Here is a 225,684-nt window from a genome sequence, read left to right on the forward strand (position 1 = left end):
TGTGTGTGTGTGTGTGTGTGTGTGTGTGTGTGTGTGTGTGTGTGTGTGTGTGTGTGTGTGTGTGTGTGTGTGTGTACCTGGTTTATCTTCACTTGTGGGAAACGATTCCTGACAAACACTGTCCTTGTGGGGACCTTACAAATCCAATCCTCAATAAGAGGATCAAGACTGTTGTTTGTTGTCGATGAAGTCTGGTCCAGGGTTCTGGTTCAGGTGAGTTATGTGTTTTGGATGGTTGGGTTCAGGGGGAGAGGCTGGGGAAAGGGTGATGGCCAGCAGAGGTCCCCACAAGGACACACCTGGGTGTCTGTTTGCACTGTGTGACTTCATATATCGTAGTGTAATTGCCTAGAAAATGACTGACAACTGTGCTGTGAGGCTGCTGAAGCGTGTTTGTGAGCGTCATGATACAAATGCATCTGCCTGGATAGAGTTTGTGTCTGCAGCGGCCGCCTGCTGTCCTGACTGACCCATGTGGTTGAGTGGTCTTGTTCTCGAATGAGGCCAGTCAGACGAGTGAGCTGAGCTAAAAGGCCGAGTGCGACTGTTCCCCCGCGAGGGCTGAAGGCCGTGACACTGGAGCCCCGACCTCTGAGCCCAGACGTGTGACAAGCACCGAGGACTCGGACGCAGGTCCTACGCTCCGTGTCCCGCAGCTCCTCCTCCACTCGGGAGTCCTCGTTTGCCCAAACTAATAAGCGAGTGGGAGGAGGGGACGATGGAGGACGGAGTGTTTCTCCTCCCGCTTAGAAGAAGATGTTAATTTGGTGGATCGAGCCCGAGTAAATAAGCGAGCGCCGGAGCGTGATGAGACCCGCGGAGCTCCTGTGACACTTTTCATTACACTTTCCACTGGTGACAGCTTTTAACCCGCGAGGGGATCCGGACCGAAACCCCTCCGGCTGAAGTGGTGGGCCGAGCTAATGAAGCGGCAGGCTGTGTGGAGGCCCGAGGTGGCGAGTGCGAGCGAGCGAGCGAGTGCCGCGCCGCCGACAGCTCAGCTGCAGCTCGCACTTCAGCTGCTGTCTGTTCTGGGGCTTTAATGAAGCGTCACAACACAGACCTGGACCAAGAGCAGTGTTTAGAGGGCTGGTGCCGGCCGGATCTCTGAGGCCACCTTTGTGTGTTTGTGTCCCGGTGAGTGTGTTGGAATCGATGTTCCGTGTGCGTCTTTGTCTGCTCCCATGTGTACCGTAAGTCCCGGACTATAGAGTGCGCCGCAATAGAAGCCACACCCACTGAACTGAAGAAGGAAAAAAGCTGTTGTTCATTCATGAACCACGCCTGACTCTGAGTCACGGGTGCAGCGGTGCTGTCTGCACTGTAGGAAGCTCAGTGATTTGCTTGTACCTGACTCAAAAAACCTCACTTCATCACTTCTGAACTAGTTTTGCCAACGGGGACCAGCATCAGGACTGACTCATGACACAAACTCAGCAATGTCCTGAGCTCAAAATTCAAACTAAACTCCTCACATTCAAGCACAGTTTTCTCCCGCAGCTCTGCAGCTCTGCGGTGGAGCTTTGCATTTCATATAAACAAGACGCCTGTGATTTCAGGTTTGATGTAGTGTTGCCGTCAAGACCACACCAACCGAGACCAAGACATTTGGAGGTCAAGACCAAGACATTTGGAGGTTGAGATCAAGACCAGACCTGGACATTTGGAGGTGGAGACCAAGACCAGACCTGGACATTTGGAGGTCACAATGAGGCGCAGTATGTGCATGCTGACATTGCTGAACCAGTCAGGTGTCAGCTAAAACAAGCAGCACCAGCCTGACAAACAACAGTCTTCAGACACCTGACTGGTGTTTCGGCGTGCCCCCACTGTGGCCCTCTAGTGGGTCAGTTTGAGATGCCCGATAAATATCAAAGAAAAAACACTACACCGATCTCCACTGGTCTTGAGTAGAGATCCCAAGTCTGCCCAGTCCGAGGCCAAGACAAGACCGAGTGAAAATGCATTCGTGACCGAGACCCTCAAAAAGCAGTCTTGAGACCGGACTGGAGACCGAGACCAACCTCGATGACGACAACACTAGTCTGATGTGATGAAGCTCAATATTTGGGAAACATTTCCTGGAAGGACGTACATCAGCAGCATCGTTGTACAAGCCCCAGGGTTCCGAGCAGGAGAAATAAGGAGCTTATTGTCCAGAATGTACGGTGTCCGAATCCACGCGTGTTTCTTTGGATCCACACCTCTGTGTTTGTCTCTTTCCCGTGGGTGTGACTCCATTGTCCAAGTGTGTCCATGACCTGTGAGCCCTCCCGTGTGTGGTGTTTTCCCTGTTCATCCTCATCCACAGTCTGCACGCTGTCTCCCTCCACAAACGTCCTGGACAGTGTGAGATCAGTGAGTTTATCTCTCGGATCCATGTTTGTCTCCATCCGTGTGAACAGCGATGTCATCAATGCGACTTCCTGTTTCCATCAGTAAACTGAAAACATGATGACCATCACGTCGCTGCTTGTGCAGAGACTCCCGAGCCAACCGAGTGAGCGAGTCATAGCTCCGAGTCAGGAGCGCCGTGTGTTCAGCATGAGACTTGTCGCATCAGCGGCGGCCGTCGGAGCGCCGGATCTGATCCCCGGGTCCTGGACTGACGGCAGCCTGTCTTGATGGCGGCGAGCCACGGCGCCCTCTAAAGGGATTGTGCTGCGTGTGAACACAGCACCCGGACCCGACTCGTCCTCCTCCACCCCCGGCTGCCAGGCCCGCGGCCCTCATTGTTACCTCCAAATGAAATCTGCTCTCACTGCAGCCGCCACCAGTGCAGATCGCCGTCTGCGCTTCCTTCCTGCGTCTGATTGTTTTGTCTGCGATTGCCTTCAGTAATAACGTGTCACTTCTCATGTTGCGAGCTTCATTGAGGCTTGATGAAGTGCGGCGCGCAGAGACTCTCCTGGATGATATTAAAGAGAAGGCAGGAGGCCCCGGGGCCAGCAGCTTCATTATTTCACCGCTGTTTTCAGAGCCGCTCGCTCCCACTCAGGTGTGTGGATCCTGACTCGCTGTGATGATGCCACGCCGAGTGACTGTCAGCGCCAAGTCGGCGGGAACATCTGACGCCGACCTTCCGTGCTCCGTGACTGGACCAGCAGAAGAGTGAACATCTCCACTGTGGACTCCACAGTCTGCAGTCACGGAAGCCACCTCCTTCAGCTGGTGGAACCTCCTGAAGATCTCAGCGGGTTCTCTCCGTGTTTGGACAGCAGGAGGTGGAACATACATCTGACAGTCCTTCACACTCCCCAGAACTCATGAAAGATGGGGTGTGTTCAGTCCAGGTTCTGTGGTTGTCATCGCTCACTATGGGGAACTTCAAAAAGAACAACAAGTGTAACATAAAAAAGCATTTCGCAGAAATCTCAAGTGAGGTTTTACAGGTGCGGACACCTCAGTTTGGTTGAAATAGGAAAAGGCTCCGGACAGAGGAAAACAAAACATTAATATAGTTAAAGCAAAGTTTGCTTCGATTGGTTCTTCTGGGATCGAGTCCTACTCTCCAGGGTGGGACCTCAATGTGAGTTCTTGTTGCTCATCATCCCAGAGGTGGGACTTCCACTTCTCTGGCGCGGGACTCCTCTTCTCCAGGGTGTGATTCCTCTTCACTCGGGTGGGACTCTTCTTCATTGGGGTGGGACTCCTCTTCACTCGGGTGGGACTCCTCTTCATTGGGGTGTGACTCCTCTTCATTGGGGTGTGACTCATCTTTACTGAGGCTGGACTCTTCTTCTCCGGGGCAGGACCTCAATGATGAGCTCTTGAGTTCCTCTTCCTCTCAGAGTTAGGACTTCCATTCTCCAGGGTGGGACTCATCTTTCTGGGATGGCATCCTTCTTCTCCGGGACGGAACTCCTCTTTTCATTGGGGTGGGACTCGTCTTCCTCGGGGGGAACTTTAGGGTGGGCTTCCCGTAAATGCTGCCATCTCTGTCAGCAATGTGCAGCCCGTGTAGCACTGACCCTGGTTTATGGTTTTATTTTAACTCTCGGCAATGACAGTATCAGTAGTTACTGAGACTCAAGAGAGAGTCAGAGTTGGCTCGAGCCATGAGAAGAGGTTACATCATGGATCAGACCTGACTGACGCAGACATGGTGAAGACACTTCACCGCTCCTCCTCCTCCACACACACACACACACACACAGAGTTGTACTCATACACTTGTGGGGACCTGAAACTGAACCAAAGTGAAACCCAGTTATAAAAACACCAAATCATGGATCCATCAGCTGAAGCAGAACCCCTCTAGCTCCTCGCACACAGCACACCAAAGTCACGCTCCCAACAAACCGACTGTGATGTCGGCCACGCTGTGCTGGTGTCAGAAGTGGGATGCCACCAGCCGCAGTGTTCCCCTCTTCCTTCCTCCAACATCCAAAGTTCAAGAGTTTGGTCCTCATTATGTCACGTGACGTGAAGCAGCAGGAACCATCGGATCCATTATTCTAATCTCCTGCGTCAGCACCGGCTCCTCGCTATCTTCCCAAAGTGCCGGCGGCTCCTCCACTGCAGCTTCTCTCATGTCAGCTGGAAACGCCTGCAAGAGAAGAGTGAAATCTTCCTCCGCTCACGGGTCGATCGCACTCGCACTCTCTCATGTCAGTTTTAAAAACTCCACTCTTCTTTTTATCTACTATTTCAGGAAAAAAATCTCTTTCTGATTGTCATCTCGGAGGAAACGCTGCCAGAGTTATCATTAGCGGAGTTTCCTCTCTTCAAGGAGTGGGAGCTGCCGACGGGAGGACGAGAGAGTGCAGAGGACGGAGGCTGCCGACTCATCCAGAGGCCCTGCACAGCTGCCTGGCGCCCCCATCTGGAGCCAACCTACCCTCCTCTCTGAGCACTCCCTCTGACCTCTGACTTCACGACCGCACACTCTCCAACGGCGCTCCAGCCGAGAGCATCAGGTGTGGTCATCCATATTCCTGCCTGGAACGTCATGCCATGTTGGTGCCGTCCAACCTGGGGGTTCCAATGTTGCATCTCAAAAGTCAGCGGGTCAAGCTCATGGGCACGAGGCGGTTATACCGAGCATCGGTCAGGAACATGCTCACCTCCAAATGTGACTGTGGCAGATCCCAGCACCCAGCACTCGCCGGCATCCGTCTCACTCACGACTGACAGAGAGCGGTGTACACGGCACCGCTCCACCTCCAGGCGGTGCACGAGTCACGATTGAGAGGCGACCACTATGACGTGACTTTCCTCTCTGAGGGGTTCGCCACACTCATACCAGCTAGAAGCTAGGTCCGGCAACTCTCAACCCAATGGCCCGGGCCACGGCGCAGTGGTAAGGTATCGCGACTCCCTCCGAATATAGGGAGACATTTTTGAGAGATTTCAGACAAACGCTCAAAAGGTTGGTGCCCTGAGCTGAAGAAGCAGTGTGGAGCAGAAACAGTTCTCTCACCACGCAGGATCTTCACAGAGGCTTCGTGCCAACTGATCCTCATGAGCGCTGGAGCAACTGCGAGAAACTTTCTTCCCTGCTTGGGTTGGTTTGCAGGGTGCTCACTGACGAACCCCCACCTCCCGGCTCCCCCGTACCCACCTATCGACCCACATCTTCATGACCTGCTCCAACATCTGCACCCCCCCCGTCCTCCTGCACCTCGATCTGATGAGCTCCAGGTGAAGACAGTCGTAATCCTCGGTGCTCAGCAGGAGTCCGACCTGGCTGACATGAGCCGGCTCTCTCGTCCTGGCGGGGAGCGATAACGTCACGCGCTGCTTCCGTATCCTCCAGCGTGTGACGTGACAGAACCTCTCAGCTGTGGGGAGCTAAAGAACGAGCGGATAGAAGGTTCGAATCCCGGCCTCCCGCCGTGATGTCAGGACTCCAGATTCCCGTCTCAGATCAGAACAGTTCCAGGTGGGTGGCTCATCTACGAGCGACTCTTCCTGTCACATCAAACCTCTGTTGCCTCAGCCTTGAACGCTGCAGAGCTCCGGGGCGGCACGTCGCCCTGCCGTTCCTCCATGTTGGAGAGTGGTGGAGAGCCGCGGCAGCAGACCATCAGCTGCTCTTGCATGGCTACGACTGTTAGCCGCCAGCCTCCACAGTCCAACATGTTCCAGCTCAAACTCGCCACTCATTCTGCGTCCTCACTGGTTCCTCAGCTGGTGTCGCACCAACAGCATGGAGCGAGCGCCACTTCAGTGGTGTTTCTCTTACACTGACTCCCAGCTGGACTGAAATCGATGGAGCAGTGTCTCAGCAAGCCGCTCCTGACTCATGCTACTTTCAGACTACACTCAGTCCGAGTCTTGGGAAAAGCAGATTGGTGACTCACTGGTTGAAGCCTAGATGAGTCAATGACTGATTCAAACCTTTAAGAGATGTGATGTTTGTTTGTTTATATCTGTTCCAGCAAATGTTGGTGTGCTGACTCAGCAGATCGGAGTGAGTCACTGACAGCCACATGGTCACAAAAACAAATTGTTTTTTATAAAGACTTTTAAAATGCGTGTAAACAGGTGAAGAGAAACTGGAATTTCTCTGTGTCGGACTCCACGACCTGGATAATGTGGTTAATAGCTGGGCTAAGCTAGCATGTTGCCAGTAGCTGGACTCAGCTAGCATGTAGCCAGTAGCTGGACCAAGCTAGCATGTAGCCAGCAGCTGGGCTAAGCTAGCATGTAGCCAGTAGCTGGCTCAGTATACTGACTCATTCCACGCCCCAAGTCTCTCAGACTGTTGACCAGGTTTAACTTCCTCCACGCTCACAATATGCAACATTCACATACACTTGCACTGCTGTCCTTGTGGGGACCTCTCCTGGCCATCACCCTTTCCCCAGCCTCTCCCCCCAAACCTAACCATCCAAAACACATGGCTCACCTGAACCAGGACTCTGGACCAGAGTGGAAACCCAGCTTGGACTTGTGGGGCCTAACAGAAATGTCCCCACAAGTTGGTGTGTTTCCAGAATTGCTCCTCACCGGCCCAGCTAAACAGACTGACCTGGGACTGTAGCAAAGACAGACTGGGGCGTGAGTGATGGTTTTGGTGGTCACGGGCCGCAGCAGCAGAACCCCCCCCTCCACGTTCCGGGGCGCCATAACTACTGCGGCCGACCCTGACAGCCGATCGATGCGCCCTAACGGCATCAATGGAGGCTGTTGAACTAAACAGTCCAGATCGATGGAAGCGCTGTAATATATGTTCAGGGGCTGCCGCTCGCTAAGTGAATAACTATTCTCATTATCACGTCTGCTATCGTCGCTGGCCAGCGATGGCGCCGCCGAGCTGCTGCGTTTGGACCTGATCGAATGAACTCTGTGTTTGTGCTGGTTTCCTCTTGACATCTCCAAATATTGCCAACCTGAGTCGACGGCTCCGACGCGAACACGGCGCGCGCTCAGACGTGTTGCACGGAGGCCGCTTCAGTCACTCCTCAAACCTGCACGGTGAGGAAGTCAGTCGCGTCACCGTGAAGCTCCGCAGACGATGAGGACAAACAACTTCACATCACTGGAAGGTTTCAACAAACTTGATCGTCAATCTGAAAATAATGTGCATTTTGAGAAAGAAATGAACTGAATTCAACAAACAAAAAATCTCCATGAAAATGAACAATGAATAAACTTCATTTGAATGAAGTAAAAAAAAAGTGCAGGTAAAGAAATCTTACAAAAACATGGCTTCGTTGGTAACATTAACAGAAACACAAAAGTATAATACACAGGACAACACAACTGACAAAGACAACATAAGGAAAACATTCTTTTTTTTTATTCAAACAAAACACAGAAATATAGTCAAGTCAATCATCAAAAGAAAACAATATATATGCAAGCAACAACATCTCCATGTCAGATGCAAAGTGATATAAAGGGAAATCAAAGTCTACATGTTTCCAAGATATTGGCATTAAATTCCTCAAGAAATCAACCTATGTTTGCAAATAAAGAACATTTTAAAACTGAAAGAACGAAATCCTGAACAAATAATGCAGATGACACATGACAATTAAACCTGAACAAAAGAAAAAACAGGGCTGTCAAACCACTGACAACAACAAAAAGGTATAAGAAGTGATGGGAAAAACACGGAACTAATGAAGAAATCAAACGCATAAACAAAAATAAAATAATAAATGACATTGTGACATCAAACACAAAAGCGGGGAAAAGAAAAGCAATTTAAAAAAGAAACATATATGAATCAGGCAACTGAATCCATGAATGAAAACAGAGACAACAGAAACTAAAATAAAGAGGAAGATGACATGAGACGTGACAAATAGACTTTCACCTAAATGTTTTCAACATACTCAAGAGTTGAATATAAAGATTTGGAAAGAAAAAACAAAAAGCTCTTCACAAAGCAAATACAGTGGTACCTCGGTTCTCGACCACAATCCGTTCCAGACGGCCGTTCAAGAAGCGATTTGTTTGAAATCTGAATGGATTTTTCCCATTACAATGAATGGAAAAAGAACTAATGCGTTCCAAGCCTTAAAATAGTCTTTTGTAGGAGTGAATGTAGAGCGTCTGCTGCAGGTGGCTGTTCCTCTATGTGTGTGGCCGCTGCATGTGGGAGGGGTTGCCGAGTGAGTGAGGTCTCTCCAGAAGTGAAGAGGTGCCCGGTGCGTGTCCAGCTCTGAATGTGCGCTTCTGTGCAGTTTGGCTGTGACCAAGTCATAAACCAAGTCACGCTCTGTCCCAGACTGGCCTCATCCCTGTCCCAGCTCCAGCCCACAACAGGACATCAAACCCTGGAGTGAGCGCTCCAGCACCTCCCCTGTGACACTCTACCACGCTCCAGTGTGGAGACAGGAAAGGTTTGACACCTCAATATGAAGAAAGAACAGTCAGTGAATGGAGCTAACGGGACACGTCTGCATACAGAGGCTGCGTTATACACAATAACAAAGCGCCTCGTGGGTCAGCTGATCGCTCCGCGCACGTTATGTTTTTTCAAGGGTGTTCAAGTTCTGGATTTTTGTTCAAAATCCGAAGCAAAAAAATCTTGAAATTTTTGTTCGAATTCCGAGACGTTCAAAAACCGAGGCACCACTGCACCTCTGCCAGGGAACAGAAGAGTTTGCTCTGAACACATGTATTGCTCCGCACTTGGCACTTTATCTTCTGAGGAGTCAGAAGTCTGGCGGGCAGTCTGGACCCGGCTGTGGATCCAGATCCGGATCCAGTCTCCATCTATTCTATCCGCTGACTCAGCTGCTCAGACGAGGAAGGACTGGAAGCATCCGTCTCCACCGCGACTCCGCTCGGCACCTGTCAGCATCCGGCTCCTGCACAGAAACATCTGCATGTTCCGGGGACATCGAGCGGGAGACTGAGAAAATAGTTGTGTCTCTGGGGCCGCATTAGTCTGAAGGCCATCCAAGGGGAAAACGGCCCTCCCCCCTCACCCCCGCTGGCCCTCTCCTGGTCCCTCTCCCCTGTAATTGAGCGCGTGGCGAGGGAGCCGGCTCTCATTGGCCGACTGAACCTGGTAGTTAGTTACAGGCGTTTTCACCGTAATTACCAGGCAGACTCTCCCTGTCTCCAGATCTTTTCGAGGTCACGTCAGTTTCACAGCCATCCACACTCTCCTCCCCCGCTCCATCATTAGCCGCCTCTCACACGCCGCGCGCTCCTCAGCTGCCTCCAGATTCTCTCCTTAAGAGCACATGAAAAGCAAATGCCAATTACCAGTTGATCAACAAAGTCTCTGCGGCGGGTGGATGTCGCCGGCCACTCACTGTCACGCAGATTCACCAGGCCGCTAATGGCCGCTAAAGGCGGCTTGATTCGAGGTCGGTGCTTTGGGCAGAAGCTCTTGACCCGTGTCCGAGCGCTAATGGAAGTAAGTAAAGTTTATTGAGTGGGTGAGGAACTCTCTTCCAGATCCAGCAGCAGAGGATGATTCAATTACTGGAGCATCTCTGGCCCTGTCACGCTGAAGGGAAGCGCTGCTTCTCTGGGCACCAGGGGGCGCCACAGCGCGCCAGTCTCCTCCCCGCTCGGCGCACCCATCTCCCATGATCCTCCTGGACTTTCAGACATCTGACAGGTTTCCATGGTCTTCAGGCGGAACACCCGGCAGCCGGTGGTTCCTTGGTTCTGAGCGTCCTCCGGCGGGTCCACGTCTGCCAGCGCCGACCGAGCGCACTCTTCAGCGGGCTTTAAAGTGGCAGCGCCGCTCCAATCAAAGCACCAACATCTGCTTCCTCCGTTTTATTCCCTTCGGTTGGCAAAGCGCAGACGTCGGGGCCACGTGTTCACCAGGGCCACCCGACCCCGCGGACCACACTCTCCTCTCAGGACCCAACCCAGTGCAGCGGGAACCATCGCTCTGCTAAGTGGCTGTGATTTGTTTACGAAGCAGATTAAGCTAATAAGTTCTGATAAGTTCTGAGGGAGGAGGAGGAGGAGGAGGAGGAGATAAGCAGGCGTCACGGATCCCGGTCCTCTGAGCGAGGAGCGGGTGGCTCTATTGAGCCGCCGTGTGTCAGGACTATCAGCCCGTGCCATCTGCACGTGTCCCGCGTCCTCGCAGCCGGACTGAGTGAGATTTATTGTGAGGATGATTAAAGCGAAGGCGGCGCGAGGGGCAGAACGCATCCTGTTTCCCTGACACCAGAGGGTGATGGAACCTGCTGCTGTCTCCTCACAAGCTGATTTTTCTCTGAAATGACTAGAGCGCTTCGGTCTCACGGCCCAGGAGCGGGGGGAACACAGGAGCGCGGTGACGAACTGACTCTGTCTTCCGTGTTTTCCCCCTCACTTCATCACTCCGCCTCTCAATCGCTCATCTATCTTCACCGCTCTGGCGCTCGCCTCAAAACACAACTGTTGAAGCAGTGGTTTCGCAAGCATCGTTGTCACCACCACTCACGCCACGGCAGAGAGCGGCACACCCCCAGCACGGGTTCAAGCATTGTTGTCTCCGTCCCACACACTCCACTGACTCATGCCACGGCAGAGAGCGGCACGCCCCCGGCACTGGTTCAAGCATTGTTGTCTCCGTCCCACACACGCCACTGGCTCATGCCACATCTGTCGGCACGAGTGACAAACCCACCGGCACCAGTTCAAGTCTGACGATGTTATTGCCGCCACACACGCCATTAGCTCATGCCATGTCAGGGAGCGGCACGCCCCGGCACCAGTTCAAGCATCGTTGTCACTGCCACTCATACCACGTCAGAGAGCGGCACGTCCCTGGCACCAGTTCAAGCATCGTTGTCCCCGCCCCACACACGCCACTGACTCATGCCACGGCAGAGAGCGGCACGCCCCCAGCACCGGTTCAAGCATTGTTGTCTCCATCCCACACACACCACTGACTCATGCCACGGCAGAGAGCGGCACGCCCCCAGCACCGGTTCAAGCATTGTTGTCTCCGTCCCACACACGCCACTGACTCATGCCACGGCAGAGAGCGGCACGTCCCTGGCACCGGTTCAAGCATTGTTGTCTCCATCCCACACACACCACTGACTCATGCCACGGCAGAGAGCGGCACGCCCCCAGCACCGGTTCAAGCATTGTTGTCTCCATCCCACACACACCACTGACTCATGCCACGGCAGAGAGCGGCACGCCCCCAGCACCGGTTCAAGCATTGTTGTCTCCGTCCCACACACGCCACTGACTCATGCCACGGCAGAGAGCGGCACGTCCCTGGCACCAGTTCAAGCATCGTTGTCTCCGCCCCACACACGCCACTGACTCATGCCACGGCAGAGTGTGGCACACCCACCGGCACTAGTTCAAGTGTGTAATTCTCCATTTACATGGGGTGAGTGATGTTGAGTGCTAGCGTGTCAAAACAGCGGATCAAAGCATAAAAGAGTGACAAGGTCAAGCAGAGGTCATGGTCGGTGTAAACAATTACACAGCTGCATTGTCCCCATCCATACGTACGAGTTGAGTCATGGTAACTCGGCTGCTGGAACAATAACCACCCTCGTCGCTCTCACACACTTCTGAGTGAGAAAAATCAAGCGCCCCCTTGTGTCACCTAAACTACACAAATAGCGCACAACAAGGTCACGTGGTACACTTTTCACTCGGCCATCAACCTTTGGGATTATGACCGAAGCTTGTTTGGACCCTTCCCATGATGCCGCTTGCTGTCATTCTCTTTCTTTGCATCATAACCTCATGGATAGTCAAGTAACCACTGGCAAACCAGCAGAGGAACTCAGACACTTTTCAGAGAGACAAAGATATCTTCCTTTTTTTTGGTCTTTCCGCCCCCTCCATGATTTCCTGCCTGTGGCAGGGTACTTTGTGCAGCTGCTGCCCCACTGTTGGACTCCGGTACTGCACCTCACATCCTTGTGAAGATGAAGATCCAAGAGCACTTCAGAAAACACGCCGCCCAGTCTCCACTACGCTGGTGGTGAGGTGTACATTTTTCTGGGGGGTGAGAGCATTCTAGATCTCAAATTAGCACATGCTAGCTGGCACCTCAGCGACTGTGATAAACGCTGGGATGTGAGAAACCCCATTGAGTTCGATGGCGCATCTGCTGTCATCTCCAGAATCAAGAGGAGAAGTCTTTTCCAGAGGGGTCTGACTTTGCTGCTCATCTCGAGACTGCGCAGCCCCAGACAGACTGGTGCATGAAGGCCCCCGGGCCAGAGCTGGGTCCAGTGAGGACGTCTGCACCCCCCACCCCCGCGTCCCTCTGGGCCGCCGTCGCCCTGGGACGGACAGTGCGCCGACTAATGCATCTCCGAGTGGATCCCGTATCTGGCAAGTCAATACCGGCATGATTCATAGCGGGGTGGGGGGCTCATCTCCTCCGGCCCAGAAAGGCCTGTGAACCCCAGAGGAGCAAACAAACCTACTTAACCATTTAGTGCTCGCGCCGCCTCCGGTCAGAGCTCCATCCTCCCGCACACCAGGGAGACATGAATCTTACAAGACGGGGCGCTTAATCACGCCGGATCTTTGGGCGTTCCGGCGGAGCGGAGCAGGGCGGACGCACCCCAGAGGCTTCCGGCTGAACCGGGCCGACATGTGTTCCGAGAAAGAGCCTCCGTCGGCTTGAATGTTGTCAACGTCGACGGCGACATGTTTCGACGGTCAGGAACACAACAATGGCTCACAAACACGTAGCTTTTGTCGGAGCAGAAGACAGCTCTCATGTCATAGCGCCGACTCTGACCAGACACCTGTCTACAGTCTGACACCGCCACCCAGCTGGTCCTGCCCAGCCGGGGGAGGCCCACTGGCTGGATCATGGCGGGCTGGTTGTTGCATGCTGTTTTGGTGGCTTGCATCATTGTAGACTGGTTTGTTACTTTGATTGGTTTCCTGACTAGTGCGGTGGTTGTTAGTCACCTTGTTGCTTTTTTGGTTGTCTAGACCAGTGTTTTTCAGCCTTTATTAAGCCGCAGCACACTCGAAAACTCCCAGGCTCAACACAAAAAGAATCTCGGATCATGCTCAATTGTGACTGGTTGAAAGTCCTGTTGAAATTCCCTTTTAATTTGTGAAAAAAACTACTGACACACAGCAGTTTTGGCATGATATTTGCAGAAAATGTATTTGTTTAAAAATGTCTCCAGGACGGGGTTAGCAGTATGGCAACACTGTATCATGAATTTTCTTTTTTCTTTTTTTTGTTGAGTTGATCACAATCTGTCGCACTATTTTATTCTAGTTTGGGGAATTTGCAGTCAAATGTTTGAGATTTGTTTTCGATTCTTTCACATTTTGGAGCACATTTATTTGATTCAGCATCTATTTTTTAGCCAACTTTTAAACTAGGAAACAAACTTGGATAGTCGACTAGTGAAGTTTTGAAGTGAGACGTCGCGTTAGCCGTTAGCTCTGTTAGCTCTGCGGTGCAGACAGTCCGTGGTGTTGCAGGTCCGACAAGCAACGCTGCATAACAAAAAAAAAAAAAACACAAAAAAACAGGAAAAACTGCACTCAAAAAACCATGCTTCACGCAGGACCATAGTAAGGGCCTTACTATGGTCCAGAGTTAGCCAGGCCTCCTCCAACAGGAACACACTTTAAGTACTAATTTGAGGGAACTTCCCTTCCCAGTAGTATTTTGTGCATATGTTCACTCATTTCAAGGCATTTTTTTTTTTTTTTTTTTGCCATAACAGGTCCGGGCTCCGTACATTTTGGATGGGGTTTGTTTTGTTTGTTGATGACCATGTCGTTCCATCTACGTCAGTGATGGTCAGTTGCCCGCGTGGTGACCAGTTGGTTCTGGTGTAGTTGGCTTGTCTTTTGACTGGTTGTCCTCCTGCAGCCAGGCAGCACATGAAAACAAGATGACTTCTTCTCCTCCTCCTCCTGTTCGGGTCACAACAGACCACCGCGGCAGCAGCGATCCTGACTTCCGGGCCTCCCGCCTCTGGACGGCGGCTTCAGCTGCCAGCGATAACTCATTGTTCATATACCAGAGCTCTTTTTTCGGGAGGTTCTGCTTCTTTGCTCCGGCGCCTCCAAATGTCAGTGTGGTGAATCCATCCTGATTCGCAGCCGCAGAGTAAGAAAAGTGTCTGCGGCGATAAGGAGGTCAGCGTGGCTCGGTGACACGCGCCAAGATTGCCGGACTTCTCACGGTCAGCAACCTTCTCGCGCTAATGCAGCCACCTGAGCTGACCTAGATTCCTCAACGTCTCCAATTGGCCCTGGAGGAGCCCGTAGCAGATGGCCGTCATACACCAAAGGGTGTAGATAACAGCCATTTATCAAAGCATTAGAGTGCTGCCACGGAATAAGGCCAGCAGACACGCATCACCCCGTCCGCCGACTCTCACCGCTGTTCCCAAAATGTTGCTCATAAATAATTCAGACGGCCACCAGCGTCCCCAACTGTAGGGGCAGCTTTCGCCAGAAAAACAACAACAGAGTAGTCAGCGCAGCGTATCGGTGCCCTGGCCACCCCTCCCCCCACTTCCCTCTGTCGCTTCCTCTCTTCGTCTTCGCCTCGCTGAGCCGTGTGTGGTGGCTCGGAATCGCCGGGCGCTTGACCTTTTTTCATCAGCCATTAGAGGAGGCAGATGCGTTCCAGAGGTAGGATCTGTGAAGTGGAACTGATTCACTCCGCTAAAGGAGAGGAAAATGTAAAGTGTCCTGGAACGAGTCGCGTCTCTTTTTATTGCCTGTTTGGTGAGGCGACTGCTGTGACTGAGCGAGGGCACTTCCAGAATCTGAATCACACTGGGCTTCCTCCTCCAGCCAGCTGCACGCAGATGCTGCAGCACGTCCCCAGCACGGGTTTGAGGGACCCAACCTGATGATAATAAGGTCCCGAGTTCGAGCGTGGGTGCTGAGACTCGGAGTGGCCCCAAGTCAGTCACGGAACGGATGGCTGGACTGGATTGTGACCTTGAACTCTCTCGGGGTTTGCTGCCATGGACCTTCACAGTGCCACACACCGGTGTGGAATGATGTCATAGCTCATGCTAACAACTAGCATGCTAATAGCTCAGATCATATCCTGAGGTGAGGAAGTGAGGAATGTTCCTGTGGACTGGTGTCAGCGCCGCGTTGTTTGTGAGTGAGAGAGTCTGATACTCTCACAGACGATGGACTGCAATGTCAGGAGCGTACAGCGTTCCAGACAGGGCAGTGGGTCGTGGAGCGCGAGGGTCATGGTGCTGTATGGCAGCTCTCTTCTCTGGATCATAATGGATATCAGTTGCTCTTCACAACGCTGTACAGGGCTCTTCTCCTTAGTGACGGCACTGAAAGTCACCGTGACTAAGATGAGTAGAGCGCCATCCCATGGTTTACCTAACCCCAACCGCCATCTTTTTCTTTTGGTGTCACACTGCTAATGTGGCGGTGGTTAGCGCTCGCGCCTTGCAGCATGAAGGTTGCTGGTTTGATGCCAGGATAGGACCACCTTTCTGCATGGAGCTTGTTTCGCATGTTCTCCCTGTGTGTGCATGGGTTTTCTCCGGTTTCCTGCCACAGTCCAAAGACATGCTCACTAGCTTAACTGTCACTCACTGTAAAACTGTCCCTGGGTGTGGATGTGAGTGAGCGGTGTGTGTGCGTGTGCCCGGGTGTATTCCCGCCTCCAGCACCCCCACAACCCTGAGCAGTGGCTGCCTTTATCGTCACCGCGGGACGCGCACCGGGTCACACCGTGGGTCGCGCAGCCCATGAGGTCCATGCTGAAGAGAGCGTTTCAGCTGGCTGCTCAAGCGCTGCACTTGATTCTGTTGTTGTCCTGATGATAATTCTCAGCTTTGTGCTTCCGGTGACGCCGTCGCTAATCAACATCTCCAGTTCCTCTGATTGCTGATGAGTCGTTAAGGCCGGCGAGTGGCCGTGATGGAGGTCAGTCCCCGCCGTCTTGATTGGACATTTGTTCCCACGCAGCAGGCATGAGCCACGCAGGTCAGGGCGAGCGCCGGGCGCTGGTGCGGCTGGCCGCGCTCCCCTCGTGGTGATGAAGGGGATCAGACAGGAGCTGGCCTGGCTCGGCCATGACTCACAGCGTCCAGGCGGGGGAGCCGTCTGGGGACGCGCCGTCACCTTGCCTTTGGCTCGCCGTGCCCCGTTTTAACTGCAACAAGTTCTCCGCACAAACAAATGAGAGTGGAACACGACTTTACGGCTTCCCTGTTGTATCCGTCTGAGCAGGAGAGGGAACAGGCTCCGCCGGGGCCGGCGGATAAAACATCACATGACGGCTTCTGTAATTGCATCCGAGGCGACGGCGCACATTAAAAAAAGTTCCCCCTCCCTGGCCGACTTCCTCTGCTGCATGTTTTATTGCTTCATCTCTTCGCCATGATGGAATTATTGCCCTATTTGTCCTGAGAAGGCGGAAGCTGCCAGAAACAATTCAGCCTCCGTCCCGGAGGGGAGATGGTCCCCGCTGATCTGGATCAGCGCTGACACAGTGATGGAGACCTGTAGTCCTATCGCGCTGGCCAGCGCCGCGGCGTCCGTCATCTCCTGTCGGCCCGTCCTGCAGGTTTGGATGAGCGATCGGAGCACAGCTGCATATTATTATCACCCCTGAAACCGTATTAATCACAGAAGTGTCCCACAAATGTTTCATCACGCCGCCGCACCTGCTGCGACCCTGCAGACGGACGCCAGCCACGGGACACAGGCGGCGCTGCTGCGCCAGCCTCCCTCATCCTCTCTTCATCCTCAGCTCAATGGCTCCTCGGCTTTTGACCTTGACCATCAGCTGCTGGGAAAATTCTCTCACCACGTCAAGTCTCTTCCAAACAAGTGAAGTCAGACGACAGATGAGAGTTTGTCCTCCTGATACTAGTCTCAAATAAGCGGGGTAAAAGCAGAGCTCTAATTCAGGGCCACACGTGACCCAGGGGCCACATCAGAGAGCTTCAGATATCCTTTGTTATGTTCCAATTCTTCAACTCTTTCAATGTGTTCAATGACTGTGATGAGCTGTCATCTCCTAGTGAAGGGTCGAGGAAGTTCCATGACACAGTATTGAAGGGTAGATGAGGTTTCATGACACAGTATTGAAGGGTAGATGAGGCTTCATGACTCAGTATTGAAAGGTAGATGAGGTTTCATGACACAGTATTGAAGGGTAGATGAGGTTTCATGACACAGTACTGAAGGGTAGATGAGGTTTCATGACACAGTATTGAAGGGTAGATGAGGTTTCATGACACAGTGTTGAAGGGTAGATGAGGGTTCATGAAGAATGTTGGGACTTTGATACTCAAACCTCACATCATTTCAAAACCAAACCATCTATTGGCCTCTGAAAATTAGGACACTGTTTCATCAACCCCACAGAACTGTTTCATGACACCTCATCGACCCATCACCATCACTTCCTGCCAGTAGCGGTCAGGTCTCCTTCCTGGTCAGCAGAGAGACGTCATCTCCCCAGAGCAGAGGTGCCGCGCCTTTTTCCACTCAGGGTCCTCTTTAATGTATCTAGTGTGTTGAGACCTACCAGTTTACCTCGTCATCCGAAGCCAAACACCTTTAAAGATGGATGTATGACACGCACAACAAACACATGGAGCCAAAATGGTGTTATTATTTATTGATGAAACCGTGTCGAACTCGAACGCCAGGAAAGGACATGTCAAGCACTCATATAGAGTGGTACCCATATCAGACTAGTTCTGCTATCTACCGTGGATCGTCTATTTGAGCACCACGGCTCTGCAGTCTCCTGGGTCTGACCCCGGGTCTCCTCCCATTTGAAAGCCTCACTGCTGCAGGAGACACCTGGCCTCTCCTGGAGGAGAAGAGGTTGTCCTCCGAGTCTCTCCTGAGTGGCTGAGCTTCTCTCCTCAAGTGAGTCCAGACAGAGAAAGTCCTTGCTCCTTGGTCACTCCAAAGCTGGTGACCACAGGAGAGACGTCTTACTGAGGATCCCTCGCCATCCTTCCCTCACTGATGAACAAGACCCAAGGAACTCCATCTGGGGAGGCTCTCACCTCCACCCTGGACCAGCCACGTCAGCCCTCAGGACTCAGAGGAGGTGACCCCTGTTGAAGTGGAGACATCACAGCTTGGGTGTAAACAGACCCCCGACACGCCATGGGCGTCCTGACCGGCCGGCAGGTTTTGCCATGAGCCAGCGGAATCTTTCAAAGCAGCGTCGCGACAATCATCCTTCCTAATCTCCTCCGTGTGAGTCCATCTTCTCCAATTGGCTAATGATCTATTTGGAGCCGCTGGAAAATATCTGTCTCAGTTAGTTCTGCCGCTGAAAAGTTTGAGAGATGGTGCGAAGGGGAGAGCAAAATCAATAAGCCCATCAGAGGAGGCTGACATGATCTATGCGGTCTGGCCGCCGACTGCGCCGGAGCACGGGCGCTGGGCTCAGCCGTGAAAGAGATGAATCTGCGCTACTTAAAATATCATAAACTGTGCACAGTAAAAACAAACTTTATCGGTAGTTGTGTTGGCCTGTCATCTATCACCAAAAGGATGATGCAGTGTTTTCAGAAAGCTTTTTTTGGAGCTTCACAACTTCTGTAATTTGGGAGAGAAAAGTTCACGACATCAGTTTCTGTCTCTCCTGCGGGGCTTGTTTGGACCAGCGTCAGCAGCTTGTGCACGATGAAGCTGTGGCTCCGAGTCAGACGTTCCAACTGACCCTTGTTACCAGACAAACCACGCCGACGCTCCGCGGCGCTGCTCCGAGTCCCACTCCAGGCACCTGGCTCCCGGGAATTTTGCTGCGTGAGGTCATCCACCACCAGGGTCTCATGCGTGGATGTGTCATCACGTCTGACTTGGGTTTCACTGCTAGCATTAAAGTCACGTTTACAAAGAGAGGCGTTACTCATTCTACTCCCAGGATGTGAGTCGAACCGACGTCGTCGTAAATACTGTCTCAGATAATCCCACAAGTCTGATACCTCCAGCGACCTGAGTGCCGTTGAGCAGGGCTGTTGTGGGGTCCGTGCAAAAGGTTGTCAGGGGCAGTCCAGGGAGGGTCCAGGAGACCTTCAGCAGGACGATCATGACAAGTTGTTCTGACCAGAGGTGGTGAGGAGTAGGACCATCTCCAGTCCTCCCAGGTCTGTTAGAAGATGAAGAGAACCAGGTGAGTTGTCCACGTATGAAGTTGCATCAAAGGAACCGCTGCAAGTGGTTCAGCTTCTATCTCTCCAGGAGAGCCTCCTCAACTGTCTTCTCCTGGAGGACCAGAGGTTCACCTGTGAGTCCCTCCAGGATGACTGAGCTTCTAGGAGACAGAGAAACTCTAGTTGACCACAGGGAAGAGGTGAAACCTCCAGTCAGTGGAGAGCTTTGTCTTCTGGCTCAGCTCTTTCCTCACCTTCCCTCACTCACACACCTTCCAGAGAAGGACTCTCCAACCCGAGAATCATGGAGTTTGACTTGGAGAAGCTGAACAAGTGGCCTGGCCTGCTGACTGGTCTCCAACACAGGTTTGGGTCACTGACATTTCACGTGGAGAGAGTGAGTGTGTGTGACCTTCATCTGTCCACAACCTTCAGAGACTCACATTACTGATGGGATTCTGGGAGTTGGAGTTCGGTATCGCGACCATCCCATGGACTTCAGGTTTCATCATTCCAGACCAAAGTTCCTGACGTCAGGTGCGCGGTCCCTGGATGCGTTTAACCAACACCAGCGTCAGCAGCCTACAGCACAACGTACAATAAAGTCTGTTCCCGGGTCCGGCCTGAGTCAGCGGTTTAAAATGAAAGTGCCCTCCCTCGCTACCTGAACACACGGAAAGAATGTCATGCCGGTAATCCTTGATGAATATGCTTGAATTATACTCGCAATTACAGCACTAATCTGAAAACATGTTCTCTGTGGCACGTCGCTGTTTTCATTCTCTCCAATCCAGGATTTACGGCAGCTCTGGGAGCGCCGGCATTGTCTGAGCGCTCGCGCTTAAATGAAGAAATAGATTTTGTTAATGAAAAACGCAACAGATGGCGGCTGTAAAACGCCGTCCCAACAGAGAAGCAACGTTTCCTGCCGAATGACGGCGAGCAGATTAAGGTCATTTTTGTCTGCTTTTTCAATTTCTGAATCCGTGCGGGGAGGCAGGCCGGCGCAGACTGGCACGCTGCCGCTGCGCTCGCCGGGAAAACCAAAATGTCAATGAGCACATACTGGAAGGGAACAAAAGCCGCGATCGTTAGGACGGCGACCGCGAGGCCACAAACAGGACGCCCGATGGACCCGCTGCTGTTTATCAGCATGAAAACAAGAGCCGGGCAGATCAGTGGGGCCCATTGTTCCCACACACCAAGTGCCGTTCATTGGGCTCATTCATTTTCACAGGCTGCTCATTGCCAAATTTCCATTCAGGCGGCCTCTAGATTTGTCTTGAATGTTCGATAAATGACCGGAGTGAACCGTCCATTTTCACCAGTGTCCTTGCAGCCAGTGCCGCTACGGGCCAATGTCCTCGTTTGAATGGGACAATCTGTCGGGAGGGAGTCGGAATTTGCACCTGGGGAATGGACAATGATGTTTGCAGATGACGTTGTGATCTGTGGTGAGAGCAGGGAGCAAGTGGAAGATCAGCTGGAGAGGTGGAGGTCTGCCTTAGAAAGGAGAGGAATGACGGTCAGCCGCAGTAAGACGGAATCCATGTGTGTGAATGAGAGGGAGCCGAGTGGACAGGTGAAGCTACAGGGTGCAGAGATAAAGAAGGTGGAGGATTTGAAGCACTGAGGCTCAACTGTCCAGGGCCATGGAGAGTGTGAGGAAGAGGTGAAGAAGCAGGCAGGATGGAGTCATTGGAGAAAAGCGTCAGGTGTGATGTGTGACAAAAGGGTGTCAGATTTCCTGCTTTGGCCCTGAGTATTTTGGTTAGTTTTCTAATGTTCTCTTGTTCTCGGTTCCTCATGGGGATTTCTATTTGGACTTCTTGGACATCTATCACCCGGTTCTTCTCCGTTGGAGACTCCCTTGGATTTGTTTTTTGGACATTGAGCCGCCTCCCATTTGTGTTGGTTTGGCCTTGTTTAAGTTCTCTGCCACTTCCTGCTTCCTGCTCCTGGCTCTCCACCTTCCTCTGAGCCCTCAGTTAAGTTCTAAAAGGGGCATTTTTGTGCCTGTTCTGAACATCCAGGAAATGTCACGCCGACTTTTCTTTTCTCTTCATGAATCTTTGATTCCACTTTTGTTCCGTTCAACAGTCTGACATGTTCAGTCGTTTTAAAAATGGGCCCCTCGGAGCAGACTCGAACCCACGAGGGCCACATTTCATCTTCAGTTTTATGTGTACAACATGAGTTCGGGGCTGTGAGCTTGGTGCCATCCTGGACTGCAGAGATGTTTATCCGCCCCTGGCATTTTAAAACTCCTTCCAAACATCAAAAATATGAGCATCTAAAACTGCTTTGTAAAGGCTTACGCTGGGAAAATATTATGGGTAAACAAACCTACAAAGATGCTGAAATGTGGGGAAGGGGGGGCACAGAAATGAAGGGGTGAAGAGAGAGAAGCAGGGTGAAGAACGCTGACGTCACCATGGCAAAGACCAAGTCCTCGGAGCTGGTCCAGGTCCTCATCATGTGGAGATGACACTCAGAGTTGATGGAGGATGCAGAGCTGGATGACCTCGTTGGATCAAAGGTGATGGATGGACGAGTGTTGCTGCATGGATGGAGGGAGTGAAGAATGTCTGGTGGAGAGGGGGGAGTGATTGTTGGATGGATGGATTCAACAATGAACCACTGAACGGATGGAAGGATGGTGGGGTGGGTGGGTAGATGGATGAATGAATGGATGGCTGGGTGCATAGATGGATGTGTGGGTGGACCAATGAATGATGGATTGAACAATGAACCACTGAATGGATGGATGGATGGATGAATGGACGGAAGGGTGGATGGATGGACGGATGGGTGGATGGATGGATGGATGGTTGGGTGGATGAGTGGATGATGGATTTAACAATGAACCACTAAACGGATGTAGGGATGGATGGATAGATAAACTGGACTGACTGTATCTTGGGTCACAAGTGAGAGAAGGTTCTGGTTGGTCTTCAGCCATGAGGACGTCAGAGCTGAGCCACTGTGTGTGACTGAGGTATGGATGGATGAAGGCTCCTGTAAAGCCTCTTCGGTGTCTTCAAAAGTCAAATAAACCTATGAATCCAAGCCAACATTATTAGGTCACCTGTGGTCAGCAGCTTTGGAGTCAGTCAAGAACTAGGGTCTCTCTGTCTGGAGTGTCATGTTCCCCGAGGGAGACCCAAGACACGCTGGAGATGCTGGAGGTGATGTCTCCCAGACCTCTGTTCAGAAGCTGGAGGAGGTTCCTGAAGACAGAGAAGTCAAGAAAAACAGATTTTCCAGGAGCTTCAGTTGTGTGTAAGAAGCTCAGCCTCACACCTCCTGAAGGATGACTTCACAAAGATCCCCGACGCTCAGGACCCGGGGACCACATCTGCCTCAGAAGGTTCCAGATGTGTTCTGGTCAGAATGGATGCTAAACAGATGGCGGAATTAGAGGGAAGGCAGCAGCGGCACCGCAAATATCTGCCAGTGTGTTCTTATTTATCACTTCCAAATGGGCCTGTCGGAGGAGGGCTGAGCTGCGGGGGCGTCACTTAACCCCTTCCATCTGGGCTACGGTCCTCTGCCAGCCTTGACATCAACATTATCATCCATCATCATCATCATCATCATCGTCGTCTTCTGTCACTCGCCACATCTGGAGTTGGAAACCTGGTGTTAAACATATAAACATCCTGTCAGCGGCGGAGCTCCAGATCACAGGCCAGATGAAGTACAGCCGCCACGTAATTAAGGTCTGAAGTGTCCGGCGGGACGCGGGGGCTGGTGATGGTGACGGGACGCGGGGCCTGGTGACGCAGCGCCAATTACAAGTTTCATTTATCCACCTTTGTTTCCTGGAGAATGTGGCTTGTTGCGGAGAGTAAACACAACTGAACTGTGGGGCACTGAACTTTCCTCCCTGAAAACGTTTGAGCTCTTTTCACTGGAATGTGTTTGTTTTCATTGGCTAATGAAGCTGACAGCTAACAACACTGCACTCTTCACCCCAGTGGCCAGACCCCAGATCCCAGCATCCAGTGGCACTGGTGGTCAGTTGTAGAGATGGGAACTGACACCATCTAAATGATTCAGATTGGTCATTGAATCTGCTCAACAATTCAGTTCCTTAGTGATCCTCTTATCGAGTCTCATTGGGATAAACAGGAAGAGAAATTCATGATGTGACTCACTGACACCGTTTATAAAGAGTCACATCAAAGAGGAGGTTTTTAAACTTGTTGATCGGTTCACTGTGTTGCACCGATGACAAGGGAACTTGAGTCAGTGTCATGTAGAGCTGAAAAAGCTGGGTGGATTTAGCATCAGAGGAACAGGACGGAGTCAGAAATGAAGCCTGTGACGCCTGAACCATGCAACACTTCTGTCCAACTCAGGTCTATATTGGTCCATGTGAGGTGTTTCAAACATCTCCTCTCATAGATCTGCTCATCCAGCTTCAACGCTCTGATCTGCATGACTCTATAAACATCTGAGATGATGCCTCAGAATGTTAATGTTGACATTGTTGCCCATCCCGAGTTAGTCATCAATGTCACAATGTCAATGACCACAGTGAAAAAGCAACACCACGGGGCAGTATGTTGGAGAAAGTAAACACCTGAGTGAAGTGAGACGTCGGGCCGGCGTGTCTCACAGAAAATGAATGAATACATTCATGAATGTAAAATAGATTTCAATAAAAAAAGCAATTTAATATGATAAAGAAGGGCGGGGGCCTTGCCCTTTAATCCACTGAGTGGAGTGTGTGCAACTAAGACGGAGTCATGCAGATGAAACACCAGGCCCCGACAGATGACCAGGCAGCGGATGGATGAGTGGCTGGATGCAGAGATGGACGTCTGGACGATGAATCATTTGTGCCCAACAGAGAGAGAGTGGGCTTGTTTGGACGTCTGTCCGACACGCTGCAGCACGTCCGTCAAACCCAGAACCGTGTCACTCAGGGACGGCGCCGAGCGGAACGCCGAGCCGCCGCGTCGCTTCATCACGACCAGGAAGCAGTCGGAATTGAAGCCGATGTATTTTTAGAACCCCATCAACCTGGACCCTTTATAGCTGGATAAAATAGGACTCTGGGCCGGTGAGCACTCTCCGGTCTCTGGGGGGCGACATCAGCGAGCCACATTTGGGAGGAACGCCTGCTCGCAACTCCACAACCATGAAGAAGTGCCAGAGTCCCATCACTGCAGCACAGAGGTTGAGAGGGCGGCTGAAGAGCAGAGGAGGCTGGTGCTGAAACAAGTCTCACGCAAGAGACACACAACGTTGATGCCCAGCTGTACAAGAGACACACACAAGAAACCGTCTTGCACTTTTTAAAGGTCAAGATAAGGGACAAAACTATGATCCACTTGTTCTACTGTGTCACGTATTCATGCATTTCTTGAATTACTTTTTGGCCTCGCTAGACCTTTTTTTCTGTCCTTCGTCTTCATCTCCATTCATCCATTTTCTTTCACTACGTGAAAAAAAAAGTGTATTTGATAGATTTGAGGATTTTTAGTGACGGTCAAGTTGAATTCTTGGACTCAAGCATCCTTTTTTATTGTGATTAATCTTCATCTCCTGCTCTGTTTTTATTGATTTATTCATTCTGTTGTTGTTATTGGGATTCTGTGGCTTTGTTTTGTTTCTTACAGTTCTGTCTCTGGTGTCGACGTCCTCGACGGTTAAGTCGTCTGTGAACCAGTGAAACTTTGTGACAGTGTTTTTTCTTTGGTAAAAACTATTTCAAAACTTCAATGGTTTTGAAACGTATTTTTTTATCTACTGTTGCCGGATTTCCTGTGATTTATTTTCATGTTTCATTTCTGGAGTGATGGATGGATTGATTTATTTATTTTCTGTTTTGAGGTTTTTGTTTTTCCAGTTACTGGGTCAGCAACATCTGACCTCTTCACTTCGGCTGCTGCGCCCGTGACCTTACCTCAGGTCAGAGGACGGAACATACAGGGGCCAATATACGGTGAAACAAAAGGCCAACAGTTTCCCACCGAACCTGAGGCTGGAAGCCAAACCGAGCCAGAGGAGCCGCTCCTCCGTGAGGCTCCCGGGTCTGGCAGTGACAGGCGTCTCCGCCTTATTTGTTAATGAATGGATAAGAAAAGAGTGGTGTCTCACGGTCTTCATTAAGTGCAGGGGAACACGCCGGGTGGTATCCAGCATCCCCCCAAACCCGCCGCAGCGCGCAGCAGAGAGGGGCAGAGATCCCGTCACACGGATGGTGCGGCGAGACTTCAAAGCTGACGGAGCAGTTTGATGTCGTTCCACCGACAGAGGCTCCAGATCACTTCCTCTGCTGTGTGTCTTTCCCCCGCAGATGGAGCACAAAACAATCAGTCGCCCACTCTCTGTTTTAGTGGGGTCAGAGACCCGACCTCCAGGTGGTCCTTGAGACCCCGGCTGATGAGCAGCGCTTGTCTGTCAGCGAGGCTCGGCCAGCTGATTGTGGTCGACCTCCACCTCCACTGGTTCCTTCGATGAAGAACTCCTACATAGAGACCTCGACGGCGAGGAGGGGGACGGGTGGGAAGTGAACACCGTGTGTCTCGTGTGTGAAGGACCCCACAGGAACCTAGTGTGAAACCGTCGTGGGAGATGACAGACTTGGGGCCGCCGTCACCCTCGATGTTCCGCCACCTCACGGAGCGCCTGCCATGCTGCTCCTGCTTTCCCCCTCCTGTTGTGCTTTTATTTTCTATGGACAACTCCCTGTTTCCTGCGCGTGTTTTGTGCCTTGACAGACCGGTCACAAGTGGCAGCTGCACCTCATTCCCCCTGATTTCCCTCAGCTTCTTAAGGAGGAGCTGGATGAGAGTGAAGCACCAGATTGGGGACGTTTCGTGTGTTGTGTTGTGTTGTGTTGTGTTGTGTTGTGTTGTGTTGTGTTGTGTTGTGTTGTGTTGTGTTGTGTTGTGTTGTGTTGTGTTGTGTGCGTGCGTGCGTGCGTGCGTGCGTGCTGCATTTCATCATTCAGATCTGTAGTTTTCCTCCTGGTTTGAGTGTTTTTGTCAGTTTTGTCCTGACCTTGAGTTCTCATTTTCTACTTCCTGTTCCTTCTCGTGCCCGATCTTCCTTGTCAACTCTTTTGTTTGGAGTTTGGACCCGACCTCGATGGTCATGTATTCTCCGCTGGAGACTCCTTTTGTTGGACCTTGGGCTGCGTCCCATTTGTCTTGGCTCTGCTGTTGTTGTTTATTAAACACCGTGCTCTTCTGTTAGCCGCCTCGCCTCACTTACTTCCTGTGGTTGAGTCTCCTGTCTTTTCTGTGCCTGAGGTGAAGGCAGTCGGGTCGGCCCTCCTAACTTTGTTGGTATACATCAGCGGCTCCCAAGATTGGTCTTGGTCTGGAGACCGGTCTCATGACCACTGTGTGAAGGTCTCGGTCTGGAATGCATCTCTACTTGTTCCTGTCTGGGTCTCCGACTCGGAGGAGTCGGCGACACAAAACTGTCATCATTGGTGAAAGAAGGATTCTGGCTTTTTGTTGTGTTTGTCCTTTGATATTTAGGTCCCAAACTGAGCCGCCAGAGTGGAGGCAGGGTCTTGTCCCTAACTGATCAGGAGGAGACCCAAACACCAGTCAGGTGTCTGGGGACTGTTTGTCCGACTGGTGCTGCTTGCTTCAGCTGACACCTGATACGTTCACCAGTGTGAGCCTGCACCCACTGCAGGTCATCTGTGGCTCAGTTTGAGACTCTCATATAGACCGTCTTGGTCTCCATCTCCGAACACCTCGGTGTGGACTCGATATGCTCCAGTTGTGGTGGGCACTCGGGAGGTGTGGCCTCTCACCCAGAGGTATGATGGACAGGGACCTGACCAAGTACATACTGTATATATAGAGGCTGTGTGGGGAAACGTGTTGGAAGATTGTGTCGATAAGAGGAATCAACATCACATACCTAACCTGAGACCTTTTGTCTTGCCTCTCAGTTTCAGTGATGTCTTAGCTTGAGTTGGTGAGGTCTTGACTTCAACACAACAAAGGACGAAGGCAGGTCTGAAGAATGTTCGTCCATGACCTTCACTCAAGACGTGAAACGACGTGAAACTCTCAACAGTGATGACAGTACACACAGACGAAACCAAGATGTGTGAATACTGTCGTCTCAAGTGGTACTTTTCCCTGTCTGATCGAAAACATGGCTGAATGAGTGACGCCACACCCATGCTCATGCGCTTGCTAGTCCTGCGGTGTAGTCCGTCTTGTGCCGACAGCTATTCCTCTCCACCAAACCACACCAAACTAGCGCGGGAAATGTGTTCCCGTATTTACATTTTGCACAGCCCTCTTACTGAATAGATTGTCATAACACCATGAGCGCCCCTAGTTTGAAGACCACTGGTAGACATGATGGTCCTCTGACTCCCTGTGATCCTGGGTCTGTGTTAGCAATGCAGCTCGTGAGCCTCACTGGCCGTATCTTACCATGAAAAGCCTCCTGCTCTGGATGTCAAGCCGAGCGAACCCCAGGTCCACTTCCTGGAACCTTCAGGACGTAGTCTCGGTCCTCCAGCCACGACGAGCTCCACCTGCCCAGAGCACCACCACCACCACCATCATCGCAGGCTGAATGCTTCGGGGCTGACTCTTCTCCGCCGCTGCTCAAACCCTGCCACAGTCTGGTTCTCAGACGAAGCAGCCGTCACCAGCGCAGGTGTTTAGCTCTCAGTTGAAGAGGTGACGATGAAGCATGGATGGATATGAACGCGCTCCAAACACTCCAATTCATTAACATACTCAGCAGCTTATCGATTACAGCTGTTGATTGTTGCGCCGCGCCGCCGCGGGCCAAGCGCCGCTGCCATTATCCAGCAGTTTGTTCTCACTATCTGTGTTCTCCTTAAGCATCTGCGCCTGGCTGAGGATAACGGCTGAGAATGAGGCGGGTGCTCGCGTGAGTCCAAGTAAACAGAGGAATAAGCCATTAACATAATCGACCCGTTCGGTAAATGGTCAATAAATAACCGGTTAGCTCTCATTAGAGCCAGGCGCCCAGGCTGTTTGTGGCAGGAGCCATCTGTTCCAGCCAAAGGTGTCTGACCTTGCTGCTGGAGAGCTTCTCCTGGAGATGACGAACACGCCGTTTTCCTTCACCTGTTTTATATTCCAAGACGTGAATGGCTGCGCCGCGGCGGCGCAACCTTCCCGCTGTTAGTCCTCTCTAATTGTCCAGAGGGAAACGGCGACATTCTGAGCAGAGGATTTCAGACTCTTCACGGAAGGAGGACATCGTGTTGAGATCGTCCGTTCAGTCGCTGTCTGCCGGTGCCGATGTTGGTTCTGTTCACGTGACGTGACACTTTCATGCGACATCCGTGGTCCAACTCTGCCCAACTTTGTCTCCACACGTCTCCACATGTTCCTCTGACAGACTCATTTCTGACCCTGTCCTTTCTCCCGATGACAACCTCAGTCATGCCATCTCTTCTGAGTCGGACTCCTCAGCTTTGTCGTCACCTCCCTGCTGCTCTCTCTCCGTCACTCTGCACACGCCATTGCCCTATCGATCCCCTCGACCTCCAGGAAGGTTGTTCATATGCGGAGCTGATTTTAGACCACTAGCCGGTCATCCAATCTAAACAGAAACCTAAAGAATCCTGAAATTCTTCTTCAAGAACATGTCCAGTGCCAAGTCTCAGAAGACCTCTGGGCCAAAGCCTGTTGGGGATGTAAGCAGCAGGTTCCTGGAGGTCCCACCTCCTAGGAGGTCCAATATCCATGGAGGTCAAAGAGGATCTCTTGAGTTCTGGGTGAGCGGAATAGCAAGCGCTACATCCAGATTTAAACGTAGATCCATTCAAGAGATCCGCGTCAGATCCATTTGAACATACACCAAACCCTTCTGCCAAAATTCACCTCGGCACCTCCATCCTCTCAGGTCCTAGTGCCTTCGTCGAGCGACGCTCCGCATGGAACCGCAGACCATGTGAAACTCAACCAGCTGGATGACGGTGTTGTTCCAGCGAAACAAAGATCCTGGTTTGATTTATTTTGGAAAGGAAGGAGTTAAACGTGAGGCTTCCTCCCGCGTTTGCTCAGCTGCGGCAGAGAAATCTGCAGCGACGGCTTCTAATCCCGACTCTGTCGCTCTAAACGGCAGCTCGTGCAATTGTGTGTTTGTTTACGCCGACGACGGTCAACAATCACAACTGCTCACAGTCGTGGGTAAATACTGCACAGCATCTCGCCAAGCCGCCACATTTGTGGCGTTTGGCAGCACGGTGACGCAGACAGAGCCTCGGGTTCATCACACCTGGGCTGAGGTCGGTCCCGCCCCCGGGTCAGCGGAGGAACCTGCTGGACCTGGGACAGCGCCACAGACTGGTGAGGGTCCTGCCTGAAGTGCAGTTTACAGGCCGCGGCCACTGACCGGCTCATGTTGAGCGCACATGCTGCGCTTTGGCTCACGGAACTGTGGCTTGTGTCCAACTTATTTCCAGATGGACGATATATATAGATATATCTATATATACTAAAAACAAATAAATGACATGTTTAAAGTAATTGAAATGCATTCATTTTAATTCAAATTCAGCTTTTTTAGTTGGTGACGTGGTGTAACTGCAGTGTCCTCATGGCCTGCTCCACTCATGACTGAAGATGCTGCTCTGGTCCATCAGACCACCTCCGTCCTCGCTGGAGAAGATCTCATCACCGAGTTGGAGAGAACCCTCCACCCTCGCCCGACAGAGAACCATGGTGTCCAACCCAGGGGCATCACACTGCAGGGACAGCTGAAGGTCTCTGCCAGCCAGCAGAGCCTCAACATGATGAGACCACTGACTGAAGTGCTGCTCAAAATGATTCCAAACTCATGAAGAAGAGGCTGTTGCACCTTACTGAGGACCTCATCCAGCCAGGCTTGTGTCTGGAGCACGGGTCTTCACGTCCAGGAGCTGAACAAAAGTCAGATTTTCATTGAGAGCAGGTGCTGTGTGGAGCGGTCAGGAGGGCGAGTGGACAAAGGTTGGTCTGGAGATGGTCCACCTGATGCTCGACTGATGGTTCCTGTTACTAGCTGCGCACGTGTGGCCAGTTCCGCCTCCGCTTGCTCCTGTTTTCCTCCCTCCACCGGCCTGCGTCTGCTTCCCTCCCGGCCAGGTTCCTGAGTTCCTCTTCAATTTAAATCAACAACGGTGGAGTGGTTTTTAATCGCGCTGCGCAGTGTATGAATCACGCCGAGAGCTTTGAGGGCTTCTTGTCAACAACCCAAATCTCACTCTGCCACTCATCGGAAAATGGAAAGTTTCAGTCGTCGTGAGACCAGTTTGACAGCTCTCTTCTGTTGGAGGCTGAAAGCATGTGACTAGGCGGAGGAAGTCATCGCGGGGTTCCACAGCAGCGGAACTACAGACCTCTGTGGCACAAACTCAGCAGCTGATCATGAGGTGGCGCTGTTGTGATGACAAACACGTTAGCGCAGGCAGGTTCTTTCATTTAGAGGTGAGAGCGACCTGGCATCAGTGAGGGTGTCATCGTGCCTGCTCCAGCTGATCTCTGGGAACACGAAGCTTCCTCTCTGGATCCTCACCTGAAATCCATGTCCACATGGAGCCAGACTCTGATTTGCTGGCTTTTTCCAAACAATGTTAGGCCATGGTACGGACAGACTGTCTGTCTGTCTGTCTGTCTGTCTTTCTTTCTGTCTGGTCATGTTCAGTTCAGTAGTGTTTTCATGACGTGTCAGGCTACATCTTGATCCCTCTGAGTCTCATTTGGACACGAACCGATCCAAACAAAAAGTTGACCAATAACTCTGGATCATCATCTCGACATGTCCGAGTCGTTCATGCCTTCCTGTTCCCTCTGCTGGAGAGGGGGAGGGAGGGCGTATCACCAACTCCGGCTCCTGCTAACGTGTTCACAAGCCTTTTCGTGTCGTCCCAACACTCTCGAGGTACTTTGTGACGCCGCCGCTCAGGATAGAACCTAATTCCGGGTATTCAGATTGAGGAGATGAAAGCAGGAAGGTCGCCGCACGGCGTTTACATTCATTATCCTTGATCCGGGAGCAAGTGCAACCATGGATTCGTACCTTGGAATGAAAAGCGGAGCAACCTTGAAGGCGAGAGCGACTGTGAAATCACTCGGCTTTTTTCATCGGCGCGAGTTACGATGATGAATATTCACTGCTTGGCGAGTAATGAGGTTATAAAAGGCGGAGTGCAGCGAGCTGACCGCTTCCTCATCACGCCCCGGCTGCCTTGTCAAGTCCTGACTACATGGTGGAGGGTCTTGTACGCCGCGAGGCAGCGCTCCCTCTCGGCGAGCCGCGTGTTTAGCAGCCACCGTGGCTCCTTATGTTTCACCTGTGTTTCTTTGGATCGAGTCTCCGGACCGCAGCGGCGACCCGCGGGCTGCTGAGTGGAAGTCTCTGGGTGATTTCACCTGGCGAGCTGTTGTCTGTGTCCATTAGCCCCGACCAATCATGAGTAATCCAAACGTATTACCTCCCGCTCTGAAGAGCTTTTCCTACCTGAAGAGCTTTTGTGATGGAAAGATGGAGGGAGGAGAGGCTGTCGCCATGGCAGCGCAACGCACAATACAATAAGGCAGCGCCACTTAGGATGTTAACTTGAGGAGCGCTGCCAGCACCAAACACAGGAGCATGGAGTGGTGCGCTGACACTCGCCAGCCAAAACTTCATGACCACTCCGTCTGCTCTGTGTTGCTCACTCTTCTGTCAGCACCGCCATGATATATGATCCCAGATGAAGGTCACTGGAGGAGCGTGAAGACAGGTGACGGTCGAGGACCAGCTGAGAGGTAGTCAGTCACATTTCTCAACTTTTTATGTTTGTGTGTCTGCGCTTTTATTTTGTTGTTCCCTGCTTGTCTGTTTGTGTTTCCTGTCTCTCTCCCTCCAGCTCCACAGCTGGCACCAATTCCTTCAGCCATCGTGACACTTCACAACACTGCTCCTGGTCCTGCTGCATCTACAAGCCTGAGTCTGAACCACGACTCAAGCGGAGTAGATCCACTGAGACTCAGAGATGAAGATACTGCGGGGGTCTCTAGAAAGACCAAGATCAGAAGGGGAGAAGCTAGGAGACAAAGTTAGGTCAGATGGTTTGGACTCCGAGACGACGTTGGACGAAGAAGAGGATACATTCAGCGAGGATCCTGATCGATTCACTAGCAGAGTCTGAGATGTTCCTCTTGCTCTCATTCATGCCATCAAACTGCCTCCGTTTCTGTCCCCCAGCCACCACAGTCTGGCATCAACAGGTGGGTCCCTGAAGGTGTGAGGACCCAGGTGGGGTAGGACCACCACACACTCTCCCTCTCATGTTGGCAGGAGGATACGGTCGATCTGGATCAGAACCTCCAGACTCGTGAACAGCCTTGTGATTTATTTATTACTTCTATTATTTTAAATTTGTATTCATTTATTTATTGTTTTTTTTTGTTCATTACTGCACCATGTCCCGAAGCACTTTCCTGGTTGGTGGGATCCTCACTGACGTTGGCAATACAGCTTCTTCTGACTACGATTCTCCATGCGTCAAATCGCCACTAGTTTCAAGGAACCCTTTGAGTCCCAGAGTGATGCCGATGCACTTAACTGCGTGAGGCTGGGTGCAGCGTCAGCACGAGCCTCAAAAGTCCCCTGTTTCACAGCCTGGCAGTGAGAGCTGACCATGTGAGGCCGCAGCGTTGAGGATGGCTCAGGTGGAACTGGCCCTCACAGCTGAGGAGAGGAAGAAGCAGCTCCTCAGTGCGTCCTTGCGTGTCAAAGGAAGAAGAACTGAAGAAGATCCGAGCGCGTTCAAACGTATATACGATGAATGTTAAATGACTTCAGCGGAAGTGCTTCACCATCAGCAGCGAACGGCAGCGTTTGTTCTTCCTCTGTGCGCCATCAAACTTCTTTTGAAAAAGCTCCTTCCAGTAAATAACTTTCCCGTGTCGATTGTTCGCCGACTGATCCCTGGACTGGTGGCGGGGAGACCGCACCAATTAAAACTCTCCTCACTGGCTGCTCTCTCCTCTTCCCGCTGAGCCACTTGTAAAGTCACTAATTCAAATCCATTCGGAAAGTTTCAAAGGGACACAGATAATGACAATATGTTTGCGGCGGGAAGCGGATAAATCTGGGCGCTGACGTGATTATTTTCAGCCTGTCTTGCTCCTCTGGTTGCCGCCTGCCGTCCGGGCCCAGATGTCCGTCAGCAGCTGCCGACGCCTTTGAACGCCATTCAGCAAACCTCGCCTCGACTGCGAGCGACGTGTTGCGCGTGTCTGGATCAAAGTCGCCGGCAGATGTGCAGCTCTCGTCTTTGTTTCCCCACTCTCGGCTGCAGTTCGGCTTTTTCTGGAAGACTCGCACTTCAATCCGAGCGAATCACAACCACGGCAGCTTGGATTCGCCATGTTTAAGATCAACAGTCTGTTTGGTTCATCGTCCCCTCAGATGCTTTCACTCTTATCTCGTCGCTCGGCTCAAACAAGGACCATGAAACAGCCCGAGCATCAGCGCTCAAACACGTGAGGGAAATGTGGACGGATACTTCTCTGTTGAGGGTTCCACTCCGGACATTTGGGGGACAGTCATTTCTGGTATCAGTGACATCATTAGGATCCGCACAGTGCCAGACCTACGGAGGCCCAGAAACCTCCTCCAGCTCTCCGCAGAGGAGTTGGACTCGGAGACATCGCCCCTCCATCATCTCTCCAGGGTCTCCTCCCAGTTGAACCCACCTGTGGTCTAGGTGAACTATCTCCTCTGAGTCTCCCCTGGACGGCTGAGCTTCTCTCTCCAAGTGAGTCCAGACTCTTGCTCCACAACTGGTGACCACAGGTGAGAGGAGCTTCGTCTTCAGGCTCAGCTCTTTCTTTCCACGCAGAGCCTTCATGACTGAAAGTGCTGTTATGAGCCTTCCACACGCCCCTCACTCGTGAACAAGATCCTCCTCCACCTGGCAAAGATCTCCTCCCCAACATGGATGTTGAACCATGGCCTCAGACTCAGAGAAGCAGATCCTCACCTCGGCTGTAGGAAAGGTTTGATGGCTGTTCAGCAGGTGGTGTTGGCCCACCATGTCTGGAGAAAGGGGCACTGGCCGACCTGGACTCGGAGGAGGAAACTCGATCACTGTCGTGTGACAGCCGAGGGGCGTCTCACCAAAGTGGCCAGGTTGAGCTGGTGGGGGTTTGCGGTGAAGGCCATTAGCATTCCGGCTCTCCACCCGACACTGACAGCTGACACGGACCCAGTGTCCAAGGTGAGCAGGAGACACGGCACAGGAAGCAGAACCCCCGAGAGGCAAACCGCCGTGTGTTTCTCGGCTGTTCTCTGTTTCCTCTGCGGTCGCACTTGAGTGGATTCTAAATGTCACAGTCGGGTGACACATGTAGATGACTTTGACCCGGACTCACCAGCCTCTCCAGCTTCCTGCTTAAACCCACCGGCAATTACATCAGCAAGATGGCGCTCCTGTGCCATGACTCCCCTCTGGGTCCAGACTGAGGAGTCTGAGGTGGACTTTTGCACGACACTTATTTGTCTCACAATTATTTATTTTGGTGTATCCTTATATTATTCACTTTCACCTTCACCTTCTTCTGCTGCTTATCCAGGGTCGGGTCGTGGAGGCAGCATTCGGAGCAAGGAAGCCTAAACTTCCCGGTCCGCACAAACCTCCTCCAGCTCCTCCCGGGGGATCCCGAGGTGTTCCCAGGCCAGAGCGGAGACATCATCTCTCCAGCGAGTCCTGGGTCTTCCCCGGGGTCTCCTCCCGCTAGGACATGCCCGGAACACCTCCCCAGGGAGGCGTCCAGGGGGCATCCGGATCAGATGCCCGAGCCACCTCAGCTGGTTCCTCTGGATGTGGAGGAGCAGCGGTTCCACCCCGAGCTCCTTGCGGATGACCCAACTCCTCATCTCTAAGGGTGCACCCAGCCACCCTGCGGAGGAAACTCATCCGCCACCTCATCCTTTCGGTCATGACCCAAAGCTGGTGACCATAGGTGAGGGTGGGAACGTAGATGGATCGGTAAATCCAGAGCTTCGTCTTGTGACTCAGCTCCCTCTTCACCGCGACGGTCCGATACAGCGACCGCATCACTGCTGCCGCTGCACCAACCCCTCGGTCAATCTCACGCTGCCCTTTTCCCTCACGGAAGAACAAGACCCCGAGGATCTCATTATTATTATTATTATTATTATTATTGTTATTATTATTATTATTATTATTATTACTATTATTTGATTATATTATATATTATTCAGATTCAAAGTTTCCAACCTCAGCACTACCCTCTGTTTCTCATCATTGTTTGACAGAAGGAGACACAGGTAGGGAGGACAGATGGTTTGGACACATGTGGAGATGAAGGAGAGGAAGGCAGCCAATGAGGTCCATGATGGAGGATGAAGGTGTGACGATGAAGATGATGACAGTGGAGAAAACAGATTGCTGAGGGAAACTTAACAGGGAACAACAGCAGACAAAGAAGAAGATTCCGTTTCCTAGCCTCTTAAACGGAGCGGTCTGAGACGGTGGTGCTCAGAGGAACTGGAGGGGGAAGCTGTTGGCCACAGGTGAAAGTCTTGTAGACAGGCGGTGGAGCTGGAGGAAGCCGTGAAGCTCTGAGCTGGTGAGGAGGAAACCAATTTGAAAGAGAAGGCTGAGGAGCGTCTGAGCACAGGGCAATATTGGAATTGACGCGAGACTCAGACGAGATGACGGCCGACGTGTCGCCGATCACTTTGAGGAACCTCAGCCAACTTGAAGCTGACAGGAACAACAACAAGCTTTTCTGCTCCGTCGGCGCAATTAATCAAAAAGCAATTAGCTTGGCGTGCTGGACGCGGGATGAGATGCTTTTTGACAATTTGGCGGGGCTGGCCCGGACCTGCGGGGCCCCCCCACAGACCCTGCGCCGCCTCCACGCAGGCACGGCGCTGGAGGAGCCGCAGCAGAGGCCTGGCTGCTGCAGCCGCTCGGCATCAGAGCGTACGTCTGCTGAATCCCAGCGCTCTGCTCACACCCTGCTCACACTCTGGGCTCCTTATTGGGCTGCCAATGTGCCCCGTGAAGACGGGCGCACTAATTAGAGAAGACTTGAGTTCACACACACACACAGACACACGCTTCCTGGTTCCTCTGCTCCCACCGTTTCACACCAGCTCCCCTCGCTTCCTCCTGCCAAGGGAACAAAAGCGTGGAGGAGGTCTGCAGAGAGCGACTCTCTCTGAGTTACAGTGGCCGTTCTCTTGGACCAGGTCACCTGCTCCAGGTCCCGGGTCACTGGCCCTCCATCACACTGGTCACAAATGATCCTCGAGGATCTCCAAGAGTCAAGTCCAGGCTGGTAGTGAGGAGTGTCACGCAGGGCAGGCGGAAACATCCATGACGTCACTGACGTCTGACTGGCCAGTGGGGGTGCAGGGCGGGGGCGGGACCCCAGGCTGCTGACCTATGTCCTTCCTGATGTCCTTGGAAGTCCCACAAAAACCAAACCTCGGATCCTACACTGAGCTGGTCCTCGACTACACGGTGACGGTCCCATTCTGACCAGGCTTTGCATTAGTTTAGGGCCAGCTGAGCCTGCAACTGAGCTTAGATGCATGAAGCTAGAAGGCCCTGATGAAGCTGGTGCTCACGCTCATCCGGCCCTGCATCATCCTGCTCTTGGTCCTCCATGAACTCAGACCTGCACTTAGGTGGGCCGACCTGCAGTTGGGACTACACCTCTTCCATCTAATCCATTTCAGTCTCGCTCTGCTAGATCACAGTAGCACCACATCTGAGTGGTCCAGGAAGCCACTGCTTCACCATACTGGTCCCACTGCAGGCTGCTCGTGGACTCCCAGGTCCAAAGCTGGTCCCACATGAAGTCAGTGTCTGGGCCTTCAGCAGTATTGGTGTGATATCAGAGGAGTCGGCGGCTGGTCCTCCACTCACCTGGACCTGGACTGGTGCTACATCGGGAAGCGAAGCTGGTCCTTCACAAAGCCAGTCTGCTGCACACTGACATGTTTTGGACCCAGACAGAGCTCAGCTCTGCTCTTCAGCATCTGAGCGACGCAGGTGGTCTTGGATCGGGACGAGGAGTGGGCGGGGCAGGAGCCTTCAGGCTTGGCAGATGCACTCTGGGAGTTTCCATCCTCAAAGGAGCCACTTTGGAAGCCTCTGACAGTCTGAAAAGAGGTCGAGAAGAAAGGCTTTGGAGTAAATGATGGGTGGAGAGAGGCGGCAAGCGCTGCCAACAGGCGGCACATGAGCGCGCCAGTTAATCGCAGAAGCCATTGAAGATAATGGTCTGCAGACGAAGAGAGGTCCTGCTGCAATTAGGCTGAAGGACGAGCTGGGAACCTGCCACCTCCGCTCCTCCGCTACACAAGCAGCAGTCGACCTGTTAGCACTGAGCAAGTCCAGACACCTTCCTGTGAGGGTGGGAGGAGGGGGGCCGTGCTCCTCTGCTCCTCCTCACCAGTCAAAATAACGTCTCAACAATCAGAACCCAGTGAAGAACTGGATGTAGGTTTCTCATTGGGCTGGTCAATGAGTGGAATTCTGATCAGGATTACGATTACGTTTTGCAACCATTACGAATGAAACCCCCATCATGAAAACATCCCCGTCTCCCCGGCTGATCTCCTTCTGTCCCGATGCATGCTGCACCGCGCCTCGTCCCCGGCACACTACACAGAGGGAGCCCCTCAGCTCCGCCTGTCAGCCAGAGAGCTGCAGCCTCTGTTTACACGGCGGGAAGGACACGAGTGTTAGCCACCGTTAGCTCCCGACTCGGTCGTCTGTGCTGTTTTCAGCGTCAGAACCTTAGAGGAGCAGATGTTCTTCCACGGTTCTGAGTCAGGACTGCAGCCACAACTGCTTGCTGGAGAAACCAATGATCGGATACATGCATAAGAACCATGGCTCAATCTGAGACAGTGGTGATGAAACCAGGCGCTCCTTCAGTCATCACGAGACGCAGGAAGATTAGCGCTCAAATATGGAAGTTTAGAGTCAAAAGAGTTTCTTCTTCTCTCATGGTCTCACGACATCAGAAGCTCAGCTGGACATATTGTCTCGGCTGTTCTCTAAACCAGACCAGACGGTGACAGCAGAACTTTTGCTCACTGGGCCTTGTTTGGTTCCTGAGCTGCTGCAGCGGAGACCTTGGCTGCTAGACCTCCCTGGGTTTTCTGTGTCGAGACAGGGACCCTGGCTGCCCAGCCTGAGGAACCTCCGTCATTCTGGGTCTGATTCCTCGCGTCTGGGTCCTGCTGGTTTTGGGGTCCGAGCCTCCGGACCCTCCGTGATCCGGGTCCCGGCTGCGGCCTCACACACTGACTCTCCTCCCTCCTCGTCTGACGCGCGTTCATTGACTCTCCAGAGTTGGTTAATCGTCTTTATTGTCCTTACTTCTGCCGACTCAGCAGCTGAGAGGAGCGCGTGAGCAAGTTTGCAGAAAGTGCTGCGTCACGGCAGGGAAAACCTTGCACGCCTCTTGAAGTTGCTGAATCCGACAGAATACTTTCCTGGAGCACTTAAATATTAATCTGAGCCTCGTACTCCAGCTAATGGTCTCAGTTCAGTTCAGCCGCCGCGTCCGACCCGTGGCCGCTGGAGCCGCTGGAGCCGCTGGCCTCTGGTTGGCTGGGTTCCTGAGGGCCCACTGGAGCTGAGAAGATCAGACTCCTGCACACGTCAAAGAGACCCCTCCCCCAGCCGTCATGGGTGAGGATAGCACGGATCCGCTCAGAAAACTCTCTTTCCTCCCATGGAGAGATGAAGTGGTTCTGACCCAGACTTCACACTGGAGCCATCGTCACATCGCCGTGACTCACAGAGACTCGAGTGAGCATCTCCATCTGGTGACCAGGTTTTACTTACACGGCAGTTTGGATTTGAATATCTCTTATTCTGAAACACAGGAGCAGGAAGTGAGGTCACTGTTGGCCTCGCTCGATGCTGGTGAGCATCAGTATCAAAAGAATCATCCTTTATCATCTTGTTATCGTGACTCAAAGGACTCATTGTCAGAGCAGTGACTCACTCCAGAAGTCACCAGGCAAATGCTTTGATGTAGCCTGATGCTAACTGCATTTTAGAAGCAAATAAATGAGTCTCGAAAATGTGACTCAGGTAAGTTGACTAATGTCAAGTGACTCGGTAACGAGTGTCCTCTGCAGAGACGAGTCTCTCTGACTGACCGGGATCATCATCGTCAGCAGATTCATGACTCACAGGTTAGTGCACAAATGAGTCACCTCATAGCGACTCAACAGATGAGTCCTTACGGGCACAGAATGAGTCAAACGGAGTCAGTCAAGACTGCAGCCTGTCAGACAGGTGGCCAGGTGGATGAGGGTGTGGTGTTCTGGCATCCAGGAGGCGCTGTGATCCGCAGTCGGAGAGAAGACTCAGTCAGGAGAAGTTGCATTAGAGCCGTTGCATTTCCTCCTGAGGAGGATCAAAGCACCGGCCTCCAGCATCCTGACACCAGCCTGGCCGGGGAAAGTGGCCGCGCTGGTCGGGAGGTTTCATTAGTGACGGTCAAGGCTTCCTCCGACGATTCATTATTTAAATGGACTGTTTAACCGGCGCCGTAATTGATTCCGTAAGTGGTTGGGAATGAAATATTTAAGAGTGGCAGCAGCGAAGTGGCTCTTACTCAGCAGAACGCTCCCTGACTCCGCTGAGAGGAGCCGGACCCCGACTGACTCCGCCAACTTTCACGCCAACTTGCATGTCAATGTGTCCGTGGCCCCGTCCTCGTCCCCGTCTCACAGGGAGCTGACTCACTCCCTGCTGACTCGTCCGTGAGCCCGGCGCAGTTCAGCAGAGCCGCCGAGGAGGACGCGCGACACTACTGTCATGGCTGCCACGTCAACACCTGTTCTTTCTTCATCGCTCAGGTTTTACTTGATTTGATTTTGAGTTTTCTTCTTCCTCTTTAGGGTTGGAAGAAATCATATAAAAGCTTTGAATTGTTATTATTATTATTATTATTATACACTACAAATACTTCTGGTCATATTTACGCTGTCAAAAATCTGAAAGTGTGATGAATAAACAAATAAATGAGAAAAGCATAAAATAAAACGTGAAAACCCACAAGCTCTAAATAATGACTGAAAATTCTATATATCTGAATGTAGTCAGTATGAAGAGAAGTGAAAGAAAATATGAAACCATTTCAATCCATCCATTGTCTCCAGTCCCGCTGAGATCAGGTTGCAGGGGCAGCAGCTGTGTCAAAGAGGCCTGAACTCCATCAACAAAAGAAAAGGTTTCACGTGCAGGTGGTCATAATGTTTACGGTTGATCTGCTCTGCTCCATGTAGAAGCATGAGGTCACAGTTAACTTCCACATTTTCATCCTCAAACTGAGGTTTTCATCAGGGGGTGTTCTGTCAGGACCACAAGTGAGGAACAACCAGTCGCACGAGTCAAACTCACCTGACCTTGAGTGTGAAGGTCGTGGCGGCGCCTGTGCGGCTCTGCTCAGGGACGTCACCTGCTTCTATTTTAGAGCCGTCGTCTGCCTGCTCAGACCATGGGCTGCTTCCCAGCTGCACCCGAGGGCTCCGGCCCGCGACACCGCCGGCACATACTGCGACTCCAAGAGAGAGTCCGGCCTTGTTACAGCCGCTGACCCGACCCGGACGCTCCAGCTGTTTCTGCCTCTGAATGTTTCCTGGGTGAGAGTCCGGCTGCCGAGAGTCGGACCCGCTTCAGAGAGAGAAAGAGCGGCGAGGAACTGACCTCCTGCTCCTCTGCAGGACCCAGGTGTTGCCTGGTCCGAGAGCCACCCTCTCTCCAGCGTGTCCTGCCCCTCACCTGGGGCCTCCTCCCACTGAACACCTCACGAGACATAACTGCCTTCTCCAGGAGGCCAGCAGGTTCTGCTCTGAGTCTCTCCTGGATCTGTAGCTGGGTCACCTGCCCGTGTGTGGAGATCCAGAGTGAGTCCGAGTGCTGGTGAAGACTGTTGGTCTCCATGTTGGCCGTCAAGAGTCTGGACCACCGGGCTAACATGGAGCCGCCTCTAGTTCTGTCCCCGACTTCCCTGTTCTTCTTTGGACATTATCAAAACAATGAGTTGATCTGTTTCACTGGCATCAATAAAAATAATCTCAAAAGTCTTAAAGTTTTTGTTTTTCATCCTGTTGATCTGAAGATTTTTATCTTGTTCTAAAACCATGTGCAGAAAAGTTTTTCTTTTTTTGTTCGACAACTATTTCTGTCAACACTTTTTTTTTCATTTCGATTGACTGATATTGACAAAAATATCGATGACTCATCTGAAAATAGAAGCTTTGTCATCTACCTGTGTGTTACGCCAAACAACAGAAACAAAATCCTCAGAAACACGTCACAGAACAGTGTTCAAACTGCCGATGTGTCAAGTGAACTTAAAGTAAGCACAACACTGACAGCTGCAGTGAAAGTACAGCAAACACAGAAGACCAAAACTCTCAACGTACAAGCTGGAGTCGCCATCGCCAGCCCGACTGTCAGGCCATGTCCTTTCTTTGCTGCCCAGCTGGGGGCGCTCTGCGCAAAAGAGCTGGTTTGTGGCCCAGGACCATGCAGGTCTGATGGAACACCAGAGTCTTGACCCCTGACCTATTCACCAGCAGCGGCTTGACCTCCTCGCGGTGATGTCAGTGTCGTCATGGTGATGTAACACGGCGCGCCTGGATCGGTCCACGCTGCTCTCACCACGTGCTGAACACAGTGAGAGAGATTGGACTGAGGATGGAGAAGGTGTTTGTCAGTCCAGATCCAGAGGTCAGGAACGAGCCAGGAACCGTCTGGTGAGAGAAAGCCGCCTCTTTCCTCCTGGCTGCTGCTGCTGTAGACAGATGCAGGATCACGGCAGTGAAGACATGACTCACTGAAGCGAGTCTGTCTGTCCGTCAAACCAGATGTTGATCAGAAGTGGAGAGCTTCCTGGGACCAGCTCTCCAGGTGGGATGAGGTCCGCGGCCCAAACCCAGCTGGCTTGTGTTGGCGTGTGGGACGCTGTCAGGAGACAGAGCCCGCAGAACATGTCTTCAGGCGGGACTCCTGCTGCAGGCCGGCTCCTCCAGTTGCCTCCTCCACCACCCCATGGCTGCGGTCCTCAGAACATGTGAGTCTCTGACATGCTGATGAACTTCCTCCACACGGCTCCTCTTCTTCTTCAGAGCTCCATCAGAAACGCTGGCTGTGTTTGTGGATCCCGACTGTAGAGCGACGGCAGGAGCCGAGTTCTGGACGCCGGATGAAAGAAATCTTCCTCGAATTTCCTGCCGCGCAGCTGAGCTCCGGCTGGAATCTGATTTCTCTTTCATTTCTTCTTCTGTTGTGGCACCTGAACCGTGGACAGAGAGCAGCGTGTGCGGCTCAAGGCAGCCAGGGAGACACCGGGTCAGGACTTGAACCTGGCGCCCGCTGAAGGAGGCGTTCTGCCCAGAGCCCACTTTCAGAAGAGGGAAAGTTGTGGTGAAGAACAGTTGCCACTCCAACTCGCAGAGCGACTGGGAAATATTAAAGAAATTGAGGGATGATCCGAGGCGGGATCAAGTCGGATTCTCTCTCCAGTCAGACCTGACTCTTCTCATATAAACGGTATTAAAGTCTCCGCGTCGGAAGAGACATGAAGTTGATAAACAGAAACTTAGATCTGATTACAGCAGCGTGCGCCTGCATGGGCTTCTTTATCCTACTTTGTGGGGACTTTGTGCACTGGACCGTTTGACTCTGTGGGGACCATTTGGACGGAAAACCTCAATATAAGTGTGTGATTGTAACTGGGTTCCAGTCTGGTCCAGAGTCCTGGCTCAGGAGAGCCGTGTGTTTTGGACGGTTAGGTTCAGTGGAGAGGCTGGGGAAAGGGTGATGCCAGTGACATGGCGGCTCGGGTGAGGCGCCAGGCCTTCACTGGTTTCGACGACAGCCAGCGGCTCTTGTGTGGCGGTCCCACTGACCAGTGAGGTGTCCAGGACTCGCTGGAGAGGACGCCTCTCCCCTGAATCCCTGGCAGAGAGTCCCCCCCACCCCACCCCGACCCCCACCCTGCTGGGTGTGTCCTCCGGCGCCTCCCCCAGTTTTCCACCCACCTAACCGAGGCCAAATGTTGCAGCCACAGACACGTGGCGGCCACATGTCCGCCGCCTCTCTGTGGTCGCCGCCGAGGCTTTCATCATCTCGCCGTTCATCTGCTCCTCCGCTGGAATCCGTCTGTTGTGGAGAAGAAGCTGCTGCCGCTAGATTGGAAACACTTGCAGTGCACCCTCCCCTCCCCCAGAATTACCCCACTCCTGGTTAAAACACTGAAATTAGAGGTCGCGGTGCTGGGGGCCAGGAATAGAAGGCAATTGGAACTCAGCTCTCGGTGGAGTCTGGCTGGGTAACGGTTCACGCAGCACCTGTGGGTCCCCATGACCCCGGCTGGCTGAGACATCCCCCTCCTCCTCGCCGACGGGGACGAGGCGTCAAGAGTCACAGGAACGTTCGCGGCCCTGATGGGTGCAGGACGGAGCTGGGACCGGGAGGTTGCCAGAGAGGGGGCGAGGGGGGAGGGCGCGGTGATGAGAATATTGACTCAGAAGCGCCGAGGCGCTCAAGCACCAATGGCTTCCCACAAACAAAAACGCCTCTTAAGTGGCGCAGAAAGAGCAGATACATCCGCTGGAGTCGACGTGGTGGAACTGCTGTGCAAGTCTGTGGAAGCAGCAAAAGACTGGGACGTCTCCGGGTCCTTGAGAGTAGCCTCTGCTAGTTGTGCATTTTGAATTTACCCTCTCTGCACGGGCCACCACGAACCTGGGCTCTGACTGGATAGACACGCTGCTGAGACCCCAGCAGTTGGACCTTGTAATGATGACATAATAACATCCACCCTTCACATAATGAAGGGTGGATGAGGTTTCACGACACAGTATTGAAGGGTAGATGAGGCTTCATGACACAGTATTGAAGGGTAGATGAGGCTTCATGACACAGTATTGAAGGGTAGATGAGGTTTCATGACACAGTATTGAAGGGTAGATGAGGCTTCATGACACAGTATTGAAGGGTAGATGAGGTTTCATGACACAGTACTGAAGGGTAGATGAGGTTTCATGAAACAGTGTTCTTATTTTCACAGGCCACCAGATGGCACTGTCTGTTCTAACATGTTCGGACGAGAAGAAATCTCACATCATTTCTGGGGCAAGAGCTCCATCTAGTGGCCTCTAAAAATTAGAACCCTGTTTCATGAAGCCTCATCTACACATCAAAAGTTAGTGTTGTGTTCAGCATGTTGCATGTTGTTATCCTGCTGATGAGTCGTGTCAACACTGTCATGACACCTCATGGATCCATCACTACTATTTACTTGTTTCATTTTTAGTTTATTTCTCAAAGGTAAAACTAAAAAAACAAAACAGCAGAAAAACTGTTGCAAAATAGTCAAATCAAAACAATAAATCATTGAATGATACCACAGTACTTGGACACACAGAAGGTCTAGTGACGTCAACACAAGCGAGGAACACAACACTCACCAAAACAGGGCCACGACTGCAAACACAACACTAGCATCACCCAATAACTGCAGCAGAAAAAACGAAGGTTCCGACATTAACAACCATGGGAACAAACTCGACAGGTGACACAACTGTCCATCAGCTGACTGCATGGACTGGACCAATGAATACGCAGCGTGGTCAGCGGCAGGCGCGAGACGCGGTCGGTCGTGAGGAGGAGCTGCGGGGGGCCTCCTCTGTCATCTGGGGGGAGGAAAGGAGGACAGCCTGCTCTCAGGTGGAGGCGGCCCCGTTGGCTCTGACCTACATAGGACAGAGAGGTGAGCGCTGCAGCAGCCGCTGGATCATTAGCATGGTTGCTGCGGCGCGCGCGCTTTGATTCCCCCCCTCTCCGCCGATGACGCCGCGCTGGAGGGGGGCTGCCATTCCCCCCATATCAAAGTGGCCATTTCCATTCCCCTCCCTCTGCCGCGGCCCCTCCGGTGGAGAGCAGAAATGAGATGAAATTGGAGCGGGGTCGTCCACGTCGCCGCTGTCATCTTCGCCGCCGTCCTCGGCAATAAGCGAGCGACGATCGCGGCGGGGAGCGATAATATATTCCAGCAGGAAATCTGTTGTGGACGGGGTAATAGAGGAAATGACAGGAAAACAGTGGTCTGCTCTGGATATGAGGCGCAGCGAGGTGGCGGGAAAGTGGCGGCCATGTCATCTGGTTCACGACAGCCACATGGTAATTCGCCACTTAAGTCGATCCTCCCGCTTTACCTCCTCTCCGCCATGTCGCAGCGGAGGGCGGAGGAATTTAGTCCACCCGAGTGGGCCGACGGGACCAGAACCAGAGTCCTCTTCAGTGTTCTGGATTTCTCTGGAGAAGAGGTCAGGGGTCACACGGGTGTGAACAAAAACCTTCACCAGTGTTTGACCTTCATGTTCCTCAGGATGAACCTCCAACCCTCTTGCTCCAACACTGTCTCTCCTGATGGACCCCAAACCCTTTTCACCCCTCTACTCCACCTGACCTTACCAGCTTCTCCACGCGTTCCATACAAGTCACTACATCATCAGCAAACATCACGGTCCATGGGCACTCTCTCCACCACCATGGCAACCAGATGGGTTGAACTTGAGTCACCGCGGGCCTGTCTCCATCATGGGTGATGCCACACGTGCCGCAGGTGTGCGGGAGCCTGCCGTGTCCACCATCTTCGCCTTTTATTTTGCCTTTATTTTGCCTTCCTGTCCTTCCTCCCACTCAGTCCATGTGAGTTTCACAGCTGCAGCACACACCTGGATCTCCTCAGCAATCGAGCCGCCTCCACCTGGATAAGAGCTCTCCACCCCCAGCACCAGAAGTTAAGGCTCCTGTGGTGGGAAATCTCTTCTGCGCGTGACTCTTTCTCTCCTGATCTCTGTTCTGGTTTCCGCCACACGCTGCTTTGTTTCTCCTGATTCTGATTCTCTGTTGTGACCTCCCCGTGACCTTCTGTTCTAGTTAGCTGTTCCTGCTCCGTGTGGTCCGGTGCTCCTGTGTTTGATACACTTGTTCTCAAGAGAGTGAGCTTCTGTTTCATCTCTTTCATGTTGATGCTAATCCACCTCTTCCTTTCTGTGTTCACATTCTGCTCTTTGATTCTGTTTGTGTGTGTTCGACTCCCAGTTCAGCGACGTCCTTGGTTCTTCTCATCATCTGTCGATTGTTTGTGCATTTATATTGATATTACTGCTTGAGTTTAGTCTTTAGTCGAGTCGCTACTAGACTTGTGAAGGTTCGGTGAGGCTTCATGAGACAGTATTGAAGGGAAGGAGAGGCTTCATGACACAGTATTGAAGGGTAGATGAGGCTTCATGACACAGTATTGAAGGGTAGATGAGGCTTCATGACACAGTACTGAAGGGTAGATGAGGCTTCATGACACAGTATTGAAGGGTAGGTGAGGTTTCATGACACAGTATTGAAGGCTAGATGAGGCTTCATGACACAGTATTGAAGGGTAGATGAGGTTTCATGACACAGTGTTGAAGGGTCGATGAGGCTTCATGACACTGCATTGAAGGGTAGATGAGGTTTCATGACACAGTATTGAAGGGTAGGTGAGGATCTATGGCACAGTATTGTACTCTTCTTTTTCAATATTTTTAGTAGCTTTTAATACCAACTTTATTTTGTAGTTTTGCCTTGGCCTCACAAGGGCCGCATGAACACAGACAAAGGGCCCCATTTGGCCCCTGGACTGCACTTTACCCACCTCTCTACTGGAACTTAAATGACCTCAAGAAGAATTATGTATAATGAATTGTAAATTATGAATAAATAATCGCCAGAGGCCAAACTTGTGAAGACCAGGTCTTGACAAGCCACTGGCTTGTGAGGACATCTCCTCCTGTCTGGCCTGTCCTCACACGCTTTAGAGGGTTCAAACTTCTTAATGAGTGGGTTCCAGTTCGGCTGTGAGCTCTGGTTCAGGTGAGCCATGTGTTCAGTGGGAGAGGCTGGGGAAAGGGTGATGAGCGGACGTCCTCACAAGGATGGTGAAAACAGACAAGTATATGTGTGTGTGTGTGTGTGTTTTGAATTAAAAAAAAACATCAAAATAAAAAAGTGGAGGGTGAATTTGATGTGAATAATGATTGAGTTCAAACTAAAATGGAACTTTGAAAGTTTGAGTTTTTGTTGCTGCTGCGATTGTAGCAGATGAACTGGACCTTCATCTGAGGACAAACTCAACAATAAGCTGATGAAGAGAGATGGACGGAGAGGGAGGTTGAGAGAAGGTGCAACACAAACAGGAACAAAGGTTGGATCAAAGTTTGGAAGCGGCCTGCGGAGCCGGCGCAGATGAGCCGGGGTGATGACACCCCCTCTCCGGCTGCGCCTCGTCCCTGAGCGGGCCGCTCGGTGAAGGCACCGCGCGGCAGATTGACGGTGACATTTGGGAATGTAGGGCAGCGCCGAGGCCTTGAGATTTAATAAGCTGCTGCTGTTTTCATTTGCATGAATAGAGGCTGAGTGACCGGCCCGCTCCGTCCTTGGTGCCGCTCCGCTCCCGCTTATTTCGCCGAGCTGTTTTGGTTTGTGCGAGCAAATGTTTACGCGTCAACACAACAACTCTTTTCAGCCCTCACCTCGCTCTGCTCACCTCGCTCTGCTCACCTCGCTCTCCTCAGACGCCAGCGTCAGCCGGGAGTCACCAGGCTCAGACTCAGCAGGACTCACCGACATGAAGGTCCGTCTCGTGAGCGAGTGTTAACCCGTGAGTCACCTGATGCCATCGCTCCTCAGACCTTCTGCTGCAGGACCGCTCTCTGATCGGGTCATGGAGAACACGTGTCAGTGGCAGGTAGAACCTTAAAAATACAAAGAAAGTTATTTAAAAAGGTTTGTTTTTGTGTTGAATCAATTTAAAGAAATTAACATGTATTACAATGCATTTACTTCCTTCATTTTATTGTATTTTTTTAATAATCGTTCCACCAAAAAATGCAAAATGTATTTTAATAGTTGATATCAATTAACAATGACTCAAAAAACATTTAAATGAATTGATCAAAAAAATCTAAAAAAGAGAGACACAAAATTGATGTGAGGAAAACAGGAAGTTCAGACAATGTGCAAAAACACATGTAAAATTTCACAATAAAATAATGACACGTTTTTTTCTTATATATGGGGGAAAATAAATTATTATTGAATTCCATAAAAGAACATGTTTAGAAACTTATTCTCTGAGGTTATTGTTGTTGTTATGAATAATTCAGCATCATCTGAGGACGAAGCCAGGATGTGATGTCAGCGTCCCGTTCCTCACAGATCAGATCGGATGACGCTCCCCGCGCCTGTCACGCCGCCGTCCCTGCGAGCAGACCTCCCCAGGGCACCAGCTTCCGCCCCGTCACACTCGTCTAATGAGCCGCGGCGGCTTCATTGGTTGCCATGCCGACAGTGACCTGCAGGATGAGTAGCCTTGTTTTTCTGGAGCCGCGGATCTGTCAGGTTCCTCGCCTGTTGATCATGCCACACATCTGCATACGCAGCGCCAAGTCCTCCTCCAGCGCTGATCCGGTGCCGGGAGTCAGGTCCATGGAAGGCGACCTGCGCAGAGCTGAGACTCAAGACTCGCACAATGGCTCCCAACAGCTGAAACGTTAAAGAGTCTGAGATGGAGACACGGATAAAAGAATCGTTTCGTGTAACCTGGCCAACCTTCTGAGAGACTCACGTCTGGACTCTCTTGTCAGCTCAAGTTCAACTCTCTTCTTACGGAGTTCGGCAGGGTCAAAGTCTGAGGGCCAGCTGTGGCCCTTGAGCCAGTTCATTTCCACCTGCATCTGCTCTAGAGCGGTGATTCTTAAGCATAGGGGTCGGGGACCATGGTTGGGCCGCGAGTGCCCTCTAGAGGGCCACTAGAAGTTTTCTTGTATCACACCTTTGGGCCGCGATATTATGGTGGCAGTCGTGAGTCCCTGCATTGACTTGACAGCTGCAAATCTGTGATAGTTACCAACTGTGAAGAAGAAATGAAAAAATGATACAGAAAGTGATGGTGCTCCCAACAGTAAAAACGGTTCATGAAAGCACCTGTTGGATCAGTTTTGAAAATGAATCGGAACATTTTATTTCATTTACACTTTACTTATATCGTCTTTGGAGTTTAAATACAATATATTATTTTTTATTTATGACATTTAGACCTGGTTTGACTATATTTATTTTATTCAGAATTGTATTCATTTTTCTCAACAGTTTGCATCAAGTGCATTTTTTTCTTTTTTTCTTTAGTAAATTAGTTAAAACTCAATTTCCTATATGACTCGAGTCACAGAGACTCATTAAGATGTCTATTCCATGGGTCTCATCCACTTCCGGTCCAGGATGTCTCATGACTTCTCATACACATGGAGCCCAGTTTCATTCATGCAGAGTCCACTAGTGGAGCCACCGCCATGACTGAGTCCTCCATGGACACGTTTCGGCTCTTGAAGTCTCACTGACTTGGGTCCAGTCTTTGGACTGGACTTCCATGACTCACTTCCAGTGTCGGTGACTCACGAAGATGAAGAACTTCCTTATGAGGCTTTTCACTCGAGCTGCACATCACTGTGAAGCTGATCTCAGCGCCCCCTGCTGGTCTCCAACCTCACCACATATTTACTGCCAAATAAGACTCATCCTAACCACTGACTGGTGTGTTTTGTGGTGAGCAAGGATTACCTCATCACTTGAGATTTGTTTCGGTGAATCCGACTCATGGGTTAGTGCCACTTCCCATCCTGCGGTTCACAAGAGGAAGTGACTCGAGTCGAGTCATGTGAGTCACATGGGAGCCTCTCCACTCCAGCACTCAATAAAGGTGTGTGAGCTCCTGGGCCTGTTCAGACCCTCCTCCCTCGCCGCTCCAGTCACAGGCCCTGCCCGTCCGTCCGTCCGTCCGCCCGTCCGTCCGTCCGTCCGTCCGTCCGTCCGCTCTTCAGGCTGCAGATTATTTCCCGTCTCTTCAAGCCGTCTTTTCATCGGCGCCAGTAATAACGGTTAGCCGTCCCTGGTGTGAGCTGTCATTTGGCCGGTGCCGTCCGCCGAGTGCCACAAAGTGTTTCCGCCAGTCATCGCGTTGAACAGACGATTAATGGCCAACCTCTCGGATCCTAATGGATCTGTGAAAGTCGCCGCTTTTACCTCATTTCTGCTCATTTCTGGCCGCCACTTTCAAGTTTATGCCACAACACGAGGAACATTGTTTTTATTTTAGCATGAGTTGATTATGGAGCTTTTAGTGCCGTTGAGACTGGAGGCACTTAAGAGAGCCACTGGTGAAAAAGCTTTTTATTTCCTCCTGACGCGCGAGGCTGGAGCCGCGCCAGCGCTGGCTATTCTGAGCGCACCAAACCCAATCACTCACACATGAAGCAGGTGAGAAGAAATAATGGGCGGAAATCAAACAGGAAAACAAGCCGGCGGACAAGCAAGAGTGATGGTTAATTCAGTGCCGCTGCACTCACTGCCGAGAGGCCACTCCAAATTGAAGGTTTGAACACTGAAATCAGCCAGAAAAGAGCTGGGTTCCAGTGAGATACCGTCGTCTTGAAACAAGCTCAGGATTCTGACCCAGAAGAAGGTGAGCTACAGTATCAATATATAAAGTGAGTCACAGTAACAAGAAACAAGGAGCAAAATAAAGGTATTTTTCAGAAAGGATTCTGCAGAAAAGCACATGAACAAACAAGAGAAAACACTGGCAGTTAGACGGGCTTCCACCAAGGCCGGTCCTCTCCACGCATCCTGCACTCTACACAAACCCAACAGATCATCGCACCCCAAGCCTGCTCCCAAAGTCCTTTGCTCCACAGGCAGCCAGGATGCAAACATCAGAAAACATCTGCTTTGAAGACGGTGACACATGAGTTGAGTCTCAAGAGCAGGAATTAAAGTTGTACTGAGGTGAGTCACGGGCGCCAGTTAACAGTTATTTTCCCCACTATAAGATTTCCTGTCGATTATAGACAAAAAGAGCAGCGTACGCTTGAGATGAGACTCTAGTGAGAGACACCAGAAATGAGAACTCCAGGCTTAGAACAAGATCTCACTCTTGTAAATCTGAGTTTCTTTTCTGTCGTGAGGAAGCACGTCATTTGCACTGGCCGATGAAACGTAGGATCAAATGTCCACGAATACCAGTAGAGAGAAACTGAGCGGGTCGGTCGTATTTCATGAGATTCACTGGAACTAAACTGAGTGGCAGTCAGTATTAATAATGAAATGATAATGATGGACTGCTTGTCCAGGGTCGAGGGGGCAGCAGCTGAAGTAGGTCTGGGTCTGAGGTGCAGTGGGTCTCAGCTCTGGGTCCGCCCCCTGGCCTCCGCCTGACTGGACCGAACCGTCCAGCCTTTTTCAACCAAAAATAGCTTCTTCAAAATGTTTTGACTCAGTGAACAAAATATTTGATCAAAAAACAAGTCTGATGATGAACAACAGCGTGATTATGAATGATTCGATGTCACTTGTTCTTATGTGTTCGCTGCGGAAGTTTACCCAGCAGTATGTGGAAGGAAGTCAAGGCTGGGTTCTTTGACTGACGGCACTTTGGATTTGTGGAGGATAAGAGCTGAGAGATCTCCAGGAAACAGGCGCTGGAGTATCTCTCCTGCGCAGCGGCATCTCTGCTTCCCATCTCCTCCCAGCTTCTCCTCCAGGATCCTCTGCAGCTCCGCCGCAGCCGCTTCCTATCAGTGCAGATGATTCTGCCGCTTTCATGTACGTGTCAGCAGCCAAGGCGTGTCAGCCAGATAAAAGCCGCGATTGCCAGCCGCCATCGCCGCGTGGAGGCGGAGAAGCGAGCGGGGGAGGTGTCGGAGACGGTATTGACAGATGCTGCCTGTGTTTTCTTGGCAAAGCTGTGATCTGAAGTGTATCTCACCTTGTTTCGCCGCTGCTCTGATAAGATCCCTCTTCTATTCACCAGAGGACAACAGGCGTTTCCCAGAGCCGCTCGGCGGATATCTGCCGACGGAATCGCACACGAGCCGCCAACAATCCCACGCGCTAAGATGCTCTGCCTCGTTCACAGGAAGTGATTAATGTCCCTCATTTATCTCATCTCAGTGGGGCTCCGCACGAGTCCCACACACTTCCTGTGCTGTCCTTCTGGACTCTTTCGTTTCCAGGACTCACTCATTCAGACGGCTTCAGAACGCCTGGCCCGCCTCTGGTGTTCTCTCAGTGTGGGACTCTTTCAGGTGTTGAGCTCCAGGCCGTGTGAGCAAGTGGGACTCGTCTGACTCTGTGGGACTCATCTGACACTGTGGGACTCTTGTGACTCACTACCTGCGCTGTCAATGAGGCCCTCTTGACTTTTCTTGACTCGACCGGGTTCTGAAGAAGACTCACTCTCTGTCCAGCAACTTGAGTCACACACCAACCTAGTCGTCTGAGTGATTCACGAGTCGAAGCAACTTCCTGTCTGGTGAGCCTCTCACTGACCCAACCAGACATGATCGACTTGAGGAGGACTCGTCATCGAGAACCACGGAGACGATTCAAGCTTTGTGTTTTTTACGCCGTTGACGATGTCACAAGAACTCGTTCGGATATGTTTGACTCGGGTTTTATTATGTAATTACAACTTCCGTGAGGCCCACATGAGCAAGTGAGTCATGTCTGAGTCACAGGCACGCAGCAGGAAACTAGCTAAGACGCTCCATGCACAACACCTTGGGAGGAACTCACGCAGCTGAGGGACTCCACAGTTATGATGTCTATCAGGCACAACGTCTCTTGGACTCTTCCACCACTGTGGGACTCATACTCTCCAGAGTTGTTACAAGCTTGTTACAATCAGAGAGACACTCTTCGTCATGACCTTGACGTGAATGATGGAGACGCTAATGTCAGAGCTGCTGAAAGGAGCTTCAGCACTATCCAAGTGTGTGAGCTGGACTCTGAGATGGTTCCTCACACTGGTTCTCCAAGCGTGTTTTGACGGAGGAGCATCTGCGACGGGAGGCTGAGCTGACTCCTCTCTGACTCCCAGACCGTTATGAGTCCTCTGGACTGCAGTCTCCAGGTGTGACCCATGATCCTCAAACATGAATGGTTCTTCACCACGGCAAAACCTGATCCTGGACTCGACGACCTGCTGTGATCTGTTTCAGACCCGAGTCCTCAAATGTGACGTGACCCTCGTACCCTGGTTCGTGGCTCCTCACATTCTTCACCGGCTCCTGCAGCCAGTGCAGATCACGGTCCCCACACGCACCTCCCCGGGCGGGTGGTCGCGGCCTCCGATGGCCAGACGACAGTTTGAGCAGGAGGGTGGGTCCCGACAGCTCTCTGCTGGGCGGTCTGTTTCAGTGGGCAGCAGCTCCTGGCGCCGTCACCTCCCTCCGCCACACAGGGAAGTGTTTTTCTGGGCGAGTCAGCGGCTCCGAGTCCATTTGTCTTTTCTAATTACCGCTCAATAAAGAGAGTACAGCGTAATGATCCTGGCCGCTCACGAAACCAGTCACCGCCAGCTCAACACCCACGCTCTCGCTCTCTCTCTCTCTGTGAGAGGATCAGACCCCATCTGTGACCGTGACCCCCGGCCCAGCCAGAAGGTGACCTCATCTCAGAGTTGGAGGAGAGAGTCGGAGTCTTGCACCCCCCGCTGAGGACTGGGTCAAGAGACAGATCTGTTCGCTCCGGAGGTCGATCCGCTGCATCGACTGGACGCATCCAGGAGGGACTCGGGCCGGAGACCCGACAAGGCTGATGTTCCACACTCCCACGGCTGGAGGAGCCTGGAGTCCTGCGGGCGAGCCATGACATCACATGTGCTGTCCAACACAGCAGAAGCTCAGTCTGAACATGAAAACATAGCCGGCGAGTTGGAGACCGCCATGTTGGTTTTCAGTGACGTCGCTTTACACAGACAGAATCATTTCACAGAAATAACACTGTAATAACGCAAGTGTGTTGAGTTATTACTAAGCAGTAGCTTATAAATAGCTTATAAAATGTATTACTTATATAATTTAGGATTATCTGTGTGTTGTGTATTCACTTATCTTTACTTATATTATATTTATTTCTCTCTTTATATTTGTCTAAATACGATGGTGTTTATTTGTCTTGTGTTTGACTTTTGACTTTTGTGAACCGTTTGTGTGTCAGGAACCAGACCTTGTGGAAGTGACGGGTCGATGAGGTTTCATGAAACAGTGCTGCAGGGTTGATGAAACACAGTCCTAGTTTTCAGAGGCCACTAGATGGAGCTCTTGGTTTAGAAATGATGTGAGATTTTACTTTTGAACGGCTAAGCAAACATTTTACAGAAGGCCGCGCCACCTGGTGGCCTCTGAAACTCTGGACACTGTTTCATGAAGCCTCATCATGAAGCCTCATCATGAAGCCTCATCACTTCCCCACTTCAGAGGAAGTCCTCGTCGGTCTGACTCTGCAGCTTGCTGGAGAAGCCCGCCCGAGAGCCATCAGGGCCTCGTCCTAAAGCTCATCAGAGTGAGCTTTAGGACGAGAGGCGAGGTCCACGTCGGAGGCCTGAAGATCCTCGACTTCTCTGCTCAGGATGGGTGGTGTGTTGGCTTCAGCCAGTGGCGGTGTGTTGTGCATCGGGTTGCAGGGAAATGAGTGCAGCGCAAGCTTGGAGTTGTGCGTCCAGTGGCACCACAGCAGTTACCTGTGTTACCGTCGGCAGGCCGAGGTGAGAGCCCCCTGGTGGCCATCAAGCTCCATGCAGTCAAACAACTTTCAAAGTGTGAAAGGGGCGACTCATCTTTCCTCCCGAACAGCGGCGGGAGGAGACTCGCCGTGACCTTTGACAAGGCCGGCGGGTTCATTAGGGGGCGCCGCGTCGATCACACATCATCAGTGTAATGGACTTGTGTCCGCCAGACGGATGACTCACTAAAACCTTGAGGACCGGAGGATGTCCGCCGCTCATCCGCCGCGTCGTTAGTCATGCTAGCGCCGAGACGCCGCAGCCATCACTCGGGAGGCGCATACCTTGTAGCTCATTAGCGATATTGAAGACGGCACCTGTGAAGCGGTTACCTGACACTGACAAGTGGAGGACAGGGAGCGCCGTCATCACTCCTCAGCCGCCGGCTCCGCCACCCGGCTCCGGCTCGACGGGAAATCATCGGGCGCTTTACACCTGCATCAAAGTTTCGGCCGCACTTTAATGGCGCTGGAGAGAAGTGGACCAATAAGACACAACCGGGATTATTTCCTGTGTGGGAGGACAGGAAAGGCTTCACCTCGGGGGCTTGCAGGAACCCAACACCGTCCTGAGCTGAATTCCGCCGGGTCCAATGCGGCGACTGGCTGGGGTCAGGGGGGGCAGCGGTACCAGATTCCTGCCACGGCCCGTCTGCATCATCCGGGCCGGGCTCCATCCGCACTGCGGGCGGTTCTGATGAACCCGCTCTCTCTTCGCCTGCCGCGGGCTGCCAAGATGGCGCCGTCTTGGCGCACAGGTGTCGTCGGCTCACGCCCAGTTTGTCTTCTCTCAAAGTCAGTTCCACTTCTCCTGCCAGGAAATGGAACCCAGTTGGTGGCACTCAGAGTTTGTTCTGTCAGAGAAACACTGTCTACACAGAGAGGGATGGGGTGGACCTTCTGAGTCCAGCAGGAGCTGAGAACTGGAGCTCCAACAAGAAGGTTGCCAGCGCTTTCTGGACAATAGGACAAACTGACACGACATGAAGAACCAGACTTCACACACTTGCTGGACTTCACAACACAGTTTACCCACAGGAACTGAGAACCATGATCTCTGACTTGAGGGATCCTCTTCTGAACTGACGTTCAATATAGGAGGTTTAGACTTGATGCAGCCGAAAGCAAGGACCTTCATCTCCTGGACGAGACTCAGACACTGCTCACAGCGGGACCAGGCAGGACCTCTCAATACCCTTCACTCTCAAAACCCTGGCAAGTCCTCCTCCAAGTCCACGAAATGAAAGAGAAACCTTCTTTGAAACCTGGACCATCTGGTCCACGACCTGGACCAGCACAGTCTCATTTTGAATTAGAGACACTTCCACCTCTAGCTAAAGAAGAGACCCGCCGATCCAGTGGGACCTCCTCGTCCACATGATGTTGCACCAGCATCTTCAACTCATAGCCCTTCAGATGGACCACTTCCGAAGGAGCCTCAGTCCAGTGTGACCTGCCCAGGTCCTTCTCATCGTGACCTTCTGTTGACAGGCAGAGAAATGATCACAGCCTAACCATGGCCTCACACCGTGAGGACGGACCTTGTCAAGGTGCTCCGTCGCTCACACTGAGTTCCAGTATTGTTTTGGAAAGCAGGTGGGCCTGGTGGGGGGCGCTGGAGCTTCAGGGTCTCCTCATCATCCGCAGAAGTTGCGGTCCCTCAGGTGGAGAGGAAAAGTCTCTGTGGCAAGCGAGGTGGGTGAGCGAGAAGTCCATTATCCGCCCCGCCACCCACCGCCCTCCGGTCCCCGGCACCGTCACCTATGGACTTTCTCCCGCCGTTCAGCAGCAGGGAAGTCTGATAATTGGTGCGGCGGCTGCACAGTCAGAGAAACACTGTTCTTTTCTTCCCTCATTAGAGTCGACGGACGATTGAAATTTCAATACGCCGCCAGATTCCAGCCGCTTTGACATTTGCAGAGATTCCAGCGCGGCACACGCCGGCGCTCGCACGTTTACGTCTGATTCGCTTCATCTCAGTCTCGGCGCTGGCGTGTGCCGCCGGGTCTTGAGCAGTCTTTATGTTGTTTTCAGAAGAAGCTTTGGTTCCTCTTCTATCGACTGCTTCGGTCTGATTTCGGCGGCGTTTAAAGAAAGGGCGTTAATTGGGTCCACAAGGCGACGAGCCGTCGGGCTGCAGCCATGTTTGTGCACAAGTCTAAACAGGAGAAGACACGGCGCGTCCTTCCAGTCGACAGGAAACTGGGCGACGCCAGTCCATGAAGGGCGTGACTCTAGTGTCCACCAGGGGGCTCACTGAGACCTCTGCTCTTCCACAATGGCCGCCGTGGAAACACAAGGAGTCTGTGATGCCTGTGAACTTCTGTTGGCTCAGATGTAAAGTGGCTCTCATGACTCAGTACATGGTGACTCTGAGTCAGATGACTGACTTCACTTGAGGTGTTGTCAACTGAGTTGAATCAGGAATGTGTCAGAGCTAATGGTTGGACTAAATTAGCGGCTTCCTGTTCCTGACAAGGACTAGATCTGGACAGGAGGTGACTGACATGAATCGGTTCAGCGAGGACAGGAGTGTTTCACTTGCCATCATGGCAGCAGCAAGTCTCCGCTCTCGAGGACCCATGAGTCAAACCTACTGACTCTAATTCCTCTCCAGGCGAAGCACAGTCTGAACAACTCCAACTTCCTGTTTCCTCCCGAGTGCAGAAATGTCCGAGTCGCTCGCGGACAGCCCGTCACGACTTGTTAAAAACATGAGACTTGGATCGGAGTGACGAGTGTAAACTTCCCATTAGCCGCTAAAGAGGCTATAATGTGCTGAAAGACTCGGCGTGCCGGAGCCGCACCTGTGCGGTCCTCCCGCAGGGCCTGAGTCAGCTCCGGCTCCTGTTTTCTGTCCACATCTGCATAATCTCCAGTTGCAGCAAAAGGAAGCAGATAAAAGTGGAATTTTCCCGCCGCCATGATCCCGGCTAATTGACATGTTTTAGCTGTGCGCCATGATAGCGGCGGCCCGGCCTTGTGGGAGTGGGCTAATGGAGTGTTGTGCTTAAAGGATTGTGGCGTCTGGGGCGAGCGCTCCCCGAGTCCTGCTGCAGTTAATTACCTGGGATTGAGCCGTTCCTCGCCGGCTCTCCGGGGGCACGGCCAGCAGACGGCCGCGAGAGGCCGCGGGCTGAGGTCACTGGAAAAACAGAAACCCGTCGATGCATCGATTCGTTCGCCTCAACCCTCCGCTGAGCTGCTGTGATCCTGGCTCAAGGGTCCGGAGTCAGAGCGCGGCTGTCAGACGGGATTAACCGGGAGGTGAAGACGGCTCGCCTTCGGTCCGGCTCACTGCCACCGCAGGAAGTTCACCCCAACAATGAACTGAACTCTTTTGAGTCGCTTCGTTGGCTGGAGTCAAGTGAATCAGTTTGTTTCTGCTGAAGAGGACGAGTCATTTGACTCCATGTCTCAGAATTCACCCTGAACTCCAGCCACCGAGAGCCGTGGTTCCAAGACTCGCTGACTGTGTAAAGAGTCAGATTCTGCAAGTCTTTTGTAGTCAGTCTTCAATATGACTCATGAGAACAAGCATGAGTCACCACAGCCAGAGGAACCAGTCCCAGCAGGTCGCCCACTGGTGGATGGAGGGACTCGCAAAGGAGCACCAGTCCAAACCAAAATCCTAGATAGGTTTACAGGATTCCTCAGGCGTTTGTTTGTGACTCAGCTGACATCACTTCCTGTCCTGGCCGCCACTGAGTCAGGTTAAAGTCTGTCCAGTCAGGAGAGGCTTTTATTGTGGAGGGTCAGTGCTGGAGGAAGTCAAACCTGGTCCGCCCTGTGAGAGAGTCAACTCAGTACCTCAGAGTCGCGGGACTTGGATGACTCACTTGGATATTTGACTCGTTTGAGAGTCCTTGAGGAACTGTTGCCCAAAAACATGTATCATACGGAGAAGTGTGTAAAAGTAATTGTGTAAAAATATGCGAGTCATCACATCCTATGAGGGAAGACAGGAAACCTCTGGATGAATCACTGAACAGACAAAGACAGTAAACGACTCGTGACGTCCGTGACAGGGCCGTGACTCTTGTGGCCCTCGGGCCGCGCCTTCACCAGGTCTCCTCACAAATGCAAATTCAAGCGTCAGGTTTCCATGAGGATTTGCTGAGTGCCGCTGACCTCCCCCCTGATCCTCGCCACTAGATGTCGCCGGCGCCCTGCTCAGCCATCCGGAGTCTATCAGTCACATGATAGGGCTTCCTCCACACTGCCACCCCTCTCACCCCGCAGCCTCCAAAAACAGCCTGTGTCCAGGAAGAGTCGGCGGCCGAGCAAATAAAAAGTGAAAAGTGTCGGGAGCGCTGAAATCCCCAGGAGCGCTGGAGCGGCTGTCAGGGGAAAGATATCCCCAACTAGCTGCAAGTGTGCAGCCGAGCCTGCCGCCGTGTCACGCCGAGCCCTGCCTTTTAATAGGAACACGGCTTAAGAGGCCCTTACATCTTCCGCTTCGCTTCAACTTGTCACTCAGTAATCCCTCTGTAAAGTGTAATGCTGCTGGATTAGCGCCGCAGATTTGCCAAATTATCACGGGAAACAAGAATGATGTGGCTAATGGGAAGCAAAAAAAGAAGGTCATTCCGATTCCTTAACTTTTCCAGATTAGCGTGCCGCGACGCTCGGACCTCTGAAGGTTTATGGCCACGTCAACAGCTGCCCGCGTGGGCGCGAGGAGGCGCTCAGATCTCCTGGAGCCCAGTCGCAGCTCGCCGTCTGCCGTCCGCTCCCTGGCTGAGGCAGCCAGCCGCCCAGACGCGCTCCGACTCCTGTGGTCTCCTCCATCCAGCCTGAGAGTCAGAGCGCGTCAGGGCTTTTTCATGACAAACTCTCACTGGTTTTTCATTAATTTTCAGAAAAAAAATACTCCATGTCCCATGTACATTGATTTATTTATGCTCCAGAAGGCACTTGACTGACAAATTTCATCTACTCATTTTTTATTTCTGTCTCCAAAGACAAAGCTTCCTCTCGGTTTCAAATCCTGACTTTAATGTCTTTTTTGGTTTCTTCAAGAAAATACGTAATAATGACAAAATAAAAGCTTGAATGAAACTGGTGGTCAGTCAAGTGTCAAAAAGCTAAATGTACTGTCTGTTAGGGCAGTTGAAGGAGTTCATTTTCTGATCGCGATTGATGGCACTGAAGGAAGATGTTTCCCGCACCACAGGCTCAAACCAGGCCCAGCTTTGATTTGACACAGTACGTTTTTACTCGGGGTCATGATCTATTTGTTCCATGAGATGAGCCCTTTATTTTCTTGTCGTCTACCTTTCTATCCAGTTTATTTATGCTGTTGTTTACTTCTCTGTTGTGTGCTGGATGTTGCTGCTGGGTGTTTTTATTGTGAGCAACAGGAGCCCAGCACAGAGAGCGAGTCCCCGTGTCAGCTCTGTCCCTGTTGTGCCAGTTGTGCCTTCAGAAATGTGCCCAAAAGTTTGCTGGTTGTCCTGAACCGCCTCCCCGAGGAGCAGATCTGAGCACGGGCCCAGCTCCCCGGGGTCAGACTGAGTCCTGTCCAAGTCTCCGCTCTCTTGCTGTGTGTGATGTGCACACCGGTCATGTAGGGGGCGCTGCAGGGCGAGCGAGACCACCTGAGGCAAAGCTCCTCTTTCTTGTTGTTTCCCTGTGGGAAGATTGAAGCTGCAGCTCAGTTCACACATGAGGACCTTTCTTTTGGTCCGTTTTTGCTTTTCTAAACGTCCACAATCTTTTTCAGCATATTTCTCAAACATTGGTGGTTCAGTGTTGAGCCTCATTTGAACGTCTCACCCAGTAAACCTCTTTCACAGGTGAAATCATTGAGTCTGTCAGACGTCTCCTGACAGTCTCTGCATCCACAGGTGGTCTGATGTCATCGGTCACATGGACACTGGTGAGCAGCATGATGGTGCACGGAGGGACGCGTCATCCTCCACCCATCATCCTCCACCCATCATCCTCCACCTCATCATCCTCCACCCATCATCCTCCACCCTTCATCCTCCACCCATCATCCTCCACCCCATCATCCTCCACCCCGTCATCCTCCACCCATCATCCTCCACCCTTCATCCTCCACCCATCATCCTCCACCCCATCATCCTCCACCCCGTCATCCTCCACCCATCATCCTCCACCCATCATCCTCCACCCATCATCCTCCACCCATCATCCTCCACCCATCATCCTCCACCCATCATCCTCCACCCCATCATCCTCCACCCATCATCCTCCACCCCGTCATCCTCCACCCCATCATCCTCCACTGCAGCACCATCCATCTTCAGATGTTTCTTTTTAATGTGTGCGTTGAGTTGAAAGGACTCACAATGATGTGAGTCAGACTCTGAGTCAGTGCGATGACACCTTCAGTGATCAGGATTCACCCATATTTGGGAGCCAAGGTGAGTCCCAGCTCCCCAGGGTCAGACGCAGTCCCGTCAATGACTCGACTCTCTTGCTGTGTCTATGTGGAGCCTATGATGAGTCAGTTGGCTGAGCGGCTCACAGGTCTCACCTTGAGAGACCAGCGCTGGCTCCGCCCCCAGAGTCCCAGCTCCGAGCACTGAAGCCGAAGTGACTCAGAAGTAACTCGCAGCAGCCGCTGCCTGACACGCTGCTCATTTCTGTTCCTGCACGTGGGCTCGCGCCCGCCCCGCCGCAGCCCCTGCGGCTCATCTGCCGACAGAGCACTTTCTGGGCGACAGAGGACGCGGCTCTGATTAGCCACGCTCACTGAGCATGCCCGGACACCTCAGCACGCCGCTAAGGAGGCAGAATGGATTCAGGGAGGAGGGGCGGAGTGAAGGCAGGCAGGTTTCAGCTGATGGCTGCATGCTAATACACAGCCGGTGTCACGGTGCCATGCAAATATAAACCCCCCTCGGCGGTTTCCCCGCGCCTTTGATACACTGCGCTGTCTGCCACTTCCTCTCTTTCGTCAAGGTGGCCCCCGGAACGACTTTGACTTGTGCTTTCTAGTCTCTCCGGAGCCGTGGCGTCTCAAATCCCCCTCAGACAGCCACTTTAAATCCTCCTCCGATGCTGCGCCGTGATGTATCGGACAGCATGAATGAGCGGTGCACTTGAAGAACCATCGCAGCAAACTTCAGAGGGAACCGTTCCGCCGACTTCCCTGCTTGTTTCCCCCAAAAGGAAATGATTCAGCAGCAGTCGGGGTGGGGCAGGCGCGCCTCCACCACAGACCCGAAAATGATCTGCTGGAGCCATGAAGGTTTTTGTCCTCGCCTCTTGCACCCATCATTGATCTCCTGGTTTTCACCTCACACTGGACGCTTTGGCTGCGTGGTCCACGCTCATGACAGAGGCGGCACAGTTGAAGTCCAAAACCTCAGTCAAATTTGGTGCATAACACCTCAAAAAAGAGCCACCCCAGACCCACGCCCATCCCAGGGGGAGTGGAAGGGGGTCATGGACCCGTGGACTGGGTCAGGTCCAGTCCAGTGCCCGGGTGACTCCAGTAGAACTGGGTTCTTGAAGAATCTGGAGGCTGGTTTGAGGAGAAACATCAGCCTCGCTGAGACAGTCGCCTTTGAAGATTGAGACTCAACAAAGACTTGATTCAAATGAGAGCAACTCGTGCTCTCCGCCCTGGAGCTTCCATCAGTCACTCACATGACGGATGTTCTGAACCGCGCTTGTACTTCAAACCAAACACAGAGACAGAAAGTGATGAACCGATGAGACACATCACGAGCCCCTCAGTGTCCTCCTCTCCATCTCCAACCTCCTCACTCCAACATGGCACCAGCAACAGATCAGAGGAGCCAGGCAGAAGATGCAGAACTGATATAGGAGCTTGGTGACCTCATCTTGAGTTGACCTCATCCAAGGCAGAGACCTTCCGTCCTGGATCCATCTGACGTCCACCCACAGAGAGTGTCCTCCAGCCTGGAGAATTCATGGCGAGTCTTTTATTCAAAGCTGTTGGAGGTGCGTCTCCACACATGTAGAGAACATGGAGCCACATGCCTGGGTCCCCAGAGGTTCCCGGATAAATCGGGCCTTATTTCCATCTCTTTCATCTGAGGGTTCCGTCACCGCAGAGACGCACATCAGCAGATCATTCACGGTTTGATTCATTTGCCTGAAACTCCATCACTTGGCTCTGGGACTATTTGCATACAGAGCATCTCCTCTTTTGTCTGAGGATCTTGAAAGCGTCTCCGGCTGGCTCAGCACTGCGCATCACGCCGGCGTGTCAGAGCGGTATCGGGGTCAGGCCCGCGAGCGCCCGGAAAACCATCCTCCACGCGCTGCACAACTTGTGACCATCAGCTGTTTCAGAGGAAACACTGCCGCCATTCACTAGACAACCCCAATCGTTCCTCTCAGTCTGCTGAGGGAGGTGGTGACGTGAGGTTCTCACCCGCCTCTGACCCCTGGCGAGGCGCTGGGGCTCGTAAATAACGGGTTCTGGTTCTGTTCCCGTCCAGCTCCGGCCTTTATTTCACTGCAGGTGAAATGCTAAATGTCGTCATTGTTGCGAGTCTCTGGAAGCGGTGGACGATCACGCGAAACCTCTCAGAAGCTCTCAGTTTCCCGAAACCAACATTGAGTTCTTTCCAGCAGATCAGATGAATTCTGGGAATGAAAATGTCTTCAGCCTCACATGACCTGACTGACCACCAGCCGCTTCACTTTTAGTCTCAGATCAAGTCTTTTGGACGGAAATTGTTTGGAGTTTTAGTCACGTTTACTTGTAATGGTTCTTGCCTAGTTTTAGGTGACGAAAGCTCGATAGCATTTTAGTCAGTTTTACTCAGGGCAAAATGATCATAACAGCAGTCACGAGAAATAAAAGAGGCGATACAATTAGTGTATTTTCCAATGTACACACATTGATGTAGGTACATGAACTATATTAAGATATGAAACTGAGGTGAGGTTTCATGACACAGTATTGAAGGGTAGATGAGGCTTCATGACACAGTATTGAAGGGTAGATGAGGCTTCATGACACAGTACTGAAGGGTAGATGAGGTTTCATGACACAGTATTGAAGGGTAGATGAGGCTTCATGACACAGTATTGAAGGGTAGATGAGGCTTCATGACACAGTATTGAAGGGTAGATGAGGTTTCATGACACAGTACTGAAGGGTAGATGAGGCTTCATGGCACAGTATTGAAGGGTAGATGAGGCTTCATGGCACAGTATTGAAGGGTAGATGAGGCTTCATGACACAGTATTGAAGGGTAGATGAGGCTTCATGACACAGTATTGAAGGGTAGATGAGGTTTCATGACACAGTATTGAAGGGTAGATGAGGTTTCATGACACAGTACTGAAGGGTAGATGAGGTTTCATGACACAGTATTGAAGGGTAGATGAGGTTTCCTGACACAGTATTGAAGGGTAGATGAGGCTTCATGACACAGTATTGAAGGGTAGATGAGGTTTCATGACACAGTATTGAAGGGTAGATGAGGTTTCATGACACAGTATTGAAGGGTGGTTTGAATCGATCTGTCGGCACGACTCTCCACCTCCACACATGACCTCTGTTTCGTGATCATTGCCAGTGTAGCTTCAGGACGGGCTGGACCTCAGCAGGCTTCTGAGGACCTCCGTCTTCAGTCTCGGTCACCGCTGCATCACTGGCGTTGGTCCTGGTGCTGGTGGACTGCAGGGTGTGAAAGCCCCAGACGTCTCCTGCCGACGTCACTTATCTTGGAGCAGAGTGACAGGAGAGAGACTGGGATCAGCCTCAGCTTTTATTCAAGCCGCGGAGCTTTCTGGAGGCAAACATCGTCAGTGTTTAAACTTTCTTTGCCTCATTTCTCCGGAGAGCTGGGGCCGATAAAGAAGGTATCGGCGGCGGCAGAGTGGCGGCGCATCTGATATTCTTTCAAAAGAGCGTTCTATCTGTGATGTGCTGACTCCTCTCTGCTCCCTTCTTCTCTTTCCTCCAGCATATTGATCTCCCCCTGGCTTGTTTATGGCACTCTGTGTGTCTAAGAGGAGACCTATCGATTCACCCCTTTTGAGGTTTGGCCGCAGAAGCGCCGGGACGCTGACCTGCCCCATGAAGCGGCTGGTGAAATTAGCCAAATGAATCACTGGGTTACGGAAGCGTCAGCGCCGTGGCTCATTGGCGAGTCCTGCGCCGGAGAACGTGTCTGTGATCGAAGCAGATCATCGTCGCGCGGCTGACACGATGCTTCACTCTGCGACCTGCTGACAGATTTCAGGGGCTTCGCTGCTCCGGGTGAAAGGCTGATGTGTCCCACGAAAACAGCCCTTCATCTTCATCCATGTCCAGCTGGAGCTGACCATCGTGCCGCAGGTTCCATGAAGAGGCCGGACCACCGAGCCCTGCGATCCTGACCCAGAAGTGTCGGTCAGCCTGGTCCTGCGGATGAAGAGCCTGCCCTCCACTCCCGCACATACCTGCCCCTCCCCCCGGCCGGGCGTCAGGGTGGTAACTGAGCGTTGCAGGCTGCCGCCGCCACAGCATCGGTCTCACCCGTCACCTCAGCTTCAGCTTCTGCCAGGCCTTTCCAGTGGAGACTGTCCTCCGCTCTCCTGCTCTGACAAACTTTTGACCCCCGCCCCACCCAATCCCCGAGACTGAAACATGGCCGACCCGGTCCGTGTCTGGCCTTGTCGCTCCTCTGATCCCCGACATCTGACCTCGTCTTCTGTGGCCGACACTGACCCTGCTTCCTGTGAGTCGGCAGCTTCATGCCCTCGCTGACCATGTCCTGCCTACTTCAACCGTGTCATGACTCGACCACAAGAGTTTGAGGCTTGAACTTTGACATCCTGGACCCTGACTCTTCTTCAACTTGCCGTCCTTTCCTTTAAACCACACAATTCAGTCTGTGCTGATCCTCTGAAGACCCAGAGGACCTCAGACACGTCGTCTTCAGGTGAGGACGATGAAAATTCAGGTGCTGTTTCCTTGTCACTTGAGGTGGTCTCCATATTCGTGATGCAAAGAGACAGAGCAGGAGCAAAACGAAAGGCTGTATCACGCTGATTCTGACAGCCAGGAACCTGAGTTTCCTCCTGAGCAGAAGTGACCTGCCGCTTTAAGAATAGAAGCCCAGAGTTTTTGGAGCAGCTTCGGCTCGTGTGTTACTTAACTGACATTTGTGGGACATGAAGCCCGACATATGGAGGGCGACTCCCCAACATATCTCTGCTCCTGACAGGCTCCTCTCCGCCGCCTCCAGACGTGCGGAATTTGTTCATTCACACGAAGAATCAAGAACGAACCGGAGAGAAAAAACTGTGGCTGAGGAACTGATGGCGGCAGACTGAAGAAGAGCAAACGTGACCATGAGTCCAGGAAGAGGATGCGAGACTGGCGACTGAGGAGCGCAGGACGGAGAGCTGAAGGAAACACAAAAAGATATTTTAGAAAGAAAAGGACAAATGGGTCAAAGAGAAACCGTGTTCACCAGAAAAAAAGCTAAAGGAAAAGAAACTCTTGTGAAGGTTGTATGACTGAAAAAGATGAGTGGTAAATTGTCTTAAAAAATGACGTGATGATCATCAGGAGGGAAAAGAAAGTTGGGAAAAAATGGAAAGTATTGAATAATGATCAGAACACAGAGCACACCAGGGACAATACAGATGAAAAGATGAGGCAAAAGAAAATGGCATCTCTTCCATCCAGGCCCAGAACTTCCATCCTGATGTGGGCCGCTCAGCTGTCTCTCACACCTGGACCTTCAGCTCTGGGCGGGTACCGGCTGGTCCGACCGCCCGGCGTGGGGTCGCTGCAGCGCCGCTCTTCATCTGATCTCCTGATCCGACACTGGCCGGCTCCGGGCGGGAGCTTGATGTTCGGCGGCACGGCAGCAAAGTGGAGGCTTGGAGCGCTTCCAGGGATTAAACTCATGAATCTGCCTGCGCCGGTGGTCATCAGGACGAGGGGCGCCGGGGAAGGACCGAAGCCGTCCACCGCGAGGCCTGCGGACCCGTGTGCTCACATGTCAACGTGCGCTCCGCGGGGTGGGAGGGCTCTTCACAAGCTGCTGGCCCTGACTCACACAGCGCCTCCGTGTTGTTTTGGTCGGCTTCAAAAACACTGTTCTTCAGCGTTAGCTTCATGGAGAAGCTAGCTAGCTATTCTGACCAAACGTCTTTGCTTTTTATTTCCCATTTTCCTTTCAAACTTTCATTTTGTCAAACCTTTTTCTCTTCGTTTTACATTCAAGTCGTCTGTTTTTTCTCTGTTTTCTGCTTTTGCCCCCAGTTTTTTCTGCCCCTCACGTCACTCGCTTCAGAAATAAACAGCCTAATATTTGACCCTGAAAAAAGAGAGAGTGAAACAATGAGCTCCTCCCCACTGAAGCAGCACCATTACAAGATGAGGCTTCGTGAAACGCCGTCCTTATTTTCGCGGCTCAGTAGGTGGCGCTCTCATTGAACCACCCACTCAAATATAGAGGAGAGAGTGCCATCTAGTGGGCTCTGGAGTGCTGTATCAATCATCACTAACCACCAAGTTGGTCCCAAATCCCCGGCCTGCAGGCCAATAGAGGCCCCAGTATGTTACTTTTTGGGCCCTAACTGACTGCTTTTCCGAGTCACGCTCCAGGTCACACGGCCTCGGCAGGAGCCACTCCTGCAAGTGAGGAGCAAACCTGGAGACACGTCCTGAACCCCAGAGTCTAGGGGGCGTCAGAGCGTGTGCAGGGTCAGTATTGTTCCGCACTGAAAACAAACAAAGGAACATCAAATGAAATACACTCTCTTCAAACAAGAACCGACGGTTGTTGGCGACATTTTCACCGCAGCTCAGCAGCTGGACGTGATGTTTGCTTTGCTGAGTGTCAGGCTCCGAAAGTCATTACCGAGGTCGACACTTTCCCGGGTCCAAATCCCGCCTGACGGACGGCTGTCGTCCGACGCCGTCTCTGTCAGGACATGAGCGGCGCGCGCTGGCCTAACTACCAGAGTTCATTACATATGTGAGCGCGACACAGCAAGCCGAGAGAGCAGATTAGAGATAATCTGCTCGGGCGCGGGTCCCGGATCAGGGCGGTGATGAGCTGCATTAGTTTGATTACGGGATGTTTACAGGTCCACTAATCTGATCTCTCCTCACCGAACTCAGCGCCGCTGTCACGAGAGTTTGACCGTCAAACGCTGAGGAGTCTGGCTCTGCTCCAGGTCTCCTCCAGTCCCCCGGGCTTCAGGCGCTCCACCTCCCCGCGGACCCCGTCGCCCTGAGGCTCACCAATGCACCCGCTGACTCAGCCATCATTTCAGAAAAAGAAACAAAAAACCTTTGAATCTTGTTCATCCAATCACATGTCTGGGGTTTGACTTGTTTTTGTCAGCCAAATCACCGTGAAAGTACAAGAACAGACGTGTAGATAAACCATGAAAGAACAAAGATGATGGTTGAAATAATACACTATGAAGTTACTGAACAAAGTGGAGATGAATAAATCCAACTGAAAAATGATTTCCAAAGAATATTTATGTCTGAAAGAAAACTGCGCTTACAAAAATTGCTTGGTGAAAAATGATACTTTTCGAACAAATGCACATCACTTTTGTCGCTAGTGTGTGCATTAAAAAGGAACCTGAGCACACAGAATTGTTATATGTCATGTTGAATATTAACAGAGACATTTCCCCAGGAGAGAAATTAACAACCATGAAAAAAATGAAATGAGGGAAAAATATTGTTTTTCATATGTTTCTATTTTTAAAAAAAAGAATGATGAGTATATATATTGTATTATTGTTGTTATTTCCCTGTTATGTATGCAACTAACATCCAACACAGGGTTGATGATTTCGTTTCTCTTCAGTGCTTGACTTTATTGTGTAATATTTTTGTGAACTTATTTTCTGTAAACGTATTTCTGGTCAATAATTTTACAGTTATTTTCATATTTTTTACACGCTGTGTAATAAAATCTTAAAATTGCAAAAGAAATGATAACAATAATAGTAATACTCAAAGATAGGTGGGTTTGAATGTTGAAAAAAGAAAGGACCAGCGGTTTGTGGTATTATCGTATCGTATTTATGGATGGTATTGCTAAAAATAATGTAAAACATGGTGTCAATTTTTGCGGAAACAAACCCCAGAATCCTCGAGCGTCCCGGTTGATAAAACAAAACAAAAGAAAAAACAACGAATAACTCCTTGACTGTTCTCCCTCCCTCTCCCTCACTCCCTCTCTCTCTCCCTCCCTCGCTCTCACTCTCTTTCTCTCCCTCTCTCTCCCTCCCTCCCTCTCTCTCTCTAACTCCCTCTCTCCCTCTCTCTCTCCTTCCCTCCGTCCTCCCTCTCTCCCTCCCTCTCTCTCTCCCTCTCTCCCTCCCACCCGCTCACTCTCTCTCTCTCCCTCCCTCTCTCCCTCCCTCCCTCCGTCCTCCCTCTCTCCCTCCCTCTCTCTCTCCCTCTCTCCCTCCCACCCGCTCACTCTCTCTCTCTCCCTCCCTCCCTCCCTCCCTCTCCCCCTCTCCCTCCCTCTCTCTCTCCCTGTCTCCCTCCCACCCTCCGTCCTCCCTCTCTCCCTCCCTCTCACTCTCTCTCTCTCCCTCCCTCTCTCTCTCTCTCCCTCTCTCTCTCCCTCCCTCTCTCTCACTCTCTTTCTCTCCCTCTCTCTCCCTCTCTCTCCCACCCTCCATCCCTCTCTCCCTCCCTCTCCCTCACTCCCTCTCTCTCTCCCTCCCTCGCTCTCACTCTCTTTCTCTCCCTCTCTCTCCCTCCCTCCCTCTCTCTCTCTAACTCCCTCTCTCCCTCTCTCTCTCCTTCCCTCCGTCCTCCCTCTCTCCCTCCCTCTCTCTCTCCCTCTCTCCCTCCCACCCGCTCACTCTCTCTCTCTCCCTCCCTCTCTCCCTCCCTCCCTCCGTCCTCCCTCTCTCCCTCCCTCTCTCTCTCCCTCTCTCCCTCCCACCCGCTCACTCTCTCTCTCTCCCTCCCTCCCTCCCTCCCTCTCCCCCTCTCCCTCCCTCTCTCTCTCCCTGTCTCCCTCCCACCCTCCGTCCTCCCTCTCTCCCTCCCTCTCACTCTCTCTCTCTCCCTCCCTCTCTCTCTCTCTCCCTCTCTCTCTCCCTCCCTCTCTCTCACTCTCTTTCTCTCCCTCTCTCTCCCTCTCTCTCCCACCCTCCATCCCTCTCTCCCTCTCTCTCTCCCTCCCTCTCTCCCTCCCTCCCTCCGTCCTTCCTCCCTCTCACCGTCTCCCTCTCTCTCTCTCTCTCTCTCTCTCTCTCTCTCTCTCTCCCTCTCTCTCTCCCTAACTCTGTCTCTCTCTCTCTCTCCCTCCCTCTCCCTCTCTCCCTCTATCTCTCCCCCCCTCTCTCTCTCCCTCTCTCTCTCCCTCTCTCTGTCTCTCTCTCTCTCTCCCTCCCTCTCCCTCCCTCCCTCCCTCTCTCTCTCCTTCCCTCTCTCCCTCCCTCTCTCACTCTCTCTCTCTCCCTCCCTCCCTCCCTCCGTCCTCCCTCTCTCCCTCCCTCTCTCCCTCCCACCCTCTCCCTCCCTCTCACTCTCTCTCCCTCTCTCTCCCTCCCTTTCTCCCTCCCTCTCTCCCTCTCTCTCTCTCCCTCCCTCCGTCCTTCCTCTCCCTCTCTCCCTCTCTCTCCCTCCCTCTCTCTCCCTCTCGCTCTCTCTCCCTCTCTCTCTCTCCCTCTCTCTCCCCCTCTCCCTCTCTCCCTCCCTCTCTCCCTCCCTCCGTCCTTCCTCTCTCTCTCCCTCCCTCTCTCACTCTCCCTCTCCCTCTCTCCCTCCCTCCCTCCATCCTTCCTCTCTCTCTCTCACTCTCACTCTCCTTCCCTCCCTTTCCCCCCCTCCCTCCCTCTCCCTCCCTCTCCCACTCTCTCTCCCTCTCACTCTCTCTCCCTCCCTCAGTCCCTCCCTCCCTCGCTCGCTCAGCTGGGACCGTGACTGGCAGCCAATGGGAGGGTCGAGTCCCCTCAGCCTCCCTGACTCCCTCCACAGCGTGGAGTGATGCGCCGCGACTCGGACGCGCAGCGCTGAGCTCCAACACACACACACGCGCGCACACACACACGCACAGACCAGCGGACGGATAGTCTTCCTCCTCTCCGCGGCGGCGCTTTTGGATGCGTCCGGACCGAAGCGCAGGTGAGTCCCGGCTCCTTCTGCTCCGACTCTTCTGCTGTGTGTGTGCGCGCTCCCCTGGATCCGGGACCGGCTTGGTCGGAACCGGAGCTGGGATCGGACGGTTCCGAGCGCGGGCTCTCAACTTGAAGCGCTATAGCGCAAGTTTGGGCGTCCTGGCGGCTGTGCGCATGCTCGGAGCTGGGTCGCTCCTTATTTCGCTCACGCTTGGAATAAACTTGACCGATCGCGCTGCTGGCACCCGTCAATAACCTCCACGAACCCACCCCTCCCCCCTCCGTGTGCGCCCCCTCCCTCCCGCTACGTTGCGTCCAGCGGTGCCGACGGGACACCGATCCCCGACGGTTCGGTTCCCGGCGCTCGGCGCAGCTGCGCTCTGCGCTGGTGTCAAGAGCGCCTCAGTTGTTGGACCCTCGGTGGCCTCTCTGCCATTATTATTATTCTTGTTAACCTTTTTTTTATTTCATTGTTTTCTACTTTTTTTTTTTTGCTTTAATTTTCCGCGCTCCAGTTGAGTCTCTGCTGACTCTCTGACTCGTCTCCTGTTTGACTCCAAAACACTCTCCTGCGTTTGAACTTGAGGCTTCAGAGCGCGGGTTTTCTCTCCACTGACGTCCTCCGGAGTCCGTCGTCCTGTTGAGTCTGTCCTCGGCTGCGCTGCCTCCTGCTGTTGCTTCGGTTCTTTCTCCGTCATTGATCCGGTCAGATCGAGATGCTGTTCTGGAGAACTGTGGGTCCGGAAGTGACTTGGTTCTCTCTATCGCTCAGGCTCTTCCGTGTCAAACCCAAGGCGCGGGGGTCTCCTCCGGCCCCTCGGGTCCTGCATGTGGTCGTGGTCGATCTAAGGCGCTGCAGAAGCCAGGTCGCCTCCGTCGCTCTCGTGACCCACGAAGGTCACGGGGTCTGGACCTGTAGAGTTGGAGGGACCTGGTGAGGGTTGGTGTCAGGTGACCTGACCTGAGCTGAGGTTGAACCTCCTGGTCATGTGACTGCCGTCTGTCGTGCCTGGTGACATCATCACAGTTTGAGCATTGACCTGGTGACCTTCTGCCTCCTGACCCTGGCTCCATCACGAGGGTCCTCATTGGACCATAATCCCATAATATTCACAGCAATACTGTCGACGTTTCAATGGTAATTATATAAAAATATATTATAGTAATAACATACACGAGTAAACATATAAAAATATCAATATATTTACAGCTCAGCTCATTCAACAGCTGCATAAAAGCAGATAAACAAGCGTTTAATTGTGTATTTTTTAAAACAAATAGTCATTAATTCCGGCTCGTCACTGACACAGAAGATGAAAACAGATTCAAGTGTCACATCACAGGAGAGAAATATCGCCAGATAAATCTCATTTGGAAAATAACTGGAGTGGAGCCGTTCAGAGCTCTGGCTCGGTGAACAGGACGTGGGTCACATGACCGAGGACGGGCTGGACCCGACCCGCCTGCGAGACCAAAGCGGAGTTCGGAGTTGGGTGCCTTTTCATTTGGAGACGCTTGGATGTCGGTCTTCATCGTCTCGCATCAGAACCGGAGCGGGTTCTGCCGTCCGGGTCTCAGGGTTTGAAGTGCAGAGATGAAAGCGCAACACTGGAATCTGTGGCTGATCAAAGCGGAACAGGAAACACGGCAGGTGCTGAATATTTAACGCATCTGGATCTGAGTGTGTGTGAGAGAGAGGAAGGAAGAGAGAGTGTGTGTGAGAGAGAGAGGGAGGAAGAGAGGGTGTGACAGAGCGAGAGAGTGTGTGTCAGTGAGAGGAGGAAGAGTGTGTGTGTGAGAGAGAGAGGAGGAAGAGTGTGTGTGTGAGAGTGTGTGTGAGAGAGAGAGAGAGGAAGAGTGTGTGTGTGTGAGAGAGAGGAGGAAGAGTGTGTGTGTGAGAGTGTGTGAGAGAGAGAGAGAGAGTGTGTGTGTGTGTGAGAGCGTGTGAGAGAGAGAGAGGAAGAGTGTGTGTGTGTGTGAGAGAGGAAGAGTGTGTGTGTGAGAGAGAGAGAGGAAGAGTGTGTGTGTGAGAGAGAGAGAGAACGAGAGGTTGTGTGCGTGTGTGAGGCAGGGACAGAAAAAGACAGAGTGTGACAGAGCGACAGAGTGTGTGTGAGAGTGAGAGAGAGAGAGAGAAGTAGAGCGAGGGAGAGGAAGAGAGCGAGAGGGTGTGTGTGTTTGTACATTAATATTCTTGCGTGGACCAATGTTTGACAAGACACTGACCTTATGAGGACACTTTGGCCGGACCACATAGAGTTTTGGCGGTGAAGACTCCAAAGTAACTGGGTCCCAGTCTGGCTGAGGTGAGCCATGTGTTGAGGCGGGAGGCTGGGGAAAGGGCCAGGAGAGGTCTTCACAAGGACAGAGAGACAGGCGTGTGTGTGTGTCCTGTCGAGCCTTACATGTGGGAGCAGTCCTTGTGTGTGGGTCCTGCAGCAGTGAGTGACGGCCAGCTCCTTCCCGCCGCTGACGTCACAGGACGCAGGGCCGGGGCCCCGGGGCCGGGCCCACTGACCCGAGCTGATGGCGTTAGCTGCGCTCCAGATGGGTGGGTTCTGATGGGTCCGGCTCGTGTTCCTCTGCGCCGCTGCATCTGGAGCGAATGATTCCGGTCCCTGTGGGGGCGTCGGGGCTCTCTGGGGCCGACACTTCGCCTCAGTTCCTCCCAAATGTTCCGCCTCCAACTGGGACGGACGAATGGCGCGTCACCTTCTGGCTGAGTTTATTCAGTTGAAAGGTCAAAGGTCTCTGGGGTAACTGAGTCTGGGATCGTAGAAGTTGACTTGGTGAAGTGGTTTTACGCTGGTCTGGTTCCAGGTGTGACTCTGAGCCTGGGCTCTTGTTTTCGGGGGGGGACACTTCCCGTCGCTCCTCCTTCTGTCTGGCTCTCGACTGGATCTGTCTGGTCACCGGGCGGAGGCGTCGCGCTCCTCAGTGTGATTCAGGGAGCTGCATCTCCAGCCATCTGGAGCCGGCGAGGCCGGGTCTGACGCCGCGGCCACTGATTCAGGACAGCGGTGAAGCCGGAGCCGCGGCTCATTTAGGGTCACCTTCTGCCCCGCGACGGCAGGGGCCCCGTGACGAGTCCAGCACTCGACCCGGCGCCTCCTGCAGGTGGAATGGAGTTGCTGACCCTGCGAGCGCGAGGCTGGGCTTGAGATTGGAGACGGAATGAAATCTCCATTTCCTGCGTTTAGACGCGTGAGAGCGAGAGGCAGGGAGACAATCACCACCCAATGGTGCAGATCACTATCAAAATCCAATCAGCCTCAGCCCGCAGGCGAGTCTCTCACGGGCGCCGCGGCCGCCTGCTGACACGGCTTATCGGAGGTGAAGCTTTCCTCGCCCGGAGGCCCGGCCATGTGGGCTGCCTCCGAGTCTCAGATCCTCCCCCGCAGTATCTCAGGGTCCGGCGAGGCCGGGTGAAGAGCTGAGCCAGAAGGCACCAGCCACGGAGAGGCCAAAGATCAACAACAAGGTCATAGCAGACGTGGATTTGTCATTAGTTTTGCCGTTGAAATAAATTCGTTTTTACGGCAGGTTTTTATTTTGTTTTACTTGTGAAAAATGCTAAATGCTAAACGGAAAAAAAAACATTCTTGAAGTTTATTTATTTATTTTCATTTTTTTGCAAACTGTGCCACCATGGAAAAGGTGACAAAACTACTTGGCAATAAAAACTCCAGGTCCTCAGTTCAACCATCAAAAACAAGAGCTTTGAAATGGTCTCCGGATGATCAGAGAGGAAACATTTCCTCTGCAGTTCGTCCCACTTTGTTTTGTCGAAAACCCTTGCTTGCTGTCTGACGTGGGAACACCTCAGCTGCCTACCTCCAATGAGAGGAGGACGACGGAGTCACATGACCAGTAGGATTCGCACACGTGGCCATGAGCGCGAGCTGCCAGCTAGCTGGACGATAGCAGTTAGCTTCACGCGCGGCATCGCATCAAAACTGTCCAAGAGGTCACCCGCTACTGCGTCAACACTTGAAATCATTTGATTGACAGACAACTGGCGTCTAGATTTTAGCAGGAAGAAGGAGCAGGCCTAGGTTTGAGACGCGACGAGGCGCCGTTTTGAAACATTCAGAGCTTCAAACGTCTGTTTCTAGCGCTGATGAAAGGAAGCAAACGTGGGAGAAGTCGGGGGTTAGTACTGTGTGGACCTGCTTTGACTCGGCGGCAGAAAACGTGACACTCACGGGGACATTTCCGAGGTGGAAATATATATCTGGTGCTGATGACCGGGCGCAAGGCTAAAAATATAGGAGCGTCTGCTGCTAACAGGCTTCACGGCGTGGCCTAACTCCATCATCGCGTCCCGTTCCTCGGCCTCATTCCTGCCCGTTACGCTGCGTGTCAGTCCACATGAAAGCTCGGCCGGGTCTGAGCCCCCGTCCTGCTCGTCCAGAGGCTTAGCCCGGGCGGCGGTAGGAGGACGGCTAAACCCGTCTGGAGTGCGCGCGCTCGACATGACAGCCAGCTAATGGGAGCGGCCTGTCGCTCCAGCTTTCAGAGGCTCGGTCACTGACCAAGGATGACACCAGAGAAATGGGAGATCAGAGAGTCTGGCTTCTGTGCGTGTGCGGCTGCCGAAGCCACGGCAGGGGGGCGTGAAAGATGAGCTTGAAAGAGTGGAGGGGATAATGATGCTTCCGCTCCGCGCCGAGCGCTAACCACCCTCTGCTAAGCTAAAGGACGGGAGGAGGTCCAGGTTCACCTCCACAACACTGACTTTTACATCAGGGAGATTAGCGTCTCCTGCTAAGATACACAGCCATCTGACTCCTGCGCGCTGATGTCATCACTCTGTCCTGGACTCCACGCTCGCTCTCCTTGAATTCTTACAAGGAAGAAGAAGTATATCCACGTGCCTTTGGAGAGAGCTACACGTAGCATAGCTAGCTTCCATGAAGCTTTGTCTTGGGTGTGGCAGGTCGACTGTGTGACCAATTCATTCAGATACACAACAAAAAAGTGGTCGCTATTGTCTGACAAGTCGTGAAGAATTCGCCGCGCTCGCTCCAGTGTGTGCTCATGAAAACATGACTAGAAAAAACAGCGTGCTGGTGCTGTGATGGCGTGAAGGAACCACCAGGGGCTGGAGGTCCATCAGGAGAGTGAGTCTTCTCTTGAGGCCACTTTGTGTGTTGTGTGTTGGAAGAAGCGAAGCGCAGGGGACTCTCGCAGATGTGTGGGACTCGTGGCTGACTGGTCTCCCTTGAGTCTTCTGACTGACTGGACCACAGCGGCTGGTGTCAGGACTCGCTGACAACACAAGCCTCACTCCGCGGTCGGAGTCGGTGAGACTTGGTGTGTGGTCCGAGTCGTCAGCGCCAGGACCGGAGACACAATAAAGTGCCATAACTCTGAGGAGCGAGCGAAGGCCACACTCATGTCTGGCTCCCTCGCCGCCGCGAGGGCTGTCAGCTAACACCAACACTGGGACGCGACTTGCTAGGTGAACCCCGCGGCCGCCGCTGACAGCCTGTGATGGATTGCCCGTGCGAGCGGCGACGGTCGGAGCGGCCTTTCGAGGGCGCATCCGGAGGTGCGACTTGTAGCGCCTCCATGTTTCTTGGCAGCGCTGAAAGCCGAGCTAACCGCTGGCGGGAGTGATGATCCGGGTGACTGCAGATGACGGGCGACACCTCGGCGCGGCGGAGTCCGGCGTCTCCCCCGGCACTCTCCCCTTCACACCTCTCTTGTCTGCGGCGTGAATGAGATCTGCTTCCATTGTGGCGCCGCGCCTTTGTGGGGCTCCTCTTATCATGGGTTATTGTGCGCAGGTACAATGTGGGCTCTGCGGGAAATGAACATCAGCACGGCTCCTGCTCCATTGTGGGGCTACCTGCTCCAAAGACGAGCCGGTCCATTGTGCGCCGCTGCATCAGAGGCCGCTCACGTGTTCGGCAGGGGAGGACGGCGTAATGACAGCCGGCTGAATGAGACCCGGGGAGACGCGGAGGGAGAGGTCACAGTCGGAGACCCCCGGCAGCGGAACACGGCGCTCTGACATGAAACAGTGACAGGCGGATGTGGACGGGGTCTCCGAGGCTCCAATTACGGTCTGACGTCTGCCGTCAGTCAGAGGAAAGTGGGGCGGGACCTGACAGAGGAGCCTGAAGACGCCGGGGCCAGGGGTCGGCGAGCGGCGGCGCAGCTGCCGGCGCTGCAGCCCAGCCAGACGTGGGCTGTTGTGGGCCTCTGTGAAGCGCCATTCCATGTGTGCTGATGAGCCTGGCTCTGACTCTCACCACGGCCCACTGTAAAGGCCCCGAGCGCCGCGGCACTCAGCGTCTTCACCGCGAGGTCCGACTAATCATCGCTGTAATTCAATGGGCCGCTCGCGGCTCTGAGCCCCGTAAGTGGGTTTTAAGAGGGATTTGCTGGCTCTCCGGAGGTCAGGGGTTAAAGCGGCAGGTGGAGAGCCACGGTGGAGGACCGGGTCCCAGGATCTGCAGGATTTCTTGGCCCTTTATTTTCCCTGAGTCTGCCTCGTGATGGAGCTGAGAAGACCAGCGTCAGATGACCACAGCACAACATCAGGCTGAGGAAAAGACGAGTGGTGGGCGGGGCTTGGGTGGAGGGGCGGAGTCCTCCTCCCTGGCTGAGATCTCCGTGTCTCACGTAGCTGTTTTCTGTTCCTCGTGATCGTCTTTCTTCGACACCGTCTTTGTTCAGACGACCTTTTGCCGGTGGCCGGAGCTGCTCCACACGCTGCAGCGCTCCTCCTCTCTCTGCGGCTGCAGGACCCGAGGAATCGGCCACAGAACCAGGCGTGTAGGTGTCGGCGCCGGGATGTAAACGGGAAACAAGGTGGCTCTGACCCACCGGCCCGGTGCTGACAGGCGAGCGGACAGACCCCACGTCCACGTCCATTATTCATGAGAGGAAGGAGATCCACACCTCCACCTCCTGACACAGCGCACCGGCGCCTCCTCCTGGCTGCGTGCTGATGCTCATCTGTCAGTGTTACACGTCCGCACGTCCCCAGACCTGCGTGACCACCTGCTGTGCAGCTGTCTTCAGAGACACACTCTGGACTCACACAGTCAACTGGCCATTTTCAGCTGAAATCCAGATCAAATCAATGGATGATCTTAACATGGAACGACTCGCAGAGGCTGGCAACAAGTCACCGACGTGTCACCGGGTCAGAAACAAGTCCGAAAATCTGACAGAATGAAGAATGATCAAGCATATTTGCATAATTTTTCAAGATGAAAGAAGCTGAAACAGTAGTGGGTGAAAAACTCAGACCAACAAAAGAAGAAAAACTGAAACAGAAGCAAGAGCGAAACTTCCAGCTGAAATATCCAGAACAATAAATGACTGACTACAATAAAAACTCATCTGCTGGCTGCGTAAATGGGGTTGACTTGTGCAGCATTTTCCATCAGAGGTGAGAAGTTCGACTGCGGTCACCAGACGCAGCAGGAAGACAGAGACGATCGGCAGCGAGATCCTCAGCAGAAGATCAGAAACATTCACTGGAAAACAGTGGGGACAAGGCAGGCTGCCAGTGGAGAAGGAAAACCTGAGGGGGGAGGACTAAACAAATGATGGACGAGGAGGAGGAGCATCCTGAAGTGCTCGACTGACACGGGGAACAGAAGAGAGAAGGACATGAGAACGAGTCGGAATGATAATGTTATTTCTCATAAGAGCAGACTGAAGTCCAGAGTGCTGGGGTTCAGTCCCAGTGTTTCTCAACAACTCAGTGAGCGACTGGTTCCGACCTGAGGAAGTGGGCCCAGGACTCTCTCATCTGTCGAGTCGCTGGCTCTGCTCCGACACACAGCACTCGGCTTCTGGACCCGGGGCACCGGGGCGGGCCTGGTCCTGGGACGGGCCGGAGCCGGGTGCGTGGGACTCGGCCTCCTCTCTTCATGTGGGCTCCTCCAGCACCGGGGCGCTGCCCACAGAGGAACCTTGAGAGAGCCAGCGCCCGCTCAGCCGACTCCTTTATTTAGCCGCGCTGTGGAGTCGGGCGGGGGGCTGATGAATGAGGGCTCTTTCATCCCCGGGCCTCCTCATAAGGACCTCTTTGTTTGGGCCTTCTCACAGAGCTGCGGCACAAAAACGCTTCTCACCCGCGAGTCACAGCGCCCCTCAGTCCAGCACCTCACTAACTGCAGGCTGTGCTGCAGTCGCGTCCTGTTTTCATCCAGAGTCGAGACTCGGCTGCTGACTCTGACTCGTGAGAGGTCATCCAGCCCTCACTCACTCCTATAGATGCGACACTACAGGGACCTGACTCAGTTCAGAGTCACTGATTCACTGACACTTCGGAGTCATTGGGACCGAGTCGCTCATCACATGTACATCGAGTCGCTCTCCTCAAAAAACGAGTCAGAGGCAGTATACGCAGATCATTCATGGACGAGTTCTTCTCCTTCATGTCCTCACCAGCGCTGACTCGAGAGTCATAAAGTCCACACATCAGAGCGAGTCAGTGGTCAGCGAAGTGCCAGAGTTATGACGTGAGTCCGAGTCATGGATGTTTGAATTCTGCAAATCAAAGTGAGTCAGAGATGGAAATGACTTTAGTTGACTGAGTTATAGATGATTGAGTCAGTGAAGTGAAGCTGCGAGTCGTGGAACCACAGATTCATAACAAACACACAAGTCAACGTCACTCAGCACTTCAGCAGGTGTACGTCCAGTTGCTACACAGCAAGCGAGTCAGAGTCATGCATGGCTGAATCCATCTCATCCAAATGAGTCAGTCCGTGAAGCAAAGTTGTTGGACAGGAAGTGAGTCAGAGTGAAGGATGATTGAAGCCTACAGATCCAACTGATTCCCTGGCAAAAGTGAAATTGGTGGCCGAGAAGCAAATCTGACTCCTATGAGTCAAAGTGAGCCAGTCTATGAGACAGGAAGCGAGTCAGAGTCTAGTCACATCAATAAACGTGGCCCAGGGTGCTGAAATTGCCAAACAGGAAGTGAGTGAGAGTCACAGTTGAAGCCTCGACTCATCCTACAAGTCACAGTGAATTCCTCAGACGGACTCGGGGCCCGGGGGCCCCAGCCCTCAGCGAGTCTCGGCTGCTTCTCTTATGACGTCGTGGCCATTTCTGGCCAGAAGAGGGCGCCGTGACAGAGGCCGGTTTGAACGTGAAACTCCCGCGTCTTGAATGGACGGCGCTCTCCAACATCCCGCTCACCTTGGTGGCGAAGGACAGAGCGCTGCACGGCGGCGGCCAGGCAGCACGCCACCCGAAACGCTCTCATTTAGAAATCTATGTTTGCGCCGGCGCCAGATGAGTCGCCCAGCCTCGGCGCGTGACATCGACCGGAATCATTCCACCGGTCCGTGAAGTCGGGCCGCGGCGGCGCGTTAATGCAGTATCGATTGTTTATCTGTCATAACAGCGTGGTGTGGGGGGCGGACGGGGGAGCGGGGGGGGGGGGTGATAGATAAGGCGTTGGACTGCTGCACGGCGGCGAACAAAGCGGAACATTTCCTATCGGGCGTCAGGCCGGCTGTGAAATGGGAAACAGAAAGTGGGTCAGACGATCAGCGCCGCTCCACTGGGCTCAGACGCTCCTCTGTGGGTCACGTGCACAGTCTGCAGTGGTCAGCACCCGTCCGTCACAGAGGGGCGGGAGAGGGCGGCGCCGCCTCGTCTTCTCACCTGTGTCCTGCAGCACTTCCTGTTCCTGTCTTTCACAACAAGAGTCTGCTTTTCTCAGCTGCGCCACACCATGTGAGGTCAGCACCACCACTATCAACGATTGTTCTGCACAAACATGTGCATTAGATGTCAGAAATATGTTGTTTTAAACAATAGATATGAGTCTTTGAATCCTTTCAAAAGATGTTTCATTATTTACTTCCTTTTTTCTTCTAAATCATTTTAACTAGTTGTGTATTTTATATCCCGTACTGAAGACGTTTGTCGTGACCAGCAGTGTTTCAATCATTCTGCAGCCTGAGCTGCTTCTCTGTCACGAACCGCCACCTCCTCAGTGGTGGTCCACAGCAGCTCGACCTTTGACCTCCAGCTGACTCCCTGTGATGACGGCAGTGAAGTGACCGAGCCTCCGGTCGTGAGAGTCGGCTGCACTCGGGTGTCAGACCGGATCAGTTCCACTGCTGAGGAGACACGAGCGCCGCAGCGGGCGGAGCCACAGTCCCACGTGGACTCGGGTCCTCAGGGTCACAGAGGTCACCTGTTGGTTAGTAAAGATCTCCGGGGTCCAAAGGCTTCTGTTTTACTCCGAGTGACTCGGTTTACATTGGAATACATTTACTTGTTCAGCAACCGTCACTGAGAACGATCGGACAGTCAGGAGGCTGTGAGGGAGCTGCACAACTGTCAACCCCACAAACCTGAGCGAGTCCGGATCCTCCGTGTGAGTCACTGAAATGACTCACGTGAAATGAGTTGCCGTTTTTTCAAGCTGAAAAAAGCGAGTCCAGACACCTGAGTTCGGTGATGAACAAACCACGAACAGGACCTGAACTCCACGACGGGATAGAAAACCGTCAGGAGGATGATAACCACTTCAGTGAGCAGATTCAGCGGCTCGCCGGCACAATAGCGCCCCCCGCGCGGCGCGCCCCGCTGCCTCCAGCTAGCTTCCACAATAGCCACTTTCCTGCTCCACTGCTCGTGGTGGTAAACACTGATTTGCATAGAGGCCGCGGTTCGCTGGTGTTGCGCCAACAAAGCCGCCACCGGACCCCGAGTCACCCCCCACTCTGCCTCTGGGGACCACACAGCGACCCAACACAAAGCAAGCAATGACAACCCCTGTCACGTCGCGCCTGTCGGAATCTGCTTCAGTGGAGTCGGATTTCAAACTCCGCCGATTTGGTCATTTAGAACGGCTGACGTTCGTCCAGGACCAAAACAAAAGCAGAAAAGTTGGGACGGTTTTCAAAAGCATCTTTCTATAGAGAGGTTCAGTCCTGGGACACGGTGAAGCTCGAGGTCAAAGGTCGAAGCTGTTGGTGCTCATATATATATTATATATGAGCTATATATGACATATATACAGTATATTCAGAAATCATCTGAAGAAATGTTGCAATAAAAGTCCACGTGTCCATGAGTAAGGAGGCAAACCCCCAAAGTGAAGGGGCAGTTTTCGTTGAGTCTGGAGCTTCTGGGGTGGCAGGATGGAGGGGGGCCAATGTGAAGCCCTTGGAAATGAAAAGGTGCAGGAAATGACTGGATGACGGCTGAATTCAGGTGGGAGACGGTTCTCAAGTCAAGACTCTCCGGTGACGTCTGAGGGACCTGGTTCTGGTCTCGGCCCCACAGCCAGACAGCAGCAGCTCGGTGGGGAAAGTGGGCCACGGCAGCGGTGGACTGAGTGGGGGGAGGGGGGTCTGGCAGACTTGGCCCACATTGTTTGATGTATTGGGGTTGTTTGCCGTGCGATCAGCGCCCAGGCGAGCTCATGTGTTTGCAGTGGAGCTGTCACAGCGCCGGCGCTGCCTCGGCCCGATTCGCCCCGGAGGTTGTTGTCGTCATGTGACGGGGCGTGTGCCTGTCCTGGACTGGCCTGATGTTCCGTGTGGGATTAACCCATGAGTCATTCCACTGAGTCACACAAGGTTCACTTCAGCCGACCTGATTCAATGCACCCGGCTCCTCACTCTGACTCCAGGGAGTCATGGCGTGAGCCTTCTGTTTTCTGTGGCCGTCCGCCTCCTGTCCTGCGGACTCATTAGCACACTGACCCATGAGTCATTAGAGCACTGAGCCGTGAGTCATGCCGACCCCAGCGAGCTTGTTCCAAACAGATTCCAGAGTTTGACTTGCCTTTTGTGTCCCTGCTTCCTCTGAGCTGAAGTTTGCATCCTGACTTGACTGCAGAGCATTTCTCTCCCCCCCCCCCCCCGCTCCACACACACTCACACACTCACACACTCGCCGCGACAGTGAAGTGCGACTCGCGGCGGCGTCAGCTCCACTGAAGCTTTGCCGTCACTGACACGTTTCTAGGAGGTTTGCCCCCCCCCCCCCCCCCCCCGGGTCTGGGTCCAGTCGAGCCGGGGGGTGAAGCAAGTATCCAAGCTGAATCCCTGCGGATGTTTTCTGGGCTGTTCACCAGGTTTAATCTCTTCATCTGGGTCTGATGGGATTAAAGCCTCATCATGATATTGATATGACAAAGTGGATTTGAGAGGACTTCACCTCACATCTGTGCAGAGACTCGGCTGCTCCCTGCTCCGGGACCGCTTCGACCCAGATCCTGGCGCGACCTGTCTGCTGGAGAGACGGGGCTGTGTGTGTGTGTGTGTGTGTGTGTGTGTGTGTGTGTCCTTGTGCAGCTGTACTTGCTGGTCCCCACAAGGTTAAGGCTCAAGTAGAGGATGAAAACGTCCAAACAACTGGGTCCTGGTCTGGTCCAGAGTCGTTTCGGGGGAGAGGCTGGGGAAAGGGCGATGGCCAGAGGTCCCCACTAAACATAAAAACACGACTGGAGTTGGAGCGGCCTGCTTCGTCTCGTGGACCTCCTGCACTCAGTCTAACAGCACTGGTGTAAACAGGAGTGACGTGCAGCAGTGAAGCCAGCAGCTCCTGCTCACTGACACGCGAGTGAAGCTGAAGAAGAAGCTGGAGTCTGCATGAATAGAACAGAACCTTTTGGACCTGAAGAGTCGGACGATGAGCGACGCACATTCCGTGTTTTCAGGAAGTGGATCCAGAATGTATCGGGACTCGACGGTGGAGATGGTGGCGGGTCTGTCACAGACCCAGCTGCTGGTCTTCGGCGCGGCCAGTGAAGGGTCAGGAGTGAGCCGTGCCTCACCTGAGGGCCACACACCTGCGGTGAGAGCAGCGTGGACCCATCCAGGCGCGCCGGGTTACGCAGCGTGTTTCCGTGTCACATCACCATGACAACACTCCTCCCTCTTTTATTTTGGCCGTGAAGCGCCACGTACTGTTCCCGCCGTGGCTCAGCTCCGTCAGCGGCTCAGTTCTGAGGTGACCACGGGGAGGTCAAGCCGCTGCTGGTGAATAGGTCAGGGGTCGCGACCCTGGTGTCGCCCGGATGATGACGACTTCCCAGCTGGGCAGAAAAGACAGGACATGACCTGAGGCTGCCCAGCAGGGGGCGCAGCAGAGTCAGGCCACCGGGCCGGGACAGAATCTGCAGCCCCAACTCTTCTGACTCTGACGCCACACTCGTCTCCACCGCCATGATTGACTCCAAGGCGTGTCATTTCCAGGGCTTCATCCAGGAGCGAGTCACTTGGGCCGTACTCAGACCCCTTCCCCTCTCCGCCCCCCGTTGAACCTGGTCTCCATCTTCAGCCAACTGTTGAGACGAGGTGTTGCAGGAGGCCGCGCTCTGCCGCCGCTGCCGACACCGCTAAGGACCTGCTGCGCGGATAGTAACATGACAACCGTACCTGTGGCACCTCCCCCCTCCTCCTCCCCCACCTCCCTGACATTCTCCTCGCCGGCTCCTAATTGGCCCCCCGGGGGCCGGAGCTGGGTTCACCGCGGAGCAAGGCTTGGCCTCGGCGCGAGAGGGTGCTTGAGCGCGTGGCTGGAGCTGCTTGTTAAAATACTCCATCCATCCTCCTCCTCCTCCTCCGCTGCTGCTGCTGCTGCTGCTGCTGCTCTCACACATGCACGTGCGGCTGAACGCCACTGGCCTCCTGTGAACTCCAGCAGGAGGAGCGGCGCCGTGGTGGGGACGGATTCACGTACAACACTAGAGACGCTCCAGAACTGAAGTATTGAGATGAAGGAAGAAACAACCTGAAGTCATTTGAAAAAAAACTGTGTTGGTGCAGTCAACATTACAATAGAGTATGGTCGTATTCACAGATCGTGTCGTGCTGAGGGTGTCCACCAGGGGGCGCTCTGCCGTGGACCCTCCAGGTGAGGAAGTCAACTACAGACCGGAGCCTCCCAGATGGAGGCTGCTTCAGCTTCCTCTGGGACAGGAAGTGATGTCACCAGTGTGGAGGAGCGCGGCGCTCCGGTCGGGTGGCGTTCACCGTCCACCCGGCTCCAGAGACGGTGAAATCCTGGCCAGCGTCGGCCGTTTGTGCCGTGCTCAGTGTCTCCGTCTGCAGCTGCTGCTCCTGTCTTCAGTGCAGCGCTGGACACGGCGTGTGTGAGCGAGGACTCCGGGAGGCCGGCCCACACACGGCCGCCCGGCGCCCCACACAGCCAGGTCAAGGCCTTTTATTTCTTGTTAAACGTCACATGACACATGTCAGAAACGGCCGCCATAATCACGGCGGCATGTTCCGTCACGCGGCTCCATCAGGGCGGCGAGGGGCCTGCAGCGAGGACCTTCCATGCCATGGAGTCTGGCGGTGCTTGGTCCAACGCCGCTCACATTCCACCGTGAAGTCATGTGACCAGGGCTTCAGTGCGATTGAAAGCAGCACAGCATTGATGGACAATGGATCAATGACTGTGTGACACAGAAAAGCCCTGCGAGGTCCATCGTTGACCTTTTGACCTCTGGTTCTAACAATAGGGAACGCTCCCCAGTGGACTGGCCGCGTCCCACTAAACATGCTGGATATTGATCGGATGTAATTCAATGATCCTCCGAGGCCCTGTGGCCGTCCTGGAGAGGACTGGGAAGCCTCGAGTCACCCGAGCAAGTCAGACCTCTGGTCGTGTCCGGCACATGTCGGTGCTAACTTCAGTCTGAAACCAGGGAAGCGACCAGAGAGTGCAGACCTCCACCAAGAAGCCAACGGAGAGGGGGTGGTGACTCGTCGCTCTCGCGGGCCAAGTTTGGCCCGCAGACCTTCAGTTTGACACGGCAGGGTTAGCGGTGGCTGGTGGGTTTGAGGAAAGGTTCCCTCTGCGTCATGTGACTCACCTCACCCGTGTTTCTGACTGCGGCCCGGCAGGACCACCTTGTCGGACCGGGAAGCTTGGCATGTGAGGAGCAGGTCAGAGGTCGGGTCCTGCGGGACGCCCATCTCGCCGCGGCGTGGGAGCAGGAGCTTCGCACACTGACATTAGGAGGAAGCCCATGGGTGAGGGGAGGGTGGGGGGGCCAGAGGAAGAGAGCGTCACCAGTCCACCCGAGGGAGCGGCTGATATTTTCTGAGGCCTACAGCTAATCGATCCCTGCGAGTCCCACACGCTCCTCAGCGCCGTCAATTAAGTCAATTCACAAAGTGGTGTCAGCTGGGAGTCGGTGGGGGGGTCTCTCCACGGGTGTGATTAAGAGGCTCCACAGCCCGTCTCACTCACCTGCCCCCCCCGGAGGAGGCAGAGGACACATGCAAAGTGACCACCAGCAGAGTCGGCGCGGGGGGGAGGGGACGGGGGGGGGGGTCCGTAAACTGCAACGCGGGAGAGAAACGCAGGACTTCTCACCTCGAAGCATAAAAAAGTGCTGGGCTTCATGAGGGGAGCCGCTCTGCTGCTGGAAGACAAGCAGCGTCATGGATGGGCTGGTGTCCCGGCACGACTGCTGACGCCGCTCTGACAGGACGCCTCTCAGTCTCCTTCGTCCGACAGGAAGGAGACGCCTCTCCTTCCTGTCGGACGCCGCTCTGGAGACAACAGGGTTCAGGGTTCATGTGATGGACTTCCAGCGTTGGGCCCAAGCACGTAGCTGGTTCCGACCCGCCTCTTCTGGACTCACAGAGTTGGTCATCAGGAAACAGAGGTGGATCTTAACTCGGGTCTCGTGGTTGGGGGGTTCGATTTCAAGGTCTTCGTCTTTCCGGATCCTGCTTCCACCACTCGACCCGCAGCTGAAGCAGAGAGGGCTGATGGAGGTCCGGGGTGGAGTCAGAGGAGTATCGGGGTCCCGGTTGGAATGTGGGGTGTTTGCTTGACATTGATAGTTGAGGCTGATGTGGTGAGCTCCTCACTGACTGGTGAGGTGCCAGCTTCTCATCACTGCCGTGTTGCTCGCCTGCTGAACAAGTGTGAAAGTCGGCCTGAAGCTCCCTGGTGGATGGGGACAGTTCTCTCTCTGTCGCTGCCAACCTCACCTTCTTCTCTCTTCTCTCGCTCCACTTCCTCCGCGGCACGCAGACGACTTCATTCACATCCAGAGACTGAGCCTGCGCCCAACTTCAGGGGCGAGTCCCCCCACACACACACCCCCCGCCGCCCCCACGCCTTCTGAGCGCTGGCGATACGGAGGAGCGGCGCTCCCCAGCGGAGCCCCGATAACCCCCCCACTGCTGTCGAACACTGGCGGCCTGAATATCGCCGGCTGGAATAATGAGAACAAAAGCAGAATACATGGCCTTCTTTCTCCTGGCCCCCCGCCTCTCTCCCGCGGAGGATGAAGGACGGACAGAAGAGAGGGGGGCAGGAGGGAGCGTCTCGCAGGCCCTCCTCCATGTTCGCCCGCAGCCATTATGTTCGCTATCCTACGCCGATCTTGAGGTAATAAACGGGGGTTGACATTGCCCAGGGTCTCTGTTGCCATTCTGCCGGCTCCGATAACAAAGTGTGGCCGAGCAGATGAAGGAGGGAGATAAAGCAGCCGCGCCGCGCCGCGCCGACGCCCCAATAGAAGTCGGAGCTGAAGACCAGATGAACGCGCGTACGTCGACGTGTAAAACTGAGACCTGGAGCGTGACGTCCGTCAAGCTGCGTGAGTGGCAGGCGGCGTCCGCCGGTGAGTCTCCGCGAGGTCCGGGAACAGACGAGGTCCAGGTCACACATGAATGAACTTGAAGGAGTGCGACACTCTGGTCCGGAGGTCCGTCAACGTTGGGCTCAGAAAACTAGACACATCATAGTTGCTGTTTGGTGCCGCTGCTGTACGGGCCACGAGCCGAGTCTGTGACGTCCAGAACCACAGTGCAATCGACGGGTGAGGACTCACTCATTCATAAGACTCCTGTCAGTACCAGCTTCCAGAGTCCGCGAGATGGCGCTCGCCGCACCACGAACTCCAACAACTGTTCTAAAGAAGCCTGGCATCAGTCCAGATCTGAGAGCGCCACCTGCTGAGCTCAGAGGGCAGTGAAGCTGGTGGCCATGCTGGTCTTCCACTGACTGCTCTCTCGTCCAGAAGCAGGGACAGGAAGTGATGTCAGCAGGTCGCAGCTGATGTGAGTGGATTTTCAAATCTGCGTTGCAATGGCTGGTTTCAAAGCTGAGAGATGACGACGGTGCAGAAGCACGAGTCACTGACTCGAGTCAGCTAGTGACGGGTTTCGGGTCCCAGAAAAATCTACAGCAGCGCCACTTGATGCTGCCGGCTCTGACATTGGGGCTGGCATGGATGACCCACATGGCACCTTTAAACCACCCAAATCCATCTCTTCCTTTTCCTGCAGCTCAACATTCATAACTTCACTTCAGGCTCCTCAAAATTCCGCCTTTGCTCCTGCAGCTGAACGTCCTCAGATCACTTTTGCAACTTCCCGACTGACGCTGTGACTCTGTGTCCTCCAGGTTTGGTCCCAGCGTGAGAGCCAGGAGCCGCCTCCACAGCATGAGGATTCGCCCGAGACTCTGACCAGCCACCGCCGGACACCACGCTGCGACTGACATGGAGCGAAGGAAGGTCTGCCTGCTGATGGCGCTGTGGGCCATGCTTCAGCTCAGCTCACCTGGGTCTGGGCTCCGAGCCCCGAGGAGGACTACAGGGGGGCACAGGGCGGGTCTGACGGGGCAGGACGCCAACGGAGTGCCGCTGAGAAGATCCAAGCGAGGTTGGATGTGGAACCAGTTCTTTCTACTGGAGGAGTACACCGGGACGGACATGCAGTACGTGGGGAAGGTAGGACAACACCTCCAGCCGCACGGGCGCGCGAGCTCCATCGGCCTGTTTAAAGCAGTGCGACCCCTCTGGCTGCTCGTGAGAAGGTCCAGCAAGGTCCTGATCTGCAGTGAGGCTGGTGGAGAAAGAGCTGAGCCAAAAGAGATCCAGCTCTGCACTGAGGAGGAGGTCAGCCTCCAAGCGTTCTGAAGAGAAGGGAGTCAGGGTGTCTACTTCAGCTGCTGCCCCCTCGACCATCCATCATCGTCTCCAACCAAAAGCAAGACCATTTCTGTCTCAGAAAATCTTAATTCTGGCACCAGATCCACGTCCTTACAGACAGTTTGGTTGCGGCACAATACGCGGCACAATGCCGAACATCAATCCAGACAAAGTGGTTTGATGGCCGCCAGTTCTGCTGTTTGATCCACGTTCTCGCTTCATGTTCCGGCTCCCTTTCGCTCTCCTGGTTCTCCTGCGATCTTGTAATCCTTTTAGTCCGGGTCTCAAAGTCGGCCCGCTCTCCATGTAGCGGAATCTCATTTAGCTGAATGACTCCGTCCTCTGCGGTCACGCCGTCGGAATGCAAAGCACCCGGGTCCATTCAGGCCGCTGACAAAACCAGCCTTTCTTCCCCCCTCGCCCCGACCTTCCCGCCGACGACCCGCTATCTCCTCGATTACAGTAGGTCAGAACCGGAGAGCGACGTGTGGGTTTCCGCTGTGGTCATGCGGCTCATCCTTGTGTCCTCCCCACGGTCCTGGGCTTTCTTATTTCGTGGGACAGACTGAGGGAGCGGGGCTGGACCGGCGAGCAGGAAGCGCCGCTCTGGGACGCTGTGATGTGAGCGGACCGGACGTCGCGGTCGGCACGAGCTATGAAACCCAACAGACAGCCAGCGCACGCAGCCTGCAGACGACAGGACGGATCTGATATCAGCTCGTGCTGATATCCTCAAAAGCAAGGTTTGGGGACCCCTAGTGGCCGTTCCTGTCCCAGTAGCTGCCACAACTCCAGCCAGCAAACATCAGGTGGACCAAGTGAAGGCAGCTCCATGGCTGATCAGACGCTTTACATTTGGACTGGAACAGTGAGCTGTGACTCGGAACTGAGTCACCCGTCTTCTGTGGTTTTATTCAAGTGAGGGAGGGAAGTTGACCAAAGGATTCAAGAGAAAACCAGAATGAATGAGGTCAGAAAAATATATTAGAAAAAACGTAGATGGAAAAATAGAAGGCAGGAAAATGAAAACAAAAATGTACAATCGGACAGAGAAGTGAAATCAAAACTGAGGGTCAAATAGCTCTGGTCTAGGTAGGTGCTGGAGCACAGGCTCAGAGCTCCAGGCTGGTTGTTGTTGATCACTGAGGCTTTTCAGCTCGGGGTGGAATCCACAAGCTTCCAGCGTCCACAGGTTTGGAGAGGTGTAAATCAATGGCAGTGCGACCTTTGACTCGAGGGTCGGGGGCCGGATCTGACCCGCCACATTGTTCATGAGGTCCATAGGAGACGGAGGAGAGAGCCATGTTGAGTCAGTGCTCGACACTCTGATTTCCTCCCACGGTCCAAACTCGTCTCCGAACGGTCGTCTGTGAGTCCTCGTGACCTCTCACCCCGAGTAGCTGGGAGCGACCTGAGCCGCCTCTCAAGACCCAAATGAAGGTGGAACACGTCGAGTGAACAGTTTGGGTTTGGTGTCAAGGTCGCACAGGAGGTCAGCGGCGCGTCGGTGGCGCCACACGGGCGCCGGTGAAGGGCGGAGCAGGACTCCCGCTCGCAGGCTTGGTATTTTAACAAGAGTGCGAGCGAAGAGCAGCAAAGTGTCCAGGAAAGCTCGACATTTATCAGCGTGCAGCCGAGCGCCGCCGCTGCCACGCACACAGGACTGAGGCTCTTATCTGATTGTAATTACTGTTTGTTAATTGTTAGATAAAGTGGAGGAGATGAATTAGACCCCAGAGGAGGAATGGCGTCTGAGGGGGACGATCTGCGCGGCGCTCACCTTTCTTCCCCGGCGGGACGAGAGGGTGGTCAATGTTACGGACGGCGGCGTGACTCCCGACAAGACGGCTTTTGACTGGAGGGAGGACTCGGGAAGACCACCTGCCTCGCCAGTCAGCAACAAGTCAGCGAGAGAAATCCTCCAGAAACATCCCAGTCTGCAGGTGTCAGGAAGTCGGTTTCCCAGAACTGGCCGCCTCCCCTTTGTCTGGGTCACTCTCCTCCTGACAACACACGTGTGACGCGGCGCCCAAACAGGCCACGTCCTCGCGGCCCTGTTGACACCTGCCTCTGGATGAACTTCCCCCCACGACTCCGTGGCTCCCTTCAGTCGGCGCTGCTCCTCCGAGCTTCTCCGCCCGTGGTCCCAGTCTCTGCCTCCCACTGGAGGCAACAGAGACGCTCATTAGCAGGCGAGCGGCACACGAGGGGGCGGGGTCACCACCCAGGGGGAGGAGTGTTTGTTTATTTCATTATATGCTACTTTACCAAAGGGCACACGCATCCAGAGAGCAGCCTAATGGCCTGTGGTCGCCAGTGTCTCTGCGCTGCCTTCACATCTCATGAAGTATTTACCGCCCTGATAGACCCGCCGGGTCGGGCCTTGGGGCGAAGGGAGGGGGCGGCACTGCCCAGATAAACTCGCCAGGGCTACAGCAAGTCACACTGACCCGACTCTCAGACGGACCGGCAGAAAGAAACTGACTCCCATGGTTAGTCCTGACTGGATGGAGGACTCCAGTCTGCTCCAGGTCCTGAGCTGAGCCCAGAAGTCAGATTAATAGTTCCCAGTCCAGAACCTGCGGGCACAGACGGACCGGTGAGTTGCCCCCCTCTCCTCCCCCTCCTGATCCCCACCTGTCACCCTGGCAAACAGGTCCGCAATATGGCGCGCACCGGCGCCATGGCAACTCCTGCCTGATAGATATATAAACAAAACAATATTTTCGATAACAACCAAACAAAAATCACTCCACTCCGTCAAGGTCTAGAACGCCGACCCTCCGCAGGAGCCATCTTTGTTGAGAGAGAAGCGCTGACGCAGCAAAACACCACGGCGTCCGCGCCACAGCTCGTTCAAGTGCGACCGAGTAGCTGCAGCTTCCGCATCACCAAACATTCAAGAAGCTATTTTGGTTCCTGGTCTGAGGCGACCATCTGGTCAGGAGGAGGCGGCCAGTTCCCGCCGGCCCGGGACACGCGGCCCGACAGGCCAACCGGCCCCGGGCCGCCATGTTTCTGGCCCACGCCGAGCCAGTCGCCGCTCCACCGCACGTGACGGGTCATGTGACCGGAGCACGGCGACTCACCACTATATGGTGAAGAGTCACGTCAGTTACACAGTCAGGTTGATGGACGTCACACAGGTGACGAAAGGAAAAGAAATATCTTCTGTCGTTTCACTCAAGTGTGGGAGGAAGTCACAGATAAATAATATCAACAAAGGAGTGAAGAGACACCACCTTCACCTTCAGGCTGGTTGTTCTTCAGTCAATCAAACCTCACCTGCTGAACAGAGCAGCTTCACATCCAAGTCACATTTCCAATGTTAGTCACGTCTCAGTTGTTACAGGTTGAAGTTGGAAAAACCGCCACCTCGCTGGAGACTGTGTAGACATGACAACAAGGAACTAGAAACATGGAGCGTGGCGAGTCGGTCGCTCTCCGCGTGGCGAGTCGCTCGCTCTCCGCGTGGCAGCCGATCGAAGGGAAACATTTTACGACATGAGTGACGTCCAGACGGAGGGTGTCGCAGCCACAGCAGCGGTTTCCATGACGACAGGCGAGGTCTCATTTCCGGGGCCATAAACGAACTGGCGGAACCGTGCGGCTGCATCTGCTGCTGGTTTTTTGGCTCAGCAAAACCTCAACCGCGAGCTGCTGGTGACGTGAGGAATCGAGTCCTCCTCACCCCCCCACCCTGGTCATCGCCATGGCAACAGGGTCGAGGCTCCGCTGAAGGTCGTTGGTCCAGATGTTCCACCGCAGCTGACGTCCAGCAGGGGGCTCCCTGGTGAAGCACAGTCGCTGACTCAGGTCACCTGACAGGAAGTGGCCCTCACACGCTGACTTGCTGAGCTGGACAGGAAACTGGTCACCGGAAGTCCCACACTTATGAAGCTGCTTGGACTCTTCTTGACTCCTCGGGAAGTGGGTCTGACTCATGGACATCACACACCTGTGGGATTCCATCCGGCCTGCAGCAGTGAGACTCCACACTGACATGTGGCAAGTCACTGACTGGCAGAGTCAGAGCTGTTGGACTCGAGGAGGACTTCGCCGCAGCCACAGCTCAGACTCGCTCGGGCGGCACGTTTGCTAAATGGCAGCCGCGCGGGTCGTCATGGCGTCTGTCACCGCAGGGCCCTGGTGGCATTTGGCTCAGTTGCTGGCGGGTCTGCGGCGGAGTCCCAGTCCGGGACGTGCCAGAGGAGCCCGAGTCCTCCGCTCGTCCTGGCCCTGCTCTTTGATTTCCTCAGCAGCTCAGCCAGTGCTGACATTTCAGATCCATCCCCAAATCTCCCCGACATATTTATCTCTCATCGACCCCCCCCACCCCCCTCCCCCACTGGTGTGACACGGGGGGGGGGGGGTAAAGGGCAGAGGGAGGACGAACATGTCTGAGAAGTGGTGCGGCTCACGGCTGAGGTTTATTTTTACCATCAACTCTATTAATATTAATACGGCTAAATTAAGACGCCAGTGTTTTTGCTGAATCAGCTTCATTATTCATACAAACACCGCTGCAGCGATAAAACTTCTCTCTCCAACATAAAGCAAAAGTTGTTTTCAATTTCAAATCAAAACCCACAAAGAATTCCAAAGACAAATGTGAGAAAAGGTCTGTCCAGCGAGCGGGAGCGCGGGCCTCTTGGCTCAGCTGCTGCCCCCTCGATGCCCAGCAGATCAGCAGGACGCGACAAGCAGGAGGAGCGCGATGGCGCCCCCCTCCCTCCCCCAACAATCGAAGGCGTTTAAGACCAACGCATCAGCTCAATGAAACGTAAAGCCCCCGCTTCCGTACCGCCCCCTACCCCAGCCAGGATTTACGGCCCCTCCACGGCAAATAAATAAAGCGCCGTCCTGGGAATCGATGCGGCAGCTCAGCGAGGATCGATCAGTATTGGAGAGGCGATTAAAGCCCCGGGGGGAGGGGGAGGGGGTGGAGGGAGGGCTGGGCGGTCTTCACCCAGGAAGAGCCGTGACTAGCCACTGAACCCGCCACCATCACTGGGATCTTCTGAGCCCGCCCACTTCCTGCCCCCGAGTTCCACAAATAGACCTGTGATCCTCCTCGACTCTGACGAGACCTTTACTGTGAAGTCAACCCGGTCGACATCTGAGAGTCTCGCGTGACTGGGACTCACAAGTCAGTGTTTGGCCCGAGTCAGACACACGTCCTGTCTGATAACTCGAGCGTCTTCGCTCCAGTGCAACCGCCACTCGGACTGACTCAGTTACAACATGAGCCAGGAGGACTCGCTAACACATGTGTGACTCGGGAAGTTTGGTGACTTGACTGTTGTAGGATTCAGAGAGCAGGCACGTGTCGCTCAGATTGTTGAGCGGGTTTAACTCGATAGCTTGCAAAGTGGTGCTGACTTGAAGGTTAGCAAAGTACAACTTCAGTCTGACTCACGGTGACTAACCACCTCGAGTGGTGGAGGAGTGACTCGAAGCACGTGGACCTCTCCCTCAGCCCTCTTCTGCTCTTTCAGCTCCACTCGGACTCGGACCGAGGCGACGGCAGCACGCGCTACGTCCTGACGGGGGAAGGCGCCGGGACTCTGTTCAAGATCGACGAGAAGTCGGGCGACATCCACGCCACCAAGAGGCTGGACCGCGAGGAGAAGGCCTTCTACGTGCTGCACGCCAAGGCCGTCAACCGCTTCACCAACGAGGCGCTGGAGGGCGAGTCCGAGTTCATCATCAAGATCCATGACATCAACGACAACGAGCCGCGCTTCACCAGAGACCCCTACATGGCCCGGGTGCCCGAGATGGCCGACATCGGTGAGTGAGCCCGCCAGGGGGCGCCGACGTTCGCTCTCACACACGTTTGTCTTCCTATCTTAGTGAGGACCTCTCCCCCTGAACCTCACCGTCCCAAACACACGGTTGAACTGAACCTTGACTCTGAACCAGACTGGAGCCCAGTTAGAATCACCCAGCTGTGTGAACCCTCAAACTGAGGCTTGACCAAGTGAGGACCGGTTCTCACAATGAAGTACAAACACACACACACATCCACACGTTTGTATCGCTATCCTTGTGAGGACCTCTCCTGGCCATCACCCTTCCCCCAGCCTCGCCCCCTGAACACGCGGCTCACCTGGACCAGGACTCTGGACCAATCACCCTGTTATTTGAACTTTGAAGTTTTAACCCTTAAATTTCAGGCTGAACCTTGTGGGGACCGGCGAAAAATGTCCCCACAAGTACAGCTATGCAAGACAAAGACACACTTGCTGATAAACTGAGCGGTCATATCCGATTGAATGACACGGACTAGAAAATGGAAGGAAACCTGCAGCCACACTTGGGTTGATGCCGACTCACTGTCGAGTCGCATGGACTCACTGACACGAGCCCCACCCGCATTCTGCAACCAGAACGTCACCATAGGAACCGGATCAGTTTTGAGAGCCACTGACTCGCAGACTCGCTTCCTGCAGAGCCGAGTCAGCTCCAGCTCGATCACGACTCAAGTGCCTGCAGCAGCCGTTCACGAGTCGGCACAGTTGCCGCCTGTGGTGGACCCTGAGGCACGTATGAGACAGCGAGGCGGTTTGTCCTCCCGAGTTCCTGCGAAGACGTTTCCACTCGCTGAGTCGGTCCGGCCAGTGAAGGACAGTCAGCCGGTCACGTTGGAGAGTCAGCCACTCGTGCTCTGCCAAGCGATGACATCACGGCTGACTTGTTGCCATGGTCACCCACACTGCCCTTAGATCAGGTCCGTCCTCTCTCTCTCTCCGTCTCCCACAGCCCGAGTGACAACTCTGTCACGTGTCGCCGCAGAAACGTCCCACGGTCCCTGAAGCAGCCCAACAGAGACGTCACTCCACCTTTAGTATCGATCAGTGTGTAAAAATAACTCGCCTGAAATGTTGATCTTATCCGGGCCTGCACCTGGTTTATATGTATTGTGGGGCCGTTTGGCCGGACGCCACAAGGTCAAGCCTCAAGTTAAGGGTTCCAGTGTGGTCCAGGTGAGCCATGTGTGTTGGACTGGAGAGCTTGGTGTGGTGACGGAGGGTTCGCCAGGGGGCGCTGGAGGCTCTCCCTCAGTGCAAAAGACTGGAGTCACGAGTCTGAAAGTAGGGCCGACTTGAGCAGCTGCTGAATCCCACACATCTGACCGAGTCTCAGTCAGTTTCTTCCACTTGATCACAGGAAGTGGATCTGACTCACGTAACCACCGAGTCTCACATATCTGAGCGAGCCCAGTGGTCTTCAATAAAACAAGTCGGTCTGAGTCACACACGTGACTGACTCTTTAGTCAGTCACGTGTGTGAGACTTGTTGAGTCTGACTCTTCTTATTGATGCCATTCTGAGGTCATTCAAGTGCGAAGTGAACCCTGCAGATATGAGTCTCTTGCTGTGAGTCAGAGTGGCCGTTTCGCTGGTCCCCACAAGGTCAAGTCTCTCCGTGAGGATGAACACTTCAAAACAACTGGGTGATTCTAGCTGGTTCCAGTCTGGTTCAGGGGTTTATGGGGAGAGGCTGGGGAGAGGGTGATGGCCAGGAGAGGAGGTCCCCACAAGCACAGCGATACCAGTCAGGGTGTGCAAGCGTGTGTGTTTTATTAACATTTCTCCGGAACATTTCTTTGATCAAATTCCCAAATCCTGCATGGTTCCCCCCACACGAGTCCTTGCTCAGCACTGGTGGGAGGCTTGTTGCCAGGATCCCTGACATGATTCCAGAGCTGTCGCGGGGTCATTATTGCACAGTTCTATATTTATCGCACTTTGCCATTAAATATTTCTACTCAATTAATTCCTCTCTGCACGTAATGAGGCAAGGCTTGGCCCCGCGAGGCGCCGTTTGGGAGGCGGCACTTGGCCGCAGCGCGTCCCTTTGTTCTGGAGAGAAAGGAAGGTTGGGCCTCCGCGGAGAGGGGGACGGATCACACACGCCGTCAGTGATTCGGCTGCTGCAGATGGGCCGATACGCTAATAGGCTTCTGGGGGTTTGGCGGTTTCATGGAGGAAAGAGGCGCATTAGGAGTTATCGATCGCGTTGGGAATCGATGACGGTGGCCGGGGCCCCAGATCGGCTCCGATAATGGGCCGGGACGGAAGGGATCAGTCATGTGACCAGAAGTGAGGCTGCATCAGCTCAGGCGATTAGCTCCGGCACCATGGTCGATGGGTCGCTGGCGTCGGAGGACAGAGCGGCTGGGACTCGCTGAGTCCAGGCCTTTGAGTCCCACAGTGCAAGTCTCTAGTCACGTTCAAGTTTTACAAATGTGGTGAAGGAGGGTTCGCCAGGGGGCGCTCCCCGCCTCGAGTCGCTAGCCAGGGCATCTGACCGAGTCTCAGCTGCCACACAGCAAATATGTTCCTGGGTCACTTTCTTTAACTTGAACACAGGCAGTGGATCTGACTCACCCAAGAACTGAGTCTCACACATCTGAGTGAGGCCATTGGTCTTGAATAAAAAGTCGGTGTGAGTCACACACACATGACTGATTGCTTAGTCAGTGTGAGACTTATTGAGTCCGACTCTTTTCATGTCCGCCGTTACCAAGACTCACTCAAGTGTGAAGTGAATCCTACAGATGTGAGTCTCTTGCTGTGAGTCAGAGTGGCTTGAACGGGTCACTGGGGAAGGAGTCAGTCGAACATGAAAGGACGTTCCTCGTGGTGGTTTGAAGGACTTGGGAGGAGACTGTCCCAGCTTCAGCCAGAAGGTGGCGCTTGTGGTAGCCTCCTCGCCGCGTGGCGCGTCCGTTGAGGCGGTGGAGTAAGTTTAGCTCAACAGCAAGATTGATTTAGCTCGCGCTGTGGAGCTAAACAACTCCAACTCCTCTGATCGCCTCACACCGGAGAGGAGTCTTTCCATCGTCCAGGGTCTTTCTGAAGTCACTTGGAATCACACGTCAATCTTTAGCTTTGTGTTGCAGACTCTGAAGAATCTAAAATATAAGTCATATGTCATAGTTTTCCTACAAATGTGCTATTTCAGCCCATTTACTTGGCTCTTTCTCCACTCTGGCTGCAGAAGACTGGGCTGGTGTTGCTTGTCCTGTCTTCATCCGTGTGTGCTCCTCCAGGCACGTCGGTGATCCAGGTGACGGCGACGGACGCCGACGACGCCACCTACGGGAACAGCGCCCGGGTGGTCTACAGCATCCTGGAGGGGCAGCCCTACTTCTCCGTGGACCCGGAAACAGGTCAGTGTGAGAGCCCCAAAACGTCTCCTGGGTGGAGCTGGAGTCATTCATGTGCACCCTGGAACACGTGCTGCTCTCTAAACAAAAGGGAAACCACAGAAAGGCCATCTGCAGATTAGCGCAGGGATTAGCAGTAATGTGCTTCATCCCACATGTGGTACGTAAGCTGTCGTCCTCGGCACGCGCCCGGCCGCCCCACTTTGCTGCTGCTGCTGCGCGTGTGGTCATGTGAGGTCGCACACGCCGGTGGAACTCTGGGAGACGGCAGGGTACGGGTGGAGACGACCTTCTGCAGGTCAGTAACCAGAAGGCCGAGACGCGACACATCAGCGCCTCACAACGCCGCTAACGTTCCAGAGGGTCCAGTCCCTCCAGCAGGACCTTCAGACCCAGAAGGTTCTGGTCCAGACTCTCATTTCTCACCTCATCTCAAACTGCCTCATGGCCATAAAAACCTGGATGGATTGTCCCAAACTAAACAACAATAAGAGTGAAATCATCATTTTTGGACCAAGGCCCCTCCTCCGCCTCCTAGGACCCTTGTCAGACCATCGATGGTGACTCAGTCGTCCCCTCCCTGCAGGCCACAAACCTCAGCAGCATCATGGAGCCCAGTCTTTCCTCCAAATCTCACATCAACCATCTCACCACAACATCTGAAGTTCCGTTCCTCCCATCATCAGTCGAGCGACTCCTCCCTCACTGGGAGTGTCGCCTCGCTCCCCCAGCAAGCGGCTGCTTCTTGCCTTAGCTTCGCTCCATGTGACTTTAAAGCGCTGAGGTTTCCACAGAGCTAGTTTTAATTCCCGCCCGCCGCCAAGTCCTGGCTGCTTCGTCCACCTGCTCCTCTTTCATGAGGCATCAAACGAAAGCGCCGGGACGGATGACCCAACGGGAGCGGGGCCTCCGCGCCTGCGCTGCCAGTGACAGCTCTGACTCCAAAGCAGGGATCAAATGTGAGGTCGGAAGATGGCAGTCTTCCGTCTAACGACCGGGTAAACGGCGCCAAAGGCGCTTGGAGGGGGATGAGACCAGGAACATGAAAGCCTTGTCCGCACGGCCCTTTGGACCCATTAAACGATGAGACATGAGAATGTACTCCGGGCCGCCGGCACCGCCGACCTTTCTCTGATCGAGTGTTCCCGGCACTTTAATGAGCCTGTAGATGCATGAATCAGCGGAGCACAAGTTTGTTCCCATCATGTGTTTTAGGGAGGATGGTTGGGAACAGAAAGCAGCAAACAAGCGGCTGGAAGTCAGAAACTCTCGCACCTTTACTTTGAGCGGGTCTGGCTCCGAGTCAGCACCTGGTCCTGATGGTCACCTACCATCGTCCTCCTGACAGAGCCGGGCCTGCCTCATTGGGACACTGGTGCCTCGGAAGGCCTCGGCTAGTTGGGGGGATTTAGGTTCCACCAGCGGTAGGAGCTTTCACCGAGCTCCACCTGCTGACAGGCGCCCAGCGTGGGGCGTCCGCTGGACAGGCGCCATCCGCTGAGGACGGCGTGTTTGGACTGAGCCTCGGTGTCCTCCACAGGCCTGATCAAGACGGCGCTGCCCGGGATGGACCGGGAGGTGAAGGAGAACTACCAGGTGGTGATCCAGGCCAAGGACATGGCGGGCCAGATGGGCGGGCTCTCCGGAACCACCACCGTCAGCATCACGCTCTCCGACGTCAACGACAACCCGCCTCGCTTCACCAAGAGTAAGTCCCCCATCTGGTGTCAGTTTCCGTGGATTACGGCGCAGGCAGTAATTAAATGTAGAGGGTAGGACAGAGGGAGGGCATCAGATGTGGCCTGTAATCCCTCTCAAATAAAGACGTGGGCCACATTTATCGCTGCCTTGTTAAGTCTTTGACTCCATGAAAACCTCCGTTTCAGCATTTGTCCTCAGCGTTTCTCGGGCACCCGGGCTTTCTTTCCTCCTCTCCCTTTAATCTGGCTGCCGAATCGCACTGACAAATTTTCTTCCCCAAAACGGAGGACGGCAGCGCCTCATTCATCACCGCCTCTTTGGGAGACAGACGGGCGAGGGGAGACAGATGCCGCCAACTGACAATGAAGGCGCGGCGAGAGGAGGGACGGAGGAGGTGACGTGGGGGGGCAGAGGGAGGGAGCCATATTGCCGTGGGACACCCAGAGGAGACGGCGTGTCAGGACGTGATAGCATTGTCTGCCATCCATGCTAAATACCTGCTAGCGGAAGGCCCGGGCGGCGGGAGTCGCATGTCAGCTCCGGGTGTCACACAGACCTGCCGACTCAGGCGCTGCCAAAACACTGTCAGCGTGTTTTATGAGTGTGTCAGTGCTGTTTGTCTCTGCAGGCCGTGTGTGTATATATATATCAGCCCCCCGCCCCTCCACCGCTGCTATTTATTTAAGCATACAGCAGGGACCCGCCGCCGTCGATGACAGGCCGCCATCAATTCACACGCCTCACATCGCTGAAAATCGCTTCGGAATTTATCTTTCAGGTTAAAACCAGAGGGTTCAAAGATGAAACCGCTGAGGCGGGAACGCTGCCGAGCTCTGATTGGCTGCGACTCACCCGCGCGCACGGGCGCTCTCTGACTCCCCTGCCTCACAAACAGGGTCCTGATAAGTGCTCGGCTTCATGTCGTCGCCGGATGTCAAAGGTGCCGGATGGAGTTCTGTTTCAGCTGCCGCACCTTCTGCTAGAATTATTTTGGGGGCAATTTATTCCACACGGCTCACTAGAGAGTCGGGTCACAGCGCCGGGTTCTGTCATCGGCTGCGGCGAGGGAAGCGCGACGCCAGAGCAGAGAAGGCAGCGCTTTAGAAACGACTTAAAGCTCACGGTAAGAATAGGATAAGGATCTAGGAAAGGATATTTCAACGATACTCCTTCAAAACACTACCTTTCTTTCATGACCGTTCACGATGACGTACCGTCACATTTTTCCAACCCGTCACTTCCTCACATCCGTGGGTGGCTCTCTATTGGCTCCTGCAGCGGTCAATCCCACGTCAAACTAGTCTGCGGCTGTTCTGAATGTTCAGTGTTTCGGGTCGCAGGGAGACCCCTTGTGGTGTTCCAGTGCCAGACCTTTCTCTCGCTGCTTGAGAAAGTGAAAAGGAAAGTGCCCCATTTGAGTTCTTTCTTCATTCTGAAATAGTAGAGGGGAAAAACCAGATACTCTCAGATCAGCTCTGCACAAACGTGTCTGGACATCGGGCGGAGCTTGAGTTCGCGTGAGCGCTCACCAGCCCTTGCCACCTCATGCTGCGCGGGCGGCACCTCTGACCCGCCGCAGCCGTGTTTGACCCAGATAATTGATACGTTTCCATACAATCGTTTGGGATTGGAAGTTACGGCGGTTGCAAACCAGGGAACTTTAGTTTCCAGAGCTGGTGCTCTAACCGCCGTGCCACTGTAAAGCAGCATCAAAACATGTTTCTGTCGCGATAGAGTCATTTCAGTGACAAACCCAGCCCCAACAGCAGTAGCAGGCTTGGGCACCGGACCCCCTGAACATCTGTGCACGGGCCTGCTCACCGGTACCGGAGGACGGGATGGAGGCGAGACGACTGACGTGTGCGAGTCACTGCCGTGTCGTGATCTGTTTGCTAGCTCAACTAGCTCTGCGAGCCTCGGTTGCACCTTTGTTTCAAAAGAATAATGATCATAAGGTGAAGACAGACAGTGCATGCGGGGCCATTTGACTGCCTCTGTTACCATTTCGTGTTGTTCAATCGTGACATGTTGGGTTTTATCAGGGCATCACAGGACTGGCAGTCCTCAGTGAGCCGCTGTGTTTGGACTGAGGGAGGAACCTTAGATCAGACCTCTGTGTCACACGCTCCCCTTCTCTTCCGCGCAGCTGTGTACGACTTCCCCGTGCCCGAGTCCCTGGAGCTGGGCTCGGTGATCGGGGTGATCCGGGCCATGGACGCGGACATCGGGGAGAACGCAGAGATGGACTACAGGATCATCGGCAGCGACGGCCCGGGCACCTTCGAGATCACGGCCAATCGCTCGTCGCAGGACGGCGTCATCCGGCTGCGGAAGGTCCGTGAGTCCGGAGCGCAGGCGGCGGCTCCTCCGGCCTCTTGGCTCATCCCAGTTTGCCTGCGTGTCGATATCCAGACTCCGCTCCTCTTGAATTGATCTCTCTTGCCTGGTTTGGAGGCGTCTTCTGCGGCGCCTCTTCTCGCCCAATTATAACGTAACTCTGAGCAAAACCGTTTTTAAATTCAGAAACAAGCCTCCAGTACCTTCCTGCTGAGTCACACTCACGTTATTGTTCTCTTTAAAGCTCACTGCCTCACACACACTCTCTCTCTCTGTCCTTGTGGGGACCTTTCCTGGCCATCACCCTTTCCCCAGCCTCGAAACACGTGGCTCACCTGAACCAGGACTCTGGAGCAGGCAGGAACCCAGTTAGAATCACCCAGTTATTTTGAAGCTCTAATCCTCTGTTCGAGGCTCAACCTTGTGGGGTCCAGCCTAATGGTCCCCACAAAGTCATAGGGTAGAGTTTTGTCAGGAATTGGTCCCCACAAAGCAGGATGAACAAGTCCCCCCCCCCCCACACACACACACACGTGTGACTCCAGTTAAGGCACCTCTTTGCTGCGCACCATTATAAGTTCTTCTGACGTGACATTTAAATGACAGCTTTTCAAATCACTGAAGCTGCGACTCAGCAGAAAAGTGAAGTCTGAGCACATGGAAATGTAAAATGAGCCGTTCAAGAATGTGGGAGGAGGAAACGTGAACGGACCTGCGTGTGACCTTGTTGTGTCCTTGAGCGCCGCTCGGGTCGCCGTCTCAGCTCTCTGCTCTTCTGGCCTCACAGCCGCTGGACTTTGAGAAGAAGCGTCAGTACAGCCTCCGGGTCCAGGTGGAGAACGTCCACATCAACCAGCGCTTCCTCAACATGGGCCCGTTCAGGGACGAGGCCACCGTCAGGATCAGCGTGGAGGACGTGGACGAGCCGCCCGTCTTCGAGCGGCCGGGCTACGTGATGGAGGTGAAGGAGGACGCCGCCAGGAACACCATCCTGGGCTCGGTCAGCGCCTCCGACCCCGACATCAAGCACAGTCCGGTCAAGTACGTGAGCCGCTCTCGTGCGTCCATCAAACATCCAGTCATGAGAAACACAACAACCAGAAATCTCCAAGTAACCTGAGGACGGCGTGTTTGGACTGAGTGACTCGGGCGACTCAGAGGTGTGAGGCGGGATGTGACTCGGGTGACTCAGAAGAGTGAGGCGGGACGTGACTGGGGCGACTCAGGAGTGTGAGGCAGGACGTGACTGGGGCGACTCAGAAGAGTGAGGCGGGACGTGGCTCAGGCGACTCAGAAGAGTGAGGCGGGACGTGACTCGGGCGACTCAGAAGAGTGAGGCGGGACGTGACTCGGGCGACTCAGAAATGTGAGGCGGGACGTGACTCGGGCGACTCAGAGGTGTGAGGCGGGATGTGACTCGGGTGACTCAGAAGAGTGAGGCGGGACGTGACTCGGGCGACTCAGAAGTGTGAGGCGGGACGTGACTGGGGCGACTCAGAAGTGTGAGGCGGGATGTGACTCGGGTGACTCAGAAGAGTGAGGCGGGATGTGACTCGGGTGACTCAGAAGAGTGAGGCGGGACGTGACTGGGGCGACTCAGGAGTGTGAGGCAGGACGTGACTGGGGCGACTCAGAAGAGTGAGGCGGGACGTGGCTCAGGCGACTCAGAAGAGTGAGGCGGGACGTGACTCGGGCGACTCAGAAGAGTGAGGCGGGACGTGACTCGGGCGACTCAGAAATGTGAGGCGGGACGTGACTCGGGCGACTCAGAGGTGTGAGGCGGGATGTGACTCGGGTGACTCAGAAGAGTGAGGCGGGACGTGACTCGGGCGACTCAGAAGTGTGAGGCGGGACGTGACTGGGGCGACTCAGAAGTGTGAGGCGGGATGTGACTCGGGTGACTCAGAAGAGTGAGGCGGGATGTGACTCGGGTGACTCAGAAGAGTGAGGCGGGACGTGACTGGGGCGACTCAGGAGTGTGAGGCAGGACGTGACTGGGGCGACTCAGAAGAGTGAGGCGGGACGTGGCTCAGGCGACTCAGAAGAGTGAGGCGGGACGTGACTCGGGCGACTCAGAAGAGTGAGGCGGGACGTGACTCGGGCGACTCAGAAATGTGAGGCGGGACGTGACTCGGGCGACTCAGAGGTGTGAGGCGGGATGTGACTCGGGTGACTCAGAAGAGTGAGGCGGGACGTGACTCGGGCGACTCAGAAGTGTGAGGCGGGACGTGACTGGGGCGACTCAGAAGTGTGAGGCGGGATGTGACTCGGGTGACTCAGAAGAGTGAGGCGGGACGTGACTCGGGCGACTCAGAAGAGTGAGGTGGGACGTGACTGGGGCGACTCAGAGGTGTGAGGTGGGACGTGACTCGGGCGACTCAGAAGTGTGAGGCGGGATGTGACTCGGGTGACTCAGAAGAGTGAGGCGGGACGTGACTCGGGCGACTCAGAAGAGTGAGGCGGGACGTGACTGGGGCGACTCAGAAGTGTGAGGCGGGACGTGACTCGGGCGACTCAGAGGTGTGAGGCGGGATGTGACTCGGGTGACTCAGAAGAGTGAGGCGGGACGTGACTGGGGCGACTCAGAAGCGTGAGGCGGGACGTGACTCGGGACGTGACTCGGGCGACTCCTGAGGCGTCGCTCTTCACTTCAGTCGTAAACAGAACCAAACACTGAAACAGGACCAAGAGACTCAGAAACAAGAGGCTCCACACTCAGCTCCTCGCGAGGCAGCCGTCACTCCGGGGCATAAATTCTCTTTATTTGCTCTCGTTTGGTCCCGCGCAGCCTCATTAACATAATTGTGCTGTTAAAAGCTCCTCGTTATGACGCCTCGTTAAAAGTTGTGAAGGACGTTGGGCTTTACATGTTCAAAAACATCGTTAAACCTGAGCATGCTGGCCGACTGACGCGGCGGGGGAGTCGGGGCTCTGCGGAGATCAGGTCGCAGACTTTCCCTCATCTTTACGAGGCGGTGACGAGTCAAGGTCAGACATCTGAGGGCTCACAGCTCGAGTCAAACACTTCTGTCACCGAGGGAGGGGGAGGAGAGCAGAGAAGGCGACGTGAAGAGGGGAAAGAGGCCCAGGGTTCAGGGGGAGGAGCTCAACATCAGGGAGCTCCCAGTCCGAGTCCTCACGGTGACATGTGTTTGGATAGAGTGAAATAGCGCAGGAGGCCGGGGGAGGTGGCGGTGCCTTCGGGGCCGTGGTTCATCGTCTGGGCCCCGCGAGGCTGAACACCCCATTAATCACTCGGATGGATCCCAGTCTTCAGGTCCTCAGTATGAGCAGAGAACCTGCGCATAAGGGCAAGGACACGTTTCTGGAGGAGGAGGAGGAGGAGGACGCGGGGGGGGTCTCAAAGTCATAACTATGAAGAAGAGCAAACCTCAGTGTTGAGATGTGAAACGACCATGAGAACCACAGTGACAGCTGAACGCAGCAAGGAACCTGGTTTGGAGGTGATGGTCTTGGAGAAATCTGTAGGTCACATGCCATGCATTGATGGATCAGCAGCCAGGGGGTGAAGGATGCAGGTGAGGAAGTCGAGTCACATCAGAGTCACACCAGAGTCACATCTGAGCCACATTCGAGCCACATTCGAGCCACATTCGAGCCACATCCGAGTCACATCAGAGAAACATCAGAGTCCCAGAGCCACACCAGAGACACACCAGAGCCACACCAGAGACACACCAGAGACACATCCGAGTCACATCAGAGTTACATCCGAGTCACATCTGAGAAACATCAGAGTCCCAGAGCCACACCAGAGCCACACCAGAGCCACACCAGAGACACACCAGAGCCACACCAGAGACACACCAGAGCCACACCAGAGCCACACCAGAGCCACACCAGAGACACACCAGAGCCACACCAGAGCCACACCAGAGCCACACCAGAGCCACACCAGAGACACACCAGAGCCACACCAGAGCCACACCAGAGACACACCAGAGACACACCAGAGCCACACCAGAGCCACACCAGAGACACACCAGAGCCACACCAGAGACACACCAGAGCCACACCAGAGACACATCCGAGTCACATCAGAGTTACATCCGAGTCACATCTGAGAAACATCAGAGTCCCAGAGCCACACCAGAGACGCACCAGAGACACACCAGAGACACACCAGAGCCACACCAGAGACACACCAGAGACACATCCGAGTCACATCAGAGTTACATCCGAGTCACATCTGAGAAACATCAGAGTCCCAGAGCCACACCAGAGACGCACCAGAGACACACCAGAGACACACCAGAGACAAATCAGAGAAACATCAGAGTCCCAGAGCCACACCAGAGACGCACCAGAGACAAATCAGAGAAACATCAGAGTCCCAGAGCCACACCAGAGACGCACCAGAGACAAATCAGAGAAACATCAGAGTCCCAGAGCCACACCAGAGCCACACCAGAGCCACATCAGAGTTACATCCGAATCACATCAGAGAAACATCAGAGTCCCAGAGACGCACCAGAGTCGCACAAGAGACGCACCAGAGCCACACCAGAGACACACCAGAGCCACATCTGAGCAACATCCGAGTCACATCCGAGTCATGCTCGGCTGCGTCCCTGGGGCGTCACCATGTTAAATGAAGGGCTCTGGTGTAATGGAGGTCACCTTTACCCACGGTAGTTGATGGTGGCAGTGTCGTGTTCCAGCTAGCAGGAAGCGAAGGCCTTGTGTGTCGGAGTCGTGTTGAGAAGTGTGCACTCGACTGTGAGTGTTTCTCCTCTGCAGGTACTCCATCGACCGACGCACCGACATGGACCGAGTGTTCAACATCCACGCCGGGAACGGCTCGCTCTTCCTCCTCCGGGAGCTGGACCGGGAAGAGAAGGCCTGGCACAACATCTCCGTCCTCGCCACTGAGTTTAGTGAGTCCTCACACGAAGCTTTTCTCCTTGTTCACCGACTTTACCATCGGGTCCGGCATGAGTCCTGACCCAATCGTAGTGTCCACTCCGGTCCGCAGCTTGCAGGAGACCATGCACGTCTCCAGAACTCGGCTACCTCTCGGCTCCAGATTCAGTCCAGAACTGGACCACCTGGTTGCGTGTCCTCCAAGTAACAAAAGATACAGAGTGTTTCATGTGTTCATGAAGAGCCAGGAACGGGTTTCAAATGTCTCGACATGATACTTGTCATGGCGCTGCAAGTTCTCCATCCCCTCATGGTCCACCGCGTCATGTCTTGGAGCTTCAGGGTAGAACAAGGTACAGAGCACCAGATATCGCTGGCAGCGATGCCCCACTACCTGGTCATGTGACGCGTGAAGCGAAGCCTGAATTATGGTTGGACTTGGGGCGCTCTCTGAAACAGACCGTTGGTCTGTAGAGACAAAGCTGAGCTGACGGCCACTAACTGTCGGAAGCTTGGAAAGAAACAGCAGGTAGAGTTGACCACAGACCGCGTGAGCTCCGTTCACATGGTGGTCAAAGACGGTCCTCAGAAGTGTCGGTGAAGATCAGGGGTGCAGGAGGGAAACTAACGGGACATTCCTCCTTCCTCCTCTTGGTTTCCCAGACAACCCTCGCCAGATCAGCCGCGTGCCGGTCTACATCAGAGTCCTGGACGTCAATGACAACGCTCCCACGTTCGCCGCCAATTACGAGACCTTTGTGTGCGAGAACGCCAAAGCTAATCAGGTGGGTCGCAGCACCATTGCCGTGGTTTCACACGCAGGATCCGAGGGGCAGACTCAGTTATCGCAGCAGATGGGAGAGGGAAACAGCAGTGAGGTGTGACGGAGGGAATCTGACCATGTGACGCTGGTTTCAGAGGATCCAGACCATCAGCGCCACAGATCCAGACGAACCAGTCGGAGGTCACCGATTCTTCTTCGCTCTGGCGCAGGAGGCCGCTGGGAAGGCAAACTTCTCCGTGCGGGACAACAAAGGTAGGTTTGACGACAAGCAAGGCACCGGAGCGTGTTGGCGGCGTCCAGGGTCAGAGGTCAGCTGCTGTGTCTTGTGTTCCAGACAACACGGCGTGGATCCTGACCCGCAGGAACAGCTACAACAGCCTGCAGAAGAGCGTCTACCACGTGCCGGTGGTCATCTCGGACGGAGAGTACCCCATGCAGAGCAGCACCAACACGCTGACCGTCCGTGTCTGCACCTGCGACCGCGAGGGGAACATGAAGCTGTGCAACGCCGAAGCCCTGGCGGCGCGGGCCGGCCTCAGCACCGGCGCCCTGGTGGCCATCTTGCTCTGCGTCCTCATCCTGCTCAGTAAGTCACGTTTCCGGCTCTTTGATTTGATCCACGGCTTCCTGCGGGCCGACTCTCGCGCTGCTGACCACTGCCGGCAGTTTCATGAAAAAACAGCGGCCCGTCTGTGTCGAGTGAAACCGAGATTTATTGGCACCTGTGGCACAATGGCAGGTGCTCAGCCAGATCAACTCGCCCACTGACGGCCGCGCAGCTGCTTTAGCACGAGTGATGGACTGGCGTTCACGGTGGAGAGAAGCTTCGGCCCTGCACACCCGGACACTCCAGGACAAGTCACTTGGGGGGTGGGATCTTGTTTTGGTCTCGTTGTGTTCAGGCGGTCTTTCACCTTCTGCCGTCACTCAACATCAGTGGTGCTTTAAGCATCAAGCAAAGCAGGACAGATGCAAGTAGGTGTCATCGTCTGACCGTCAGAAAGAGTCTAACTGTGACTCGTGTGGACGTTGTGTGAGCTGAGCTGTAGTCCAGAACTGCTCCGTCCTGCTGGAGTCAGCGCAGATGTCTGGCACTCAAGTCACTCAAGTCTGTCTTCAGTGATCCTCATGGAAGCTGACACGAACAAATGGAGGTGCGGTCAGCCGTGACGGCTTCCGTTTCCACAGCGACCAAATAAAGAGTCTTTGTTCTTCCAGCTGTTTGTGTTGTAGCCCGGAGGAGAGCAGAGATACATAATGCATGGCGCGTGTTTTACAAAGTTGGGAACATGGCTGAGCACTCGCACCGCTCCCCCCGGAGCCTCTTGACTGAGCTCTTCTCTTGTCTCCGTCCTGCAGTGATCGTGGTTCTGTTTGCCGCCCTCAGAAGGCAGCGCAAGAAGGAGCCTCTGATCATCTCCAAGGAGGACGTGCGGGACAACGTGGTCAGCTACAACGACGAGGGCGGCGGCGAGGAGGACACGCAGGCGTTCGACATCGGCACACTGCGCAACCCCGAGGCCATCGAGGAGAGCAAGCAGAGGCGGGACATCGTACCCGAGACCTTCTACCCTCCGGTGCGCAGGCCCGTGCTGCCACCGCCGTGTCGGGACAATAACGGGGACGTGCGGGACTTCATCACCCAGAGGCTCCAGGAGAACGACAGCGACCCCACCGCACCACCTTACGACTCCCTGGCCACCTACGCCTACGAGGGCAACGGCTCGGTGGCCGAGTCGCTCAGCTCGCTGGAGTCGGCGACCACAGAGGGGGACCAGGACTACAACTACCTGAGCGAATGGGGGCCGCGATTCAAGAAACTGGCGGACATGTACGGAGGCGAGGACAGCGACAGGGATTCTTAACAAGCTGGTCGGACTCCAGCGCCACCAGCTGTCCCTCCGGAGAGCAGAATTAGGCTTCGTGTGTCCCGTCAGTGGTAGTTGCGTTTCTTTTACGAGGGCACGGTGAACAGACTTGTCTTCGTGCGTGTGTATCCGGGCGTCCCCATCGTGTATCTACAGATTTTCTTTTCCAAAGCTGCCTGTGACGGACTCGCTCCTGTGGAACCAACAGATTTTCAGTGTCTCGGGCACAAACATGCTGCATATTGTGATCTTAGCTGGTGTACTCTGAACACTGTACAGTCTCTTGTCAAGGCCGTCCAAGCGCGCGCTCGCCCGCCCGCCTGCGGACTGCATCTCTCGTGACGATGTGACGGAGGAGGAAAATGTCAGGGGTGGCCATGTGACTCCCTCACCATCCGGCTGAATGTCACCGCCGTCTTCTCACACTCTCCCTTCCTCCCCGGCCACGTTGACACAAGCTCAGTGCTCAGTTTCGGAACCAGGTGGGCCTGGACGCGGAGTCCTCCATCCCGGGACGCAGCTGGGGCTTCAGCAGGCGCAAACAAGGTGATTTTCACCTCGTGGTTTCAGTGCCAGACCCGAGTCAGGGCGGTCAGTCAAGCCTCCGCTGTCTGACCAAGTCTCACATATGAGACGTCTCTTGACACTCACGTGGTCGGTCTGGGGTGCGCAGGACAGCAACAGCTAACATTTAGCTACAATATGGAAGTGGTTTGCCCGAATCCTCTCAGCAGAGGTGAGGTCTCCTCACCACAGCGAACGTTCTCCGGCTCCACATGATAAGGGGATGCTATACTTCTCCTTCCTTGAGAAAAGTCCTCCATCAGGATGGCGAGAAGAATCGGCTCCAGTGGTCGCTGAAGACGAGAAGAAGCCAGGCTAGTCCATCCTTGGACATGTGTGTTCTGTGGCAGGTCCCAACAGGTCACCACCCTTTGAGGAGCCACACTGCTTCCTGTTTGCCACAACAAACACTATCCTTGAAGACATTCCCCTTGGGTTACCATAGCAACCATTCCGTCATGAACAGACTTGGCTGTTCGTACACCATTGCTAGCCACTGCGCTTGGCAGAGTCTCCTGTCGAGCTCAGCTCCTGAGGCTAGTTCAAATCATGGCGTGCAAACCAGTGTCAGTGTTCGGCAGCGACCAGACAGCACCGTGAGAAACCGCCGTGTCTGCTTTAGGACACTGAGCGGAAGTTGCCTTACATGAAACCGGACGTTCCTCCATGGATTCTTGCGTTGGCAAACAATCGGAGGGGTTGTGTCCTTGAGGAGCTTTGTGGAATGTAAAAATGTAAAATAGCACTCGCTCACAGAAAGGTGCCAAACATGGCCCATTAACGTGGCGCCGGAATTCAGAGTCAATGGGACCGACAGCCGCTTGGGCTCTTATCTGCAGCCACCTTTGACCCCGGTGGATAAGGGAGTGGGCTTCGTCCACGACCAAGGTCCAAACAGTCTGCAGGGGAAAACATGGTGGAACAGCAGTTTGAATCTTCGTCCCTCCTCACGCAGTAACCGACTCCATCAAGATGGCGGTCCTACACGTGACCGAGTCACAGCACGGCTTGTTATTGGACCCTAGTAGTGGCCTGACTGCGGTCTGACAACCCCATGGATAATCACATGCTGAAAACATTAAACAGGAAGTGCTCCGGGGATCATATGTTCCAACTTCCTGGTTCTGTGGTGGGACCCGGCTGCAAGGCGCCACTCTGGGTCAAGCTTCATGCCCGAGCTCCTGGCAAAATATAGTCGAGCCACAAGATGACGAAAAAGATGACGAAGATGATGAATTCAAAAACAGTCCAAAAGCAGCAAGAACTAGAAAAGCACTCAGAAAGCGCAAACCTCCACCAGGCAGATTCGACCGCTTACCTCCTTCCCCATTACAGCCAGACCAACCCACCCAAAACATAACATTGACGTAGGCATAAGCGGTTTAGGACCAAACCAAAATGACAGCAACAACTCCAAGGTTCACCTGGTAAAAAAGGCAAATGTTGGTGCTCCAGGAGCTGCTGGAGGTTCTGGCTCTGCCACTCAAAGTTCACAAATCGTGCGCCGAGGCGGAATCTTGGCCTCATGACAGACGTGTCTCTGTCTCATCTCTGTCTCCGGGTGAACGAGGACTCCTCGAAGCCAGCTGAATGTCAGACGGTTGAGACCAGCCCCGTCGCTCACGTGCAGCGCAGCGGCACAGTTAGCGTGAACGAGGATCCTGCTGCTACTGGGACCACTGAGGAGTTCCACGTTGTCACGCTCCAGTTCTCGACTGTCCAGGTTCAAAGATGGCTAGCGTGGACCTACAACACCAGCCCAGTTGCCCCCACCCAGCCCGCCCCTTGTTTCCCTCACCGCCGGCGACTCTCCGGGTGTGATAGAATTGTGGTTGTCGATGTGTAGACACAGTCGCTCACCTCTATGATGATGTCGGTGCAAACGTGTGTGAGCACTTTTTCTTGGTGTCGGGGGTCGTCGGAGCGGGCCAGACTTCACCGGCCGTCATCGATCTGCTTTGTAAAACGTGATATTTTGTACTGAATATTTATATGACACAATTAAACATTTGGAAAACGGACTCAGGTGCCACGTCGCTGTTGCTCCTGCAGGTGGAAGCCTGGAGCGCCTTTGACCCTTCAGCAGATCGTTTACGTGCGGCCAGTGACCTTTGGAGTCAACATTAGCTGTAACTCAAACGCCGACAGCAACATGGTCAGTGTTTACTGCTGATGAGAAACAGGGGACACTGACAAAAGCACCAGAAAGAGAGGTAAAAGTTGATAGAAATAAATGCAACGGTTGTCAACCTCCATAATAAAAGCATCATTTCAACGACAGTGAATCATGTAAAAATGATGATTAACCCTGGTCATGACTGTGCACCTCCATCTGGCACATTCAAGCGCCACCACACGCCGAAACAAACAAAGACAGCCGTCATTGTCTTGGTCTCGTAACAAGCATGAGTCAGTGTGAAGGCCCCAGGGCCAAACCTGCTCCACTATGACGTTTGAGCTGCAGTGGAACCCAGGTCTACTGTGGTGCACGTCGCGACCAAGCAAGCCAATGTGGTGAACAAACGGTGGGCCGAGGAGAGAAACACACCAGCTTGACGCCAACATTAGGCTGTAACAGCCAAAAGATCACAAGCACAACATCAGGCGCTCATGACGTTGCAGCCCACAAGAAGAGTTTCCTCCGCTGACACACAGTTTTGGTACAAAATCAGTGTTTATTTATTCATTTCCTGCTTGGTGGCACTTTCTGTCACACGACTTCACAAAACGCACAAAAACAACTTCAGAGTGTCAGAGTCATACTGGAGGCGCTAACGTTAGCAACAGCATTTGAGTGGCGCTAACGATTAGCGAACAGCTAAAGTGTGAAACTTGAGCGCAACAGAAATTCAGCGGCTGCCGTCACAGACAAACTTTCCACGTCCAGTGACCTCGCCGTCCGTCACTTCCCGTCGTCCTCGTCCGTCTCCTTCTCCTGCCGCTCGCGCTCTCGTCTCATCTCCTTCAGCTCCTGCCGGTACTTCCGCTCGATGAAGCGCTTCTGATGAGCCATCTGCGGGAAGTTATCTGTGGGAGAGGAGGAGAAGGAGGAGGGGGCCGGAGGGGGTCGTGGGGGGTCAGTCTCCCGCTGGGCCGTGATGACAATTTAGCGCTCAAATTGTGGAGAAGATGGTTTTGGTGTCTGCGCGTCACAGCGGCGGTGCAGAGATGCTTCTGTCTCCGGATTAATGGCGAGGAATTAGACGAGCTTGTTGGCTTTCTGCTCCACGAGATCTGATAACGTAATTACAGGACGGCGGCGCTAAATGAGATTCGTGATGAGACGGCCAAGTGTGACGCCGCGGCGAATCAACGGGAGCAATGATGACGACCAGATGATGGATAATGGCCAGGACGCGGTGCCCACCTCTTCCAGTCGACGTGGCAACACGGCAGACACTTTCCACGACAAAACCCCGTCGGGTTCTGTGCCGAAGAACCGCGGCGCTGTTCCCCGTCAAGTACTGACAACAAACGCAATCGAGACGGCAACACCAACGAAGAGCTATATCACAGCTAGCGTGCTGGCGTGGAACAAAAGTGACCTTGAGAAAACCTGGAGGCCCAGAGTACCTGAGTTAGCACCGCGGCTAAACTAGCATGGCACAGGCGATGGCAGAGATTTCAAAGAGCAGCTGGCATGTTTCAGGCACCAACGTTCTGGAATCAGCTCAGTGCTAACACAGACGTGCTGTTGAGATAGCATTGTAGCTTAAGTACAAGTGAGTTGAAAGAGTCACACTTGAAGGCGCGGCAGTTGTCTGCTGAAGCTCAAGTGTCTGTCTGGAGAGCCATCAACACTGGTTTCTGACAGGTGTTTTCCAGTCTTCAGGTGTGGCCGAGTCGCGAGCTGGTCCAAGCTTCCACTGGAGACGGATTTCCTGCCTTGCCAAAGGGCCGACTCGGCTTCACTTCATCTGCTGTTTAAGAGGAGGTGAAGAGTGTAGAAGGAGCGAGGGAGGCGCGGCGCACGATAAAAGCCGCTCACATGTATTTTTGATGCAGCGCGGCAGCTCAGGGAGAAGCGCGGCGCTTCCATTCCTGCCGCTGCCGCTCTCAGCTCCATTTGTTTGCGCTCGGCTAACGTGATTCTGCCTCTGACAGACTCGGTCAGGAGACTGTCAAAACCAGACCCCGTCAGCTCACCGAGCCACGAGCGGCCGCGGCTAACAGGCCGGCCTGCACTCCAAATATTGGGCAGCCAGCTCTTTAATGAGCTCTGAGCTGTCTGACACGAGAGCCGTCGTGTCTCTCACCTCGCCGACACGCCGACTTCTGTCAGGCTGAAGAAGCTGGGCTCCAAAACAAGCGGAGACGAGAAGTGAGGACGGAGGAGGTCCTCAATAAAACATGGAGCCGAAGCCTGACATGGCAGGGGAGCCTGGCTGTGTTCGATCGCCGCGCGGCACGACTCCGGTCGGCGCTAGCATGGCGGCCAACACGGCCGTCAATGATGAATGACACCACACCCGAGCTGATGTCTTTGATCAGGCGAACAAATGAAGGTGAGCTTTTCTCGATCACACGGCTCTCATTATCACAGCGGGAGGACTCCTCGAAGGAAGTGCTGCCGAGTGACCTTTTAGCATGGGGCCCAGCGAGAATCCTTGGACGGAGGATTCTGAGCTGCTGGCCAGGTCGTCAGGTGTGGAACGAAGCGCCTCATCAGCTCACCGGTCGTGACGCTAACTGAGCCTGGCTAACTTCAGAGCCTCTTTAAACCTGAGTTCCGAGAGCAAACGCAGCTCAAATATAATGCTAATGTAATGGAGATGCTGATGCAGCTGAAGTACAGCAGTGATGTTTACGTAGCCACAGTGCTAATGCAAAGAAGGTGCCAACAGAGACGAAGCATAGTAGCATAGCCCCGATGAAGCAGAGGTACTGACGGTGCTGACAGAATAGGAGCATGAACACTGTGCTAATTAGAGAGGAAGCTGATGGAGCTGCAGTATAGTAGTTGGATACTGTGGTGACGTACTGGAGAAGCTAACATAGTTGTAATACTGTAGCATAGCATTCAGACTGGCGTAATGGAGATGATAATGTTGCTGGAGCATAGTGGAGATGTCTACGTAGGCTAGCTAGGAGTGTAATGTAGTGACGCCACTTATGTAATTTAATTACACTGTAGTAGCACAGCCATGAAGCAGAGATGCTAGCGCAGCCCAAGTATAGTAGCATAGCCTCAGTGCTAACGTAATGGAGAAGCTAACTAAGCTGAAACAGCGTCAAAGTCGAAACAACAGGCAGGTTGTTGATGTGTTAGCATGGCGTTGAAGTGCACCGCACCTGAGCACTACAGAAGTTTTGCTGGTCACATGGCTGGAGGTCACAGGAACTAAAGGAGCGCAGCTAGGAGGACTGGAGTGGCTCCAGAACTGAACGGGTTGTGGTCCAGTTGAAAGCAGCACGAGAGGCTGTGGAGTGCGTGAGTGTCGATTTGGCCCAAGCTAAAAAGCTCTCTGACAGGCTACGACTCAAGTCGAGCGATCCTCGTGATCCGCCGAGTGCTGACGAATGAGTCCCGGACCCGACGCCAGCGCGACCCGGGTGTGGAAGCCCTCCACCAGACACGCTCCCGGACAACCAGCGAGTTGGAGACCGGCAGACGCACTTGTGCGATCCTCAGGACGAGGAGCCGGAGCCAGCTCCAGCGTGTGAGACAGTGTGTGTGAGACTCACATTTGTCGAGCGCGTCCATGGCGGCTCCCATCTCGGCCTGCTGGATGCTGAGGAGACAAGAAAACATCTTGAGCCGCACACTTGTCAATGAAGAGCAGATTAAAATGACTTGTGTTTTTCATCGACTGGCGCTGGAACAACACGTCGAGCTGCAGGAGACGTAACGCGGCACACCACTGTGAGAACAGAACAACTGCTCTCAGCACGAGCCACGAGTCAGGAGACGGCTGTTGAAACCAATGACTTGAAATTCAACTCCTCCACTCTACTCCCTTTTCTGTGCTAATGCTAACCATGCTATCGCTACGCTAATCACATTACTGCTACTTTGTTCACCATGGCTGAGGAAAATGTGTTGAATGTTGCCAAGAAATTTGGATCAAATGTTGAGGGGGGTTTCGGGAGGTCAATGGTCATGGCTTTTCTTTCTTCTGCCTTGCCTTTGTTTCATGCGTGTGTATGTGTTGTCTGTGTTCACTTGTCGACCCTGCCGTCGTCAAGTGACACCCGACTCTGAATCAAGGTCCTACTTTACTTCTAGATTTCTGTGTCGGAGTGACATTGTTTCTGTACCAGTCCACTTTCTTTTAAGTCTCAGAACTTTGTTCTGACGCCATGTTTTCTTTCACATGAATATTATTATGCTCCATCTTCTTCTGACCCTCACACCTCTCACTTCTGGTCAGAATATTTCACCTTTTTACAGCCTTTTTCTCTCCTTCTTCCCCTCGTTCCTCAAGTTTTCAGACACACTTTCCTGAGATAATCAGGTCTGATGGCTCTGAGAACCTTCGGCACTAGTCTCAGGTTCATCACAAACCTTTTCTCTCCAGGTCACATGACCATGGTGTGGACAGTCGGACCGATGGTGGGTCGGCTCGCTGCTCCTCGCCAGAACTCACCTCGGGCCTTTGCCGCAGCCGATCCGCTCGCCTTTGAAGTAGACGGCCACGGTGTAGGTGCGGGCGTGTGAGGGTCCAACGGTCTGCAGCGTCCTGCGCGAGCACGGAGAACACATGGTGAGGGGGTTGGGGAGTCAGGGCAATCAAATGAACATCTCCGGTCCCGAGGAGCCGCGCAGACAAGGATGAGACCGTAGCGAAGACACTGACACGAGTGTCGTGAAGTTCAAAAGAGGAAGACGGAGGAAGGTTCATTCAACACCCGAGCTGTTTCCAGGTCAGAGGGACGTCCTCTCTCAGGCGTGTCCTGGGTCTGCCCCGGGGTCTCCTCCCGGTACAGCACCTCCTCTCCTGGAGGAGGTTCTCCTCTGAGTCTCTGAGAGAGTCCAGTCAGAGAAGCTCTTCCACAAGGCAAGCAAATGTCTTGTCAAAACAGGAAACGAAACATCCGGGAGAGAAGCTTCACGTGAAGTCAGGCGGCAGAAACCTGAGCCTGTTGCTCTATTTCGGGGGGAAATGTTTGCTGAGTCATGACTCCACATAGACACGGAGGAGGCGGCGGCGGCGGCAACCTGGGACCAAACGTGTGTGAGACGCGAAGATTAGCATAAACATGTCCGACAGACGGCGGCGCTGAATTATTCACTCTGGATTGACTTGTTTCAGGAGCGGCATCCATATTTAATGTGGAGCGGTCACTGATGACACCTCGTCAATAATTCAGCCCCCACTTACAGACGCACGCGTGCGGCGCCCGCGACACTTGTGCGCGGCGCGTCCGACAACTCTCGACATGGAAGAACACGAGGCGAGTCGGGAGGCGCCACACAAGCCTACGAGCCGACTTCACACGTCCGCCAGCCTCAGGTCCGGGAGCGGGAACGTCACTCTGGTCTGCAGCGTCACCAACGGTCAGGACTCTTGTTTCGCTCTTCACTTCCTGTCGTGACATCACCGTCGGACTCCAGTTTTCTGTCCAGTTTCTGGGAGCAACAAGTGAAGCACTTGGTACTAACAACGTCAGAGCATCATCGCTGCCGAGTGGCTGCACACACTGGTTGAAAGAGAACACTCTACAAAGACGTCGCTCCTTGGAGATGACGCCACATGCAGGCCTGGCATGTGAACTACACCATTTGAAGTTACACTACAGGTGTTCTGGGTGCCATGGATTCGACCTGGAAGCAACCCGAAGTTAGTCAAGTCAATCAAGGGTCTCTGCAGGCGGACGACACGGAGGAGCAGCTTCAGCAGAAGATCCTCTCAGTCTGGGACCATAGAGACCAGACGGCAGTCCGATTGGTACCAGAGTGGGCTCATGGTCCGGGAAGCAGACGAGCCAAGTGGGAGCAGCGGTGGTCCAGTGGCAAGAACCGGGACCAGAACTCTCTGGTGTCTGACCAGCAAGCTGTCAAGAGTGTTGCTGAGGTCCAGGAAGGGTCAGCCATTCAGGCGGTCGGAGGCTGGACTCCTTCTTTGATCATCGGCTGTGTAGGACACGAAGGGACTCGCGGGAGCATCAATGTTGACGTGAACAACTGTGCACCCGTCCACCTGACTGACGAGCACTCGTGGACCTTCTCGACTAACAAGGTCTCAGTGTTGCTGATGATCTGAAGGTCAGCTGGTCACAGAGGTCATGGTCGAGCAGCCGCCAGAGGCGATTAAACGCAGCACCGTGCCGTCTTGCCAAGCTCGCTGATCGCAGTCGGGGCTGGAAGCCGTTTGTTTGAGCGGTAAAGTCGGAGGGAGAGTGCTGATTGTAGCGTCAACAAATCAGAGCTCATCAGAGCCAGCAAGTGCCGGCGCCGCCAGCCTTCAGTTAGAGACAGCCTCCGTTTCCACGGCGACCGCAGTCTTCTGGCCACTTGACCTTTGGCGGGATCAGAGGTCACCTGCTAAGCTTTGTTCATGGCGACAACAGGAAGCTCCACAACAATGTTCAGCTCAAACGTTTCTGAAATGATGGTCAAACTTGGTCAAAAGAGTCAGAGCTGAGTCAGTGCAACACCCACGACTGACCCATGAAGGCAGGACCTGAGTCGACAAAGATCTTTTTTAGCAATAAAACTAGCACTTACTCATCTTTTTTTGTCATAACGACATATTTGATTTTTAAGGAACACTATTTTCATGCTGCTGCCCCATTTTACTTACTTTTACTTTTCACGATTATAAACTTCTCACTGAAATTTCTATTGTATTTAAAACATTTGAAAAGAAATTCATTTTAATGACAAGCTTGTATGGAAAACCACTTTATATCAGTAACATGTTTCAGTTGTATGTGGGACACTTGGATATTATTACACATGTATGTTTTTATTTCAATATATATATATATCATTTTAATAATCTGCTTTTTTCAGATGATTTTTGCTAACATACTGTGTTTTTAAAATGTTATTTTTACATTAATATTTGAATTGACATTCACTGAATGATAACACCAATTATTCATTTCAATTTCTTTAACACTTTTGGAATTCCTTTTTTTTGGCTGCCAATGTAATCTAACTTATACAAATCAATGTCTGAACTTTTTTAAAATGATGTGTTTTTTCCCCCTCAGATGTTTTGCTTCTAGTCTCTGCTGTGTTTGGCACGGCAGCGGGACGGCGCGTGTGGATGGAGCAGCAGGAAGAAAGGAGGCGCTCACTTGTACAGTGGGATGTCGGGCTCCTTGCCCTCGGTGCGCAGGGTCAAGCAGCACTGCTGCAGCTGAGACTTGGGGTCGTTCCAGTCCTGGTTCAGGATGAACTCCTGCACAACACAAACACACACACACACACTTTACTGCACTGGACCCACGTGACAGGATCAAACAACAAAATCAGGCATGGCTAGAGTCCGGCCAAAACCTCCGCTGGGACCAGAAGCAGGAGAGGTTCTTTATAACAACCAGTCAGAACCTGAAGCCTTCTTCCTTTTGTTGAACATGAATGGAACTCATTTGAAGACTTGACTGTTTCTGATTTACAGAGGAGAGTCATGTCTTCTACCGAGGATCTAAAGCCTCACCCACAATAGCATCAACCAATACATAATTAAAGGAGTAGAAGTAGTTCTGGGTTTTCATTCTGTGAAGTTAGAAAAATTCAAGAGAATTTGCAGATACTACCATAATATGAACTGCGATTCTGACATGAGTGGGTCAAACGCCGGTGCCATCTAGTGACATCAGCGGAGGCACCAAACACTGGTGCGCTGTGCACTGAAGCGGTGGAAGGAGCAGCAATGTCAGACAATACTGAGGGACATTTTCCTTGGTTCACATGAAGCTGCTCATCAAACGTTCAGCCAAACACAGACGGTTGCCACTCGTCCCTCATTCTTTAAACTGGATTCACCTGGTTCTGACGTGGCTCTCCATCTTTTGGTGAGAAGAACAGGCTTCCATGAGAACATCCAGCTGTCGTGATGTTTGTGAGAGTGCTCAGTTATCCAGGTCATCACGCAGCAAAGGTTTGAATCAGGTCAACCGGACTAGTAATAGTCAAAGAAAACGTGAACGAGACTACGGTCTCATATGGCGTCACGTCCCTTTGCACATGTAGCCCCACCAAGGAAGCGGTCGCCGAGGTAAGAAGGAAACTCAGCCATGATCTCAGTCTACCTGACAGAACCAGTCTCTCACCAGAGAACACTTGTGAAATGTTGGACATTTGCCTCACCACCACCTACTTCCAATACAATGGATCCTTTTACAGACAAAAACACGGTTGTGCAATGGGCTTCCCAGTGTCACCCATAGTTGCGAACCTGTACATGGACGAAGTTGAGAACAGTGCTGTGGCTTCATACAAGGGCACGCCACCCAGCTGTTGGCTCAGATATGTTGATGACACCTGGGTCCTCATCAAAAAGGATGAAGTGGAACCCTTCACCCAACACGTCAACTTGGTAGACGGACACATCAAATTCACCCGAGAAGATGTGGAAAACAACCGACTACCTTTTCTGGACTGTGCTGTAAACACTGAAGCAGACAGGAGCCTCAACATCGAAGTGTGCAGGAAACCAACACGCACCGACCAACACCTCCAGTTTGACTCTCACCACCCACCAGAACAAAAACTTGGAGCGATGAGAACTTTGAGACACCAAGCCCGAAACACCCCCAGCCCACCTCGGGGGAGAAAGAAGATTCCCATCAGGAACGCCCTTCAAAAATGTGGCGACGCCAACTGGACAGAAACTCGTCTGTCCCAAGGACAAAATGCATCACCACAAAAGGAGCCATGTGGTTGATGCAGTCCAGTGCAGCCAAGAGTGGCCAGACCTTTACATTGGAGAAACCAAACGACCTCTCCACAAAAGAAAAACAGGTCCAACACAAGAGAGCTAACTCCCCTGAACAAGACTCAGCAGGCCATTGACATCTAGAGGACAAGAAACACTCCTTCGAAGACAGCAACGTCCGCATTTTGGCAAAAGAAGACCGCTGGTTTGAAAGAGGGGAAAAAGAGGGCATTTTTGTCAAAGTGGAAAAACTTTTCCAACCCAGCGCATTTTCATGGCCGGACCGACAGCTGTTCAATAATTCACAGTTTGACAAAGTCCTAGCTTCACCAAGTCCATGTTTGAAAGTCAACAAGTCTCTGGTTTCAGCAGTGAAAAGCTCAGAAAACGGTACGGGAGACGAAGGTCAAAGGTCATCTTGGCGTGATGGAGAGGTTACTGGACCGACGTGAGCTGAGGCAGGTCTGGGAGGACCTGGAAAAGCCCTCTCTCAACAGAGGTGGAGGACTGAGACACCATCTTTCATCCTCATCCAATGCTGTCCTGAACACCCTCCCCAGGCAGATTTAGCCACTCACCGAGGCATGGACAGGTCCTTCACACAGGACAGTGTGGTATCAACATCTGAACAGCCCCAAGTGCCACCTGGGCTACATTCAGCATTTGCATGAATGGTCCATCAGTACCCATCCTCAATGACCCATGAGCACATCCCCATGAGCATAATGCTGACCCTCGTCACCCATCACACTGGGCTGGCTCCACCCCTGTCCATCAACACCTTTGCTCTCTCAACTGACCTCATGTAAGCCTGAACTCCAACGCAGCGCATTAGCCTCCTGGATTTCTTTGACTATTACTAGTCCGGTTGACCTGATTCAAACCTCCTCTGACCCTGAGGCTAAAGAGCTTTTGTACCTCCAGAGACGTCACTAAGGCTCTTTCTAGTTCTGGCTTGGCTCCACCTCCAACTAGAATAAATGTTGTGATTCAGCAGAACCACCTCAGTAGACGATACATGATCTACGTTGCTGCATATTTATGCATCGTTCCAGAGGTGTGTCAGTGACACGTTAACTCTGTGTTTTTAAAACGTACAGCAGCTTTTCATGGCCGGACCGACAGCTGTTCAATAATTCACAGTTTGACAAAGTCCTAGCTTCACCAAGTCCATGTTTGAAAGTCAACAAGTCTCTGGTTTCAGCAGAGAAAAGCTCAGAAAACGGTACGAGAGACGAAGGTCAAAGGTCATCTTGGCGTGATGGAGAGGTTACTGGACCGACGTGAGCTGAGGCAGGTCTGGGAGGAGAGACCCAACATGTGACTCTGGACCGGCTTCATCACTGAATTCTTTTCTCCCCCCTCCTGCACTCGCTCACTCCCAGGCCGCGTCGCTCCATCTGCGAGGACAAATCACAGGCTACTTAAGACAAAAAGCCGATCCGGTCCGGCAAAGAGCGGCGAGAGTCTCCCAGGTGAGCAAGCTCCTCTCTGGGGTGGAGCGACATCTAAAAGCCCCTTCCATTAACGGGGGAGCAGACTGGTCATGAAGACCTCCATGACTGTCGGCTCCCATTAATTTTCACAAAGAGCGCTTCAGCTTCCTCCGCTCGCTCGCTCTCTCTCTCTCTGGGGGAGATGCTTTTCCTCCTCTGCCTCACGCGTTGCTCCACCCCCCACTCGTCTTCCTGCTCTGCCGACTCAGTTCAGGTCACTTCCTCACGAGTTTGTGTGCGAGTGAGTCACACACAACTTTGCCATTCAGCACAGTCAGATTCTGCTGGAGGCTCGAGTCGGACGCCTTGGCAACATGGAATTGCAGCGATTCATGGAGTTGACTCGAGTCGTCCAGACCGAGTCAGTGAAGGGTCGGTTGGTTTGAGTGTCCTCCTTCAGCCAGCGGTTCACATGAGTCCGTCTCTCACACTGAAGGGGCCACACAGAAGGATTTTCAAAATCCCCACACATGCCATTGATCGTCAAGTCTGTACCAACGCACACCACACCAAGCAGAAAACGTGACTCACAGCATCAATGTCCATCAGATGGTGGTGTTTTCTTGTGCTTTTAATGGAGGAATCCAGAAACAAATCACACTAAGTGAATGACAGGAAGTCGTCGAGGATGAAGAGACGGACCGGCAGATCGGGACAGCTGCAGATCCGAGTCGGATTGACTTCAAAAACTCCCAGCGTTTATTGCTGTCAATTAGGGATGGGCGCTAACTTATGGTACGCCATATCCCGCCAGACACTACCTCCACGATGACACTTCTGCATCTCACAATCACGCGGCTCACTCGCTGCATCGGACCTGCACACGTGAACACAAGGAGACCGTGTGACAGCTGTGGGGAGTGTGGTGGACTGTGGTGCACCATGGTAGTTTGAACCTTTGATCATGACACTGGTGGACTCTGACTCTCTGGATCTTTGATGAGATGGAGTGGTCCTCACAGGTTCTCTGAGGCGCTCCTCTGCCTTGGTTCACATCAACACATGCAGCTCTCCCTGGAGGCGGCGTCCTCTTCCGCATCCCCATGAGGCTTCACTGATGGAGGACACACTCTCACAGGCAGGGAACAGGCAACGTTCAGGGAAGAGCTGCATTTTTTTTTCACATCATTCCATCTCAGTTTTTTTTAAAGATGGTTTTGGAAATACTACTTTCTGAAAGATCTATAATAAAAACTTTGGGAACTACCATATTTAGTCAGGGATGCTGATGTTAGCTTGGTGGCTCATGCTATGCTCTGCCAGGTTTCACCACCAACACAATCAGTATTTTGGACTGACATGTCTTCAGATTCAGACCACAGCGACCTCTGCTGGTCAAGGAAGGAAAGTAGGATCCAAGCAGCCGTCCGAGTCTGCGTTTAATGGAGAAACAGCATGGCGGCTGACGGACCTGGCCTGGACGGGCAGGATGCCGCTCGGCAGGGACGTCCGGCTTCAACATGCCGAACACACGAGTGAGCGCCGCGTCACCAGACGGAGGCCTGACAGCAGCTGTGAACCTTCTTCATGTGGAATCAAGGCGCTCCCGTTTCCATCCAAATTGGACGAGCCGGCGCCGTGTGCAGCGGCGCGGTGCCGCAGTGCCGTTTCACAACTTTTCTCTTGGAAGTGGAAATGAGCTTCTCTCTTCCTGCCACCATGACGCACAACTCAGCTGAACCAGAGCCGGGACTCTCCCAGGAGAGTCGCACCAAGACAGCAATTAGCTCAGCAGATCAGACCGCTGCAGCCGCTTCACAAGGCGCGGTCCGGAGCCGGCGAGTGCGCACGAGCGTGCGCGCGAGTCTATAGTAGCTCATTTAGGTTCCAGAGTGGATGTAATCATTTGTGTTTTATCACAGCAGCTGTGTTGGCGAAGACATTCAGATCAACTCCAGCAGTTCACTTTCCACTTCTGCTCTTCTTCCAGCGCCTCATCTCAATTTCTCCTCAATAGAAAGGTGATTCAGCTCCTGAGCCTGGAGGCTGTGCTCACACATCACAACTTCAACATCATTGTAACACTGCTTTTCTGATGAAACAAATATTTCCCCTCTTTCGTTGGTTGATAGAAGTTGTGTTGTCAAAATGGCTAACTATCACAACAACTAAAAACTGTATTTTGGATAAGAATTGATCAACAGCAAAAGTGGTCTGGGTCGGTACAGAACATTCAACCGCGTCACTGAGGGCTGGAGGCAGTGAGAGTCACAACAGAGCATGAAGATCACTCGGGCCCCCCTCAGACCTTCACCTCACAAGGACCCTCCCCAGACAATCAGAAGGCAGGGTAAAAAGAAGCAGAGTGCCCCCTGCAGGGGCTCGTCTCACCTTCAGCCGGGGGAAGAAGCAGACATTCATGAAGGCGTGCACGTACTCCAGGTCCTTGTCGATGTAGAGCGCCGCGATGAACGCTGGAACAGAGAAGAGGGAGATTCAAGACCGGAGTTTCAGGAGTCCAAGTGTTGCACCTTTTTTATTTTCAACCTGACAACACTTTTTTTTAACCGTAGGTACTTTCAGTTGTTTTAACTCCTGACACTCAATTTGTTTTTGTTTTTCTGACTCAAGGACGCTTTTCACTCGTGAGTTGGAGTCAAGTTTTCACTTGAACAGCGCCACTTCACACGTAAGCAACATGCAAGCAGGAGAAGCATAACAGATCAAAATATGAAATAAACTGATGATTGACAGGACTGTCACCCGGCCCCAGGAGGCCGGCAGACCACCCCATGACCCGCCTTGTTCTGAGATGATGATGATGTCACCACCAGCTCGCCACCGGTGGAAGCGATCCGAGCTGAAAAAGTGTGGAGCAAAGCTGCTAATGCGCAAAGCCACATTCAGCACACACCCGAGCGAGAGTCAGACTCCGGCTTCATATCATTTGCCTTTCAAATGCTGTGCAGAGTTCAGGGTTGCAGACGGGAGAGGAGGCTTGGGTCGGAGCTGGGAATGAGTGCAGCTCCATGCATGTGAACCCTCGCACCCTCTCTGGCCCCTGAAAATATTAGCCAGCGCTCCTGGCTCTCCAGCGGAGGCACGACTGGACGCCAAGTCGGCGCCGCGATATCATGATTGAGGCCGTTTTTGATGCTATGAAAATCCAAAGAGAAGTACTGCACTAGAAGTATTGTCTTGTTTTGTTTGAGGCACAACACAAATGTGTGACAAGTATAAAAATAAAAAAAGGCAAGTGATGCTGTTTTTTAAACCATTTCCAGGAAGATATTGACGACTGTACTTTAGGTGATGAAAACATAAATATACAGTATGATGCAGAGACTCAAGTGTGTAACTCTGTTATTGAAGAGGCCTACATGGGATGCTCTCATTATCAAGGTAAAAAAATAACGTTTCTCTGATCTAAATGAGGGAACGGACAGAAAAGACAGGACGTACACTCCAACAGGTCGGCGAGGGTCTTGGTCCGCAGGGCCACGGGCCGTTTGGTTTTGTCATTGGTGATGGCAAAGTCCTGCATGCCCAGCTCCTCCGCCACCTTGGCTTGCGTGCGGTTGTTGACCAGCGAGCTCCGCAGCAGCTGAGGAGCACAGGAGGGGAGAGACTGAAACACGGGCAAGTGGCGCGGCGCTGCGGAGTCCTACCTCTGCTCTCGGAATAATTCATCAAAGACAGGAAATGGTAATGTGGAGTTAAATGTTTCAGCATGATTGCACGTCGCTCTCTTGAATATTACATGGAGATGATGAGAACACATCCGACCGGGCGAAGGTGCGCCGGCGTCCCAGGGTTCGAACGTTTCGGTGAGACCAGCAAATGGACGGACGGTCGGCCGGAGGAGCGCCGCCTCTGGACTCAAGCCTCGCGGCGGAGCAGAAGCCACATAAGAATTAGTGGGAGGACAGGAACGGAACCAGGTTCTTCAGGAGGTTTTGGGTGAACATGGACCCATGTGTTTGATCACAGATAATCACATGGGCCCATGGTCTGGTCCTCTCCCTAAGTGCACCGACCTCATGTTTAAGTCAAGACCATGACACACAAGAAACCGGTACCAGATTCAAAGCAAGACACTTTTTAGCAGGAAGAACGAGTAAAGCTACGTTTTTAGCTCTGAAGCAGCTGGGGTTGTTCGAGTGGTAATGGCACCAGGGATGGGAGCAACTCCTCAGCAGAAAGTCTTGCTGGAGAGGTGTTTGCTCAGACTGTATTCTAGAGAGGTTTGGGGTGGCCCTTGACACGTGGGAGCAGCAAGCTGGCTCGCGTTGCTTGTCAGAGATTTATCTAGATTTACTGCTGGAAGAACAAGCTGGTGGAGAGCTGACAAGTTTGGTGGTGTTCAGGAGGCGAGTTAAAAGACTTGTTACTCGCTGGCCACCTTTGCCGACAGATCAATGGAGAAAGCTCTCAGATGATTTCCTGAATTATTCATCTGTGACTGTGAAAGTGGGTCTACGGTCAACATCTCTGCCTGATTCAGTCCCTCCAGGCTGGAGGACATCAGAAGAGAGGCGCGGATGCTGGAATCAAACCCACGTCCCAGACTGACACGTTCAAAGTCTGATCATCACTTTGAGATGAGCGAATGGAACTTTATTTTCCACTCGACAGCTTCGCCAGCAGTGGAGGAAAAAAGTGCTGACAAAGACGGGCTTTTTGAAAACAAGACGGTTTGGTCATGTGGCGATCCTCACAGTGAGAGCGGCAGGAAGTGAGCGGACGAGGGAGGAGGAGGCATGAAGACGAAAACAGATGAGACTGACACTGAACTGAACTGGGTGTGAACCCATGAGTCACAAATCACAAATCACTACCGTCTGCTGTGACGTTAGGAAAAGGTGAGACGTTAAGCCTGGTCAACGGTCTGAGCCATTCACGAGGACTCGCCCTGATGCGCATTGATTCCATGACCAAGAGTCACAAGCAAAAAGTTTTGACAAACACAATATTCCAAATGTGTCAGGAGCTTTACCGTCAGATGTCCCTCGTGGTGGTCTGGGAAGTGGATGAAGAGGTACTCCGTCGCCACCAGCTGCATGATGGAGTCTCCCAGGAACTCCATCCTCTGGTTGTGGCCTCTGCAGGGAGACAGAGAGGGAGGGGCGAGGTGAGGGGCATGGGCAGGAAGTGAAGTCGTCGAGGCTAATGCGTGATGGCAGGAAGAAATGGGCGAAAAAACAGAAGTAAGAGGAGCGGCTCTGACACGGGCGACTCAGCTTCACATAAGTGGGCCGTGAAAGACATCCGCGCTCTCTCGACTGAAGCAGCAGGCTTTTAGCGTCGCAACAGGAGCCCTGAAGTCGGCTGGTGCACTTTTCATGGGCCGCCTTTGGGAGCCGCCGTGCCACACGTGAGCGCCGCAGCTCTGACATGTACGTGGCCGCCACTCTCCATCCTGAGCAGAAGAGGAGCACCGACTCCAACCACCCCTCAAAGTCGACAAAACACTCCACCGTGGCCTGTTTGGGACGAGGTGGGGGGCGGGCCATTAATTAAACAGAATTATAGATCAGCTCTGCAGATGTGGGCTGCGGCTGTGGCAGGCAGGGAGTGAGCGAGCGAGCAGCTACACACGTCTATCTATAGATGCAGGAGGAAGACCAGAGATGAGAAGGGGAGTCGCAGAGGTGGAAGACGAGGAGGAGGGCGACATCAAAGCGGCAGGGATGTCAAAGTTTATTGTCCGATTTCAGAGCCTCTGTCTTTCATGTGCCGCGGCGGGAACGTCAGCCGGAGACAAAGTGAAACGGCACCTTGAGGAGAGTCACGAATAACTTCTTCAAAGACTTTATCGACCGACGGAAATATATGTTTCCGGCCAACCGCGGGTAACATGCTGCAAGAGCGAGAAACGGACGGCGAGGAACGAAACAAGGGGAAGAGGAGCGAGAGAATGTTTTCTAGGAAGCTTCTCTGCGTGAAATTATTATTAGAAGGCCGGTGTTTCCCAGCACGCCACATCTGTGGCCAAGAAACACCTGCAGATGACTTTCTTCAGAGGACAGAACACATCTTTTTAAAGGGATTTCTGTTGCAGTCGATGCCACAACTCTCCACTACTTCACCCAAAATAAACAGAATGTATATTCCTGAGCTTGTCACTGCTCAGGTTCCCCCCGCTGACCAGGAACCCTCCCTCACAGTTGTCCACAACCCTGACAGCGCTGCCCACACCCCCATTCACCTGCAGCATGTTAGAAGTTGCTGCTGCCGTGTCAGCAGAGACTGTTAAACCTGGTCAACAGTCTGAGCGACGCACACAGCACGAGACAATTCCCCTTCCTGACCCGTCAGTCACATGGAGCAGCGAGACGAAAACATTTAACTGATTCCCTTGTGCAAATGACTCATATGAGTCATCAGATCAAGGTGTAGCAGTTCCACCATCTGGTGGGCACCGCTGTCACTACATAGATAAACCTCACAAACATTCCTATTGACAGACCAAGACTGTTACATGGATTTATGTCAAAGAGAGTTCTTCCTTCAGCATGTTGACGGGTCAACACTTAAAGACGAAATCCAAGTCTCCACGCCTTCCAGTCCTCACACGTCAGAACAACATTCGAATGACTGAGCTTCAAATAAAATACTTTCAGGGATGCTCTGCTGACTGAAGCCTCTCAGAGAGGAGGCTGAGAGAATTTGAGGATGAAGACTTCCAAATAACTGGGTCATTATAATTGGATTTCATTTTGATTCAGAGTCCTGGTTCAGGTGAGCTGCGTGTTGGATGGTTAGATTTGAATGAAATCGGGAAATATGTGAAACGGGACCTGGACCAAAGGATTCCATTGTTCTGGATCCAGGATTCTTTCTTTTTTTGAAGAACACTTCTGCGAAGCTACTTAGTGGAGGTTTGCGCTCTCTGTGTGCTGTTGTAGTCGATCTGTGGTTTTTGTTGATTTATTCATCAATATGAAGCGTTCAATGTCTTCCTTCTCTACGGAGGTGCTTAATCTCTAAGATCTACCTTTAATGTATTGTTTTTCATGTGGAATGAATGGATTCCACCGCCACTGAGCCTGTGGCTCGTATTTTGTGGACTTGTTTTGGCAGTTCTGTCGAGTGGATTTTCTATAGGAATACATGAGTGAGACAGACTTTTTCCACTATTGCTCAACTTTCCAGCTTTTGATCCGTTTTCTTTCTCCAGCTCGTTGAATTGTCTTTCTAACGACCTCTTTCAGGGGCCGGTAAAAAACCTCGAGCGCAGGAGCCGTGTACAAGAAGAATTCCAAACCTAAATTGCCTCCATCAAGAGGCACTTGACTCAACTTGCTCTTTTCTCTCAAAGAATAAAGCAAATCATATCCACTTCCTCTCCATTAGCTCGTTAGTCTTCAAAGTACGATGACCTCAGAGAAACCAGGAGGAGTAACTGAACCCAGAGGTCAGAGCAAAGTAGGCCGGCGCCAAATTCTCCCAAGGAAGAATGAGGTCAGGAGATAGAAAAGGAGGCTGGCGAGCGAAGAGGCTGGAAGCTCAGTTGGCTCCTGACCTTTCACTTGATCCATGAATAGAGGACAGGCTGACCTCCAAGCGCGCGGCTGGTGCGGGAGTTGACCTGCCGAGAGGCGCCAGACACCTGAGGCGGCCGCCGCTCCGCAGATGGAAGGTTGGATGCCAGAGGCCAACGCTTCATATCTCCTCACACAGACCGGGATTCCACTCTGCACCCGCTCCTTTGATGCATGTCCTCAGACATTCAGTGCTCTCCACATCCACTAGTAGTTTCCTTTGGCATCGACTTGCGCCACCTACAAGCCATAAGCTACTAGACCAGGGCTGGACAACCAGTCCCAGGCTCAGAGCCCCACTCTTCTCCTGTGTTGCTGAACAGAGCCACATGCTCCAAACACGTCAGGCTGTGAGGCTTCACCTGGCAAAGTCTTTGAACTATTTTTTTACATTTTGCCAAAATAGCTCTCACCTTTTTCCTCCTATTTCCTGTGTAAACCATCATCTCAATAGCAACTTGACCAAAATCTGCAGCTCATTTGAAACTGTTCTGGACTGTTGCGCTCTCTCAGAAGGAGAGTGCATCTAAGCAGCATCAACTGTAGAGCGTGACGCAGTGCTGCCTCCGGTCAGCCGGTGCAAGCGCTGACCAACAGAGGTTGGTTTATTTAGAAAGGTGACAGATTTCATTGGACGTTGTCCTGTTCCACTGGGGTGAATTAATGAATGACTTGCAATGCAGGGGAGATGAGCGTGTCACGATGAGTCTCACACCAATTGCATGAGAGTTGGCAGCTTGGGTGAAGTGGCTGCTTTAATTCAGCCGCGTGTCTTGTCTGCGCTGCCCTGCCACTGACAACGCTCATTCTGACGGCTGACCAGAGTCCAATGGCCTAACGCTGAGAGCTAATGTTGAACTGTTGCTGATGCTAAACTCCGGCTCACAGAGTGATCCTGGCTTCTCCTGAACACATCATTTCATGACGCGGTAATGCTGCAAAGCTTCATCCTCAACTGACTGCATCTGAGAGACCATGACACCTCAAAGTTCCCAAGACTGCGGCACTCATATCCGGGTACAGACGACTGCAGCAGACCAGGTGAGTTTGAGGATATTGAACACCGCACTTGTTGTTCTGTAGTCGAGAAAACAGAAGACGGGGGGGTGACGCGGACGTGTGAGGAGAAGTCGGCTGCTTCAGATGCTCGGCAAACGTCCACAGTCAGATCATAACGCATTATAAATGCATCACCCCTCATCACCTCAGCAGGAAAACAACAACAGTCTGGTCACTTCTGCAGACTCCCCACAAATTACATGTGGGCGCCGTCGCCTCACACTGAATCTTAATTAGCCCTGGTCTCTCACCGCTGAAAGAAAACCAGTCACTCACAGGGTCAGGTGGTTGAAGCCCACCGTCCTCAAGGTGAAGGCTCGCGCCAGCAGACGCACGTGTGTGAACAGGACGCCGATGGACTCCTCGAAGCTGGTGAGCTTTTGCAGCACCGGAGACGACTCGATCAGCTGTCGGTCCGTCAGGGGCTCTTGAACCTGCAACGACAGAGCGAGCGAGTGGAAGAGGCTTGAGTCGAGCAGCCATGTCTGTTGTCACCCACCACTGACACACGACTTTCAGCCCAACAAGGTTTATGCACCGCAGACACCAATGACTTCTCTGAGACCTGAGAGCAAAGCTCCAGGTCCAAAACGTCTTTCTTTCCCGTCACCTTCACCTCACTGGCTGACTTGCATTCGCCTCCACTCCTCCACCTCCTCCTCGGTCTCACGACAAACCGCGATATCATCAGCAAACATCATGGTCCACGGACACCTCCTCTTTTCAACATAATCCCATGAGCAGGTCGAGAGCTGATGAAAATCAACAAGAAAAATGTACTGACGGCACCTCTACGGTGAAAACACAACCTCACCAACAAAGTTCGATTTGCTTTTATAGCGGAGACTTTTACATCGATAATTTGTAACAGCACATTTTAGATGTTTGAGAAGCAACTACTACTTTTATAGCGGAGACTTTTACATCGATAATTTGTAACAGCACATTTTAGATGTTTGAGAAGCAACTACAGTAATAGAGCTGCACAGTTGAGGTCAAGGTGGTTTACACAGAAAGCTTCCTGCAGCCAACTAAAGTGCTTTTCAAAAATTTAAGACATGAAAAACAGGACTAACATAAACGCATTAGAAACCAGCCTGACCTGAAATCATGACATTTGACTTGAGGGATGCGGGACAATCCCAGCTACTTGGGTGGGAGGTTTTTGGACTGTGGAGGGGAAACGCCTCCAACACAACCTGCCAACTCTAAACAGAGTGGCCTCAAGCAGGAGTCCAACCTGCGACCGTCCGGCAGTGAGGCTGCAGCGCTGACCACATGCACTGTGTTGGCTGCGAGTGACTCACCAACCTGAGTCACTGCTGATTCACTGAGAAGAACTTGTTGCTGTTTTCTGTGGATTCTATATTTCCTTTGAGCTGCGGCGGCTGACACTTTACAACTTCCTAAATGGGCTCATTCCGCGCGACTGTGTCAGATAAATGACTTCAACGATGCGCGTCTCTACAGAAGGAGCTGCTGGAGGGCCCGTGTAGCCGTTTAGTGTGTTTGGTTTCACTCCGCCTCCAAACAAACCGACGGTAGCAGACGGAGTCTCTTTGTCATTAAATCCAGAGTCAAAGCGGCCGCCTTGGTTCCTCCCCGCCATTCCAGCGATTCAAACAGTCACTTGGCATCCTCGGTGACAGGGCCACGCGGCACGCCTCGGTGGTGTCCCGCTCCTGGGTTCACAGGCAGGCGGCCTTTGATAATGCTGGCTGTGACGGTGGCGAGGACGCGCGGGGCTCGTTCGCTGGAGAGGTACGAGAGTTGGGGGAAAAACATTCTGCTTGACTCGACTATAATGGCACTCATGCCTGCGCTCATTAGAAACCTACGATGTACGCTATGAAAGCATGGGCATGCATGTTTGCTGAATCAAGAGATTTCCTGATGGCTGCATTAATTAGGCCGGCAGAAAGCTCTAATTGGTCTCAGCGTAGTGCAACTGTGGCTGGACTGACCTTGTTAGTGGGCTCTGCTCAGTCTCAGCACAGGAGTAGCCATGGAGGAGAGCGGTCACTCCTTCAGCGCCTGCGTCTCCCCACCACTGACAAGTCAACAGCCTCGCCGCCCAGCGCAGGCTGCAGCAACGCACTTTGAAACACAGCATTTTAATTGGAACGCCGCCGGTCATGTCATGGCTTCCATCTTCCCATACGTCCAAAGAAAGGGTTGGATTTTTCCGGCTCTTGTTAATTAAGGAAAGGCACTTTTCAAATGTCACGCATCACCACTAACGACATCTGACGAGTTCGGTGCTGGGAGGCGCTGCTGTCCTTCGGGGGGAACGGCCGGCGCGACGGCATCAAGTGCTGCTGGGCCAGATGAGAGTCATCAGCGGCCGCATCTGAGCACCACTGTTGGCTCAGGATGAGAGCAGAGGTCTTCCGAGGCAGTGAGACTCTTGGTCTGACCACAGAGGAGCTGCCGACGTGCCACACCGGCAAACGCATGTGGAGAGCTGCAAATCAAGCGAACACGGAAGACGTGCCTGTCAGCCGACACGCCGCTCCACCACGCTCCAGAGGCCATGTCGCTGGCGGTTGCTCATGTACGCCGGAGATGGACACACGTGTAATTGCCTGAGCCGTGCTGAGCTGACACCCGCGTTCATTCATTAAGAAAAGTCCTGATTCATTTATGTCTCGTCCCTCTGCATCAGGGCTGGACAGTTGTTTCCACGGGTCCAGAGAGATACAGACCGAGGAGAAAGCCTCTTGATATGACACCAGGGCTGGACATCATCCTGGGAGTTGAAGGCTGAACCTGCACTCCACCGCCAGCATCACACCCAGGTGAGAGGTGTTCTGGGGTCTTCTCAGTGTAGGGCTGGCGCACCAGTCCCAGGCTCAGAGCCCCACTCTTCTATTGTGTTGCTGAGCAGAGCCACATGCTCCAAACACGTCAGGCTGTGAGGCTTCACCTGAGCAGCTGCTCACCTGACTCAGTATAGTGGTTAAAGCTCATCCCTGTGTGTCACCAGGTTGCTGGTTCACGTCCGGCGTACGTCTCTTGTGCATGTCTTTTTCAAATCCCTCCATTTGACCCTGATCCTCCTGGAAATATCAAGCGCCGTAGATAGAAATGTGGGCGCCACTGACTTGACTCCTCTATGTTTGGACGTGGCTCCTGCCACCAATAACGTGGCCCCGCTCTGTGTGTGTGTGTGTGAGCCACGCTGCAGACTGGAGCCTCTCCTCTTCACAGACTTCACCACCGTCAACAGTGAGTCACAGGTGAAACACATGCCAGAGCTTTAGTTGAGGGAAGGACAGAGTCAAGCATGGAACTGAGTCATGTCAGCGGTGTTGATGGTGGATCTGATGAGGCTCAAGTCTGAGGACCACCACTCACATCGCCACGTGCGACGAGTTTTATTGTTTATGTCTCAAAGTGAAACACAAAGTCTTTGAACAACATTTTGACATTTCGCTGGAACAGCTCTTACTTATTCTTATTTCCTGTATAAACCATCATCTCAAAATCGCAGCCAGTTCTGCGGCTCATTTGGTGAAGGGGCGCATGAAACTGGGGAGAGAGGCGCATGCGGCTCAGGAGCCGTGGGTTGGCCGGGCCTGTCCTGGTGCATCCATCCCTGCCCGGGTGGACATGTGACGGACCGATGGAACAGGGACAACACTCGCAGCCTGAGACTTGCTCGAGGACAGAGCTCTAATGGCCAGTCCACCGACACGTCCAGGCTCCGGCACTCGTTGTCTCTGCTGCTTATCAATTATGAAACAAATAAAAATGATAAATGATCTAAATAAGTAACGAGGACGGGGATCTGTTCTTTCAGCTCAGCTGAAAGGTCGGGAGGCCGCCGAGCTACAATGTGGTTGGCACAGTTTAACAGGCATCACCCTGCTGGCACGGGACCACCCGGCGTAAAGGCCCTCGCCCCCAACACAGCGAGGAGGCAAGCGCTCTAAAGCAGCCAGTGACTCCTCACGTGGCACTCGACTGAGCGCTGGACGGGTCGACACCTTTGTGCCGCCGGGCACCCCCTCAGGAGCTTTGTTCCGTTTCCCAGCTGAAGACGGTTCATCAGAGCCTTGGAGACAGAAGCTGGAACAGTGGACGCCGCCGACTCCAGATTCTACAAACTTCCCTGCATGACGGGTAGCATTTTAATACGAAGGATGAGTCGAGCTGCACTTGCACTCAGCATTCTGTGACTCAAGCACTGAGGCTTCGATCACGGGGTAACATAGGAGACACACCTGGCGTACCCCGAAAACTATCAGTTGTGTGTTTATGTTCTCAGAACCTGTGGGGGATCCTGTATTGACAGGAGGTCGAAAATATGGTCAGAGTTGCCTCCGGAGTGAGCACCTAACAAAGCAACCTTATAGTTCAGTGTGTCCTCACAGATTCTGTTGAGGCTCAACTGACCTGTCAGACTGAACAAATGTTAATCGTGTGTTCATCACTGGCATGATCCGAGTCTGACGATCAAAACCATCTCTTCAATGTTTTGTTTGTTTTCCTGTAGCGTCTCACACCTCCCTGTCCTACGTGTTAACTTGATCATAATTCCTTTCATATTCAATAATGGGACTGAGTGAACCCCAGTATTTAGATGAAGGGTGCACGCATGGAGATGCATTACAAAGACCATGTGTGACGAGACTCCTGAGTCACATCCTCGCTCTGACTGAATGGCACACATCGAGAACACAAGTCGAGTAAACCTCGAGTCATTTAGATGCGACAATGTGCCGAAGCACACAGACACGCCAGGCGCAGATCAAGGGACTGACGTGCCTCGGAAAGAAAAAAACGCCTCGGCAAACACACAAAGAAACACTTTCCCCTCGTGAGCACATCACAGAGGCAGATGCTTGCTGCTACCCCAGCAGCCCCTACAGTGATTTGGGACTGTAATCCAGCTACCGCATCTTTGATCTCTTCTTCCCAAATCCTAATTTCAAACAAACACTATTGACACCGTCAGTGGTTCGGGGCAGTGCTCCTGCAGCACAGTGAGTAAGCAGTAATGACAGGGTGTGTGAAGATGGCGGGCGGGCTCATAGGCCACACACAGCCGGAACGTTCGGCCTCCAAACATGGATGACGTGTGTTGTCTTTTCAGTCCGACATAAATGACAACAGAGTGAACCTACCTGCAGGGGGTGAGGCGGGAAGTTGAGCCAGACGTCCCGGAGCTCCTGGAGAGAGAGAGCGAGAGAGTCAGTGTGAGGAGGAGGATGAAGACGCTAAAGCCACAGCGAACCCCAGGAACCCATGGTCAGTGACCGAACCAGGTCGTCCACAAAAGCCGCTTCACTGCTCCAAACTACCTCACAAGTCAACCCCTCCACTGAGCCACTGCTTTCTGAACCCAAATGTTGCAGAGTTTTATACCAGTGGTAACGATAGTGAGCACCTGAGGGCTCCCTTAACGGAAGCCCAGTAAATCACAGAAGCTGTGAATCGCACCGGTCTTACAGTGACGCCGGTTAAGTCAAAGAAGTAGGGCGGTCACGTGGAATCGCAGTCGCCTCAGCTGAGTAGCCCCAGGGAGTAACAAGGAAGCTTCTGCTGGACGAAGCCAACTCAGCGAGCAGACTCTGGATAGATGATCGATCGAGTGCTAGACCAATGCTAATGAGAGAGAAGCAACTATCCAGATCCAAATGCACAAGTGCAGGCTCCTGGAGACTCCTCACTGACTGGATCGGTAAATCAGAGTGACTTGAGTCCACCAGCAGCAGGAGAAGGTGCGTGTGTGTTGGTCACAAGATGAGTGCATGTAGTGGCGTCCACGCTTACAGAGGACGACTCGGGTCACCATCCGACAGGCTGGATTCAACAAGACGTCGCACAATGGTCTGACATTGGTCAACAGAAAACACATCTGGTTCATGGCAATGAGCCCCACGCATCAGGTTTCATTTGATAAAAGATGGTTTCTTTCAATCCCAAGTCACACAAAACAATGATGTTTCCATTCTGATGAGGTTTCAGGGATTGAAACAGAGCAGTGGGAAGAATAAATCTCCAAAATATCTGCCACTTTTTCACGTCTTTTTCTTCTCCCAGACAGACTGTCAGCTATACGTGGATTTCCAGAGTCCTGTAAGTAAACTGAAGTGAAGATAGTTGGATATAGTGAGAGCACAAATGATGACAATATCAGTAGAAAAAAAAATATATATATATGTATATAGAATGAATAATTCATCTTTTGACAGAGAAAATACACTATTCTGTGCATTATTTGACTCCAGAAAGTTTCTGAATGTGTTACTCTTGATCCCTGTTGAACTGCCATTGGTGATGCGGCAGCGGGTCTGAAACGCCTCTTCTGAGGTTTGGTACCTTGCCACTCTCAGATTTGCAGGGAACAAAATGTGTGCCTCTGCCTTCACTTCCAGGAACCTCATGACCACTTGCGTCTTGGCGCCCTTTTGTGGGTGGTCTAACGCGGGGCTTTTCACAGGAGGGGGGGGCAGGATGGCAGGCCTCCAGCTGACCAGCTGATCTCCCTGTCCCACCTTGTCCTTGATTCGGTTCTCCAAGAAGATCCTGAGATCATCAGCATCCATGTCTTCTGCCGATGAATATATCAGCGTATTCTTCACTCGTCTCCTTAGACTCCACGCCTGAATTCCTCATTTTGTCTTTTTTTTTTTGTCTTACACAACATCCCTCGGGATGAATAGTTTTGTGATTCTGATTTTGTTGGTTGTGGATAACAGGCTACCATGAGCCTCCTTGATGGTTTTGTTCCAGCTCTTTTACTGGATCCTTCAGCTGCGACAGGACACCTGGCATTATTTTCCTCCTTTGTCCCTCCGTTTCCTCTCTGACTGTCTCAGGTTGACCAAATCCTCTGGTTGGCCTTCAGCATCATGTCCTTGTTTTCACATTTCTTCCTTCAGACCCTTCATTTCTGACTTGATCACTTTCTCCAAACCCTCTATTTCGCCAGACTTCGTTACCACAGACTTCCCTGTCATACTTGTTATGGAGAGGCAATGTGTCACACACAGCCGAGTGACTCAGGCAGTCAGTGCAGAGTTCAACAGGTGGTCGTGAATCTGTCAAACTGATCAGCAGGTGAAACTCCCTCCATTGACATCTTTAGCATCGATTCATGTCCTCTGGTGAAGCAGGAATGTCACGGTCTAGACAAACTCTGAAGCAGATATGAGCCCATCATCGGGTCCAGACATCTTGGTTTGCAACACACCATTTTTTACACTGGATTTTGAATCAGATTGAGGGGGAACTGAAATGGAAGAGAAGAGCCGACGCGCAGGGAGACAGAACTCCCCTGCACGGTGATCAGTGTGCTTTCGGCCAATTCCACAGTTTTCTTGAAAATGAGTCCGCTGGGCTGGTGTTGTGGGGGTGACCTTTAATCTTTATCTACCACGGTGAAGGACGGAGCGAAAGACACGCTTCACTGTAGCTCTTTCATCTTCAGCAGGTCCAGTTCTACTCCTCCACTGGCTCTGGTCAGTGGCTCTGACGCGGGACTTTGCAACCCGGCCAGCTGGCCAGCGCTGCCTACAGCTGCCAATGAAAGATTCATGACGGTCGAAACATCTCGGCTAATGGCTCGTGAGCAGGTGCAGCAGCTTTTGTTTTGAGGAATCCAACGTTAGAAGTCCCAGAGCGTTGATCTCGTCCTACTATGAAGAATCTGAAATACAAGATGACGACTGAGACCAATGTCTATGCTGACATGGCCACGACCGAACCCATTTAACTGGGAAAGGAAAATATCAATCTATCAATATTTTCTTTTCTTCTGCCATTGTTTCTAAGCTCTTTTGTATTACTCTTTGCACTGTATAATATTATTTCTTATTCATTTGATTGTGACATACAGAGCATGTTACGAACATCATTTCCCTTGGGATTAATAAGGTTTTCTGGTTCAGAAAACCCATCCCCACTCCCATGGCGCAATATAATGACACTGGGCACGTGAACATGTTCAGACGACGTGGGCAGCGCGTCACGTGAAAGACAGACGGAGGTTGGGGTTAGGTAAGCCATGGAATGGCACTCCTTTCCTTCTACATGTATTCACTGTCAGTATCGGATGCAAAAGTCAACTTCTCAACGTCAATACATTACACCATGGGAGTGAGGATGAGTTGGAATAGAAAGCGAAGATGAGCGAAGATTCTTTGGGACTTCAGACTTCAATATGGGCTCCTCTCTGCATCGCACTTTGTTACTCACCAGTGGGTCGGCCCTTTTAAAACCAAACGTTTTTGTGACATTTGAGTTTTAATTCATTCATTCCCACAAAGATTTTCGGGGGGGCAGTTGGTTGACTGAGGTGATGAAAGCACACATGACAACGATATCTTTTGAAAGCATTCAGGTCAAGAAAGATATCCTTACAAACATGGTCCAAGAGCAATGGAAGGGGTCATAGTTATATATGAAAAAGCTGCAGTCCCTAACACGTGGCACAACACGTGTTGAGCAATTTTGGGAAAGCCATGGCCCGCTGATAATCAACACTGACCCTCTCTTTTGGAAATCCCTCCACGTTCTGCTCACAACTCCTCCATGAAACATGTCGGTAGTATTTGGGAGTTCTCTTCGTGAGCCTAAATGTCAGAAACGCTCTCAAATGAGTCATGCAAATTATGCCTTCTCAGCTCATTAAAGCCATTTTGCACCGCAGTGAAATGACTGGGATAAGTAGGTCATCCAGGGTCGTCCACCTATCTGGACGCCTTGAACAACGTTCAAGCATGGGTATTCATTGGCATCCCCACTTTTGTACACAGCTTCAAGACTCCCTTGTGAAGGCTGTTGACAATTTTCTGAGAGCCACGGTAGCACGTTGAGATGGAAGGCTGACCCCTAGTGGAACTGCAGACCGTGCTCACAACGTTGTCATGGCAGCACAGTGCGATCCTCCTCCATCCACATATTCAAGCGTCTGAGTGGAGGACCGTCAGGGGACTCGAGTCTTCCAGAAGACCACGGAAAGTAAAGTTTCCCTCCTCATCAACACTTGTGATTAAAACCCACCAACCTGATCCGCCCACAAGCCGCATATAGACCCAAGCAGCTAATGTTTCAATTACGGCCGATCCACAGACAATGATTAATCCTGCAAGGAGTGGAGGGTTTAAGACTAACAGCCGCGTCCTCCTCTCTCTGACACAAGAAGATGTAATTACAGGGGCACAAATCATCATGTGAATCACCGCCATTTAGAGCCCAGGAAAATATAGACGTACGCAAACATGTTTATCTGAATGTCAACAAGGAGCCGATCGGGTGGAGGAGGGGGGGGGCCGCGCCTAAAGCCTCGGCGGTGAAATTGCTACTATGATCTCCATTTGTGAAGCACGCTTCAATCAGCCAGTCCGTCGAGAAATCAAGCCTCTGGCTCGCTCGCGCTGCACACTCGGGAAACAAAAAAAGCCAATCGTGATTGGTTACGCCACTGGAAGCAGAACACACACACACACACTCATGATTGGGACGTAATGGGGCTCATCTCTGACAAGGTCCGATGCTCCCTGACAAATTGGTCTCTGGCCGCCGGCTGCCAATCAATCCATCAAACGCAGTAGTGCAGCGGAGCGATCGATGGCGAGATGCTCGCTGATCAATAGCTACATGAAAGCAGCCATATAGGTGCAGCCGAGTGACCAAGGTGAAAGCTAATGCCGCCTCTCTGGACGTTTATAGTCGAGGTGAAGAGTTAAGAACGCTGCACACCTCATGGGCAGAGCGGCAGATGAAACCAGAGACGTCTGTGAAGGGCAGAACGATGGAGCGTTATGTAAAACACACACGGCAGAGTCGCACTCTTCAGCGTGGAACACAAACAAAGCACTTTTATCTAAACATTCAAATGGGAATTCAGAGCGAAACACAAACGCACTAGTCTGTTCATTTGTATTTCTCAACCAGTCCGTGTCACGACGAGGGCTTCAAACACAGAAGAGGAAAAAAAAACATACAGATGAATGGAGGAACATTTCTTAAAAGAATCATGACAGCAGTAACAAAATATACATCTTAAACGTATGCAAGATTTAAAAACCAACAGAAACCCAGGTGACTCTTGCTGAATGAAGTGGATCGGCTCTCCCTGGTTTGAAAGAAGTCATCCAGAACACACAGACAACGCCTTCCCTCTGGGCTAAAGCGTCGCCCCGGCAACAGATTGCCAATGAAACCAATTGAATTACAAGGCTTTTTAACAAAAAGCTAAATGCAGACACAGCATGAGTCACATCTCCAGGGTCATGACCGCGTACACTTCCTTCAGTGTGTCAGGGCCCTGGGGGGCGGCACAGAACAAAAAAGGGTCTGCAGTTAGAGCCGGAACCCAAACGAATCAGAGCGCAAAGCTGGTTGTCTGGATACTCCGAACTTTTGAACCCACGAGTGCAAAGCCAAAAACGTAGCTCGAGAGCGTCCCCAGTGAAACTGTGACAAAGATCGTTAGCGCATGTTGTCCTATTATCATGTATCTCCACTTAGCGTGTCAGTGGTAATAAAGTCGTAGCGGCCGCCCTTGGGCAAGTAAGGAAATCTTCATTAATGGCGCCGGCTGCTCGGAAGAGTGGCTTCTCCTTAAGGACATCACTTTGCATCAACATCTCAGCGATATCACAGTCGTGTCCAGGTTGGGAGCAACGGAGCAGCAAAGAATCTGCTCCTCGCCATTTTTCCGGCGTTTTAATGGCCTCCGCAGCCGAGTCATTTGCAAATTAGCATTCTTTGTTTCCTGCAGGCCTCCCTGCGTAATGAAGCTGGATTCCATCCTCGTCCGGGGCCTGGTTGTTTAGGAACCAGGGCTGGATAGGTGGCTACAGAATTAAGAGCAGTGAGGCAGCAATGAATGTCTGACCAATTAGCACATAGCAGAGCGAGCAAGAGGAACGTTTGCTACCACTCTGGACTGTGGGGTCGTCACTTCTTTACTTCCCTCACAGACAGTTGGTAGGGCAGGTAGCGTGGAAGACGGTGATCATGATGATGGGTGCCACAGGCCAGACACATGGGTAAGGTAAGGCCTTGTGGCACCTCTCAGGCGTTCTATGGGGGCCAAAAGAGGTAACCATAGAGGTCCCAGCATTGACCAGAGAAGGCGTCTTTGTGTTGGCCTCTGAAAGTGCTGTTCCTCTGCTAGTGTTGCTCCATCAAAGACTGGTTCTTATGTGTAGGCCTGTGTAAGACTCCTGAGAAGTCCCACCCCTCGTCCCAGCAATGGCCCACCGGTCCTCTCCTGGCCTCCCTCCCACTCATGCTAGAAAGATGAAGGAGCAGACGACAGTTTCTTCTGAGGGAGCTCATCACAGGTGTGTACCTGTTGGGAAAGAGCCAGTGGTCCCGCGAGTTGCCCATGACGGGGCTCCATTATCATTAGTGATGTGAGCAAGTCAGCAACTTAATACATCGCCCATGCCTTTACTCAGTGTAAACCACTGACAGTTTCAGGTGCTAATAGCATTCATGACGTGTCGCTCTCACATCCAATATTAAAGGTCTGAGAGTTCCAGTCAGGCTCTGCCGCTGTCATTCTTCCTCACACATTTACAGACTTCTTCCAGAATTCAGATCACATTTGCATTCACTCTTTCTAGTCAGCAAGTTCGCCTCTTTCATTGCCCGCTTCTTTTCTTCAAAGCACCTTGGGTTGCCGCGTTGTATAGAAATAAATTTGCCTTGAAAATATGTCGACAATGATTCCCCCTCCTGGAGCGTTAATGAGCTGGGAGACGAGAAGAGGGAGATGACAGGGAAGGAGAAAAGAGCGGGGGAGAGAGAGAGTCATCAGCGTGTTTTCTGCCACAAAAACATTTTGGGAGTAATTGAGGGGAAATTGGGATCCTTGACTTAATCTGGTTTCATGAAGTGGTCGCAGAGACGGCGCGGTTTATCTCCTCTGCAGCTTCCAGTCCTCACATTCTCATTCTGCTGCCCGGCTGGTCGCCTGCTCCGCGTCCATCTGTCTCTTCTCAGCTTGGTGTGACGGAACAGCCATCAGGAGGAGTCAGCGGGGGGGCCACACGCCAAACTATTTCAGTCCAGAGCGTTCCTGACGGCGTGGCATTCTTACAGAAGAACTCAGGAGAAGCTGGAGGAATAACCGACTCATAGCACACCTGCTTTTCCCACTGGGTCGGGTTGTCATGGTAACAACTTCGTCAAAGGTAGAGCAATGTCTCAGAAGAAGTCAAAAGCAACAGTGAGGACATGGACCCTGGACAAGTGGGACTGAGGAATGTGCCACGTGGATCATATTGTTAGAGCACAGTACGTCTAGGATCCATGGCTCTCCATTTTGGGATTGGACTCTGCACTGTGCAGTGTTATTTCATACCACCAAGTCTTAGTGTTGGCTTCTGAAACAACCTTCCTAGACTCGTCCTGATGTCAGCCTCTGAGGGTCTATGGTTCTATGGGTTAGCATTTCAAGGCCTTCATGCTGGCCAGAGAAGGTCTCTTGTGGAGGCTTATATAGACCATATTTTCACATGGGCTTCAGACGGTCTCATCTTTGAATAAAAGGGTCAGTTCTGGCTCCCACACCAGGATTCATGACTAGAGGAGCTGTGAACACTGCAGGTCACCAACACACCCATACTTGCTCTTACACGAGACAGAGATGCATGTTTAGCAGAGCTTAGGATGAACCATAAATAAAACGCCCCAGGTCACAAAAGATTGATTCAGGAGAAATGAGAGTCCAAGCGGCGCCAAAGATCTTGAGAGAAAAACTATGCAAATGGATCAGAGATTCGAGAAGAATTTGAACGCGTTGAAGTGCTCTTCAACATCAAGCACCATCCATCTTCAGACATTAAAGCTTTCTGGGGACGTCTTGAGATTTGCAGGTCGGATCATTAGTGGGGTCAGTGGGGAAGTGGAGGAGCCCAGACAAGAGATCGCCAACCACAGACACGTGGTCACCTGGGTCCACATAGCAGAGCTGGTCTTGCATTAGCAGGAGTCCGTCCAAAGGACTAGGAAGAGGTCCATGGGCAGACCCACTCTCAGTTGACATCACTGTATTACTCCAGAAGAGACGGACAAAGTTCCATGCAAGACAGAAGTCCGGACCTCTCAACTTCAGCGGTTGCCCCACGCAGGAGGAGATGATGGACAGACCGAGTTACTGTGCTCAGATGAATACTGTGTTGGTCGTAGCCTGGTTGTAGCTTGCGGATATTCAGGACAGGTGAAGAAGAAAGGCGACACCACGACTGATGTTGCTGCAGAGATAGCGTTTCTTTAATCAGCCACATCCATGACAGGGCCGGGAAGATGGAGCCTGCTGCCTCAAACACCCACCAGGTTGGATCAAACAGGTGCCACAGACGGCCACTGCCATGCCTGCAGCGCCTGACCACGCGTGGGAGTCCACGACTGCACGGCAGCGCCGCCTCAGCCAATTAGAGTCCGGCCTGCTGCTACGCGTCTTAATTGATTCACAACACCGTCGGCCAAGACCAACGCAAACGCTGGTTTACTCATTAATTATTCACGCCAGCTGCACTCGCACACGCGCACCAGCAGGTGTCCTGCAGGAGACTGGCAACTCCGGCACATTCTGCAAGACAGACGAGGGCCGCTCCGTCCGTTTACGGCGCAGCAGCTTCTCATAGAGCCTTTGATTTTACATCGGGGGATTATTAGTTTAACAAGCAGATGGCGGGGTGAGAGGATGATGAGGGAAGTCGGGTTCAGAGGGAGGCGGGGAGTCCAGAGCGGACCATGTGTGCATCTTCACCACAACACACTTCGCTGTCATAAAGAGCAGTCCGTGGGGACGCAGAGGTACCAGACTCCACAAGTTCCTGCCACGTCTTCCGTTTGACTTGGGATTGATTCAGTGACTCCACCATGATGTGGCGAAAGCAATCCTCACGAGTGAAGACAGAAGCCATAACATATGGGTCCCATCCCTCTGAATAAGTCTGGGGTGGTGACGAGGAAGTTAAACCTGGTCAACACTCTGAGACGCACTTTGAATGAGAAGCACCTCCTTTTGAGTCAATATCCAAGACTCCCCAAGCCAAAAACAAACTGGGACTCTCAGTGTGGGAAATAAGTTTATCACAGGTCAAGTGAGTGACCCAACTGCTTCAACACCAGAGACACGAGAAGAGTTCAGACTCACCTGGACGTTGAAGAGGAGTCGGCCGAAGAGCTCGCGAGCTTCCTCCAGACCTCCTTCCAGGTAAACTGCTCCTGAGAACACAAAAGTGACGACACGTCAGCGACACTGACTCACTCAAGTACATTTGCTATGGCCTACGCGTCAGCTGTCAGTCGAAACTGTTTTCTAACTGCAACTTCCTTTGTCACTGTGAACAAGACCACAGCCATAATAACTTAAGTATTTTCATCACAATGTCCAGTTTGCTGCCACCCTTCATACTGGGATTTCTCTGCCTGAAAGTATAGAAAACAATAAATAATGATAATGATCAATGAAATAAAATAAAGCAACATCATGTGGTTCAACAATGAAAATGAAAAATAAAAATCGAAAACCAAAACTTACTTTTAAGGAAGGGACTACATTATTTTTGAATTACAAAAAAGAGCATGTTTTGAAAAGAAGTGAAAAACAGAATAAATGTCTGATAAAAGTTTGATATATTGGGCGTCGGGAGACCGGGTTGTCGCTGGGGAACCACAGGTGTGATGTCGTTACTCCACACCAGCGCGGCTCTTCGACACAGATGTTCAGACAAAGCCAGTTCACGTGTGCAGCAGAACAAACCAGACTAATGTCACAAAAGACAGAGAGCTGCTCCTGCGTCTGTGTTGTTCCACTGATTGTTTCGGCAGGAACCTGCGCGGCGATGGCACACAGCACACTCAATTTATGGAGCAATAAGGAGCCGGCGGATCTCGCAGCACTTCTTCCATCACGCTCACAAATGAGACACAAACGGAGGCGGCGACGCGCAACGGCCTTTTTAGGAGACGCATCAGGAGACGAGATTCATCATCAACACGCACATACAGGCAGCCATGATTGTGGAGACATGAATGTAGAGAATTACAAACAAAGCCAGGAGGCGCACACGCACACACGCTTCTGCAGCAACTGTCACCATGAACACACATGTGGACACAAAGACCAGCACAGACACAAGCGAAAAAAAACACCCCTGCTGAAGCCACTGATGGTGACTCTTCTTTACTCTGGAAGTGACCTTCGACGTGCTGGAATCTCTGACACGGCAGAACATTCTTCCGTCCATCGAAGTCCTTATAACTTTGGTCTCCATCAGATAAGAGTTCTAACTTCTCTGAGGCAGGCGGTGGAGGGTGATGGTGGAGGGGCAAGGGGCCGTGAGGGGGTGGTTGGGTATTAAGAACCTGCACACCTCGGCTGCCTATCAGCGGAGCCTCTGGATGAAGAAACTGGAGAGATGCAGTTCATTCGTTTTCAACAAGACGTTTGTCTCGGCACAAAATCAAACTCCCCAAGGCGGCATGGTGATGGAGTCGAGGAGGAGGAAGGGGAGGGGGGCTGACGAAGAAGGTAAACAGCTGCGAGGAGAGGAGGGGCAACTGATGTTCCCCCAAGGTCACAGTCTGGACTGGAAGTGGGGGGGCAAAGTTGACAGAACAGGACAAGCCGTGACAAAAACACAGCAAATACAAAGCAACAGTGAAGTAACTTTTTGTGTTTCGTTTTGTTGAAATTTTGTTGAAACTTTTGTTTGTTTGATTTTCATCTGCCATCCCCTCTTCAGAACAGGAGTCTTTCTTCTTGTTTCAACCTCTTACTTGCTCTGTGCCCAGTCCACAGTGAGGGCTTCAAGTTTTTTATCCATCCAGCCACTGCCTTCTTCTGAGCTGAGGCAAAGACGTGGGAGCAGTTCTGGAGAAGCACCACAGTGCTCCAAGGTAACCGAGACATCATCGAGGCAACAATCTTCTCCTGGAGACGCAGAGGCTGTCCTCGGAGAGTCTCCTGGATGGTTGAGCTCCTCTCTCTAGGAGAGTCCAGACAGAGAAACTCTTGTTTTTAGGGCCACCCCAAGGCTGGTGAGCACAAGCGAGAGGAGACACCCTGATCAGCTGAGAGCTTTGTCTTCCAGCTCAGCTCCTTCCTCAAGCTCTGAGCCATCTGTCCATCCTTCCTTCACCAAAGACCTCAACAGAACAGAAAACAATGTCCTCAGACTTCGAAGAGCTGAGACGAACTACTGACGGTCTCAGCCGATGGAGCCAAAAGTCAAAGATCAGATCCTGAGCTCAAAGAACTGAAGACCTTCTCCATTCACTGTGAGGTGAGAAGCGTTGGCCAAGCTTTGTTTGGTTTGCTCTTCGTTTCTTCTACGTCTGTGTGACGAAGAACATTGACAAAACTTGCTGACTCAAAATGCCTTCAATTATTGATACCAAAGCAGTGGGTACCTCGGACCACCTCTGCCACCCGGCGAGAGGCCCTGCCCCCACAGAACCTAAACCCATGTATTTTTTATGCTTCCGTGCAAATTTGATGAGACAAGTGAGACCGAAACTTTGACCTAGTTTACCAGCACGTCTGTGTGAGCATGTGAAAATGAAAGTTGATGAACCTCGGCCACGTGGCCACATCGTGTCCTGCCAGAGTGGAGTTTGTGGTCTGACCAGCTAAATATGAAGACACTAACTGAGGGACTCAATCATGAAAACATGTTGAGCTGCTGACCCTCCACTGGACCGGGTCTGACATGGTGTGAGAGTAGGTGTGGGCTGGTTCAGACCCACAGTGTGCCAGACTGAGCTCAAGCATGTTTCACATGCGGTGAAGTGACACTCCACGTCATGTCCACACTGAAACATGAGTCGCCCGTTAGTCGCGCATCACGTCATTAACTGACCTCAGACGGACTTGGAGCAGACCCACTGTCAGGGACAGAAGATTAGGTCAGTTGCTGGGGATTCGAGGAGCAATAGAGGTCAGGAACATAAGGGTACTTGATAGTCAGGACGACAGAGAGGTTGGCTGTGAGTGGCCTGTGTGAGAGGGTGTGGCTGGAGCTTCTGAAATGGGGTGGGAGGGAAAGCAATGGATGACTGTGATCGGAAAAGGCCTCGGATGGTTCACATATAGACACAAAGGTCGCCTGTCCAAGATGGCGGCGCCAGATATACGGTACTGCAGCAGAGAAGTAGCTGAGAAAAGGTGTTGAGTAAGAAGATGGAACTTTCTGGGTCGTTGTGATGTCAACACAGATCCTCAAATGCTGAGACATGTACGTCAGACTGTGGAGCCCGATTGTCAGCGCTACCCCACGTCACGTCTCACTCACAAGAAGAATGTGTGGAACGACTGCCGGTTTGACGGTGAAACAAAAGGACGTGACGCCGCTGTTGCGTGGAACAAAGAGAGCAGCAGTCGCAGGATGAAACCACCGGCTGCATTGTGTCTAAATCTGATATTCAGCAAGTGGGAGATAATCCTTTCTCTGCGTTCTTTTAATAGGAAGAGCTTAGAGAGACGGCCCTCACAAAGGTTCACCATCTGTATCCCCCACGGCTGCTGGCAGCGTATAATCCACAGATCAACTGTACAAGGAAATTAGGGCCATAAAAACAGAGCGGAGCCCCTTTTCTCCGGCTCTCCTTTCTTTTCAGTGGGAACAGAAGGAGGAAGCGCGCCGTGGCTTATCAGCGAAGAGGACCTGAGAGTGAGGGCAACAGGCGAGCCGAATACCATGAATAAGCCAGAGAAAGTGGTTGTGAAGCTCGAGTGAGGGGAGGAAAGAAGGCGGGAACAGAAGAGGAGGCCAAAAGAGCCCAAATGAGAATGGCCCACTCCAGCACCAGTTAATGACAGCGGATCAGAAAAGCAGGATTTCCATTCAACACTTTGAATTATTCAGGGTTGCAGGGCCGCCATTTGCATTGCAGATGTGTTTCCATCCCTCCGCTCGCTCTCTCTCTCTCTCTCCGGCCTCGGGATATAGACACATTCTCGTCTTGCGGAGGAATGCCGCCCATGCAAAGCAGCAGATTAACCGCCATTTTTCCGACGCAGCGCTGGTTCAACGGTCAGCGTGGCAGGGAAACAAATAAAACCTGAGGTCAGGAACACAGCGAGGCGCCGTACGGCGAGTGTGGAGCGAGTCGTGCTCTATCAGAGCAGGAGAGACGAGAAGTCGGAGGAAGATGCAGCACAGGTTTAACAACTCCACTGATGTGAGGTCCGAGAGGTTTTCTGCAGTTTATCTTCACTGTATTCTTCTCCGAAGGAGCACCAGCCACATCTTTCAGCAAACTCTTCACCAGATTTCTCCTGAACCTTGATTTCAGCAACGCAGCCACGACGTGAAACCTGAACTTTCCTGAGTAGTTTTGTTTTGTTTCTTTAAGAGCTCCACAGCACAGTCTTTGGCTTGTTGCCTCAGTATCCCCTCTATTGGCTCCTCCAGCTCCCTCCAACTGTTGAATATGAAGTGGGCAGGATGAGGATCAGCTCCTCGAAGTCTTATGCTGTTGTTTGTTGTGGGGAAAAACAGCGGACCATCCTGTCTTGGGAGATCAGACCATTCCCCACAAGATGAACTTAACTACCTCGGGGTCTTGTTGAAGGATGAGGGAAGGTTTGAGATGAACTGACTTCGGTAGCCATGGTGGAGAAAGAGCTGAGCCAGAAGACAAAGGTCCTCATAGACTGGATGAAAGTTGATCTATATTACTTTACTTTTTCTTTCCTTTAATGTTTACAAGGATACAATGTTATGGGGGGGCAACAGAAAATAATTCAGAAGCACTGAGTTAGGAAGAGTGCTGCTCTCACGTCGGCACCTGGGACAACACCCTCCACAGAGGGCTCGACACACTACTTCCCGTGATAGGAAGCAAGACAGGCCTCTCGCCGTAGCACCATCATGTCCAGAGAGTTGGTCAACAATAGGCACGACTGACCCCACCACCTCACATCCCTACCACAGTAAAAGTTGTTCTTTCCTTCTGCAGGAGTTTGGACACTTGAATCTTCTGATCCAGTTTTTCCTTCCCGTCAGAATAAACTAACAACAAGCCGCTGCTCAGAAAGAGCAGGCAAGAGGAAGACAAGAGGAGGATGGGGTGACGGAGCGTCTCATCTGGATGGCACTTCTTTCACCTAATGACACCCAAACTCCAGATCGCAGCAGCAGCAGCAGTGGAAAGAGTGCGATGGAGGGACATTAGGAGAAAGATGGCGACTGATGGAGGACAACTTAAAGGAGGCGAGGAGGAAGAAATAAATGAAGATGACAAAAGATGTGGTGAGAGCAGAGACGAGACATCAGGCGGCAGTCTCACTGCGAGTCACTTTGAATGTCTTGGAAGTTGACGTGTGTGTGTTCATGTTTTGCCCCTCAGCGCGCGTGTGGGGGCTGGGACAGAGGTGGGGGGGGGGGGCATATTTTTGAACGCCATCAACACGGGGAGCATCTCTGACAGCAGTTTATTCATCAATTTTATGAAGCTCAAGTTTTCAAACAAAAAACAAAAGCAGGAGGGGAGGAAGGAGAAGAGGCTTCCAGTGTGGCAGCCCACTGTCTCCGCTCAGCTGTGCGCCGCGATGAGGCAGTGACGGCGACGGGATGGAAAAGATTACGATTCCATCTCTGCCGATAATGAACTCGGTAACAAGTGCGGGACCTCGGGGGCCAACAGGGGGCCGCTGAAACCAGTCAGCACTTTCCACACACGCTGTTCCGAGTGCTGAGAGAAGGGAGGAGGGAGGAGGAAGTGGGCGGGTGAAGGAGAGCGGTTCTTTAAAGGCACTTTCGCTTCCTATCAGCAAGGGTCAATCAAGTCCTGATAAGATAAGAGAACCTGCCGACTCTGCAGCTCTGCAGGCGCGAGGTTTAGCTTAGCGCTGGCCAGGAGGCTGGAAGGAGGGGACCCGGCGTGAGCTTTATTTACTTTCCTGTGTGTGCGTGTGTGTGTATGTCTTGCACTGCATGGGGTCTTAATCACTTCACCAACTCTATCGGTGACCTGCTGGTGAGTTGAGTCGTCAGCATGTGAGCCAGTTTCCCATCAGGTCAGAGGTCAAGCTACATCTCAGGAGACCAATGAAGCTGTAAACACCGTCGAGAAGTCGAGAGAGAGACCGGGCACTGAAGACAATACAGCGACATCTAGTGGAGCCGCACAGCCAGTCCGCAGGTCCTCCAGACTGGTGTCATCCATCACTAGCATCAAAGGTGTTGTCCACAGGGACCACTTGCGCCTTCCATGTGAAGCACCAGCGTGAGGAAGCGTCGGTTTAACCATTTGCATCCACTTCAGAGGAATGTAAGTTGTAACATAGCAGATATGGAGGCTACACAGTTTGATACACCCCCCCGTGCGATGGATGAGCCTCAGGATCCTGATCACCACAACGTAAACCCTTGAGTTCTCGGAGCACCTTGATAACCGCAGGGAATTATTGTCATGAAAGCAGTGTGTTTTTATCTTTGAGGGAGAGGAAGTAGTTCTTTGTGCTTTGGTGACTGATATATATTGAGATGAGTTGAAACCAGAAGCGACTCACTGTCAGTGGCAGCCATTCTTGTAGTCCTAGTCACTCATTCAAGGTAAATGGAGTGCTCGGAGTGAAGCCGCCATTTTGCTAAATTGGGATTACAAACAACTGAAATATTACTTTGCTGTGAATGTGTGAAGCTAATCTGTGAGGAAGTGAGATATGATTGACGTGTTTTCCGGAGTATAAACTGCTCCAGCTAGAGACAACGGTTGTGCCTGGTATGTAAACGTAACAGATCAAGTTATTCAGATAGCTATAGCATGAAAAACATGCCGTCAAGTTTGCCAAAGCATCAGTCTTACTCCACTGAAATCTTCTTCTGAAGAGACAGTTCCCATTCCTTTGTTTTTAGCTGCATATTTCACGATTCGTAGCTTTTAATCTGTAGAATATGACTTTTTTATGGTATTTAGGTACAGCTGCACAAGCCTCTTGTGGCTGTCAGTGTGAAAATAACAAATAAAATGATATGTGCAAATAATTTCACATAAGCGGCTCCGCAGTACAAGTGGCTGCCCCAGCCAAACAATTAAAAAGTGTGACTTATACTTTGGAAAATACGGTACTGAAGAAATGTAATTGCAGAAAAGGGCCCATTTAAAATCCATTCAGAGGAAGTTAAACCTGGTGGACAGTGTGAGCCACTCACTCACAGGACTCACTGTGGACTCGAATCAAAAGGCACGTTTGCCCTCTCGTGGACACCCCCATCAAAGTCGTGTTAACCGTAAGAAATAAGGCTGTTTGGAATATTTGACGAGTCCAGAACACGCACTGCAGGAAAACTGAGCATGGGGATTCCTGACTTTCGTCTGGGCCTAGATGGCGCTGCTGCACACTCGCGCACGGTGGAAAACTTTGACACTGGAGCACCAGACTTGCATGGAGGTCGTGAGTCAGGTGACTCACAGTGAAAGAAACAGCGCTGCAGCAGGACGAACTCACCGATGAGAGCTTCAAAGCAGTTGGCCATGGCGTGACGCAGGTCCGATTCCCGGCACAGGTCCGGTCCGTGAGCGTACAGCATGAAGCGGTCCAACTCCAGTTTCTGTCAAACAAAAACATCTGTCAAATTTCGACCAAAGAGACAGACAGAACGTGAGAAGTGGCTCCTGCAGGACCCACAGGCCGAGTAAGCCCTCAGCTAATTTGCTACTGGGCCATGAAGGGCATGTCTTCATCTGGTACCAGGCCAGCCCAGTCTTTCCACAGACCCACTTCTACAGAGTTCCTGACCGATGACCGAGCGCCTCTGCCATCATCTGCATTCAACACACACACGTGGCTGAATACCATCCAGAAGAAGAGGAACTGACCAGAAGAAGCAACAGAAAGGTCACAGATGAGACCTTCGAAGCTTCTGCATCACAATCTTGGGGTCTTCCAAATATGCTAGCCACAAAACCTCACTGGAGACAAAGTGCATGTTTTTCAGGAAATAGGGCTGACAATCGGTTTATTGACCAAGGATCCAGTCGCAGGCAGGAAAAATGTTTTGGTGTTGTTGTGACATTCAGTGCATGGCTTCCCTCCCTCAGCAGTTCAGAGGGTGGTTCCAAGACTCCCATGACACGCAGCAGTGACCTCACCGACTCAGCAGTGATGAGTGCAGAGGAAGACATGGACTCACAACTCAGTGGAGGAGCTGAAGTGCCGGTCACTCCAAACTTGCTGAAACTATTCCTCTGAAGCCAGTCGAAAGCCGGACCGGCCTCTCCTGGCAGCGCACCACAGAGCAGAGCCCAGTCAGGAGACACAGTCAGGGTGCTATTTAATTACGGCTGATGACTGCTGGGGGTATCGCGCCCGCCGCCGCCACACAAGCGCACAAGCCAGCTCCAACTCGAGTGACTTTTAAGCCTTCGGAGTGAAGTTTGGATGGTGCCATCGCTCCACAAAGATATTTCCCAAAGATAATTGCCAGCTTCTCCAGCTTCAGAGGCAGCTGGTAAACAAGTTGGCACCGTGGAAGGCGTCGTATCACACTCGCATTACCGCGGGCGGCAACAAGCGCAAGAGGCGATGCAGATTGGGGCGACTGCTTCGTCGGCGGGGAGCGACATGAAAGATTGAAGTTTTTAATTGCTTCCTCCACGTCACGGGACCGCTAGCGCTGTGTTCTTTACAAACGAGCCAGAGAGCGCCGCTTCGTTCCCGACGTGCTGCCAGCAAGAGAGAGCAAAGGGAAAGGGGGAGGGTGATAACAGGATCTGGAGTGATACAGGAAGACCTGCCGGGGCCCACAGGGACACCCAGTGCACCAGCCTGGTCCTCAAAAACATCAACCTTTTAACTGCAATTACAAACTTGGGGGGGCGAGGGAAGTGTTGGAGCCTCCCCAGCGCCCCCTCAGTGAGAGCAGACGTCACAGCAGAGAGAACAATACCAGCGTCTCAGACTAGCTCGGCTCTCGGGAGAGCTGGTGACAAGCGGGAGGAGAGTCTCACCTTGGCCAGCATGGCTAAGTGCTGGTTCTGAACAATGGCCGTCCGGTAGGTGGCCAGCCCACCCTCCTCCAGGTGAGGGAACAGGTAGTAGAGGTGCACGCTGCGGGGAGAAGAAGCACAAACAGGTGAGACGAGGGACCAGTTCCTCTTCTTATGGCAGGATCCATTTGGACTACTTCAATGAACTGATGAGCCGGTAAACAGAAAAATGTACTATATAACAAACGCTCAACTGACCTGTTTCAAAGATTAAAAACTACCACAACATAAACTTCCCACCAAACTCTGCAACACACATCGCGTGAACTGTGGCAAATCAAGGTCATTTTATTCTTGGTGGTTCCTAGCGTTTTCATGAGGAGGCGTGAACAGTGAAACTCCACAGCGGAGACAAACATCGCTCACAGAGCGAGTCCACGACCATTCATTCAGGGCCTGGTCCAGAGCAGGACGCTCCAGCGGATCCACAGCTGGGAGCGTGAGACTTGGTTCCATTCTCATTCGGGTCCAGCCGTAACTCACTTACCGCAGCGTGTCATCTGATTTCATCAGGTCCAGCCGTTTCAAATCAACGTGAGGAAAGCAGGAGACACCGGTGAGGGCAGGGCTTGGCGGATGGTTGGGGGAGCTCACAAGAGCACCAACATCCGATCATGAAGGAGGATCATAAACACATCTATCCATCCATCCGTCTCTCCATACTCCCTTCCCAGCCTGGTGCCATTATCAGTCCTTCTCTTACTCTGTCCATCCGGTTCCATGGTCGTCTACCGCTCCATCTGTCACAACATCAGTCAATCCCATCCGTTCATCGATGCATCCATCTATACTGCAGTTCAGTCATCCATCCCTCTAAAATGCTTCCACTCTACCACCAACCCAAAGTTTCATACGTTCCTATCCCGCATTTATCCATCCATCCACTCACTCACTCACCCAGTTAAATCAACTACACATCACTCAGTCCCTTCTTTCCCACTAGGACTCGTCCATTCATGCATGATTCATCCTCCCATTCATTCACATGTCCATCAGTGCATCTATCCCTCAGGACCATCATCAGTTCACCTTCCTAGCCATCCACCCCTCAGCCTGTCCATCCACTGACCCATTTCCCAGTTAAATGGGCTGGTTCCTCCACAAGTTTCCTCCCTTTCTCCAACCATTCTCTCTAAATCTACCCTGAGATCTTCTAGCAGCAGCTGAGCTCCAACAGCAGAGTCTGTTCAGCGTTTCCCCCACAATGCTCCAGAGGGGATGCTGAGCATCCAGTAAGGGACCTGCATGGCTGCCGCCATAACCGCAGTACGGTGAATTATTCAGACAACCAGACCTCCAGCAGCAGATGCTAACAACCAAGGAGCATAAGGACAGGAACCCAGAGAAACAAGCGCTGACCACCTTCCCTGTCACCCTGGAGACTCAGCAGCACCAAATCTGGTGTCATTTAAGTCCCATCAGGTCGACCGGCATGCAGGCGGGTGGAAACACCACAGCCAGGAGAGAGAGAGAGAAGGTTTGGTCGAGCATTACCCATTTCACTTTTCAACTGCTTTATATAAGCTTTATATATATATATATATATATATATATATATATATATACAGTATATACACACACACGCACGCACACAGGCACGTGGACTTGGACTGATGAATACCATTATGCCTCATTTAGAACATTTATATAACATTATATAACAAGGTTTCTCAAAAACAAATAGTGTAGTTGGTGTTTTTCAGTTCCTTGTCACAGCACTGAGCATCATGTACAACAGCAGCAACACTTCCACTCTGGCTCTCCGTCAAATCCTCCTCAGTCCAGTATCCTGTCGAGTTATTTGGAAATTGTCTCAGGTGAGGACGCGTCTGATCTTCTTCCGTCTGATTGTGTTCACTGCTCTGAGAGCGCAGGATTAATAATAGCTTTCCATAATGAGTGCGAGGAGGAGCCATGTCCACGCTCACCTGGAGTCACAACTACAGTCAGAAATCCTCGACAGCTAATTGCAAGTTGTCAGCGAGAATTTCAGGCCGGAAAAGAGGCGACTGAGGGTGAAAGAATTATATCCTGCTTCCAATTACCCGAACATCAGCGTCGTGAAAGAGTCCGGCAGCGTGGAGAGGAGAGCGGCGGTGACGGATAGACAATTGAGGGGTGAGCAGAGTGGGAGTGAGGATGGCGATGGCGGCGGCGCGGCCGTCACATTCAATTAGCCGACGCGTCCGTCAAGGCAGCGCTTTCTCACCTGGTGAGGAACTCCACGACTGCGTCGCCCAGGAACTCAAGTCTCTCGTTGTGATTGATCCTGGGACGCCGATTGGGCGGTGAGTCACATTTGGGAGACAGAGAAACACAAATGAGCGACGCAAGAGAAAACAGCAGCTCGCAGGCAGGTTTGCTTTTCTAATTATCTCGTTCCCCGGAGACTTGGCTTCCTCTCGCCGTCAGCAGGAGCACCGGGCGGGTGAATCACTAAAACATCACGCCTGTAATTGCCCCTGCGGCCAACGGACAGATACGTAGCTGCGGGCGACCGACCTGGAGGGGGTGGGGTCGTCCTGGCCCAGGCGGGACATGATGTTAATCAACGTGTTGATTCCTGCGGAGACACATGAGGCAGTGAGACCAGCGAGGCGGCGCCGGGGGAGGACGGCAGGACGCACCTTTCTTCCTCATGTACATGTGGTGGACCTTCCTGTCGCCGTATTTGGGCTGGCGGATGCCGCAGTTGGACAGGGAGTTGCGGGCGTGGTCAGGGTTCATGCCAAAGTTGAGGTGGTGGCTGGGGTGTGTCATGGCCAGCTGGCAGAGAAGACAGGACTGTCATTGGTGGAACGACATGAGTCACGACTATCGCGGGCCACAAAACAATCTCATCAGGTCAGGAGAGAGAACCACCCTGACACAGTAACAATCACTCGTAATGTTCACTGGCAGGTAGCCACGCTGCCAGGGCGGCAAATGCCAGTGTTTCATGATCATGACATAAATCTCCTCTGTGGCCTTCCTCTCCACCTTCTGCCTGGCAGTTCCAACATCTCAACATCTTCATCTACCAATGTACTGGCTCTCTCTCTCTCTCTCTCCTCTGTACATGTCCAAACCATCTCCATCCAGCCTCACTTACTTGGTCTCCTAAACACCTGAGCACATGTGCGGTCCGTCTGATCCTATCATCATCCTGCTCTCACTCCCAGAGAGAAGCTCAGTATCTTCATCTACCAATGTACTGTCTCACTCTCCTCTGTACATGTCCAAACCATCTCCATCCAGCCTCTCTGACTTGGTCTCCTAAACACCTGAGCACATGTGCTGTCCCTCTGATCCTATCATCATCCTGCTCTCACTCCCAGAGAGAAGCTCAGTATCTTCATCTCTGCTACCTCCAGCTCTGCCTCCTGTCTTCTCCTCAGTGACACTGCTTCCAAACCATACAACGTTGCTGGCCTCACCACCCTTTTGGACACTTTCATTCTTGCAGCCTTTTGTCACATAATACTGGGAAGAGTGAACCAAGAAAAACCACAGTACCGCAGTTACAAGTTGAATAAACCATTACTGAAACTGTACTTTTCATTCATGTACCTCAGCCACTTTGGGGATGAAGGAGTTGCATTTGTCATGGGGATATACATGGCTCAAAGATATATGGGCCAACAATGCAGATTGACACAGCACTATCATATTCCTAAGGCGATATTGAAATGCCATCTTTTATACAGTTACACCACTTCAGCCCTGGTTTCAGAACTGCGTATTATTGTGACCCATGAGTTGAGGAAATCACCATCCCCTACAGACCTGCAGACACCCAGCAGAAGACATGTGGGACCCCAGGAGCCTCCACAGAATCAAGCCCTCCACGACCAGTCACGGCGGTGAAACTCAAGAAAAGGCCGCAAGGCACAGGTGACCATGGGAACGCCTCTCCGCCGACGCTAACCCGGTAAGTTGTTTAATTAAAACTTACATTTTCTAAAGGAAAACTTTATACTCCCCAAAGAGGCGAACATCGGAGCTGAAGGTAAAAAAGGAGCCGGAGGGAAGCAACGACAGCAGAGACCGCTGAGCTCGCAAAGATCGCTCAAACTCGGCGAGGGGACAGGCAGAGGGAGGAGCGGCGGGATCTGACAAGCCTTTATCAATCATACATTAGAACGTTAATCTCCACTCCCATGAAAACAAAAAACCCTACTTCTGCCCCCCTCCGGCTTCGCCTTCCACTGAGCTTGTCTCCTTTCAGCCAACTTCAAATCAATTTCAAGCTCCGATGAGAAATCTGTGTAAAACAGAAGAGAGAGGTTTCAATATTTATAGTCACTCAGGAGGCCGCGCTTTTGTAGCAGCGGCACACGACAGGCGGCTAAAGACGCCGTCCGCCGTGCTGCAGGGAGAAAACAAAAATAATCGACGACAGTAGCAGAAACTGTCAGCGCCGCGTTGACAGTCGCAGGAAACAAACGCAGCAAGAACAACAAGCTTCAGCATGTGAGTGACGTGTGCTGGAGGTGGGCCCCACGACGCCAACGCCCTGGAACCACGGACAAGCTTGTCATTTCATCCAGAGATTATTAAAATGACCAGAGTTCCAGATCTTCACTCAGACCAGGAACTGTGAGTTTCATTTTGTTCTTTCGTTAACCATTTTCTGCACCTTTGTTCTGAACAATAAACAAGCTTGTTCGTTCTGAAATCATGACAGTCTTTGGTCAAATCATTTCCATCTTACACTTGACTCTACACCAATGTTCTGTTGTAGTTGGACACCAATTGTTAAACATAATTTTATCTGATGAATGAATCGGATGAACTCTGAGTCCTTGTGAGCACAAATGGAAATGTTGCTTTAGTTTCATGGTCACTTGAATATTTATCAGGCTCTTCACAGCGGTGGCAGGAGCTGTTTGTCAACAGAAAAACCATGTGTCGATGAAACCGTCAGTGTTGGTTGTACTGGCACTAACTGGTTTGCTGCGACTGGAAAAGGTGTGCTTTGTTGGCTGGAGGCGCAGCGCTCCACCGGGTCAAACTCTCGTGACAGTGTGAGCAAATGAGGCAACAAAGATTCCCATCAACTCTCCTCGTCGGGATGTGAGGCGTTGGCGCTTATAATTAACCATGAAAAGATCATTCATCCATCACGTCGAGTCGGGCACTTGGAAGCCGCTTAATTGCGTTCAGACCTTGAGTTGATGTATAGAAGCAATCAGAAGAAGCAGAAATTAATAAAGTGCCACTTGAAAACGCTCCGTTCCTTAATGAATCAAGCCGCGGCGTGAAAAGCAAACAGGAAGCTGCTGCTCTGCTCCAACCTTTTCTGAACGTGCAACACAGAGGAAGCCGATCGTGACAGATGACGGCGCAATAGTGTGGCGCCACGCGGCGTCTGTGGGGCATTTCATTGGACGGCAGCAGCGTCTCACCATAGCCACATCAGAACAGTTGGTCATACAAAATATGCTGCCACATATGAGATGATCTCTTCTTAAGTCTCACATGATGAAACAAAGAGGAAACTTCGAAACATACAAATAACACATCATGAAGGTGGGCATGAACCTGACGGTTTTCGCCCTGTTATTTGTGGGAAAATCCAGAAACCTCATAATAGCTGAAGTCTGTTGTGCGTTCCGACTGGACATATGAGACCAACCGTGTTTCTCCTGACGGAAACCCAGCCTCACCATCAGAGCAACTGTCCGGCTCTTCTGATCCCCAGTCACCAACCTCATCTTCTGTCTGAGCAGTGAGTGAGTCTCTCTGCCTGTGGACCCACAGTACCTTTACTAAGTGACCAGTGCCATGTACACAGAACAATACCCTGTCAGATTTGTATTTGATTCTTGTAGAGACTGCCGTCATCCGTTTGACCAACTGAACAAACCTGAGACAAGAAAATGACTGGGAGGAAAACTGAGCTCACAAGTGACCACCATCTTCGTGTCAGCGCTGCAGCGGTCAGCAGTTACCTGCAGGAGGCAGCGTTCCTTGAAGACGTAGCCGATGAGCTGGTCCAGGTGCTTCAGACACTGGTGGTAACGGATGTGATGGGTCAGAACCGGCAGCATCATGGCGTGCTGGTGAGGACAAACACAAGAAGGCTTGTTTGAGGTGATGGAGGGAGGGGAAGCGGGGGAGACATGGGGGAGAAATCAATCAAGCAGTCATTATTTATTAAGTGGAGCTCAGCGTCAGATGAAACCATCAGAAACCCAATTGCTGCTCCGTGAGGGGGAATGGCAGCAGCGGGGAACTCACATTTGGACCGGACCGGCAGATCGAAGCCCATTTGGACACGTTGACACACTTACACAGAGACCAACACTGAGGGCCCCACTGACCCTGGCTTTGGAGGAGAGAGAGGAGGTGAGAGGGTGAGTTGAGCTTCGGTAAGCTGCACACTCAAGTGAGCCAGGGGACGACGGAGCAGGCTCCAACATCAGCCAGAGGTGGACCCATCAACACTCCCACATGGGTTTCATGACTGTTGTTGTCAAAGGAGTCACATGGGCCTGTTGCTTATTGATCAGGGCTCGCCTGAACCCTGATAGATGGGGGGGGCCAAGAACCCGGTGAGACCGGCACCATCTCACAGGAGACGACCTTGAGGGACTCAGTCCTGGCTCCTGACGTCAGGGTGGCCCAGAAAGCAGCGCGCGGTCGGGGTGACGGCGCCGATGGAGTAAATCATTAGCAGACTGGTATCAAGCCCAGGCAGCAGCGGCGTGTGTGCGCACATTAACCCAGTGTCAGCTCACCAGAGGAGAAGAACGTGCACATTTTAATTAGTGCCAGAGGCTGGGGAGGGGGGGAACACACAAGACCGGGGGCCCGCCACACAGGCCCCGGGGCCGTCACACTGTTGTCACATTGCCAGTCCCTGTTAAACAGCCAATTAACAAAGTCGGGACCTCGGCCTCGTGGTGGCTCCTGACCCGCTCAGCTGACGGACTGTGAACACGCCGGAACACGACGGCACTTGTTAAGAGCTGATACTCGGATAATTAGCAGGTGAAACATAGAATTCACCATCGGGGCCGATGCTTGGACGGAGTCCAGGCGACGCTCATGGAACCTGGAGCCAAGCAGCGATGTGAGCAGCCGATACTGTGAGAGCTGCAGTGCAGAGCAGAAACATCCTGACCTCCAACAACCTGCAGTCAGGGAATACCATCAGGTCCCAACTACGGAGAGGACGAAGGAGAGCTGTCTTCAGTCCTGAAGTGAAGGAAGGGCTGAGCCAGAAGACAGAGCTCTGTACTGACCGCTGGGTTTCTCCTCTCACCTGTAGTGACCCAAAGAACAATTGCCCGGACACTCGCCAACGACCTGGAGGACAGAGGCCAGTGGAGGTGGCTCATCTCGTCTGGACGTCTCCTGGACTCACGCGTCAGACATGTTCTCAGGAACAGCCAAAAGCTTCGGGTAAAAATGTATGTCAGAGAGCTCAGAGAAAGTATGAGCGCCCATCACAGTGCACACCGGACAGACCAACAGATCAGCACTGGACACCGAACTCTGAAGTTCAAGAGGGAGACAGATTCTTTTCCCATCTTGCACTCAGAGAGAGCTCAAACAAGTTCCAGATGTGGAAAAACCAGCTCTGGTCCGTCAGATGTCGGCAGCTGAAATTATTCATGAACCAATTAGCAGCGACGCTTCGGTCAGAGGAAGTTTAATTGGGGTCCTGGACTGGACCTGTCCCTGTATCAGACATTGTTGACAGAAACCTCTCTCAGAGACGGAATGTGAAGCAGACGTGTCACAACAGAACCGGCCCGCTCTGGTCCAGTGGCCCTGGAAGCCATGAGTGGCTCAGGACCTAATGAAGGGGATCAAGAGTCGGGGACCCACCCCCTGCTGTGGCTTTTGGCACACGGCTGATGCAATTTGTGCTCAGCGCCGAGTAGTCTGAGCAGCCAAGTGAGTCCGGCTGACTTCCTGTCGCCGCTCTGATCAGACTCCTCTGAGTCTCACTCACACAGAAAGAGCTGCTTGCTTCATTTGTCAAAACCTCCTGCTTCTTCTTGTCCACTGTCCCCATCATCAGCATTATCATCATCATCATCGTCGTCTCGTCACGCAGGTTTGAGGGCAACATTAGACTCCATGCTGGATCTCATGGTCCTGATAAGGAGAAGGCCTTTGACAGCATCCACATCATGCCGATCTGGCAGCAGGAAAAGTGACGGCCTTCTGAGAGGAGGTCAGCTGCACCTTCTAAAGTGCTGAAGTCAAAGGTCAGGTCTTCCAAACTAGAGCCAGGAGTAACATCATGACTCAACGTTAAGAGATCACTTCTTGGACCTCCAAGTAAAAGCAGTTGACCCAGTGAGGTCCCTGCCGAGGTCGGTCCCTGCTGACTGGCCTCTTCTTCACATCACACCTGTGTGTGCTACAGTAGCGTGATGACGCTACTGCCACCTACTGTCTGAATGGGCTCACTAGTTTAACACAAATAATATCAATAAATATACGCAGGGTAATAATATTGAGGAAAGAAATCAGCATGTGGATGGAGAGGCTTGGTTGAGGTCTGACCTCCGGAGAGGCTCATGATGCACTGTGGCAACACACTTTACTATTGTGTGTCTGATAACAAGACGGAGGTCTAGATCATGTTGTCCACCGTCACACATGGCTGTCACACGGTGTGTTGTCATTTGCCATCACTAGTGAGCAGCTAATAAAGCTTGAGGTGCAGAGCACCTCGGCCCAGGGGCCCACGTGGTTACCTGACAGACGTCGGAGCGGATGCCGGTCTTCCAGAATCCCTGACTGCTGAGCTCCACTGTCACCTCGCGGCGCATCGTGTTCTTCTGGCGGATCTTCTGAAGTGCCTCCTGCCAAAACACCAGGCAGGTCAGTCAATTACTGAGGGTCTACAGCAGAGCACCCCCAGCCCGCCCCCCGCCACTGCGCCTCACGCAATAGTGTGAAAGCAGCTCGCGCTCGGAACAAGTGTTAGCGCTCCCGTCACCCACCGCAGCCTGCAGCAGCCCACCAGCACAAATCATTACAGAAATCGTTACAGGTGAGGCGACACACCAGACCTGTCCAGCCTCCGGGCCCCCGGGACACACACGGGTCCTTTGACTGCCCGTCCCCAGAGTCACATTACCAGCAGTTAGACAGGTCTGTGATCTTCACAGTGGAGAGGAATCAAGCGTCCGCTCATGAGCATTCATCCACTCGTCTATAGCAAACAGGGAGCGTGAGAGTTGATCACAAGTCAGTCATCCATCCAAACTTCAACCCTCCGAGTACGGCAGCGTCCACAAGTCAGTTGATAGTCGTCTCAAAAGCCCGGGAAGACCAACCAAGACACTTGTAGTCTGCTTTTGTTTCTTCTATGAAACTCAAGATTCTTTATCCTCCTGTCCATTTTTAACAAGCATCAACCCAAATACCTGAAACAAACCCCCCCAACCCCCAAATTTTCTAGTCGTCATTTTGCTTCCAACGGCCTGTGATGAGCACACGCTGTGTTCCAGGGATGAAAGACCTGTGACAGAAAACAAGTGGACCGGGCCTACGACCACCACCCGTGCACCGGGTCTGGGCACGAAGAGCCTCATCCTGAAGTGACTAAGGGGAGTTGTTGATGCTTGAATGGGAGCAAACGGCAAGAATTTTGGGAGCCAGCGGAGGAACCAAGAACAACAAACGCATGAATAAATAATGTCGTCCCACTTTGAACCGCGCATCAAAGTGAACACGCTCGCTCCCGAGCCGCAAGTGTGTGCGGCCACGCCACAGAGTCAACGAGAGCAAGCAGGGTTTGGTCGGACGAGGAGGTGAGTCACTGTGTGGTCTGTGTCTCAGTCCAACCTAACAGAACACGCACTCCCCACATTTTCTTCACTTGACAATAGGTTTAATTTATGATGGTGGTGGTGGGCATGGGTCCTTCATTAGTTATCATTTTTGTAAGTCATTTGGCAGGCAAAGGCTTTCTATTCAAATTCTTACTTTCAAAATTCAAGGGTGGAGCACTTCAGCCACACCTGTGTTTTTGGTGCATTGTTTGCTTACAGACATCAGATCTGCTTTTCATAATGGAGACAGAAATCTTTCTTGTTCCATTTTCTTCATGATAAACGAGATTCTGTGACGGTAAATGTTTCGTTTGTGAGTGCCGAGAGTCAGCCAACACAACAAGCTAGTGGGTGCAAGCAGCTGGCATGAGAAAGAGGCCCAGTCGACCAGAAGAGACTCAGAGTAGAACCTCTGCTCCTCTGTGAGAAGACAGTTTTTTAAGCAGGTTGTGTAAGTGGGACGAGGCCCTGGGCACACCAGGGACACACAGGCAGGTGATGCCTCATGTTGACCACGGCTCCACCAAATGAGGCTGCTGCCCCAGCCACCAAACCTCGGACAGATGGACATTTGAGTCATCTGGGAAGAAATAGCTTGATTTAGTGGTCAGTTTTGGAGGCCGAACCTTGAATGGTTAGACCCGGTGAACGCTGAGTGGCAGTTAGAAGTCACCCACAACAAAAATATTCTGTTCAATTCAAAACGTCTGACACGAGCAGATGAACATCTGCAGTCCGGACAGAACACGTTTTGGAATGGGAAAGAAAGCTGTTGCGGCGCTGAGCTCAGATGTGAAGAAACCGCACCTGAATGTTTTCCTGAAGGACAACACTGAAGGCTTCGTGGGCACCTGCTTCAGCTGCGACTGAAAACATTCTTTGGACGTCAAATCAACGTCAAGACGTGTCAAAACACTGAAAACACAGTGCATTTATTTATAGTGAGAGAAGAAAGAGCGACTGAGATGTTGTTTTTAATGGGCGCAGACAGCCGTCGAGACCCTCCACTCGAGTCGTGTCAGAGTAAAGACTCGCTAAAAGGAGATGAAATATCAAAACGCTCCAGAAGTGTCAAAGACGATGACGAGCGTGAGTGTCGCACAACACATCTGGGAGTCATCGCTGCAGCTGCTGGTCCTCCTACCCAACAGACTGACAAGGAGGTTGGCTGACAGCGCTCACCAGCGTTTCAACAGTTTGAGTTGATGGACCCAAAACACATTTTGGACGAATCACAAAAATATTTTTGTATAAACGTCATTTTAAGACAACTTTGAATATTGAATGTGAATAAGCTAAGACTCTTTTGGTTTGGTGGGCACCAGTTTTCTTGCACTGGTTCTGAACCAACGCCTTCACCCCTAACTTGTAGGAATCACTGCCAGGGTGAGGACCAGGACCACGGATCTCAGTGGGAAGAGTGCAATGTTCTATTTGGGCTGGAGCTATGATGAGCTTCTCCACAGTTCAAGGGAGATCTTGGTCGCGGGTGGGAGGAAAGATGGATCAGAGCAATGTCTTCCACCACGCAGACTGCGGTGAAGGAAGAGCTGAGCCAGAAGACAAAGCTTTCCACTGACCAGTGCATTCCTGCTCTCAGCAGTAGTCACCAGCTTTGGAGCAACCCAAAGGAACACTTTCTCTGTCAGGACTCTCTCAGCTCCATCACCCAGGGGAGACTCAGAGGAGAACCTTTGCTCCTCCATGAGATGACGGTTGACTCCTGGATTGTACTGTTGTGACCTAGGAGGAGGCCCTGGGGAAGACCCAAGACAGTCTCAAGAGAGGAGATGGTGTCAGCCACGAAACCAATGAGGTGAACTCACAGGTCGAAGACTATGCTCACACTTCTTCCAGATATGGTTCACAACAAGAGCCCATCCAGTGGGAAGTGTCCTGAGGAGAAAGCGAGCATGAAGATACAGTAAAGTGACGTGTGTATAAACACAGGTGTTGGCGGGTTCCAGTGTCCCTGTGAGTCATCCAGCAGGACTCCATGGGAAGACAAAGCAAGTCAAAAGAATCCTTATCTCCCACACTTATCGTCTGTAATGGGCGACGTCGTCTCCAAACACTGATGCAACATGGCTGAGATGGTGGAGCGCTTTTTCAAAACAGGGCCGCTATCTTTCCTTCTAGTTGCTTTGTTTCCATAAGAAGCTCAAATTTAAGTTCTGCTCTCTGCGACGCTCCTTTGTGGGCCGTTATCAGTCTAAATAAGCAACAATGGGAAGATTTAAAGGTCTTTTAAGCGGCTTTCTCGGCTGTTTGGAATATGAAACACTGTACTTTATCTCACTGTGATGTAACAACCCCAATTTAAATACACATTCAGGCATGCGGCAGGAATCTGGCCAGGAAGGCAGTCGTGAGACTCTATCGGCTCAGCATATGTGGATTTGGGGATTTTCTTGGATTCTTCTCGGCACAGTTGGCCGAGCTCGGAGGAGCTGGATGATCAGACACTAACTCGGCAGATTTCCCTTTTGGTTGCAGGTCTGAGCACCACACAAGAAGATGGTTCTTTTAAAGATCCAGCCGGTCGAGGATTAGAGGGTGCTCATTATGATTAATGCGCTCACAAAATATCCTTTTACCAACTCTATCTGCACACAGTGGAGGAGTTCAGGAAGACCTTATCCGTCTCCTTGCTCATCAGAGATGGACAGAGATGAAGGAGGTGAAGAAGAGAGAGAAGCAGGGAGGAGACAACTGTAACATCAGAGCTTCACAGGACTGTCGTGGTCGCTGCTGTGCTGTACGTTCAGAGACTCAGGAGTCAGAGTCAGCACAGTCAGTGATGAAGATACTGAGAGGAGAAGTTTAGAGACAAAGTTGAGGAAGAGACATGGTTTAGACACGTAGAGTGGGGAGACAGAGTTGGACTAAGATTGTTTGAGAGGACCACCAATGAAGTCCGTGGAGGACGACAAAAGGTGGAGGTCACAACCCAGATAAGTAATGAAGAAAGAGGAGAAGACAACAGAGAGGAAGAAGATGAGGAGGAGGAGTAGGTGATAGAGATGAAGAAGATAATGAATATCCAGACAAAGAACAACATTGAATAAGAGAAGTAGACAATGAAGAACAGGAAGAAGCCAAAGAGGTAGCCCAAGATGAAGACGAAAATGGAGGACAAAGAACACAAGACGGTGAAGGAGAAGAATATGACGAAAGCAACAAAGATGAAGACAAGGATCATCAACACAGAAAAGGAAGAAGACGAAAGATGGAGAACAAGATGAAGAAGACAAACAAGAAGAAGAGAACAAAGACAAACAGGAAAAAGGTGATGAGGACATGAAGAAAACGATGATGACCATGATGTTGGAGATGATACATAAGGCAAAGACAAAGAAAATAGATTATCAGTTCAAAAAAGAAGAAGACGACGGTGGTGATGATGATGAAGAGGAGAACAAGGGCATAAAGGGTTTGAACAAGCGGCTCATGGGTTTCTGAACAATCTAACGTGTTTTCAATGAATTTAATCAGGTTACAAAAGACCATTTCATATCCACTCCGCTCCACTGGCATTAGATTGCTCACAAGCAGCAGGAAGTGGACTAGCATGGTACGCTCTTGTAGCTCGACTTTCTTCTGGAGTGCAACAGCTCAGCGTTTAAGGAAGCGTGACAGATTAGAAGCAGCTCGACGACTCCAACTCAACCAAGCCGGAGACTCATGAAGCCAGGAGCTGAACGTCTCTGACAGGACGAGCCTTAATGGTGGAAGTGCCTCTTCGAGGTGAAGACATTTAGTCTCCCACTGAGGACCATTTACACAGGGAGCTGCAGCGCTCCCTCAGGCATTAAATAAGTAGCGACGCCTCGCTGTCACATCAGCGGAGAAGGCCTGACATGCCGAACGCCGGCGCTGGACGGAGCTGCTGTGTGAGCGGGTCGGTGTTTGGGTTCACTAATTGCTCCGGTGCAGGTTGACAGTAGGATTGTCAGGCCCTGTTAGCCCCTATCGTGGAGGAGCGCTACCTGAGAAACAAGCTAATTGAGCCAGACTTCTTGCTCATAATTGCTGTGGAGTGAATGAAACAGAGCAGAGGCAGAGAAGCATGTCTGCAGAGAGGAAGCGCCACTGCGGGGAAGTTACTGCAGCGTCTCCGGCAGGAACACGCGCTCCGACCGAGTCCGCCGCTCCACGAAGCCCCAGAGACACGTGGTGGTCATTACTCCGCTGCATCCTGCGTCCCCAGAGAGGTGTTGACCTTCATGTTCAACTCGTCAGGCAGCTCCAGCCATTTATTAAGAGCTGTTAATTCGTCTTAGTTTAGCGAGCGGAGATGGTGAGTCTACAGAGGCAAAGTGCAAAGCAATTACAGCTATACAGAAATAGCTGACATGATAAAGTTAACCAACGTCACAGTGCTGGATCACAAGACTCCCCAGGAGGAGCTTCAGTGGATGCTAGCTCCCCACTGTCTAACAGGAGACCTTCTCACCAGCTTCTGATGACCTTTGACCTAATCACCACGACCAAAGCGTCCCCTTGCAGTAATGACTCAACATCATAGTAACACAAATCAAGTGTTCTTCTGTGGTGGTCAACAGTTTATCTGATCTTCAGCAGACAATGGCGAATGGTGAATGGTGAAGCGCTGTGATTCCAGTGTAGCTGGGCTGCTGATTCTCTACATGATAATCGCCACCTTCTTGTGAGTTCCAGGTTGTTCTGGCTGCACCTGCTCACCGGGTCTTCTGGCCAGGACTTTAAGATGGTTGAGCCAGAGTTGGCCAAACTGTTCCAGAAAGGGCCGCAGCTGTGGTTGCTGGTTTCTGTTCCAACCCATCAAATGAAACCAATCAAGTGTCAGCTGAAACAGGCTTCAGACTCCCATTGGTGAAGCTGTCTGTGCTGGATCAGGTGGAACAAATACCTGCACCACCGGGCTCTTTGAGGACCGGTTTGCCCACCTGCCCCTGCTCTAGATGAAGGGATCTATTGGTGCTAGGCCATCTCCATAATAAACACCACCCGGTTTATCATTTGAACATGAGCCGGCGTGAGTTCTGAAGCCACTCATTTTCATTTATTTTATTTTAAATTTCACGCGATGGCATGTATTATGGTGGAAACACCAAAACAAGCATAAAACAAAACACGAATCCGGCAGGTGGACATGATCAGGGCTGTTTTGGGAGCATTTTTAGAGGGAAAAATCTAGAAAGACACACTAAAATAACTGATGTGGACACATCGCAAACACAAGCTAAGCATCCCGGCCAGACATATGAAGAGACGGACCGGGTGAAGACAGCTGCATGTTGGAGGAGCTATTTACTTCTCTTGACTGAAAGACAGCCGTTATCGCTGGTCCAAGTCTTGTGTTGCTTTAACAGACTTCTGCAGTCGATGAAAGGCTATAATTCTGACTCTTTGATCTGCCATGCTGACTCCTCTCCAACTTCAGTCCCGCCCCCAGCAGACTGGCCAGCTTTTTCAACGCGACTCGAGAGGCAGGCGGAAGCCAGGTGGGAGCAAGTATCACAACAGGTGTCGCTAAGATGTGATGCAAAGTTACAGGTAAATGACTCGAGGCAGCAGAAAACTTTTGTTGGATGAAAACATTCTCCAGATTGACTCCTCATGACACAAACGTACTGTTCCGCACTGCAGCAAGGCCAAGAAAGGAGAAGAACTTCACTCACCTCTCTCTGCGTCAGCTTCTGCTTGTCGATCTGCTTGACCTTCGGGCTGTTGGCCAACAGGTGGCGCAGCTTAACGTAGCTCTTCCACAGCTTCTGGTACCTGGCGGGGAGCAGATGAGGAGACATCAGTGTGACAGGAGTCCATCTTCCCTCTCCTGCCCGGCAACAACGCATCAATATTTCATGTACAGCTGCCGCAATATTGGACATATTATTTAGCGGTTGCCTGCGGCTGCTCTGGCATTAGCCGCTCGTGTCTCGAGGGCAGCGGACGCCAAGGTTTGAGCTACAGGACGAGCATCACGTTTCAACTTGGTTCTAATTGCAGCCGAGAAAGACGGGTTTCACTGGTACAAGGTTCAAGAGCTATCTCCGACTGCTCATTCGCACGTCCCACAAAAGCTCATTGTCTTTGGACTCATTTCCATGTGAAAGAAGACGAGGAGTTATCGGCAAGGTGACATGTAGCCGCCATGCCATCCCAAGCCCCCCGCCCCCTCCCTTTTTCAATCAGGCCTCCAGATTGATGCACTGAGGGCCGAGTGTGACCGTTCTGCTCCCATTCAGAAGACTTTCTCCTCATTTAGCCGGAGTTATTCAATTATGATTGGCACTGGTGGAGGCTGGCGAGGTTTGGGGGGTCAGATCGACAGAGAGAAAGTGAGCGCGGAGGGGGTGGGGGGAGGGCGAATTATAGAGCTTTAATAGCAGAGACTTCATTAGTGACTGAGACGAGGGAATGAGACGGCTTTACGCCACGATTATCACCGCGGCGGCACGTCGGCATTGAAATGTCACAGGCAGAGAGAAGGGGACATAAGCCTGCCAAGCCTGGGGGAGTCCCCAAAAGCCTGAGCGCCCTCAACATGGCTGAGCTTGGACATTAGCATACTCTCTTGTCTGAAGACTTTTCAAATACGAGCTTTTAAACAAGGTATTTTTCACTTCGAGAATGAACTATTATGGTGAATATTATGGACAATTATTCCAGAAGACCAAGTTTCTTTACGGAACTGACACATCATTTCATCCTTTCAGTAGCTCCTGTTGCCATTTGCAGTGCTGACTTCGCCTCACAACAGAATTGTGTCGCACAAACTTGTGTCACAGACTTTCCAACTTGATCACGCCAGACTGAGAAGCTCCCACGTGTTTCCACCATGGCGTCACAGTTGAGGCTAGGAGACCACACATTCTCCAGACGTAACCTGCACCCGCGGGAGGAAGTCACATTCATGCTTTTCCGCAGCATCACACTTGGCTAGTTGGAACTCAAACTGACGAGCCACAACATGGTGTGTGGAAATATCACATCACACCCATTCAGTGAGAACAAGACATCAGCCTGACACATGGAGCAGTGCAAAAACAGACAGAGTTTACAGTGTAATGTGATTAAAAGCAGACACACTATAGTCATAATGGTGGTCGTAATGGCAGCGATAAGGCGACTGCCCATGGACGCACTTAATTAGGTCCTTCTTCTCCCAAAGAGCCATGAGAAATAAAGAGACAAAAGCTCAGGTTCAGGAGGTTAAGAAAACCTCAGAGCACCATGAGAGAGTGACCTTCTGAAAACCAACAAACGCTTGTCCCCAGACACATCCCTGGGAAAAGCAGTGATCTGTGATGGGTTGCCAAAGTGAAACAAACATGGCCGAGGCAGTGACGAGAGCGCTCCACTAGCAGCCAGACGACACTGAGCTTTCATCTCTGGATGGGCTCGAAAACACCAGGAGTCAAACGACAACGCACCGCAGGTGAACATCATCTCGGCGTGTCTCTGCTGCAGAGCTAGTGCGCAGTAGTACTCCACCGCATGCTAACTGCCGTACGTGTATGGTGTGTTTTTCTCTAAAATGATTCTGGAAACAAAAGCTGCGAGTCCACATGATGAGATGAGAACATGAGTGTGCGCCCCCGCAGCAGTGGGAAGTTAATGGTAGGGTAGGAGACCAGTGGACAGTTTCAAAACTACTAAAGCCACGCCCACAGAGCCGGGAGGTGTTGATGCGTTACCTTTTCCTTCTGTTGCAGTGAGACAGTGCAGAGAGGGCAGGGGCAAATGGCTGGACTCATATATCACCATTCAATGACTGGAACGGGCTGGTTCAAGGGACTGCACAAGGTTTTCACATCATGTTTGTTCAATGCATTGATAGTCGTCAAGTGTGAAGGGGGATTTGAACAAAGTAACAAATGATCCATCATTTATACGTCAAGATTGACCCAGACCCAGAAAAGGAAAGGGGGACAACCAATAGGTTTAATGGACAGGTGGCAGGTGTCACGATGGAGGGCCTCCTGTGACAACAGTCTTTCCCCCTGTTGTCATGGCGGCGCATATGCGACTTCATGAAGGACCTATGACTGTCATGCTGCGAGTGATGTCGAGGCTGAGTGCGATGAATAGACTTGTGTTCCGGTAAAGACCATTGCGAGGATGCTGGAGGTTACTCCAGGACACCTTTCACAGCTCAAGGTAAAATAAACAGTTTTTGTATTTTTCTTCACTGATCGACCGTTATTGACAGCTACAACTGTTCACCTGAGAATGTGTTCTGAGCTCTGAACCTTGAACGAACAACAAACAACTCCGATCAAAAGCCTGGAGGTTTTTCTGACCACAGACACGAGCCTGGGAAGCTAATACAGCTTCATGCAAATCATGGATCTCTGGAGCTGCAGCCCTGACAGCAGCTCACGCAGCAAACACGCCATATCATTATTGTTTCCCTTCCAGTCGATGCAGTTTCTGTCCAAACCGACACTCCGGCATGTCGGAGGACCCTCCAGCCAAAAACCAACAAGCAAGTCATGTTGGTTTCAGTACCACTTAAGTAGCAGGGGCACAGGGCTGAAAATGAAAACTGCAATTCTCAAGTTATTCTTGGTTTGACCAACACAAGCACGGTGTGTTGGGAGCACACACCCGTCCTCACCTTCAGATGGCTAGTGAGAACTGAGACTGTTCTATCTACTGTTCTAGCCCTATCCCATGTCCTCTGACGCGCTGACAGAAAGTCCTCCACATTCTTCACTAGAAGCTCCTGTGCACCCAGAAAATGTAGGTGTGACCAAACGTTGAGTGCGCAACATAAATAAATGGAATACTGACCAGGACTCAACCAGTGTCTGAACTTGACCTTGTGATCTGGGCTAGAACGGGACAGTTTGGCAGCCAGCAAATATAGTTTTCCACTCACCATGGCAGATGAACACTGCATCCGGGTTACTATGATCATAAAGGTCCACATCACAGGTGGGAAAAATGCGGACCGCGGGCCAAATGCAGCCCTTGGCCAGTACTGACACGCCCCTCACAAGGGCAGAACAAAATGGCAAAAAAACTAACAAATATAACTTCAACATCACACCAGTACTTTGCTCCACTTTTTCATACATTTGCAAGAAGACGCAATATTCAACTCTGGAGTCAGAGTAAAACTATAAAACGGACAATGTTGTTGTCTCAGCCATTTTTTGTTGTGTGCATTGTTTGTTTTTTTTTTTGCTTATTTTAGGAGTATTTCTTGTCCCCTAAAATACATCAGAATTGAAAGTAGATTTTGAAATGTATGAGACACAGACAATCTTTAAATAGAATGTAGTTTAAATTAAATAAAACACAACAAACAAACATCCTCTGCGCATTTTAAAAGTGTAATTTCATAATCACACATGATGTCATCACTTGATTTTTATTTTCAATTTTTTGACAGCCCCTCTCAACGGTTACAATACGTCTGTCCCCTCTCGAGAACCCTAGACATGGACTCCTCTCTTGCTAAACATCCTCACTCACCTCTGGAGCACGTTCTCTCTCCACTCATGTAGCAAGAGCCCATGATGACCAAAACTTTCCATCTGTCTTGGCCACTTTGGTGGGTGGAACACTGAGCAGCAGATTAATCAGCGGCGTCATTCGCTGGACAATTCCAAACATCAATATCTGACCGCAGCACTGAATTCCCGCCACACAAATGCAAACCAACAAACAAGGATATCAAGGAATCCATGAAGTCGATAGTGGCCAGCTTCCTTCCCTCTGACTAATGTCCCATCTCCCCTGTCGCTGTGTTTTAGCGGCGTCCACTGAGCACTTTCATCCAGCCCCGCTGCCATGTCAAACTCCTCAAAGCAGCAAGACAATGACAAATTTATGGGCGGACTGGGACATCATTAGCTGATACAGAAATAAGTAGTAAGAAGCCAGTGGAAAGGATTTGCTTCCCGTGCTAATGATGCGTGTAGCGAGGGCAGGAGCTGGTGCTGATTGTGGCGGCGGGCGAAGCCACAGAGAGCGAGGCTCGGACGCAGCCGCAGCATACATTAACTGCAGAGACTGAGGGAGCTGTGTTGTTTTCTTCCTGCTGGATGTGCTCACGCTCGCCACTCCAGCTCCTCCATCACCACGACTGAGTCAAGAATGACGACACGTCAGAGGTGAGAGGAGGTGGAGAGCTGGATGAGGGGATCAGGTGTGACGGGGAAATTGAGACGGCCAAAAAAACAGAAAAGAAGATGACAGAAAGAGAAATTGAAGTGGAAAGGTGGAAAAATACATTAACTACTGGAGGTGAAGTGAGACTTTCACCAAGGTCCGTGTATAAAGATGTGTACTCTGCAGCCACAAAGAAACTCTCATCTTCCTTAGCCTGGGCGAGGACGTCTCTAAGTTCCATGAAATAAAGATGAGTAGCTTTAGCGCAGTCGGGCAGACAGACTCACGGAACGGTGATATTTTGGGGGTGGCTTTGAGCCTAAGAGGCTCCATTATATTAATATGAGTGCTGGCAGGCCCTGGACATGCAGGCTCACTGCAGAAATACAAAAATTCAATGACCTTCCAACCGTGGACTTGTTTGAAGGGAGGGCTGGGCCTCGGTGGAGTTCTGATCCTTCCAGGGTTGTCTGGATGACATTTCTGGACTGAGTGCTCTGAAGACTGTATCAGTGCTGTTTGGGTTCCAAAAGGTCTTTCAGAGCTAATGGGACGATCTCTGGTATCAGGGAGTAGAACTGGAGTACCCCACAGATAATAAATAATCAAAACGTAACTATCTTATTCATATTTTTTGTTACACCATTGGTAACTATAGTGAGTATTTGACAGGAATATCATTTATCATCCATTGTTTATCGTGATTTCAGAAGTGTGTACTGAACCAATGGAAAACCTTGCTAAAAGGTTGGTGACCCATGGTATAAACCGTATATAGTGCACATACCTGGGGCGTTTAGTTGTCCACATTTTCTGCCGTTACTGTTTGGGTTTTTAACTGTCACTTCTTCAGCAGAGTTGTGTCAAGCATCAAGTGATGTGGTGCATATCAGCATCGACGATTCAACCACCACAGACTTCTTCTTGGAGAGTCAGAGCGTTCCACAGCAGGCGCCAGAGGTGTCAATTCTTTTTTTCACTCTGAATGTCAACAAGAATTTTCTCTGGGGGCTCAAGAGAGTAGCGCGGCGAGAATTGAAGAAGCAAACCGTGTTGTCCCTGAGAGTCAGAAGGTGTCAACAACAGCTTTGCCAAGAAAAAAAAACGAGTCCCACCATGACTTCAGTGGAGAGGTCTGTAATCTAGACCTGCACAAGCACCATCAGCACTTCTTTGGAAGTCCATCATGGGCCATATCCCTACCACAGATAGTTTGTAAAAGGTCTTGATTTCAATGACACAGAGTTGCATCAGGTCGTGCCTCCACTCAGACGCGTTAAGAGGCGCTACAGATGTTATACATTTCCCAACTCTTGCAGAGCCTTGACTTGGGCAGCTCTCACAGCACTAACCGTGCAGGAGCGCTGCAGAAGTTATGGTCATTGTTAATGCACTTCAGACCACAAATTAGCGAGCTGGCACATCTTTTGGCGCACGTACTGCATATTTGGGTCAATAAAGAAAACTTTTGCTAACCACTGACAGCACGTCTGATTAGCAGGAAAAAGCGACTTTGAGTTTTTTGCTGAAGCCCAGAAGTCGCAGCCCATTGAGGACTGCTTTCACTCAGACTGCTTTATTGAATTTGACGCAGCTGCCTAATCGCGGAGTACAAGAAGCCAAGCGGACATGTCCCCTGGCATTGGCAGGACACTCTTCACTTCCCGACACACACACACACGCTGGATGTTCATGCCAAGATTCAGTACCGTGCAGAGTGACCTCGAGGCCCACGCTTGACCCCAGTGCATCCAGATCTGCTGGGAAGTTTCAGCAGTGCATTGTTTGGCCAGAAGATTCAGCGAACAGCAACCACCCTCCTGTCTCCAGTCCAGATCAGATCAGCTCCGAACCCCACTGAGACGGCGGCTCTGTTGTTCTCCAACACTAGTGTTGTTAATTATGCAGCAGCACAACACTGTAGTCCTCACTGTACCCCCCGCGGAGCACACGTGGCATCACAATTCACCAGAAACAAACCACGGCGGAGACGCCTGACGGATGCCAGGGACCAGTGACAAGGCATGTGTAAATGTCACGCCACTCGTTTTCTCATCCCCCAATTCCCTCTCTTCCCAGCATCAGTCAATCTCCTGGGCTCTTTGAAGAGATGCGTTCAACATCCTCGACATCAAGCGATCGGACGCAGCGCAGAGGGAGAGGAAGCTCGTTTGACATACGTGAGTGTTTATATCAGGGGATGACAACAAAGTTCAGCCTCAGGCCGGATTCTTCCCAAACATCAGATGGTGCGCCACAAAAATGACTCAAAGCTAATTTGCCGTATTTGATCAACATTAGAAGCTCAAATTGAAACATTTACTTATTCAGACTTCAAATACAAACACTCCGCTCCACGAAGCTGCAGCAACCCAGGAGGTCGCAACAGGATCACAATATTAGCAAAACAAAAGAGGCCAAAACATTGGAAGCTGCTGTCTACAGACCTCCAGTGAGCATTAACAAGCCAGAAAACATGAGCTTAACTGTGTGCATCACAACAACAACCAGACCGCGCCTCACCTGACACTCAAGCTTTTCACACTGATCAGATATGCGACAGCTTCTCCTAAAGCTTTGCAGGAGTCATTGCGTCTCCAAGAGCAGAGTCATATTCAAGTCCACTGTGAGAGCTGTCAGATATGTGCGGCAAAGAGTTTCACAGCAAATGAGTTCCAAGGACTCTACAGCACAGCCATGGATTTCACTGCAAGTGAAGCCCCAAGTCGTGGTCCAAGGCTTCAGTCTCTGAGTTCAGTTAAGGCCTCATTGAGAGTTCATAAGGAGGATGAACAGCAGTGCACTGGCAGAACAGCTTCACAGGGAACTCAAACTTGGACGAATGTATATATAAAAATACACGCTCTCTATATAATATGCATCTCTGAATCATGGTTGTGTCGTGTTTTGGCTTCCAGACATTCAATGGCTCTTCACTGTTTTTGACTCCTGGAGAGACGCCAGATGTTCATACGTCTGTTTGAGGAGCAGGACTTGAGTCGTCTCAGTGCTGCTCAACTGCTCTGATCATGTCTGTTGTAGACAAGTTTGCCCACCAGAACATACCAAGGTACAGATGGAAGCGTGTGCGAGTGTGTGTGCGAGGGGCCTTACTGGGGGTCTCCGGCGTAGCTGAGCTGAGCGGGCCGAATTCCAAAGTGGACGATGATGGGGAAGGTGATGACTTCTGGATTGAACTGCTCCCGGTCCAGTTGGTCGATCCTCACCGAGCTGGGTTTCTATGGAAACACAAGCAGCAGATCAGGCTCACGCGGCTGCTAAGACCGAACAGGACAATACATTATTCACCGCGGTGAGTTTGTCATGGCGTGCGATGATGTCGGGCGGCAAACTTCTGCTTGCAGGGAGGAGACTGACAAACGACGCGGCCTACTCCCAAATCACAGTTGGCCTGTCGGGCATTTGGGGAGATCAGAGGAAGAGGCTGCAGCAGAAGGCGTGACGATCTGTGCGACAGATGGCCACGGGCTCCGGCTCACCTTGACATTAGCCACCGCGCTGGCTCCTCACCGTCAGCGTGCAGGCTGTGACGAGGAGGCCGGCCCAATTCTGACTTCATGAAAGCTCGCAGGTACACACTCGGTGACTGCTCAGACCGTCCCGACGCTGCGGCAGCTAAATAACCATGTGCCACGTTTGATTGACAGCCGGCTGTTTCATCATCACGTGCTCGTGACCTTGCTGCACAACACCACAGTGCATTTTTACAAATGTGACAAACTGCAAGGATCATTGTATTTTCATGGTATGCGTGCGTGCGTGCGTGCGTGCGTGCGTGCGTGCGTGCGTGCGTGCGTGCGTGCGTGCGTGCGTGCGTGCGTGCGTGCGTGCGTGCGTGCGTGCGTGCGTGCGTAGCACTAGTTTGTGTTGATGTGCAAGAGAATCCAGCACATTTGCAAAAATGTCAGATGAGAGGTTCACAGATGAGACTTTTGTTCTGGAGAGTTGGAGCTGCAGCATCTGAGTTCACAAGTTAAACCCAGTCAACAGTATGAGAGACTCAGGTCTGCTCAACAATCCCAGATATGTTGCCTGCACACAACACTCACGTTGTACTCACAGTGGAGTGTCACGAATGAGAGAACCACTCTGAAGCCAGTCCTATATTAGTGGGACCTAACGGGACCTTTTTTGTTTCAATGTTGTACAAGGACACCCGCTGACGGATTACAGCGTGTTGGATTTTCAATGTTGGATTTGTCCTGAAGTGTGTGACTCATGGGTTAACATACATGTAGAGCGCTCTAGTACTGCAATAATGGATACACCTGCATACACAATGTGTTAAGTGTGTAACGCAACCAACTCCCGGGTTCCAGGAGGAGCTGACGACGCTTCTCTCGCAGCAACAACACTCCAACACACAGACCAGAAGAGTCCGGGTGACAGTGAGGGCCAGAGGGGATGTTGGGAGAGGGAGTGGCGAGACGACCTCGGAGTAGCAGCAGATGTGTTGTTGCCACAGAGACGAGGCGGCCTTACCAAGCCGGGGTTGGTGACGATCATGCCCTTGCACTCCTCGGCGTACTTCTGCCACTCTAGCTCCTCCCATTGCAGCATGTCGGCAATCTCCTCAGCGGGAACCAATGGTTTGTTGCTGCGCAGCAGGTAGAGCAGCACCTGATGCATCGACAGGACCTCCTTCCCTCCGTCTGCAGACAGACGGACAGAACAACGAACCTGAGGGTGACTCATCAGAACAACTTGGAGCAAGCAAGAGAACGTCACAGAGAATGTTTGAGGGTGCGCGTGTGTCTGTGTATCAGTACTGCGCCAGTCTGAACATGTGCGAGTATGTTAGTTTTAATTAGAAATATGTGAGCATACGCTTGCAATTTTTTATATTCAATATCTTGAAAGTGACTCTGTGTGTGTGTGTGTGTGTGCTTTGTTCATCCTACAATTCTTGACAAAACACTATTCTTGAGAGGAACGTATGACATTGTGGGGGCATTTGTCTGGTCCCCACAAGGTTAAACCACAAACGTGTGTGTGAGCATGCGTGCGCTAGCATGTGTACCAGGGGATCCATGGGTGTGTATTTTTAAATTTGAATAATCAACTATTCAAATACTTTGAAAAGACACAGGTATAGTGTGTGTGACAAGGTTCAGATGGTTAAAACCTCAGTAAAAGTACTTTATTATCATCATTGGGTCTCTGTTTGGTTCAGAGTCCTGGTTACGGTAATGATTATAGTATATTAGTGGGAGAGGCTAGGGGAAGGCGATGAGAGGCCCTCACAAAGAAAGAGATACAGACGTGTGTTGCAGGCGAGGTGTCGGCGGAGGTCAGAAAGCACCTAAACCCACTAAGCATCTGACCTCCTCCTGGGTAACTGGATGGCTGAAGACAAGCATGCAGATAAACAGGAAGACGCAAAAAAACAGTATTGAAGTCAAAATCGGCCGGCTCATAGGTTGCCTAGCAACCGAGCAGACCAACACACTCCCTGTCTTGGACAGTTGCTACAGTAAACATATAAAGAGTGAGCCGGACCGCGGCTGCTTGCTCGTCGATCCACTTCTGCGAGTGAGGAACATGGGACACACGACGACAAAACAAAAACGAGCGTGCACACACACTGGAAAATCACCCAGGACTTGATTCTGGGAGCCGGAGTGTGTCACAAAAGCTTCTTTCTCTGCTCGCCGTCCTCCTGAATCAAGGCCGTGCAGTGAGCACATCTTTGTTTCGGCACCAACGCCTCCTCACCTCACACTAAAACGTCCTTGTGTGTTATCACACCGCTCAGAAAGCAAAGCCTGATTACACGACCAGGGAAAGTTGGAGAGAAAGACGGCGGATTAAACCGTGTCAGATCCGACCCCTTTATTTGACACCCCGCGCAGCACTGATTGACTCCCAGTTAGAAGCCAAGTGCTGGTGACGGATCAGAACACACACACAGCTACACACAAGTGCAACTTTCTGACAGCGCTCGGATGAGAAACACCAGGACGGATTCGGCAAAAAAAGGCTGATAAAGTGTTTGCATCAGACTAAATTGGAGAACAAGAGCCGATATTGCTGCTCCTGTGCGGCAGCAGGAGGCTGCTGGTGAGCGCAGCACTGCGGTGCGGTGGTGGAGCAGCAGCGCCACCATGTGGCACCGGACTCAACTGCACACCTTCCTCGAAAGAAAGATGAAGCTAACCTTTTCTACTGGAGTTAAAAAGATGTTTTACTGTGTAGCACCTCTGACATCAGAGACATGAGAAATGAAGATTCTGCCTAAGGGGATTAGAACCCACAACCTCAGAGGCTTCACGCAGCAGGCCCTGAACTGCCAGATGAATAGAGATATTTTCATTATGCAACTGGATGATATTAGGAGTCGACATCTTTACGAATGCAGCAGTGCATTTCTTATGTCGTGATCGTGACGGGAAACAGCGGGAGAAGGCGGGGTCACATGTGAAGCAATTCAAAAGAGTTTGATGGTGTGTGGCACATGTGGCGGAGGTTCGCAGGAGAAATGGCACCGGCTGTAGTGGAAGACCTGCTGAACTAAGCCAAGTGTGCCGTCGTGAGGGACTGTTGAGAGGATGTTATTTCCTCCCGCAGCCCCTCTGTTACAGTGGCGTGTCTCTGTATCTTTGGTGAGCTGATAGAATAAGTGTCATTGACGAGAGCTGACACTGACGACTCTCAGGCTCCTGACAGTGAGCTGGACGTCTACAGGTTGAAGCGAGGATGTCAACAGCCCGAAACACAGGTCGGAGAGGACGGCTCACCTGGTAGGAAGCGAACAAATCGTGGCATGAAGTGGAACTGATTACACTCCGACGCCTCGTCTTCATGCTCCGGACCTGAAACACACCAAGATTCATCACACATTAATGCAAGCTGTGGCGTTCTGCTGCACCCGTCTGCATGGATGCATGTCAGGTGACTTGGTGTCGTGCACTGTTTGGGCAGCGCTAACAGGTTTGATGGAGCGAGAGGAATAAAGTTGTGCGATGAGAGTGTCGCGGCTGCCGGATCACATGAGCGGTCAGGTCGAGCTGCAGAGCTTCTTAATATTTCCACGTTATTGCAATTTCTCTGGAGGTCCCGGGAGAACGGAGCCGGGTCAGAGGTGCTTCTGCATGAATATAACACAGCGGCACACTAACGGAGAGCAGAGGTCCATCCTGTGGCTCCAAGAGCTCGCTGGAGGAGTGAGCGAGAGAGCCAAGGAGAGAGAGAGAGAGAGAGAGAGAGAGAGAGCGAGCGAGAGAGAAGAAGGGAGGGAGGGAGAAAGAAAGAGAGGGAGAGTGGGAGTGGGAGAGGAGGGAGGGAGAGTGAGCGAGGGGAGAGAGGGAGACAAAGGTGGGAAGATAGAGAGAGGGAGAGGGAGAGGGAGAGAGAGAGAAGGAAGGAGAGTCAGAGAGCAAGGGAGAAGAAGAGAGTGAGCGTGCGTGAGAGCGTGCGTGAGAGCGTGCGTGAGAGAGAGCGTGCGTGTTCACCCGACTCGTGTCGCCTGTGATGAAGTGAAACAGCTGATGCGCTCACTAATATTCTCCCAGACGGGGTCACAAAAGGAAACAGAGGCTGAACTCATTTTCATCCATCAGCCACAGCATTACGACTGCCTGTTGAATATAATGAATCGGACTCTCCCAGACCAAAAGGTGCGTTACATCACGACTCCCGGAGCCTTCCCTGCACCACACCAGCACCAAAAAATCTTAAATCAATTCACTTCACAAACGAGAGGGAGGAGAGGTGTGGGGGCACAGAGGAAGACGTGGGGCATGCTGCCCTGCTTCCCGTACCCACCGTGCATGAGTTTGTGTGCTTGTGTATCCAAGTCCCTGCACCTATGCGTTTGTCTACCAGTGCAGCTTGGGGCGTGTCTCTGCCTCCTGTGGTGACAGGATGTTGTGGACACTGCAGACCCTCCACAGAGAGCATCTGGACTCACCTCGGAGGTTCCAGTCGTAGAGTTCCAGGATGTCCCGGAACAGGTAAGAGGAGAAGAGCTCCAGACCTCTGACACAGAAGTGCTGAGCACAAGAACAGAGGAGTCAGAAAACAGCGGCGGCAGCATCTTCAAGCAGATAAGTCAATCTTTATCACTTAATCCACATTATCGACATGATCGCCTCGCACAGGTTTTAAAAGACTCCGTTTCATCTTCGACAAGGATTAGCGTCGAGGAAAGCTGCAGCGCGCCGTGTCGCCGCCTTGCAGCGGTGCAGATTGAAACAAAAGAGCAGAGCGGCTGTGAAGCGGTACTGACCTCTGGTGTCATCTCCTCTATGAAGTGGATGGTGTAATCTATGTTGAAGCGGATCACGCGGCACAAAGGAATCTGTGAAGGATGAGACAGAGGACGAGGAGAATTCAGACTCAAGTTCACCCGGGAACACCGTCGCGGTGAAATCGGATTCAGTGAGTGAGTCTAGGACGAAGTGAAGGAAACAACACTCAGCAAAACGTTGCTTTTTTTTCGGGTGTCCTCACAGCTGGCGACTTTTCTGTGGCTGGCATTCATCCAGTTGGATACTCAGCAACTCAAAGTCTTCACTTTAACTCTGGCTGTTGTCTGGTTCTCTAGTGACAGTCAACTTGGAAGGCTCGGTCGTGCTGCGTAACACCAAGCACAGAGCTAATTCTTTCCAAAAAGTTGCTAACGGCTAGCATCAGCCAGTGTTGCCGTTAACCATAAACCGAAACCAATGAGGGACAGAGCACTGTGCCCAAACTGAAGTCTATGTGTCATACACACACATCGTAATTTTTCCAAAACAAATCAGGAACAGAAATGCTTTCACTGGTACAAAGCAGTAGTTTGTTCTGCATCGAATTGGTGTCGGGTTTGGTGGTCTGGACTACAAAACTGGCATCAGAAACAAGAAGAACTCCACCCAGAATCATGGTGACCATAGATTTAACTGGACAAACTTGTGATGAGTTTACGCAGCAGCATTACTGCTGAGGTTCCCATGAGCTCGGCATTAGAGAAATGAACTGATAAGCCATCTCTTCTGTGAATAATCTCCACAGAAACACCTTCTTTGTTGTTGGAGCGAGATTAACCTGAGAGCGGAAATTACTGCAGCCACACAGCGGCGGCTAACTAGCAGGGGGGTAATATCCCCGCGCTAAAAAGCTTTCTTATCCCCACGCTGCCACAAACCATTTGCACCCACGTTTAACAAGGGCTACCCAAATTATCCCGTTTAAATCACAGCTAATCCTCGGGGCTCTTTTCAAACAGGCTGCATATTGACCTGCTGGTTTATTATTCAAAGGTGCAGTCAAAAGACGCACACGAGTACGCAGAGCGTGCGCACACACACACCCTCACACTCACTCACACTCACACTCTCACACACACACAGACACACACACCAAAATGCAAAGGTGCTAAAACACTCCTGGACATCAGCACAGGCAGAATCTTATCGATCAGTCCACAACAAAGGAGTGAAAGAATCTGGCTTTTAAGTGAAGACCCTTGACAATGTGGGATGACTTGTGCTGAGGAACAACAAAGAGGTTCAGGTTGGAGAACATTTGACTGAGATGAGATCCACGTAGAAGGGACAGATCATATCGTGACCTCGCTTCCATGTACTCGCAGTGCAGCTCAATGTCAAGACACTTTGGAGCTTGAACCACGTAGCATGTGATGAGCATCATCTTGACCAACAACACTACAATTTGAGGTCCAGATCAATATTTTGACCCTGGTTTAGAGGTAGACTATCCAAGAGCCAAGATACCCATTGAAACCCGCGCTGTTCCTCTTTCTGTCGTGACCCTTGCAGCTGTAGCTGTACTGTGGTGCTGAGTCATTCATCAAGGCACACATTGCTGTCTGAACCCTCAGCTGGTGTGATGAACCGCTCTGCCACACATCACAGATGGATGAAGCCATGTCTGTATCCAGGTGTGCATGACCAAGCAGCATGTGACCAAGCACCTGAAGAGGTTTTGAATCCTGGCCCACCCTTCGAGGGGTGTCTCATTACCAATCACGTCAGGACTCAGGTGTGGGGGTACAGTTCAAACACCTCAACATACATGCGGTACCATGACCCCCGAGTGTGAGGGTGTGTGTAAATGGATCAAGGCGTGTCGTGGGGAGGCAGTGCGACGACCAGTTTCATCCCCAATGATTAGATGGCAGTGGGGGAAATTCAACAAGATACTTCATCATTGAGGAGATGTACTACTTCACAAAATTCTACTATGTATTTCAGTCCATGTAAAAGTTTTTTTTTCAGACCTTAAAACTCACATTTGCAAGTTCACTGCAGAGAACAGAGCTTTTGTTGGCTCACAGCTGTAAAACCAAAAGCAGAGACCACAGATACACAAACTCTTAAGACTGTTCTCACTGACTGCACAACAAACAAGGACCAACACAGACCAGAAAATCCAATGCTCTTAGACTGAGGAACAAGGAGAGACAGAGAGAGAGAGAGAGAGAGAGAGAGAGAGAGAGAGAGAGAGAGAGAGAGAGAGAGAGAGAGAGAGAGAGAGAGAGAGAGAGAGAGAGAGAGAGAGAGAGAGAGAGAGGAGAGAGAGAGAGAGAGAGAGAGAGAGAGAGAGAGAGAGAGAGAGAGAGAGAGAGAGAGAGAGAGAGAGAGAGAGAGAGAGAGAGAGAGAGAGAGAGAGAGAGAGAGAGAGAGAGAGAGGAAAGCTGAACAACAATGGAGTCATTACCAGAAATGTTTGTTCAAAAACACCAATCTGTTTTACACAGGACATTAGTGAAAACACTTCACAGGGTCGTGATATTGATGAACAATTCATGCTGGATTACAAATGTCAGTGAAAGTGTTTGTGTGCTAAACCAAGTTGTGACAGTGATCAGTAGGGTTTCAGAGAGCACTGACACCACAGGTGCCAAGCGTAAAATCATCTGCGGTGCAGATGTTGCGATGGTATCGTCTTTCTCACATTGACTGTCTTCATCCTTCCAGATGATGTTAGAGAGGCATTGTATTCACGTCAGTGACACTCTCCAATACAGTTAAAAAGCTTGGTTCAAAGCAAAGATCACATGTTAGATCCCCCACACATTTGCATTGACCTGGATAGATATTAGGGGTCCTGGACCCTAGCCAGCAGACCTCAATGCTGTAAAGATTACTGGACTAAAAAGTCTGGTCACTTTTACATCACGATGATGAAACTAATCTGGGGGAAGCTTGCTGTGAAGATTAAAATTCTTCAACGTGGGGCTGAATCTCAACAACAGATGAGAGGATGAGAAAAATGGATACGTACGTCAACCAGAGGAGCATGAGAGAAGAGAGAGAAGCCTTCAAACAAATACTCGTGGTCGTCGTACTCGATCACTGTCGGACGATCCGTCTGCAGCAGAAAAGAGAGAAGCGTTATAAAACTGAAGTTTAGAAAGTGTAGAAGAATGGATACTTGGGTAAGCAAACATTGCTGGTAAAGTTGACAGTTCTGTAGCTAGTTCTGATGGCAGGAGGAACTTACCAGGAAGTTGGTTGGAGGGGAGACAGTTATCCGGTAGTGGAAAAGCTTCCCAGCGTTGTTGTTCATGGGCCGACATGCTTTCACAGACTGCAGGAAAAGACAAACACTGACACCTGATCTGGCACCACATTCAACTCGTACCACTTATAGTGATCGACCTCACAGTCCTCTTTGGACACCTGTGGTACCAAGTGTAAAATCAGTTATCTTCCCCTGATCGGAGACCATCCCACACCAGAAAGCTCCTGCAAATCCTCAGGAAGAAAGCCACCATGCCCCAGGACAACTGATGGTCAACATCATTTCTCCATTGGGTCCTGGATCTGTCCATGGCCTCCTCACCAGTCCAGGGGACATCAAGACAACAGCCTGAAGTTTCACACATAGTCTGAGAAAACTTGGTCCACTACAAAGAATGTGGCCACATGTGAAAAGAGAGCTTTACCATCTGGCTTAGCTCTTTCTGCACCACAGATAAAGTCCTCATGACGGAAGGCCTGTCTCTCTCTTTCCCTCACTTGTGAAAGAGACACTCTGCTCCACCCCCTGGGGAAGAGCGCATTCCTCCCTTTTCCACCTGAGAACCACGGTCCCAGACGTGGAGGAGCTGATCCTCACCTCTGCTGAGTTGAAGGTCTCGCCGTGACACAGGTCACCAGACCAAAGACTGTATGAACCCTTGAGCAAGGCAACATTCTCACTGTCAAGTGTGTACGCATTCATTTTCCTACTCACCCTCTCCAACTCCTAAAAAGTAATCAACTTCCCTTCAACAGGGACCTCGCACAGATTTCCTATAATTAAACTCCTTCTCGGTCATTCGGGGACAGAAGAAAACAAAGGTCTTGTTTATTGCGTTAACTCTCTTGAACCGAAGCCAAATGAAGTGGCGGCAGAGTGAAAGGCCACTACAGTCAATATGTAGCTCCATATGTCGGGGCCCCTCTGTTCATTTAACAGCCCAGGAAACACGACTCCAGAGGTCAACGCACTCATTAACGACACATTAACTTATTCACAGCCTTCATTAGTCTCCATTAGTCAGCCAAAGCGTCTAAACAAGCGCGCCGTCCCTGGATGGGCTGGCATCATGAAGACATACCAAACCAAGCGGCAGATACTTTCTCTGTCAAGGGCGAGCGAGTGAGTCATAAAACTATAAAAAAACTCACCACGGGGCAACATAATCGATGACTCACTGATTTAGCTCAGGTCTCTGGTCCAGGTCTCACTGATGTAATATCATTATTTGGTGCTCCAGGGTGTTAAAACCGCACTTATTGTCTCCCTGATATAATAGAAAAGGGCCACTGAATACATTTGGGCCAGCTGGAATAACGTCCTTGGTCCTCGACGGCTCGACTTGAAGGTTGTAGAGCGTGTGATTTATTGGTGGCGTGTCGTACCTCCTCCCCCGGGTAGATGCTGTGGCGGATCCCTGTTCGCCTGGCCTTGGCGCTGCACTTGCACAAGGGGCCGTCGTTCATCTGGACAGAGGCAGAAATCTCAAATCCACTCGTCCTTTCTAAGCAGCTTTTTGATTCATACATTTTTAATCAGATTAGCCCAGAAAAAAAAAACTTCTAGCTAAAACATTTAGGAACCACAGCGCAGAATATCAATGACATTTAAATCCAGTTATACGTGAGGCTGCCTCCTGCCTCAGTCCAGGGATTGTCAGGTTCCCTGAATGACTCTAATATCTTCCAGCAGGGATTAAAAAGTGTGATATTCAAGGACAAAAGCTGCAGCTTCCTCAAACCTTAAAAGCCGTTTCACAAATACCCCCGAAACTGAAATGAACCTCCTTGTGTCATCACTGCAGCAGTAATTTGACTCTCATATTACTTCTTAATTACACTGTGTCGCTGCTTCAAAGTACTTCCTGCCTCTCTCACACATGCTACTGTTTAGAAGTACTTGTGTTTTGTAGAAGTAGAGGCTGTCAGCCAGATAAACAGACTCAGATTTATCTGTTGGTGTATGAGGTGCAGAACAGAATCACCAGGAGACTGTAGAAACTCCTGGTCCCACTGCTGATAGCACAGTGGCAGCTGGCTTTATCTCGGACACTCAGAAGCGAAAACACCTGTTGTAGACCCCAAAATACACACTCAAGCCTGGGCTTTTTTCTCTCAGTGGTTTTGCAGCATTACTTGCCTCATCCTTCACAGACATCACACCAGCCAGTACTAACTGCAAAAGCCAGTGTTCTGGTCAGAATCCTCAGCCTCTCAAAAGTAAATATCCGAGTGAGAGTACAATGACTGTAATATTGGATCAAGCATCGCAAGTACAAAGCATGACATAGGGTTCAGTATAAGACTGAAGAGCCATATGATACACACCACAATACTTGAGTCACAACACAACAGGACAATGATATCTCAGTATTATGTTATACAAACAACAAAGCAATATGACTCAAAATAAGAAGGAAAGAAATAAGTCCAAACTACTTGGCTGAATTTACTAATGGCAGAGTGACACACATTTAAACCATTTATACAATGTTCAGGGAGGCTGACACCACGATAAAGCCAATGATGATGTGACCATCAGAGTTGAACACAGACCAACCAAAGCATTGAGCTCAAAGAAACGACAACTTGGTTTTTTTTCATGAGCGCAGGTGGCACGATGATGCGACTACTGGTCAGAGTAGTCTGGGGAGCTGGCTCAGGTGAAACACACCTGCACGTCAACCCTGGTTGCTGGTCGCACTGAAGTTTGCTGCATGTTACAAGTAGAGTCTCTGCACTAGTAGTGCTTGCATGAGAAGTAGTGCTGCAGCAATTTGTTTAAACTTTGTACTATTAGTGCTCAGTTTTGAGGCAGTGCTTTCAGGACAAGAGGAAGCATCCAGTACTGGATTTTGGTGCAGTATAACCCCTAAAAATACTATACTAGTACTACATATGGAAGGCGTGTAGCAGCAGTAGAAGCTTCGGACGGACCTGTTGAAGTATATTTGTGGTAGTAAAAGTACAACTAGACTCAAATTGGGAGGTTAATGAGGTAGTAGAAGTATCGTAAAAGCAACGTGATGTGTACTGCATACAAACGAGTGGAGACACAGACCCACCTGTCCCACGTCGTTGTACCACAGTTCCTCATGCAGCCGGTCAGGATGAGCCTTCTTCCTCTTGATCTCACCAATGACGTCGAAGACATCCGAGTCAGAGCTGCTGGAGCAGGAGCTTCCCTCGCCGTCTGACTCGCACTCTGACTCGCTGCTGCTGTCGTCTGAGAGTCACAAACATTGGTGTCAATGATGAATCAGGTGCGATTCCAAAGCCCACATCTGCCCATTAGATGGCACGCAGCCGATCTTTGTTAGAAAGATGGAAAAGTCCACCGTTTCACTTAGCCTCTGAGCCCTTCAGTGAAAGTGAGAAGACAAATGCAGAGATACATAGAAATAAAGTCTTTTATGGGGTTCATAAGTGTGTCCACGGCAGTGTTTTGTGTTCAGTGTTCTTCTCACTAATCACTTTCTGCTCAAATAGCCTTTTGCTATGAGTGTTCTGTGGTTTGACTACATGCACTCGTTCACAGACTAGAGACATCTCTCACCATGGTCTTCGTCCAGCTTGGTCTTGGGTGGGTCCCATTTGGGGCGGGCCTCCTTCGCCCTGGCCTGCCTCCTTCCCAGCTCCTCCTCGAAGCGCTCATACAGATCACGAAGCTTGCTGGTGCCCACGATCGTGGAGTCGCCCTGGCAACCATGCAGAGTGAACTTCAGTCAGCTTTCATCCAACTTTGACAAGTTGAAGTCACTACACGCACAGCACTTATGAATCAAACACATGCAAATATGAATCCTGCTTATATTTGATTCATATTTCTAATAGGAATCTTTTTTTGAAAAATATTGGGTGGATGTCAGTAACAAATAAAGAGATAACAGATTCAGCACAAGAATTTGACAATCGAAAAGAGTCAATATTTACATAGACGAAATTATCTGACAGAGACAACCAGCAAAAAAGTCAAAGCAACAAAAGCCAAAGCTAATGAAAACATTGAACAAGAAAGAATAGATGGTCACATCAATGTGTGCGGATGGAGGAGAGTGCATCGTCACGGAAACTAGGATTCACTCGTCCTAGGTGGGGTCGTACCACTTGGTCCATGGGGTCATTTGAGTAGAAGTTCTCGGCGTGGGTGCAGCGGATCCAGGCCGGCTTCAGCAGGTTGTCCTCCTCCTTGTCCTCGTCCACCTTCTCTGCGAAGTGGTCTTCGGACATCCGGCTCCTTGCAGACGAGGAGCCGCGGTCTCGGCTCTGACCCGCAAAGCTGTCCGACCTGCGGTCACGATCTTCTTCCCAGCGGCCACGCTTCCGGTCTCTGCTGGACGACCGGCTGCAGGAAAACAGACATGAGAAACCCTGGCTTCTCCAGAGTGTAGAAACCATCCCCACTCCAGCAAAACCCTCTGATTCACATCCGACTATCACCGTGACGGCACCTGCTCCCAGCACTCCAACTTTTCACTTTGCTGAGAGTAATAGAGCTTTGCATATTAATGCAACTCACTTGGAGAAGTAGAATGGTTATTTATCATGTGTCCAGTCACATCAAGAGGTACAGAAAACCATAATCTAATTCACGTAATCTTACCAAGGCCTGAAGCAGCTCACTCATTCTCTCACACTCACTCCCTCACCATCACACACCCACGCTCGCTCGCTCACTCACTGCCCCACGTTGACGACACACTCTCAAGAGTGATGCAAACATCAGCATAGTAATAACCTTCTTCATGTAGTCCAGATGAAACTCAGTTTGTGAATATTGTGGCGTAAAAAAGCCACCACAATAAACACTCACGGGTCCCTGAGGAGGGTAGACATCAAACAGCGAGGCACACATGCAGCTGAAATAACTTTCTGCACAGAAAGTATGATTGCAAAAACAATTTCAACTTATTACCTCCCCGCTCCGGAGCTGGAGGGGTTTCAAGCTCATTAGAGGCCAACAGAGAAAGCACAGATGAGTGTAATGAACGACTCACTTTTAATTCACACACACTGCCTGATAGTGCGTCCATGTTGGTGACCTTGTATGAGGTTGAGCTTGTGTTTCAGCAGAGTTGATGTGGCACTCATCCTCAGCATGAGTAGTGAGAGGCAGCAAGACCCAACTCAGCTCACCTTCTCCTTGACATTTCCGCTCAGTAAAAGCAGCTCAAACACACTGAAGGAGAAACTCCAGGCACTGACCATCACTCAACGCTCCGTCAACTGCAGTGGGTCAGTGTTTCCCAACATCTGTCACGGGAGGCCAAGACTGGAGGCAAGCAACTTTTTCTCTCTTGAAATAGTTCTCACGCACACCCACAACCCTTTCCCCAGCCTCTCCCTCTAAACCAGGCACACGCACACAAATTTACCTTCTAGGCCGCTTCCTGTGTCGGTCAGGCGACGGTGATCGCCGACTCTCTCTGTGACGAAATTTGTCCCTGAGAGACCAAAACAAAGTGAGGAACTCTCATCCAGACTGAAAACAAATCCCGCTTCGTACCTGCTGCGCTCCCGGCTCCTGTGTCTGGGCGGGCTCCGGCCACGGTCGTGCTCCGACCGGTATCGCCCACCGTGCCTGTCCGGACTCCTCCCGCGTTCCTTCCTGTCACCATAGCTCTTCTGCCGGTGGTCGTCATGGCGATAGCCTCGGTCCGGCGACCGTCTGTGGTCCAGGGGCTTGGCGTGCTGGTACTGGCCCGAATGATGGAAGCTCTGGTCTGGCTGGTACAAGCCTGGGTTTTGCATGTAGCCAGGGTTGAAGGGGGGAGGGGGGAAAGGCGGCGGTGGGTGCGGGTAGTTCATGGGGAATGGGGGGTAGTTCATGGACTGAGGTGGCAATGGGGGCGGCATGTGCGGCAGTGGAGGCGGAGGCATCATATAAGGGTGGTACGGGTTCACTCCGGGGATCTGAGAGGCTGGCGGGGGCCCAGTGGCCGGGCAGGGCAACGGGGGCGGCGGGAAGTTTGGTGGCGGGTCAGGAAAGCCGTGTCGGACAGGAGGCTTTGGAAAAGGAGGACGCACCGGGCAGGCGTTCACTGAGGTCGGGTTCTGGGGCGGAGGCAGGGACGTGTACTGCATGAAGTCAGTACGAGGAGGCACGTAACTGTGGCTACCATGGTAACCGGGAGTGGAAGAAGTCTGGGGGTCATAGTGGTACTGAGCTGCAGACGGCTGGGGAGGAGGGTGTCGTAGACCAGAGGCCATTCCAGCCCTGTGTCCGCCACGGTCTTGATGGAACGACATGTCTGTGGACACAGAGGACTTGGCTTTACTGAAGCTTGACTGTTGGCACACCGACCAAGACGCACGACAAGACGACAGCAGACTTCTTTTCAACAGACATAAACCGTGTATATTTATTTTTGTTCATTTATACGCAAAATAAAGAGTAGTTGACTTGATGTGTTTCCATGAACTGGAAAAGGCAGGAGAAAATAAGCGACTGTATTACAGCAGTTTTATTTACGACACGACGAATGCTTTAACAATGAATATCAACGACTGAGTAAACATCGTGAATGCGAATTCATCGGACACTAGAGAGAAGGAAGACGGTATCAAGAGCATCACGGACGGACTGGTTCCATCCCATGTTTCAAGCCAATACATGAACAGTCAGCACGTGCGCTGCAGCTCATCACTAGAGGAATGAAGGAGCACCAGGGTGGCTTTCTTTAGGAGCTACTATTGAACACAGTTCCTCAAGTAAACGAAACGACAGCCTTCGTTAAAGACCAAACGAAACAACCGCGAGGAGCTAGTTAGCTAGCTGCTTGGCTAAGAAGAGTAGAACTCACCTTGAAAACGGACGAACGGCTATTCTTGACAGCGGACCATTCCGTCTGGATGAACGTAACCTACAGTGTGACGAGGTGAAATGTATCTAATATGACTACGGAGACAAAAAAGACAGAGACTTGTTCATCTCTCGCAGAACCGTACCGCTTCTTCGTGTTTCCCGTCGGCACGACTTCAAGGGGACACAAGCGTGGACCAATCAGGTTTAGCGGATTGGCGACGTCAAAATGAGAGGGAAAACGTTTCATTGGAAAACTGTCAATCTTCAAAACGCCATCGTTATTTTCATGGAAAATGTTAATACAGAACAGAAGAAATGGCTTCAAAGTGAACCTCGATGTTTGAGACTACGCGATTAAGGTTTTACTTTATTTATTTTTAGTTTGTTTTTAGTTTAGTTTAGTTATTAATGAAGCTTCAAACTACACACCAATTTCACTGAAACACAAACAGAGAAGTAAAAGTCAAACGTATTCTCTTTCATGCCCTCGACATTTGCACTCTTTACTGCTTACAGGGGCCACAAGGAATTTCAATTTTAAAACCTCCTGCTGCTCTAAACGGATTTCTTGTTCAAGTGAGAAGAATTAAAAAAAAAAACTATGAAACAGTGAATTCAGAAATTACAAAAAAAAATGTTTTCAACATTCACTCCCGGGACTTCCGTTCACCAGCTGCACTTCTGGTAAAATATCACTAGGGGGAAGCAAAGGACAGCTAAAACATAAATTGAGATGTTGCAACTCGTTGCCACGGAAACCCCAGACGCGCGTGCTCGTGTGACGCTGGAATATATGACACGTAACTCTTGGAAACACACCTTATTATAGGGGCATTTTGCTTAGAGGGGAGCTTTTGGTCACAAGTTTAAGCTTCAAGTCGAGGATAAAAACGTAACAGAGTCACTAGAATAGAATAGCCCTTATTGTACTTGTACAGTGTGCAACGAGATTTGAGCGCTACTCCCTTGCTGCAAACAATGTAAAAACGGAAATATCAAAACAATCAAGCATGCAGAAACAACAAATAGGAACTAATAAATAATATATACACAAGTAGCAGCAGTAAAAGAGCGTCATAACAGAAAGTGGCACTCTTCTGGATGTAAACTTGAATGATTTGTTATTGCACACAGTTATTTCTTTATTGCACGATGATCAATATGGTCAGTAATAAATGAATTTTGTAGACTGTTTTATCTGGTTTTGTTCACTCCTGAGATGGCTTTCGGGACGAAGCTATCTCTGAGTCTATTTGTTCTGGTATTGAGTGATCTGTGCCGCCTGCCTGACGGTAGCAGGTCGAACCAGAGAGTTACTGGGGTGGGACGAGTCCTTGATGATGTTGCCGGCTCTGCTACGGTAGCGGGAGTTGGCCATGTCCTCCAGGCTGGGTAGAGATCAGCCAGTGATCTTCTTGATGATGAGTCTCTGCAGAGCTTTCCTGTCTGCAGCTGAGCACGCTGTGATGCAGTACGTTAGGACGCTCTCTATGACGAAGGTAACCAGCAGCCTCTCCTCCAGATTGTTTCTCCTGATCTAGTTTGGTTCCAAGTCCTGGTTCGGGTCAGCCACTTGTTTTGCATGGTTCGGTTTAGGAGGAGAGGCTGGGGAAAGGGTGATGGCCATGAGAGGGCCTCACCAAATAGAAATACCAACATATGCGTTTGTGTTTCCAAACTTTGCTGAGAAGCACAGATGTTGTTTGGATCCAAACTTTTCAGGTTCAGGTTCGCCGTGTTCCTGGGGACGAGTTATCCTGCTGCAGCTGCTGCTCACATCTGGTCTCCATGACGACAGTGCTGCATTCTATTGTGGAGTGGCGACGGAGCCCTGTCTTCAGGTCTTCTCACCGACCCCTCAGGAAGCTTGTGTTCTTCTCAGTCACGTTGTGGAGGTGAGGCGTGAGGTGACTTGTCAAGGTGGTGCTGAAGCTCAGAGCCTAAGCGTCCGTGTAGAGAGCTGCGACCTTACTCTGGGTTTGCTGGATGGATTGTGATTGGTTGATCACTCGCACAATACTCCAAGGTCGAATGAGAAACACTCGGAGCGTGAATGGCCCAGCTTTGATTTCTCATGATGACTCACTGAGCTGCTTGTGAAGGAACACTTCCTCTTCTGCAGCAGTTTTCAGGCTCAACATGTGCTTTTCTCCTCCGACCATCGCTCTGCAGCTTCGGCTCTGGAAAACTGACAGTAGTGGTGGAATTTGTGTCGTCAGGCTGCAGAAGTGAGTAGAAATGAACAGTTTATTGATCCACAAAATGAGGGGAAGGAGAAGCGAGGATGGAACGCCACAGAGGAAGCAGAAGGAGCGGGGATGCTCCCCCACACTGCGCTGGGAGGGGAGGGAACAGGAAGTCCATGAAAGCAAGTCAAAAGTGCCGCATGACACCACCTCCCAGCAGGAGGTCCAGGATGTGCGACCGGGAGGTCCGGGAGGTCTCAGGGGAGTCGGATCCCTCCCACTTTACTGAATACGGGACCCCCCCAGCTATGACGCTTGCAGGCTAAAATCTCCTGAACTTGACAGGTGGAATGATTGTCAATGAAGAGGCGGAGCTTCCATGCAAGGGTTGAATTGACGCATGGTCACAGGTTTGAGCCAGTAGCTTGGCAACTGCAGGCTTGATCCATCTCTCCACAATCAAAGGGCAGATGAGCTTAAGGCTTAAGGGAAAGCGATGCAGTAGCTGCCCTTCTGTCCAGCCTGGTGAGGTGGGAGCAGCTGTCGCAGCAGGGTACCGGCCCGGTACACTGATGGCCATGACGGTCATCACAGAGGACACCCAAGCTGTGGCTGAAAGCAGGGAGAGGCGGGAGCTGGGCAGCCTGGTCGTCCAGGTCCAGGTTGGAGTGTGAATGCTAGCTGGAAGCCAAGCTGGCGGAGACCCCCTGAGTGAGGCCTGAGGCTGGCTGGAGTGCGACTGTAAAGCTGAGGTCGACTCAGAGTGAAAAACAAAGTGGGTTCCTCAGGCCTGTTGGAAGTGGCGGAACCTCAGGTGGAGAGGCGAATGGATCCCAGAAGAGCCCAACCAAGAGTGTGATATGGGTCTGATGGCTGTCTGGGAGCACAACAACGTTCCAAAACCGCTTCTCCAACGCCCTGAACACTGAGGTGAGCAGCTGGGAGCTGATTTTTCCCAAGTTACCGAGGATCACCAGCCCATTCATGGATCATCTCTGACGTCTGGATCTGGACTGAAACCTTCTCCATCCTCAGTCGTCTCACGCACTGTGTTCAAGGTGTCGTGAGAGCGGCGTGGACCAATCCAGACGCTCCGTATTACGCAGCTTGTTTCCACCATTTCATTATAAAACAAACAGGACGAGACTCTTTCATGGTTAGTTTTGGCGGTGAAACACTGCATTCTGTTCCAGCTGTGACAGGGCTCTGTCATCAGTTCAGTTCTGAGGTGACCATGAAAAATTGACATAGAAATAAGGAGGTCAAGCCAATGGTGGTAAACAGGTTGTTGCGCAGCTCATGACAACTTCCTTGTGACCTGCTTCGTCGTGGGTCACAAACCAGCTACTTTGCACAGAGCGCTGCCAACACAGGGGCGAATCGCCACCAGAGACAGAACCGCAGCGTGGAACCTCCCAGCGTCTCGGGTGGCCTGAGTCCGATGTGCCCCCTGCTGTGCAGCCTCAGGTCATGTCCTTTCTTTTCTGGACAGCTGGGGGCGCTCTGTTCAAAACAGCTGGTTTGTGACCTACAACCATGCAGGTCTAAAGGAAGTCTTCATCATCCAGGCCACTCCAGGGTCGCGACCCCTGAGCTACTCACCATCGTCTCCTTATTTCTCGGTCACTTCTCAACGCTGCGAGTCGTGGTCACCTCAGATATGAAGCGATGACGGAGCTCGGCCACAGCTGGAGCAGAACATGGCGTTTCAGAGTCCGCAGAGCGAAAGCTAATCCCAGGGAGGGCAGGAGGGTCGCGAGTGCTTACCTGGACGGTCAACTTCAGGTTCTGGAGGAGGAGCGACCTCCTCTCACGTCTGAATGAAGCCAAGCGTTGTTTTGTTTTCCAAAGCTCCAGTTGTTGGACGGACGAAACAGCTTGTTCCACCAATTATGTCAGAACGCTCAGAAAAACAAGCGGGTCAAAGTGCCGCTCGCCCAGCTAAATTGCCGCTGCCTTCCCGCTGTCCCCCGGCGCGGCCCAGCTAATAGCGCCTGATGAACCCTGTAACAGCAGCAAATGGCGGCGGTGGGCCGAGCGTGCGGCATAATTCCCTCTGATTGACCACCTCGTTCCTCTCATCAGCGAGGGTCACGGTGGAACCTCGTGAATCACCAGAGGCTGTGACTAAAGCAGAGTTTTCATTCTTCATTATGGAAGCACGACAGCGACGTGGCTAATGTGACTCAGCCATTAGTCTAACCTGCTAATGGCTGCAGCCTCCGCACGCCGGCTGGCTCGCCACCACGACGCCCAGATGCAAACACCTGCCGACTGAAGACTCTGAGGACAAACACGGAGCAGGAAACAGCAGAGGCTGCGGCGTGTCCATGGCAATGCCAAACATTCAGCTCCATTTCTTCCACCAGGACCTGAGTTTTGCTGAGTAATGATGAGTCGAGAGCCTCGGCTTTTGTGGTGCTCTACTTACTCCAAGACTGAGTCGTTTATCCGCCAGTCAGCAAACTACTGCACGTGGAAGAGAGCGTGTGTTTGGAAACGCTCCCAGTTCAAAACCTCAGTAGTCCAGCAGGCCAACTGTCTTCTCATAGAGCAGCTGCCTGAGCTTCTCTCTCTGCCTGAGCTTCTCTCTCTGAGAGAGACCAGACAGAGAAGCTCTGGTTCTGTAGGTCACCCCACAGCTGGTGACCTCAGGTGAGAAGAGAAAGCCAGCGGTCAGCGGAGAGCTTTGCTTGTGGCTCAGCTCTTTCTCCACCATGACACACCCTCACCGATCCATCTGTCCATCTCCATTCTTGCATGACTTGTGAACAAGACCCTGAGATCAACATCTCATCTCCATCATGGACTGGACATCTCCTTTCACCATTATCAGTATTCAAGAAATAAACCACAAACTAAGCGACAACTTCTTCACACCGCTCAACATGTTCCCTCCAGTTTTAGACCTTGTTCACGGAGCTTGTTTTGAGGCTTGTTTTCTCGAATGAAACAAATGACGATGATGATGATGATTAAATTACTTCACAACTTCTTCTGTGTACAGCTGGAGATCTACACCTCCGGCAGGTCCTCCACCTTCACTCGTCCATATCATCTTCTCATCATCCATCACGACCCTCACCGGTCGCCCGCTCCCTCCTTCATCTTCTTGGGTCTCTCCTGTCCAAACATCTGTCCCTCTGATAGGCTCTCTCTTGTCTCTCCCAATACCAGAGTCAGGTCCTCAGTGTCTTTGTCTCTGACACATCCCCAAACTCAGTTGTCTCAGCTTGCACGCTCTTCTTCACCGCGTCATCTCAACAGTTTTCCCTCCCTCATCTTCACTCCCCTCCTTCTGACAGAGGCCAGACCTTCCATCGAGGCAGGAGAGAAGATCAGTCCCAAGTTGGCAGCTCTCACCTCAGACCACTGTCCAGCTGGGAGTCCTGATGTTCCAGAGCAGGGTGATGCCCGAGCCCAGCATCAGAAGAACAGCTCTCTCAAATCACTACATCATCAGAGAACATCATGGGCCACGGAGACTCTCCCTGCCAGAGGAGCTGCTGTCCTCCCTCTGACTCTCCTCCAGCTCAGCTGTGATGTCATCGATGGAGAGTGGGGGAGCCCCGGATCGATCAGCTGAACTTGATGGAGACGAAGAAAGCGGCGCCCCCCGCTGCGCCCCGGCCATCAGCTGCAAGTCATTGCTAATCTTGGGTGACGCTGGCGAGCATGGAGTGCAGGATGGGCTGATTAGCATGAGGCGCACGTCTGACTGGTCCCACAAATGACCAGGATGACTGGAGGAGCCGGAGCTAATGAGAGGCCAGCATGGATGCAGATGTCGCAGGCGGCCGGAGGAGTCAAGCAGGAAAACTGTTTTACACTGTGATTGTCAAACAATGGCCGCCCCTGCTGACGCCGACTCAAGCCAACGCACACCGAGCTGTGCTTAAGCCCAGTTAACCTTTGACCTCGCCGGCCACGCCACTGCAGCCCAGAGAAGAGAAGGGAAGACGGGTCAGAAGTCTTCCTGACGCCTCCCCCTATAAAAGCCACTTTTATAGACACCGATGCAGGAGAAATGTTCCAGACGTCCTGCATCCCTCTGCCTTCGCAGTGGCTCTTCACCACACTGTGTAAAACCTGTGCTTCTGCTGTGTTCTCTTCCATTGAGTTGTTTCTGAGGCGCTTGTCAGCTCAGCTCTCTTCACTGCTCTGTCAATAATGTTTGCCCCTCTCGTGGCTTCCGACGCTGCCCCCTCGACCCAGCCGAACATGAACCAAACCCCTGTCTTTGTTCCTCTGTCTTTTGTCCCTCAGTGACTTTGTCGTGTGACCATGAGTGGACCGGCGCCGAGCGCTCCATCTTCGCTCTCCGCAGCAGTTATTATCAATCTCAGTCGTCATGGCGACCGCTGCGCCTCGTACGCCGTTCACGCTGTCGGGTGCCCTCTTCCATGAGTCAATGTCAACGCCGTCGATTGTTTGTCTGAAGGTCTGTTGAGTAAGAAGCGACATCCATGTCAGCGCCGGGAAACAGCCGACATCCATGAGCCTCACCGGGCCGGCGCAGGGCCATTTTGATTCTTTCCCCTGGTCATACGCCTTTCACAGTTTGAGTCATTTTCTCCTTTTTCTTTTTTGAGAGGTATTTTTTGGTTTTTGTTCTTTTGTTCTACGTGTCAAGCTTATTTTCATCTCCACTCCTTTGACCGTTCAATTGCGGTCGAGGTTTGTGTTGCTTTATTTCCACAAGCAAACAAATAGTCCACCTCCTGTTGCAGAACTGCTGCTGGACCTCAGTGGTTTGTTTCCCCTTCGTCTGCCTCTTTCTTCCTGTCTTCCACTGTTGGTGCCCTCTTCCGTCACATCCGCATGTCATTGTCAAGCCACCGTTTTCCTGTCAAGTTTAGTCAAGTTGAGTCAAGAAACTGTTTGGTCGAGTCACACCGAGTCAAGCCATTGTCTCTTCTTGCCCCGTCAAGTGTCCGCGTCAAGTCAATCACAGTATGGTCGAGTCACATTGAGTCAAGCCAAGTCATCGTACGTCTTGGCCTTCAAGTCAGTCTGGTCAGTCCTGACCATTGAGTCCCATCTTGTCATGTCTCAGGCAGTCGTCTTGTCTATTCTCGTCGAGTGAAGGTCCAGTCTTTTCTTCGTCCGGAAACTCCTGCTCCTCCATTCATGAGAGCATCTCTTGGTTCTTCTTCATTGATGAGCCCGGCTCCTCCCCTGGGCAGCGTGTGTGTGTGTGTGTGTGAGCAGAGGAGGGGCCGAGTCACTCACACACGGCGCGTTCTCTCTCCGCCGCTCGGCTCTCTCCTCTCTGCCTCAACTTTCTCACCAGACTCTGAGCAGAAAGATGCAGAAGCCTCCCCGTCAGGTCGCTCTCCGCCGCCCTCGCCTCCGGAGAGTCGCTCAGGAGTCCTAGAGAGCAGCTCGCCCTGGTGGAGTCTGACGACGGCACCATGAACGTCACGGCTGGTCCTGACCGGAGCAACAGCCGCTCCGCTCCTGCGGGGGAGGAGGACTTGGACGGCGACTCCTCGGCGGGATGCTACGATCAGCTGCTGATCTCCACCGAGGTCTTTCTCACTCTGGGCATCATCAGCCTGCTGGAGAACATCCTGGTGGTGGCCGCCATCGCCAAGAACAAGAACCTTCACTCGCCCATGTACTTCTTCATCTGCAGCCTGGCCGTGGCCGACATGCTGGTCAGCGTCTCCAACGCCTCCGAGACCATCGTGATCGCCCTCATCAACGGGGGCAGCCTGACCATCCCGGCCAGCGTCGTCAAGAGCATGGACAACGTCTTCGACTCCATGATCTGCAGCTCGCTGCTGGCGTCCATCTGCAGCCTGCTGGCCATCGCCGTCGACCGCTACATCACCATCTTCTACGCGCTGAGGTACCACAACATCGTGACCCTGCGCCGTGCCACGCTGGTCATCAGCATCATCTGGACCTGCTGCATCGTCTCGGGCGTGCTCTTCATCGTCTACTCGGAGAGCACCATGGTCCTGGTCTGCCTCATCACCATGTTCTTCACCATGCTGGTGCTGATGGCCTCGCTCTACGTGCACATGTTCCTGCTGGCGCGGCTGCACATGAAGCGCATCGCGGCGCTGCCGGGCAACGCGCCCATCCAGCAGCGCGCCAACATGAAGGGCGCCATCACCCTCACCATCCTGCTGGGCGTGTTCGTGGTCTGCTGGGCGCCCTTCTTCCTCCACCTCATCCTGATGATCTCCTGTCCCAGGAACCCCTACTGCACCTGCTTCATGTCGCACTTCAACATGTACCTCATCCTCATCATGTGCAACTCCGTCATCGACCCCATCATCTACGCCTTCCGCAGCCAGGAGATGAGGAAGACCTTCAAGGAGATCTTCTGCTGCTCTCACGCCTTCCTGTGCGTGTGAGAGCCAGGCGCTTGCTAGTCGTGCAAACAAAATCCTCCCTGTAGAGTTGCTGAGTCATGGTGCGTCCGCTGACCTTGACTCATTAGCTCAGACGCCCCATCGACCGAGTCGGCAAACCAATCCGACTTGCAGATGACAAGCTTCTGACCGTGATCTGTCGCGCGGTTTGTCAAAAACGAGTCTTGATGTTTTGACTTGGACGGACGCTCGAGTCCACGAGTGTTGGGCCGAAGCGTCAGACCACAGTTATGACATCATCAGTGTTTTGGGTGAGGCCTTCATCCACCAGCAGGGGGAGCTCTTTCAGCCTCATCCCCTGAGTTCATCACAACCATTGCGTCCAAACCAAGTAAATTTAACGGTGAGTTGCGACCCAAAATGACATTTACGTTTCGTGCATGTGACGTGTGCAACACGCTGACGTGGCTGGTACGTACGCTAGTATTGCTTCTTTGTGCCAACTTCAACAGCACCAACAAGGCTGTGAAACTAGCTTGAGCGCGCGAGCAGCAGCAGACTGGCCACTGCAAACACCATCTTTTCTGCTCAATATTTTGCTTCCTGTGGAATGTGAACGCACCAAAACGATGTTCAAGACGACGTCGTAACTGTGATGCTAAGATTACCTCATCGCTTAATGGTTTGAGAAGTCGGACGTGTTTTTGTGGGGAATCAGAAACAGAACCTCGCCGGCTGTAGTTCCACGGTTCAGATGAGTCCCCGCTTCATTCAGACGTTCAAACTTTGATCTTCAGTGATCAAGTCGGTTTTTCACTGTGACATTAACTAGAAAAGGTCAACCGACTCGACCGACCCGCCTGACCTGAAGGTCCTGAAAGTGACCCTGGTCAAACACGGAGTGGAAGGTAGAAGTTATTATCAGCTCGGGTATATGAGGCTTCATGGAACAGCGTCTCATTTTCAGTTTCACATCGAGTGACACTGTTTCAGTGTCCAGCGTCTTCTTATTCCGGCCATGTCTCTGGATGGAATCAACATTTCCATAGAGATTTGTGTGTCGCAGTTGCAGACATGTCGAGGTGGTGGAAGCTGTGTGAGTGTAGATTCCGTCTGTCTGAGCTCTGGCCAGCAGGGGTGCGCTCCCAGACAGAGGGAAAGGGAGAAGCGTCGCAGCAATCTTTGTTGCTCACGTGACGAGCTTCAAGGGTCACAGGCGGACCCGTCCCAGGTCATGTGACTGCGCTCATCAATGTCCACTCGAATACTTATTTGCCAACGTTTGCAAAACGCAGACCAGAAAACGCCGTCTCTGGGTTCGTAAAGTTCCCAGCGTCCCCTCACTCGAGAGCCGAACTGTGGCAAGTGAAGAGTTGTGGCCAACTCTCTACACCCCTCATTGGAGACCCTGATGCTGTCCATCAACTGCACTTGCTAAAGAACTGCTCTACTACTGTGCTGCTGGTGTGAAAGTTGCTGAGCTCTTCAGTGCCTTCACTCCTGAACAAAATATTTTAACTGGAGAATCGTGTCCTGTTTGAGCCTCAGCCCCTCCCCTCACTCAAGAGCCAGAGGACTGACTCAGCTTGGCCCGCCGCTCGCCTCACAGTGGCCGTGCCACACCGTCCCCTCACTCGAGAGCAGGCTTCCTCAGAGCACGGACGAGCTTCTTCTGCGCACACTGTGTTGACATTGGTGTAACTGTCAGGCATGTTGGTCGCCATGGCGACACTGATGGAGTTTTCTGCTGAATGTATTCATGTGTTTGTCGTGCTGCTTTTCTCTCTCTGCCGGCCTGAAACACACGTGTCGCTCCGAGAACATGAAGTTTGCTGTGTCCGACGCACTTCACTGTGACTTTTCTGTGCAGCAACGATGCTTCAATAAAGCCAGACGCCTCATCGCATCGGTCTCTTTTTGGGTCGGACCTTTCCAGCTCAGGTTTCTGCCCGTCACTCGAGCCTCTCAAGTCTTATTAGCCAAGTCCCAGTGAAGAGTCAGCCCAGTTCAACAGCTGGTCAAGCTAACGTAGGTTAGCGCAGAGCGTCTTTCACAGACGAGACAAAGCACCTCACAGACAGAACCCGGAACCTAACGCAGCAACAACAGCGACGGCTCCGTAAACAACAAGCACATCCGAAGAGTGATGAAAACAATCACACGTGAGTCAGAAGGAGTCGTCCTGGACAGAAGCAGCCTGGTCTTGACGCCAGTTGCTGACGGAAGCAGGAGATGAAGAGGTGGACGGAGTAGAAACGGGGCCACGGACGCCACGGCGGTTCGGCTGTCTCCACATTGAGGACTGCGTCACACGATCTTCGCATGATCGTCACATGATCGTCACATGATAGCCAGGCAATAATGGTGACGCGATCATCACGCGACAGTCACATGACCGTCATGTCATCGCCATGTGATCATCTTGTGTTCATCATATGATCGTCACATGATCGGCAGGCGATCGTCACATGATCGTCACATGATCACCAGGCGATCGTCACATGATGGTGACGCGATCATCACGCGACAGTCACATGACCGTCATGCCTGGCGATCATGATCGTCACATGATCACCAGACAATAGTCACATGATGGTGACGCGATCATCACGCGACAGTCACATGACCGTCATGTCATCGCCAGGTGATCGTCATGTGATCATCTTGTGTTCGTCACATGATCAGACTCCACCGGACCGACATGTAGCGAACGCGTCAGTCAACTGGGAGGTGACTCCTGATGAGCCGGACTCTGAGGAGAATCTTGGTCTGCGACAGCTGCAGCGCAGGAGTCAGAGCAGATGTGACACGTTGATGACAGACTGAATGTTTCTCTCTGCTCCTCCGTCGATTGCTTTTATTCAAATGTCCACAGAGCGAGTCACGTTCCATCCCCTCGACAGAGAAGACACTCACATTTACATCTGCGCTTCCTGAGTGGAATTGTGAGGACACACGTGGCCCTGAGCTCCTATTGGTCCACCATGACGGTAATAACACAGCAACAGGTCCTCTCACGTACAACACTCACAAATCGTCCAACAGTCACAATCGCACACCTTGGAGAAGAGGAACCGCAAAAGGACGGAAAAAACACACTCATCAAAGAAGGAAAAAGAGCGATAGAAAACAGCGAAGCAGGACAGAAAACACAGGGAGGCTGAGCGAGGGAGAGCTGTGGGACTGGAACTGAGCAACCTGACCTGCACTCTGACCTGGTCATGCCGACGTGTCCGAGCCCAGGAGCCCGCCATCCACCTGCAGCACTCGAAGGTTCAACTCAGCCACCGACATCACGAGTGAGAGAGACGCTCGGGTGCTGGTGTGAGGACTGGCTTGTGTGAGGAGGCGCCAGAGCGTGGCACCTGTGCGACTCGGTGATAAGGTTTCTGGAGGCCACTCTCTGCCGCGCGTCGCTCTGAATGCTGATATGGACCTGAAGCTGCTCTGGAGCCGACCTGAGAGGGAGATCTGCCGCCCGCCCTCCGAGACACTGCTCGAGTCAGGAGATCACAGGTGACCTGAGCGGCTCTGGAGCTCAGACGCTGTGGCCATGACTCCATGTTTATGACTCCTATCACTCTCTTGTGAGATGCTCTGCGACCTCATGTCATTCATTGAACAGGTCATTCATCGTAAAAGTCTTTCATCTCACAAGTCATTCTTCTCATGACTTATTAATCTACCGAGTGACAAGTCTTTCATTTGATGAGTCATTCATCTCACGAATCAAGTCACTCGTCTCACAAGTGAGTCGTCTGAATAGCCTTTCCTTTCACAAGTCAGTTGTTTGAGTCTTTCATCTCACAAGTCATTCATCTCTCATGACTCATTAATCTACGTTCGTGAGACAAGTCACCAGTCATTCGCTGCTGCTGACAGGCGTCTCCACGAAGAGCGTGCGCACGTGCCCGAGGAGCCAGGAGCAGCAGGCCTCTGCCAGTGGCCTTCCAACTCCACAGCGCTCCAGGGACGAGGACTCATCAGTCAGCAAGGATTCGTTTCCATTCTGACTGAGGACGGAGAGTCCCAGTCACGTCACACTTCGTCATCTCCAACCACTGCCAGGTCCAAGCCCTTTACTGTTGCCACGGCAACCAGCAGCCTGAATCATGTCTGTTGTTAGGGGACCTTCAGCGTCCAGACCTGAGTGACCCACTCCTCCATCCTCCGTCAGAGTCGGACTCCAGGCGCCGGTTTGGTCTCCTGGAGTTCGTCAACATTCTCCTCTCCTCTCGGGTCCTTCACGAGTCTTTGGTCTCTGGGACCAGTCTGGTGACTCGCGCGCGTCTCTGTCTCCAATCCTTGTTTCAACAATGCCCCACTGACTCTCGAGTCACGGCCCGCTCACGAGTCACCAGTGATGCGCTCACGACTCGCTCATGGCTCATGTGAGCTTGTGACTCAGTCACGATACCCTCATGAGTCTCTCATGATTCAGTTGTCTGGCTCCTGACTCGCTTGTTAACCGCTCATGGCACAGTCCCTAAAAATGACTCCCTTCAGGACTTTTCTCATGACTCTTCATCGTCTGATGATTCACTGCAGCTTCTCATGTGACTTATTTTGACTCCCTAGTCATGATTGAGTCATTCTCTTGTGATTGACTCACCCATGACTCACTTCTGCTCTCTGGTGACTCGCTGATGAGTCACTCTTTTCTCATGACTCTTCATCGTCTGATGATTCACTGCAGCTTCTCATGTGACTTATTTTGACTCTCTAGTCATGATTGAGTCATTCTCTTGTGATTGACTCACCCATGACTCACTTCTGCTCTCTGGTGACTCGCTGATGAGTCACTCTTTTCTCATGACTCTTCATCGTCTGATGAGTTACTGCAGCTTCTCATGTGACTTATTTTGACTCTCTAGTCATGATTGAGTCATTCTCTTGTGATTGACTCACCCATGACTCACTTCTGCTCTCTGGTGACTCGCTGATGAGTCACTCTTTTCTCATGACTCTTCATCGTCTGATGAGTTACTGCAGCTTCTCATGTGACTTATTTTGACTCTCTAGTCATGATCGAGTCATTCTCACGTGATTGACTAGTTTGTGCTGTGATGAGTCTTTCATGAATTCATCCTTTGCCAAGACTCTTTTAGCTTCCTCACTGAATTTGACTCAGCTCCAACCTCTTCTGCTGAGGTTCCCATGACAACGGAGGATGTCAAACCAACGCGGCCGCAGCTGACGGTGGGGGCGCTGTGGAGCTGGGAGCTGCCTGCAGAGTCTGGCCAACAGGAGAACAGGAGATGCATCGCAGCCATGCACAGTGAGGAACACTGGTGGTGTCTCATGGTCATGTGACACAGCCAGCTGAGGGCCAGAGCAGTGGAGAAGTTCCAGGCTGCAGGGCATCACATGAGTGACAGCATGGTTTGAACATCATCCTCGGTTTGGTGAGTCTCAGGAGTGAGTCAGAGCAGTGAGGAAGAGGAGTGACTCCAACTGGGGAGTCAGAGGAGTGATTCCAACTGGGGAGTCAGAGCAGTGAGGAAGAGGTGTGACTCCAACTGGGGAGTCAGAGGAGTGATTCCAACTGGTGAGTCAGAGCAGTGAGTCCGAGGAGTCAGAGCAGTGAGGCAGAGGAGTGATTCCAACTGGGGAGTCAGAGTAGTGAGTCAGAGAAGCAATTCCAACTGGGGAGTCAGAGGAGTGAGTTTGAGGATTGAGTCTCAGAAGCGAGTCTGAGATGTGAATCCCACGTATGAGTCACTGGAACGACTTTGTTGAGTGAGTGAGTGGAACAAGTCCATTCATTCATTCATTCATGTCCACACAGTCATCAGGAGACTCGGCATCACGTTGGCAGCTGGCAACTGTGGCGGGGCGCCGTGGTGTCGTGAGGTCAGCCACACAGCATGTCACTGACTGTGAGGCACAACACGACTCGGGCTGGAGTGACTGGACGTCAAGACTCGCAGCGTTGTCCAGGACGGACGACAGTGAGCTCTGAGTCACAGCGGATCGCTCGCTGCCAGGAGGCGGCAGCACGGCTGGAGTGTGTGATGACTCGCTGGAGTGTTTAATGTTCTAAACAGGACCAACCCTCTCACACTTGACTCTTTGAGACTCCACCTGTGATGAAGAGTGCTGACTCTCCCTCTGGCAGTTCTCCACACACGGCCTCTTGACTTGTGAACCTTTACTTCCAGTGGTACTGCTCTCGTCCTCCTCTGTCTCTTCTCCCACCCCGTCTTCACCTCCTCTTCCCGAATCTACTCCAACTACTACTACTACCACTAGTACTAGTACTACAACAGATGATGTGCCGAAGTGCTTCCTCGAAGGTCCGTTCGCTGTGTGTGTGTGTTGTTCCTCACACCTGTGTGGGCAGAAGCACAGAGAGACCTGAATGGACCGACTGGGACTCAGACTCTTGCCGTGTGTTTTTCAGGCTTTTGTTCCGCTTCCATTAACATCTCTGCCTCACACTGTTCGCTGGCCACGGCCCAGAGACCAGTGGAACCAGACCTGGTGGGGAAGAGAGAGGGGGCGTGGCCTGCATGGAGGAGACGAGTGAGTCAGAAAGGCCAATCTGAGGAGTGACTCCAACTGGTGAGTGTGAGTCAGAGTGAGTCAGAGGAATGATTGGATTGTAACTGGGGGTGTAGAGTAAGTCAGAGGAGTGACTCCAACCGGGGAGTGTGAGGAGTGAGCCAGAGGAGTGACACTAACCAGTGAGTGGGAGGCGTGAGCCAGAGGAGTGACACTAACCAGTGAGTGGGAGGAGTGAGTCAGAGGAGTGACTCCAACCGGGGAGTGTGAGGAGTGAGCCAGAGGAGTGACACTAATCAGTGAGTGGGAGGAGTGAGCCAGAGGAGTGACACTAACCAGTGAGTGGGAGGAGTGAGTCAGAGGAGTGACTCCAACCGGGGAGTGTGAGGAGTGAGCCAGACGAGTGACACTAACCAGTGAGTGGGAGGAGTGAGCCAGAGGAGTGACACTAACCAGTGAGTGGGAGGAGTGAGTCAGAGGAGTGACTCCAACCGGGGAGTGTGAGGAGTGAGCCAGAGGAGTGACACTAACCAGTGAGTGGGAGGAGTGAGCCAGAGGAGTGACACTAACCAGTGAGTGGGAGGAGTGAGTCAGAGGAGTGACTCCAACCGGGGAGTGTGAGGAGTGAGCCAGAGGAGTGACACTAACCAGTGAGTGGGAGGAGTGAGCCAGAGGAGTGACACTAACCAGTGAGTGGGAGGAGTGAGTCAGAGGAGTGACTCCAACCGGGGAGTGTGAGGAGTGAGCCAGAGGAGTGACACTAACCAGTGAGTGGGAGGAGTGAGCCAGAGGAGTGACACTAACCAGTGAGTGGGAGGAGTGAGCCAGAGGAGTGACACTAACCAGTGAGTGGGAGGAGTGAGTCAGAGGAGTGACTCCAACCGGGGAGTGTGAGGAGTGAGCCAGAGGAGTGACACTAACCAGTGAGTCAGGGGAGTGATTCCCAGAAGCGAGTCTCTGAAGTGAATCCAAGGTATGAGTCACTGGGATGAGTTTATGCAGTGAGTCAGAGATACAGGCCTGAGGTGTGATAGTAACTGGTGAGTCTGAGGAGTGAATCAGAGGAGTGATTCTGACTTGTGAGTCAGAGGAGTGATTCTGGCTTGTGAGTCAAAGTAGTGAGTCAGATGAGTGACTCCAATTGGTGAGTCAGAGTGAGTCAGAGGAGTGACTCCAACCGGTGGGTCAGGTGAGTGAGTCAGTCATCAGGAGACTCAGCATCTCATCAGGAATGGGCATCACGCGAGGAGGACACAAGGTGGCGCTGTACTGACCCCGGATGCGGCTGAGATCCAGCTGAGGATTCGCGGAGGTCCTTCGGCGGGAGGTGAGCCTCGGTCACGAGACATCGCCATCTCCATGCCAGCACCTGTACAGGAGCTTGTGAGGGAGGAAGCTGGTCTTCAGCAGCCTTCAGCGAAGTGTTGGTGGGACCTCCGTGTGTTGCCCTCCCTGAGAGCGTGAGTCTGCTGTGGACGTCCCCGGGGCCGCGGCAGAACCGTCCGTCCAGAACCCATCGGTGGTGTGAGGGTGAGGCGAGGAGCCGAGAGCAACCCACCTCCAGCTCTTCCTCCTCTCCCACGCTCTCCTGCCTGCTCCCAGGAGGACACGCCTTCAGTTCCCCACCACTGCTGCTGCTGCTAGTGCTCCCACTACTGTTATAGTACTGCTGCCACTGCTGCTGCTCGTGCTGCTACTACTGCTGTTGCTAGTACTGCTATACTACTGCTGCTGCAGTTGCTAGTATTTCCTCTATAGTACTGCTATGGTACTTCTGTAGTACTTCTACAGTACTTCTATAGTACTTCTATAGTACTGCTATGGTACTTCTGTAGTACTTCTACAGTACTTCTATAGTACTTCTGTAGTACTTCTACGGTACTTCTACAGTACTGCTATGGTACTTCTCTAGTACTTCTATAGTACTGCTATGGTACTTCTGTAGTACTTCTACAGTACTTCTACAGTACTTCTCTAGTACTTCTATAGTACTGCTATGGTACTTCTGTAGTACTTCTATGGTACTGCTACAGTACTTCTGTAGTACTTCTACAGTACTTCTATAGTACTTCTACAGTACTGCTATGGTACTTCTCTAGTACTTCTATAGCACTGCTACAATACTTCTACAGTACTTCTATAGTACTGCTATGTACTGTTGAAGCTGGTGTGGGTTCCGTTGATGGTGACTGGTGCTGATGAAGGCACCCGATGTTCTGACCACTGCAGCCTTCAGTCTTCCTGGTGTCAGCAGGAGCCGCGGTGTGGAGCACAGACAGCAGAGCTGATCACAGCTGGCCGCGCTCCAGTCACGTCTGCTGCTCTCTGGCGTCTTCGTCTCCTGTCTCCCTGCAGACTCGGCCCATCCTCTCAGCAGCTTCTGGTCCAGGACGGAGCAGGTCAGCGTGACTCCTCGGCAGACGCTCGCTCCGGAACCGTATCAGCTCACAGCTCATTCTTCTTGTTAGCGTCTCTCCGCCTCCTCCGCCTCACACCAAACCCAATGACTCCAGAGGAAGGTGTGCTGCTGCCAACACGGTTCCCCACATGGAGCGAGTTCACAGCTTCTTCCCGCAGGTCTGACTCGCCAGCCAGCGGCCGAGGCTGCTGTCAGCACGGATCCTCAGTCACTCATCACTCCTCTGTTCAGGAGGAGAGTCAACGTCGCTTCTGCTGGGACTCACTCAGGAGGTCCGAGCCGGGGGCTGAGGCCGGACCAGGCCCAGGTCTGGATCCAGGTGAGTCAGAGGAGCAGCTCCACTCTGAGTCTGTGATGGACGACTGAGCTCCTGTCTCACCAAACTCAGCTTCAGCTGCAACGTCCGGTCTGATGGACGCACACACACACACACACTGCTGTCTCTCTCTGTCCTTGTGAGGACCTCTCCTGGCCGTCACCCTTCCCCACCAACCTGTCGAACCTCCTCCGCCCACCTGAGGCTCCTCCGCCAGAGTAAAGATCACGTGACTCACCGTTCATCTCGTGAGATCACCTTGACGATATCTGTCTGAGTCACACTGACATCTGGCGGCCACTGAGGGAACTGCAACATTGTTTTTCTTCACACTTCAAGAGGCCGATTTTGTCCTCACGTCGTCTCGCTCTTCACTCCCACGTACGGCCCTGAACACGTGACGTCAGGTGTGGCATGGCGAAAATGACCTCTAAATGACCCAAAAGTCACTTCACATCTGAAGTCCCCTGGAGTCAGAGTTGGGTTCCTGTCCTGCATCACAGGTCCCCTCCTCGTGGTGTCCTGAGCAAGGCGTGGCCCCGGGGCCTCCCAGGAGGTCAGCGTGAGGTCTGAGTCTGACACGGACGGAGCGCTTCCTGAGCAGCATCCAGTCGAGTCCAGGCAGATGAGAGTGAGAGACTCTGTTCAACTAGTTCTGGTTTGGTGAGTGGACACGGACATAACCGCTCCAGGCTTTCTTCGCCACGTGACTCCCCTCTCTGACTCTCAGATTCTGTTGATGTCAGTTTCCCTCCTCTGCGTGTGCCTCCTCAGACGACCACCAGAGGTCAGCAGAGCTCCGTGTCTCCGAGGTCTTGTTCCAAATCTTCATCACAAAGGTCTGTTGAGAACCATGAGTCCAGACCTGGTCTCCCAGGGGTCCACAAGACTCCCACTGAAGATGCTCATGGTTAGGAAGGCAGTCCAGGACATGCTGGGGTCAGGAGCCCCAGGCTGGGGACCTGAGGTGCAAGAGGCAGGAGAGAGGGGACCAGGTGGAGAGCAGAGATCACAGTCAGACCTGGTGCTGGACCTGAGACGAGAGGGTCGACCCAGAGGAGGCCGAGCCACGAGACCCATCAGAGCACGCACCAGGAGGAGAGCAGGCGAGAGACCCAGCTCCACATGAGTGGAGAGAAGATCCAGATCAGGAAGCTGCAGAACTCTGGAGTCTGCTCTGACGGGAGCTGGGGTCAGACCGTGAGGACGCCCCCTGCTGGCAGCCTCGCTCCGGTGCAGGTGCCAAATGTGTCGCAGGATGATGATGTCACACCCGGCATATACGATATATATATCGTGTTTTAATGAGCCAGAGGAAATGGAAATGAAGGACTTCCTGGCGCTTTCTACCACATGCGTCACATCTATTGCCACAAAATATGACGTTTGTCATTGGATGTCCGTTCTTCTCCTGGGTCTGCGTCGTGATTGGCTGACATGTACGGAGCTTTGTTTTCTTTGAAATGGCACAAGAAACAACACAGTACAACAGCAACACAATGGTCTCCACAGTGGTCCGCACACACCACACACCTCCAGATCCATTTCCATTCAGTTGCCAGGGAACTGTGCATCTGTGAAGGAGTTTTCAGGCCGCCCAAGTCGGTCCCACCACTTCCACGCTAGCCTCAGCAGGCCTCGTGATTGGCTGCTCTTCAGCAGTCCACGGTGTGGCGAGCTGCCTTTCTCTGGGTATTACAATAAATGAGGAGCAGATGTCTCCTGCAACGGTCTGCTGTGATGCATCAGTGTCGATCAAGACGATGATATGACTCCGGATTGACTCTTGTGACCTCGCTCCTGCCTCCGCAGACCTCCTCCAGGCAAATGTAGTATCTCAGAATGTCCTCGATAAACACGTTTCACCTGAAGCATTTGCAGCACCTTCTCACACACCTGTTGGTTTTACACTGTCAATGGTTTTCAATCGGTGTATTCAGTACTTTGTGTGTGGAGACAACTTCCTGCCGGCAGCTGCTTCACAGGGTTAGGCAGGTAGGACACATTCGGGACCTACAAACCTTTGAGTGAAACTCTGAGGAAGTCGAGAGGATGACCTCTGACCCCGAGGCCGGAGCTGATTGGCTCCTGCTTCTGTGGATCTGAGTTCCTGCCGCAGACGGCGGCGGCGTCCAGGAGCGTCGCTCCCCCCAGTCCGGACTTGTGGGGCTCATCCAACATCCACATCACATCCCACCAAGCAGATCCTTCAGATGACGCCTGCCTTTGCCCCGGGTGGCTGGCCAAGGCTCCGCCCCTCCACACCGTGTTGTGATGCTGCCAGCGTCTCACAAACAAGCGTGTGCAGGCGGCGCCCCCTGCAGGAGTCGTGCTGTTTGATGTCTCCTCAGGAGGGGAGCAGGTGCCTGCGCCAAGCTCCCGACACTTCCACACTTGGCTCCAAGCTCGGCGCCGACCCGTTCCCGCGCCTCTGCGCCATAATTGCTCAGCTGACGAGCGGCCACACGGGGGACCCGGCGAGTCGAGCGCCGTGTTTACAGCCAAACACACGCTTTAATGAACTGTTCCCGCGCTGGCGAATGAGATCGCAGGTCCGGGCGGGTCCGGGACAGCAGAGGCGCCACAGGAAGCGCAAACAAACAGCGCTCAAATCCTGTCAGCTGCGGCGGGAGCGCCACTCTTTGTTTGTGCTGAGGTCATGTGACGCAGCCAGGAGGCCGCGCCGAACCCCTGAGTCGCACCTCTGGCTCAGTCGAGCTGGTTCCGAGTCGCCCCAAATGAAACGTGCTGTTTCTGCCTCCCACAACTCCTGGAACACTGCAGCGCAGATTCACCAAATACAGGAAGTGATGTGAAGCTTGATGCTAACAAGCCATGCTCATGTGGCTCGTGTCATCAAAAGACTAGACACCCAGAACAGACCGAAACATTATGACCACCAGCCAGTCGATCCTGAAGTGACCGCTGTACACAGAGAAGCCGTAGATCACTCCACCTTTACTACCAGCAGTATGATACTGCATGAGTAGTACGGTAGTAGGCGTTCTAGCAGAGAGTAGTAACGTACGAGTACTCCGTGTTCCAGGTACTGCATGAAGCAGTTTGTATTGCAAGAAGCAAAAGAAGAAAGTGGAAGTCCAACATGAGTAGGAGCTCACTTGCAGTGAAGAGGTGTCGCAGCTGGAAGACTGCGGTGGCGGTTTGTGGTATTCACAGCAGTAGCATGGCCAGTGGTGTGAGCACTGCGAGCAGCATGAATAGTGGCTTTACTAGTGGCGGTGAAGTACTGCTGTTCGCAGTTGTACTTGCTGATGACTGATCACAGCCACTGTGTTGGTGGCTGCAACTCACAGTGTGAGTTCACACTGCAGTATTTTAGGCGGTAAACGTATGAGCAGGGTAGGGAAGTCAAAGCAAGAGTCGCTGACGGACAGTGCCATGAAGCAGCTCAGTCCTGGCTGCAGTTTTACTCGTGGGAGTCGAGTGAGAGGTCGCAGTGTCGTAGTAGTGGCAATGATCAGGAAACCTGCTTCTGTCGTTTCAGTGGTGACTGCAGTATCACTACTGCGTGGCTCCTGTGGCCCGGCGTGTCTCTGACAAATGAGCTGTGAGAGACGGCGCTGCGCGGCTTTCTAGGCGGATCTGGTCGATTACTGCGCCACTTTCATCTCCAGTCCTGATCCCCGTGACGGCTCCACCCCGGAGCTCCGCCGCTAACTGCATTGTACACGTCTGATCACTCTCAGCCCCGCGGAGCCGCCGCGTGCCGCCACGTCAGCTGGCTTCTGCCTCCCCGGGGTCAAAGGTCAGCTGCCGCAGCCGTGGCTCGCGGGTCGTCGCCGGGAAAAAGTATTTTCATCAGTACCGGCTGAAGTTACGGTACTGGAGATGAGGACTAGTACAGTACTTGTTACAGAAATATTAGAGGGGTTGGTGACACAGGCACGGTGTGAGCTAACTCTGTTAGCGCTTCACGCTAGCATCAGCGCAGCCTCCTGACGTCCCGCTGGACTCTCTCTCAGCAGCGGCCCTTGTGATGGATCACGCCTCCAAATGGTCAGAGGTTGGGGCTCCCACCGCCACATTCCCACACACTCCGCGCTTCAAACTTGACGGAGGGGAGAAGGAGGGAAATGTCAGGGGCGGGAGACTCCACTGTCTTCTGCTGGCTTTCGTTTCATCATCCTGCCGCTCCTGACTGAGCGGACCACGGTCGAGCAGGAGCAGCTCCAGGTTACGTGAAATGTTAAAGGTTTCAGTGACAACACAACACACACAGAGAGTCACAGCACAGATGCACGAGGAAAGTATGGAAACATTGATGGGAAGAAATGATGCTACAGGGGTCACGCTAACGCTGGCTGGTGATGAAGATGGTGATGAAGATGAAGATGCTGTTGAGGATGAAGATGTGAGGATGATGGTGAAGATGGTGAAGGTGATGATGATGATGGTGGTGATGAAGATGCTGTTGAGGATGAAGGTGATGATGATGATGATGATGGTGATGAAGATGCTGTTGAGGATGAAGGTGATGATGATGGTGATGAAGATGATGAAGATGCTGTTGAGGATGAAGGTGATGATGAAGATGATGATGACGATGAAGATGGTGAGGATGATGATGATGACGATGGTGATGATAATGAGGATGAAGATGATGATGATGATGTGATGATGAAGATGATGATGATGATAATGGTGATGATGATGAAGATGATGAGAATGACGATGAAGATGGTGAGGATGATGGTGACGGTGAAGTGATGAGGATGATGAAGATGGTGATGAAGATGGTGAGGATGATGATGAAGGTGATGATGAGGATGATGATGATGGTGATGATGATGGTGATGATGATGATGATGAAGATGGTGAAGGTGATGATGACGATGGTGATGATAATGAGGATGATGAGGATGAAGATGATGATGATGGTGATGATGAAGATGATGATGATGATGATGGTGACGGTAACGTGATGAGGATGATGAAGATGCAGATGAAGATGGTGAGCACACACTCACCTGGACCCAGCGATCCGCCTGCAGGAACCTTGTGGGTCAGTCTGGATGGTTGGTGGTCCAGACTGAGCCAGAAGTCCATGCTCCTCCTGATCCCCTGGTGAGTGGAGGTCAGCCGACTCGGGTGGAGGCAGGAGGAGGTGAGGAGACCAGGATCTGCAGCTCCACAGGGGCGGAGCTCCTCGCGCTCTCATCCTGTTAGCGCAGCTCCTTCAGAGCGAGGCGGGATGAGTCGGCGCCACGCTGGTCCCCTGGCTCCCTCTGATAGGAGCCACTTGGAGAGCAGCCTAATCACCTGGACCCCGGTCAGGTGCCGGCCGGGCGACACACGGGCCCCAGGAGGACCTGGAACATCTGCACTCCTGCAGGATGAAAGAGGCTGAAGACACGGAACTAATCCTCTTCATCCTCTGATTTCACACCTGCAGACCAGAGACCTGGAGGAGGATGCTCTGAGGACCCAGACAAACAGCCGAGTCTGGGACGAGGACTTGAGCACAGAGACAAACAGCCGAGTCTGAGACTCTGATGGGCCCCTGTCCCCACACCTCAGCGAGTTATTGCAGCGACCAGAGTGACTTGTTTAACTGCTCAACTTGCCGACACAAAGACCTGCTCTCTTCGTAAATACGTGTCTCCTGAATAAAAGTCTGTGTGGAGCTCCTGACACCTGGAATTGGCGCCGCGCTTCACCTGTGCCGTGTGGACGCCACAGCTCTGATAAGCAGTTTCTCTTTCAGCTGCACGTCGACGGATATCGCGAGTCCTCGCCGACATGCTGCCGAGCTGATCAGGTGAGTTCATTCTCTGTGGTGCAGGTCTGTGATGTCACCGTGGAGCCATGAGATGGATGAGCTCTGCCTGAGAAGCAGCCATCAGCCGCGGCTCGCTGATCGAGTCAGAGAGCCAGTAAATCACGTTCAGGACCTGATGGAGCAGAGAGTCAGAGTCAGGGAGAGTCAGAGAGACAAAGGCAGAATCGGCGAGTCAGAGGGAGACCCAAGGAGCGTGAGAGTCAGACTCTGAGAGACAGACAGGGACAGCGGCTGCTGCCTGTGGAGCGATAGTGTGAGTTCTGAGGCCAGACAGCACAACCTCTGCTGGGATTGTTCTGTCACCTGAGCTGCGACCGTCACTTCAGAGTCCATGAACCTGGAGCTAACTCTTCAGCGACTGGAGACTGAACCAACAGTCACTGAACCTGCTGGACCTGATGGCTTCAGCTGCTGCCCCTGGGCCCTGAGGACGAGGAAGCTGGACGAGTGTGGAACTCCAGAGTGGGCTTCGAGTATAGGGCTTGTGTTGGACTTGAGTGTGGGACTCGAGTGAGGGCCTCAAGTGTGAGACTCGAGTGTAGGAACTGAGTGTTGGACTCAAATGTGGGACTTGAGTGTGGGAACTGAGTGTAGGACTCAAATGTGGGACTTGACTGTTGGATTCAAGTGTGAGACTCGAGTGTAGGAACTGAGTGTTGGGCTCGAATGTGGGACTTGAATGTTGGACTCTAGCGTGGGACTCGAGTGCCAGCAGGACGTTAACTCGCCGCAGCACCAGAGTCTGGTGAATCGGTGTCGTCCCACACGTCTCCTGCCGCAGCGTTCCTGGTTCGCCAGTCTCCATTTCAGTCAGGTGGATGAGCTGGGGCTTTGTCCTTGTCGGGTTCCTTCCTCTGACTCGGTCAAGCGAGAGCGGGATCATTTACCGGGTCATTAGTTCTGCTCATCAGCTCAGTCATTGGCGCCGTCACAGCCTCACGTGGCTCTGCTCTTCACAGACGTCCGACTGGGATCTGTCCGACTGGGATGTGATGAGACTGCTGGACAGAAACAGTTGCTGGAAACACGGCACTGACTTTGGCAGAGAGGTGGCGCCAGAGAGCCGAGGAGCTGGGGGACTGTCCCGTGGGTGGGGGAGGGGTGCGGGAAGGACCAGCGACCTGGAGCGGCACCGTGAGAGCTGGAGTGGAGTCATGATGGACCACTGCAGTCATGTGGAGCGTGGCACTGAGGAGCGCCACAATGTGCTGGCGGGTGAAAAGAAGACAGAGTCCTATTTCTCGGCTGAAGTCAGGAAAACCCAGTCTGTACACGCTCTCGTCCTCAGTCAGCCGGGGGCAGGACGAACGCCAGATCCTCTCAGGTGTTTGAAATGTAAATGAGAAGCCCCCGATGGTTGAGGAGCAGGTGAAGAGTCTGCAGCGGACGACTCGCCCACACGCCGACCCGGTCCGACCTCAGCTGCGACCTCGCCGCAAAACTTTCCGATCCTTCTGCAGATTAGTTTTTCCATCAGTGAGGTCACACTGAGCTGTGAGTCACTGAGTCACGTCAGGAAGGAGTCTTCCTAGTTCGAAGGAGTGTCCTGGACATTGGGAGGAAACTTGTGTTCACAGAAGTGACCTGTGGAGCAAAGACTCGTTTCTTGAGACCCAAGACACCAGGGCGACTCGTCTCCAGGAGTCAGTGCGGCAGGTTGCGGATGAATCCACAGCAGAGTTCTGGAGTTGATCTGGACTCGTGGGTGTTCACTGCATCGATTCCACTCGATCCGAGGCATCGAACCAGCGATGGGACACGGATGTGAAGCTTCCATCCACATTCAATAGCACGAGAGAAAGCGGCGGTATTGATCTCGGCGCCTGACCTCCTCGTCCCCCCTCCGGCTGCCTTTGCCATCCAAACCTCATTCGCTCCGCTGTGATTCTCCCTCCAGCTCAACAAAGAGCTCGGCGGCAGCACCAGCCTCCGCCACCTTTGTGTTCGCCGCTCGATTCGACAGGGGCGGCGCCGAATCAGGTCACGAAGGCGCCGGCACTCTCCGGGAAATAATAGGCAGGATGGCGCTTTGTCAAGACGCGGCAGCGCGGCACAAAGGCCGGCGAGATTTTCCACCCCCTCGGTGCCGCGATAAGAAAGGATGAGACGCAGCAGGAATCTCTGTCAACAGAGTGTTTACGGCGGCGACGCGCGTTGGTATTATCCTCCGCTAAACATGCAGCCAGGAGACGGCCGAGGTGGGAAATCTGTGAATCGCGCTTAATCCCCGCTCCCGAGTCGGAGGAGGCAGCGAGTCACTCGCGTCTCAGGCAGCGGCACCAAGGAGCCGCGGCAGGCGAGTCGAGCGCCTCTTCACTTTAGTCAGACTCACCGAGTCGCTCACCTGCAGGGGACTCTCTCAGACGGACGACCGGGTTTAACTTCCTCCGTCCAAGTCTGGACACAGAGGGACGTGAGACAGGAGACAACAAACACAGTGGGAGGACGGCAGCGAAGGAAAGCCGCAGGAAACATGGAGGTGGAGCCAGGAAGTCAGAACTCAAATGAGTTTATTCCCACTGAAGTCAATAAGTCCCTGGTGAGAGACGTCCAGCGCTGCGGGCTGCTCTCACGACCTTCGCTGACCTTTCGAGCGGTCGGATCCATTGATCGCTCATGTGCTGGTCAACAGCCAGGGGGCGACGTCTCTTCACTGCTCCAGTGTTGACTGACCAACAGAACACTTGACTCGTGCGTGTGTTTGCGGCGGGCATGTTTTGTGGATACTTGTGAGGACCAAGTCTTGAGAAGCCACCTTCTTGTGAGGACATTTTGGCTGGTCCTCACAAGGTTTAGAGGCTGAAACCTTCAAAATAACTGGGTTCAAGATTGGTCCAGAGTCCTGGTTCAGGTGATGGCCATGAGAGGTCCTCACAAACCTTTGTGTCTTATCTTGGACTTGACTGCACGGAGTCTGGGCCCTGACTCGGCGACAACACGATCGACCACTCAGAAGCGACTCGACGGTAAGACAAGGCGGTGAAGACGACGGAACATGAGGAGCCGGTGGAGACTCGCTCGCTGAACGGATGAGGACTCGTGGGAGCGTGTCGTCTCCTGACAAGCGCGCCCTCCACAGCCGCATGTTCTGAAGCCGGATGTTGCCAGATCAGGTGCGACGGCACAGAAACGATTGAATGGTTCCTCGCCGCGAGAATCGACTCGTTTGTAACCGCGACTTAATCCTGAATATTTCTGCATAAACCGCGGAGCACATGGCGCCTTTCAATGTTCTGCGTCAGATAAAAACCATCTAAATGCAAATAAACACAACCATCACGTCTTGCTCCGGCGCCGCTGAGCAGGGAGGTCACATGACCATCCGTCTGGTGAGGAGGAAGTGAGTGAAGCTGCTGAGGCGCGTTGAAACCATGGCAGAGGATCTGGGCTGTGGAGGGTGGCGCTGCTGAGCAGGGAGGTCACATGACCATCCGTCTGGTGAGGAGGAAGTGAGTGAAGCAACATGAGGCGCGTTGAGGAGGGTGGCGCTGCTGAGGTGCAGCGAGGAAAGCTTGACTCCACCTGAGGGCTTCAGGACGTCCTGCAGGTTGTGATGTGCAGATGAAGAGGAAGAAGAAAGACTCGCCGGAGAGGCTCCAAGGTTGATGCTCCGCAGCCCCACTTGTTCCATCAGCAGGTGAAGAGAGTGGGCTGAGACTGATGCTGTTAGGGCTCCACACTGTCTTCACTTGAATGAAGCTAAACTCTTTGATCTTCTCCAACTCTTTCATCCCGGAGCCTCAGAAGCAGCCTCCTCACTGGTCTCCACATCAGGAGGCTGGTGAGCACAGTGAGTCCCAGTCCCACCTTGCTGTGCCTGCACTCATCTCCACCACCAGCGACAAACATCCGGAGAAGCCGCAGCAGCAGCAGAGGGTCTGACGGCCGTCTGGGCCACGGCATGCTTCAAAACACCGACCAGGCAAAGTCGCAGATGACGGAGGCGAGCGGCCACAGGAGACTGGAGTCACTGGACAGCGCGACGCTCCGGGACTGGCCAGGTGTCAGTCGGCGTTACCGTGAAGCTCCTGGCTGCTGTGGAGCGTCAGCGGCAGGATCAGTGGCGAAGAAAGGCTCGGGAGGAAGTGGAGCACGTTGGTAAGCAGATGGAATCACTTTCTTCTGTTTGGACGGGAAGTTTCCACTTCTGGAGCTTCTTCTCCAGCAGAGGTTGAAACACTCAGACCTTCATCTTCGTCATCGCCTTCCTTGAGAGGCTCCTCTCCACCTGAAGACCTCTCCAGCAGACTTCAGCTCCCACTCTGGTTTCACAGACGTCCACTCATGAGCTCGGCAACACCTCAAACCTCAGAAGAGCCTCTTGAGGAGCCGCTGACTCCTCAGCAATAGTTTCTGACCCGAGGTCAGAGCCAACCAGGGGGCGCCAACCACGTGGCTCACAACTGGAGCTCCTGAGTCGAGAGCGCTCAGGAGGGTCACAAACATTACGACCAGATGCTTTGCTCGGGAGCTTCAGCCGCCTGTGGTTCGGCCCCTGGGGACCCACGTCGCCCCGGGTGAGCGTGTGACACCCCGCAGCAGATGTCGCGTAATTATGACTCCAGTTTGACACTCGTCTCTCTGAGGTGCGTCACTGTAAACTGCCGCCGCCATCGTGGATCTGAGAGCGTGCGGCGGGAGCTGGTTTGCGCGAGCGTGGCGCCGCAGGGCCCCAGGTTCGTCCCTTCGTCTGTCGACTAATGAGCCGGGAGAAACTGCCGCTGCATCAGAGCTGCTTTTGTGTCTTTCCTTCCTTCATCTCACAAGCGGCGAAGATGAAGAGGAGGAGGAGTGAAGAGGCTCCGCACACACGTTCGCCACAGTGACTTGCTTCTCTTTTCAAACCCATGAGTCAGTGGTCAGATTCTTTTCAGCCTACAGCCGTGCACGCTTGAGTGTGAGTGTGTGTGTCCACCAGAGGGCGCCTCAGTCGTGTCGCTCTCCTCAGTCATGTGACCCACTTCAAAGGACGTGAGTCAAGTCAACAGGAAAGTGAATGCGGCTCTGAAGGTTTTGGATCCAGTGTCACGGTTCTAGACGCGGGAGTGGGGCTCAAGCGCAGTGGTGAAAGTCGCAGGACCGAGTCAAAAACAACATTTTAATAATTAAACAACAAAATCACAACAGAAAGCGTCACCGAACCGGGAGAATCAAACAAACTCAAATCTGGAAACCGAGACAAAAGGCACTATGAACAGAGATAGTCACAAAAGAAACCAGGACACATGCAGAAACAGGAGGAAACAAAACACTCACTCAGGCACCAGGGTTTAAGACAGAGTCATCCAAACAAGCTAGCTAGCTAGCGCACAGAACGACAGAGAACCAGGAGCTACCACAGGGAACAGAGGAGAGCGTCATCTCAGGAACTAGAGGAGAACTCACAGGGAAACAATGGGACACGATCTGGCCCACGGTGCTGGAGTCCAGGTGCTCTAATACTCTAGTCATCAGGGGTTGATTGGCTGCAGCCCTGGGCCACAGGAACAGGACGACAGGACTCGCATGACAAAACCCTAACCACCAGTCCAGAGTCCTGTCCTCAGAGAGCCCGTCCCACACTCACATGAGAAGGAGAGCAGGGCGTCACGTCTGAGAAGGTTTGAGGCGTTGGTCCTTGCTCAAACGTTCCGATCATTTCGTGGTGGTGCTCCTCCTGCGGCCCGCGGGCCGCGTCCTGCGCGCCTCATCATCCTCTTCATTTGCTCCGTCCTCAGGTGAGCGACTCCGCCAATTGTTTTCCGGCGGGTTCCTCTCCGACGCTCACGGCAATTGAAAGGTTTCGCCGCCTCCCGAACGTTGCGCGGCAAATTGAAGGCACGCTTCAAACGCACGCCCGCGGCTTCCTGCTGTGCTGAGCTCGGCACAAACGCAGGCGGCTCCTCTCTTCACCTAATGATGCGCATTCTTCCGACGCTTCCCCGCGCGCACGCTTCCCTCCAGAATTAATTGAGGAATCTTTTCATGTTTTCAATTAGCTCCCTTTTCTATTATTCTCATCATCGCTCGTCTCCGCGCTCTAATTGCGCAGAAAAGAGGCTCGCGGGGAATCAACAAGGCGTCAGTCAGAGAAGGCGGGAGGCCCACAGTTAGCGCGGGTAAACACGCGGCGCCGCCTCATTATTCCCAGGCTCCTTCTCTCATTCTGATGTTCTTTTCCCTCAGTTGTTTGAGCAGCAAACCACGCACCTCAGGACTCGAGAGTCACAGCAGCTTTGTGCCTCAGCTGGAACCCAAGACAGCGGCGGGTCACGTGACCAGGAGTCACATGACCAGGAGTCACTCAGTGGTGAGAAGACCAACAATAGTGAGTCACTCAAGAATGACTCAGACGACAATGACTCACAACAGAGAGTCACACAGCGCTGGTCTAACAACAATGACTCACAGTCAGACTCATGATGGGAAGGAGTAAATCACACATCTGTGAGTCACTCATGAAAGAGTCACGCTACAATACGTCACTCGAGAGTGACACAAACGAGTCACATGATATGGAGTCACACCACTCACATAATGTTGAGTCACACAACACTGAGTCACACAACTGACTCACATGATGTTGAGTCACACAACACTGAGTCACACAATGTTGAGTCACACTACAGTGAGTCACACAATGGTGAGTCACACTACAGACTCACATGATGTTGAGCCACACAACAGTGAGTCACACAACAGTGAGTCACACAACTGACTCACATGATGTTGAGTCACACAACAGTGAGTCACACAATGATGAGTCACACAACAGTGAGTCACACAATGTTGAGTCACACAGCAGACTCATGATGGTGACTCACACAAGAGTGAGTCACATGATGGTGAGTCACGCAGCAGTGAGCCTCACAATGGTGCATGTGAGAGAGTCCATGGTCCAGAGCTTCTTCTCTTCGTCTCCATCTTTGCTGGGTAACAGAGAGAAACTCTTCTCAGCCATAAATAAAAGCTTGTTTTTATTTGTGTTCCACTGCTGTTGCGATGACACAAACAACATCAGGAGTGAAGCAGGTGGGTCCAGGTCCAGGGGGGCGGCAGTGTTGAGGTGAATCTGGGTCGCCTCTCTGGGGACCCTCACAGATGTGAGTGGCCCGTGTGCAGCACTGAAGACCAGAATCACCTCCGGCGGTCGGACTCAGGAGCCGGGGGCGGTCTCAGGAGAGCTGGGGGGAGGGAGGGTTGGGGGGGGGCACAGTCGTGTTCTGTGACTGCAGCTGTGACACGAACTCACCTGAGAGTTCGGGTCTCCGGAGGAGGAGAGCTGCTCACGCCACGGTCACATGACGGAGGAACCAACTCGTCCTAGAGCGGCAACAAAGCCACTTCTGCTGGAGCCGCTACCACTGATGTCCGACCAGGGGAAACCGGCCCGGAGCGCCAGCCATTTTTGTAGTCCTCCTCACTCTTTCTTTTGGTGCAAGGCGGCCATTTTGGATGTTGGATTCTCACAGGGCAGCAGTTGGTTCCTGAGGCTTTCTTCTGTCGCTCAGCTCCACTTCATAAACAACCACCACCTCAAACAAGGCTTCTGGTGTCTGTCAGGTGCCGGTTCTGACCCATCACATCCGCCACCACCCGTGTCTGAAGCACAAGCAGGTAACTGCAGATGGAGGAGCCGTGACGCTTGAGCTCAGTTTTCCTCCCAGTCACTTCCACTGTCAGGCTTGTTCACGGCAAACGGCGCCCCCTGTAGGCCGTGCTCGGGTTTGGAAGCGTGTGGTTCTGGCGCTGGACCGGATCAAGTATTGAAAGGCTGTGTGTGGTCTCCAGACGCTGACAGGCTTCATCATCCCCGTTTTTGCACGAGTGACTCGACAGCTCGACCTGCTGTCTCCTCACCTCCAGATCTGCTGGAGCCGGGGAAGCTGACCCGGTTCTAGTGAGGAGTCTGTCTGGACTCTCTGGTGGACACTCGGTGCTGTGGAACAGATGGACTGAAGGTGGACTGGGTGTTTGTGGGTGTGGACTTGGTTTCCTTGGGAGTCCCAAGGCTCAGATCCCACCAGAGCAGAGGAGATGTCATGCAAACTCTGAGGAAAGTGCCATTTTGTTTCAGCCCGGGTCAGGTGACCGTGTCAGGTGACCGTGTCAGGTGACCGGGTCGGGTGACCGTGTCAGGTGACCGGGTCGGGTGTCCGTGTCAGGTGACCGTGTCAGGTGACTGTGTCAGGTGACCGGGGTCGCGGCCTCTGCTGCACGACACGATGCGTTCCCGCCTCACGTGAGCCGAAGCCCCAGAGGAGCCTGATCTGGCTCCGGATGACTCCATTACCTCCATGATCTCCAGTTAGAGCGGCTTTAAGGAGAATGAATGATGAATCAGTGCGAGGAGGCGGGAAACATTGACTTATTCATCCTGCATCTTCAGCATCTCATGTTTCCTTCATGAGCCGCTCCAGTTCTGCTGGTCACACAGCGATTCCGCGGCTGGAGACCTGTTTCTGCTCTGCTGTGTGGAGAACATCATCCAACCATGTTGAGATCATGCGGACTGGCAAAGGTCAAAGGTCGTCCCTCCCCTCCAACACCACCTGCGCACTCCAGGCTCGTGGTCCTGCCTTGCTCAAGGGCCCAGGCAGAGCAGTGAAGTGGCCCGTCCCTGCCACGGCTGGGATGCGGGGGCGCTGGTGAGTCAGTGATGCTGTCCATCACAGGGTGAAGCACAGTGCAGGGCTGAGTGAAGCCTCCTCAGTGGACGGCACTTTTCAGTCCTGAGAAACGACTGGTCCTCAGCGCTCCGTCTCTGGATGTGACTTTAGTTCCGCGAGGTGCGGACGCCTTTCGTCTGGGTTTTTCCGATCAGCACCGGCTGAAACAGCCATGTTCACCTCCCTGATGCTGAACATGGCTGTTCAGAAAGTGCTACAGTAATTCGGAGCAGATTTTATGAGAGAGCACAAGTGTGACTACTGGACTGGAGATTTTTATGTTTCTGCGGCCCACAGTTTTGCCACAATTGCAGTTTGGAAACGCAAAAACAACTCTTTTTTCCTCCTCTGCTCCACTCAAACCAGCTTAACGTTTCGGTTTTTGCCTAATCTCTGGTGCTTTCCGGCCATTTGTGGACCAACAATGCGACTTGGCTCTGATCCTTTTTTCGGGCGGGAGAGGACTGAGGACAGAGGAGCGCAGCAGCGTTTTGAGCTTTTTGCAGACTTCCTAGTCTTCATCGCATTCGCGATAATAAACAGATCACATGTGGCTGACACCCTGAAACCTGCCGCCTCCAGCCATCGAAAACTAGGAGGGAGTTTTTCTTCAGTTTTTAACTCATGCAAGGCCTTTCAGTCTGGTTTTTACTGGTCAACTATGACGCAGTTTTCCTCAGCGTCGTTACAACATTGGTGCGTTTCGTCTTCCTCGAGAGAAAAACCAACACACTTTGTCTCATCCAATGACTCTGCTCTGACCCCTGTGGTCATGTGATCATCGGCTCACCGGTTCCATCTGGATCCAGGGCTCTTGTGAGGGCCTGGTCTCGCGCCAGAGCTCCGCCTCCTTTGTTCACTGTGTGCTGTGTGACAGTGCTGCCACCTGCTGGTTCACTGGTTGTTACTGATGACAGGTGGAGCTGAACAGACCCGGCGGAGGTCTGGAGCGAGAGCGGCAGGACGAAGACGAGAGGATGAGTCCAGCCGACGCG

The 225,684-nt window shown here is 52.3% G+C and overlaps 3 protein-coding genes across 8 annotated transcripts; 2 read left to right on the forward strand and 1 right to left on the reverse strand.

The window, feature by feature from the left end:
• Nucleotides 1-71,106: 71,106 nt before the first annotated feature.
• Nucleotides 71,107-112,830, forward strand: LOC128755362 (cadherin-6-like). 2 transcript variants are annotated; one of them, XM_053858706.1, is made up of 12 exons: nt 71,107-71,248; nt 88,621-88,948; nt 94,648-94,942; nt 98,211-98,330; nt 99,868-100,035; nt 102,175-102,362; nt 103,153-103,406; nt 107,127-107,263; nt 107,913-108,034; nt 108,168-108,285; nt 108,368-108,619; nt 109,393-112,830. In XM_053858706.1, exons 2-12 carry the CDS (start codon nt 88,718-88,720, stop codon nt 109,896-109,898), a joined length of 2,391 nt encoding a protein of 796 aa, XP_053714681.1. In that variant the 5' UTR covers nt 71,107-71,248; nt 88,621-88,717; the 3' UTR covers nt 109,899-112,830. The 2 variants fall into 2 exon arrangements, with proteins under 2 accessions (XP_053714681.1, XP_053714682.1); XM_053858707.1 differs by having other exon boundaries at nt 109,421-109,602.
• On the reverse strand, nt 112,266-192,668 carry drosha (drosha ribonuclease III). Of its 5 annotated transcripts, none has more exons than XM_053858695.1 (34): nt 192,634-192,668; nt 192,489-192,548; nt 191,192-191,936; nt 191,061-191,129; nt 189,790-190,030; nt 189,242-189,383; nt 188,751-188,911; nt 187,072-187,152; nt 185,666-185,752; nt 185,447-185,533; nt 182,445-182,516; nt 182,127-182,208; nt 180,955-181,029; nt 178,700-178,869; nt 177,311-177,435; nt 169,753-169,852; nt 163,007-163,114; nt 160,241-160,348; nt 156,935-157,073; nt 156,810-156,870; nt 156,517-156,576; nt 154,269-154,368; nt 152,767-152,869; nt 145,462-145,532; nt 142,969-143,049; nt 136,463-136,507; nt 131,610-131,767; nt 127,727-127,832; nt 126,193-126,334; nt 125,122-125,204; nt 119,712-119,815; nt 117,053-117,145; nt 116,151-116,197; nt 112,266-113,492 (listed from the first exon to the last, which is right to left on the reverse strand). In XM_053858695.1, the coding sequence occupies exons 3-34, from the start codon at nt 191,932-191,934 to the stop codon at nt 113,368-113,370; spliced, it is 3,969 nt and encodes a 1,322-aa protein (XP_053714670.1). In that variant the 5' UTR covers nt 191,935-191,936; nt 192,489-192,548; nt 192,634-192,668; the 3' UTR covers nt 112,266-113,367. The 5 variants fall into 5 exon arrangements, with proteins under 5 accessions (XP_053714670.1, XP_053714668.1, XP_053714667.1 ...); XM_053858693.1 differs by having other exon boundaries at nt 192,489-192,549; nt 192,616-192,653; XM_053858692.1 differs by having other exon boundaries at nt 192,489-192,654.
• Nucleotides 192,102-201,059, forward strand: mc4r (melanocortin 4 receptor). Its single transcript, XM_053860122.1, has 4 exons — nt 192,102-192,115; nt 192,232-192,290; nt 197,159-197,184; nt 200,148-201,059. Exons 1-4 carry the CDS (start codon nt 192,102-192,104, stop codon nt 201,042-201,044), a joined length of 996 nt encoding a protein of 331 aa, XP_053716097.1. The 3' UTR covers nt 201,045-201,059.
• The last annotated feature ends 24,625 nt before the right edge of the window (nt 201,060-225,684 follow it).

The sequence above is a fragment of the Synchiropus splendidus genome, chromosome 3, assembly GCF_027744825.2.
Source record: "Synchiropus splendidus isolate RoL2022-P1 chromosome 3, RoL_Sspl_1.0, whole genome shotgun sequence".
Classification (NCBI taxonomy): domain Eukaryota; kingdom Metazoa; phylum Chordata; class Actinopteri; order Syngnathiformes; family Callionymidae; genus Synchiropus; species Synchiropus splendidus.

Excerpts from the sequence above, each read along its gene's own strand:
- LOC128755362 (XM_053858706.1), top strand. The coding sequence starts at position 88,718 with ATGGAGCGAAGGAAGGTCTGCCTGCTGATGGCGCTGTGGGCCATGCTT. Across the intron at positions 88,949-94,647 it reads ACATGCAGTACGTGGGGAAG|CTCCACTCGGACTCGGACCG; the intron begins GTAGGACAACAC and ends CTGCTCTTTCAG. Across the intron at positions 98,331-99,867 it reads CTCCGTGGACCCGGAAACAG|GCCTGATCAAGACGGCGCTG; the intron begins GTCAGTGTGAGA and ends TGTCCTCCACAG.
- drosha (XM_053858695.1), bottom strand. The coding sequence starts at position 191,934 with ATGTCGTTCCATCAAGACCGTGGCGGACACAGGGCTGGAATGGCCTCT. Across the intron at positions 185,534-185,665 it reads CCCCTCCAACCAACTTCCTG|ACGGATCGTCCGACAGTGAT; the intron begins GTAAGTTCCTCC and ends TTTCTGCTGCAG. Across the intron at positions 127,833-131,609 it reads GGCTTCAACCACCTGACCCT|AGGCCACAACCAGAGGATGG; the intron begins GTGAGTGACTGG and ends GTCTCCCTGCAG.
- mc4r (XM_053860122.1), top strand. Across the intron at positions 192,291-197,158 it reads GGTTCCATCCCATGTTTCAA|AGAGCGTGTGTTTGGAAACG; the intron begins GCCAATACATGA and ends TGCACGTGGAAG. Across the intron at positions 197,185-200,147 it reads TGTGTTTGGAAACGCTCCCA|GAGGACTTGGACGGCGACTC; the intron begins GTTCAAAACCTC and ends CCTGCGGGGGAG.